Source organism: Ranitomeya variabilis, chromosome 5, assembly GCF_051348905.1.
Source record: "Ranitomeya variabilis isolate aRanVar5 chromosome 5, aRanVar5.hap1, whole genome shotgun sequence".
Classification (NCBI taxonomy): domain Eukaryota; kingdom Metazoa; phylum Chordata; class Amphibia; order Anura; family Dendrobatidae; genus Ranitomeya; species Ranitomeya variabilis.
In genome coordinates, this window is record NC_135236.1 from 274387121 (window position 1) to 274675478 (window position 288358).

General features: G+C 44.4%; 1 protein-coding gene across 7 annotated transcripts; it reads right to left on the minus strand.

The window, feature by feature from the left end:
- Positions 1-5464: 5464 nt before the first annotated feature.
- On the minus strand, positions 5465-239081 carry IMPDH1 (inosine monophosphate dehydrogenase 1). Of its 7 annotated transcripts, none has more exons than XM_077264356.1 (16): positions 238745-239074; positions 66324-66422; positions 42241-42289; positions 38980-39081; positions 38675-38749; positions 38109-38315; positions 37375-37462; positions 33000-33199; positions 32507-32597; positions 32196-32291; positions 31854-31997; positions 29972-30116; positions 16333-16476; positions 13503-13586; positions 12247-12263; positions 5465-6436 (listed from the first exon to the last, which is right to left on the minus strand). In XM_077264356.1, exons 1-16 carry the CDS (start codon positions 238966-238968, stop codon positions 6345-6347), a joined length of 1857 nt encoding a protein of 618 aa, XP_077120471.1. In that variant the 5' UTR covers positions 238969-239074; the 3' UTR covers positions 5465-6344. The 7 variants fall into 7 exon arrangements, with proteins under 7 accessions (XP_077120471.1, XP_077120473.1, XP_077120474.1 ...); XM_077264358.1 differs by lacking the exon at positions 238745-239074 and adding an exon at positions 70503-70653; XM_077264359.1 differs by lacking the exon at positions 238745-239074 and adding an exon at positions 70382-70480.
- Positions 239082-288358: the final 49277 nt, after the last annotated feature.

Below are 288358 nucleotides of genomic sequence, written 5' to 3' on the forward strand. Positions count from 1 at the left end.
AATGCTAGTAACCTGCAGATATGGGGTTAATCTATAGGTTAATAACATTGTAAAGCTGCCCAGCTCTGGCACTTCGAGCCCCTGTCAGGAGGAAAATAACTTAATTCCCTAAGCAGCATTCCGGTTTGTTATGGGGGCGGCACAGGTGGTCTACGCTCTGTCCATAGAAAACGGTGGCTGTAACTGTGCCTCCAGCACCGACCGACAGCTCGCTTACCATTAGGGCCGGCTGTCAATCATTGGCGGGGGTGCAGTTACAGCCATAATTCTCTATACAAAGGGCGGTAACTGCACCAGCGCCACCCCCGTGACTTTAACCGGAATTCTGCTGTGGGGAAATAGTTAATTTCCTCACGGCAGCGTGGGTCTAAGAGCCGGCACTGGGCAGGTTCACAACACCATTAACCTGCAGATTAGCCTTGTATCTGCAAATAGCATTTTTTCAGGCAACAGGTTCCCTTTAAAGGAGTTACCACCAATCAACAAATCATCACCTATTAAACAGGCGATACATTTTTAGATTTGTTTTTATTATGAGCCTGAGAACTAACAGGCAGATAGTTGCTAACTACCTGCCTGTAGTGACCGGTGCGGATCTCTGCTGGCACAGACCGCTCCTGAAGCCTACACTGACAGAGTAGCGGCTTTCTCTTCTGCTCTGCTGACGCGGCATGGCTACCGGTGTCATGCTGATTGACTGCCGGCTCCACACTGCCTAGGGAGCAAATAGTGCTAAACTCTGCAGTGAGTTATTACTCTTTGATTCCTTCTCAAAATTACAGCGATATCAAACTTGTCTAAATTTTGTTTACATCTAAAAGTGATAAACAAAAAGGTTTTGATTTGTATCATTTCACAACGTGTAACTTTTTTTTGTGCATGGCACCTACATTTTTAGTTGATATCAATTTAGTGTACACAATGTTTTGATTGCTTTTTACTTTTTTTTTTTTTTAAAGGGATGTCAGGCACCAAAATAAATTGAAATGAGGGGATTTTTTTTTTAAAAAAATCTTTATAGTGTGCTTATAATGGGTTGAATAACTATTTTCATAGATCCAACTTTTATACTGGAGGCTATATCAAATGTTTATTTTTTGCTTTTATTTCTAATTGAGGATGATTGAAATTTCATGTTTTTTAAATTTTTTATTTTTTTTTTTACACTTTAATCCCCTTAAGGGATTAAAACTTGCTTGTACTATATACTGTGATACCACAGTAATGCCGTATATAGGAAAAAAATTACAGTCTGCTATGTGACTCAGCTTGTGGCTGAGCTTCAAAGGAGTATCAAAATGGCAACCATAGTTATCTTCTGGTAACCCACGTTTGCGTCACGGGAAGGCAATGCCTCCATTTAGATGCTGCTGTCCGAGAGCGTGGCATCTCATTGGACAGATGCCGGCTATGTAGCATTGCTAGCATCTACTGAATGAGTGGAGCTCAGCTCCACATTGAAGAACCTTGCTCAGGAGTTTTATCCATGTTCTAAACGCAAGAGGTCAAGTTATTATTATTATTATTATTGTTATAGCGCCATTTATTCCATGGCGCTTTACAAGTGAGGAGGGGTATACATAATAAAAACAAGTACAATAATCTTGAACAATACAAGTCATAACTGGTACAGTAGGAGAGAGGACCCTGCCCGCGAGGGCTCACAATCTACAAGGTACATTTTTTCTTTTGATTGACTCCATACAAAAATTGCTAAAAGAAACCAGTCAACTCAAATTTCCTAATCACAGGCCAAGCAGGACATGAAGTAACAGTAAGCATGACTGGGAAAACCACCATGACTGCGTAGGGCTGTGCCCTACCCCAATGAGCGAAAAAGGGCAGGTACAGCACAGTTATAACATTTTCTCCTTTAACTACTGCCTGCAAATTACGATCAAAGTCAACAGATCCCTTTAAAGGCTGTGTTCCCACGACGAGCATTCATTCCCACTCTGCTTTTTCTTTTTTTTTTTTACACCTCAGCATATAAATTGACCTGCAATGCATGTTTCAAATCCACATGTCAACTTCTCATTTGGGTATGATGAGTTTTATGCACATTTTCCCATAGACTTGCATTAGATGCAAAAAATTCACAAGTAAAAAAAAAAAATGTGCATTTCTGAGGTGAAAATGCAACAAAAAGCCATGTAATCCGCATGTGACTAAATGAATAGCAATGTGACTAAAGCGGTCAAAGCCAAATAACAGGAAGTATGAGAAACAACTCATCTTTGTTAAAACATCATCTACCTATGAGAGACAAGACCTAGACACAAGAGACAACAGAAAGGAACTTAGGCCCCCATTCATCAACAGTGTGAAGAAAGTACATCTTAACCATTGGGCATTTTGGAGTCAAAAACTCCTGAATTATTAAGAGGCGAACACATCTCATCATCGGCTCAAAAGTGGCATGTGCCTCTCCACTAATCTTACTCCAGTCAGGGAATGGAATCAGATTTCTGGAATAAGGTACTGGGCAGCTCGTCATCAATTAGACAAGCTGTGACATCACGCACAGTTTCAGCAGCGCTCGGTGATACTACCGTGAAAATACTCAAAAAGGCGCATAATTTTTGAGCATCTCCGTGTTAAAACAGAATGAATGTCTAAATTTATATATATATATATATATATATATATATATATATATATATATATATATATATATATATACATACATACACACACACACACACACACACAGGCATGCACAAAATAATAAATCAAAAACTGATGCTACAAAAGGACTGAAACAAGAGTTTTAAATCTCCTATTCCAGAGAAACAGAAATATTAAAACATCGTTCAACGGGATGGGAAGGAGACAAATTGTTATCTTGATGTTGCCCGTGATGTTATCATACCAAACGCCTGATGAGGATGATGTAGCACGTGTACTGTACCTGCACTTAGGAGAGGAGTCAGAAGAGTGGCACATGCACCATGATGCCAATGGAAGAACAAATTATTCATGACCTTTGCCCAATGACATCATATCCCTCCCATTTTTATCTGTACCTCTTGATTCACACGATAAAGGCTCCAGTATGATACTGAAATGCATAACCTCAATAAAAGTACCTTCAGGGGTCCCTTGTGATTCTTCTACATCCTGTAGCATTTAGTTATATATATGTATATATTTATTTATTTTATTGAGCTGAGTCTAGGTCATGACATTAGGTAGGTGTCTAATAGATCTGTTCTTGACATACTTTTAGGGTTTTTTTTTTTCAGCTAAAATCTTTAAAAGGAAATACTCTTAACTCTTGATGTGTGCGATATTTACACTGTTCTTTTAATAGGAATAGTGAATATATATATATATATATTTTTTTTTTTTTAAGAAAGGAAAGCAGCACAAAAAAACTTAAAAAAATAGTGGACTTTATTGCCTGAACGGCGTAGCGACGTTTCGGATGCAATATCCTTTCTCAAGGCGAAACGTCGTTCAGGCAATAAAGTCCCCTATTTTTTTCAGTTTCTTTGCGCGGCTTTCCTTTTTTTGATTATATCATTGGAGACCATTGGATTGCTGGTTGGGAGAGCTCTGCATGACATTTGAGGTATTTTTTGGATGCTGTTACAAATTATATACATACATACATACGCACACAACTTTTAGATTAACTATAAACGTGAGTATGACACGACGGTCACCATATACCGACACAGCAGTACCTAGGTTTAGTTTGTAAGACCACGTTTCTTACCAGCTGTTATTTGCAGATATTCTTTTGATGAGTAAATGTGCAAGTCAGTTAGGCCACATCAAGTGCCAATATAATTAAATAGAATCTGTCAGCAGGTTTTTGCTACCTCTTCTGAAAGGAGCACAACGCCAATCCTCAAGAGCTACCAACAGCACATGTTTTCAGGATTTCCTTAGCATTGCACAAGGTGTTGGAATCGTTACCTGTGCAGGTGATTACATTTTCGCCTGTGCAATACTAAGGAAATCCTGAAAACATGCACCGTTGGTTGCCCTTGAGGATTGCTGTAGACAAAGACCCTGACTCCGACGCTATATCACTTAGATTACTGGGTGCAGACGTTCTGGCACAATCAGAGTTCTTAAATTTATCAATGCAGCAGAGCTGAGAAAGGTAACCCCGCCTACACCAGGCTCTATATGTACAATGTCTATAGACAGTGAGCTGCTTATCACAGAAGGGGGCGGAGTAAGACAAGAGCCAGCTAGTCACAGCAATGATAAGGTCCTGGTGATAAATCCTTCAGTCTAAGTAAACAGCCAGACTTGTGACATCATTGAATTCCGTGTTTTAACTCCTATCTCAGGCTGTCCTCAGATACATAGCAAATACCCTGCTGACCGATTCCCTATAAAGAAGCAGTCCTCTTTTTTTTTTCACCTCTTCTTGGGAACAATTCTTACCCAGCATCTATAGTCTAGTTGTGTATTTTATTTCACCCCACTTCAGTTATATCCATACATTTCCCACCTCTTCATTATAAGAAGTTGAGTCACATGATCTGGTCTATCAACACTGCACATACACTAATGTGACAACAAGATATCAGTCTCAGACTTTGTAATTTACAGGAAAATATCCACTAGTGAATCCATCCTGACCATTCTCAGTCATCCACTGCCCACCCAGCTCCACCTTCCTTTCCTTCTGTATGTCCGCCAAAGCAGCTAAAGATATTTAACGGCCTTCATTTTGTATTCTGTTAAAAAATGTATCCTGTCCATGTTTGGTTACTTTTTCTGCTAAATAGGCAGTTTCATGAATCTGACATTTTAATCCTGCTTTAAGACAGTACCGTGGTATATGGTAGGCGAGAGTCTGAAGCTGCATCACAAAGGATACACCGACTCTGTATACACCAGAGGTGTCAAACTGCATTCCTCGAGGGCCGCCAACAGGTCATGTTTTCAGGATTTCCTTAGCATTCCACAAGGTGCTGGAATCATTCTGTGCAGGTGATTAAATTATTACCTGTGCAATACAAGGAAATCCTGAAAACATGACCTGTTGGCGGCCCTCGAGGAATGCAGTTTGACACCTCTGGTATACACCATATGGGGGACAGCAGATCTATGCCACTGATCCGATCGCTGGTAACAATTAGAAGCAAAAGCCATATGATGAGAGCGGCATCATGTGAAATGTAGTCTGCACTAGGGAAGCAAAATCCGAAGGTGAAGAAGTCATCAAGATGGCAGAAAACCCAGATATTGATACATCAACTAAAACAGGAATACACAAAACCTCTACATTATAAAATAATGGTCTGTGCTGCACTACATAGTTACAAGATAGATTAAATGCTTCTTTAGTGACTCTGGGAAAAAAACTTTTTGGATTGCGTCCCAACATTTAACACCAGCAGCAAATTTGTAGATATACCACTGTAATTATGTAGATATTAAAAAAAAACAACAAAAAAAAAAACACTTAACTGAGGAATTACAGTATATCAGGACACACTAGCAGGCGAAGCTCAGATTTATTGCTTGATGTTCATCAGCTTAATGACAAGGTAATAAATATATAATGAATATATTGCTCATAATTCACAAGATGTAAGGAATTGCAATGTGAAGAAATACAGAACAATACAAAATACGTATGAAACAATAATTCTTTCTAACAGGTCATCCTGAAAATAGTTCATCTCTATCTTGTAGCATTCTTTTATAACAACACCTTCTAAGATGACCAAGGAAGTGTAAAGTGAATCTTACAGGTGATCCATGTACAGTCCCTGCTGTACAAGTGTAAAATAACGACTAGTAGAAAAATAAAAGCATGAATGTTTAGAGGATGGATGTCACCACCACTGGTACATGATGTGGCATTCTCTTCCTTAGCTCTGCTGCACACATTGTAAACTGGATAGCTGCGCCAATCCTGCAATCCTGTAATCTAGCCAGAACATTGGATGCCCAGTAGTTGGTCAGCATTACTGTACTGTACTACTTCCAATTTTCACATTATTAGGAGTACGAGAACATTTTGATTGTGACCTCGTTATTGCAACCTTTCAATAGCACTGTACTCTTCATGCCTTCAGGAAAGGGAGCGACACCAATGGTCATTAAAATGGGAGAAGGATGCTGCAAATGTAACAAAACCATTAGCAATGATAATTATGGTAACATCTAGTATATATCAGCATGGCAGTAGTTTGGTGTTCCACTTTAAAAAAAAAAATAATCTCTCTCGCACACCCATAGAACGGTGTCCTTAGTGCAAATACCACGCCATGTAGTGAGTAGGTAAACATTGGCGATTTGGATTTCCTGCATAATACGGAGAAGGGAGAAGGCGAGGAACTTGGAGAATAAAGGAGGAACTCTTCAATGCATCACGTGGGTTTGGTTGGGACCGGAGTGGGTATGTTGGGAGTAGACTGGCGATAGCCACGTTTCCCAGTTTCAGTATAGCCGCTTCTCGTAACTAGAGGGGAAGGAAAAAATGAAGAGACTCGTAAAAATAAATAAACCACAAAATATAGAACACATTAAAATATGTATAAAAGGACCAAACCCCCCCTCCCTTAATCCCCTTCTTCACAAGAAATATAAAAGTTCCCCCCCCAAAAAACAACCAAAATATGTAAAATAATAAGCATAGTTTTTGTTTCAAGAAAACCCCGTCAGCAGGATTTTAGACTTCGGACTAACATCATCACAGTAAAGTACCGGCAATGATTACTTTCATACCTTTTTATTAAGGCAGTATATCTGTCTCTGTTGTATCGCAATCCATCAAATGCTCTTGAAAGTGAGCTTGCCAGGACAGGAGCATGGCCGGCACTTACAGCTCTCTGGCCGCTCTCTTTCTCTCCTCCCAGTGACTGACTCTTCTGTGACCTGCTGCCCGAGATCTCGCACCGGCACCCTCTTTCCTGCGAGTAGTGCATGCACAGATGGAGAGTACGGCACTTGCACTGTCATCAGGGTGTTACTGCCTATGCACTGCACCCAGAATGACTGCACGAGATGTCAGCTGGGGGAGCAGGGCACAGAGGAGAGCGACCTCTCAGGTAGCCGGCACTGGAAGGAAAAAGACAGTCTGGAGAGGTGTAAGTGCAGTTCAAGCCCCTACACTTGTGAGTTAATTTGCATAAGAATTCACTGAGGGATGAGGAGTAGTGATGAGAGAATGTGCTCAGATAAGGTGTTATCTGAGCATGCTCAGGTACTAACAGTGTCTTCGGTGTCCTCGAAAAATATGTTTGAGTTTCCGCGGCTGCATGTCTAGTGGATATTAGGCAATCCCTGCATGTGTTGTGGCTGTCGAACAGCCGTGAGCTATGCAGCTGTGGGGATTCAAACATTTTATGAGCACGCTGCTGAGACTCTTACCACATGAGCATGGTCTGATACCATCTTATCCAATCTTGTTTGCTCATCACTAATTACAGGACAACCAAGACAGGAATTTAGAACATAAAAGGTATGGATGTAATCATTACAGGTAATTCACTGCAATGTCAGTACTTTGGGATCTAAAAACGTGCTGACAGGTTCCCTCATCTGACCATATATTACCAGCACTTCCATATCAACAAACAAGCACATCCAAAACATTCAAGGATTCACAATGCAGCGCAACTTTACTTATCTACCAAGTTAAAGTGGTTTCCCAGTTTTAGAGATGCAGACCGTGAACATTGCCAATCATGGAAAAACACAAGCAGATCAGACATAGTTGTAGCTTATCGATTGACCGCAGTGGTGATGTGAGCTGTCAACGCGAAATCACAGGGTGCAGCTACACTGCTGGAACCAGAGCAGTGGCAGAGAGCCAGTGCTGGACCCAGGGAAGAGGAGCACCATCTACTTTTGCCATTATACACGTCAGGCAGAAATGCACGAAAAAAAAAAAAAAAAGTGTATGCGTTTTTAATCTGCAGATTTTCCACACAAAGCAATTTTTCGGGAAAATTCTGAACATAAAACTCAAGATGTAAGAGAAATTAATATGATGCAGATTTCAACATGCGGTTACACTGCCTGTGGGGGGGAAGGGGCACAGTGGCACGAGATTTCAATAAATTTCATACAGTTGCCTGAAACTGTAAGAAGCTGCGGGTTTTTTTTTTTTTTTGCACAGTGAAAATACATGTCAAAACCTCACTAAAATATCAACTTGGAAACTTAACCTCCAAGCTTTCCCCTCACCCCCAAGTCTACAGCATGTGAACTCCTTCAGTGTTTTTCACCCATTCAAAATTAATAGAAAAAAAAAATGCACACAAAACACGCTATTTTACGTTGTTATTCCTTTGAACACTGCTGTTAATAGCTGCTGAAAAATCTGCTTCAAGTACTAAATGTGTGCACATAGCCTTAAGGTACCGTCACATTAAGAGACGCTGCAGCGATATAGACAACGATGCCGATCGCTGCAGCGTCGCTGTTTGGTCGCTGGAGAGCTGTCACACAGACAGCTCTCCAGCGACCAACGATGCCGAAGTCCCCTGGTAACCAGGGTAAACATCGGGTTACTAAGCGCAGGGCCACGCTTAGTAACCCGATGTTTACCCTGGTTACCAGTGTAACTGTAAAAAAAACCAAACACTACATACTTACATTCCGGTGTCTGTCGCGTTCCCCGGCGTCCGCTTCCCTGCACTGTGTAAGCACCGGCCGTAAAGCAGAGCGGTGACGTCACCGCTGTGCTCTGCGGCCGGCCGGCGCTGACACAGTGCAGGGAAGTGGACGCCGGGGAACGCGACAGACACCGGAATGTAAGTATGTAGTGTTTGGTTTTTTTTACATTTACAATGGTAACCAGGGTAAATATCGGGTTACTAAACGCGGCCCTGCGCTTAGTAACCCGATGTTTACCCTGGTTACCAGTGAAGACATCGCTGGATCGGTGTCACACACACACCGATTCAGCGATGTCAGCGGGAGATCCAGCGACGAAATAAGGTGCTGGCCTTCTAGCTCCGACCAGCGATATCACAGCGGGATCCTGATCGCTGCTGCGTGTCAAACATAACGATATCGCTATCCAGGAAGCTGCAACGTCACGGATCACTATCGTTATCGTTGTTAAGTTGTTCAGTGTGAAGGTACCTTTAGTCTCAGCACTGGCTATTCAATTGCTAATGAACATGCCACTTTCCAGTAGGATGTAAAAAGCCAGTAAATCATCTTGAGATTCTGTTTAGATTTGTTTATTCCTACTTATTTCTGCAGAGGAATAAAGAAAAAGTGATCAAGAGTTGTATGTACCCCAAAATGGTATTAGTGAGTATAGTATGACAACTTGTCCCGCAAAATGAAAGAAAACAAAAACAAAAGACTTTGAACAGTCATCTTATCAACCTTATGAAATAAAAATGAGCAAGCTAAAATTGTACTGAATGGTTTTTAAACAAAAAACAGAACAGTAATTCTGGATTTTTTTAAAATTTTTTTAAATCATTGTACCTGCCAAAAAGTGCAATAAGAACCCCAAAATAAGAACGATAAAAACTACATCTTGTCACGCAAAAAAAGGTCTCATACAGCTCAGTTGACAGAATTATGTTATGACTCATAATATATGAGGACACAAATCAATTTTTTTTCCAACATAGTATAAAATAGATAAAAACTACATTTGGCTTGGCATAATTCTGCTGACCCACAGGGTAAAAGTTAAAGGCTCAGCCAATACGAGTTACTGCCACAGCCTTTCAGGGCTTATATACAGCATTCTATAACGCTGTATATCTGCCGCATCCCGATCCAACTTACAACAGAAGAAAAATAACTTATTATACTCACCTGCGGGGCGGTCCGGTCTGATGGGCATCGCTCTTCTTGGTCCGGTGCCTCCCATCTTCTTACGATCGCCGCCCCCTCCTGCTTGCTTCATGTGGATGACGTGTCCCTATGTCATCCACACAGTCTCTCCTGTATCGCGCTTTTTTCTCTACCCTCAAAAGGGTAGAGAAGTACGCCTGCGCAGGAGCGCGATACGGGGGAGACTGTGTGGATGACATAGGGACGTGTCATCCACACGAAGCAAGCAGGAGGCCATCGCAGGAAGAAGGGAGGCGCCGGACCAAGAAGAGCTACACCCATCGGACCAGACCGCCCCGCAGGCGAGTATAAAAGTTATTTTTCTTCTCTTACAGGTCAGCATGGTATTCACGAGTAACACCAAGAGAAACAAAAAAACACCAGCTCTCAGAGTTACATCAAAGAATAGAAAATGTTATGGCTCCTGGAATGTGAAAATGAAAAGAAATGTGTAGACCATAACACCAACTTAATAGTGGTCGTTTAGGGCTTAATCAACATCAGATAAGTTGGGGTTCGAAAGCTGACATCCAGATCAATCAGCTTATGTAGTCGGCATAGGAAGAGCATATTTTGTCTTCTTAGAGTCAGCCACTTGGTGGCTGCAGACCACATCCAATTTTTAATTTTTTAATTTATTTTTTCAAATTTAACATTTTTCCCTCATTGCATTGTTCTAATAGTGCCAATCCACAAAATTCTCCACCAATTAGTTAAAATATCCCCTTATAACTATCTAAACCAAAAACTGATTTTTCCTAACTGCAATTTTAATAATATCTTGACAAAGCCCAGCACTGTGAAACACGAGTCGAGGTGGCCGTGTGCTCTACCAACCATGTCTCAAGGTATGTATTGCACCCAAATCTCTCCTGTACATATAGCTCAATGTGGACTGATACCATTACAGACTAGAGTGTTTGTCTTCTTGCCTGTCTTTCTATGACTAGATGACACTCCCTTGAGAAAGTAGAGAATTAACATTTGGTACATGTTATTTTAATATGTATTAGTTTGTAATAAAATGTTTGATCTGTTTAATATTACGTACCTTTTTGAGTGGTGCTTTTGGATACTTGGTATCCTTTTATAGGTTGTGTATGCCAGTAACCCACCTTGCTATCAAGTTGATAATGATGGGGAAACTTATTCTTATATATCTATAGCTCCTACAACTATGATGATATGTTTCTTGGATATCTTTATCATTATAGACTAGAGCGTTTGTCTTTCATTTTTTATTACTATATTTGCATTTTAATGTGCATTATGCATATTTATGCTATAGTATATAGTCTGTTAATAATATCATGCTGTAGATTATGGTTTACTTTTATGCCCTTTACTACTAATTGGCAATAGTTGTATAAAACATAGATAACGGATAGTTTTAGGGGGCTTGTATTTGCCTCCCCTTATAGGGGTTCATTTATCTTCACTGTGGATTTAATCTCCTTTTCGCTCCCTATAAATGTGATTTAGTCATTCCTCTCCCTACCATATAGTGTACACATTTTGGATTTATGTAGTATTCATTAATAAACTTTTTTCATATGCCCCCTCGGTGGTCTTTCCTTTTCTCTAACGATTTATTATTAGTATTGCAGTTTTCGGTTTAGATCCTCCTAGTAATGTTTTTTTTTTCCTTGTAAAGTATCCACAAGATCAAAATAACCTTATTAATATTTTTACACACACCAAAATTGGATTTTCCCTATAATTGCATTGCAAAAAAAAAAAAATTATATAAATTATATAGTAATTTATATGCAATTCCATAACAGAGCTAAAAATATTACAATCTGTTCTGCATAAAACAAAGCCTCATCCCACCATGTCATAAAAAAAAATAAAATAATAATAAAAAAAAAAATCAATGAAAAGTGACAAGGTAATGGCAGAAGAGTACGCCTGTCCATGGCCGATGAAAAATTTCTGAAAGATGCACACACCTTTTAAGGAATATGGCATATTGCCCCTCATTAAGGCTGGTGTACAAAACGTCTGTCTTCTTGAATGGGGGGGGGGGGGGGGGGCATAGTATATTTAAGAGGTTGGCCATCTTGTTTGGTCAGTCTGTAAGGAAAACTCATCTGTCTTTGTGTCCATAAAGTCGCTGCGAGTTTAGGAGCAGGAGAGCAGAACATTCACATTCTCCAATTGTAAAACATCTCAAATGGAGAATACTAAGGATATCCTGAAAACATGACCTGCTTGTGGGGTCTTGAGGACTGGAGTTGAGAAACACTGCATTAAACATTCAGAATTTACCTACTAAAAAGGACACTAGAGCCCTTTACTCCCGTGTCATACATGCCATTTATTCCTGCACTCTTCCCGAAAATGAAGATATCGGACTGCCGTGATATATATGATCTTTAAGACTAGGTATATAAAATCATTGCATTCTCTTGTAGGTTTTATCTTGCAGAATACAAGACTGACAAATGCTCCACTACTTACATGGCAGAAATGTGTATCTAGAATGGATGCATGTCCAAAGAGAAAAAAAGAAAATTAAAAGCCGTCTGGTCACTGAGGTGGTTTTAATTTAGCCCATCACCAATAACTAAACAGACAGAATGTCACATGTACAGGAGAATATATGCTAGGACTATGCTTTGTGACCCATGTACAGCAGAGAAACTTAACATGAAAACAAAAGAGAAAAAATTCTCCATGTGTAGTAGTAGTATAGAGCAAATAAAACCAGGGTATTATCAGGACTACTTTGTCATAAATGAGTGCATACTGGAGGAGTAGGTTGGAGACAACAGGTCACGAAGGTCCTGTAGTAAGTACAAGGGACTAATGGTGGCTTATATTGCATATAATTATTTTGACGTATTACACTAACATGTTAAAAGTGATTAATCAGATTGGTGTATGTGACTACTCAACAGAGCCCTGATACAGATCTTAGTCCCTTTTGACACTACTCCATTAATCAACATCTAAAAAGCTCATCAATTAAGCACAATTGTAGGCATGCATCACCCACAGATAGTGAATGGTGAAGTGCGCGGACAACACATCACACTTTAATTGCGAAGTCTGCTGTCAAACGAACAAGGGTTGGCCAGAATGTTGTGTGTCCATACGGACAAGATGTTTAAGGGAATCCCTAAAAATCAGCTTTTCATAACAACGTAAAAAGTTGAGGCTGATGGGACTTCTGCTTCACATCTAGTTGAGTATTACATCATGCAATCAGCTCAAATCATTTCCATTAACTTAACAGGAACTGGAATAACTCATTTACATTGTTGAGGTTGTTAAAGAGGCATTCTATCAATACACATTGGAACTGGTAAAACACACAAGAAACCTGGTGTAGCAGCTTTCTTGATCAGCACCTTACTATTAGGTCACCCATGCAGCCACCACCAAATATATGAAAACCATACATGAATGGATCAGATTGCTTCCTACAAATGTACAATGTAGGGATATAAAACACTACATTTCAATAATCTGAATTAAGCACTTTTAAATTTGAATAACACTAAAAAGCCCGTGTAAATTCATTTTTTGTTTCGTTGGAAGCATCGATAACCCACAACCCCAACTTAAAATGCACTGAGGTTTGATTTAGCCATCCATGTAAGTTTTTTTTTTAAGCGCATATACATGTCTAATTAATCAAGAAATTCTAACAAAAAAAGCACAACCACCACATTAAAGAAAACATCACCAGTAAAACTATAAAAATTACTTACGAGTGGAGACCATGGACACCACCTTCTACTTGGGCAGACATTGTTCTCTTTTCCAGTTTGAGTTCCCCTGAATACATCATGGACCTGCAAAAGGATCAAACCATATAGCTTGTTTAACATATTCATTACTACTTTTATCCCGGCTCTGAAGGGACAAAAGCCCAGCTTGGCTAAAAACCTAGACAAAATTTAGATTGCAGGGTCATTAGCCTGACATAGTATTAAAATAAAATAATTCTTAGCAAAATTGGTAAAAAACAAAAACAAAAAACAAACCCAGCAAAATAGAGCTAGTGTCAAATACTGGACCAAGCTAAGAACACCTTGCATGTCTCACACAGGACAACCACTATTGTGGGGGGTTGGTTCTTTCCCATGTACAATGCTACCAGCTTATGATTGGTCAACCACATGCAGGGGAAGAAGTACATTCCCCAGTGTAAAATCTCTGGTCACGCACCTTTTCAATTTAACAAATTATAATCTAAACTTTTACCCCTTCACCACCTTGGGTTTTTCAATTTCTAAGTTTGTTTTTTTTGCTCACCTTCTTCCCTAAGAAATAACTTTTTTATTTTTCTATCTATATAGCCATGTGAGGGCTTGTTTTTTGCGGGATTAGTGGTAATTTTGAACTACACAACTGGTTTTGCCATATAGTGTACTGGAAAAAAGGAAAAAACAAAGTGCGGTGAAATTGCAAAAAAAAAAGTGCAATTCCACAATTGTTTTTTGTTTTGCTATTTCACCTTGTTCGCAAAATGCTAAAACTGACCTGCCAATAAGATTTTCTAGGTCATTAGTTCGCAGATACCAAACATCAATAGGTTCTTGCACCGAGTTGACGTTTTCATTGACAGTATTTTGGTGCAGATACGAACTTTTGATAGCCCGTTATTGCATTTTAGTGCAATGTTGCGGCGACCAAAAAACAAAACAAAACGTAGTTCTGGCAGTTTAACTTTTTCTCATTACGCGTTTACCGATTGGATTAATTCTTTTTATACATCGATAGATCGGGCGATTCTGAAAGCGGCAATACCAAATGTGTGTATTTTTTCTTCTTCATTGCTTTAATTTGAATGGGACGAATTGGGGAGGGGGGGAGGGGTGATTTGAACTTTTATATTTTTAAACACTTTTTTTTTTTTTACTTGCTTCAACCATCTCCATGGGAGACTGGAGGCTGCGATCATCCGATCGCTTCTGCTATACAGAGCAGGGCTTCAACCTTCTTCTATGTAGCTAAAATGCTCACTTGCTATGAGTGGCAACAGCTGGGCAGCACTCATAGCAATGACAACCATAGGGGTCTGCTGCAACCCATCGGCGACCCTCAGTCGGGTGACTTGGGAACCGATGGGTGGGATTAGTGACGAGCTTCTGGCACAAGCATGGTAAATGCCGCTGTGAGAGATTGACATTATCACACTAAAATCCCATATTGTTCATTACAATCAGACTCATAATGCCTTATTTTGTTGTATGACATTTAACTACAAGCATATTCCATTTACACACACATAGCAGGGTCACAGGAGGCAGGGTTGCTGCTTCAAGAAGCCGGCAGCAGGAGTGGAGAAATGCTAGAGGCGGCCCTGAGCTGGGAGGGTGTATCCTAGAGCTGTGAGCCCTGGGCTCTCTTAAGATGTCAGCACTGAGCACAGTCCTCCTTCCCATTGATTTCTCTGCGGTAGGCTTCGGGATAACGCACATAAGCAGATGCACATCTCCAATATATCATAGTCCGCAGGATATCATAAAGATAAATATCCATTCCGTGATCTAATATAAAGGGAACACTTAAACAACACAATGTAACTCCAAGTCAATCAAACCTCTGTGATATCAACCTGTCCAGTTATGAAGCAACACTGATTGTGATTCAGTTTCTCCTGCTGTTGTGCAAATAGAACAGACAACAGATAGGCAAGACAACCCCCATAATGAGTGGTTCTGCAGGTTATGTGCACAGACCATATCTGTTTTCATCCTTTTCGGGTGTTTTGGTCAAACTTGCATTTGGTCATTGCTCTCACCCCTAGAGGTACAGTAGGAAGCTACAGAAGTTGCTCAGGTAGTGCAGCTCATCCAGGACGGCACATCAATGCGAGCTGTAGAAAGATGGGTAGCTGTGTCTGTCAGCACAGTGTCCAGAGCATGGAGCAGATAGCAGGAAACAGGCCATTACACCAGGAGACGTGGAGAGGGCCATAGGAGGACAACAACCCAGCAGTAGGACCGCTACCTCCTCCTTTGTGCAAGGAGGAACAGGAGAAGTGCCAGAGCCCTGGAAAATGACCTCCAGCAGGCTACTAACATCCATGTGTCTGCTCACACTGTCAGAAACAGACTATGAGGGTGGTATGAGGGCCCGACGTCCACAAGTGGGTGTTGGGCTTACAGTCCAACACCGTGCAGGGAGATAGGCTGATTCGACATTGGCACCCTATGCTCTTCATGGATGAGAGCAGGTTCACAATGAGGTCATAATTTCCTTGTCTTGAGGCATTTCCACTGAAAAATGGATCAGCCTGTAATTTGATTTTCCACTTTGATTTTGAGTATAATTCCAAATCCAAACCTCCATGGGATATTCATTTTGATTTACATTGATCATTTTTATGTATTATTGTTCTCAATGCATTCAACCACGTAATGAATAAATATTTGCAACTGGAATATTTAAAATCCCACATCCTAGATATCACTGAATTAGTGTTCCCTTTCCCTTTATTTTTTGTTTACACACATACGCAAGAAAAAAAAAAAAAAAAAGAAGCTGGCACAAAGTAAAATATCTTGAATGAAAACAAAAAGAACTACATACCGTAAGATAGAAAGACTTTTGGCCCCTATGTCTTGACAGCCATGTTGAATTCCAGCAATTAGGTATGGTGCAAATTTATGGATGGATCCTTTGTCCTGAATTGAGCCAGACACGCCTTGTGCCACTTTTACTTTGTCCCCTTCACTATTACAAAATATATAAACAATTCAGCATTATAAAAATCAGAAACAAATTTAGATGCTATATTGCCATCACCGATAACAGTTATGCAACAATGATGATTTCTACTAATCTAAAGTGTAACATGATTAGAATAGTGAGGCGTGCGGACGGCACCAGGCTGTATCGACACAAGCGTTTTTCTTTATCACCAAAGTTCATTGGTCTCAAATATTCAATAAAATGCAGGCATCAGAGGGGGTGCTCAACATGAAAATAGCAACAAATGTCCATAGAAATTGAAAAGAAATGTGGCACTCACCCCAAGGCACTGCTGAATTAGTATCCTTTATTCATCTTTAAAATGGAACAAACGTCATACGGAGAGGCGGCTGGGAACGGGGAACGGTGTGAGGAGGAGAGGAAAAGGACGACGGCCGTTTCGCGCCGATGCGCTTCCACGGGTCCACGAGCACACACTTAAAAACGTCATATCCTTTATAGGAGTTTAAATGACGCTGATTTTCACAGATGTGAGATAAAAACACAAAATAAAAGTTATGTGCACACAATAGTACTGATGAGCCACGTTAATTAATAACAATAGAAGGCATATAACTAGAGAAAACAAATAGTAGTATTATTTTTATAAAAAGACCGACATGTCCAATTTGTCATTTAACCCTAAAGGTCCCTGTGCGTTGGTTTCCAATATCCACCTTGCTTCATGTTGCAAGAGGATTTTATTACGATCCCCGCCCTGCAGGGGACTTTTAACCATTTCTAGGCCCGCAAAACGTAGTGTATTTGGATTAGCATTATGTTGATCACGTATATGCTTAATGAAGCGAGGACATCCTTTGCCAGAAATGACAGAGGTATAATGTTCCTTGAATCTAGTGACCATCGGGCGTATCGTTTTACCGACGTAGTAGAACCGGCATGGACAGAGGATAACATACACGACATATTGGGTTTTACACGTAATAAGTTGTTGGACATTATGACAGACCGGACCTAAATGGATAGGATTTTCCACATATCTTAAACTGCAAAATTTGCAGTTCCCACATTTATAATTCCCTATTGGTTGGGCTTTTGTGAGCCAATTATTTACCGACGGGGAAAATCTATTTTTGACTATTAGGTCACCTAAGTTTCTCGTACGTTTGTACCCAAATCTTGGTCTATTGGTGACTAGAGCCGCCAACTCCCTGTCATTTTGTAATATATGCCAATTCTTATTTATAGCTGCGTGTACTTCCCTGTCCATGGGACTATGTGTAAAGGTAAATGTAAACATTTACATTTAGCCCAACCAATAGGGAATTATAAATGTGGGAACTGCAAATTTTGCAGTTTAAGATATGTGGAAAATCCCATCCATTTAGGTCCGGTCTGTCATAATGTCCAACAACTTATTACGTGTAAAACCCAATATGTCGTGTATGTTATCCTCTGTCCATGCCGGTTCTACTACGTCGGTAAAACGATACGCCCGATGGTCACTAGATTCAAGGAACATTATACCTCTCTCATTTCTGGCAAAGGATGTCCTCGCTTCATTAAGCATATACGTGATCAACATAATGCTAATCCAAATACACTACGTTTTGCGGGCCTAGAAATGGTTAAAAGTCCCCTGCAGGGCGGGGATCGTAATAAAATCCTCTTGCAACATGAAGCAAGGTGGATATTGGAAACCAACGCACAGGGACCTTTAGGGTTAAATGACAAATTGGACATGTCGGTCTTTTTATAAAAATAATACTACTATTTGTTTTCTCTAGTTATATGCCTTCTATTGTTATTAATTAACGTGGCTCATCAGTACTATTGTGTGCACATAACTTTTATTTTGTGTTTTTATCTCACATCTGTGAAAATCAGCGTCATTTAAACTCCTATAAAGGATATGACGTTTTTAAGTGTGTGCTCGTGGACCCGTGGAAGCGCATCGGCGCGAAACGGCCGTCGTCCTTTTCCTCTCCTCCTCACACCGTTCCCCGTTCCCAGCCGCCTCTCCGAATGACGTTTGTTCCATTTTAAAGATGAATAAAGGATACTAATTCAGCAGTGCCTTGGGGTGAGTGCCACATTTCTTTTCAATTTCTGTAACATGATTAGTCTTTAGTTTGTCTACAGCTGCTCGGACATTTGATACCAGTCGTCGGAAAGATCGCTCGGCCCACAGCCATTTCTCCCGATTCTCACATATGTAGGGAAGCTGGGCTGAGAGCTCCCGTGTTGTCTAGGAGGGTGTGATATATGTGATGCAGTAACCCCTGTAACAGGTAGGGGGCGCTGCATGGTCTCCCCGGGATCTGCACGGAGTTGTATTGAGGCCGTGAGAATTGACCTGCAGTGATGTCAGGATCACGTGACCAGTCCATGTGATCCATTACTGTGGGTGTGGTTACAGGTACATAACGTGACCAGAGTGTGGGTCACATGTTCCTGTGTGGTTCCAGTGTTTGGACCTGAAGGGTCCAAGTGCAAAATCCCTGAGGGAGTTTGAGGGCTCGGTGTGTTCCTGTGTTGGAAGCCTGAGAGGAGGCTTCCTGGAAAGCACCTGCTGGCGTGGGAGGTCCTAGTAGGAGGACCGGATCCCGGAGCAGTGCACAGTGGAACTGGGGAAGCTGGAGTCCTTCGGTGAGGTCTGGACTGACTACTGTATGCCGGACAGGCAAGTTGGGGATCCCTGTTAGGCTACGTTCACATTTGCGGTCAGCGCCGCAGCGTCGGGCGCCGCATGCGTCATGCGCCCCTATATTTAACATGGGGGCGCATGGACATGCGTTGTGCTGCGTTTTGCGCCGCATGGCCGCAAGCGTTGGACGCAAGAAACGCTTCAAGTTGCATTTTTTTTGTGTCCAACTTTCGGCCAAAAAGGACGCATGCGGCGCAAAACGCAGCGTTTTGCCGCGTTTTTGTTTGCGTTGTGCGCTGCGGCGCCGACGCTGCGGCGCACAACGCAAATGTGAACGTAGCCTTAGGCAGCTTACCCAGAAGAGTGTTAACGGAGTCTGGGGAAGCTGGAGTCCTTCGGTGAGGTCTGGACTGACTAGTGCGTGCCGGCCAGGCAAGTTGGTGATCCCTGTAAGGCAGCTTACCCGGAGGTGTGGACTGGCGAGGAGTCAGCAGGTGGAGCCGGAGCTCCCGTCAGGTATCGTACAGGCCGGTAGTGCTTGTGAAGTTCTATGAACTATGTGGTCTCCCTTGGGAACTGGTTAAGGGAGGACCAGCGTGTTAGTGGCCGTGAGGCAAAGCCGTACACTGAAGTGTTAGAAGCTGCAAGTAAATATCACCAGTTGGTGCCTGTTGTGTTTCATGTTATGAACTGTGCGTAACCCGGTTTATGAGGCTTAATAAACCGCATGGACTGCTTTGTTTTATAAACCCGTGCCCGTGTGCTTGAATATCGCGGCCAAGTGAGTGTCCCCCAACACTCTCAGTAAGAGAAACCTTACAATTGGTGGAGAATTTTGGCAACAATCCCGCTAGCACACGTGGAGTTAATTGCTGTGGCAGAGCCACGAAGGTGACAAGCGTCTAGCGGTAACTCGGCGGGGTTACGAAAGTGACAAGCGTCTGCTGTGACTCGGCGGGGTCACGAAGGTGACAAGCGGCAGCGGTGGAGCCGTGCAGAGCCGTGTGGAGAGTAGCCGTGGTTGCAGCGAGAGGGTCCACAGCAGGCGGAGCTGTAGTGGCTTGTGGTTGGCAGCACCTGGAGGTGCCGGTTGTGTGTGACTGCAGCGGAAGCTGTGGCGGTACCAGCAGGAGCTGGTGAAGTGACAGAAAAAAAAAATAAAAAAATTTTTTTTTCTCTTTTTGTGCAGACTCTTAAAGGGCCAGTACAAGCCCAGAGACATTGGGGTGTACTGTGTGAACTGGGGCCTGAGTGCCGTGGGGGAGTCCACGGGGTGTATCCCAGGGAGGGGATTATCCCTAATAGTGAGCGGTGGCCCAAACAGGGATGGTTGCCCAAAAGGGGGCGGAGACCCAAAAAGGGGCGGTAAACCGAATAGGGGTAATGGCCCAAAAAGGGGTGGAATCCCGAAGGGGGGCTGAATCTCGAACCGGGGTGGTATCAAAAAGCGGAGCACTTGCCCAGAAAGGGGGCGGAGCCAAAAAAGGGGCGGCAATCAGTGAGGTGTCACGACTGTGTCCTTGGCTGGATGGAAAGTGTGTGCAAGGGTTGATAGACCCGGGGAGAGAAGCGTCTGTGCTGAGAACCCGTCCAGGAGATTCTGTGTCACCTGGCGACACTGAATATCTCCAGGTAGCCACTATCTACATTGTCGCAGCGGAGGTTTCCACATACCATGAGGTGGTTGTAGACCCGATCTTGCCGTATCCTATGGTAATAGGACAAGATTTGGTAGCACTGTGGGAAAAGGCTGAAGTGTTTGTGGATATAATGTGGATGTCAGTTAGTAATGTTGAAAAGGCAGGCCTGACCAGAGGGAAAGGTGCGACTGTCCAACTAACTGACCTGACGTCACCTGGAGTGTGCCACAATACGACTGATAGTGGTCTGCTGGATAAAACACGTGGAGCTGACACCCAGACAGAGAGTGACTTGCAGGGTCATCAGACTGTGGGGTGTGACACAGATTCAGGGGGTGACTGTGATAAATCATGGCCAGTAACAAGCGCATATGCCCTGGTGACAGGTGGAGGACGGGGTCCAGGACCTGTGGTAACGGGTGGAGGACAGGGTCCAGGACCTGTGGTAACGGGTGGAGGACGGGGTCCAGGACCTGTGGTAACGGGTGGAGGACGGGGTCCAGGACCTATGGTGACAGGTGAAGGACGGGGTCCAGGACCTGTGCTGACGGGTGGAGGACGGGGTCCAGGACCTGTGCTGACGGGTGGAGGACGGGGTCCAGGACCTATGGTGACAGGTGGAGGACGGGGTCCAGGACCTGTGCTGACGGGTGGAGGACGGGGTCCAGGACCTGTGGTGACGATTGGTGGCGACTCCCATTCAGACGGTGACGCCAGTGGAAAAGAGTGTAATAAGGTTGACTCAGGCAATTCTTCCTCCCGTCGACGGAGACGTAAAAGAGCCAAAGGGGCTGAACCCGTTGCTCCGTGTGGGGAATTGACGGAAGATGCTGAGGACCTGGGGTGTATGAAGAACTCTGAAGTCCCAGGGAAAAAGGGACGAACCTAATGACGTCACCGCTGAGACCCAAGAGAGGGCCGACCCTGACAGTGCAGAGTCGGAGGGTGCGGAAGTGGAGGAGGCCACCAGGGAGATGGTGCCGGAAGTGAATACCTCCTCAAGTGATGGATGTTTCACCAATCCGGAGGATGGGAGAAGCGAGATGGAATTGGTTATAGAGACGGTGAACGACCATGTCGAACAAGAAAGGGTCCTGAAACAAGCGGCTGAGCGCAGAGTGGATGAGCTGGAGAAGGAAGTCTCGGAGCTCAGAGGCCACCTGTTCAGGTGGCAAAGTGTGTATCAGACCCTAAAGGAAGACATTGTAGTGCTTAGAGAAGCACTAAAAGGCCCTCTACAAGGAAAAGAGGTGGTGGTCGCAGACTTCTCGTGCCAGTACCAGAGTGGTAATGAGAGTAAAGCTGAAGAGGAGTTGGCGCTAAAAGCAGAACAAGATGGTCACCCGGTTGTGACAGGTGTCTTGATGGAAAGGTCCATGGCAAGGCAGGAGCCATCTGTTCTTGAAGGAAGTGAGACTCCGCTCTTCAAGTGCGTGATAGATGTACCCGTAGAGGCGCAAGATGCATGTACCCGCGAGGGTGTGCATGAGGCCTTTAAAAAGGCAGTGGAAGCGTGTAGTGTGCACTGGGCACTGGAGACGAAACAGTTGGTGGTACTGTCTACTAAGGAAGTCACAGTGAAGAGGGTGGCTGTCCTGAGGGACATGCACCTACGGTGCCTCTGCACGAAACAGAGGGTCCTGTTGGGGAATGGTGAGGCCACTCGTTGTTTGGAGCAAGCCAGGAAAGCTCAAAGTCGTCTGGGTTTGGTGGAGGACACAGTCCAAGTGCCCAGAGCTCTGGTAGCGAAGCTCACTGGCTGATTTGGAAAAGCGATGCAGGAGATGGTGGATGTGTCCGGTGTGAAGAGACTGAGGATTCCGGCTGAAGACAAGGCCCAGGTGGGTGAAGATGGAATGGTGTCATTCCTGGTTGTCGGGTCCAAGGAGAGTCTAGCGAATATCCGGATGCTCCTGAAGTATCGCGTGGCCTACCTGAGAGAAATAGAGCAGCTGAGACTGTACAGACGGCAGGTCAATAAACAGCTGCAGAACACAAGGTGGCAGCCGCCTTCTTCCCAACGAAAAGGAAACAAAAAGGACATGTACAGTAGTAGACGTAGTGATGGAGGGTCAGACTCTGATCAGTTGCTAGTCTCGACTGTAAGTGGGACTAATGTCCGTACCAACCGTGGGTGGCGACCCTGGAGAGAAAGGTCGAGTAAAAAGACAAACTTGACTAAAGGTTTGGTGTCACGGACAGACTGTAACTTAAGGGCCAAACCTCAAGGCCTACATGTTGACCGCTGGGGGCGGGGTAAACTCAACAACTGGATGGGTCTGTGTGATGCTCAAAACCGACTGAGACGGTTCTCTCGACAGGAAGGGCAAGCAAACATGCATGACATATCCCGTGATCCCACGTGTATGACAGGTGTTCAACCCTACAGGTGTGAACAGAGGGGGAGGATATGTGATATATGTGATGCAGTAACCCCTGTAACAGGTAGGGGGCGCTGCATGGTCTCCCCGGGATCTGCACGGAGTTGTATTGAGGCCGTGAGAATTGACCTGCAGTGATGTCAGGATCACGTGACCAGTCCATGTGATCCATTACTGTGGGTGTGGTTACAGGTACATAACGTGACCAGAGTGTGGGTCACATGTTCCTGTGTGGTTCCAGTGTTTGGACCTGAAGGGTCCAAGTGCAAAATCCCTGAGGGAGTTTCTGAGGGCTCGGTGTGTTCCTGTGTTGGAAGCCTGAGAGGAGGCTTCCTGGAAAGCACCTGCTGGCGTGGGAGGTCCTAGTAGGAGGACCGGATCCCGGAGCAGTGCACAGTGGAACTGGGGAAGCTGGAGTCCTTCGGTGAGGTCTGGACTGACTACTGTATGCCGGACAGGCAAGTTGGGGATCCCTGTTAGGCAGCTTACCCAGAAGAGTGTTAACGGAGTCTGGGGAAGCTGGAGTCCTTCGGTGAGGTCTGGACTGACTAGTGCGTGCCGGCCAGGCAAGTTGGTGATCCCTGTAAGGCAGCTTACCCGGAGGTGTGGACTGGCGAGGAGTCAGCAGGTGGAGCCGGAGCTCCCGTCAGGTATCGTACAGGCCGGTAGTGCTTGTGAAGTTCTATGAACTATGTGGTCTCCCTTGGGAACTGGTTAAGGGAGGACCAGCGTGTTAGTGGCCGTGAGGCAAAGCCGTACACTGAAGTGTTAGAAGCTGCAAGTAAATATCACCAGTTGGTGCCTGTTGTGTTTCATGTTATGAACTGTGCGTAACCCGGTTTATGAGGCTTAATAAACCGCATGGACTGCTTTGTTTTATAAACCCGTGCCCGTGTGCTTGAATATCGCGGCCAAGTGAGTGTCCCCCAACACTCTCAGTAAGAGAAACCTTACAAGGGCTACTGACAAGGCTCCTCCAGCAGCGGCTTAAGGCTACGTTCACATTAGCGTTCGGCGCTGCAGCGTCGCCGCATGCATCATGCGCCCCTATATTTAACATGGGGGCGCATGGACATGCGTTGCACTTGCGTTTTGTGACGCATGCGTCACTGTGGTGCATGCGTCAGGGCGCAGAGGACGCAGCAAGTTGCAGTTTTTTCTGCGCCCAAAACCATGCAAAAATGGACGCATGAGTCACAAAACGCTGCGTTGTGCATGCGTTTACATTTGCGTTGTGCGTTGCGTCGTCGACGCTGCGGCGCACAAGGCAAATGTGAACGTAGCCCAAGATCAAGCAATTGACTTCCAACAGATTATGTCAGGGAAGACTCAGGTGACCCCAAAGAAACACTTGGTGGTTGACTAATCGAACACAAAATGCCAGGCTCAGCCAGACTGATCTCTTTTGTATGGGGGCCTGATTAGAATTTGATGGTCTTGGCTTTAAACACAACTAAATGTCCTAAGGACGAGACAACTTTGTCTAGGTTTGAGGAGAAGAGAAACACCGGATTACGTACCGGTAATGCTCTTTTATAGAGCCACGACAGCACCCACTTGAGAGAGGGGATCCGCCCCTTAGGAACAGGAAACCCTATGGAGAGAATAAAAGGGGCGGTCCCCCTCGCTCCCACAGTTGGGTTACAGAGAATGAGAGGAACCGCCCACCAGTATTAGTAGGCAATCCAATATCATCGTTTATCTTTAGTTAACATAAGTATAGCTAACTACAAGAACCATTCACCCTTATCAGTGCTCATATATAAAATTTACTTATTAGGGAGGGAAGTGAAGGGGTGCTGTCGTGGCTCTATAAAAGAGCATTACCGGTACGTAATCCGGTGTTTTCTCTTCGCCACGACAGCACCCACTTGAGAGACTTACAGAGATAGTCATTTGGGAGGGATCACCGTGTTAAGAACAGATCTACCGAAAGACAAGTCAGATGAGGAAGACAAGTCCAATCTATAGTGAGTATAGAAGGTAGTAGGAGAAGCCCAGGTTGCGGCCTTACATATCAGTTCTATTGGAACCTCCGCTCTCTCAGCCCAGGATGAAGACATCGCACGGGTAGAGTGTTCTTTTACAGTCTCGGGCGGATTCTCCCCTTTGCTGAATAGGCCAGACAAATTGCGTCCGAAATCCATCGAGACAACGTGTTCTTCGTGACACCAGAACCTTTCTTGTGGCCCTGGAAGGAAACAAAGAGAGCCCTGCTCTTCCTCCAGGGGCTAGTTCTGTCTAGGTAAGCTATTACTGCTCTTTTAACATCTAAAGTATGGTACCTTTCCTCTTCCTGATTTGTGGGATTACTATAGAAGGAAGGAAGGAAGATCTCTTGGGATCTGTGAAACTTGGTCCGTACTTTAGGTACGTAAGAAGGGTCTGTTTTTAAGACAATCCTATCCTGGAAAATTGACAGAAAGGAAGGATCTATCGATAACGTCTGAATATCGCCTACTCTTCTGGCTGATACTAAAGCAACAAGGAAAGCTGTTTTAAGAGTAACATACTTTATATGGGCTGAGTGTATAGGCTCGAATGGTCCCCCTGTTAGGGCCTCTAGAACTAGATTAAGATCCCATGGTGATATGTGGGGAATCTGGATTGGTTCTGCCCGTTGGCATGCTGAGATGAACCGTGCTACCCATCTGTCTCCTGCAATATTGTGACTATACAGAGCTCCTAGAGCAGAAACCTGCACTTTTAGTGTACTGACCGATAAGCCTAAGTCACGTCCTTTCTGAAGAAATTCTAAAATTGCAGAAATAGGAATTTCTTCTGATAGAGCTGCAGGGTAGAAAGTTAGAAATTTTTTCCCCATATTCTCACATATATGGTTGTTGTAGACCTCTCTCTACTAAGTAGAAGGGTATCAATCAATCAATCTCTCTGAAAACCCCCTTAGTTTTAATAGTTGCCTTTCAAACACCAGGCTGTCAACCGTAGGCCCTTCACATGATAGTGGTTGAAGGGACCCTGAGAGAGAAGGTCCTGAGTCTCTGGAAGGATCCATGGATCTGCAAGCGACATGGCCCTGAGGCACGAAAAACATGGCCTCTTGGGCCAGAATGGTGCTATTAGGATTATGCTCGCTTTGTCTTCCCTTATCTTCCTGATTACGGTCGGAAGGAGTATTAATGGAGGGAAGGCATAAGCTTGTCGGAATGTCCATGGAACTTGGAGAGCATTTAGGATATCTGGGTTGTCGGACAGGAACAATGAAGCGAACTTTTTGACCTGTCTGTTGCCTCTTGTTTCAAACAGGTCTATGTCGGGGGTGCCCCCCCTCTTGGCTATCATCTTGAAGATATGCCGACTGAGTTCCCACTCTCCTTGGTGGAGAGTGACGGCTGAGGAAATCTGCCTTCGAATTTTCCACTCCTCTGACATGCAATGTCGACCAAGACCGGAAATGTATCTCGGCCATAGATAGGATCTTGTCTGTTTTAGACATGAGAGTTCCCGATTGGGTTCCTCCTTGATGGTTTATATATGCAACGGATATCATGTTGTCTGACAGTATCCTTGTGTGAGTTCCGTGTAACTGTGGAAGGAATTTACATATGGCATGATAAACTGCTTTCAGCTCTCTTTCATTAAAGGAATCCTTCGACTCACTAAGAGACCATTGGCTCTGAACTATCTGGTCTTCCAAATGTGCTCCCCAACCAGTAGGACTGGCGTCAGAAAAAAATTATTCTTGAAGGTTTAATCACCCAGGGGACTCCACCGATCAGATGGTCTGGTTCTAACCACCAGTGGAGAGACTAACACATTTAATGGGAGGCAGAGGCGACTACTCAAATGGCCTTGCAATTTTTCATCTTCCCGTAAAATTGTGTATTGTAACCGCCTAGCGTGAAACTGAGCCCATGCAACCGCCGGAATATATGATGTAAAGGAACCCAAAAGAGACATACCTTCTCTAAGGGAAATTACCGGGTTATTAATAACTGATTGTACTTTCTTTTTTATTTTTAACTGTTTGGATTCTGGGAGGAAGCATCGCTGACATTCAGAGTCTAGGATAAGACCCAGAAATGTCTGACGGGTTGTTGGAGATAATCTGGATTTTTCCCAGTTAATTAACCATCCCATTTCCTGTAGAGATGAGATCGTATCAGATAGGGGCTGTTCACATTGTGAGGGGGAGTTTCTTACCACCAGAAGGTCATCTAAATATGGAACTATGAGGGTATCTTTTAATCTTAAAAACGACATTACTTCCGACATTAGAAAAGACTCCGGGAACTATTGACAGTCCGAAGGGCATTGCTGTGTATTGAAAATGACGTATTTGCCCCTTGATCATGATTGCTACACGCAGATATTGCTGATGTTCAATATAAATTGGTAGATGGTAATATGCATCTTTTAGGTCGAGGACTGCCATAAAGCACCCAGGGAATAGAAGTTTTACTGTGGACCTAATTGATTCCGTCTTGGAGGTTTGATTTACTAGAAAGAGATTCAATTTTTTTTTTTTTTTTTTTTTTTTTTAAGATTTATTATAGCCCTATATGATCCGTCAGGCTTTGGGATCAAAAATAAAGGGGAGTAAAAACCTTTTCCCCTCTGATGGAACGGAACTTCCACTAATACTCTCTTGGATAGGAGATGAATTATTTCCTGTTCCAAAAATTGTTGTTGGGCTTCAGACTTTAAAGAAGTCAATAGGAATGAGTCCGGAGGGACTCGGGCAAACTTTAATTTTAAGTCTAAAGTTATGAGGCTAGTTGCCCAGGAGTTATATGTAACTGCACACCATTGTGTGGTGAAAAAGGACAATCTGCCACCTACTGGCAAATCTGCACTAACGCGGTTTGTCTTCCATTTTAAATGGACGTCTCCCGAAAAAGGTGCCTCTTTGTTTGTTATCTCTATTGGCCCAGCGGTCTTGGTTTTTAAAATCCCTTTTATTAAGGATGGGTCTTCGGAATGCTCTCCTATAAGATGGAAAAAGCTATTAGGGAATCCCTTTTCTCTTTCACCCGCCTTAGTTAGAATCTCATCTAACTTTGTACCAAAAAGGTACTCACCCTGGCATGGAAGGCCACATAATTTGATTTTTGTTTGGGCGTCTCCCTTCCAACCTTTTTAGCCACAGGGCGCGACGGGCCGCGTTAGTGAGGCCTGCTGACTTGGCAGCCAACCTGATAGAGTCTGCAGATGAGTCCGCTAAAAATGCTGTAGCGCCTCTGATTAGGGTTAAAGAGATCAGTTTTTCTCTAGACAGGCCCCCTTTTTAGACCTTCCTCCAGGTCATTAAGCCAGACTAACATGGACTTTGCCGTACATGTAGCTGATATAGCCGGTTTGAATGCCCCAGTACATGATTCCCATGCCCGTTTTAACAAAGAGTCAGCTTTGCGATCTAGGGGGTCTTGTAAGGAACCAGAATCTTCCACAGGCAGCAAGGATTCTTTGGACATAGATGCCACCGCTGCGTCTACCTTCGGGGCTTTAACCCACACAGACATGTCCTCATCCTTAAAGGGATAACGCCTCTTTGATGACGATGGTAATCCTCTCTGCCCCTGACTCTCCCATTCTTTCTTAACCAGATCTTTGATTGGTGTTATTACGGGAAAGGTAGGCCTTTTCTTTTCTGACAATCCTGCGATCATTATATCTTGCGGTGTCCTAAGGTCTTTACTTTCTTTTATACCCACGGTGTTAAATACAGACCTGACAAGATTATCTATACTGTCTGTAGGAAAGCACATATCTTGCTCCCCTTCCGAGGAATTATATTCCAGGGACACATCCGTATCTTCCTTATCAGAAGAATGATCTGATCTTGGAGAATTATACTTCCTGCTCTTAGTTTCAGGAATACTTTCTGAACTACGGAACGCTCGTAACTCGTCCCTGATCACTCTCAATACAGACATAACACATTTTCTTTGTGTAATTATCCGGGAGGGGCTGGGTACATAAGGCACATTGTCTGTGCTTCGATTTCGATCTTTTTGTCTAGGGTATATAAATAAGAGGGGCCATGATTAGCTTAATAGGGAGGGTACACACTCACCCCAGTGAAGCAGATGGTCAAGGTACCGGCCGTAGAGGAGGAGATGCAAGCACAGGCTGAGATGAAGATCGGTCAGATCTCTTCTCTTTTGTGCTCTTTGAGGAGGAATTTCGTCCGCTGCATGCGCTGCTGCGAGGGAAGTTAGCTGTGACCTCTGAAAGCACCGCTGAGTCCTGAGGTGGCGTCGCCATGCTTGGACGCCGAGGAATCAGAGCCGGCGTCATTCAATGCTGGGCGCAGCCATCTTCTTCCTGTTGAACCCGGAAGTCCTCACCACTTCCGGGTCGCGGCCATCTTGGATCTTGTGTGCACTGCCCGGCGTCATCTCTCCTCTGGCTCTCGCCCTGGACGCTTCCATATCACCTCCAGGGGAGCCAAATGGCAGCTACACACTCGCGCATATCGCTAGCAGCAGCGTCGCGCATCGGAGCATGAATATCTGCCGCAGGCCCGCTGATGCGTCCTCCTGCCCGTGATCCATGTGACCTCCTGCCCTGGCCTCACGGAGCCTGCCAGCAGAGGGGGGAAAACTGACACCAGGACCCCCGACGCTGCTTCCAGCACTGGAGCCCCTGCCGTCCTCACAGGTAAACCGCACAGGCGGCATCCAGGCTAGGTATCCTCTTCTCCATGGGTTCCCTTAGGAACAGGAAACCAACTGTGGGAGCGAGGGGGACCGCCCCTTTTATTCTCTCCATAGGGTTTCCTGTTCCTAAGGGGCGGATCCCCTCTCTCAAGTGGGTGCTGTCGTGGCGAAGAGAAAAACATAAATGGATAGTGGATTTGGGAGAAAAGCATTGGTTATGCAGACCTGAAATATCTTTTTTGGCTACTAGTATTTTTCTCCATGGCATCCAGTGAGCCCATTCCTCTGTATTTCTTCAGTCTCACACCATCAGAAAAGAAATATTCACCAGGGGCTTCTGTGGTTGCAGCCAACAAGGAACCCATCATCACTGCACAGAGGATAGGAAATAAATGTTAAAACAAAAAAAAGATTGAAAAAGCACTAAAGGTTTTTTCCCCGTTACAGGAAACCCCTGACACCAGGCAGTTAGTTGACTCCTTGGTTGAGTCTCAGCAGCTGCTCCCAGTGTCAGTTGGGGAATGTTCGCACAACATTTTTGTTGCACGTGGTTAAAATATTTATTTTTTCCAAGCAGATGCTGCTTCAAGAAATCACTTTGTATATCTGAAATGAGTGCTGTTTTAGGTTTTTCACAGAGCGCTTTTAGCATTTTTTCAGTCTATTTTTTGGGAGCCTTATTACAGTTGCTTTAGGAACGTTATTTTTCTAAACATTAACAAATAAAGCTAGCAAAGCCCTCAAAGATGGCAGGCATCTCTTTAGCCGTCCCATTGCCTTCTATTGCAAAGGTTAAAAGCAATTATTTTACCACTATTTCAGGTGGTTTCACAAATGACCCGCTTCAAATCTATCTTAAAAAAAAAAAAAAAAGGATCGTGTGAACATATCCTTATTGTCGGCAACAGCGCTGCAGCCAATGTGGGCTCAGCATCTCTGCTTGAGTAGATGGAATGGGCCGCGTAGCGATTAGCTGCCATGCTGTTGACGCGTGGTCAGCACTGCACCCAGGTCGAGTCGTGGTTTGTTTTGTTTTTTTTACAACAAACTGTTTAATCCTTACTTTGGGTGCAGAAATTAGTTTTGCTTTATTAGTGAAACCCATAGTTGAAATTGTATGCCAATGAGATGAAAGTGCAGTGAGGTGGGTACTACATTTACGGCTCTCCTGCCTCCCTTCCTCCAACTGACAGGCCACTGAACCATGAGTGACCTGGAGACAGGCAGGAAACGTAAAGTGTCAAAAGAGCTGTAAATTTAGTGCCCGCCCACTGCACTTGCATCTCATTAAGGCTACGTTCACATTAGCGGTCAGCGCCGCCGCATGCGTCATGCGCCCCTATATTTAACATGGGGGCGCATGGACATGCGTTGTGCTGCGTTTTGCGCCGCATGGCCGCAAGCGTTGGACGCAAGAAACGCATCAAGTTGCATTTTTTTTGCGTCCAACTTTCGGCCAAAAAGGACGCATGCGGCGCACAACGCAAATGTGAACGTAGCCTAACATACAATTTCAATAACGGATTTCTCTAACAGCAAAATGGGTTTCTACAACAAAGGTAAGAATTCACTCGGCTTTAAAGCACCATTACATACATGCCATTAGTTTGGAGTATAAAAGCCTGACGACAAGAAAAACCAAAGAGCTTGTAACTATGGAATAGGGGTAGTGTTGCCTTGGCATGATCCAACTGACCGTTTGTGCTGCATTTCTACAGTGACCTATTGCAAATTACTGTACATTTCCGTCAATGCTAATTTTGTGTACTAACAGAAAGTAGCTAGTGGTCTCATGTTGTGGTTCTCCTAAGGTTACCTGATTCGCTAACTGAATGGTCTGTCCAGTCATCCACACATGACATTTTAAATACGCAGGGTTTTTTTTCCCCCCATGACAAAGTTAAACTAAATTTGTTAGACCCATTGATTTCAGCATTGTAAGGTCCTATTGATGAATATCTGGACATGCATATCAAGTGATTTCTCTTCGTCTGTCACAAGAATGGTAACCTGAAAATTTCTGCCCCTACACAATTATAATGGTTACCAAAACAGATCATCAGATTGTGTCACGTACAAAAACAATTCTCATTTCATAGACTCTTACCTGTAGAAGCTCCAAGAGCTAATGCTTTCACCACATGTCCCACGGTCTGAATTCCCCCATCTGCTATAACTGGAACGCCAAATCTACGGGCATATTCAGCAACTTTGTATACTGCAGTTCCCTGGGGTCTTCCACAGGCCATAACTGGAACAAAAACCAAATTTGAGTTAAAAAAAAACAAAAAAAAACAAAAAACAAACCCTTAAGAAATTTCAACTTGTATCTCCAAAATATTGCTACTCATACTAGCAAGTCAAATGTCCGGAACATATGACTAAATAGAAAAGCAAGTGCTAACTAATTAGCAGGACGTCGGGGGTAGAAGAGCAGCCCACCACTTACCTTCCTGAGTAATGCATATCGATCCACATCCCATGCCTACACGCAAAGCATCAACACCAGCATCAATGAGATTCTTTGCTTGAGCAGCCGTCACCACTGTCAGAAGAAAGATTCACATGTATACAGATGCCTACAGAACACATGCCATTTTTAAGAGCAAATTCCAAATATTGAGGGCAATGGGCAAAATAGCTGTACATACTGGGAACATAATGAGTGGTCTGCTAGCCTTAGCAGGTCCACTGCAGGGGAGGCGACTACACAAAGTGCGCAACACACACAAATATATCCATCTCAGTCTAGTCACCTACCATTTCCACCAACTACTTGCAATTCAGGATATTTCTGTTTGATGTAGTGGATCATATTTATCTGATACACAGAATTGCCCTGTGAAGAATCCTGTTGAGGAAGAAGAAAGCATTTAAAAGCCAATGCATATTGAATTAAAATCAAGTACAAGGAGAAAAATAAGTTTTAGACTTCACACACAATGTTAACGTTTACTAACTACAATGAAAAGGCAATCACAGAACAGACTTGCCAGATTGCCCTTTGATCTTACAAAGTGACGTTTTAGGTGACATTACACGAAAAAACAACAAATGCAGCAAAAGCTCATAGTGGGAACGTAGCCTTAGACTTCTCAGACTCTTGCTTGGCTACTATGAAGTAAAATATAACAAATACATAAACAACCGATTGCTGTAAGAGCTGTGCTGCACATGCGCTGCTACAAATACAGATTAATGCCAAAAATGTACACAGCACGGAAAAAAAAAAAATCTCATGTATTATATATACCAGGACAACAACGTCAACTCCAGCTTGCATGAGTAGATCAAGTCGATATTTGTCATCCTCTCTGGTGCCAACCGCGGCACCGCACAGCAGCTGCTTCCTGCAGTCCTTTGATGCAAGAGGGTAGTCTCGGTTCTTCTTCAAATCAGTCCTGGCAATAATGGCGACAAGCTCATCGCTGTCGTTCACTATTGGCAGCTTTCCTGTAGTAAAAAGGTAAAGTATGTTATCGTTGACAGCCATTACAAGGAGAGGCGCACAAGGCTGCTTATGGCATAGCTGGTTAGCAGACTTAGTAAAGCAGTGCAAGAGTACACCATAGAAAGCTGCATGTTACTAATAGAAGTGGGCCTCTAAATTCATTAAGGGTTTTAAAGTTAGAATTCAGAGTGGTGATATTCTTGTTTTTCCTGCCAAGAGATGCAGAAATGGTGCAGAAACTTCAGCATCCATTTACTCAACGTGTGAACATAGCCTTACAGTGTTACTTTTCTCCATCATTAAGCGTGCACCTACCTCCCCAACCTGCCACCTTTTCCTCCATCATTCAGTGTGCACCACCCTGCCACCTTTTCCTCCATCATTCAGTGTGCACCACCCTGCCATCTTACTTGTTATTTAATTATTTGTGAGTAAAACCAAATTTGTTATGTTATTGAACACCAATACTTACCTTTTTTTACCCTAAAATACCAAGTCACACAGACCACAAGCAATAGCCCCTTAGTGTAAAATTCCTCCAATCACTGCTTTACAAGAAGCTAATTCTCATAGAACATCTTGAAAACCCAAGATGCAGCAATCATTTCCTTTAATAGGCCTCTTTCTGTGTAAGCATTTCCTTACCACCACAATCCATTTCTGCAGTCTTTGCTGGCATGTAGCCATCCCCCTTACTGACAGGAAGGAGACAGGGAGTATTGAGGTTGAGGATGAAGGCATCTGCTCCAGGATCCCGCTTACCTTTGGTCAATGAGCAATTCCAAAAGATTTAAGTAAGACAATGCTCCAAATTTTTAAAAGCCATCAAAACCTCCATTAAGCCTAAAATAAGTATTGCATAGAGCCAAATATCTCCTCTACGTCTGCAGCAGGTGAAATATTCCCAGGGCTCCAGAAGACCCAGTCCTAGACTTACATTGCACTTGTCATGGTAAATAAAAACAGATGCACCACAAGCAAATTAATGCTTTTAAAATCTGTACCAAAACTCATCAACATTTTATCACGTTCAATAGCAGCAATAGCCCAATGTATATAATGTGGATGTGTGGTCCATGTATTTACAATAGTAATTAGAACATATTGGACAACTTCTTGTCATACCCCTCGCATGGCCTCCATAAAATAATAAAGCTTATACTCCCCTCCCGTGTTGATGCCGTTCCCGCAGTGTCGGCACTCGCTCTCCCTTGGGCTCCCGTTCGGTGTTGTGACACATGACAACGGTGACCAATCAGCACTGGTGTCACTGTCCCCGCCTCCAGATGAATTGAGCAGTTAGAGGAATTCCAAGATCAGCTGCAGTCCGAACATGTAGTGGAAGTCCGATTGGTCTAAAGGCGGAGACAGCAACGCCAGCGCTGATTGGGTGCCGGTGACATGTCACAACACCGCATCACAGCCCCAGGGAGAGCGAGCACCGACACCGCAGGAACCGCACTGTCATGGGAGGAGAGTATAGGCTTTATTATTTTATGGGGGCCAAACAATTTGATCAAGAAGGGATTGTGTTAGTAGTGGACAAGCCTTTTAATTGCATGACTGCGACATGTCCACTGTACAGATAATAAAGTGAATACTCATTGCAGGTAATTATGAACAAGCGTTTTTAATGATTATCTTGCAATGTAAACAGGCTGTCGATCACCAAATGAGCAAGCAAAAAACTTGTTAAATGAGTGAAATAATCTTTTGTCCGGAACAAAAGATCATAGCTCTCGGTTCTAAACGGACTCGCACTGCCGAGAACCTTGGCAGCTTACATGCACTGAGTGATCTAGTATAGATTGTTCAGATCAGTTGCAGCGGTCTGCCTGCTTTAACAGGCATTTAAACGACTGTGGACCAATAACAGTTTACCCATTGTTGGTCGCATCGTGCTGGCAGTTGGTTTGTGTAAATGCACCATAAGTGACGTCACTGGAATCGGTCTCAGTCTTTACATTATGCTGCTGAGATTATGAGGCAACTTGGTGACATATTCCCATTAAATTGTAAAGTCCATCCAATGAGCCAAAGGCTGGTCACACATGCGCTGTCAGTCTCCCCACATAGTTTTCAAGTCCTTGGTTCAATACACAGCAGATAAAAAAAAATATCTGTCTACCCTCCACTATATGCTGCTCTGCAGTGAACAGTGGATCACAGAACTGGCTGTTGTGCTTTTAAAAGACACAACCCTGTACCTGATCTCTATCCTCTTGTATTTTAGACCATACAAAAGAACCCAACACATCCCTAGCATCATATTTCAACATGGCTATCGGTATCAGACATTGTTCGTGTTGATAAAGGTTTTTCAGTAACACCACAGCAACTACTTCTATAAAAATTAAAGGATGTCTGCTTTAACAAACTGAAAAGCTGCAGCTGATTGGCTGCAGTGGTCATGTGATTGCCGGTAGAGGAGCACCGATATCACAGGATTGGCACTGTTCTAGGTGTTCATGTATTTTTTTTTTAACCTTTATCAGGGAGCACTTTAGCAGTGAATAGGTTAAATTAGTTAACCGGTAAGTAAATAGGTTATCTAACAGTGGACAACCCATTTTAAGGAGACCTATTACCTCTCATGTTGCCCTTTGAGGGCAGCAGTGACAAGACGTGCCAATTTGAACAAGGTGTATGAGTATGGCATCATCAGGTTAAGATCCACTTAAAAGAAGCTGTCCAACCATGACAAACAGATAAAAACACTAACAAAACAAAAATAAACCAGTTATCACTTTTCTGACCCCCCACTGGGTCTCTGCAGTTCCCAGCAGCTAATTTTTGGCAGTCTAGCCGTGTTGCCATTGTAAAGAAATACGGAGATCAGTAGGGGATTCTTCAACACATAACCTTGTGGGCTAAAATGTATATCTGGTGGAGAAAGGTTGAAAAGACCTAGGTCCATAAAGTTCACCCTATGTAACGGCTGGGGGTCTTTATACCATGTATATTTGGAATTTTCTTCCCGTGTGCTGCTCCTTTTGGAGAGCAACATACACAAATTAGATAAAAGGTCCTCTGTATAATAAAAAGTTACATTCTCCTAATATTCCACCCCCCCCCACCTAGTGCTTGGGAAGGTTGGGGTACAAAGTGGTTACCACCAGGGTCATATACTAAACGCTTTGTTGTTCTTTTGGAAATAAACATAGAAGAGGGAAGAGGTGCAGATGATAGGGTGTCTGTCTGCCATTTAGTTTAGTGTTACACCACATGGAAAATTTAGGGCTATGCTGCCTACAATTAAAACTATAGAACAGAGAGCTTCTGCAGCATCTACACCAGTGTAAATACACTCAGGGACGTGAACATGTGTAAGAACACCCGAAGACCCAGCCATAGGGTTTTACATAACACGTGAGGAAATCAGGAAAACAAATGAACCTGGTATCACCTGGTCAGAATTTTGTTAAGATGGAATCATCTATGAAGGGGTCTGATTGGACTAATTCTCCATATTTCTGCCACCGTTATATGTAGCAAATACTGCTCAATAATTGAACATCTGCTGCATTCAATAGATGTTAGGCAACACGTAGAACTTTGGAAAAAGACGCAAAAAGTGTTCTTCCATCTTCGCACATTATCACAAGATGAGAGAGAACTTGCTGTCCCATCCTCAGAATTGTCACCAATACAGAGAAGGGGCTCCAAGATGCCTTCTTTAAATGGAACAATGGCGCCACATGAGCCACTACTCTACTCGGGGTCTGCTGGACATCCAGAGTTGCTGGGCACAGCTCTCAGCTGTCTTGGGCAGTCCCACAGGCAATGAATGGAGCAATGGCGTGCATGCCTGGCCATTGCTGCATACACATAGGAAACTTCAGATCCTCCTGGGGATAAGGCGATAATTCACTCAGTTGGGAATGATTTTCTGCGTATACTGAAGACAAGATGCTGAACCTACATTGCACATGCACATTGCAAACAGCTCAGATTACTAATCAAATGATAGCAGCTGCTGGAAAGTCTGTTGAGAACTCCATTATAACCCTGCTTCATAAAAACTCACAACCTAATCAGCAAAACAATAAAAAGGTCACCAGGTAAAGAATGTGCCGACATGTAAAGACCCCTGTACACCGTGTTCTCATGCAGTTCCTTCAGACACAAACTTCTGCTCCTCTACATTCAGCAGCTTGGGTCATTAATAAGGACATACCTTTCTTGCTACGTTGTAAGATTTCATTTGCTTCTTTTAGAGTGACTCCTGATGGAGCAACAACCAGTTCATCACGCTTTGTCATCACCTATGAAAACATTGGCATGCACTTGGTTAGACAAGAATGGCAAAAACAGCGACAACTTTAAAAAAAGTATCCCCCAGGTCATCCTGGAAATATGAGCCTATGATCAGGGCTATAAAAAGCTGGGTTACACAAAGAGAAGTCTGAGGGCGGCCTAAGGGCTGATGTGATCCATGGAGAACTTCTCCGTCCCTCAGGAAAACAGATGGTAACTGAAGACAAATGTTCAGGTATTTGTTATTTCTCCCTTTTTATTTTATACATGTTTTGCATATTTGTATGTCATTCTATTGTTAACCTTTTTATATATTTATTGTAAGCACTGTTTATTTTTATATTAAAGCATAAAATCTTTAATAAAGTTTGACCTTGTATGCTCTAGTAGAAGGAGACAGTCTTTCAGAGTGATATTTTGGGGACTCATCACCCCATGTGTTTGATAAGTGATGGCAGTGAATTAAGAAGCCGGGGTGTGCTGAATATGTTGGGGTGAGATTTATGCTCACTTTATAGCCTAAAACAGAGGTTGAGAGTGAAAATAAATTAACCCGTGCAAGCGCACTCCACGTCATGTGCTGAAGAGTGTATATGTGACATTTCTATCTAAAAAAAATAATAATCACAACCATTGTATGAACTGACATATTACCTCACTCAAGTACGTAGTATAGTCTTTTTCCGTCAAAAAATCTACGTCTCTTGAAGTCACAATTCCAACTAATTTGCTGCCCATTTTGCCAGTTTCTGTCACCGGCATGCCTGAAAATCCATGCCTGTTTTTAGCTTCAAAAACATCTCCGACGGTATGATTGGGACTCATCACAACGGGATCAGTAATAAACCCTTGCTCAAATTTCTGGAGGAATGGGAAGGAAGCAGAGAAGATAACGTCAGATATATAAAATGGTGTGGGAAAATGCAAGCAAACGTAACAGGACCTGAAAGAGGTATGCATCAGCAGAGAACACTGCTTAGGGCCATTCACACAGTCAGGATTTAATGAGGATTTCAGTCCGAAAATCAATCAAGTCCACCAACATAATGCATGTAATGCAAGTGGAAGTAAACACTCCTCACCCACTCGTGTAACAAAGCTCACATGTAACGGAGGAGAAAAACTAGAAACAAGAAAACTAATAAAACTATTAAAAGCCATAGAGCACAACAAGCTTTGCCAAAAAAAACCTAATAATTACATTTGTTTTTTTACGTTACCTTAACTTTACGGACTTCGTTAGCTTGAAATTCTGGTGTGCAATTATGGTGAATAATACCAATCCCGCCCATCAGCTGTAATACATGGAATCAAACGTAAAATAGGCAAATGCTTAATTACATGACTTTTTAAGTAGCAATACTAAAGTAACATACATAAGACTTCCCCCACAACTTATAGAGTGCAGAGTTAGCCTTTACAAGAAGTCACGAAGACACCAATATAAAACTCGATGTTTTCTTTCCCATTAAACACAATACATATAATATGGTGTGCAGCATATAGATCAGTGCTTCCTACTCACCGCCATAGCAATAGCCATATCGGATTCCGTCACTGTATCCATGGGAGAGGAAATCAAAGGGGTCTTCAGAGTTATCTTACGTGTTAATGCAGAAGTCAGATCCTGCAAAAAAAGCATCAACTATTTCACAAGATATCCGCATGGAGCAAACAAATATTTACTATAATTCTCACAAAATCATCTGGTCAAACACTTAAAGGGAACCTGTCACCTCAATTTTGCTCTATAAGCTGCGGCCACCGGCATTAGGGGCTTATGTACAGCATTCTTTAATGCTGTACTTAAGCCCCCGATGTAACATGAAAGATAAGAAAAACACGTTAGATTATACTCACCCAGGGGCGGTCCGGTCCGATGGGTGTCGTGGTCCGGGGCCTCCCATCTTCTTACTATGACGTCCTCTTCTTGTCTACACGCTGCGGCTCCGGCGTACTTTGTGTTCCCTGTTGAGGGCAGAGCAAAGTACTGCAGTGCGCAGGGGCCGGGAAAGGTCGGAGAAGCCCAGCGCCTGCACACTGCAGTACTTTGCTCTGCCCTCAACAGGGCAGAGAATTACGCTTGCACAGGAGCCGGACAGTGACGCCCATCGGACCCGAACAGAACAGGGTCCGCCCCTGGGTGAGCATAATCTAAAGTGTTTATCTTTAGATTATCGGGGGCTTATCTACAGCATTACAGAATGCTGTAGATAAGCCCCTGATGGCGGTGGCTACAGCGTATAGGGAAATATCGAGGTGACAGATTCCCTTTAATACATTTTCATACATTAAGGCTATGTGCCCACGTTGCGTTTTTTAGGAGTCTCTGTAATGCTTTTTGCCACAGCCGAAACGCTTAAAAACCGCATTCCCATGCAATCCTATGGGATTCTGCAGTTGCTATGCCCATGCTGCGGAATCGCATAGCAGTAAAATCCGCAGCATGTTCATTATTTCTGCGGAATCGCAGCAATTCCACAGCCATAGGATTGCATTGAAACGCTCACTTTACGCTTGTGGCTATGCCCACCATGCGTAAAGTGAGCGCTTCATGTGCGCATGGTACCCGGGTCTGGAGGAGGAGACTCTCCTCCAGGCCCTGGGTTCCATAGTCATGTAAAAAAAAAAAAAATTAAAATAAAAAAATAAGGATATACATACCTTCTAATGGCCCCCAAAGTCATGCCGCCTCTCAGCGGTGTACCAGGGATGCATTGCGCAGAGGACCTGGGATAACGTCGCGGTCATGCGACCGTGACGTCACAAAGGTCCTTCGCGCAAAGCGTCCCTGGGAACGGAAGTACCGGGAGCGCCGCTGAGGAGATCGGGGGCGGTCGGAAGGTGAGAATAACCATATTTTTTTTTAAACACTATCTTTTACTATTGATGCTGCATAGGCAGCATCAATAGTAAAACGTTGGTCACCCTTGTCAAACACTATGCTTGACAAGTGTGACCAACCTGTTAATCACTTTTCCAAGCGATGCTTCAAATCCCTTGGAATACGCTAGCATTCTGCAAGATAAAAACTCATGTGTTTTATGTTTTCTGCAACGTGGGCACATAGCCTAACACTGAAGGGTAGCATTTTGGGGGACATGTGTTATACACAGGACTGTGGAGTCAGAGCCCATTTTAGTGGAGCCAGAGTCGGTTTCATGGAAATTGAGGCACTGGAGCCAGAGGTTTGGCTTACCGACACCACAGCCCTGGTTATACATTACTCCTGAAGCATAAACCTCATCATAGTATGCTTCCTTGTAATAAACAGAACAGAGAACTTACATGCCAATAGGCCGATAGACAAGGAAAAGCACTAACGTGCAGACACTGTGGTGCCACAGTTTACAATGCGTTAGTTCAGGAGTGGCAACTACGATTTCATATTTTCTCAACGTTCAAGTCATCCCTGTACAAGGTGACAAATAGCCTACCGTAAATGAAGTCTTTATTTTGAATGGAGACGTTCAGCTGCAGTCTTTCAAATGACCACAAGATGGTGGTGGAACCCATTAGGACGACATGAAGTGAATTAGGAGCACTGAACAGGAGCATACACATCAGTGCTGATAATCTCACATGCAGACTGTCTCTTCGGGGAGGGAGAGGACTAGAACTAGTGCCACCTATAGGAAGTAGCAATCCTAAAATCCACTTCCCCTCCGAAGACACAATGTGCATGTTTCCTAGAGGAGCATTGAGGCTTAAAAGTCACCTCACCTCGGCTTGACATGTCACACCTTTGTAAGGAGAAACGCTACCCCTTGGTTCCTGATAATCTCACATAACGCATCAATGCTTGGATCCCGCCGATTTCCCTTTTGCTTGGAATATTGTAGGATTTCCAGTACATGGTTTGAGCCTGCACCAGAGGGCCCTAACCTACAGTCCGCTTCACACATCCACATTTCATGGGGCATGTTCAGACAGCAGTTTATGGAATATAAATATTATGGTGCTCTCACAATCAGTCGAATTACGACTAAGGCTACGTTCACATTTGCGTTGTGCACCGCAGCGTCGGCAACGCAACGCACAACGCAAACAAAACCGCAACAAAACGCACGCTAAAACGCTGTGTTTTGCGACGCATGCGTCTTTTGGCCGAAAGTTGGACGCAAAAAAAATGCAACTTGTTGCGTTCTCTGCGCCCAACGCTTGCGGCCATGCGTCGCAAAACGCAGCACAACGCATGTCCATGCGCCCCCATGTTAAATATAGGGGCGCATGACGCATGCGGCGACGCTGCGGCGCCCGACGCTGCGGCGCCGAACGCTAATGTGAACGTAGACTAACATATACCTGACATACAACTGAGCGCAGGCCTTCTGATCAGAAGCCACAGCCCCTATTTTGATTCAGACAATTGCTATCCGTACATGGCCCACGAGATGCGGATATGTGAGGCTGGCCCTAAGATAGGGCCCTCTGGCACGGTTTCTAACCATTTACTGAAAAATCTTCTGACAAAAGGGTGGATCAACTCAAAGCTTAGATTTATTATGTGAGATTATCGGTTCCGGAAAGTTTTGACCATCACAAAAAGATCTTAAGTGCTCGATAGATCCATTTCACTGCGGAAATCATTCAATTAAGAAGCTGCTGTTGTACTAACTCATCATCAACCAGTAATGGCGCAATTCTGCTGTTCTCAGCTTGACCGTATTACTTATAAAAGGGACACAATTTAATTTAGTCACCACATAGCTTTAGACTTGTTGGGGACAAACAGGAAAGGAATATGCACATTGTATAATCTTATGGGACTACGAAAATCACTCACCACTTCATCTGCAGTAAAATCAATAAATCCAGGAAGAATCAAAAAGTCACTGAAAAAGAAATAAGCGATATGAGCAAACCACTTTATTTCTGTAGCAGCGGTGCAGTATGCTTGTAAAAACTAAATACATCCAAATATAAAATCTGACCATTCCTCTGTAGACGCCCTACAAACACCACTGGTCTTTACCACTTACCTGATCAAAGCTTTTCAGAATAGGCCTCCACCTAAAGTGAAGATCTATACAGCCGAGATCCCCAAGAATCACAACTTCTTAAGCTGTGAATAGAGCAGCACTACATATCCTCACCTACTGCTTCCAGCACACAAGATACTCAGGACCTCTGTTTTTGTGATTGGGGCAGACTCTGGGACAACTCCTATAAAGCAGTTTCCTTAAAGTGGTCGTCTAATCAGGACTATGCAAAGAGCAGCTCCTATGTAAGACCTGGCACAACCACCTATGTGGGCACCTAGTAACATCACTTTCCACAGCTGAGGTTGCAGGGCACATGTGCACAAAACAGGAGCTTGGCTTGCCAGCTACAGATAACTATCCAAGGTTGCAGCCAGTTGAGGAAACAGGGAAAAAGGGCTTAAAGGGGTTGTCCACTACTAGGACAAACCTTCTTGAACGAAATGTTTGGCCATGATAAAATAAAACTATGCTCACCTCCCAGAGATGTCAGTACTCGCGGTCCCAGGGCTCTCGTGCCGTGTTGTGACACGTGAGCCCGGCACCCAATCAGCGCTGGCGTCATTGTCTTCGCCCTCGTACAGATTGAACATGAAGAGGAAGTTCGGGCTGCAGTTGATCCCCGACTTCTTCCTCATGTTCAATCGGTACAAAGGCGAAGACAATGACGCCAGCGCTGATTGGGTGCCGGGCTCACGTGTCATAACACGGCACGAGAGCCCTGGCACAGAGTGTCAACACCATTGGAACGGCGCCAGCACAGCAGGTAAGTATAGGCTCTCAATTTTATTAGGACCAAGCATTTAGTTCAAGGAGGGGTTGTCCTAGTAGTGGACAAAACCCTTTAATCACAGTGCTTTCGATCAGATGTGGAAAAAAAATCATTTCAGAAAAAAAAGAAAAAAAAAAAAATCCCCAGCAAAAGGAAAAGGCACTTTGGGAGTGGCACTCACATAAGAGATAGAGCCACTAGTGCGTGGAGTCAGCCCGCAACTTCCATAATGGTCGCCCCAGGTACAAACGCTGTAATCAAAGGTGTCATTGTCAAAGATGCTACTGGCCATAATTAAAATGGTCCTGGTCTCAACACAAAATGAAAACATAAAATATTTGATGACGACCCACTACACACAGAGCAGCTCAGGAGTGTACACAGCCGAGTATGGATCAAAACTAAGTGCCTGACTTGTATTGAATCCAGGCTCTGCTCTGTGCACTCCTGCCTCCTGAGCTGCTCACTTCACAATGATCTTTTGAGCACTCTGTAGGGGTCTTAGAACCCAGACATCACATATGCCACAATTAAAGTGCTAATATATGGAAAAAAAAAAGTTAAACATTTAGTTACTCTAAAAAGTCTAAAAGCAAATTTTAGCCTTGATTTTTTAAATTCAGATGTCATGACAACACAAGCACTGCTTCCTGAAATAAGAATCAAAGTGGGGATAATGGACGCCTATATTCAATTTCTGATGCATGACAGAAGCAGCCTCAGAATGGCACAGAATGTACAACACCAAGGATTACAATTATTAGACAAAGAACTGCCATCCGCATCAAGCTAGAAGAAAGCAGATGGGCTTCAACAGCAGACTGACAATCCCTAGCTGCTGACTAATCTCTGGAAATACTGACTTACCTAATGCAAATGCAATCACCAACTGCAAGAGGATTCTGTCTACAGGAGGGAATTCTAGTAGCTAAGCATGTTATCACTTAGTGGGTTAGTCCCAAAATAACAGTGTGGTCTTTATTATAATAATGTACACATTCATACATTTTCACCTATATAAAACTTATTTTTAAATCTGTCCCAGTTTGCACATATCATCCCCCCAAAGCTCCAGTTGCCATTGGATCCATCCTTCTTTAGTTCTACTCCTGGTCTATCAAGTGTAGTCTCTCAGGCTTCCAACATAGCACTGCTACCAGCACCAACAGCGTAGAATGGGCTCTGTCCTCCTGTACACAACTCTGCTATATGCATATAATATACATAGAACAACTCTGAACAGACAGCAACAACCCTGGCACACGCTGCAAACACGTTTCTTACAGCAGTGCTACAGGTGCACCGAACGATGTGGAGAAAATCAAATCTGCCCAAAGATTTCATCCATTGCAAGTTTATGCTTAAAACAACTCTGCTCTCCACCTCTCCAAACAACATACTTCAACACCCTTATCACCTCACTATCCAATAATCCTAAACGTCTCTGACACTGGTCTTTCTCTACTCAACCCAAGAGTGCAGGCCCCATGCATGGATCTCTGCGCTGTCGATCTGGCCAATTATTTCTAAGAAAAAAAATTGACCTTGTCAGACAGGAAATTTTCTCCCAATCATATCATACCATGCACTGTCCTCCCTCCCCCATCTAGATCACTCTTCATCTTTGAACCAGTCATGGAAGAAGTGATCAGGCTCCTTGCATCTTCTCGCCTTACTGCTTGCACCAGTGACTATTCCCTCATATCTCCTCCAGTCCCTTTCCCCTGCTGTCACCACTCACCTAACAAAAATACTCAACCTCTCTCTCTCTCTTCTGGTATCTTTCCCTCCTCATTTAAACATGCCATCATACATCCATTACTTAAAAAAAGATCCCTTGACCAAAACTGTGCTGCCAACTATAGACCCATCTCAACTCCTGGAACGCTTGGTTTACTCCAGTCTTATCCGCTATCTCTCAGATCCCTCTTCTTGACCCTCATCAATCCGCTCTTTACACTCCACTGAAACTGCCCTCACTAAAGTCTCTAATAATCTACTAACCACTAAACCTAATGGTCCATGTCAATTCTCCTGGATCTCTCTGCAGCATTTGACACCGTGGATCATCTGCTCCTCGCTATGCTCCGCTCCATCGGCCTCAAGGACACTGTTCTCTTCTGGTTCTCCTATCTCTCCGACTGCTCCTTCACTAACTTTTGCTGGCTTCTCCTCATCTTCCCCTTACTGTTGAGGTTCCTCAAGGATCAGTCCTAGGCCTCCCTCCTCTTCTTGTATACGGCCCAAGCCTCCCTCTTCTTGTATACGGCCCCTATTGGACAAAATCAGATTTGGTTTCCAGTACCATCTCTATGCTGATGACACCCAATTAAACACCTCTACTCCTGACATGCCTACATTATCACAAAACACGAGTGATTGTCTTACTGATGTCTCAAACATTATGTCCTTCCTCAGACTGAACCTGTCAAAAACCGAACTCCTTGTGTTTCCTCATTCAACTAATCTACCTATACCAGACATTGCCATTTCCTTGTGTGGTTCTACCATTACTCCCCAGCAACATGCCCACTGTCTTGGGGTCATACTTTATTCAGAGCTTTCATTCACCCCCACCTCTGATCACTGTTTTGCTCTTGTTATCTACACCTCAAAAACATTTCTAGAATTCAAACTTTTGAGAAAAAAAAAACAGCTTACTGTTGCTCTTCTTCATTCTCGTCTGGACTATTGTAACTCTCTACTAATCGGCCTCCCTCTTACCAAACTCTCCCCGCTCCAATCTGTCTTGATTGCTGCAGCCAGGATCATATTCCTCACCAACCGTTACACCGAAGTCTCTACCCTGTGCCAGTCATTGCACTGGTTAGCCATCCACCCCAGAGTTCAATATAAACTTATCACTTTCACCCAAAACAGCTCCACCGTTCAGCACCACCCTACATCTCCTCCCTAGTCTCAGTCTACCACCCTACCTGTGCCCTCAGTTCTGCTAATGACCCAAGGTTAACATACTCAATCAGAACCTCCCACTCCCATCTCCAAGACTTCTCACATGCTGCGCCAATTCTCTGGAATGCACTACCAGGATAATTCGATTAATCCCCAATACCCACAGTTTTAAAGCATGCCCTAAAATCACATTCCTTCAGAGGGGCCTACCACCTCAACAAATTTATCCAACTATCCCTGTGTTGCCAATTCAACATTTTCTTCATCTGTTTTTATGCATTTAATAGCCTTCTGTGTCTGTACATTTACACATTCTGGTAGGTAACCGGTTCATGCAGCATTACATGAACACCCTATTTATTACATTATGGCTGGTCAGAACAATTAAAGCAATCGCTACCATCCACCTTTCGTGTCTCCCCTATTTCCTCAGATTCTAAGCTTGTTAATAGGGCCCTCATTCTTCTTGGTATCTGTTTTATGTGATTATGGTTGTGTAATGTCTGTCTGTACAAATCCCTTCTAAAATGTAAAGTGCTGTTGATTATTATTTATCTCCTGCCATCTACAGCAGTATAGCTACTTGTGTTTTTTTCCCCATCATTGCTACATTAGCTAATTTTCAGCAAACATCAACTGTTCTTCATTGCTCCACAACAGAGGTTGTAATAACTAGTCTCAGCAGAGATGAGCCATGCTTGATGCCTGCAGAAGACAACCAAGTGATGTGAAACTACAAATGCCACATTGTCGATGCAAGTAGTTCCAAATGCATCAAACAAGCAGTATTTCAATTTCACATCACTGATCGCTTAGCAGCAGGCAACAAACACAGCTCAGCGCTGGCCTAGTTATTTCAAGCTCAAGAGCGGACCTTGGGGCAGGAAAACTTATCTCCAACAGAAACCAGCTAACAATTTAGAACAATAGATATCTACGGAAGTATATGACAATGTATAAATTATATCATCACCATGATGAATGTAATTTATTTTCCAGACTATAATATATACAGTATGTAAGATAGGGGGCAGGTCAGTGAAGAATTAGTGACCACGTGCTGACAGAGCCCCTCTTTAAGGTATGTGCACATTTTGTTTGCAGTTTTCAGAGCACAAACTCAATGTACATACCCTTGGAGAGTTTTCGCTCAGCTTCTGCTCTAAAACCTCCTGTGTGCACATATCCTAGGGTTTCTTTTATCAGTGCTATAATAGGACATTTATAGTTACAGTACCATGATGGAAGTAGTTAGAGGGTGGATTAGGCCAAAATGACATGAGCAGAAAGATTTCCTAACAGGAGCAACACATTACTAAAACCCTGATGTTTAGATATTTAGCCGTTATTAATGTTATGTCATCAAATCAACATCTATACAGGCTATGCTGTCAAAATACGACCACACACAACAGAATAACACTCCACTTAATGCATCATTTTCCAGAGGAAGCTTAAAGAGGGGATTATATTTCAAGTTGAGCTCTTACAAGACAGAAATGGTTATTTCCTGCTTCCCCCTCAATTAAATAATGCATGGACAAATAAGAGTCGGCGGGCGGCCAGTCATACTGCGCACACCAGGACAGGAGGCAGCGCGGTCAGGCCATATGGCACGTTATTGTTAACCTATAAACGGTCAGATCCACATCTGCATCTTTTAACCCATTTAACTGCCAGGCATTAGGTGTTGTCCCTGTGCAGTCCAGGGGGCTTAGTCCCTCATGTCATCTGCGCTCACAGCAGAATTGTTGCACCCATAATCTGTGTGTGTCAGGTACCATGTGTAAAGTGCTCAACTCTCAGGCAGCTGGATACCCTCCAGTGATCGGAAAATCAGGTTAATATGGCTTCCGCCTGCATGTATTACAGTAGAGAAAGAGTCAGCCCCACTTTCTCTACCGGCCTGTCTGTCCAATCTAACACTGCAGGCGTGTGAGCTCAGCTTGTAAGAATTATTTTGCTCTGCAAATACACCCCCAAGTTACAAAGAATACACTGTGCAATGATCAGGACCCTCACTGGGCATTTCTAAGGGATGGTAAATTAAACTGCTGCATCAAAAGAAGCTAATTTGCATCAATCCAGTGTTCCATATTTGTCGGCAGATCGCCATCATCACTGTCTATGATCACCTCCTTTTGACAATGATCAGACACATGTGGCCCAATAGCTGATCACGCTGTAAAAGACGTCCACCTGCACCCAGTAAGATAAAGGAGTATTGTGCCAAACAACATTTCAAGTGCCTCTTAGGTAAGAATCAATAATATGCAAATAAATCCCATGCAGACTGGCCAAATATTAGGAAAATACCCACAAATTACCTGAAGTAATACAAAAATCATAAAGAGCGCCAATAAAAAAAAAAAAATTATAAAAGTTTTTCAACCTCAATATGTCTAACAAGATGCTTTACAGCCATATCTGCAGTAAGCTTCAAATATAGGTCCATTAAGGCCACGTTCACACTTTGCGGCCTGCTCTGCAGGTTAATCCCGCAGCGGAATTGATAAATCTGCAGGGCAAAACCGCTGCGGTTATCCCTGCAGATTTATCGCGCTTTGTTCCGCAGTTTCCGCTGCGGGTTTCCGCCTATACTATTGATGCTGCATATGCAGCAATATGCAGCATCAATAGTAATGTAAAAAATAATAAAAATTGGTTATACTCACCCTCTGATGTCCGGATCTCCTCAGTGCTGCAGGCGGCTGTGCCGACAAGAACCTTCGTGATGTCACGGTCATGTGACCGCGGCGTCATCACGGTCATGTGACCGCGACGTCACCACAGGTCCCGCTCGCACAGCAACTGAGACCGGACGCCGCGGGCAGCGCTGAGAGGTGAGTATAGCATCATTTTTTATTTTAATTCTTTTTTTTACACCAAAATATGGTTCCCAGGGCCTGGAGGAGAGTCTCCTCTCCTCCACCCCGGGTACCATCTGCACATTATCCGCTTAACTTCCCGCAACGTGGGCACAGCCCCATGCGGAAAGTGAGTGGATCAATGCATTTCTATGGGTGCAGAACCGCTGCGATTCTGCACCAAGAAGTGACATGCTCCTTTTTATCCCGCAGAAAAGCCGCGCGGCTTTTTCCGCGGAAATCCGCAACGTGGGCACAGCCGGTTTTGTTTTCCATAGGGTAACATTGTACTGTACCCTGCATGGAAAACTGCTGCGGATCCGCAGTGTCAAATCCGCTGCGGATCCGCGGCAAAACCCGCAAAGTGTGAACGTTGCCTTATACAGATGGGCCGGCGGCATATAATGACTGCTGATCAGTAAATATTTAATGATGGGCAGTCGTTTAATAGCCTATTCACACAGGCAGACCGGCGTAAACAATGCTCACACAGCAATCTGTAGTAGATCGCTCAGTGTACAAAGGCGGCTATGGTTCTTGGCAGTTTACACAGGACAACACAACGCCGATGAAGATAATCTTTCATGCTGCACAAAAGATTACTTCACCTGATGAACGAAGGTTTTGCTTATTTACACAACAAGATAATCATGAAACATTAATTTATCTATCTACAGGTCCTTCTCAAAAAATTAGCATATAGTGTTAAATTTCATTATTTACCATAATGTAATGATTACAATTAAACTTTCATATATAATAGATTCATTATCCACCAACTGAAATTTGTCAGGTCTTTTATTGTTTTAATACTGATGATTTTGGCATACAACTCCTGAAAACCCAAAAAACCTGTCTCAATAAATTAGCATATTTCACCCGTCCAATCAAATAAAAGTGTTTTTTAATAACAAACAAAAAAACCATCAAATAATAATGTTCAGTTATGCACTCAATACTTGGTCAGGAATCCTTTGGCAGAAATGACTGCTTCAATGCGGCGTGGCATGGAGGCAATCAGCCTGTGACACTGCTGAGATGTTATGGAGGCCCAGGATGCTTCAATAGTGGCCTTAAGCTCATCCAGAGTGTTGGGTCTTGCGTCTCTCAACTGTCTCTTCACAATATCCCACAGATTCTCTATGGGGTTCAGGTCAGGAGAGTTGGCTGGCCAATTGAGCACAGTAATACCATGGTCAGTAAACCATTTACCAGTGGTTTTGGCACTGTGAGCAGGTGCCAGGTCGTGCTGAAAAATGAAATCTTCATCTCCATAAAGCATTTCAGCCGATGGAAGCATGAAGTGCTCCAAAATCTCCTGATAGCTAGCTGCATTGACCCTGCCCTTGATGAAACACAGTGGACCAACACCAGCAGCTGACATGGCACCCCACACCATCACTGACTGTGGGTACTTGACACTGGACTTCAGGCATTTTGGCATTTCCTTCTCCCCAGTCTTCCTCCAGACTCTGGCACCTTGATTTCCGAATGACATGCAAAATTTGCTTTCATCAGAAAAAAGTACTTGGGACCACTTAGCAACAGTCCAGTGCTGCTTCTCTGTAGCCCAGGTCAGGCGCTTCTGCCGCTGTTTATGGTTCAAAAGTGGCTTTACCTGGGGAATGCGGCACCTGTAGCCCATTTCCTGCACACGCCTGTGCACGGTGGCTCTGGATGTTTCCACACCAGACTCAGTCCACTGCTTCCTCAGGTTCCCCAAGGTCTGGAATCGGTCCTTCTCCACAATCTTCCTCAGGGTCCGGTCACCTCTTCTCGTTGTACAGCGTTTTCTGCCACATTGTTTTCTTCCAACAGACTTACCATTGAGGTGCCTTGATACAGCACTCTGGGAACAGCCTATTTGTTGAGAAATTTCTTTCTGGGTCTTACCCTCTTGCTTGAGGGTGTCAATGATGGCCTTCTTGACATCTGTCAGGTCGCTAGTCTTACCCATGATGGGGGTTTTGAGTAATGAACCAGGCAGGGAGTTTTTAAAAGCCTCAGGTATCTTTTGCATGTGTTTAGAGTTAATTAGTTGATTCAGAAGATTAGGGTAATAGGTCGTTTAGAGAACCTTTTCTTGATATGCTAATTTATTGAGACAGGTTTTTTGGGTTATCAGGAGTTATCAGTGACGGGCACAGCATGGCGACGATGATGTCATAAAGGTTGCCTCGACCAATCAGCGACGGGCACAGTCTCCTGCGAATTTGCCTCGACCAATCAGCGACGGGCACAGTATCAACGTAGATGTCATAATGGTTGCCATGGCGACGATGTCATAAAGGTTGCCTCGACCAATCAGCGACGGGCACAGTATCGACGTAGATGTCATAATGGTTGCCATGGCGACGATGTCATAAAGGTTGCCTTGACCAATCAGCGACGGGCACAGTCGGCCGCGAATTCTGGAATCATTGTCCGTCTACTACAGGGACATGCATATTCTAGAATACCCGATGCGTTAGAATCGGGCCACAATCTAGTCTACTATATAATTGTCTAAGGGGTACTTCCGTCTGTCTGTCTCGGATATTCATTGGTCGCGGCCTCTGTGTCATGAAAATCCAAGTCGCTGATTGGTCGTGGGAGTTTTGCCACGACCAATCAGCGACAGCCATAGTCTGGCAGCGAAATGGCCGCTGCTTTACTGCCCTACAGTCAGCGCTGAGCGCTCACACAGGGTTAATGCCAGCGTTAATGGACCGCGGTGTAACGCACTCCGTTAACGCAGCTATTAACCCTGTGTGAACAACTTTTTACTATTGATTATTGATGCTGCCTATGCAGCATCAATAGTAAAAAGATCTAATGTTACCAAGAATAATAGTATAATAATAAAAAAAAGTTATTCTCACCATCCGACGTCGCACGCTGTCCTCGGCAGTGCAAGCGGCAGGTTCCGGTTCCAAGGATGCTATGCGAGAAGGACTTGCAATGACGTCACGGTCATGTGACCGCGACGTCATCACAGGTCCTGCGTTCATACCAACCCTGGGACCCGAAGCTGCCACGAGCACCGCACACCGGCGCCAGGACTTCAAGGGGCCTTCGGAAGGTGAGTATATGTTTATTTTTTATTTTAAGTCTTTTTAAACCACGCATCTAGTGCCCACATTGCTATATACTACGTGGGCTGTGTTACATACTGCGTGGGCTCTGTTATATACTACATCTCTGTGCTATATACAATGTAGCTGGGCAATATACAACGTGACTGTCCAATATACTACGTGCTCTGTGTTATATACTACGTAGCTGTGCAATATACTATGTGCCTGTGCAATATACTACGTGGCTATGTTATATACACGTGGCTCTGCTATATACTACGTGCCTGTGCAATACACTACGTAGCTGTGCAATACACTACGTGGCTATGTTATATACTATGTGGCTGTGGTACATACTACGTAGCTGTTATATACTACGTAGCTGTGTTATATACTACGTCACTGTGCAATATAGTATGTAGCCTGTGCTATATACTACCTACATATTCTAGAATACCCGATACGTTAGAATCGGGCCACCATCTAGTCTGTGTATATGCAGCTCTAGGCCGATGATACAGACTTTGTACCAACGTGTAGAAGCTTAAGTTTTTAGTATACTTTCCACAACCTAATCATCAATATTGTTTTTTGATAGTTTTTTTAATTAAACGAAAACAAAACAAGAGCGTGATTAAATATATAGGAAACACATTTATTCTACACTGGCACTGGAATACACATGACAGTGATAAGAGAATAGAAAGGAAACACTTGCCATTCTGGATTCTTTAGTAACAAAGCTGGAGTTGTAACCTCACTGCTGGCTCTACTGTCCCGCTCCATTATCGGCTTAACATGCAGGAAACCGTGATAGATTTACACCTATTTATTTTGATCTGGAATATGGGAGGAGAAGGGTCACTGTTACAGACTTTCCTTCCTCTTTGACCAAGTATTCTGCAAAGATCTGCTTTTCTAGGTTTCAGTGGCTGTAATATGAATGCATAATTCTAATCTAAATCCATGTCTTCACAAAGCAGTAAAATGTAATAAAAAAAGAAAATAAAACCTTTCCACCAAAAAAATAAAACATTGCTTTTAAAAATAGGTTATTGTTTATTCTGCAAGTCTGTTCTCAGGGAAGCTGGATTACAAACTTACAGCCTCCTGAAAAACCTTGTCATCTAGCCTGCATAGATTCACAAATCCTCATCAAATTATTAAGCTTAGTATCAACTGGAATACACCTGAATTGCACATGGTGTCTTTTCCCAGCTTTAGAAAAGAAAAAAAAACAAAAAAACAAAAACTTTTGTAGTTTCTCTTTGCATGCAGGAATTGATCAATGCAGAAAAGCCTCTATATGACCATACCCCTATGTACAGATTTTGTTAATTTGTCAGATTTGCAGTGCATTTTTCCATTCAATTTTAATCAAATACAATACACAGTGAAGGAAATAAGTATTTGATCCCTTGCTGATTTTGTAAGTTTGCCCACTGACAGACATGAACAGTATAATTTTAAGGGTAAGCTAATTTTAATATTGAGGCTATGTGCACACGTTGCAGATTGTATGAGTTTTTTCACCGCGAAAACGCATACACAACACAGCCCATTGAATTTAATGGGATTCCACAATGCTGTGCTAATGCTGCGTATTTTTCCGCAGCGGAATCGCATGCTCATTCTTTGTGCGGAATCGCGGCGATTCCGCACACATAGGAATGCATTGATCCGCTTATTTCTTGCAAGGGGCTATGCTCCAGGCCCTGGGTACCATATACCTGTATAAAATTAAAAATAGTTATATATTCTCCCCTTCCGGCGGCCCCCACAGCCTTCCCGCTCCTCGCGATGCTCCTGTTCCCAGTGATGCTTCGCGACAATGACCTGTGAGGACTTAGCAGTCTCGCGTGATGCTACGTCATCTGGGGTCATTGCCGCGAGGCATCACTGGGAAAGGGAGAATCGCAAGGAGCGGGAAAGGCTGCGGGGGCCGCTGGAAGGTGAGAATATCACGATTTTTTTTTTTTTTATTATTATTTTTAACATTATATCTTTATACTATTGATGCTGCATAGGCAGAATCAATAGTAAAAAGTTGGTCACATTTGTCAAACACTGTTTGACCAACTTGTCAATCAGTTTTCCAAGCGATGCTACAGATCGCTTGGAAAAATGCTAGCATTCTGCAAGCTAATTACGCTTGCGAAACGCTAGTGTTTAGCGAGAATATGCATGCCAATTCTGCATGCGTTATACCCGCGGCAGGGAGTTGCAGTATTGCCGCGGAAATTTCCGCAGCAATTCTGCAACATGTACACATAGCCTGAGAGATTGAATATCAAAAATAATATCCAGAAAATCTTATTGTATAAATTATATAAATTTATTTGCATTTTGCAGTGAGAAATAAGCATCTGATCCCTTACCAACCATTAAAAGTTCTGGCTCCTACAGACCAGTTAGGCTATGTTTCCACGGTCAGGAAAAGTTCAGGATTTGCTGTGGATTGGATGCTGTGTACAGCCGCAGCGTCCAGATGTTACAGCATAGTGGATGGGATTTTACGAAATCCCGTGTCCACTATGTGCGCACGGCCGCATCCGGCGGCCCTGCGTATCCGGACATGCGGAGCGTCTTTAGAGTCCGCAGCATGTCTATTTATCTTGCGAAGACGCTCCGTCTCCGCAAGATAAATACCACATTCTATGTATATGATGCGGTGATTCCGCATGTGTTCAATGAACACATCCGGAATCACCACGCGTATAATATGTTTTGGGAGTGTTTCTCTGCTAAGGGCACAGGACTACTTCACAGCATCAATGGGAGAGTGGATGTAGCCACGAACCATAAAATCCTGAGTGTGAACCTCCTTCCCTCTGCCAAGACATTAAAAATGGGTCGTGGGGCTTTCGACCAAGGGTCTTCTTTCTGATATCTATAGGATTTTATTGGACCCATATCCAGAAGAGTCTCCAAGACACTCCTATATGGACAGGTGGGAGGGTATCTTGGGGGAATCTTTCTCCGAGTGTGTGGCAAGGGATCTGGAGGAGGGCAGCTAAGACTTCCACTTGTTACACGTATAAGGAAAACCAGTTTAAATTGATTATGTTTTGGCACCACACTCCATTATTACATAAATTTAATCAGAATATATCTAACCAATGTTGGAAGTGCGGTTCTGATGGAGACCTTACCCATATTTTTTTGGACATGTTCAATAATACAAAGGTTCTGGACTAAGGTCAAAATTTAATTTTCGAAGTCATGGGTCTTCATATTCCATTAGACTCTAAATTCTACTTGCTCAATATCCCACCATTCCAGATTGGAAGTAGGATTCTTTTATATCTGACCACAGCTGAGAGATGTTTAATAGCCCAGGCTGGCTTATTCTCCGTCACTCAACGAGTTATATTTCCGGATACAGGACATATGAAATATGGAGCACCTCACAGCTTTAATAAATAATACATTTGAAAGTTTTGAAGCAACGTGGAATCTGTGGGACGAATACTGGGCTCAGAAGGCCTAACAATGGTATTTATCCAGCAAAATGTACCATCTTTCCCAGGAACCTCATCTCCTTCCCTCCCTCATGTTTCACGGTCTTGTCAATTCTATTTCTTTCTATTATATTTGTTAATTGATTTGCATGAAATGTTTGCATGTATTATATTTTGGTGTGATTTCATTCTGCAAATTTCTATTAAAAAAAAAAAATAAATCAGTAAACATTCAGTTATAATAAAGAAAAAAAAAAAGGGCCGTGGCTGGGTCTTCCAGCAAGACAATGACCCAAAACAGCCAAGGTAACAAAGGAGTGGCTTCAAAAGAAGCACATTAAGGTCATGGAGTGGCCTAGCCAGTCTCCAGACCTTAATCCCATAGAAAACTTATGGAGGGAGTTGAAGCTCCGAGTTGCCAAGCGACAGCCTCAAAATCTTAATGATTTAGAGATGATCTGCAAAGAGGAATGGACCAAAATTCCTCCTGATATGTACGCAAACCTCATCATCAACTACAAAAAAAGTCTGACTGCTGTGCTTGCCAACAAGGGTTTTGCCACCAATTATTAAGTTTGCCAGAGGGATCAAATACTTATTTCTCACTGTAAAATGACAATAAATTTATACAGGGTGATTTTCGGGATTTTATTTTTGATATTCTCTCAATGTTAAAATTAACCACCCCTTAAAATTATAGACTGTTTATGTCTTTGTCAGTGGGCAAACTGGCAAAATCAGCAAGGGATCAAATACTTATTCCCTTCACTGTACACGCCATAGGGATTTGGTAAAGGCGCAGTAGTATTACTTTTTATTTACTAAAACAAGAAAAGTAATAGCAGGACAATCCTAAAAACATTATACATTCCACAGAACATCATACATGATGAAGGCACTGGTTATGTGGTGACTTAAAAAATACATTCAGCATGAGTGGGTCAGCCAAATAGAGTTCTAGCAATTAAAATCATATGTGCTTATTGTCTCACAGTTACAACTTAATATCTATCCACAGGATTGGTAAGGGCCCCTTCACACTGTGCAATCAAAGTCTGAACGAGCGTTCGATTTGTGACGTTTATCCGTCCTCGTTCCGAGGTTGCAAAGTGTGACATGGTGTTACGATTTGCGACGCAGCCCAGCATCGTACGATGTGAAAGAAAGAGCAGAACTTTCTTTCGTCGTAAATGTCTCGCTGTGGCGGTCGAAATCGTAGTATGTGACGGCGGTCATACGAGCTCGTAATGCGACTACGTGGGTTGGGCTTCCGCATACCTGTCTCCTGATTGGGCGTGACGTTTTAGCACGCCCATGCTGGTAATACGTCACGCTCGGAGTCGTAGGACTATGGCGGTGTGAAGGGTAGCGTACGATTGCGACGCGTGACGTTCACATCGCAACTACGTCAGAAAAAGCGTTAACATCGTAGAGTGTGACCGCTGGCTACGAGCTCGTACTGCGATGTCGAATATGACGCAAATGCGTCGTAATCGTAGCAGAATCGACCAGTGTGAAGGGGCCCTTAGAAGTCTGAGCACTGGGGGTCTCAACGTCAGAACCATAAGAAATCACAAAAAAACAAATGCCTTACATCTCCCTTTTGTCATGTAACCATTTTCTATTGGAATGAGAGCCAAGCAATCAGTCACTTACCCTCTATCAAGATCAACGCTTGCTTTCAGTGAATGATAACATTCAGAAGCTTAAAATAAAACACAAGTTCTTACCAGTTACCATTCACTGATCGGGACGAGATCTTAAAAGGAGCACTCTAGGGGGTTTTGTTTGTTTTAAATTACTGCCAACTTTATTAGCAATCATTAATGTGTGTCTAGTGTGCACATGAAAATACTTATCTGTTGCGGTCGTCCGCCATTTCTAGTGCTACTCTGGTCCTCTGTAGCCCTTTCTTGCTGGCTTACACAGTGGACCGTTAATTCCTGTCTTAATGTAAGTCTATCAGAGCCTCATGGACTTACACCGAGAAAGTGACTTCTGGCCCAAGCAGAACACGCTGTGGGAACCATAAGTTTACAATTGTGGTAACATAGTACAGGAGTGGGCCAGAGACGTGCTGGAAACAGCAGAAGACAGCGATGGGTTACTGACTGATAACCGTGGGTAGGAGGGTAAGAAGAGCAGTGGTCTTGTAAAAAATGGGGACCCACAGGTGCTTCTCAGAAAATTAGAATATCATCAAAAAGTTAAAGGGAACCTGTCACACCCAAAATTGATGGTGAGGTAAGCCCAATGTCATCAGGGGCTTATCTACAGCATTCTGTAATGCTGTAGATAACCCCCTGATGTTACCTAAAAGAGGAGAAAAAGAGGTTAGATTGTACTCACCCAGGGGTGGTCCCGCTGCGGTCCGGGTCCGATGGGTGTCTCAGGTCCGGTCCGGAGCCTCCCATCTTCATTCCATGACATCCTCTTCTGGTCTTCACACCGCGAATGTGGCGCAGGCGTACTTTGTCTGCTCTGTTGAGGGCAGAGCAAAGTACTGCAGTGCGCAGGCTCCGGACCGGACCTGAGACACCCATCGGACCCGGACCGCAGCGGGACCGCCCCTGGGGTGAGTATAATCTAACCTCTTTTTCTCCTCTTTTAGGTAACATCAGGGGCTTATCTACCGCATTACAGAATGCTGTAGATAAGCCCCTGATGACGGTGGGCTTACCTCACCATCGATTTTGGGGGCGACAGGTTCCCTTTAAATTTCAGTTCTTCAATACAAAAAGTGAAACTCATTAGAGACATTACAAACAGAGTGATCTATTTAACGTGTTTCTGTTGATTATAGCTTACAGCCAATGAAAACCCAAAAGTCATTATCTCAGTAAATTAGAATACTTTATAACACCAGCTTGAAAAATGAATTTAAAATCCGAAATGTTGGCCTACTGAAATGTATGTTCAGTAAATGCACTCAGTACTTGGTCGGGGCTTCTTTTGCATCAATTACTGCATCAATGCGGCGTGGCATGGAGGCGATCAGCCTGTGGCACTGCTGAGGTGTTATGGAATCCCTGGTTGCTTTGATAGCAGCCTTCAGCTCATCTGCATTGTTAGGTCTGGTGTCTCATCTTCCTCTTGACAATACCCCATAGATTCTTTATGGGGTTAAGGTCAGGAGAGTTTGCTGGTCAATTAAGCACTGTGATACTGGTTTTTTTTTATACCAGGTATTGGTACTTTTGTCAGTGTGGACAGGTGCCAAGTCCTGCTGGAGAATGAAATTTCCATCTCCAAAAAGCTTGTCAGCTCTAAAATTTCCTGGTAGATGGCTGCACTGACTTTGGTCTCAAGCCACTTGGACGGTGTGCCTCTCCACTCTTCCTCCAGACTCTGGGACCTTGATTTCCAAACGAAATGCTAATGCTTTCATCTGAAAACAACACCTTGGACCATTGAGCTGTAACAGTCCAGTTCTTTTTCTCCTTGGCACAGGTAAGACTATTCTGGGGTTGTCTATTGGTCAGGAGTGGCTTGACACAAGGAATGTGACACTTGTAGCCCATGTACTGGATACGTCTGTGTGTGGAGGCTCTTGAAGCAATGACTCCACAGCAGCAGTCCACTCCTTGTGAATCTCCCCCAACTTTTCGAAGGGACCTTTTTAAATGCTTAGGAAGCCTTTGCCGGTGTTTTTTGTTAATTATTCTAATTTACTGAGATAATGACGAGTTTTCATTGGCTGTAAGCCATAATCATCCACATTAACAGAAAAAGACTTGAAATAGATCACTATTTGTAATGACGATATACGAGTTTCACTTTTTGTATTGAAGAACTGAAATATTCTAATTTTGTGAGAAGCACCCGTATGTGGAATATAATAGGATAAAAAGTTTCCATGTTGTAGACAGGCTGCCTGGTATCCATGAAAAACAACGCCCGCCAAAAATACATACGTTTTAGATGTAAATTTGACCCTTTCTATAGAAATGGCTGAAATCTGCTGGAAAGTCACAACAAATCTGAAGCAAACGAAACGTTGCATCAATCCACTCCATATAAAGGGTTATGTAAAAACCCATTTGTTTGCATTGTACTCACTATGCTACTACAAAATCAACAATGCAAACTGATCCAGCCTCCGTCCTTCTTACCCAACTGTCTGCAGGGACTTCCAAAAATTGCTTCGCTTAAAATCTTGCAAAATCAGTAGACGCTTCTGGGTTTTTTTCTTTTTTAAATTATGAAGAAGCTACATGATAACACACCTGATTTTCTAATGGGTGAGCAATGGATGAAGCACTGGCAGCAGACCATGCTCAGTACAGGGACAGCACTGCATCCTGGCAGACAGCAAAAGCTGCTATGCAGCCCAGTCCTCCATTAACACGTACTCTGATGTTCTTTACACAACCTCCAGCTGCATATAAAAGGTAGGGGGGTGCAGTGTAGCAGATACATTAATCAATCCAGCTGCACCTCACAGAGCCGCTTCCCCCTCCCATATGTTTCAGGCACTTCTCTAACATTTCAGGCCTGTCTGCATACTACACAGAAGGCAAGAGGGCAGGGAAAGTAGAGCAGGAGAGGAGAGCGGAAGATGCCAGGGACCAGTGACAGGCCAGCACACACGGCTTAGGAGGCAGCTTCTTGCCTTTTTAGATTATAAGGGTAAATCGTGCTTTTCTACGGTCATTTGCCTGGCTGTTTACATGGGCAGACCAAAGCAAACGATGCTCAAGGAGTGATCTATACTAGATCGCCCAGCGCACACAGGCAGCCACGGTCCTCACAGTGAGAGTCTTGTTTACACAGGATGATGGGATGTTGCTGAGAATTAGGATTTTTTTAACGCTGCATAAAAGGTCATTTCACCCAATGAACGACTGTTGGCAGCATGATAATCGTGAAACAAGCGTCTTTGTTTATAATGCTAGCATACGGGAACACGTGACACTGAATAAATGTCATCACCTAACACCTGCCCCCTACAGCAATGATTAACAAAGCTCACATGTTAAATGCATGTTTGTGGTGGGCTTCTCTACATACTGTGTAGCCCTGGCCTTATGCTGCCCTCTATTCGGGACAATATGTTCACACTGGCACCATGGCTCTCAGTGTAATTAACCTTTGCAGGTTTGTTAATGCCAACTTTTCATCTGTTATAAGGGAAGAATCTATCTGAATGATGTGCTATTCCAGCCATCAAAGAGCAAAGAAACTAAAATGAAAATAATAAATGCAGTTGTGAAAATAACATTAGCAGACTGCTGAATGGCCACGAAAATCAAGTGCTCCATTTCTGTATCAGATAAACAGCACTACAATAAAAACAATGTTATACAATAATCAGAAATCTATAACCCAAGCAGAAAACCTTGGTCAGACCTGAAGTAACACATTAAAAACATCCCATGCTCCATTCATTACCATATGAACAAGTGGAAAATCTGACATGTAAAACTCAGGAAAGTTTTCTAACACTAAGGGTACCCTCACACTCTGCAACTTTCCAACGATCACGACCAGCGATACGACCGGGCCGTGATCGTTGGAAAGTCGTTGTGTGGTCGCTGGGGAGCTGTCACACAGACCACTCTCCAGCGACCAACGATGCCGAGGTCCCGGGTAACCAGGGTAAACATCGGGTTACTAAGCGCAGGGCCGCGCTTAGTAACCCGATGTTTACCGTGGTTACCAGCGTAAAAGTAAAAAAAACCAAACAGTACATACTCACATCCCGGTGTCAGTCAGGTCCCTTGCCGTCTGCTTCCCGCACTGACTGAGTGCCGCCGTAAAGTGAAAGCAGATCACAGCGGTGACGCCGCCGCTGTGATCTGCTCTCACTTTCCGGCCGGCAGTCAGTCAGAGCGGGAAGCAGACGGTAAGGGACCTGAAGGACACCGGAATGTGAGTATGTACGGTTTATTTTTTTTTACTTTTACGCTGGTAACCACGGTAAACATCGGGTTACTAAGCGCGGCCCTGCGCTTAGTAACCCGATGTTTACCCTGGTTACAAGCGAACGCATCGCTGGATCGCTGTCACACACAACGATCCAGCGATGACAGCGGGAGATCCAGCGACGAAATAAAGTTCCAAACGATCTGCTACGACGTACGATTCTCAGCAGGGTCCCTGATCGCTGCTGCGTGTCAGACACTTGCGATATCGTATGGATATCGCTGGAACGTCACGGATCGTACCGTCGTAGCGACCAAAGTGCCACTGTGTGACAGTACCCTAAGGGTATGTGCACACGTTGTAGATTTGCCTGCAGAATTTTCTGCACAGATTCTGCATCTCTTTGCCAGAAAACATGTCTAAAAATCCACGCGGATTTGATGCGGGTTTTTTTTCATGCGGATTTGTCTGCGTTTTTGTAAGCTAAATAAAGATCTGTTGCTGAACAAAAAAAAAAAAAATTGTGATGTCATTTCTGGTCCAACTTCTTCATTTACATACTCCATTGAAGAATAATGTTTACACACACAGAAAGATAGATAGATCAATAGATAGATATATCTATCATCCATCTATTATCTAGCTATAGATATATCTATCTATAGATAGATATATCTACAGTAGTAAAAAACAGAAGGCAGCACTCCAAAAAGTAGTTGCAAAATAAGGTTGACTTTATTAGGTCCACTTGTGTGGCCTTCCGTTTTTTACTACTATATGTTGGCAAGTATGGATTGATTGCTGTGAGACTTTGCACCCATTTAACTTTTAGTGCTGTTCCATTTTTTCTAACTAGATATATCTATAGATACATAGATAATACCAAGCCCATGTTTAGTAACAAACATAATAAAATAGTACATAAAGAGTTAAATAAAGACACACAAAATCTATGTTAGGCTAGGGTCACACTTGCGAGAAACTTGCCTGAGTCTCGCACCTCAATACCCGGCGCCGGCACTTGGGACCGGAGCGTTGAGCTGCATAGAAATACATGCAACTGAACGCTCCGGTCCCGAGTGCCGGCTGCAGTGCCAGGTATTGATGCAAGAGACTTTCTCACAAGTGTGACCCCGGCCTTAAACGCAGTATCTGTTTAATTTATAAAAAAAGAAAAAAAATGGTGTGGGCTCCCACACAATTTTCTGCGCCAGAGGAAAAATCAGAGATTAGTAGCCGATGTTTACAGCCTGGGAAGGGGTTAACACCCATGGATCTTCCCAGGCTAGGAATATCAGCCCGCAGCTGTATATTTAGTCTTTACTGGCTATTAAAATAGGAGGAACACCTCCCCCCCCCCCACACACACAAAAAAAACTACGTGGGGTTCCCCTATTAACTAATAGCCAGAAAAGGCCCTCGATCACCTGCAAAAAAAATAAACCAACACAAATACTCCTTGGTCCGACAGTCTATTTAATAACGAGTGTCCCACGACGATGTCCCCTATAGAGCTGTCACATCAAGAGATGTGACAGCTCTATTGGCCTCCAGTGACACACTGACACGAGACAATGGCTCCTGCAGAGTTATCACTGAGGGTTCAATGGCCTCTCACTTTACGGCACTGCTGTGTGAGAATTTTCCCACGCAGCGGTGTCGCAAGTGACAGCATGAACTCTGCACTCAGTGGCGGAGGGATACAGTGCGTAAGGATACCTTCCGTCATTGTATCCCGGAGCCTCTGGAGAGCGGTCGCATCTGCCGATGTGACAGCTCTCCACAGGGGATAGTCGTGGGACACTCGTCATTACATGGATTACATAGGATCAGGGAGTATACTGGTTTTTTTCTTACAGGTGATCAAGGGCTTTGGGGATTAGCTGTATAATGAGTATGTACTGTATGTGTATATGTTTGTTGTGTTTTTTTACACTTGAACACCGTAGCCGGATGATGGGAATACTACTGTCCCATCATCTGGCTACCTTTCACTGTAGAAGGCATAGCTGGATGGGACTAGTAGTCCCATCGGACGATGCCTGACACACAGCCGCGCGCACACGCACGCACAGACCCGTGCATGTGTGCACACACAGACCCGCAAGTGCGCACACACACACCCGCAAGCGCGCACACACACACCCGCAAGCGCGCACACACACATACACGTATAAAGCCACACATACTCTCTCCCCCTCCCGATCTGCAGCGTTTCTTGCAGGCACATCCGCAGATCTTTTTTATACCTGCGGTTTTGCTGCGGATTGCCCTGACCCAATGGAAGTCAATGGGTGCAGAAACGCTGCAGATCTGCAAAAAAAATTGACATACTGCGGAAAAAAAAAAAAAACATGCTGCGATTCCGCACTTTTTTTTCTGCAGCATGTGCCCACCAAATGTCAATTTCACATAGAATAACATTGCTTGTGCACTACACTGTGGATTTGATGCAATTCCGAGTGTCCAACAAAGCTGCGGATCCGCATCTAAATCAGCAACGTGTGCACATAGCCTAAACGTGCATCCATGCTGGAACGCTTCTCTTCCTTTGCGGTAGAATCTCTCACAGAAATCACAGGCTTGTCCTCCAATTACTGCAGCAGATTTGCTGTTAGAACTGCCATTCAATAGGGCTAGGACAGGTATAGCGCCTGCTGTGGATCCTGAGTGGAATCTGCCCCAATAAAAGACATGTTGATTACAGAAGCTGCTTTTTGTGGTGGGACAAAAAAAAAAAAAAAAAAAAAAAAAAAAAGCTACAGCTGTATGAACAGCAATTCTGAAATTCCAGTAAAGCCAATGAGAGCCTATTTTTTGAGTCGCAAAAAAAAAAAAAATGCATACAATTTGTACTTTTTTTATCTTGTGCTTTGTAGTTTAGGCTTTTTACACATACCGTTGTTTTGCGGCCAATAGATTTCTATGGGGCCGCAATAATTTTGCGCCGTATGGCAGTGAGACGCATTTACGGCCATGAAAAAAGATCGAGCCAGCTCGATCTTTTTCACGGCTTACGGACATGGCCCACATTGAAAATCAATGGGGCCACAAAAACAATGGAAGCTTGTTCTTCTGATGCACCGTGACTTCTGGTTTTGCGGAACGCAGTTTTTTTTTTCCAATACTATTTCCATAGTATTGGAAACCCAAAAACCGGCGATCCGCAAGTTTTTTGTGGTCCGTTATTGTGGCAGACAGTGAAAATTACGGCAATACGTCCCGCAATAACAGGCAAAAAACCCAGTATGTGTAAAAGAAGCCTTAGGCTATGTGCACACTTTGCGGGGTCCTCTGTGGGTTCTCCCGCAGCGGATTTGATAAATCTGCAGGGCAAAACCGCTGCGGTTATCCCTGCAGATTTATCGCGGTTTGTTTTGCGGTTTCCGCTGCGGGTTTACTCCTATACTACTGACGCTGCATATGCAGCAATATGCAGCATCAATAGTAATGTTAAAAATAATAAAAAATGGTTTATACTCACCCTCTGACGTCCCGATCTCCTCGACGCTGCACGCGGCGGGGTCCGGTTCCAAAGATGCTGTGCGAGAAGGACCTTCGTGACGTCACGGTCATGTGACCGCGGCGTCATCACGGTCATGTGACCGCGACGTCATCACGGTCATGTGACCGCGACGTCACCGCAGGTCCTGCTCGCACAGCAACCCTGAGACCGGACGGCCGCGTGCAGCGCTGAGAGGTGAGTATATCATTATTTTTTATTTTAATTCTTTTTTTTTTTTACACAAATATGGTTCCCAGGGCCTGGAGGAGAGTCTCCTCTCCTCCACCCCGGGTACCATCTGCACATTATCCGCTTACTTCCCGCATCGTGGGCACAGCCCCATGCGGGAAGTAAGCGGATCAATGCTTTCCTATGTGTGCAGAATCGCAGCGATTCTGCACAAAGAAGTGACATGCTGCGGAATGTAAACCGCTGCGTTTCTGCGCGGTTTTTCCCGCAGCATGTGCACAGCGGATTGCGGTTTCCATAGGGTTTACATGTAAATGTAAACGCTATGGAAACTGCTGCGGACCCGCAGCTACAGAAACACTGCGGATCCGCGGTAAAACCCGCAAAATGTGAACATGGCCTTAGTGTTCAGATTTTTCATCAATGTGGCTTATCCAGATGTTGCAGATGCATGAAATGCAATTTAAAATAAAAAGGTTACAAAATTTGGAGCAACTGCAGTCTACTCCCCCCTTCCAGAGTGAGTTTATGTAGCCCAGTTAATTTTGTTGATTTTTTGTGGAAAAGATTAAGATAGGTAAAACAAAGGCAATTTTTTTTTTACATAATTATGAATGAACCATGTGAGCCACTAATGAATTTCGAAAAAAAAAACAAAAAACCCGCAAGCAAAAACTACAAGCCAAAAAAGGAAAGGGACCACAAAAAAAAAAAAAAAAAACAGAACGAATATAATGAACTGAGCCCTATATATTGACGGTTAGGGGGACAGTTAAAAAAAAAGACAAAAAAAAACAAACAAAAAAAAAAAAACAGTGTAACTATACCCAATGCTGCTTTCATACATCCATGGGTCATGGTCCAACCATGGGTTTTCCCACCTGAAATCAACAGCTTCATGGGCAGGAGACCTGTGGCCTGACAGTGCATGCCTGCCCGAAACATGGTTGCGTGAATCTAGTCTAAGGAGGATAAAAAACCCATCTTAATCAGACGTACGGTATATACGCTGGCATAGTTTTGCCCTATAATTTACACCAATTTGAGGGGTAAATTAGAATCAATTTGACAAGATAAAAGAGACCCTGCCTCTCCGAGCCCATCCACTTCTGAAAGAATTGTTGAAAGCACCGTAACAAGCCCCAACTTATGGTACAAATATGCTGGGTGCTAAACAGACTTTTCCAGTCTGAAAACTTGTGTACAGCCCTAAGTGAAACGCCATTAATATCTCTAATAAGTGATAATCTGCTGCTTACTTGTATGTGAGTCCATCTGAATTTGCGAAAAGCTGTTGAGCAGTAAGACCATCTTCTGGGACATATCCAGTACCACCGCTGATCAAGTAGTCCGCCATGCTGGAAGAAAAAAATGCCAAGATTAACAGATTTAGTAAATATTCAGAAAGCCATCTTAGAAGCATGTTATGCCAGAAGCTTGCTCCACTTATTTTTTGAAACACCTTGTACTTGTATTAGGCAATTTGTGCTCCAGCTCTGAAGCCGATGCACATTCCGGCCAAAAGTTTAACAGATGTCCCAGCACCAGGGTAAAAGCCATACGTAAAACACTCCTATAAAGTCATAGACGTGAGCAAAACTGTTCACACGACCCTAGGCCAATGACCAAATCGGTAATCAGTGGCAGCAGGGCCAGAGCCCTTCAGACTGCCTGCTACTTACTGGCATCCTGGGCACCTCTTCTGATTAGCAGGCCGAGGTGCAAAATGTAAAGAGGACCTGCCGTCACCACTCCTGAGAAGTCTGCTTCAGTAAATGCTTGTATTCCCTATTAAATAATTTAGAGGCATCTTTCTGTGATGTGCTCCTATAATTTCATGAATAATGAGAATAGGAGCTGATTGGCGGGGGTGTCTGAGCCCCACTGGTTTCATATCTTAATATTACCGTATATGCTGGAAGAAGCCCTATAAACTTGCACACAACTTCTCAGTCGTACGTGTACCTAACGGATGGATTAAAACATAATAAGTTCATCATGTACAAAATGCCATACAGAAGCAGATGGAGCAGCTATGGTTTGGTCATAAGGGACAGCACGTGTGCCACTGGGTGCAATGCCAAGCACCAGATATTTCCTTCTGGATCATTAATATACATCTTACACAAGCATGTCAACAAAGTAAAAGTGTAAGCCCCCATCCAACAGAAGCTCCCCAGTCAGCACACATGGATGGACTAGGAATCATATGGTGGTCACTGTACATTATACCCTACAACTAAGGAAGATTGTACAGACACATAGGAACCACAGTGGCATCTGTGCATCTACAGCAGCCCCCCCACACGCAGCCCCCCGCACACATGGTGGTATATGGCAGCGCCCATACAGGGCGGTACACGGCAGCCCCCCGCACACAGGGCGGTACACGGCAGCCCCCCCGCACACAGGGCGGTACACGGCAGCCCCCCCGCACACAGGGCGGTACACGGCAGCCCCCCCGCACACAGGGCGGTACACGGCAGCCCCCCCGCACACAGGGCGGTACACGGCAGCCCCCCCGCACACAGGGCGGTACACGGCAGCCCCCCCGCACACAGGGCGGTACACGGCAGCCCCCCCGCACACAGGGCGGTACACGGCAGCCCCCCCGCACACAGGGCGGTACACGGCAGCCCCCCCGCACACAGGGCGGTACACGGCAGCCCCCCCGCACACAGGGCGGTACACGGCAGCCCCCCCGCACACAGGGCGGTACACGGCAGCCCCCCCGCACACAGGGCGGTACACGGCAGCCCCCCCGCACACAGGGCGGTACACGGCAGCCCCCCCGCACACAGGGCGGTACACGGCAGCCCCCCCGCACACAGGGCGGTACACGGCAGCCCCCCCGCACACAGGGCGGTACACGGCAGCCCCCCCGCACACAGGGCGGTACACGGCAGCCCCCCCGCACACAGGACGGTACACGGCAGCCCCCCCGCACACAGGGCGGTACACGGCAGCCCCCCCGCACACAGGGCGGTACACGGCAGCCCCCCCGCACACAGGGCGGTACACGGCAGCCCCCCCGCACACAGGGCGGTACACGGCAGCCCCCCCGCACACAGGGCGGTACACGGCAGCCCCCCCGCACACAGGGCGGTACACGGCAGCCCCCCCGCACACAGGGCGGTACACGGCAGCCCCCCCGCACACAGGGCGGTACACGGCAGCCCCCCCGCACACAGGGCGGTACACGGCAGCCCCCCCGCACACAGGGCGGTACACGGCAGCCCCCCCGCACACAGGGCGGTACACGGCAGCCCCCCCGCACACAGGGCGGTACACGGCAGCCCCCCCGCACACAGGACGGTACACGGCAGCCCCCCCGCACACAGGGCGGTACACGGCAGCCCCCCCGCACACAGGGCGGTACACGGCAGCCCCCCCGCACACAGGGCGGTACACGGCAGCCCCCCCGCACACAGGGCGGTATACGGCAGCCCCCCCGCACACAGGGCGGTATACGGCAGCCCCCCGCACACAGGGCGGTATACGGCAGCCCCCCGCACACAGGGCGGTATACGGCAGCCCCCCGCACACAGGGCGGTATACGGCAGCCCCCCGCACACAGGGCGGTATACGGCAGCCCCCCGCACACAGGGCGGTATACGGCAGCCCCCCGCACACAGGGCGGTACACGGCAGCCCCCCGCACACAGGGCGGTACACGGCAGCCCCCCCGCACACAGGGCGGTACACGGCAGCCCCCCCGCACACAGGGCGGTACACGGCAGCCCCCCCGCACACAGGGCGGTACACGGCAGCCCCCCCGCACACAGGGCGGTACACGGCAGCCCCCCCGCACACAGGGCGGTACACGGCAGCCCCCCCGCACACAGGGCGGTACACGGCAGCCCCCCCGCACACAGGGCGGTACACGGCAGCCCCCCCGCACACAGGACGGTACACGGCAGCCCCCCCGCACACAGGGCGGTACACGGCAGCCCCCCCGCACACAGGGCGGTACACGGCAGCCCCCCCGCACACAGGGCGGTACACGGCAGCCCCCCCGCACACAGGGCGGTATACGGCAGCCCCCCCGCACACAGGGCGGTATACGGCAGCCCCCCGCACACAGGGCGGTATACGGCAGCCCCCCGCACACAGGGCGGTATACGGCAGCCCCCCGCACACAGGGCGGTATACGGCAGCCCCCCGCACACAGGGCGGTATACGGCAGCCCCCCGCACACAGGGCGGTATACGGCAGCCCCCCGCACACAGGGCGGTACACGGCAGCCCCCCGCACACAGGGCGGTACACGGCAGCCCCCCCGCACACAGGGCGGTACACGGCAGCCCCCCCGCACACAGGGCGGTACACGGCAGCCCCCCCGCACACAGGGCGGTACACGGCAGCCCCCCCGCACACAGGGCGGTACACGGCAGCCCCCCCGCACACAGGGCGGTACACGGCAGCCCCCCCGCACACAGGGCGGTACACGGCAGCCCCCCCGCACACAGGGCGGTACACGGCAGCCCCCCCGCACACAGGGCGGTACACGGCAGCCCCCCCGCACACAGGGCGGTACACGGCAGCCCCCCCGCACACAGGGCGGTACACGGCAGCCCCCCCGCACACAGGGCGGTACACGGCAGCCCCCCCGCACACAGGGCGGTACACGGCAGCCCCCCCGCACACAGGGCGGTACACGGCAGCCCCCCCGCACACAGGGCGGTACACGGCAGCCCCCCCGCACACAGGGCGGTACACGGCAGCCCCCCCGCACACAGGGCGGTACACGGCAGCCCCCCCGCACACAGGGCGGTACACGGCAGCCCCCCCGCACACAGGGCGGTACACGGCAGCCCCCCCGCACACAGGGCGGTACACGGCAGCCCCCCCGCACACAGGGCGGTACACGGCAGCCCCCCCGCACACAGGGCGGTATACGGCAGCCCCCCCGCACACAGGGCGGTATACGGCAGCCCCCCCGCACACAGGGCGGTATACGGCAGCCCCCCGCACACAGGGCGGTATACGGCAGCCCCCCGCACACAGGGCGGTATACGGCAGCCCCCCGCACACAGGGCGGTATACGGCAGCCCCCCGCACACAGGGCGGTATACGGCAGCCCCCCGCACACAGGGCGGTATACGGCAGCCCCCCGCACACAGGGCGGTATACGGCAGCCCCCCGCACACAGGGCGGTATACGGCAGCCCCCCGCACACAGGGCGGTATACGGCAGCCCCCCGCACACAGGGCGGTACACGGCAGCCCCCCGCACACAGGGCGGTACACGGCAGCAGCCCAGAAGTCTCTATACACAGGTTCCCCGGAGCGGAGATGGAGGCGCAGCACAGCCCGTAACCTGCTGTCATCACCACACGGCAGACATGCGGCTTCCCGGCCTTTGTTGCACCGAGCTCCGCCATGGAGCCGCGCACTCCGCAGTCGCTCCCTCCCCACAGACAATGACACGTAATACACACACTGCAGAATACGCGCGTCCCCGGGGAGGACGATCCTCACAAGCAGCCGCAATCACGGACCCCAGTCCTCAGGAATAACGGCCACAGCGCGGAACGGGGAGACACCTAAAGCCAAAACCCCGGAGGCGGGGCCTGGTCAAAACAAGCCACGCCCCCTTAGGTTACATACTAGCCCTGCCTCCTTTTTTTTATTTTTTTTTTTAACACGCGTTGTGCAAGCCGTCAATCACAGTCTCCCCATCCATCGGGGCGGTAATGGAGAGCGCTACACTCATTTGTCCCCAAATCCCCGTCACCTTAGTGACTCCCAGGACTACGCATGCGCCTTGCAGGGGAACGAGCGACAAGGCCACGTGGGAAGCGGAAGCAAACAGCAGCAACACGTGGGCAAAAGAGGAGAGAAAGCAGAGCACGCGCTGGAAACCTGCAGACTATATAATGTACATGAGCCCTCAGAGCGGCCACTGTGGGCCCTCCGGGGGGCAGCGCTGAGGACAAGGCACTAGGGACACGTGTCCTGTCAGCGACGACCCAGGAAGCCACTGTGTATCTATACGTAGTGTACCACTATAGAGCTATCGCTGATTGGCTGCTGACCGGGGGGGGGGGGCCGGCTTCAGTATGCGGGGTGTATATATTACATATACTAGATGGTGGCCCGATTCTAACGCATCGGGTATTCTAGAATATGCATGTCCATGTAGTATATTGCCCAGCCATGTAGTATATTGCCCAGTCACATAGTATATTGCCCAGCCACATAGTATATTGCCCAGCCACATAGTATATTGCCCAGCCACATAGTATATTGCCCAGTCACATAGTATATTGCCCAGCCACATAGTATATTGCCCAGCCACGTAGCATATTGCCCAGCCATGTAGTATATTGCCAGCCACGAAGCCTATTGCCCAGCCACGTAGTATATTGCACAGCGACAGAGTATACAGCACAGAGCCACGTAGTATACAGACTTAAAATAAAAAATAAACATATACTCACCTTCCGAAGGCCCCTTGAAGTCCTGGCCCTGTGTGCGGTGCACGCGGCAGCTTCCGGTTCCAGGGTTGGTATGAGCGCAGGACCTGTCATGACGTCGCGGTCACATGACCATGACGTCATGGCAGGTCCTTCTCTCCGGACCTGTGATGACGTCGCGGTCACATGACCGTGACGTCATGGCAGGTCCTTGTCACATACCATCCTTAGCACCGGAACCTGCCGCTTGCATGGAGCGGTCACCGGAGCGTCGCGAGGAGCGGGAAAGGCGGCAGAAGGTGAGTATATAATGATTTTTTATTTTTTTTAACAGATCTTTTTACTATTGATGTTGCATAGGCTGCATCAATAGTAAAAATTTGGTCACACAGGGTTAATAGCAGCGTTAATTGAGTGCGTTACATCGCGGCATAACGCTGTCTATTAGTGCTGCCATTAACCCTGTGTGAGCACTGACTGGAGGGGATAATGGAGCGGGCACTGACTGCGGGGAGGAAGGAGCGGCCATTTTGGCGCCGGACTGTGCCCGTCGCTGATTGGTCGTGGCTGTTTTGCCACGACCAATCAGCGAGTTGGATTTCCGTGACAGACACAGGCCGCGACCAATGAATATCCGAGACAGACAGACGGAAGTACCCCTTAGACAATTATATAGTAGATGTGTCAGCAGTGCACTGCCTGGCTCCTCACAGTGAGGCTTCCAGAGCACATCGGTCAGTATGGAGCAGTATACAGGGAATATATGTTCTGTGTGCAGAATTATTAGGCAAGTTGTATTTCGATCACATGATACTTTTTATACATGTTGTCCTACTCCAAGCTGTTCAGGCTTGAAAGCCAACTACCAATTAAGTAAATCAGGTGATGTGCATCTCTGTAATGAGGAGGGGTGTTGTCTAATGACATCAACACCCTATATAAGGTGTGCTTAATTATTAGGCAACTTCCTTTCCTTTGGCAAAATGGGTCAGAAGAGAGGTTTGATGGGCTCTGAAAAGTCCAAAATTGTGAGATGTCTTGCAGAGGGGTGCAGCAGTCTTAAAATTGCCAAACATTTGAAGCGTGATCACCGAACAATCAAGCGTTTCATGGCAAAAAGCCAACAGGGTCCCAAGAAGCATGTTGGGCAAAAAAGGCGCAAAATAACTGCCCATGAATTGAGGAAAATCAAGTGTGAAGATGCCATTTGCCACCAGTTTTGCCATATTTCAGAGCTGCAACGTTACTGGAGTAACAAAAAGCACAAGGCGTGCGATACTCACGGACATGGCCAAGGTAAGGAAGTGTCATGTCGGACGCTGTTCAGACCATGTCGTTCGACAGACAGCGGTAATTCCGCTTTTGACCACTATGCGCTCATTGGCGTCGGCTAGATTTTATCTAGCTGGTCCGGGGTTAATTTACCTGGTGCTCGGATTGGAAGCTGGGCCATGCCCACTGCCTTTAAATAGTTCTGAACATTGGGCGTCGCCGATTATAGCTTCTGTCTTGTGCGTTGTTATCTCGGTCTGGAGTGGTGAGCTAGTAGTTGGAATATCGTTGCTGGTGGTGTATTTCCCTTTGTCTTATTTGCTCCTTCCTATATTTGTATTTGTTTTGCCCTTTGCATTTATAGTGTATTCCTGAGTGACTGGGGCGTGGTGCTTATTTTTCCGTTATCCTTGTCTGTGCTAACTGTGGGAATTGGAGTGTGGTCTTCACTGGGTGGTGGGAGGTAGTTTCAGCCTAGGGTTGAAACAGGAGGTAGGGCGAGGGTGGAGGCCCAGACATGCACACCATCAGTGTAAACTCTGGAAGAGGGTCAGTCAGGGTTTCCCTAGTCTGAGGGAAATCGCAGGGGCCCGGGTTATTAGCTCTTTCCTGCCTAGGTCTCCCGTGACAGGAAGGCTGAAAAACGACCACCTTTGAGCAAGAAACATAAGATAAAACGTCAAGACTGGGCCAAGAAATATCTTAAGACTGACTTTTCAAAGGTTTTATGGGCTGATGAAATGAGAGTGACTCTTGATGGGCCAGAGGCTGGATCAGTAAAGGGCAGAGAGCTCCACTCCGACTCAGACGCCATCAAGGTGGAGGTGGGGTACTGGTATGGGCTGGTATCATCAAAGATGAACTTGTGGGACCTTTTCGGGTTGAGGATGGAGTGAAGCTCAACTCCCAGACCTACTGCCAGTTTCTGAAAGACAACTTCTTTAAGCAGTGGTACAGAAAGAAGTTGGTATCATTCAAGAAAAACATGATTTTCATGCAGGACAATGCTCCATCACATGCCTCCAACTACTCCACAGCGTGGCTGGCCAGTAAAGGTCTCAAAGAAGAAAAAATAATGACATAGCCCCCATGTTCACCTGATCTGAACCCCATAGAGAACCTGTGGTCCCTCATAAAATGTGAGATCTACACGGAGGAAAAACAGTACGTGATGCGCCCACAGGGCCATGGGATACTCGGTACCGGGTCCTGCGGTTCACAGGGGGATGTCACGGTTGCGACCCGGTCCCTGGCCCTGGGCATCAACGTTAACGGGAAAGGTCTTTAAAGGGAATAAAGTTTGTGTTCATGACGCCACCTGTGGTATTCGGTCAGTGGGGACCGAAGCTGCTATAAGGGGTCCTCTGGGGTGATGTTATGGCAGCTAGATAGTATAACTTCCCACAGGTGAAGTGTATCCCCAGGGCTCCCATGGTGTAGATGGAAGATGGTGAGGAGTGCAGTAAAAAACGAGGACACAACGTTGCAGTCTCCTTACCTTGGTTTACTGAAAACTTCAGCATCCGCAGACCAGAGCACCAGATCACAGGGCAGCCAGGGTCCGGCCGGCTTGAAGGCAAGTTAGGAGTCCCCTTACCCAGGTGGAAATTAAAAGCCTTCCTCTAGCGCCGTGGTGGTGTAGTCCCTTATTGCTTAAAGCTTCACATAAGGTCCTCACATATGTTATCTCTCTGTCCCCCGGGTAGGATAAGACATAACCCGTATGACTGGTGGCTTGAGGCGGTTTATAGGGACTCTAGCACGCCCTGGCCTCTGAGGGGTGCCACCGTGCCTCCTGGGTGTTACGTCGGACAGGTAACTTGGAGTTCAGCTGTCCTGCTGGTCTCTGATGTAAGTCGTGGAGAGCCTTACGATCCTCGGGTGTTCCGGCTATCGATTTCTGCGCCTCAGAAGGAGGCCGCCTGCTCGGGGCTGATCTCCCCCTGATATCTTCTCCTGCGCTTTGCTCTCCTGCACGCTCTCTGCAATGTATTCAGCTTTCTGAATGTCTCTTTCCAGGAACTGCTGCACTGCTGCTACACAGCTCCGTAAAACCTTCTTCTCTGCCTCAGACTGATCCAGTTTGTTTCCTGGCAAGAACTCACTCACTGGAGCTCTGTCAGGAACTAACTGTGTCCGGAACTAACTTTCCCTACAGACTACCAGTGTTATATATTTATATATAGAGAGAGAGAGAGAGTCACCTAGCAAGTAGGATCAAAAGCTCCCCCTGGTGGCCTGGAGTATGAATGTGTTGCATGTTTGTGGTACCTGGTTCCAGTTATCCCTTCTTGCCTTCAAGCGTAACATCACTCTCCCCGTGAAGAAAGCAATGCTACTGTGACGACCAGGACCCTGGGGCGCCACAGTACACCTCTCGGAACAGTGTCTGGGAGGCGGTGGTGGCTGCTGCACGCAATGTTGGTCGTAAACAGATCAAGCAACTGACAGAATCTATGGATGGATGGCTGTTGAGTGTCATCATAAAGAAAGGTGGCTATATTGGTCACTAATTTTTATATATATTTGGTTTTTATTAAGTTGCCTAATAATTCTGCACAGTAATAGTTACCTGCACAAACAGATATCCTCCTAATATAGCCAAATCTAAAAAAAAACACTCCAACTTCCAAAAATATTAAGCTTTGATATTTGAGTCTTTTGGGTTGATTGAGAACATAGTTGTTGATCAATAATAAAAATAATCCTCTAAAATACAACTTGCCTAATAATTCTGCACACCGTGTATTCTGTGTCAGCAGTGCACTGCCCGGCTACTCACAGTGAGGTTGGCTTCCCCAGCACACCAGTCAGTATGGAGCAGTATACAGGTTGTATATACTCTGTGTCAGCAGATGCACTTCCCCGGCTCCTCACAGTGAGGCTGGCTTCCCCAGCACACCGGTCAGTATACAGGGTGTATATACTCTGTCAGCAGATGCACTTCCCTGGCTCCTCACAGTGAGGCCGGCTTCCCCAGCACACCGGTGAGTATGGAGCAGTATACAGGGTGTATATATTCTGTGTCAGCAGATGCACTGCCCAGCTCCTCACAGTGAGGCCGGCTTCCCCAGCACACCAGTCAGTATGGAGCAGTATACAGGGTGTATATACTCTGTGTCAGCAGATGCACTTCCCCGGCTCCTCACAGTGAGGCCGGCTTCCCCAGCACACCGGTCAGTATGGAGCAGTATACAGGTTGTATATACTCTGTGTCAGCAGATGCACTTCCCTGGCTCCTCACAGTGAGGCCGGCTTCCCCAGCACACCGGTCAGTATGGAGCAGTATACAGGGTGTATATGTTACATATATATGTGTCAGCAGATGCACTGCCTCGGCTCCTCACAGTGAGGCCGGCTTCTCCAGCACACCGGTCAGTATGGAGCAGTATACAGGGTGTATATACTCTGTGTCAGCAGATGCACTGCCCCGGCTCCTCACAGTGAGGCCGGCTTCCCCAGCACACCGGTCAGTATGGAGCAGTATACAGGGTGTATATACTCTGTGTCAGCAGATGCACTTCCCCGGCTCCTCACAGTGAGGCTGGCTTCCCCAGCACACCGGTCAGTATGGAGCAGTATACAGGGTGTATATACTCTGTGTCAGCAGATGCACTTCCCCGGCTCCTCACAGTGAGGCCGGCTTCCCCAGCACACCAGTCAGTATGGAGCAGTATACAGGGTGTATATACTCTGTGTCAGCAGATGCACTTCCCCGGCTCCTCACAGTGAGGCCGGCTTCCCCAGCACACCAGTCAGTATGGAGCAGTATACAGGGTGTATATATTACATATATATGTGTCAGCAGATGCACTGCCCCGGCTCCTCAGTGAGGCTGGCTTCCCCAGCATGCCAGTCAGTATGGAGCAGTATACAGGGTGTATATACTCTGTGTCAGCAGATGCACTGCCCCGGCTCCTCACAGTGAGGCCGGCTTCCCCAGCACACCGGTCAGTATGGAGCAGTATACAGGGTGTATATACTCTGTGTCAGCAGATGCACTTCCCCGGCTCCTCAGTGAGGCCGGCTTCCCCAGCACACCAGTCAGTATGGAGCAGTATACAGGGTGTATATGTTACATATATATGTGTCAGCAGATGCACTGCCTCGGCTCCTCACAGTGAGGCCGGCTTCCCCAGCACACCGGTCAGTATGGAGCAGTATACAGGGTGTATATACTCTGTGTCAGCAGATGCACTGCCCCGGCTCCTCACAGTGAGGCCGGCTTCCCCAGCACACCAGTCAGTATGGAGCAGTATACAGGGTGTATATGTTACATATATATGTGTCAGCAGATGCACTGCCTCGGCTCCTCACAGTGAGGCCGGCTTCCCCAGCACACCGGTCAGTATGGAGCAGTATACAGGGTGTATATACTCTGTGTCAGCAGATGCACTGCCCCGGCTCCTCACAGTGAGGCCGGCTTCCCCAGCACACCGTCACAGGCAGATTATTCCAGGAGAGTATATCTGAGATTTGTATATTTATGGTACATCCAAAATACTGGTACTGTAATAGAAAGTGGATTTTACACCAGGACAGAAAATATGTTGTGATTCCAAACCATGTGGACATGGCTGTAGGGTGAATTCTCACATTGCAGATTTTATTGCAGAATTGCTGCAACAAAAAATTGGCTCCATTTATCTGAATCTTTTTTTTCTAGCGAACAGCTTTAGGGCTCTCTGGTTCGACATGTGGGTTTGTCGGGGTAAGTCTGTATGGGACATGCCCTACGCAACAGCCACAAGGGCAGATATTGCAGAAACGCTGTTTATTTACCTCAGAGTCTGCTTTTAGTATAGGCCGCATAAATTGCAGCATCCGTTAGGCTGTAGATTTTCTCCAGATAGTTGAAATGAGATGTGAAATCCCAGCTATAATGCCGGCAATATACACTGTGATACTCCTTTTGACAGAGCTGGGTAAAACTGACAGGAAATGCAAATAGTCACAACGTTTTTAGACTACTTGGCACTGGGCAAAACCTTTGTGACTTTTCACAGCGATTTACACGAGAACTCTGTCATTGTTTTGATGAAGAGGGGCCATAATACAGCGGTTTTTTTAATGCTAGTTTTCAGCTGCGTTTTACAGTACCCGCAAAGTCTGAGATTTCAGAAGTCTCATGCACACAGCTTTTTTTTTTTGTCATCAGGATTTTGTCATTTGCATGATTTTTTGTACAATGGAGCATGTCACTTCTTTCAGCATTTTACACCCATTGAAAAAAAAAACGTACCAAAAATGCAGGTTTTGCTGCTTTTTTTTTGTGCCAAAACCTGATTCTGTAGAATAGGACTTTTTTCCCCAACCCTAAACTTTATCAGCATGCGCAAGAGACAAATGTAGCATGCCAAAAACACGAGGAAAAGCAAGGAAGGGGGGCGTGGCCTGAGCTCTGGCGATGTAGGATGTAAGAGCTCTGAGCTCCCACTAAAGAACCCAAAAAGCGACAAAAAAAAATCCACAAGAGACATTTATAACTTTTATTGAGTTATTATCCCTCTACAACAGAATTGGAACATTTTACTGTCAAAAAACGCTTTCAATCAATAAATTTTACTTCATAGAATGTAGAAGGTAAAACCGGAGACGACATTGTGAAAAGCGGAGGGATACCTTTACCTATGTTTTTTTTTCACACCAGGATTCAACTTTACAGTAAGGTCAGTGCTTGCATTTTCCACCTAAGAGCCAATTGGACAGATATCCCTGGTCATTTGAGTGCCCATAATGCTGGGATTTCTTTTTATTTGGGTCTCTTGTGCACTGAAGCTGCATTCTTCCCTGCTGTGTAAAGGCGGAGGAATACCCACTTCATATATTTTTGACTGCAGGATATCATTAAATTGATGACCAGTGCACCTAGTTTTCACTCAGTGGACAACTTGGATTTATCATCCTGTCATTTTGACACATATATCTGAAAGATTAGAGGTGGCACAACCGAGATTTACCAGTAAAACCCGGCTGGAATACCGCACAGCTTAGGCTGCTTTCACACTAGCGTCGGTACGGGGCCGTCGCGCTGCGTCGGCCTAACGTACTGACTCATACTGTGAAAAAAATGCCCGACGTGGGCAGCGGAAGCAGTCTTACAATGCTTCCGCTGCCCCATTGTAAGGTCCGGGAGGAGGGGACGGAGTTTCGGCCGCGCATGCGCGGTCGAAAATGGCGGTCTCGACGCACAAAAAAAGTTACATGTAATTTTTTTTGTGGCGGCGGTACGCCAAAACACGACGCAACCGTCGCACGACGGTTGCGACGTGTGGCACTGCATCGCAATGCGTCGCTAATAAAAGTCTATGGGGAAAAACGCATCCTGCGGGCAACTTTGCAGGATGCGTTTTTTCTCCACAACGACGCATTGCGACGTGCAGTTTCCAACGCTAGTGTGAAAGTAGCCTTAACAGCATTCTCACCTGAGGTAGAAAGTAGTTCCGGCTGCTCCATTTGACTTAGGCTAGGGTCAAATGGCGTTAGGGCAGTCCGTTTAGGATCGCGTTAGCCGATCCCGCTAGCGCAGATCCCTGATCTGCGCTAGCGAGGAACGGGCCGCGAGCGCTGCAAGCAGCGTTCACGGTCCGTCACTCAAATGACGGCACATCGCTAGCGCACGCCCAATGTGGGCGTGCGCTAGCGATGCATTCGCCATTACAGGCAATGGCGGCGTTAACGGACTACGTTACACCGCGTTATGCCGCGGTGTAACGTAGTCCGTTAAACGCGGTCACAGAACGCAATGTGACCCTAGCCTTACTGCGGCAAGCTCCTGCTTCAGCAAGATTATAGATCCAGGAGCGCTTCAGGCACCTGCTTCCACGCCGACCATCAATACAGATACATCGCTTATCTAAGATCAAAGGGGCTGGTTAGTCTGAAGACAGAACACCGAAGGAGACTGCAATTTTGGAACACCGGAGAGGAGGATGGTTTTTAAAAGCGCCCATCATTGCAGGATCCTGCTTCCCTAATAACCAGATAGGAATCTCAAGGTGAAGACTAGGGTTGAGCGAAACGGGTCGGCCATTTTCAGAAGTCGCCGACTTTTGGCAAAGTCGGGTTTCATGAAACCCAACCCGACCCGACCCCTGTGTGGGGTCGGCCATGAGGTCGGCGATCTTCTGAATCTGGTATCGGAATTCCGATACCGAGTTCCGATATGTTTGCGATATCGGAAATCGGTATCGGAATCCACATTTAAGTGTAAAATAAAGAATTAAAATAAAAAATATTGATATACTCACCTCTCCGACGCAGCCTGGACATCGCCGCTGGTAACCGGCATCTTCCGTTCCTAAGAATGGCGCTTGAAAGACCTTTCGATGACGTCACAGCTTGTGATTGGTCGCGGCGGCCCACGTGACCGCTCAGCGACCAATCACAAGCCGTGACGTAATTTTCAGGTCCTAAATTCCTCATTCTAGGAATTTAGGACATCATTAGGCATTTAGGACAACATTGGATCATTCAGAGATCCATAATGACCTTCTGGAGTGAGTTTGCTGCACTGAAAGTATGGCTACTTTCACACTAGCGTCGTTTGCAATATGTCGTAATGCCTCGTTCAGGAGAAAAAACGCATCCTGCAAAGTTGTCTGCAGGATGCGTTTTTTCCCCATAGACTTACATTACTGATGCATTGCAACGTATTGCCACACGTGTTTTGGCGAACCGTCGGCACAAAAAAAGTTTTTTTGTGCGTCAAGTCTGCCATTTTCGACCGCGCATGTGCGGCCGAAACTCCGCCCCCTCCTCCCTGGACCTTACAATGGGGCAGCGGAAGCGTCGTAAGACTGCTTCCGCTGCCCACGTCGGGCATTTATTTCACAGCATGCGTCGGTACGTCGGCCCGACGCACTGCGACGGGCTCGTACCGACGCTAGTGTGAAAGCAGCCTAAGGCTATGTTCACACGTTCAGGATTTCCATCCTTTTTTTTTCCTGACTGAAACTGCAGGTCTCTGCAGCAAACGCAGGTGCGTTTTTTGGTGCGTTTTTTGGTGCGTTTTTTAGTGCGTTTTTTAGTGCGTTTTTTGATGCAGTTTTGTCTGCAGATTGTCTGTGTTTGACAGAAATAAAGTTTACTGCAGTGGGGGGGGGGAAAAAAAAAAGAAATGATGTCATTTCCTTGTCCAACCCTTTTCTTCTTCCATCCTCCATTTTGGGACTAAACACCAAAATGAGTGGACGTGTTTTGAATGACAGCGCTCCGCGTTTTGCGCCGCATGCGTCACTGCAGCGCACGCATCCGGGCGCAGAGGACGCAGCAAGTTGCATTTTTGCTGCGTCCAAAATCAATCAAAAAAAGGACGCATGCGGTGCAAAACGCAGCGTTGTGCATGCGTTTTGCTGCGTTTTACTTTGCGTTGTGTGTTGCGGCGCCGACGCTGCGGCGCACAACGCAAATGTGAACATAGCCTAAGTGCCACGTATTTCAGTGCCACGTGCCACGTATTTCAGTGCCACGTGCCACGTATTTCAGTGCCACGTATTTCAGTGCCACGTGCCACGTATTTCAGTGCCACGTGCCACGTATTTCAGTGCCACGTATTTCAGTGCCACGTGCCACGTATTTCAGTGCCACGTGCCACGTATTTCAGTGCCACGTATTTCAGTGCCACGTATTTCAGTGCCACGTGCCACAATTTAAGTGCCACGTATTTCAGTGCCACGTATTTCAGTGCCACGTGCCACGTATTTCAGTGCCACGTATCACGTATAAGTGACACGTGCCACGTATTTAAGTGACACGTGTCACGTATTTAAGTGACACGTATCACGTATAAGTGACACGTGTCACGTATTTAAGTGCCACGTATCCCACGAAGATTTTCCATGGAGAACAGACACATCCAGAGATATGTCTGCTCTCCACGGCTGCAGCAACACACTACCAGGAGCCATAGTTCCTGTCGGTGTGTCACTGCGCATGCGCGAGCGAGTTAACCGGCGGTCATTGACCCCGGCTCTCTCGCTTAACGGCAGTGCTGCGTGGGAAAGTTCAACGCAGCTGTACTGCCGTTAACCGAGACGCTGGAGTCATTGAACTCCGGAACAGTACGCGATACACTGCTAGGAGCTTAGCTCCTGGCAGTGTATCGCCGGAGAGCAGCCGATCGGCGTGGGACACTCGTTTTATGGATTCTGCGGACAGGGAGTATGGATTTGATTTTTTATTTTGTGATTTTTTCCTGGAGGATCGAGGGCTTCGCCTACAAGTGTGCTGTTGGTGAGTATATACTCTGTGTTATGTGTTGTATGTACTGTGTGTCATGTATGTGTATTGTGTGTGTTTTGTGTAACTTTACCATTGTGCTAAGTCGCTGGACACAGGGACAACTCTCCCATCCTAATACCGGATGGGAGTAGTAGTCCCATACGGCGACTTGGCACAATGGAGGCACTATCGTCGCATGGGGACACACAGACATACCAGATCAATCAGACGCCCGACATCGATCCCCATGCGACGGTATGCCTCCATGATGACAGTCTTCAGGAACGACACTCCGCCCACGCACTTCCGGCCCCGCACTTCCGCCGGCTTCCCCGCACTTCCTGCAGCTGCGGTTCTGCACATCAAACCGCAGTAAAACCCGCAGATATATTTTTGATCTGCGTGTTTTACTGCGATTTTGACCTCACAATGGAGGTCTATGGGTGCAGAACCACTGCGGTTCAGGAAGAAGAATTGACATGCTCCTTCTTTTTTCCGGGAGCTATTCAGCGCGGCTTTTTTTTTTAAATTTCCGGACCATGTGCACAGTGTGTCCTGTTTTCCATAGGGTACAGTGTACTGTACCCTGCATGGAAAACAGCTGCGGAACCGCAGCGGCAAAACCGCCGCGGTTCCGCGGTAAAAAACGCACTGTGTGAACATGGCCTAAAGGGGCCGAATAATATTGCACGCCCCACTTTTCAGTTTTGAATTTCCACAAAAATTGAAAATAACCAATAAATTTCGTTCAACTTCACTGTTGTGTTCCACTTGTTGATTCTTCACCAAAAATTTACATTTGGTATTTTTATGTTTGAAGCATGATATGTGGGAAAAGGTTGAAAAGTTCCAGGGGGCCGAATACTATTGCAAGGCACTGTACCCTAATAGAAACATGTACTCCATTTCTGGATTCTTCATACACTCCTGGTTTTGACAAAAACATACTGAGGTGAAATACTGTACATGTGAATGTGGCCATAGGCCCCTTATAGTCACTGCAAACATGATGTCGTCCCTTAAAAAAAATGTTTTGTAAATTTTGTTAGAAAAATTAGGAATTGCTGATAAACTTTTAACCTTTCTAACTTCCTAGTTTTTTTTGCCATGTTTCAAAAATGATGCTGATGTTAGTTGGACATATGGGAAATGTTATATATAAATTACTTTGTACAGGATGAGGAACTAGGGTTTAAATTCTGATATTTTCACAAATGAATGCAAGACATTTCGACCTAAATTGACCACTAAGGGTACTGTCACACAGTGCCATTTTGATCGCTACGACGGCACGATCCGTGACGTCGCAGCGATCGTATGATTATCGCTCCAGCGTCGTAGACTGCGGTCACACGTTGCAATCACGGCGCTGGAGCGATGCCGAAGTCCCCGGGTAACCAGGGTAAACATCGGGTTACTAAGCGCAGGGCCGCGCTTAGTAACCCGATGTTTACCCTGGTTACCAGCGTAAACGTAAAAAAACCCCAAACACTACATACTTACATTCCGTTGTCTGTCCCCCGGCGCTGTGCTTCTCTGCACTGTGTAAGCGCCGGCCGGCCGGAAAGCAGAGCACAGCGGTGACGTCACCAAACACAGATAGATATGCTTATAAGGCAGTTCAAATAATATCTTAGCACAACCAGGGAGGCCTGGGTAAAAGTCTCAGGTTTAAGCAGAGCAGCAACAGCTTACATGTCCAGCAAATGCAGATGGAAACAAACACAAGCAGACAGATGGAGGATTACTGGAAACCGATGTATGCAGCAGAAACTCAGATCTGAGTAGCAGGATCTCCACACAGGTTCACAGGAGCAGGTGCAGGTGCAAAGCCAGGGAGTCATCAGGAGCTGGATGCAAGGCAGAATACTCTAGCACAGACTAAAGGCTGGGGTGGAGTTATATAGCAGGAAGACACAGTGCACATGAGACCAAAGACGCCATCTTGGAAAAGGGCAGTAATGCTCAAAAGGTAATCAAAATGTTAGTCCTGACAGTGTATTTTGGCTAGTTTTAGATAGGCCAACCACCAGTTTTGTTGTATTTATTTTTGTCGCTCAGTTTTGTTTCATTCATAATTAATAATTTAAATCCTTTCTTATAATGTTAGAGGCATCAACAGCCCTAATAAAAGATTTACCATTTGGAAAGAGATTATTCGTTCTTGTGCCAATATTGTATGTCTACAGGAGGTGAAATTAGTGCAAGACAATCATCCAACTTTTCAGCACAAAAAATGTCCACATATCTTTAAATCGCTACATTCGTCTAAAAAAGGGGGTGTCGTCACTTTAATAAGTAGCAATGTCCCATTCCAACTTGTTGATGAGGTGACAGAACATTTGGGCAAGTTCCATATCCTTACTTGTTATTTAAACAACAAACCTTGTACAGTGGTGAATGTATATGCTCCAAACACAAATCACATTTCCTTTTTAAATAATCTACATAAAAAAGTGAATAAAATTAAAATAGGAGATATCATATGGATAGGAGACTTTAACATTGTGCCTGATAGCATTATTGATTCCTCCTCTCTAGTCCGTTACAAGGCGCCAGTTTTAAAAAAGTGGTTGATTCAAAATGAACTCTATGACATTTTGAGATGTCTTAATTCTTCCCGTGAGTATTCACTATTCTGATGTGCATAAAACATCTTCCCGCACTTAGCTTCTATTTTTGCTCTTGCCTCCTCTCAGGATTTCTTTCCTAAAGAGATGCAAGAAGCAGTTATCATTATGATTCCCAAAACTGGGGGGATCCTGAGAAGATGCGAGACTACATCCAATCTCACTAATAAATAGTGATACAAAAATGTATTCCAAGATTTTGGCGGATCGATTAAAAAATATTCTCCCACGTTTGCTGGTAGATGACCAGATGGGATTCACTGATGGACGCCAAGCATCAGACGGGACCCGGAGGGTGATCAATCTAATCAACATTATTCAAAATTCAAATTCAAAAGCAGCCTTTCTAACCTTAGATGCTGAAAAGGCTTTTGACAGGATAAACTGCTGGTCTTATTTGAGAGCGACACTTGAAAAGTTTGGGTTTGATTCTAAATTTATGTCCACTATCTTTGCTCTGTATTCGGGACCAAGTGCCAGGATCTACTCCAATAATTTCATGTCAGATTCGTTCAGCATTTCCAATGGCACACGTCAAGGGTGTCCTTTGTCACCCCTGCTGTTTGTCCTTGCAATGGAACCTTTGGCGGAGAGAATCAGATCCAATATAGATATTCTTGGAATTGAGATCCAATCCCATCAATTTAAAATTAGCATGTATGCAGATGATATTTTTCTTACACTACTTAATCCAGCAGCCTCGATTGAAGCTCTCTCTTCAGAGTTAGACACATTCTCCAAGATATCATATTTTAAGATAAATCCACATAAATCTAAATATTTAACTTTTAATATGAATGAATCACATGTTGCAGAATTGAGGGATCGGATAAATCTAGCTGGGGAGGGCGACAAAGTAGTGTATTTAGGAATAATCTTATCAAACAGACTACAAAATATAATAAAAACTAACGCTGATAACATTTTTAAAACAATTTCTCTTGACATCTCTCAATTTGCTCAATTGGAACTTTCTTTATTCGGGAGAACAATGACTATCAAAACAATCATTCTACCCAAGATGCTTTATCTTTTTAGAACTCTCCCAGTGACCTTCCCCTACCAATTTATTCATAAACTTCAAACTATGATAAACTCATTCATATGGGGCGGTAAGCGAGCCAAGTTGTCTTCAGATTTATTGTGCAAACACAAACGTAATGGCGGGGCTGGCCTCCCAAATGTCCATGCTTATTATCTGGCTTCCCTGGTAAAACAAAGCCAACAGTGGTTTGATAAAAAACTATACCCAGCATGGTTCCAAATCGAAAGTGACATTAATAATCTTAATTGAGCACAAGATACTTTTTTCAGTTTCTTATTTCACAAACCGCAAAAGGAATCATCTCATCCCGTTTTCAAGGCTATAATACAGGCCTGGAAAACTCTTCTTAAACCTCCAAGAAAATTTTTTGACAAATCAGAGCAAATTATGAAATTTCCTCTTCATCTATTGGCATTGATATATGATCTTCCACTTTCAGAATTTTGGGCCAAATCAGGAATTAAAAAAGTTGGACATATCTATAACGGGACGAATTTTCTCACCTTTAGCGAAATTAAGACTAAATTTAACTTACCCTCATCTGAGTTAATAATCTTTTTAACCTTAAAAGAGCATATACAGAAATTACTGACCTAGCAAACCATTAAATTTAGAAATTCTTTCTTCATTACTGTGTAGTGTAAAGAACAAACATATATGGAGTCTAAATAACCTCTACAGTCACGTCAATAGAGATATTTCTCGTTTTAAAAATATATACATGAAAAAATGGGAATCGGACCTCAACATTTCTTTACAAGTTGAGCAATGGGGCAAGGCCATTAAGGATACATATATGTCTACCATTTCAATGGCTCTACAAGAGTCCTACTTCAAAGTGATCACACGTTGGTACTACACACCAATTAGACTTGCGCATATATATCAGGATCACTCTCCTTTGTGCTGGAGGAAGAGCGGATATCAAGGAAACCTTTTTCATCTTTTTTGGGGCTGCCCGAAAATAAAACCTCTATGGTCAAAAGTTTCATTTCATATTAATTTATTTCTTAAAAATTTTGTGATTACTCCCCAGAGGGTTCTCCTTTCTCTGGACATGGAAGGAATTCATCCTCAGGTCAAATACATCCTAATACATATATTTCTAGTAGTCAAAAGTACAATAGCACTCTGGTGGAAAAAATCGGATTCGCCCAGCTTTACGGATATTCTGGATAAAATCTATCAACATAGTGCATTAGAATGGAGATTCGCTGCCAACAACAAAGGTATTAGAAAATATCTGAAAAAATGGAAGATTTGGAATGACAAGTTTTGTAAAGAGTAAATCTTTTGTAGTCATGCAAAATCGATAAAAATTGTTACTTTATATCTCTTTCCAATACATTGCATAAGACAAATTATATTATGTTCTATACAAAACATCATATTTAATGACTTTTCTTTGTCTATTCGAGATTGATATTTGGTTCTCTAATTTTATTGATTCCCTTTTCCCTCACCCTTTGTTTCCAATGTTAACCCCTTCCCCATCTTCCCTTCCCTTTATCCACTACAATTTCTTATGCAAAATTTTCAATAAAAATATTTAAAAGAGAAAAAGCAAGGAAAACATCCTTTTTTCTTTGCAGCTTCTTTCCTGTCAAGAGATCAGGTTTTCTGCAGAAGAAAGCTGAAAACACCTAGTGTGAACTTATGTCCTGCTTGTCACGTTTTCATGTAGCTTCTACATTTCGGACATGACTTAAGGCCCCGTCTCACATAGCGATTTACCAACGATCACGATCAGCGATACGACCTGGCCGTGATCGTTGGTAAGTCGCTGTGTGGTCGCTGGGGAGCTGTCACACAGACAGCTCTCTCCAGCGACCAACGATCAGGGGAACGACTTCGGCATCGTTGAAACTGTCTTCAACGATGCCGAAGTCCCCCTGCAGCACCCGGGTAACCAGGGTAAACATCGGGTTACTAAGCGCAGGGCCGCGCTTAGTAACCCGATGTTTACCCTGGTTACCAAAAAAAACAAACAGTACATACTCGCCTTTCGGTGTCCAGGTCCCTTGCCGTCTGCTTCCTGCTCTGACTGAGATCCGGCCGTACAGTAAGAGCAGAGCGCAGCGGTGACGTCACTGCTGTGCTCTCACTTCTCACTGTACGGCCGGGAGTCAGTGAGAGCAGGAAGCAGACGGCAAGGGACCTGGACACCGAAAGGCGAGTATGTACTGTTTGTTTTTTTTGGTAACCAGGGTAAACATCGGGTTACTAAGCGCGGCCCTGCGCTTAGTAACCCGATGTTTACCCTGGTTACCAGTGAAGACATCGCTGGATCGGTGTCACACACACCGATTCAGCGATGTCAGCGGGGCCTCAACGACCAAAAAAAGGTCCAGGCCATTCCGACACGACCAGCGATCTCGCAGCAGGGGCCTGATCGCTGGTACGTGTCACACATAGCGAGATCGCTATGGAGGTCGCTGTTGCGTCACAAAACTTGTGACTCAGCAGCGATCTCGCTAGCGATCTCGCTATGTGAGACGGGGCCTTAAGCTGATCAGACACGGCTCATCTAAAAGGAAGCATGAACAGAATTTGCTAGTATGTATCAGCAAGTACATAAACATGACTCCCCAAAGGCAACCTCTCTAGTGGTTCCTCTCCCAGTGTAATTAGCAATGACCAGATTGCCTGCCCCCTCTGGCCGTTATGTAAGGGATTATCCGCCACATTTCACATCCTGTACAGTAAACCTCAGGAGCTCTTAACCCACATACACTGCACCAGGGAAACCATAGAAGCCAATTTCTATCAGTTTAGAAAATGCATTCAGTTACTTTGTGTTACCACTTCCTTACATTAAGAAAATGTACAGAATAATACCCAGCAAACATACGTAAAGCATATGGTGGTAATTTACAAAACCTGACAAAGCGTTTAATTTCTTAGTTGTATTAATCTGTTCTATATTTCTTTACCACTAGTCGGATTTTGATGATTCGGACCTGATATTCATTCTAACAATGGAAAAGCTCTTAATGAGTTAGAGACAAACAGGCAAGACAAGAACTTATGGGGGCCAGTCGCAGTGGCGTTGCTGCACGTGCAGATCCCTCTTCAGTTATTACTCTGGCATCTCCAAAAATTGCCCACCAAACAGGCTGGGCAGTGTTCTGAATTCCCAAAGAAATGATTGCAGAGACATGTGTATGTACAGCTACCTTTTCTCCAATAGGAGTGACAATGGGACCCTATTCTTGAGATAGATGTAGGTGTGAGTGGTGGGAACTACATTTATGATATATTTATGTAACATTCTAGGATATGCCATGAAAGTGCACCATAGGAATACCTCATTCCGGAGCAAATAATCTATAGGAAATGATACTTTCACAACATCAGTTGTACATGTATGGCCAGGGCCGGACTGGCCATCTGGCAATTCTGGCAAATGCCAGAAGGGCCTGTCTGGTTGTGGGCTGCCTTGTCTGCTATGTTGTTAAAAGAATCAGTGTTCTCAAGACACCCATACTGTTAAGAGTTGTGACAGAGCACAAAGTCACTGACTCAGTCACTTACCCCAGCAGGCCACAGGTATCATTAGAAACATTGGTCGTGTAGTAAATCTTGCTTTCCTCCATCTAGGGTAATATTAGTAATATATCCCATCTGGTGCTTGGGGGCGGGGATGGCACGGGCCTGTGTGTTTTCAAATGCCAGGGCTGAGTTTCAGCCCCAGTCCGTACCTGTGTATGGCGCTGCGGGAGGTGAGCTCCCGCAAACCTCCATACATGTACGGTGTGACCATCGCACGGGCTCTATCCCAGTCTAAAAGCAGATGTTAGCACTATATGAAATATAAAAAAAGCTATATCTTTCAGAATAAAGTAATGCAAAAACAATTATTTTTTCTATAAAATAGTTTTTGTGTAAAAGCAGCAAGACCTAAAAACGTTTTAGAATTGAGGTATTGCTGTCAGTACCTGTCCGAATTGTAAACCTGTCATCCCTTTTATCACACGATGAGCAGCATAAAAACAACAACAAAAAAAGTTGGTTTTTGTTCATTCTGCCTCCCAAAAATCGAGAGAGAGCGTCGCCACAAGGTAAACAGACATGCTGCATTCTAAAAAGGCGCGCCGCACGTCCGTAAACGCAGGGCCGCCGGATGCGTGTTCGTACGCATAGTGGAGAAGGGATTTCATAAAATCCTCTCCACTATGCTGTAACATCTGCACACTGCGGGTTGAATGCTGCGGCTGTACTCAGCGTTCAATCCGCAGCTAATCCGGATGTAAACCTGAACTTCTCCACAATAATATCACGGACCTGCCTGTTGTGTTCCTCGGTCTTCATGATGCTCTCTGTGCTTCAAACAGAACCCTGAGACTATCAAAGAGCAGGTGCATTTATACGGAGACTTTATTACACACAGGTGGATTATATTTATCATCATTAGGCATTTAGGACAACATTGGATCATTCAGAGATCCATAATGACCTTCTGGAGTGAGTTTGCTGCACTGAAAGTATGGCTACTTTCACACTAGCGTCGTTTGCAATACGTCGTAATGCGTCGTTCAGGAGAAAAAACGCATCCTGCAAAGTTGTCTGCAGGAAGCGTTTTTTCCCCATAGACTTACATTACTGACGCATTGCAACGTATGGCCACACGTGTTTTGGCGAACCGTTGGCACATTTTCGACTGCGCATGCGTGGCCGAAACTCCGCCCCCTCCTCCCTGGACCTTACAATGGGGCAGCAGAAGCGTCGTAAGACTGCTTCCGCTGCCCACGTCGGGCATTTATTTCACAGCATGCGTCGGTACGTTGGCCCGACGCACTGCGACGGGCTCGTACCGACGCTAGTGTGAAAGCAGACTAAAGGGGCCGAATAATATTGCATGCCCCACTTTTCAGTTTTGAATTTCCACAAAAATTGAAAATAACCAATAAATTTCGTTCAACTTCACTGTTGTGTTCCACTTGTTGATTCTTCACCAAAAATTTACATTTGGTATTTTTATGTTTGAAGCATGATATGTGGGAAAAGGTTGAAAAGTTCCAGGGGGCCGAATACTATTGCAAGGCACTGTACCCTAATAGAAACATGTACTCCATTTCTGCATTCTTCATACACTCCTGGTTTTGACAAAAACATACTGAGGTGAAATACTGAACATGTGAATGTGGCCATAGGCCCCTTATAGTCACTGCAAACATGATGTCGTCCCTTAAAAAAAATGTTTTGTAAATTTTGTTAGAAAAATGAGGAATTGCTGATAAACTTTTAACCTTTCTAACTTCCTAGTTTTTTTTGCCATGTTTCAAAAATGATGCTGATGTTAGTTGGACATATGGGAAATGTTATATATAAATTACTTTGTACAGGATGAGGAACTAGGGTTTAAATTCTGATATTTTCACAAATGAATGCAAGACATTTCGACCTAAATTGACCACTAAGGATACCGTCTCACTATACGATTTACCAACGATCACGACCTGCGATACGACCTGGCCGTGATCGTTGGTAAGTCGTTGTGTGGTCGCTGGGGAGCTGTCACACAGCCTGCTCTCCAGCGACCAACGATGCCGAGGTTCGCTGGTAACCAGGGTAAACATCGGGTTACTAAGCGCAGGGCCGCGCTTAGTAACCCGATGTTTACCGTGGTTACCAGCGTAAAAGTAAAAAAAAACAAACTGTACATACTCACCATCTGATGTCCGTCAGGTCCCTTGCCGTCTGCTTCCCGCTCTGACTGAGTGCCGCCGTACAGTGAGAGCAGACTGCAGCGGTGACGTCACCGCTGTGATCTGCTCTCACTTTCCGGCCGGCAGACAGTCAGAGCGGGAAGCAGACGGCAAGGGACCTGACGGACATCAGATGGTGAGTATGTACGGTTTGTTTGTTTTTACTTTTACGCTGGTAACCACGGTAAACATCGGGTTACTAAGCGCGGCCCTGCGCTTAGTAACCCGATGTTTACCCTGGTTACAAGCGAACGCATCGCTGGATCGCTGTCACACACAACGATCCAGCGATGACAGCGGGAGATCCATCGACGAAAGAAAGTTTCAAACGATCTGCTACGACGTACGATTCTCAGCAGGGTCCCTGATCGCTGCTGCGTGTCAGACACTGCGAGATCGTAACTATATCGCTAGAACGTCACGAATCGTGCCGTCGTAGCGATGAAAATGCCACTGTGTGACGGTACCCTAAGGCCGGGGACCCATTAGCGTATGGCATCAGATGATTCTCTCTTGTGAGAGCATCAGACGCATGATATGCTAATAACACTCGGCTCCCACTCTGCTGCTAGCATGAGCCGAGTGTCAGTGCTCTCTGCTCCGTTCCTCTTGCAGGAGAGAACTGCAGCACAGCGGTAGAGGAGACGGAAAAAGTAGTTTCTCTATCTCCTCTGTTGCAGTGTTGGCGGGAATAAACTTGGGTGATATCAGAGTACAGTGTGATTTAAAAGGCAAACTATCTTTTTTCCCAGATAGAGCTGAGCAAAAATATTCTGCAGCTGGTATCTTGGGCGCCTTTGATGTTTACTAGACCCTGCAATGTCATACATGTGGCATACCATGATGTTGCATGGCATAGTAAATGCCAGGGCTGCCCAACATGCCAGCCGCAGAAGTGAAGACTACTTTGGTCCGATCAAGCAGAGAGAATCAGACTGGACCCTGAAACTCAACTCAACTTTGAGATTTATTTTTACATATCTACCTCAAAGAAACGTGCTGTACATTTTTGATAAAGGAGTGGGACTGGTACTACTCTAAAATGAAGTACCTAGGCCTCATTCACATGTCCTTTTTTCCCTCATACTTGTGTTGATCATGTTTTGGGGTTTTCTTTGCAATAGGTTTAAATGGTTGTGAGATGCCATTGCATCTATCCAGACTGTGGCCAAAGTTAGACCTTATGAGCCTGTATGCCTGACAAAAGCCCAAAATGCATTGTGCACTTACGGGTCATTCCATATCAAGTGATCCAAATATGAATATTTTTTTTACCTTACGTCTTTAGATTTTTTTTATTTTTTGTTTTTATGAAGTAAAACTTTAGTTAATTACAAATTAAAAGTTTAGAATTTTTTTCTTCATCAGTTAATTTTTTACAGATTTTTAAAGTTTTGAAAAAGCGCGGATTTTGGCCTGGTATGGCTTTACATTTTTTATCATATCTCGGGCTAGAATTAAGATATAGAGGTGGGAGAGGCATCATTTTTCTCAGAACGGTACCGGCTTTCATTTGATATGTCACAAGACTATGTTTCTTTATATTTTGTTTTGGAGAAATCAAATTAAAATTTTGATGCGCAATTCTGAAAAAAACGTATGTTTTAAAATTGTGAAAACATGCATGTGTGTTACTTGTGTCCTTGTTTATATTTGTACAGGGATTCAACTTGGGACCTATCAAATTTGTACTTTTTTTTTTAAGCCTTGAATCATCTGATTTTATGTTTGTGTGAGTTTCTTCCCTTTTTCTTTTCAAATTACAACTTATTGCATTCAACATTTATATGTAACAATAAAGAAACACAAAAAACAAATACCGAAGTGCCAGAATAAATACATCTTAATCATCATAACACAACTTGCTCAGCATTTTCAACCTGAATTCATTGAACAAGCCAAAAGAAAAAACGTGATCACATCCTCAAGTGTGGTTTTCTAAATACAGTCTGATCCTAATTATATGTTAAAAACAAGATTAAGGCTATGTTCACACGGTGCGGTTTTTGCTGCGGATCCGCAGCGGATTTGCACTGCGGATCCGCAGCAGTTTTCCATGTAGGTTACAGTACAATGTAACCCAATGGAAAACAGGACCCGCTGTGCCGACGATCCTTTTTTCCACAGGCAAATCCGCAGCGGTTTTGCCTGCAGAAAAAAGAAGTACCATGTCAATTCTTTCTGCGGATTCCACTGCGGGTTTCCAGCAGCACCAATAGGAAACTGGAAACCCGCAGTGGAATCCGCAGAAGAAAAAGGATCAAAAACCGCAGCTAAAATCAGCGCAGAATTTAGCTGCGGTTTTTCAAAACAGGACCTGAAAAAAAATGGATGAAAAAAAGGAACGTGTGAACGTAGCCTAAAAGAACCAATATTTTTACCACCTATTTATACATGGAACAATTTTTTTTCTACTATATCACTAAACATGTAATTTATGAAGTGTTTGAGAATAGTACCGTAGTTAGATTCTCGTTCTATAAAATATGAACTAATCAAACAATAGTAGGTTTTTACACTGGCCTGTTGTCATCAATGTGTCCCTTCTAGTGGGTGAAATGTCATCTTGCCCATAAGCGCTCACTAGCAATGGCCGTTTCCTTCTGTGTCAGAGTATGTGCGGCTGTCATGGTGCTCGGCTACACCTGAGTTATATCTGATTTTTGTTCACTTTTACAATGTCTGATTTTCTTGGATACACAAAGGATGGCGCTGGACCAGACGGTGCAGAAAAGTCCTTTCTACGTCTTCATTTTCACAATCTTTGGAGAGTCCAGTAGCCACCAGCGCTAATTATATTCACAGGTCACATAGCCAGTTGTGTCATCCATTGCCGATCTTGTGCCGCCTTCTACCATGTCATGGACGTCACTGTCTTTATTTCCACTACATGTGATAACAGTCCAGTATTGCTGAGTCCCTGTGATGGGTTCTGCTTCCTGTAACCGATGTTATAACAATCTCTCCTCCTCCTCCCCGTAGTCCTGGTTTGTACAATACATGAACTGGATGTTAAGAGTATTTTTCTCCCTCCATTTGAGGAGTTGCCTGGGTGATAAGATTTGGTGTGAATACGGCCTCTGGAGGCTGGAGCTGCCGGCCTGTCATCTGCTCTGCAGTCACTGTCTACCCCTGGTCATCCTCAGCCCTAACAAAGCTTCTCCTCTGTCCTCTCCTGCTTCTAAGTGGTAACATAATAAAATAATACAGTAATATCTAGCAATCATGGATTATTTGGTAAATCTAGACCCCACACTGTTAGACCACAGGCTGAACAGATCTGAAATCAAGATTTTTAAACTGACACTGTAATATTTTTATTTTTTAAAATATGATCCCATCACGATCCCATCTTGTATTTTGGTACAGATGTGGCTAGGAGCATAGCAGGCACATGTGCAGTTTTTGAAATTTTTAAATTAAACGTTTTTTTTGGAAATGCGCTTTAAAGTTTTGCGCTTGCGTTCGCATAGCTAAAATATTATCAAAGATACTCTTGTGACATACCTGGTGAAAGCCTGTACAGTTCTGAGTAGAATGGTGTTTATTTTATTTCTCTATCTCTTTTCTAGCCTGAGTTATGGGGAGAAATGTAATGGCAGGCAACACCGAAATTCGCACTTTTTCCGAACTTTGAAAATCAATAAAAAATAAAAAAAAATATCTAGAATTTTTTCTTCTTCACATTTTGCATTCTCTGACACACTATTACCAAATAACAAAATCTCAAAAGAATTAAAAATATAGTGGTAAAAATCATTGGTTCACTTGATATGGAATGACCCTTACTCATACTCATACTCGTGCCATACTCATGCAGAATTTTAATGAAGACTGGCTTATAAAACACTAGTCTTAATGAATTCCCCCTTGTATTGGTGTATTAGTAACTTGTGCCCCAGTATTTTTTCAGATTTTTTTTAATGTACTTGCATTTTTATGGACCAAATTTTAAGGCTTCTATAAGAAAACGGCAGACATACAAATTCCTTTACTTATTACTCTCATGTTATTATTGCAAAAATTCAAACTATTCGAAAAATGGAAAGTGCTCAGCTTTCTTGGTTGCACAGATACGTTTGTTATGAGAAAAAAAAGTACCCATTTTTATTCTGATCTTCAAGGACGTATAAATAAAAATCATGTCGTGTAACCCTGGAAAGACTAATAAATATTTTTGTTCAGATAGTTCAAATGCATGTACTTATATAGCTGCTGTAGTTCTGAAATGTGTATCTTCTTTTTATCCTGTCAATGCACAAAAAGGCAAGAACAGTCAAAGTAAAGACATCACGGTCCATTTTAAAAGGGTATACAAAGAACATATTCAATAAATAAAAATAACTGGAAGGCTTCAGCGACAAGCTAGTGCTTTTTTAATGGAAACTTAAAAGCCAGTGTAACTGAATGCGATCAGATCCAGCAATAACTAGTGTTTTGTTTGTGGGTTTTCATAGTCAACATTGAAAATCAATTTTCAAGACTTTATAAAAAAAAGGAAAAAAGAAAAAGTATTATACTGTTAGGTATGCAAAAGTACATAGCGCCTAAAAAGTAAAAAGAGAACATTTTCAAAGGAGAGAGGAGGTCTTGGTCTGTAAAATATTAAGTCAATAATGCTAACAAGTGATGAAAAATAATAGCTGGTACCTACTGCTTTTTTATATATTGCCGCATGCAAAAAAAATGTAATGTATTTGGTGCAGGGTAAGATGCAATGTTGGTCACACGGATGAAAGCAGATCTCTTTCAAGAAATTTGCTCTACATGAAATGCCATTGAAATTAACGGCACACATTATAACGTATATTTCTTGGTCATAAAAGAAAGACAGCAAAAAAATGAATGGATCAGGTAAATTGTTCTGCCTTGATTTTTTTTTTTTTTGCTAAAAAATGTAGGAGCCATGTTTTAGTCATTTGTTGTGGCCGACAGACACACAGGATTGGAGTCTTGTAGAACTCTCATAACATCCTTAGCTCAGTATTTCTGATCAATGTGTCGTTATCTTCTCTGTTCTATTCCCTGTCCTTCCGCTAATCTCAGAAGTAGGGCTAATATTCTGTATTTATTTAGACAGCCGACAACCAGAGGGTTCAGCTGCCCTTGAAATAGAGTAATATGGAGCTGCAGATATGTTCAGTGTGGGAAAGTAAATGTTTGTACATTTGTCAACATGACAATAGTTCTTACATTTCCTCTGCCACAGAGTTACTGGTTGATTACTAAAAACTCAGAATGAGCCCTGGAAAAAATCATATGATCTAGTTAGTACTCTTAATGTTGGCAATAATTGAATTCTTTTATATAGCCTGATAACCTACGTGATGTACAGGAAGAGATGTATGACCAGACTTGTGAGCTACATTAGTTGTACTAGAGCGATTTCACAATGACAACACATGATTTTTCAGCGAGTGGTCACAAGGACAACTCTTATTACTTCAATTCATGCTTTGACGGAAGACGATCAATAACACAAGTGAATAGTTTCCATCAAAATGCTCACTTTAAAAAATTTTTACAATACAAAGCAAGCTAAACATTTTGTCACAATATTTTCACAATATTTCTATAATTTATCATATTTTTTTATAGCTTTCAATTCTTAGTATGAACACTGGAAATCATCTGCTATAGATCAACAGGGCTTGTGGCCATCTTACCACATGCAGAAAGGCTGTGTTTTCGTTTGTTGCCTTTTTCCCTATGTGTTTTTCACATATTGCTGCACCAAAATATGCAATAGCAACCTCCTCTGTTTATTGTTTTTGTTGCTTTTTTAGCATATTCCCTTATGCATTTTTTGTGAAATCACATCCACTTTTCACAAAAAAATTACTTTGTTTAATTTTCACAAGGGTAACAGGAGAACATGGACCCCAACATTTATTGTGCAATTTCTCTTGAATACGCCGATACCTTATTTGTGAGGGAAATTTACTGTTTGGTGCACTGCAGGGCTCACAAGGGAAGGTGCACCATTTGTCTTTTTGAATGTAAAATTTGCTGAAATAATTAGCGTATACCATGTCGCGTTTGGAGACCCCCTGATGTGCCTAAACAGTGGAAACCCCCAATTGACCCATTTTGGAAACTACACCCCTCAAGAATTTCATCCAGGGGTATAGTGAGCATTTTTAACCCACAGATATCACACAGAATTTGAGAACATTAGGTCATCATATTGAATATTTTGTCATTACTATTGGGCTGTGCTCATTACTCCAGTATGCATCAGGTGCTCGTGTATGCACCAAATATCGCAGGTGATTGAGTGACATGCTCGAGTCCCTGCCCCGCATGTTTTGCTGCTGTCAGACGCTCCAAAAAATAATGCTGGGATCCGCGATACTCCATTCATACCAACCACCTGATGCAAACTTGATTAGTGAGCACATGCGCTCAACACTATTCTAACTCCAACCCTATCACGACTCCAAACCAACCCTAACCCTAAGGCCAACTGCAAAGAATTAAAAAATATATATATTGTAGCGTTTCACCCACTACGGGTCTTGGGGATACTCGCTTGGCAGCAGGATAAACACTTCAGGCACGATATCTCACACATATCAGTCCATATGGTTTATTCAAACTCCGCATAAACCAGACAGGGTACAGTCCATTTCATTACAGCCATGAAACATTAGACAGTTCACGTAGCAGATAGGCTTCTCTGCTGTATATTATAATCCCGTTGTCCGGGGTTACCTCTCAGAAGTTCCACTCCTTGCACTGACTTCAGGTCAGTCCCAGGTCCTCAACACAGACCGTCCAGGTCTACGGTCTCCAGGTGCTTCCAGGATGACTCCACTCCCAGGAGTCTCCAACACCAACCGTCCGAGCTATGTCCAGAACGCAGGCTCTCCAGCCTGGAATGGTCTCTGTGCTTCCAGGACGTCCCCACTTGGAGCCGTCCAACACACAGGCCATTCTGCAGTGTCCTGCCAGGACACACGGAAGTGTGTCCACCCTGACAGACACTCACTCAATCTCTCTTACCATGTGCTACACACACCTCCTTTACATAGGTGTAACCACACCCAGGTACCTGTCACATGGCTAGTAAGGTGAGCGTGACATCACCACAGGTCCTTACACACAAAACCATCTTATGTGTTCAGACACGCCTCTTTGGCTGGGTTTGTAGGTGACTGAACCCACCCATCTCTCCAATCACCTGGAAGCCTTCCCAATGTAAACAAACCCCTCAGCAGTAGATCTGCTTGAGCAAAACATACCCAGGCTTCCATCACAGGGCCACCCACCTCTGCGATACATACCATCCAACATTCACATGACCAGTCGCTATGCTACATATTCCCCCCTCTGCCTAAAGCCGTGGGGCTTTGGCACTTTCTATTACCCGACCAGAGACCCTTTTCTGTCGTCCCTGACAGTCAAACCATCTGTCAACCATTTCCGTCACACGCTTTGATAAGGACGACCCCTTGTCATTTCTTCTGCTACAGGATCTCCCGCTTAGGTCACTGAGCCCTGAGCTAAGTGAGGAGTCACTGCCTCTAACTCTTCCATCTGGCGTCAACATCTGAATGGGAGTCACCACCACCCAATCGGTCATCCTGTAACCTCCAGTCGCCCCTCACACAGGTCACAATTTCTGTTATGGCTACCCCTGCCATCCTGACTTTACCTTGGGGAGCACTATCCTTCCCGTGTCCGTGCCTCCGTCCGCACAACCTCGTACTCAGCTCTAGTGGTTGCTACTGGTAATGACATGTCACAGTCACCCCCCCGGAGTTTGTCATACCCCACAGTACGGTGAACCCTCAAGTTCCTTTCTAACAGGGTGTCAGCTTCACAGGTTCTATTTACCAGATCACTGTCAGTCATTTCGTTGTACACATTTGGTGACATCATGTCGGTAAGTTGGGATTTGTCAGAGGTAAAGTGACCTCCTTATCAAGTACAGTAACCTGATCTGTACCTGACCCTGTCTCTTCGTTATCATCTCTCTTCTCAGAGTGTGTAACCTGTCCGTTACCTGTTGGTGCCGGCCACACAGGTTCCCGGATCCCTCTTCTCCTCAGACGTATCCCAAAACAGCAGTTCCTCACTGACCCCGGTCAGTATTTACACACGGTTTTCAAGACCGTTACCCGTCATTGCCGCACAGGTTCCTGGGACCCTCTTCTCCTCGAAGGTATCCCACCAATAACAATTCTCACTGACACCGGTCAGTATTTACTCACGGTTTTCAAGACCGTCCACTCTTCTGCCTCAGACCATCCAGCGCTGCAACATGTGCTCTTCGGATCTTTGCCCGCATTCGAAACACCAATTGTAGCATTTCACCCGCTACGGGTCTTGGGGATACTCGCTTGGCAGCAGGATAAACACTTCAGGCACGATATCTCACACATATCAGTCCATATGGTTTATTCAAACTCCGCATAAACCAGACAGGGTACAGTCCTGTTGTGAATTCCGTTCTCGGGCTCCCTCCTGTGGTCATGAGTGGTACTGTGTGAGTTTGTTCTTGGGCTCCCTCTGGTGGCCTTTAGCGATATGGCTGGGCTCAGCTGCTTCATTTCCTTCTATGCTGGGCCTATTTAACTCACCTGGACCTTCATTTGTTGCCTGCTGTCGGTGTATTCAGTCTTGATTCTGAGCTCTCCTGAATATTCCTTGTGACCAGTCTCCTGCTGGAGTAGCTAAGTTTGCTTGTTCATTTTGCTCATTATTTCCTTGAAAACGTTTCTCAGTATATTATGAGTTCAGTCCAGCTTGCTTTTATGTGATTTTTTGCTTGCTGGTTAGTTCTGGGGTGCAGAGTGCGCCCCTCACATCGTGAGTCGGTGTGGGGGTTCTTGTATTCTCTGCATGGTTTATTTTTGATAGTTTTTGTACTGACCGCACAGATTCCTATCTATTTTCTGTCTATCTAGTGTTAGCGGGCCTCATTTGCTAAACCTGTTTCATTTCTACGTTTGTATTTTCCCCTTAACTCACCGTTATTATTTGTGGGGGGCTGTCTATAACTTTGGGGTTTTTTCTCTGAGGCAAGTGAGGTCTTTGCTTTCTCTCTAGGGGCAGTCAGTTTCTCAGGCTGTGAAGAGGCGTCTAGGTTTTTAGGTAACGCTCCACGGCTGCCTTTAGTGTGTTGGATAGGATCAGGATTGCGGTCAGTATAGCTTCCACATCCCCAGAACTTGTCCTAACATTCTGGTTATATGTATCAGGTCAGTTTTGAGATCCTACCACCGGATCATAACAGTCCATTTCATTACAGCCATGAAACATTAGACAGTTCACGTAGCAGATAGGCTTCTCTGCTGTATATTATAATCCCGTTGTCCGGGGTTACCTCTCAGAAGTTCCACTCCTTACACTGACTTCAGGTCAGTCCCAGGTCCTCAACACAGACCGTCCAGGTCTATGGTCTCCAGGTGCTTCCAGGACGACTCCACACCCAGGAGTCTCCAACACCAACCACCCGTGCTATGTCCAGCACGCAGGCTCTCCAGCCTGGATTGGTCTCTGTGTGCTTCCAGGACGTCCCCACTTGGAACCGTCCAACACACAGGCCATTCTGCAGTGTCCTGCCAGGACACACGGAAGTGTGTCCACCCTGACAGACACTCGCTCAATCTCTTACCATGTGCTACACACACCTCCTTTACATAGGTGTAACCACACCCAGGTACCTGTCACATGGCTAGTAAGGTGAGCGTGACATCACCACAGGTCCTTACACACAAAACCATCTTACGTGTTCAGACACGCCTCTTTGGCTGGGTTTGTAGGTGACTGAACCCACCCATCTCTCCAATCACCTGGAAGCCTTCCCAATGTAAACAAACCCCTCAGCAGTAGATCTGCTTGAGCAAAACATACCCAGGCTTCCATCACAGGGCCACCCAGCTCTGCGATACATACCATCCATCATTCACATGACCAGTCGCTATGCTACAATATATATATATATATACAGTGCCTACAAGTAGTATTCAACCCCCTGCAGATTTAGCAGGTTTACACATTTGGAATTAACTTGGCATTGTGACATTTGGACTGTAGATCAGCCTGGAAGTGTGAAATGCACTGCAGCAAAAAAGAATGTTATTTCTTTGTTTATTTTTTTTTTAATTGTGAAAAGTCTTTTCAGAGGGTCATTTATTATTCAACCCCTCAACCCACCAGAATTCTGTTTGCTTCCCCTAAAGTATTAAGAAGTAGTTCAGGCACAAAGAACAATGAGCTTCACATGTTTGGATTAATTATCTCTTTTTCCAGCCTTTTCTGACTATTTAAGACCCTCCCCAAACTTGTGAACAGCACTCATACATGGTCAACATGGGAAAGACAAAGGAGCATTCCAAGGCCATCAGAGACAAGATCATGGAGGGTCACAAGGCTGGCAAGGGGTACAAAACCCTTTCCAAGGAGTTGGGCCTACCTGTCTCCACTGTTGGGAGCATCATCCGGAAGTGGAAGGCTTATGGAACTACTGTTAGCCTTCCATGGCCTTGACAGCCTTTGAAAGTTTCCTCCCGTGCCGAGGCCAGGCTTGTCCGAAGAGTCAAGGCTAACCCAAGGACAACAAGGAAGGAGCTCCGGGAAGATCTCATGGCAGTGGGGACATTGGTTTCAGTCAATACCATAAGTAACGTACTCCACCGCAATGGTCTCCGTTCCAGACGAGCCCGTAAGGTACCTTTACTTTCAAAGCGTCATGTCAAGGCTCGTCTACAGTTTGCTCATGATCACTTGGAGGACTCTGAGACTGGTTCAAGGTTCTCTGGTCTGATGAGACCAAGATCGAGATCTTTGGTGCCAACCACACACGTGACGTTTGGAGACTGGATGGCACTGCATACGACCCCAAGAATACCATCCCTACAGTCAAGCATGGTGGTGGCAGCATCATGCTGTGGGGCTGTTTCTCAGCCAAGGGGCCTGGCCATCTGGTCCGCATCCATGGGAAGATGGATAGCACGGCCTACCTGGAGATTTTGGCCAAGAACCTGCGCTCCTCCATCAAGGATCTTAAGATGGGTCGTCATTTCATCTTCCAACAAGACAACGACCCAAAGCACACAGCCAAGAAAACCAAGGCCTGGTTCAAGAGGCAAAAAATCAAGGTGTTGCAGTGGCCTAGTCTGTTATGATCCTAGTGGCTGAGGATCACAAAACGGACTAGCTAAGTTTATGAACATAGACACGAGCTCTAGGGAGGTGGAAACTGGACTGACCGCAAAACCTGATCCTAACCAACACACTAAAGGTAGCCGGTGAACGTGCCTAAAATCCTGGACGTCTCGACGCAGCCTGAGAAACTATCTACTCCTGGAGGGAAAGTAAGACCTCACTTGCCTCAAGAGAAATCACCCCAAAGATATAGGAAGCCCCCAACAAATAATAACGGTGAGGTAAGGGGAAAACACAAACGTAGAAATGAAAACAGATTCAGCAAATGAGGCCCGCTAATACTAGATAGCAGAAGACAGATAGGGAACTGTGCGGTCAGTAAAAAACCCTATGCAAAATATCCACGCTGAGAATACAAGAACCCCCACACCAACTAACGGTGTGAGGGGAGAAACTCAGCCCCCTAGAGCTACCAGCAAGCAAGGAAATCACATATTAGCAAGCTGGGCAAGAAACAAAAAATAAACCAAGAAACATATGACCACTGATGGTCAAAAAATGAACCAAGCAAAACTTAGCTTCTCTTGAAGAGACTGATAACGAAGGACTGCAGGAGAGCTCCAAAATAGCACTGAAGACATTGACAGCAGGCAACAACTGAGAGTCCAGGTGAACTAAATAGGAAACCAGCTAACAGATAAGGAGACAGCTGATCAGCCTCAGACCTGCAGAATGACACAAAGAACCACCAGAGGGAGCCCAAAGACAGCACTCACACAGTACCAGTTGTGACCACAAGAGGGAGCCCAAAAACAGAGTTCACAACAGTACCCCCCCCTTGAGGAGGGGTCACCGAACCCTCATCAAAACCCCCAGGGCGATCAGGATGAGCCACATGGAAGGCATGAACCAAATCGGCCGCATGAACATCAGAGGCGACAACCCAGGAATTATCCTCCTGACCATAGCCCTTCCACTTAACCAAATACTGAAGCCTCCGTCTAGAAATACGAGAATCCAAGATCTTCTCCACCACGTACTCCAATTCGCCCTCAACCAGCACTGGAGCAGGGGGTTCAACAGAAGGAACCACAGGCACCACATACATGAATGGCAAACGACGCTGGGAGGTCCAAACGAAATGACACCGGGTTAAGGATTTCCAAAATCTTATAAGGACCGATGAAGCGAGGCTTGAATTTAGGAGAGGAAACCTTCATAGGAACATACCGAGAAGACAGCCATACCAAATCCCCAACAAGAAGTCGGGGACCCACACCGCGACGGCGGTTGGCAAAGCGCTGAGCCTTCTCCTGTGACCACTTCAAATTGTCCACCACATAGTTCCAAATCTGTTGCAACCTATCCACCACAGAATCCACCCCAGGACAGTCGGAAGGCTCAACCTGACCCGAGGAAAAACGAGGATGAAAACCAGAATTGCAGAAAAAAGGCGAAACCAAAGTAGCAGAACTAGCCCGATTATTAAGGGCAAACTCGGCCAATGGCAAAAAAGTCACCCAATCATCGTGATCAGCAGAAACAAAATATCTTAAATAAGTTTCCAAGGTCTGATTAGTTCGCTCGGTTTGGCCATTCGTCTGAGGATGGAAGGCCGACGAAAAAGACAAATCAATGCCCATCTTAGCACAAAAGATCCGCCAAAATCTGGACACAAACTGGGATCCTCTGTCAGACACAATATTTTCAGGGATGCCGTGCAAGCGAACCACATTCTGAAAAAATAGAGGAACAAAATCGGAGGAGGAAGGCAACTTAGGCAAGGGCACCAAATGGACCATTTTGGAAAAACGATCACACACCACCCAGATGACCGACATTCTCTGAGAGACTGGAAGATCCGAAATAAAATCCATGGAAATGTGCGTCCAAGGCCTCTTCGGGACAGGCAAAGGCAAAAGCAAACCGCTGGCATGAGAACAGCAAGGCTTAGCCCGAGCACAAATCCCACAGGACTGCACAAAGGAACGCACATCCCGCGACAAGGAAGGCCACCAGAAGGACCTAGCCACCAAATCTCTGGTACCAAAAATCCCAGGATGGCCTGCCAACACCGAAGAATGAACCTCGGAAATAACTCTGCTGGTCCATCTATCTGGGACAAACAGTCTCTCTGGTGGGCAACGGTCAGGTCTATCCGCCTGAAATTTCTGCAGCACTCGTCGCAAATCTGGGGAAATGGCAGACAAAATCACTCCCTCTCTGAGGATACCAGCCGGCTCTGAAACTCCCGGAGAGTCAGGCACAAAACTCCTAGAAAGAGCATCAGCCTTCACGTTCTTCGAACCAGGCAGGTACGAGACCACGAAATCGAAACGGGAGAAAAACAACGACCAACGAGCCTGTCTAGGATTCAGCCGCTTGGCAGACTCGAGATAAATCAGATTTTTGTGATCAGTTAAGACCACTACACGATGCTTAGCTCCCTCGAGCCAATGTCGCCACTCCTCAAATGCCCACTTCATAGCCAACAACTCCCGATTACCAACATCATAATTCCGCTCGGCAGGTGAAAACTTTCTTGAAAAGAAAGCACAAGGCTTCATCACAGAGCAATCAGAGCTTCTCTGCGACAAAACAGCCCCTGCTCCAATCTCAGAAGCATCAACCTCGACCTGAAAAGGAAGAGAGACATCAGGCTGACACAAAACTGGAGCCGAAGAAACGGCGCTTCAGCTCCCGAAAGGCTTCCACGGCCGCAGGAGACCAATTAGTCACATCAGAACCCTTCTTGGTCAAATCCGTCAAGGGTTTAACCACGCCAGAAAAATTAGCAATGAAGCGACGGTAAAAATTAGCAAAACCCAAGAACTTCTGAAGACTCTTAACAGATGTAGGCTGAGTCCAGTCATGAATAGCCTGGACCTTGACTGAGTCCATCTCAATAGTAGAAGGAGAAAAAATAAAACCCAAAAAGGAAACCTTCTGTACTCCGAAGAGACATTTTGAGCCCTTCACAAATAAGGCATTAGCACGCAGGACCTGAAATACCATCCTGACCTGCTTCACATGGGACTCCCAGTCCTCAGAAAAGACCAAAATGTCATCCAGATACACAATCATAAATTTATCCAGATATTCACGGAAGATGTCATGCATGAAGGACTGGAACACAGAAGGAGCATTAGAGAGTCCAAAAGGCATCACCAAGTACTCAAAATGGCCTTTGGGCGTATTAAATGCTGTTTTCCATTCATCCCCCTGCTTAATGCGCACAAGGTTATACGCACCACGAAGATCTATCTTGGTGAACCAACTGGACCCCTTAATCCGAGCAAACAGATCAGACAACAATGGCAAAGGATACTGAAATTTGACCGTGATTTTATTTAGAAGACGATAATCTATACAAGGTCTCAGAGAACCATCCTTCTTGGCCACGAAAAAGAATCCTGCACCAAGAGGGGAGGAGGATGGGCGAATATGTCCCTTCTCCAAAGACTCCTTTATATAGCTCCGCATTGCGGCATTTTCTGGTACAGACAAATTAAAAAGTCGTCCCTTAGGGAACTTTACTACCAGGAATCAAATTTATAGCACAATCACAATCCCTGTGAGGAGGCAGGGCACCGGATCTGGGCTCATCAAATACATCCTGGTAGTCCGACAAACTCAGGGACCTCAGAAGGAGTGGAAGAAGCAATTGATACCAAAGGAGCATCGCCATGAATCTCCTGGCAACCCCAACTTGACACAGACATAGCTTTCCAATCCAGAACTGGATTATGGGCCTGCAGCCATGGCAGACCCAAGACGACAACATCATGCAAATTATGCAGCTGAAGAAAGCGAGTCACCTCCTGATGCACAGGAGTCATGCACATGGTCACTTGAGTCCAATATTGAGGCTTATTCTCAGCCAATGGTGTAGCATCAATTCCCCTCAGTGGAATAGGGAATTCCAAAGGCTCCAGGACAAAACCACAGCGCCTGGCAAACGACAAATCCATCAGATTCAGGGCAGCACCTGAATCCACAAAAGCCATAACCGAGTAGGATGACAAAGAACAAATTAAAGTAACAGACAAAATGAATTTAGGCTGTATAGTACCAATGGTGACAGGTTTAGCGATTTTTTTTTTTTTTTAACGCGCTTAGAGCATGCTGAGATTACATGAGTTGAATCACCACAGTAAAAGCACAACCCATTTTGACGTCTATGATTTTGCCGCTCAATTCTGGTCAGAACTCGGTCACATTGCATAGACTCAGGTCTCTGTTCAGAAAACACCGCCAGATGGTGCGCAGATTTGCGCTCCCGCAAACGCCAATCAATCTGAATGGCCAAAGCCATTGAGTCATTCAGACTTGCAGGCGTGGGGAACCATACATTCTTAATGGCTTCAGAAAGACCTTCTCTGAAATTTGCAGCCAGGGCACACTCATTCCATTGAGTAAGCACCGACCATTTCCGAAATTTTTGACAATACACCTCAGCTTCATCCTGGCCCTGAGAAAGAGCCAGGAAGGCTTTTTCTGCCTGGTTCTCAAGATTAGGTTCCTCATAAAGCAGTCCAAGCGCCAGAAAAAACGCATCCACATTAAGCAATGCAGGATCTCCTGGCACCAGAGAAAGCCCAATCTTGAGGGTCGCCACGTAACAAGGAGATAACAATTTTAACTTGCTGAGTGGAATCACCAGAGGAACGAGGTCTCAAAGATAGAAATAATTTACAATTATTCTTAAAATTCAGAAACCTAGATCTATCTCCAGAAAACAACTCAGGAATAGGTATTTTTGGCTCTGACATAGGGCTATGAACAACAAAATCCTGAATGCTTTGCACCCTTGCAGCAAGATGATCCACACTAGAAGTCAGACTCTGAATATCCATGTCTGCAGCTGAACACAAAACCACCCAGAGATTAAGGGGATGAGAGAAGCTGGACAGACTGCAGCAAAGATACAGAGGAAAAAAAAAATTGTACTCAGGGCTTCTCTTATCCCACTTCTGCGATGCATTAAACACTTTTTGTCCTGCTGTACTGTTATGATCCTAGTGGCTGAGGATCACAAAACGGACTAGCTAAGTTTATGAACATAGACACGAGCTCTAGGGAGGTGGAAACTGGACTGACCGCAAAACCTGATCCTAACCAACACACTAAAGGTAGCCGGTGAACGTGCCTAAAATCCTGGACGTCTCGACGCAGCCTGAGAAACTATCTACTCCTGGAGGGAAAGTAAGACCTCACTTGCCTCAAGAGAAATCACCCCAAAGATATAGGAAGCCCCCAACAAATAATAACGGTGAGGTAAGGGGAAAACACACATGTAGAAATGAAAACAGATTCAGCAAATGAGGCCCGCTAATACTAGATAGCAGAAGACAGATAGGGAACTGTGCGGTCAGTAAAAAACCCTATGCAAAATATCCACGCTGAGAATACAAGAACCCCCACACCAACTAACGGTGTGAGGGGAGAAACTCAGCCCCCTAGAGCTACCAGCAAGCAAGGAAATCACATATTAGCAAGCTGGGCAAGAAACAAAAAATAAACCAAGAAACATATGACCACTGATGGTCAAAAAATGAACCAAGCAAAACTTAGCTTCTCTTGAAGAGACTGATAACGAAGGACTGCAGGAGAGCTCCAAAATAGCACTGAAGACATTGACAGCAGGCAACAACTGAGAGTCCAGGTGAGCTAAATAGGAAACCAGCTAACAGATAAGGAGACAGCTGATCAGCCTCAGACCTGCAGAATGACACAAATAACCACCAGAGGGAGCCCAAAGACAGCACTCACACAGTACCAGTTGTGACCACAAGAGGGAGCCCAAAAACAGAGTTCACAACACTAGTCAGTCTCCTGACCTTAACCCAATTGAAAACTTGTGGAAGGAGCTCAAGATTAAAGTCCACATGAGACACCCAAAGAACCTAGATAACTTGGAGAAGATCTGCATGGAGGAGTGGGCCAAGATAACTCGAGAGACCCGTGCCGGCCTGATCAGGTCTTATAAAAGACGATTATTAGCTGTAATTGCAAACAAAGGTTATTCCACAAAATATTAAACCTAGGGGTTGAATAATAATTGACCCACACTTTTATGTTTAAAATTTATAAAAATTTAACTGAGCAACAAAACTTTTTGGTTTGTAAGATTTATGCATCTGTTAATAAATCCTGCTCTTTGAAGTTTGAAGGCTCTAACTTATTTGCATCTTAGTAAACCCGCTAAATCTGCAGGGGGTTGAATACTACTTGTAGGCATTGTGTGTGTGTGTGTGTATATATATATATATCATTTTTATCTAACTAAGGGGGTGACAAAAGGGGGGTTTGATTTACTATTGTTTTTATTTTGATCACTGATAGAACCTAAAAAAACCAGACATAATTGCAGTCTTTCCACTTGGAATTTATTTCCCATTTTCAGTACCTTATATAGTATAATGGATGGGCTCATTCAAAATAACAACTAGTCCTTCTAAAAGCCAGCCCGAGCTCTTGTAAGAAGGGGGGCGGGACTAAAAATCTACTTGTCATGAAGGAGTTTAAAGACTTCTTTTTTTACCCCCCAAAAAATAGTCTGCAGCCCTTATCTTATCATTAACCCCTTAATGACAGCCAATACGTCTTTTAACTGACGTGAGATATAAGAGAATAGCCTCCCCATACAGGTGACAATCCTGTAGCTGTCAGTTGTGCACTATAGCTGACAACTTGCTGCATCAGCAACGATCAGTGTTTGCAACATCCAAATCGGTTTAACCCCTTAGATGCTGCTGTAAAAAGTGACTTCATCATTATAAATGGTTAACAGAGTGTGGGGGCTTCCTCTTTATCCAAACTGGTGCCCTCAGATCATGATTTTGTGGTCCTGATGTTTGCCATGGCAATTCACGACCAAATAGCGGCCTTAGAGTCTGACTACTATAGTAATCTGTTCAGAAGTTAGAGGCATTTAGGTGGTAAAAATACACATTTTCATTTATGTCATGCCACTTTGCATTAATTCCTGTAAAGCACCTGAAGGGTTAATAAACTACCTGACTGCAGTTTTCAATATGTCAGGAGGTGCTGTTTTTAAAATGGTATCACGTTTGGGGGTTTCCCAATATATGAGACCCCTAAAGGCACTTCAAATATGGATAAGTCCCTAAAAAAATAAATTTTGTACATTTCCTTGAAAAAATGAAAAATTGCTGCTACATTTTTAAACTTCCTAAAATGCTAATAACATAAAATCACATTTTATAAATGGTGCTGATGTAAAGCCGACATGTGGGAAATGTTATTTATTAATGGTTTGCTGTGGTATGACCATCTGGATTAAAGGGATAATCATTCAAATTTTGAAAATTGCTAATTTTTTAACATTTTTCTCAAATTTTTGATATTTCTTATAAATAAACATAAAAAATATTGACCTAAATTTACCATTATCATAAAGTATAATGTGTCACGAAAAAACAATCTCTAAATCACTGGGATTTGTTGAAGCGTTGCAGAGTTATTACCACATAAAGTGACACTGGTCACATTTCAAAAATTTGGCTCCGTCACTAAGGGGTTAAAAACAGAATGGACGATTCCCAAGATGGAGGAACTGCATCAGAGCGGTATATACCAGTCTACTGTAATGTTTCAATTTAACCGATATTACAAGTCTTGGATGGATAAATATAGCAAGTAGCACAGATTAATAAAAAAATCTGCTGATTTATCACACTTAAGAATTGTTATTTAATATTAACTTTGATATGCTAATTAGTTATACACTGCAGACATTTCTTTATGCAAAAAAGTGTGTAATAAAGAAATATGTTGTAAAATTACATTTAACTCTACAGTATAAAAGAGCTGTCATTCAGCACAGGATGTTCTGTTTCAGAAGCATCAGCGTGAGGAACGGATGTGGAAATGTAATAGCTCATAGTGATCACATGCCAGTCATAATATCACTGGAACTACACATGTCTAAACTATAATTCAATTTGCTGCATCAAGTAAAATCAGGGGACTTTTCTTTGAGATATTATGCCAGCAGAAGTGAAGCTAGAATATTACAATAAAAAGGTTTCGTCTACACTTACGGTATATTTATTGTCCTATACATGGTGCAAAACAGAATTGTCACCAGTCATATCCGTCTCTGTTCTCATTTGGGCTCAGAATATTATTTTTCTTATCACCTACACACATAAAAGTCAATGTAAAATGTTATGTTGTCCAACCCAGGACCCAAGTGCTGCTTAAAGGGAATCTGTCACTCCAAAAATCGTATATGAGATAAGACCTCCGGCATCAGGGGCTTATCTACAGCATTCTGTAATGCTGTAGATAAGCCCCCAATGTAACCTGAAAGGTAAGAAAAACAGGTTATATTATACTTACCCAGGCGTGGTCCCGCTGCGGTCCGGGTCCAATGGGCGTCGCGGTCCGGGTCCGGCTCCTCCTAGGCGCCAGGCCTCTCTGACCTTTCTTGGCGCTTGCGCACTGCAGTACTTTGCTCTGCCCTCAACAGGGCAGACAAAGTAAGCCTGTGCCGGAGCCGCAGCAGGAAGACAAAAAGAGGACATCATCGTATGAAGATAGGAGGCGCTGGACCCGGACCGCGACGCCCATCGGACTGGAGCGCAGCGGGACCGCACCTGGGTGAGTATAATATAACCTGTTTTTCTTACCTTTCTGGTTACAATGGGGGCTTATCTACAGCATTACAGAATGCTGTAGATAAGCCCCTGATGCCGGTGGCCTTATCTCATGTATGATTTTTGGGGTGACAGATTCCCTTTAAGTGACTCTTATTTGATGTCCTCACTTAAATCTACCATACTGTAGAAAATGGCCATGTTGACAGAACCTTTTTATATTTTTTACATCAATAAATTTAAAACTGTCTTGGTTTAGAAATGTTTAACTTTATACATTTTAGCAATATTGTCTTATTAAAGAAGCACTTCCATCTAAGTTTTTATCCTCTTAATATTTTGCAATCATCATATTATATAGCACTGTATACCGTATTTTTTTGACTATAAGATGCACCGGACCATAAGATGCACCCCAAATTTGGGGTGGAAGATAGGAAAAAAAATATTTTTATAAGATGGGGGGTCCATCTTATATTCCAAATTTAAGGTATCTTACCTGGGGCCGGCGGCGGTGCAGCAGAGTCACAGGAGGCATGGTTCCATCCTCAAGAAGTCGGGGGCTGAAGTGGGGCAATGCTGCGGGCCCTGGGTGGGAGGAGGGGGTATCCCAGAAGTGCAATGCTGCAGGCCCGGTGTTGGTGGTGAGGTGGAGCAGAGTGCATTGCGTGAAGCAGGGTCCCTTCCTCAGGAAGCCAGCAGCAGCAGAAGTGTGGCAATGCTGCGGGCGCTGTGTTGGCGGTGAGCAGAGCGGAATGCATCATTGCTTTTCCGGCAGCCATTTTCCTGAAGTCATGGGCCGCTGGAGGCTGCTCACGCGCCACCTCGAGCGATCCACAGTTTCAAAAAATGGCCACCGGGAAAGCATTGATGCATTCCGCTTTGCTCACCGCTGACACCGGGCCAACAGCATTGCCACATTTCTGCCAACACCAGCTTCCTGAGGAAGTGACCCTGCTCACCATTACCACAATCCCCTCAGTAAGCCTGCATTTGGAGTATAAGACGTACCCTGCATTTTCCTCCCAAATTTGAGGGTGGAAATTGCTTCTTATACTCCAAAAAATAAGGTACTTACAATTGCTCAATTTGTCTTTCTACCCAGATAATTCTTCTCTTTTCTCTGCTTTTTGCAGAAACAGGAAGTCTCATGATCCTGCATTTATCACTTCCCTTTTCAACTCCTGACCCAGCTGCTACATCCCTCCCTCCCTGCCAGGGACTTTTACAGTGTCTTATGACTTCTGCAGGGAAAAGAGACTTACTGCTTCTACATAGAGCTTAGAATGATTCGACGAGTCAGTTTTTAATCACATGATATCATAGAAAAGAGAAGAATTATCTGGGTAGAAAGGCAAAATGAGCAACCGTGAGTACACAGTGCAATATAATATGATGACAATAATTTTTAAAGAGGATAAACATTTTATTGGGAGGATTAAGTTCCATTTCACAAAGTACACTGCTTTTCCTGTGATGTTTAAACAGGAAATCACAAGGCAAGCTACTAAACCACATTAGAATAGTATATATGCACTGAGAAGCTTGAACTGCTTATTCATTAGAAATACAGTACTTCCTTTTTTATGCCAAACTCCAAACAAATGCCAAAAAAGCATTGCTCTCAGTGGAGAATATACATCACAGTATTTCAAGCTGCTTGCTATGTGGCAGGAGGAAACAATGTGTGCCACCATACAGTTACCTGCACATAGCTCTGCTCAAGATAGTAGGGGACCTAACTGGACTCCAATACATGTTATGAGTTATTTAGACATAAAGTAATGTGAAACATTTTAGGCAGGTGTGGAAAAAAATGCTGCAAAGTAAGAATGTTTTAAAAAGTAGAAGTTTAAATAGTATATTTTCATCAAGTAACAAAATGCAAAGTGAATGAAAAAAAGAGAAATCAAATCAATATTTAGTGTGACCAGCCTTTGCCTTCCAAAAAAGTATCAAAGCAGCAATTCCTCTAGGTACAGTTGTGCTCAAATGTTTATATACCTCGGCAGAACTTTGGCTTTCTTGGTCTTTTTTCAGAGAATATGAATGACTAGATGGTAGCCCGATTCTAACGCATTGGGTATTCTAGAATATGTATGTAGTTTATTTATGAAGATTTTAGAGTAATACATTGAATACACAGGATTCGTCCAGCCGTGACCAATTAGCGAAGCGTGGTTCAAATCCCGCGCCAATTCGCAGCCGGACTGCGCCTGTCGCTGATTGTTCGCGGCCGGCCATGTAGTATAGCACAGCCACGTAGTATATTGCACAGCAACGTAGTATATTGCATAGCCATGTAGTATATTGTTGTGGATTCTGTTTGCGGGCTCCCTCTGGTGGTTACTGTTGGTACTGGGTGACTTTGGTGGGTTGCGGCCTTTGGTTTCCATCTGTCCATCAGAGGCTGGGTGTTTCCTATTTTACCTGGCCTCTCTGTCATTTCCCTTGCCGGCTATCAATGTGTTCAGATGTGCTCTGTTTGGTTCCTGCCTACCTGCTCCCAGATCTTTCAGGATAAGCTAAGTGCTGATTTTCAGTTGTTTGTTTTTTTGTCCAGCTTGCTTAGAATGTCTCTTTGTTAGCTGGTTGCTCTAGTGGACTGAGGTTCTCCCCATGTGCCATGAGTTGGCACATGGGTTCTTGTAATCTCAGGATGGTTTTTTTGATTAGGGTTTTTTGCTGACCGCTCAGTCCCCTTTTGTGTCATTCTGCTTTCTAGTTTTCAGCGGGCCTCTATTTGCTAAAGCTATATACATCATCTCTATGTGTGTGCCTTCCTCTCATTTCACCGTCAATACATGTGGGGGGCAACTATATCTTTGGGGTTAATTCCTCTGGAGGCAAGTGAGGTCTTGTTTTCTCTGCAGTACTAGTTAGCTCTTAGGCTGGTGCGTGGCGTCTAGAACCAACGTAGGCACGCTCCCTGGCTATCTCTAGTTGCGTTTGTCAGGTGTAGGGCAGCGGTCAGCCCAGGTTCCATCACCCTAGAGCTCGTCCGATATTTATTATACTTTGCTCATCCTGTGCTATCCCTAGCCATTGGGGATTCATGACAGTATATAGCACAGCCACGTAGTATATAGCACAGCCATGTAGTATGTAGCACAGACACGTAGTATATAGCACAGCCCATGGAGTATATAGCACAGCCACGTAGTATATAACAGCCCACGGAGTATATAGCACAGCCACGTAGTATATAGCACAGCCCACGTAGTGTATAACAGCCCACGTAGCATATAACACAGCTCACGTAGTATATAACAGCCCACACATGCAGTATATAACACAGCCCACGTAGTGTATAACAGCCCACGTAGTGTATAACACAGCCCACGTAGTGTATAACACAGGCCACGTAGTGTATAACACAGGCCACGTAGTATATTGCACAGCCCACGTAGTATATTGCACAGCCACGTAATATATTGCCCAGCCCACGCAGTATATTGCACAGCTACGCAGTATATAGCACAGCCCAGGTAGTATATTGCACAGCCCACGCAGTATATAGCAGAGCCCACGTAGTATATAGCACAATATAGCACAGCCCATGTAGTATATTGCACAGCCCACGTAGTATATTGCACAACCCATGTAGTATATTGCACAGCCCATGCAGTATATAGCAATGTGGGCATCATATCCCTGTTAAAAAAAAAGAATTAAAATAAAAAGTAGTTATATACTCACCTTCCGTTGGCCCCCGTATGCAGGCGAAGCGGTTACCGACGCTCCTCGCGCTACGGTCCCAAGAGTGCATTGCGGTCTCGCGAGATGATGACGTAGCGGTCTCGCGAGACCGCTATGTCATTATCTCGTGAGACCGCAATGCATGGAGCGGTCACTGGAGCGTCGCAAGGAGCGGGAAAGGCCGGTTCTGGATCCGAGGGGCCGACGGACGGTGAGTATATAACGATTTTTTTTTTATTATTATTTTTAACATTAGATCTTTTTACTATTGATGCCGCATAGGCAGCATCAATAGTAAAAAGTTGGTCACACAGGGTTAATAGCAGCGGTAACGGAGTGCATTACACCTCGGCATAACGTGGTCCATTACCGCTGCCATTAAGCCTGTGTGAGCGCTGACTGGAGGGGAGTATGGAGCAGACGCCGGGTGACTGACTGTGGGGAGTGAGGAGCGGCCATTTTGCTGTCTGACTTCTTCAAGTGCCTCTTCATTGTGCATCTTGAAACAGCCACCCCGCTAGTTTTCAGAGAGTCCTGTATTTCAGCTGATGTTATTTGTGGGTTTTTCTTTGCATCCCAAACAATTTTCCTTGCAGTTGTGGACAACATTTTTATTGGTCTATCTGACCGTGGTTTTGTTTTCACAGAGCCCCTGATTTTCCATTTGTTACTCACAGTTTGAACGCTGCTGACTGGCATTATCAATTCCTTGGATATCTATTTGTATCCCTTTCCTGTTTTATACAGTTCAACTACCTTTTCCCGTAGATCCATTGACAATTCTTTTGCTTTCCCCATGACTCACAATCCAGAAACGTCAGTGGCTGGATGAAAGATGCAAGAGTCTGGATCCCAGAAACTCACCCAGCTGTTATGCCCACACACTGATTACAAGCAAACAGGTCACAGGTGAGGATGTCACCTTTAGTACCTTTAGTATTTGGGTCAACTTCTGTGCATGTTATCAGGCCAAAATCACCAGGGCACGTGAACTTTTAATGAGGGTCATTTGGATGTTTTGTGTTATGATTTAAAAAGAGAAAACACAATAGTTGGACAATAAATGGCTTCACCCAACCACTAACCATGAGTGGAGAAAAAAGTTTTGGTGTTTCCTTTCATAATCTCTGAAAAAAGGCCAAGAAAGCAAAAATTCTGCCGGGGTATGTATACTTTTGAAACAAAGTTTGTGAAAGAACTCGGCAAGGAGGCTGTTCCAAACATCTTAGAGAACGAACTACAGATCCCCTGTGGATGTAGGCTAGTGAAAATCCTTCTGTCCCTTCATGTAATCCCTTACAGACTCGATATATTTAGGTCAGGACTCTGGGGGCCATATTGTCACTTTCAGGACTCCTTGTTCTTTTTTTACGCTGAAGATAATCCTTAATGACATAATAAATTTGGAGCCAATTAGACACCTCCCTGATAATATTGTATGATGGACAAGTATCAGCCTGTATTTTTCAGCATTGAGGACACCAAGAAATGGGCAATGTTGAAGATTGTAGACACTGGTAGATAAAGGAAACAGCACAACAGATGAGACACATGCTTACTTCTCTTTGAAATCTGAAGATGTCCAGCAGTGCCATTGGCTTAGAACTGGCAGTAACCAGTGGAACCCATATACACCCACTTACTGTTCAGAGAAGTCTGGCCAGAAGTGGTCTTTATTGAAGTATTGTGAACAAAAAAGCCATTTCTTCATCATGGAAACAAGGCCTAGTGACTCAACTATGCGTGAAAACGTGCTCTGGAGAAATGAGCCAAAATGTGAAGTATTTGTTGAAACAAAAGGCAGTTTGTTTGCATAAAGGCTGGAAAGGGGTACAATAAGGCTGGAGTCACACTCAGCGTAAGGCTACGTTCACATTTGCGGCCAGCGCCGCAGCGTCGGGCGGCGCCGCATGCGTCATGCGCCCCTATATTTAACATGGGGGCGCATGGACATGCGGCGCACTTGCGTTTTGCGCCGCATGCGTCGCTGCGGCGCCCGCGTCCAGGCGCAGAGGACGCAGCAAGTTGCATTTTTGCTGCGTCCAAATTCAATGAAAAAAACGACGCATGCGGCGCAAAACGCAGCGTTGTGCATGCGTTTTGCTGCGTTTTTGTTTGCGTTGTGCGCTGCGGCGCCGACGCTGCGGCGCACAACGCAAATGTGAACGTAGCCTAAGACAATACGGTCCGTTTTTTACGGCCGTAATACGGAGAAATGTTCCCAAAATAGTGATCCGTATGTCCTCCGTAGGCAGGGTGTGTCAGCGTATTTTGCGCATGGCATCCTCCGTATGTAATCCGTATGGCATCCGTACTGCGATATTTTCTCGCAGGCTTGCAAAACCGACATCTAATGGATTTATGTGCTCAATTGCCCGTTAAAACATATATACAGTCTCTATATATATATATATATATATATATATATATATATATATATATATATATATATATATATCATTGAGACACATATATATATATTCTGTATTTATATTTAATTCAGCACGATATATGTGAAAAGCCGGTAATTCAATTGCCGGCTTCTCATTTCTCCTTCCCAAACCCGACAGGATATGAGACATGGTTTACATACAGAAAACCATCTCATATCCCTTTTTTTTTTGCATATTCCACACTACTAATGTTAGTAGCGTGTATGTGCAAAATTTGGTTGCTGTAGCTGCTAAAATAAAGGGTTAAGTGGCGGAAAAAATTGGCGTGGGCTCCCGCGCAATTTTCTCTGCCAGAATGGTAAAGCCAGTGACTGAGGGCAGATATTAATAGCCTAGGAGGGTCCATGGTTATTGGCCCCCCCTGGCTACAAACATCTGCCCCCAGCCACCCCAGAAAAGGCACATCTGGAAGAAGCGCCTATTGTGGCACTTGGCCACTCTCTTCCCACTCCCGTGTAGCGGTGGGATATGGGGTAATGAAGGGTTAATGCCACCTTGCTATTGTAAGGTGACATTTAGCCAGATTAATAATGGAGATGCGTCAATAATGACACCTATCCATTATTAATCCAATTGTATGAAAGGGTTAAAAAACACACACATTATTACAAAGTCCTTTAATGAAATAAAGACACAGGGTGTTTTTAGTATTTTCTTGCTCTCTCAATCCACCTGAAGACCCTCGCTTGGCAAAATAATAAACCCGCAATATACATACCATCCGAGGATCTGTCAGGTCCCACGATGTAAATCCTTCTGAAGGGGTTAAATCAATTTACAGGCAGGAGCTGCGCTAAAGCACTCGCTCGTGCCTGTAATCCCCGGGTGCTGAAAGGAAAGCTGGGTGATCTGTACTTACATTGAGTTGCGGTGAGGCGCCCTCTGCTAGATGTCCTCATGAACTGGAGCCTTGGAAAAGTTCCCACGCTCGAGTTCATATGAGTTCATCCACCAGAGGGCGCCTCACCGCAACTCAATGTAAGTACAGATCATCCTGCTTTCCTTTCAGCACCCGGGGATTACAGGCATGAGCGAGTGCTTTAGCGCAGCTCCTGCCTGTAAATTGATTTAACCCCTTCAGAAGGATTTACATCGTGGGACCTGACAGATCCTCGGATGGTATGTATATTGCGGGTTTATTATTTTGCCAAGCGAGGGTCTTTAGGTGGATTGAGAGAGCAATAAAATACTAAAACAACCTGTGTTTATTTCATTAAAATAATTTTTAATAATGTGTGTGTGTGTGTGTGTGTGTGTTTTTTAACCCTTTCATACAATTGGATTAATAATGGATAGGTGTCATAATTGACGCCTCTCCATTATTAACCTGGCTTAATGTCACCTTACAATAGCAAGGTGGCATTAACCCTTCATTACCCCATATCCCACCGCTACACGGGAGTGGGAAGAGAGTGGCCAAGTGCCAGAATAGGCGCATCTTCCAGATGTGCCTTTTCTGGGGTGGCTGGGGGCAGATGTTTTTAGCCACGGGGGGGCCAATAACCATGGACCCTCTCCTGGCTATTAATATCTGCCCTCAGTCACTGGCTTTACCATTCTGGCGGAGAAAATTGCGCGGGAGCCCACGCCAATTTTTTCCGCCATTTAATCCTTTATTTTAGCAGCAACAGCAACCAAATCTTGCACATACACACTACTAACATTAGTAGTGTGGAATATGCCAAAAAAAGGGGGATATGAGATGGTTTACTGTATGTAAACCATGTCTCATATCCTGTCGGGTTTGGGAAGGAGAAATGAAAAGCCGGCAATTGAATTACCGGCTTTTCACTAACACCGCTGCGTATTTCTCGCAAGTCACACTGCTGGTCCGTGTGGAATCCGTATTTTTCTTGCCCCCATAGACATTCATTGGTGTATTATTTGCGCAAAACGCTGACAAACGCAGCACGCTGCGATTTTCTACGGCTGTACAAGACCGTATATTACGGATGCGTAATATACGGCTGATAGGAGCAGCCCCATTGAGAATAATTGTGCCGTTTGTTTGGCGAGTTTTACGGACGTATTTTCTGCGCTCTTACGTCCGTAAAACTCGCTAGTGTGACTCCAGCCTAATAAGTGTCTGCAGACAAGATTGATGGCTCCTTGCAAGTTTGGGGGCGTATTTCAGCAAATTGAGTAAGGGATTTAGTCAGGATTAAAGGTGTCTTCAATGTTGAAAAATACACTTAAGATACTTATCCATCATGCAATACCTTCAGGGAGATATTTTTACATTTATTCTACAGCAGGACAATGTCCCCAAACATACAGACAATGTCATTATGAACTGTCTTCGATATAAAGAAAAACTAGGAGTCCCAGAGATGATGATAAGACCATCACAGAGTCCTGATATCATCATCAAGTCTCTCTGGGATTACATGAAGAAACAGGATTTGCACAAGTGACATTAACAGATCTGTGGTTATTTCTTCAGGGTGTTTGGGACAACCTCCCTGCCAAGTTCCTTAACCCCTTCACCCCCGGAGCTTTTTTCGTTTTCGTTTTTCGCTCCCCTACTTCCCAGAGCCATAATTTTTTTATTTTTCCATCAATATGGCCATGTGAGGGCTTATTTTTTGCGGGACGAATTTTACTTTTGAACGACATCATTGGTTTTACCATGTCGTGTACTAGAAAACGGGAAAAAAATTCCAAGTGCGATGAAATTGCAAAAAAAGTGCAATCCCACACTTGTTTTTTGCTTGGCTTTTTTGCTAGGTTCACTAAATGCTAAAACTGACCTGCTACTATGATTCTCCAGGTCATTACGAGTTCATAGACACCTAACATGACTAGGTTATTTTTTACCTAAGTGGTAAAAAAAAATTCCAAACTTTGCTAAAAAAAAAAACAAAAAAAAACAACCCCATTTTCCGATACTCGTAGCGTCTCCATTTTTCATGATCTGGGGTCGGATGAGGGCTTATTTTTTGCGTGCCGAGCTGGCGTTTTTAATGATTCCAATTCGGTGCAGATACGTTTTTTTGATCGCCAGGTTATTGCATTTTAATGCAATGTCGCGGCGACCAAAAAAACTTAATTCTGGCGTTTCGATTTTTTTTTCTCGTTACGCCGTTTAGCGATCAGGTTAATGCTTTTTTTTTATTGATAGATCGGGCGATTCTGAACGTGGCGATACCAAATATGTGTAGATTTGATTTTTTTTTATTGATTTATTTTGATTGGGGCGAAAGGGGGGTGATTTAAACTTTTTTTTTTTAAACTTTTGCCATACTTCAGTAGCCTGGCACAGCACGATCGCCTCTGCGATCTGCTGTTCGCTGCTATGCAGCAGAAATGCAGGTGTGCTGTGAGCGCCGACCACAGGGTGGCGCTCACAGCTACCGGCGTTCAGTAACCATAGAGGTCTCAAGGACCTCTATGGTTACCATTCTGAAGCATTGCCGACCACCGATCATGTGATGGGGGTCGGCGATGACGTCATTTCCGGCCGCCCGGCCGGATGCAGTAGATAAATGCCGCTGTCTGCGTTTGACAGCGGCATTTAACTAGTTAATAGCGGCGGGTGAATCGCGATTTCACCTGCCGCTATTGCGGGCACATGTCAGCTGTTCAAAACAGCTGACATGTCCCGGCTTTGATGCGGGCTCACGGCGGAGCCCTGCATCAAAGCAGGGGAGCTGACATCGGACGTACTATTCTGTAAGGGGTTAAAAAACTCTGCAAGTGTACCTAGAAGAAATGATACCTAGAACTCTGATAGAATTTTGAAGGCAAAGAGCGGTCACACCAAATATTAAAGGGAATCTGTCATCCCATTTTTGGCCTATAAGCTAAGGCCACCGCCATCAGGGGCTTATCTACAGCATTCTATAATGCTGTAGATAAGCCCCTGATGTAACCTGAAAGTAAAGAAAAACAAGTTACATTATACTCACACAGGGGCGGTCCCACTGCAGTCCAGTCCGATGGGCATCGCGGTCCGGTCAGGGGCCTCCCATTATCATACGATGTTGTCCTCTTCTTTGCTTCCTGTCGCAGCTCCTGTTGAGGGCAGAGCAAAGTACTGCAGTGCGCAGGCGCTGGGAAAGGTCAGAGAGGTACGTCTGCACAGGAGCCACGACAGGAAGCAAAGAAGAGGACGTCATCATATGAAGATGGGAGGCGCTGGACCCGGACCGCGACGCCCATCGGACCGGACCGCAACGGTACTGCACCTGGGTGATTATAATCTAACTTGTTTTTCTTATCTTTCAGGTTACATCTGGGGCTTATCTATAGCATTACAGAATGCTGTAGATAAGCCCCTGATGGAGGTGGTCTTAGCTTATAGGCCAAAAATGGGGTGACAGATTCCCTTTAATTTAAGATTTCTCTTTTGTTCATTCACCGTGCATTTTGATAATTGATAAAAAATAAACTATTAACACTTTTATTCTTTAAAAACATTTTCACTTTGAAGGAGTTTTTCCACACCTACTTAAAACTTTTTCATAGTACTATATAGTCGTAGCCAAAAGTATTGACACCCCTGCAATTCTGTCAGATAATACTCAGTTTCTTCCTGAAAATGATTGCCAACACATATTCTTTGGTATTATTATCTTCATTTAATTTGTCTTAAATGAAAAAACACAAAAGAGAATGAAGCAAAAAGCAAAACATTGATCATTTCACACAAAACTCCAAAAATGGGCCAGACAAAAGTATTGGCACCCTCAGCCTAATACTTGGTTGCACAACCTTTAGCCAAAATAACTGCGACCAACCGCTTCCAGTAACCATCACTGAGTTTCTTACAATGCTCTGCTGGAATTTTAGACCATTCTTCTTTGGCAAACTGCTCCAGGTCCCTGATATTTGAAGGGTGCCTTCTCCAAACTGCCATTTTTAGATCTCTCAACAGGTGTTCTATGGGATTCAGGTCTAGACTCATTGCTGGCCACATTAGAAGTCTCCAGTGCTTTTTCTCAAACCATTTTCTAGTGCTTTTTGAAGTGTGTTTTGGGTCATTGTCCTGCTGGAAGACCCATGACCTCTGAGGGAGACCCAACTTTCTCACACTGGGCCCTACATTATGTTGCAAAATTCGTTGGTTGTCTTCAAACTTCATAATGCCATGCACACGGTCAAGCAGTCCAGTGCCAGAGGCAGCAAAGCAACCCCAAAACATTAGGGAACCTCCGCCATGTTTGACTGTAGGGACCATGTTCTTTTCTTTGAATGCCTCTTTTTTTCTCCTGTAAACTCTATGTTGATGCCTTTGCCCAAAAAGCTCTACTTTTGTCTCATTTGACCAGAGAACATTCTTCCAAAACGTTTTAGGCTTTTTCAGGTAAGTTTTGGCAAACTCCAGCCTGGCTTTTTAATGTCGCGGGGTAAGAAGTGGGGTCTTCCTGGGTCTCCTACCATACAGTCCCTTTTCATTCAGACGCCGACGCAGAGTACTGGTTGACACTGTTGTACCCTCGGACTGCAGGGCAGCTTGAACTTGAGCTTAGGCTGTTAGTCGAGGTTCTTTATCCAACATCCGCACAATCTTGCGTTGAAATCTCTTGTCAATTTTTCTTTTCCGTCCACATCTAGGGAGGTTAGCCACAGTGACATGGGCTTTAAACGTCTTGATGACACTGCACACGGTAGACACAGGAACATTCAGGTCTTTGGAGATGGACTTGTAGCCCTGAGATTGCTCATGCTTCCTCACAATTTGGTTTCTCAAGTCCTCAGACCGTTCTTTGGTCTTCTTTCTTTTCTCCGTGCTCAATGTGGTACACACAAGGACACAGGACAGAGGTTGAGTCAACTTTAATCCATGTCAACTGGCTGCAAGTGTGATTTAGTTATAGCTAACACCTGTTAGGTGCCACAGGTAAGTTACAGGTGCTGTTAATTACACAAATTAGAGAAGCATCACATGATTTTTCGAACAGTCCCAATACTTTTCTCCACCCCTTTTTTTATGTTTGGTGTGGAATTATATCCAATTTGGCTTTAGGACAATTCTTTTTGTGTTTTTTTCATTTAAGACAAATTAAATGAAGATAATACCAAAGAATTTGTGTTTGCAATCATTTTCAGGAAGAAACTGAGTATTATCTGACAGGGTGTCAATACTTTTGGCCACAACTGTATGTACCCCAACAGACATAATGAGCGCCTTGTTTTTTCTGTATGGATGTAATAACTCTTTGAAACATTTAGCTATTGCATTTTTATTGACATCACTAATTACTAAAGCTTTAGAACACTTTTCTATATATAAGGCCACAATCACATGACGATATGTTGGTCAATATTTTACATCAGTACTACATCAGAGATTTAACCTGTCAATTTCCACTGTGAGGAACATAGTAAGGAAATGGAAGAACACAGATACAGTTCTTGTTAAGGCCAGAAGTGGCAGGCCAAGAAAAACATCAGAAAGGCAGAGAAGAAGAATGGTGAGATCAGTCAAGGACAATCCTCAGACCACCTCCAGAGAGCTGCGGCATCAACTTGCTGCAGATGGTGTCACTGTGCATCGGTCAACTATACAACGCACTTTGCCCAAGGAGAAGCTGTATGGGAGAGTGATGCGAAAGAAGCCGTTTCTGCAAGCACGCCACAAACCGAGTCAGCTGAGGTATGCAAAAGCACATGTGGAGAAGCCAATTTCTTTTTGGAAGAAGGTCCTGTGGACTCATGAAACCAAGATTGAGTTGTTTGGTCATACAAAAAGGCGTTATGCATGGCGGCAAAAAAACACAGTGCGTTGTATAGTTGACCGATGCACAGTGACACCATCTGCAGCAAGTTGATGCTGCATCTCTCTGGAGGTGGTCTGAGGATTGTCCTTGACTGATCTCAACATTCTTCTTCTCTGCCTTTCTGATGTTTTTCTTGGCCTGCCACTTCTGGCCTTAACAAGAACTGTACCTGTGTTCTTCCATTTCCTTACTATGTTCCTCACAGTGGAAATTGACAGGTTAAATCTCTGAGACAGCTTTTTGTATCCTTCCCCTGAACAACTATGTTGAATAATCTTTGTTTTCAGATCATTTGACAGTTCTTTTGAGGAGTCCATGATGCCACTCTTCGGAGGAGATTCAAACAGAAGAACAACTTGCAAGTGGTCACTTTAAGTAGCTTTTCTCATGATTGCATACACCTGGCTATGAAGTTCAAAGCTCAATGAGGTTACAAAACCAAAAAAAGTGCTTTAGTAAGTCAGTAAAAAGTAGGTAGGAGTATTTAAAAGAAGAAAATGATAAGGGTGCCCATACTTATGCACCTGTCAAATTTTGTTTGAATGCAGATTGCACATTTTCTGTTAGTACAATAAACCTCATTTCAAGGCAGAAACATTACTGTGTCCAACAGTTATTAGTTATATGAAACTGAAATAGCTGTTGCAAAAAAAACCAATTTTTATAAAACAAGCTTAAGATTAATATGGGTGCCCAAACTTTTTCATATAACTGTATGAGTGTACATCAATACATACTGTATGTAATGAGAATATTCATTGCATAAATCACTTAAACATAGAGGTGCTTCTCACAAAATTAGAATATCAAAAAGTTAATTTATTTCAGTTCTTCAATACAAAAAGTGAAACTCATTATAAAGAGTCATTACAAGCAAAGTGATCTATTTCAAGTGTTTATTTCTGTTAATGTTGATGATTATGGCTTACAGCCAATGAAAACCCAAAAGTCATTATCTTAGTAAATTAGTATACCTTATAACATCAGTTTCAAAAATAATTTTGGAATCCTAAATGTTGGTCTACTGGAATGTATACAAACAAGAAAGAAAAATATATAACTGCACTGCTGTGGGGCCAGACAACCATATGCTGAATGGAGTGCTTTCCGGATAGAGACTGCCTCTATGGACTCCGGGTGCTCATGCCAAAACAGGGTATATGCAGCAAAAAAGAAAAAAAAAAAGGATGTTCAGTGAATGCACTCAATACTTTTGGTTCGGGGCTCCTTTTGCATAAATTACTGCATCAATGCGGCGTGGCATGGAGGCGATCAGCTTGTATCACTGCTGAGGTGTTATAGAAGCCCAAGTTGCTTTGATGGCAGCCTTTAGTTCGTCTGCATTGTTTGGTCTGGTGTCTCTCATCTTCCTCTTGACAATACCCCATAGATTCTTTATGGGGTTAAAGTCAGTTGTAAGTATGGCTTAATTGAGTTTTTTGTTGTTTTTTTTTAAAAGGACTTTATTCTGGCTGTGTCTTTATTTGCAAACAATACAACTATAGGATTAGTAATGGATAGGTATCTTATAGACGCCTCTCCATTACTAAGCCCTGGACTTGATGTCACCTGAAAGGTGACATCAAACCCACAAATACTACCCCACTTGCCACTGCTACAGGGCAAGTGGGAAAAGCCAAGCAAAGCGCCAGAAAAGGCGCATCTAATAGCGCAGTAATGCGCCTTTTCTGGGCAGCTGCGGGCTGCTGTTTTTAGGCTGGAGGGGGCCTATATCAATGGCCCCTTACTAGCCTAGAAATAGCAGCACCCAGCTGTGAGCTTTAGCAAGGCTGGTTGTCAAAAATGGGGGGGACCCCACGCATTTTTTTAAATTATTTATTTAAATAATTAAAAAAACTGGGGACCCCTCTATTCTTGATAACCAACCTTGCAGAAGCTGACAGCTAAGGATTGCCTCCCCCAGCTGTGAGTTTTGCCTGGGTGGTTCAAGAAAATAGGGGGGAATCCACGTCGGGTTTTTCATTCATTTATTTCCTTAGATCGCAGCCAGCGGCTGTGGAATACCCCTATCATCCGCATCTACTGTCACTGTTATTAGCGGCAGCATGTGTCAGATGATGGGCTAAGGGTCCAAAAAGCCCCCACCTGCTGATGTTCGGACTTTAATATAACGCTCATCATTCTCCTCTGCATGCCGGCAGAGCAGGGGAGAATGATAAGAGCCAGCTTCAGCACCTGCCGCCGGGGAACAGCGCTTACTGTAGCGCTTCTTCCCCAGCGGCTGTCCGTGTGATAATGATGCATCACACGGACGGCATCCATGTGCGGTACATGTTTTGCACGGACCCATTGACTTAAATGGGTCCGTGTGATCCGTGCAGCTGCGCAAAAATGGACATGTCTACGTGTGTATCACTCGGACACACGGTCTGTGAAAAACACAGATATGTGCACAGACCCATTCATTTGAATGGGTCTATGTGTGTCAGTGTCTCCGGTATGTGTGAAAACTGTCACCACACGAACTGGAGACACTTAAGTGTGAAAGAGGCCTAAGGAACCTTTTTAAATGCTTAGGAAGCTTTTGCAGGTGTTTTTTGCTAATTATTCTAAATTTACTGAGATAATGACTTATGGGTTTTCATTGGCAGTAAGCCATAATCATCAACATTAACAGAAATAAACACTTGAAATAGATCACTCTGTTTGTAATGACTCTATATATGAGTTTTGAGTTTCACTTTTTGGTGATATTCTAATTTTGCGAGAAACACCTGAATCTGTCAGGCATGTAATTTATAGACCAATCAGTAATTATCTGAGAAAAACAAAAAATCTGATGCGGGGCCAAATAATTACATGGATAATATGCAGTGCCAGTATGAAACCTTTATTAGGAACAAGAGTTGGTGTTCAGTGGAAATTCAGAAAAAAAAGCTGGACGCGTACCCTGAAAAATGTGGGCATCATGAAAACAATATAAAAGTATATATCAAAGTTATATTTATCAAACATATCAATATATGTGTGATAAGGTTAGTTAATAATAATAAATAATAATCTTTATTTTTATATATTCCGCAGCGCTTTACAGGTTGCACACATTATCACTGCTGTCCCCGATGGGGCTCACAATCTAAATTCCTTATCAGTATGTCTTTGATATCTGGGAGGAAACCCACGCAAACATGGGGAGAACATACAAACTCCTTGCAGATGTTGTCCAAGGTGGGATTAAAACCCAGGACTCCAAGCGCTGCAAGGTTGCAGTGCTATCCACTGAGCCACCGTGCTGCCCTGCCCTAGATAAATATAAGAGGAAATCATAGTCTCAGGCCTGTTTCACACGTCCAGATAATTCCGGTACCGGAGAAATCGGTACCGGAGTTATCCGTGTCCGTGTGCTCATGTGGCACATCAGTGTGGCACACGGGCGGCATCCGTGTGCCGCCCGTGTGCCGCCTGAGGACCACACGGACCGTGCAGGAGAGACAGCTCTACAGTAAGCGCTGTCCTCCCCGCTGTGGTGCTGAAGGCGGCATTCATCTCTTCTCCCCCGCAGGAGAGAAGAGATGAATGATCAAGTTTTTTTTTTCTTTTTTGTTTAAAATAAAGTTTGCATGTGACTCCCGCCTCCCATCCCCAGTGTGCCGCCGGCCCCTTGCAGAAGAAATACTCACCCAGCTCCCGCGATGTCTCCTCTCTCCTCTCAGCGCTGGCCCCTTGTCCTGTGTGAGCGGTCCCGTGGGACCGCTCATTAAAGTGAGGAATATGCGCATATTCCTCACTGTAATGAGCGGTACCACGTGACCGCTCACACAGGACAGGCTGCCAGCGCTGAGAGGAGAGTGGAGACATCGCGGGAGCTGGGTGAGTATTTCTTCTGCAAGGGGCCGGGCGGCGCACTGGGGATGGGAGGAAGGAGGTCCCAGCAACTTTATTTTTAACAAAAAAGAAAAAAAAACTTGATCATTCATCTCTTCTCTCCTGCGGGGGAGAAGAGATGAATGCCGCCTTCAGCACCACAGCGGGGGGACAGCGCTTACTGTAGAGCTGTCTCTCCTGCACGGTCCGTGTGGTCCTCAGGCGGGACACGGGCGGTACACGGATGCCGCACGTGTGCCACACTGATGTGCCACGTGAGCACACGGACACAGATAACTCCGGTACCGATTTCTCCGGTACCGGAATTATCTGGACAGGGAGAAGAGATGAATGCCGCCTTCAGCAAAACAGCGGGGGGGACAGTGCTTACTGTAGCGCTGTCTCTCCTGCAGGCGGTACGTGCACACGGAGGAGAGTGCACACTGTTCTCCGTGTGCACGTGTGCAGGACGTATTGCTGTACGTGCTGCCGGAGAAACACGGAGACATGTGCATAGACCCATTCATTTGAATGGGTCTACGTGTGTCAGTGTCTCCGGTACGTGAGAAAACTGTCACTACACATACCGGAGACAATGACGTGTGAAAAAGGCCTCATACTTGGGTATGAACACATACATATATCAAGTATATAGAATCATGGCTGAAAGTGCGCAATGACATGCATGATGTATCTCATAGGTGGTGAATAAATGTAGGATATCAAACATCAGAATGAATCAGATGATATAGTACCTGGAACAGGATCTTATGGACCAAAGTGGTGCACACCCTGATGCGCGTTTCAGATACCACCTTTGTCAGAAGTAGAAGAATCAGAGGAAAAGTATAAGGGTATGTGTCCACGTTCAGGTTTGCTTCAGGCTTTGGTCAGGATTTTATGCAGGTAAAATCCTGACCAAAAATGCACCTGAGGTCACTGGCAGGTCACCCTTCGGTGTTCCTGCGTGTTTTGCTCATTGTAGCAGCATGCTGCGTTCTGAAAAAACACAACGCATGTGCGTTTTTGCAGGAAAAACGCATGCGTTTTTTAATGCACAGTGGAGACGGGATTTCATTAAATCCCCTCCACTATGCTGTAACATCTGGACGCTGCGTTTTTGACGCTGCGGCTCAGCGCTGCATCAAAAACGCAGCGTTTCCTGAACGTGGACACATACCCTAAGGGCTTGTTTCCACATGCGAGAAACACGTCCGTGTCTCGCATGTGGGAACCAAGTTCTGGCGTCGGCACATTGGAGCGGAGCTGTGCAGCTCCATGTGTTCCTTATGCGGCCGCACACTCCGCTCTGGAGTGCCGACGCCAGAACTTAGTTCCCACATGCGAGACACGGACGTGTTTCTCGCATGTGGAAACAAGCCCTAATAGAAACACTTCTGCATTTTTCATCCATTCTTGGTTTTGGCTTACAAATACTGATACAAAATACAAATACTGATGTCAAATACTGACCAAATACTGAACGTGTGAACGTGGCCTAAGACACGGTAATGTAAAAGGTCCATACATTTTGCATAGAAGTAGGTTTAACGTTTACATCTATTTAATAAATGCCTGGTGAAGAATTGTTGTGCAAAAGCAGCCTTGCACTTTTTTTTTTATCTTTCATCTAATGTTTAAAAATGACTGACTTTTTTTTTCCAGAAAATGACTGTGTGGCACTTGTCAGCTAAAATGAAGATTCGTTGCTACATTTCACCCAACCTAATTTTGTTATTGTTAAATCATCAATTTTAATCTAATGGGTACCATGTGAGAAAGTAAATAAGTTTTGCTTCTCAACATCCCATCAAATATGATTTCTTGAGACTAACTTCCACAGAAGAAAACATTATAAAATGCTGTCAAGTAATAATGCTCACAGATATTAAAATGTTTAGAATTGAGAGTCCTCAGTGGTTGATACCTTTTAATGGCTAACTGAAAAGATGGTAACAAATTGCAAGCTTTCGAGACTACATACGTCTCTTCATCAGGCAAAGACTAGTGACACACTTGTTCAGACATGTACTGAACTCTTAAACCGACCAAAGATTTCGATCTTTAGATAACTAATCCGAATTCAATATCCAATTATTTCTAGAAAATGGCACATAATATAAGATCCATCAAAAAAGGGTTTAACCCCTTCATGACCCAGCCTATTTTGACCTTAACCCCTTTCTGCCAGCTGACGGAATAGTACGTCAGCTGGCAGAACCCCCGCTTTAAGGTGGGCTCCGGCGGCGAGCCCACCTTAAAGCCGCGACATGTCAGCTGTTTTGTACAGCTGACATGTGCGCGCAATGAGCGCGAGCGGAATCGCGATCCGCCCGCGCCCATTAACTAGTTAAATGCCGCTGTCAAACGCAGACAGCGGCATTTAACTACCGCATCCGGCCGGGCGGCCGGATATGAGCGCATCGCCGACCCCCGTCACATGATCGGAGGTCGGCGATGCTTCTAAATGGTAACCATAGAGGTCCTTGAGACCTCTATGGTTACTGATCCTCGGCAGCTGTGAGCGCCACCCTGTGGTCGGCGCTCACAGCACACCTGTAATTCTGCTGTGTAGCAGCGATCTTATGAGCAGAGCCGATCGGGTTGTGCCTGCTTCTAGCCTTCCATGGAGGCTATAGAAGCATGGCAAAAGTGAAAAAAAAAAGTAAAAAAAAATGTGAAAAAAATAAAAAAAATATAAAAGTTTAAATCACCCCCCTTTCGCCCCAATCAAAATAAATCAATAAAAAAAAAATCAAACCTACACATATTTGGTATCGCCGTGTTCAGAATCGCCCGATCTATCAATAAAAAAAAAGCATTAACCTAATCGCTAAATGGCGTAATGAGAAAAAAAATCGAAACGCCAGAATTACGTTTTTTTGGTCGCCGCGATATTGCATTAAAATGCAATAACGGGCGATCGAAAGAACGTATCTGCACCAAAATGCTATCATTAAAAACGCCAGCTCGGCACGCAAAAAATAAGCCCTCACCTGACCCCAGATCACGAAAAATAAAGACGCTACGAGTATCGGAAAATGGTGCAATTTTTTTTTTTTTTTTGCAAAGTTTGGAATTTTTTTCCACCACTTAGGTGAAAAATAACCTAGTCATGTTAGGTGTCTATGAACTCGTAGTGACCTGGAGAATCATAATGGCAGGTGAGTTTTAGCATTTAGTGAACCTAGCAAAATAGCGAAGCAAAAAACAAGTGTGGGATTGCACTTTTTTTGCAATTTCACTGCACTTGGAATTTTTTTCCCGTTTTCTAGTACACGACATGGTAAAACCAATGATGTCGTTCAAAAGTACAACTCATCCCGCAAAAAATAAGCCCTCACATGGCCAAATTGACGGAAAAATAATTTTTTCGTGACATATTGAGCTTCATGTTAGTGGTAAATTTAGGTCGATAATTTTTGCGTTTATTTGTGAAAAAAACGGAAATTTGGCGAAAATTTTGAAAATGTCTCAATTTTCAAATTTTGAATTTTTATTCTGTTAAAACAGAGAGCTATGTGACACAAAATAGTTAAAAAATAACATTTCCCACATGTCTACTTTACATCAGCACAATTTTGGAAACAAATTTTTTTTTTGCTAGGAAGTTATAGGGGTTAAAATTTGACCAGCAATTTCTCATTTTTACTACAAAATTTACAAAACCATTTTTTTCAGGGACCACCTCACATTTGAAGTCAGTTTGAGGGGTCTATACGGCTAAAAATACCCAAAAGTGACACCATTCTAAAAACTGCACCCCTTAAGGTGCTCAAAACCACATTCAAGAAGTTTATTAACCCTTCAGGTATTTCACAGCAGCAGAAGCAACATGGAAGAAAAAAATGAACATTTAAGTATTTAGTCACAAAAATGAACTTTTAGCAACAATTTTTTTTATTTTCCCAAGGGTAAAAGGAGAAACTTGACCTCAAAAGTTGTTGTCCAATTTATCCTGAGAACGCCGATACCCCATATGTGGGGGGGAATCACTATATGGGCACACGACAGGGCTCGGAAGGGAAGGAGCGCTATTTGACTTTTTGAATTAAAAATTGGCTCCAATCTTTAGCGGACACCATGTCGCATTTGGAGAGCCCCTGTGTGCCTAAACATTGGAGCTCCCCCACATGTGACCCCAATTTGGAAACTAGACCCCCCAAGGAACTTATATAGATGCATAGTGAGCACTTTAAACCCCCAGGTGCTTCACAAATTGATCCATAAAAATGAAAAAGTACTTTTTTTCACAAAAAATTATTTTAGCCTCAATTTTTTCATTTTCACATGGACAACAGGATAAAATGGATCCTAAAATTTGTTGGGCAATTTCTCTTGAGTACACCGATACCTCATATGTGGGGGTAAACCACTGTTTGGGCACACGGCAAGGCTCGGAAGGGAAGGAGCGCCGTTTGACTGAAAAATTAGCTCCAATCTTTAGCGGACACCATGTTGTGTTTGGAGAGCCCCTGTGTGCCTAAACATTGGAGCTCCCCCACAAGTGACCCCATTTTGGAAACTAGACCCCCCAATTAACTTATTTAGATACATAGTGAGCACTTTGAACCCCCAGGTGCTTCACAAATTGATCCGTAAAAATGAAAAAGTACTTTTTTTTTCACACAAAAATTATTTTAGCCTCAATTTTTTCATTTTCACATGGACAACAGGATAAAATGGATCCTAAAATTTGTTGGGCAATTTCTCTTGAGTACACCGATACCTCATATGTGGGGGTAAACCACTGTTTGGGCACACGGCAAGGCTCGGAAGGGAAGGAGTGCCATTTGACTTTCTGAATGAAAAATTAGCTCCAATCGTTAGCAGACACCATGTCGCATTTGGAGAGCTCCTGTGTGCCTAAACATCGGAGCTCCCCCACAAGTGACACCATTTTGGAAACTAGACCCCCCCAAGGAACTTATCTAGATGTATGGTGAGCACTTTGAACCCCCAAGTGCTTCACAGAAGTTTATAACGCAGAGCCGTGAAAATAAAAAAAAAAAAAAATTTCCTCAAAAAATATTTTTTAGCCTGCAATTTTTTATTTTTACAAGCGTAACAGGAAAAATTGGACCCCAAAAGTTGTTGTCCAGTTTGTCCTGAGTACGCTGATTCCCATATATGGGGGTAAACCACTGTTTGGGCGCATGACAGAGCTCGGAAGGGAAGTAGTGATGTTTTGGAATGCAGACTTTAATGGAATGGTCTGCGGGCGTCATGTTACGTTTGTAGAGCCCCTGATGTGCCTAAACAGTAGAAACTCCCCATAAGTGACCCCATTTTGGAAACCAGACCCCCCAATGAACTTATCTAGATGTGTGGTGAGCACTTTGAACCTCCAAGTGCTTCACAGAAGTTTATAACGCAGAGCCATGAAAATAAAAAATCATTTTTTTCCCTCAAAAATTATTTTTTAGCCCACAATTTTTTATTTTCACAAGGGTAACAGGGGAAACTGAACCCCAATAGTTGTTGTCCAGTTTGTCCTGAGTACGCTAATACCCCATATGTGGGGGTAAACCACTGTTTGGGCACACGTCGGGGCTCGGAAGGGAAGTAGTGACGTTTTGAAATGCAGATATTGATGGCTGGATTGTAATATTACACCAAGTTTCATAGGTGAAATATTACAAATTGCTCTGATTGGCTGTTTCACTTTCAACAGCCATTCAGAGCGATCGTAGCCACGTGGGGGCAAAGCCACCCCCCTTTGGGCTGAAGTACCACTCCCCCTGTCCCTGTAGGTCAGGTGAAATTTTAGTTAACCCTTTCACCCGATCTGCAGGAACGCGATCTTGCCATGACACCACATAAGCTTCACAGGCCAGGAAGGGGTTAAAGGGAACCTGTCATCAGTTTTGGCCAATGTAAGATAGAGCCATCACCTTTCAGGGTTTATATACAGCATTCTATAAAGCTTTAGATAAGCCCCCGATCCGACCTGGAAGAACTGAAAAATAAGTTTTATTATACTTACTTGCGGGGTGGTCCGGTCCGATGTGTGCCGCAGGTCTTGGTCCAGCGCCTCCCATCTTCTTGCGATGCCGTCCTCCTTCTTGCTTCTTGTGGATGACGCGACCCTGCACCATCCACACAGGCTCCCCGGCATCGCACTCCTGCGCAGGCGTACTTCTCTGCCCTGTTGTGTGCAGAGCAAAGTACTGCAGTGCGCAGGTGCTGGAAAATATCAAAGAGCCCCTGCACCTGCGTACTGCAGTAGTTTTCTCTGCCCTCAACAGGGCAGAGAAGTATGCCTGCACAGGAGCTGCAATGCAGGGTAGCCTGTGTGGATGACGCAGGGTCGCATCATCCACAAGAAACAAGCAGGCGGGGGCTTTGATCATAAGAAAATGGGAGGCGCTGGACCATGACCAGCGACTCCCACCGGACTGGACAGCCCCACAGGTGAGTATAATAAAACTTATTTTTCAGTTCTTCCGGGTCAGGTGGTGGGCTTATATACAGCATTATTGAATGCTGTATATAAACCCTGAAAGGTGATGGCAGTATCTTATTTCGACCAAAACTGATGACAGGTTCCCTTTAAGCAAAAATAGTACTATATTTTATTAAGAATAAATAACAGACAAGAACGGATAATCAGGTGAGAAAAATAGCAACAGCTAGAAGGGACCGATATGATAAAAAATACATATATTACTTCGGAAAGAGAAAACACATGTCCTCTAGCAATAATCCGTTTTTGTCTGTTATTTATTGGTTATTAAATTCAAATCTTTGGTCGGTATAATGTTTTGGTTTAGGGGTGTGTTCCACTTTGCCAAGTGGACATTTTTATAGGTTATATATGTACTGAACCCTGAAGACTTTTACAATTGCCAACCACTATATTTAACATGATATCCGAAAAATTTGCTGCTGTTTGTTCATACTCCCTTGTTTGTGTTAAGATCTATAGAACAAGTTAATCAGTAATTTGTTACATATGTTAAAGTTCACAAAATACCCACTTGGTATCAAACATATTCCTAGTGTTTTTGACTGAAGGAATTAATATTGAAAGTGTACAGGGTCAGTGACTGGGTTGCCAACCGTCCAGAAATTCCAAAACAGTCTGTAAAAATATGGCACTTTTTTGCCCTGTCGGTAAAAAAATTGAAGGCGTCTGATTTTTTTTGAAGCTGAAGAAAATTTATACAGATTATTTTGACAATAGTTGACTCAATTATGGTCTTATAAATGATTTATTATGGTTTTCTAATGTGAGCGTAAAAAAATATTGTCTGTCTGTGATTTTTTGATGAGCCACCAAGAAAAAAATAAAATTTCAAGTTGGCAACCTTGATCAGTGATGACAGTTTGTTTTCTACTATAGACACTTTTGTATTGATACAGTAAACTTGAAAGATGTAGAAAACCAGTAGAGGGCAATAGCTGAGCACTGAGATTATGGTCGGTCAAATCTGGGCAACAGTTACATATATACATATATACATCAGTCGCATACAAGGTACACGTATATACATACAACAGCTACATACAAGGTACACATACGGTACATATATACATCAGTTGCATACAAGGTACACGTATATACATACAACAGCTACATACAAGGTACACATACGGTACATATATACATCAGTTGCATACAAGGTACACATATATACATACAACAGTTACATACAAGTTATATATACAGTATATACATACAACAGTTACATACAAGGTACACAAACATATATACATACATCAGTTACAAACAAGGTACACATATATACATACAACAGTTACATACAAGGTACACATTCAGTACATATATACATCAGTTGCATACAAGGTACATATATATATATATATATATATATATATATACATACATACATACATACATACAACAGCAACATACAAGGTATGCATACATATACACATACAAGTTACATACAAGGTATAAATATATACATACAACAGTTACATACAAGATATATATATGCATACATAATTTGCATACAAGGTATACCTATATACATACAAGGTACACATATATACAGTACATACATCAGTTACATACAAGATATGCATACAAGATGCACATACATATATACATACAGCCAGGCTCGGACTGGCCCACCGGAGAACCGGAGGATTCTCCGGTGGGCCCAGGCACTGACACCTGCTGACATACTGGCCAGCAGCTGCCTAGGGCCCGCACTGCTCCAGGGGCTCCCAGCCAGTGGCTATAGGGCCCCTGAGTCAAGGGGGCCCGCCCTGTGCCAGCCTAGCAGCAGTTGGAGACAGGACCCTGTCCCCGCTGCTAAAGCAAAATGAATATTCAGGCTGTCATGTCGGGTGACCTGTGACCCAGGACCAGGGGCTCCTTCCCTGTCCCTAACAATAAGGGGCACTCTAGCTCGTCCTATTCCCCCGGGATACTTCTGAAGGTGAAGATGCTGGGGCCTTCACCCCTTGCCTTAGCTCCTGAGTCAGCCCTACATCTGTTCTCAACGAACAAGGGTTAACAGAAAACTCCAGGCATACAAAATATTCACTCATATATAACAGAGGAATGCACCGGGGAGTGGAGGTAGTGGAATAAACCAAAATAGATAAGGATAGGGAATTACCACACATACAAACCAAGCAACAGTCACAGATAACTCCTGCAACACTCCTTCTCATATGAACACCTCTCCCTCCGGAAGCCATGCAGCAAATGCTAGCTCTGACAAGGATTTGCAACAGAACCCAGATTATAAAGGGGAAAGGAGTGGCTAACTGAGAATAGAGATTTCCAACATGGCCGATTAACCCCTGTTCAGCCAGAAGGAATAAACGCCATTAAAATGAATTAGAAGTGCTTCTTGTCAGTGCAGGAGTAGGAGCAATCAGATGCTGTGGTCTCCTGGCTCCACACTGTCGCGGTAACCCCCGTGACACTGGCATTCACAAAAACAAAACTTGTCCATCAGGTTGTCAGATAGAAAAGTATGATTCACAGAACACATGTCCACTGGTAGCATGCTTTACTCCAGTCCTTCTCCAACTCAGAGCCTTAGGTACCCCCAGTTGTGGGGGAGCATTATTTAAAGGTGTGGCCCAATATTTTTGTTTTGTTCATGTAGGCCCTTATTCATCAGTTGTGAATTATTGAGGGTACTTTTAGTGTTTGCTCATATTTTTTTGTGCAAAATTCTTGAAAGTGATGTAATTGGTTCATGAATTTTATGCAAAATCAAAAATACTCTTTATTTCTGTTTTTACCCAGGTTTTTGCAACTTTTTAGCTCAAAGGCCCCACATCCTTTAAGAAACATCACATCTGTACCTAACTGAAAAATCCACCTGAAACCTTACTCCAGGCAGAGACTGAAGTGAGATGTACAGAAAAATGGCATCATTTGGGAAAGTCGCATTTCTTGCTTGAATGGATAAAGAAAGCTGTGGGAGGGGATCTAAACATATCTAAAAATGAAAGGCAACTATAATAATGGCACAAAACGTACAGAGAATAAGGAGCAGATACTACAAAGTAAACCCCCCAATTAATAAAGTGCAAATTGTTCCAAAAAAGTGGAGAAACAACGATGAAACAGGGCCAAAGTACTTGTATATTAAAGGAAGCCTGTTACCAGGTTTTTCCCATATAAATTAGGCCCAGCACCTGTAAGGACTATGTGACAGCATTTTAGAATGCTGTATATATGTCCCCAATGCGCTATACATATAATAAAAAAAAAGCTTTTATTATACTCACCTAGGGGGTGGTCTGTTCCAATGGGCGTCGCTGTTATTGATCCGGCACATCCTTTCTTCTTTGTGTGGATGACTCGTACTACTTCGTCTACACAGTCTGCTCTGCATCGCGCTCCTGCGCTGGTGTACTTCTCTACCCTGACTAGGGCAGAGTAAAGCACTGCACTGCGCATGGATATGGGGAAAGGCCAAAGAGAGCAGGTGCATACACACTACAACACTTTGCTCTGCCCTCAGAATGGAAGAGAAGTGCGCCTGCGCAGGAGCGCGATGCCGAGGACACTGTGTGGATGATGTAGAACGTGTCATCCACATGAAGCTAGAATACAGGAGGCACTGGATCAGGAACAATGATGCCCATTGGACTGGACCACCCATAGGTGAGTATTCTAAAAGCTATTTTTTGTTTTGTGGAGAGCACACTAGAATGTTGTCACATAGGGCTTATAGGTGGTGGCCCTGCTTTATATGGGAAAAACCTGGTGACCGATTCTCTTTAACATTCGCAATGATTAGTTGCCATGTAGTAGCGCTTGACAAATGAATGGCTGTCTGTGTAATATACAGATGTGTCTCACAAAATTAGAATATCATCAAAAGTTATTTTATTTCAGTACAAATGTAAATTCATATATTAAATAGAGTCATTACAAACAGTGATCTATTTCTATTAATGATGATTATGGGCAGCACGGTGGCTCAGTGGTTAGTACTGCAACCTTGCAGCGCTGGAGTCAAACCCCACCAAGGACAACATCTGCAAGGAGTTTGTATGTTCTCCCCGTGTTTGCGTGGGTTTCCTCCGGGTTCTCCGGTTTCCTCCCACATTCCAAAGACATACTGATAGGGAATTTAGATTGTGAGCTCCATCAGGGACAGCGATGATAATGTGTGCAAAAACTGTAAAGCGCTGCTGAATATGTTGGCGCTATATAAATAAAGAGATTATTATTATTATGATTATAGCTTACAGCCAGTGAAAACCAAAAAGTCATTATCTCAGTAAATTAGAATACTTTATAACACCAGCTTGAAAAATGATTTTAAAATCCGAAATGTTGGCCTACTGAAATGTATGTTCAGTAAATGCAATCAATACTTGGTCGGGGCTGCTTTTGAATCAATTACAGCATCAACGCGGCGTGGCATGGAGGCGATCAGCCTGTGACACTGCTGAGGTGTTATAGAAGCCCAGGTTGCTTTGATAGCAGCCTTTAGCTCGTCTGCATTTTTGGGTCTGGTGTCTCTCATCTTCCTCTTGACAATACCCCATAGATTCTCTATGGGGTTAAGGTCAGGCGAGATTGCTGGCCAATCAAGCCCAGTGATACTGTTATTTTTAAACCAGGTATTGGTATTTTTGGCAGTGTGGACAGGTGCCAAGTCCTGCTGGAGAATGAAATTTCCATCTCCAAAAACCTTGTCGGCAGAGGAAAGCATGAAGTGCTCTAAAATTCCCTGGTAGACGGCTGTACTGTACTGACTTTAGTCTTGATAAAACACAGTGGACCTACACCAGCAGATGACATGGCTCCCCAAATCATCACTGATTGTGAAAACTTCACGCTAGACCACAAGCAGCTTGGATTGTGTGCCTCTCCACTCTTCCTCCAGACTCTGGGACCTTGATTTCCAAATGAAATGCAAAATTTACTGTCATCAGAAAACAACACTTTAGACCACTGAGCAACAGTAAAGTACTTTTTCTCCTTGGCCCAGATAAGATGCTTCTGAAGTTGTCTATTTTGTCATGAGTGTCATGACACAAGGAATGCAACACTTGTAGCCCATGTCCTGGATACATCTGTGTGTGGTGGCTCTTGAAGCAATGACTCCAGCAGCAGTCCACTCCTTGTGAATCTCCCCCAAATTTTTGAATGTCCTTTTCTTAACAATCCTTTCATGGTTGTGGTTACCCGGTTGCTTGTGCACCTTTTTCTACCACACTTTTTCCCTTCCACTCAACTTTCTATTAATATGCTTGGATACAGCACTCTGTGATCAGCCAGCTTCTTTAGCAATGACCTTTTGTGGCTTACCCTCCTTGTGGAGTGTGTCAATGACTGCCTTATGGATATCTGTCAAGTCAGCAGTCTTCCCCATGATTTTGGAGCCTACTGAAACAGACTAAGGGACCTTTCTAAACACTTGCCTTTTGCAGGTATCTTTTGTTAATTATTCTAATTTACTGAGATAATGACTTTTGAGTTTTCATTGGCTGTAAGCCATAATCATTAACATTAAATAAACACTTGAAATAGATCACTCTGTTTGTAATGACTCTATATAATATATGATTTTCACTTTTTGTATTGAAGAAATGAAAAAAATTTACTTTTTGATGATATTCTAATTTTGTGAGATACACCTGTATGTACAGCCCAAGTCTGACTCCGCCGCTCTCCACTCTTGCTTATGCCATGATATGGTATATGAACAGATGTTGTCCTAGTGTAACAACCTTCTTACTTCTTCCAGTTATCCTAAATAAATAACAATCGTGCTGATACTAATAGTCGTCATATACTAATTTTGTAGGACTTCATAATTATAGCTATTGGGCCAAACACCTAGTTTTTAAATGCACGGTATTTGTGTAAAAAGCCTAAATACATTGCCAAATGTTACCCAGTATATGATATGCTGAGGGAATTAAATAATGTGAATAAAGTTTTAAAATACAAATTTTGGCAATAACATTCATGGTGCATGCAGTGTTGTATACATTCAGGCTTAGGATTTGTTACACAAATGAATTTATATCAGGCATAAGAGAATAAATATTATTTACACTTGTATAGTTGCTTCATGCACTGGGATCCAGGACAGCAGGGAGCCCCGGCACATTATGACAATTATTAGCTTATGTTTATAAATTGTGCTTTAAGCTTCACATGCAGAGAAGCCTACAGAGTCATCACAGCATTAACAAGCTGTAAAGACAACAGTGCTAATTACTGCTGTTTCCCCAGGTGCTGCTGTAACTGTCAGCTCAGCACATGTATACCAGTCAGTGCTGCAGGCTGTTCCGCTTTCTGCACTACTCAGTGCCACCTGCTGTTACCTGGTGTCATCCTCCGCAGCCATTTTAAAGGTTTTTTGGAGAGCCGAGACCCTGGCATTTTTTTTCTTTTTAAAAGACCAACGGCATGAATAACCTCCACATTATAACACAAACTTGAAGCAAACTTATATTAAATAGGGCATTATTTTCTAGTTAAAGGAAGGCTGACAACAGGATTTATGCTTAGGAGGTATTAGTAGCTCTTTATCAGCCTCATGATGCCATTCTCAAAGATCTCTGTTATATTTAAATGGATTGTCCATGTTTTTCACAAAAGTCTGCAGTCACTCTGTCACTGCAGACTTGTGAATCATCACATTGCGCGCACTGTGTGCTGTGAGGATTCTCCGGTGTCGGCGATGAGACTGAAAGATCATGTGATCGCAAATATGCAATATGTAGACTTCAGTCCACATTCCGACTAGACATGTACAGCACAGCTCAATATAAGTGAACTTAGTGAGGCTGCGCATGTCTAGTCAGAATGTGGCCAAGAGTATGCATATCACATACTTGTGATCACATGACCGCTTGGGCTTTGAGCCCATACCGGAGAATTCTCACAGCACGTGCTGCGCATCGCAAGTCTGCAGTAACATAGCGTGATTGCAGACTTTAATGATAAACCTGGACAAACCCTTTAAACTCTACATGTGTATTTTTAAAAACAATGTTAATCCTCCTCCCTGCTCTTTGCCTGCAGGTATCAGACTAGTCTAGAACCGCTGTCAATCATTGCTACAGTGCACTCGGATCATGCCCACTGTAGCCTGACTGATACACCAGGGTCTGCAGGGAGGTGGAGAAGAGGCACTTCGTCTTCTCCCCCACCCTGTGCTCCTTGGCAGGGACAATTTAATATTGATTTTAAACACACGTAGCATTCAGGAACAACACAGGAATCATTGTCAAAGGTATTATGAGGATGACAAACAGCTGGTCGCAAAAAATCCAAATGGATCTGATTTTTTTTAATTTGCTTGTCGTGTGTGCAGTACTTTATGGGTCACAACCAGGACCGGACAGGACCAAAAAAAAACAGTCCAGCCACACAAACCCCACCAACCCACAAACTATAACACTCCCCACCACGATCAGTAAATTTTGCTTTGCTTTGTCGTGCCCCTCACTTTCCTAAAAAGAGTTATTTGAAGAGCCACATGTGAATGGCCCCACAGTATGATTGACCACAGCTGCATTTATATGGTGCTCTACAGAGCTACGATTTTCAGGATCATGGGGGTCCCAGCAGTCAGATCTCCAGCAATTGGAAAGTTATCCCTTATCCAGAGGAGAGGGGATTACTTGGGATAATCCATTTAAACAGGTTTTCCAATATTTTATTTTTGTTTGGCCATAGTAATATTGAAAATAGTAAACCAATGTTGACCCTTCCAAAGTCCAATATCGTCTCTTCGAACTGGAACTGTGCAGTGTATATACAGGACAGGAGGAGTGGGACTGTGCAGTGTACATACAGGACAGGAGGAGTGGTACTGTGCAGTGTATATATACAGGACAGGAGGAGTGGTACTGTGCAGTGTATATACAGGACAGGAGGAGTGGTACTGTGCAGTGTACATACAGGACAGGAGGAGTGGTACTGTGCAGTGTGTGTGTGTGTGTGTGTGTATATATATATATATATATATATATATATATATATATATATATATATATATATACACTCACCGGCCACTTTATTAGGTACACCATGCTAGTAACGGGTTGGACCCCCTTTTGCCTTCAGAACTGCCTCAATTCTTCGTGGCATAGATTCAACAAGGTGCTGGAAGCATTCCTCAGAGATTTTGGTCCATATTGACATGATGGCATCACACAGTTGCCGCAGATTTGTCGGCTGCACATCCCAAAGATGCTCCATACAAGGCAGGATGGATCCATGCTTTCATGTTGTTTACGCCAAATTCTGACCCTACCATCCGAATGTCGCAGCAGAAATCGAGACTCATCAGACCAAGCAACATTTTTCCAATCTTCTACTGTCCAATTTCGATGAGCTTGTACAAATTGTAGCCTCAGTTTCCTGTTCTTAGCTGAAAGGAGTGGTACCCGGTGTGGTCTTCTGCTGCTGTAGCCCATCTGCCTCAAAGTTCGACGCACTGTGCGTTCAGAGATGCTCTTAGGCCTACCTTGGTTGTAACGGGTGGCGATTTGAGTCACTGTTGCCTTTCTATCAGCTCGAACCAGTCTGCCCATTCTCCTCTGACCTCTGGCATCAACAAGGCATTTCCGCCCACAGAACTGCCGCTCACTGGATTTTTTTTCTTTTTCGGACCATTCTCTGTAAACCCTAGAGATGGTTGTGCGTGAAAATCCCAGTAGATCAGCAGTTTCTGAAATACTCAGACCAGCCCTTCTGGCACCAACAACCATGCCACGTTCAAAGGCACTCAAATCACCTTTCTTCCCCACACTGATGCTCGGTTTGAACTGCAGGAGATTATCTTGACCATGTCTACATGCCTAAATGCACTGAGTTGCCGCCATGTGATTGGCTGATTAGAAATTAAGTGTTAACAAGAAGTTGGACAGGTGTACCTAATAAAGTGGCCGGTGAGTGTATGTATATATATATATATATATATATATATATATATATATATATATATATATATATATATATATATATATATATATATACAGGACAGGAGGAGTGGTACTGTGCAGTGTATATACAGGACAGGAGGAGTGGTACTGTGCAGTGTATATACAGGACAGGAGGGGTGGTACTGTGCAGTGTGTGTATATACAGGACAGGAGGAGTGGTACTGTGCAGTGTGTATATATACAGGACAGGAGGAGTGGTACTGTGCAGTGTGTATATATACAGGACAGGAGGAGTGGTACTGTGAAGTGTGTATATATACAGGACAGGAGGAGTGGTACTGTGCAGTGTATATATACAGGAGGAGTGGTACTGTGCAGTGTGTATATATACAGGACAGGAGGAGTGGTACTGTGAAGTGTGTATATATACAGGACAGGAGGAGTGGTACTGTGCAGTGTATATATACAGGAGGAGTGGTACTGTGCAGTGTATATATACAGGAGGAGTGGTACTGTGCAGTGTATATATACAGGACAGGAGGAGTGGTACTATGCAGTGTACATACAGGACAGGAGGAGTGGTACTGTGCAGTGTATATATACAGGACAGGAGGTGTGGTACTGTGCAGTGTATATATACAGGACAGGAGGAGTGGTACTGTGCAGTGTATATATACAGGACAGGAGGAGTGGTACTGTGCAGTGTGTATATATACAGGAGGAGTGGTACTGTGCAGTATATATATATACAGGACAGGAGGAGTGGTACTGTGCACTGTATATACAGGACAGGAGAAGTGGTACTGTGCAGTGTGTATATATACAGGAGGAGTGGCACTGTGCAGTGTATATACAGGACAGGAGGAGTGGTACTGTGCAGTGTATATACAGGACAGGAGGAGGGGTACTGTGCAGTGTATATACAGGACAGGAGGAGTGGTACTGTGCAGTGTATATACAGGACAGGAGGAGTGGTACTGTGCAGTGTATATACAGGACAGGAGGAGTGGTACTGTGCAGTGTATATACAGGACAGGAGGAGGGGTACTGTGCAGTGTGTGTATATATATATATACAGGACAGGAGGAGTGGTACTGTGCTGTGTATATATACAGGACAGGAGAAGTGGTACTGTGCAGTGTACATACAGGACAGGAGGAGTGGTACTGTGCAGTGTATGTGTATATATATATATATATATACAGGACAGGAGGAGTGGTACTGTACAGTGTGTATACAGGACAGGAGGAGTGGTACTGTGCAGTGTATATACAGGACAGGAGGAGTGGTACTGTGCAGTGTATATACAGGACAGGAGGAGGGGTACTGTGCAGTGTATATATACAGGACAGGAGGAGTGATACTGTGCACTGTATATACAGGACAGGAGGAGTGGTACTGTGCAGTGTATATATACAGGACAGGAGGTGTGGTACTGTGCAGTGTATATATACAGGACAGGAGGAGTGGTACTGTGCAGTGTATATAGACAGGAGGAGTGGTACTGTGCAGTGTGTATATATACAGGAGGAGTGGTACTGTGCAGTATATATATATACAGGACAGGAGGAGTGGTACTGTGCACTGTATATACAGGACAGGAGAAGTGGTACGGTGCAGTGTATGTGTATATATATATATATATATATATATATATATATATATATATATATATACAGGACAGGAGGAGTGGTACTGTGCAGTGTATATACAGGACAGGAGGAGTGGTACTGTGCAGTGTATATACAGGACAGGAGGAGGGGTACTGTGCAGTGTGTGTGTATATATATATATATACAGGACAGGAGGAGTGGTACTGTGCTGTGTATATATACAGGACAGGAGGAGTGGTACTGTGCAGTGTGTATATATACAAGACAGGAGGAGTGGTACTGTGCAGTGTATATATACAGGAGGAGTGGTACTGTGCAGTATATATATACAGGACAGGAGGAGTGGTACTGTGCACTGTATATACAGGACAGGAGAAGTGGTACTGTGCAGTGTGTATATATACAGGAGGAGTGGTACTGTGCAGTGTATATATACAGGACAGGAGGAGTGGTACTGTGCAGTGTACATACAGGACAGGGGGAGTGGTACTGTGCAGTGTATATACAGGACAGGAGGAGTGGTACTGTGCAGTGTATATACAGGACAGGAGGAGTGGTACTGTGCAGTGTATATACAGGACAGGAGGAGTGATACTGTGCACTGTATATACAGGACAGGAGGAGTGGTACTGTGCAGTGTATATATACAGGACAGGAGGAGTGGTACTGTGCACTGTATATACAGGACAGGAGGAGTGGTACTGTGCAGTGTATATATACAGGACAGGAGGTGTGGTACTGTGCAGTGTATATATACAGGACAGGAGGAGTGGTACTGTGCAGTGTATATAGACAGGAGGAGTGGTACTGTGCAGTGTGTATATATACAGGAGGAGTGGTACTGTGCAGTATATATATATATACAGGACAGGAGGAGTGGTACTGTGCACTGTATATACAGGACAGGAGAAGTGGTACTGTGCAGTGTATATATACAGGATAGGAGGAGTGGTACTGTGCAGTGTATATATACAGGACAGGAGGAGTGGTACTGTGCAGTGTATATATACATGACAGGAGGAGTGGTACTGTGCAGTGTGTATATATACAGGACAGGAGGAGTGGTACTGTGCAGTGTATATATACAGGACAGGAGGAGTGGTACTGTGCGGTGTATATATACATGACAGGAGGAGTGGTACTGTGCAGTGTGTATATATACAGGACAGGAGGAGTGGTACTGTGCAGTGTACATACAGGACAGGAGGAGTGGTACTGTGCAGTGTATACATACAGGACAGGAGGAGTGGTACTGTGCAGTGTATATATACAGGACAGGAGGAGTAGTACTGTGCAGTGTACACTCACCGGCCACTTTATTAGGTACACCTGTCCAACTTCTTGTTAACACTTAATTTCTAATCAGCCAATCACATGGCGGCAACTCAGTGCATTTAGGCATGTAGACATGGTCAAGACAATCTCCTGCAGTTCAAACCGAGCATCAGTATGGGGAAGAAAGGTGATTTGAGCGCCTTTGAACGTGGCATGGTTGTTGGTGCCAGAAGGGCTGGTCTGAGTATTTCAGAAACTGCTGATCTACTGGGATTTTCACGCACAACCATCTCTAGGGTTTACAGAGAATGGTCCGAAAAAGAAAAAAAATCCAGTGAGCGGCAGTTCTGTGGGCGGAAATGCCTTGTTGATGCCAGAGGTCAGAGGAGAATGGGCAGACTGGTTCGAGCTGATAGAAAGGCAACAGTGACTCAAATCGCCACCCGTTACAACCAAGGTAGGCCTAAGAGCATCTCTGAACGCACAGTGCGTCGAACTTTGAGGCAGATGGGCTACAGCAGCAGAAGACCACACCGGGTACCACTCCTTTCAGCTAAGAACAGGAAACTGAGGCTACAATTTGTACAAGCTCATCGAAATTGGACAGTAGAAGATTGGAAAAACGTTGCTTGGTCTGATGAGTCTCGATTTCTGCTGCGACATTCGGATGGTAGGGTCAGAATTTGGCGTAAACAACATGAAAGCATGGATCCATCCTGCCTTGTATGGAGCATCTTTGGGATGTGCAGCCGACAAATCTGCGGCAACTGTGTGATGCCATCATGTCAATATGGACCAAAATCTCTGAGGAATGCTTCCAGCACCTTGTTGAATCTATGCCACGAAGAATTGAGTCAGTTCGGAAGGCAAAAGGGGGTCCAACCCGTTACTAGCATGGTGTACCTAATAAAGTGGCCGGTGAGTGTATATACAGGACAGGAGGAGTGGTACTGTGCAGTGTATATATACAGGACAGGAGGAGTGGTACTGTGCAGTGTACATACAGGACAGGAGGAGTGGTACTGTGCAGTGTATATATACAGGACAGGAGGAGTGGTACTGTGCAGTGTATATATACAGGACAGGAGGAGTAGTACTGTGCAGTGTATATACAGGACAGGAGGAGTGGTACTGTGCAGTGTATATATACAGGACAGGAGGAGTGCTACTGTGCAGTGTATATACAGTACAGGAGGAGTGATACTGTGCAGTGTATATACATACGTGGTCAAAATTGTTGATTAATGACAGAAAAACCCACAATGGTCACATAAATAACTTGAATCTGACAAAAGTAATAATAAATAAAAAATCTTTGAAAATTAACAAATGAAAGTCAGACATTGCTTTTCAACCATGCTTCCACAGAATTTAAAAAAATAAAACTCATGAAATAGGCCTGGACAGAAATGTTGGTACCCTTAACTTAATATTTTGTTGCACAACCTTTAGAGGCAATCACTGCAATCAAACGATTCCTGTAACTGTCAACAGGGCCGGACTGGGACTAAAATTCAGCCCTGGCATTTGAAGTTACACAGGCCCACTTGTCACATGGTGACTGTATAATATCTTTGTACACTTGTAGGCAGGGCCGGTTTTAGGCAAAGTGGGGCCCTAGGCAAAGTTTAAAATGGGTCCCCAAATGCTAACATATTGCACATCACACAGAAGCCTTTCTGTTGTATTTACGTGCGCTGAGTTCAGGCCGCTAAACGAGTTTGATCGACAATACTGAAGTTGTTCAACGCTTGTTTCCCGGCCTCTTTCCACCAGCTGAGGAATAATGATGAGACAGAACGATCACTAATAGATCACCATACAGTATCATGTTTTCAGCAGCACATCTACAGTTTACACTGGCAATGTGCTGCTGACAACAAGGCTTTTTGTTCCAGCAAAAACAATCCGAATATGCAGCATTTTACTTGTTTAGTAAAATACACCCCATAGTCCTCCATATATTATAATGTGCTCCATAGTCCTCCATATAGTATAATACACTCCCTATAGTCCTCCATATATTAAAATACACTGCTCAGTCCTCCACATAGTATAATACACTCCTCATAGTCCTCCATATAGCATAATACAATCCTCATAGTCCTCCATATAGCATAATACAATCCTCATAGTGCTCCATATAGTATAATGCACCGCCACAGTCATCCATGTAGTACAATTCACTTCCCATAGTATAATGCACCCCATAGTTCTTCATATAGTATAACGTATTCCCCATAGTCCTCGATACAGTATAATGCAGCCCACATATAGTATAATGCAGCCACCCCAGAGTATAATGCAGCCACCCCAGAGTATAATGCAGCCACCCCAGAGTATAATGCAGCCACCCCACAGAGTATAATGCAGCCACCCCAGAGTATGTAACCCCCATAGAATATAATACAGCCCACCTCCCCATAATATATAATGTAGCCCCCCATAGAATATAATGCAGCCCCCCATAGTATATAACGCAGCCTCCCCCATAGAATATAATATACCCCCACAATAGTATATAACACAGCCACATAGTACATAACATGGCCTCCCCCATAGAATATAATATACTCCCCATAGTATATAGCAAAGCCCGCATATTATATAGCACAAACCGCATAGTATACAGCACAGCCTGCATACTATAGCACAGCTCGCGTAGTAGATAACACAGCCCACACAGCAGTATTCAGCACAGACCACACAGTAGTATACAGCACAGACCACACAGTAGTATACAGCACAGCCCACGTAGAAGTATACAGCACAGTCCACACAGTAGTATACAGCACAGCCCACAGAGTAATATATACAGCACAGCCCACAAAGTAATATATACAGCACAGCCCACAAAGTAATATATACAGCACAGCCCACAGAGAACTATATACAGCACAGCCCACAGAGAACTATATACAGCACAGCCCACAGAGAACTATATAAAGCACAGCCCAGAGTACTATATACAGCACAGGCCAGAGTACTATATAAAGCACAGCCCAGAGAGTACTATATACAGCACAGCCCAGAGAGTACTATATACAGCACAGCCCAGAGAGTACTATATACAGCACAGCCCACAGAGTACTATATACAGCACAGCCCACAGAGTACTATACACAGCACAGCCCACAGAGTACTATATACAGCACAGCCCACAGAGTACTATATACAGCACAGCCCACAGAGTACTATATACAGCACAGCCTACAGAGTACTATATACAGCACAGCCCACAGAGAACTATATACAGCACACAGTAGTATACAGCACAGAGCACAGCCCACAGAGAACTATATACAGCCCACAGTAGTATACAGCACAGAGCACAGCCCACAGAGAACTATATACAGCACAGAGCACAGCCCACAGAGAACTATATACAGCCCACAGTAGCATACAGCACAGAGCACAGCCCACAGATAACTATATACAGCCCACAGTAGTATACAGCACAGAGCACAGCCCACAGAGAACTATATACAGCCCACAGTAGCATACAGCACAGAGCACAGCCCACAGAGAACTATATACAGCCCACAGTAGCATACAGCACAGAGCACAGCCCACAGAGAGCTATATACAGCCCACAGTAGTATACAGCACAGAGCACAGCCCACAGAGAACTATATACAGCCCACAGTAGTATACAGCACAGAGCACAGCCCACAGAGAGCTATATACAGCCCACAGTAGTATACAGCACAGAGCACAGCCCAGAGAACTATATACAGCCCACAGTAGTATACAGCACAGAGCACAGCCCACAGAGAACTATATACAGCCCACAGCAGTATACAGCACAGAGCACAGCCCACAGAGAACTATATACAGCCCACAGCAGTATACAGCACAGAGCACAGCCCACAGAGAGCTATATACAGCCCACAGCAGTATACAGCACAGAACACAGCCCACAGAGTACTATATACAACCCACAGTAGTATACAGCACAGAGCACAGCCCACAGAGTACTATATATAGCACACAGCCCACGGTAGTATACAGCACAGAGCACAGCCCACAGAGTACTATATATAGCACAGAGCACACAGTAGTATACAGCACAGAGCACAGCCCACAGAGAGCTATATACAGCCCACAGCAGTATACAGCACAGAACACAGCCCACAGAGTACTATATACAACCCACAGTAGTATACAGCACAGAGCACAGCCCACAGAGTACTATATATAGCACACAGCCCACGGTAGTATACAGCACAGAGCACAGCCCACAGAGTACTATATATAGCACAGAGCACACAGTAGTATACAGCACAGAGCACAGCCCACAGAGAGCTATATACAGCCCACAGTAGTATACAGCACAGAGCACAGCCCACAGAGAACTATATACAGCCCACAGCAGTATACAGCACAGAGCACAGCCCACAGAGAACTATATACAGCCCACAGCAGTATACAGCACAGAGCACAGCCCACAGCAGTATACAGCACAGAGCACAGCCCACAGAGAACTATATACAGCCCACAGCAGTATACAGCACAGAGCACAGCCCACAGAGAACTATATACAGCCCACAGCAGTATACAGCACAGAGCACAGCCCACAGAGAACTATATACAGCCCACATCTCTTCTCTTCCTCCCCTCACCTCCTCCGAGAATGGCCCCACAGTCCAGAAAAAAAAAAAACTCTCCTCACCTCTCCTCGTGCCCAGCGTTGCTTCCTGGTTCCTGCTCCTGTCTCAGCAGCTGCAGTCTGCCCGGGACACAGCAGGTGCGCGATGATATGACATCATCGCGCACCCGCAGTGTCAGAGGCAGAGCGGGGAATGATGGGAGAGGAGCGTCTGTAGACGCTCTCTCCTCCATCATTGCATTCAACTGTACCGGCGTCTATACGCCGGTATAGTTGAATGCGACGGCGGGGGCGGCGGATTGAGCGGCCCACCACTAGCACCGGCCCTTCTGGCATTTGCCAGAAGTGCCCTATGGCCAGTCCGGCCCTGACTGTCAATGAGACTTCTGCACCTCTCCACAAGTATTTTGGCCCACTCCTCAAGAGCAAACTGCTCCAGTTGTCTCGTGTCTGAAGGTTGCTTTTTCCAGACTGCATGTTTCAACTCTTTCCAAAGATGCTCAATAGGATTTAGGTCAGGGCTCATAGAAGGCCACTTCAGAATAGTCCAATGTTTCCTCTTAGCCATTCTTGGGTGTTTTTAGCTGTTTGTTCTGGTTCATTATCCTGTTGCAAGACCCATGACCTGTGACTGAGACCAAGCTTTCTGACACTGGGCAGCACATTTCTCTCTAGAATTCTTTGATAGTCTTGAGATTTCATTGTACCCTGCACAGATTGTAGACATCCTGTGCCAGATGCAGCAAAGCAGACCCAGAACATAACAGGGCCTCCTACATGTTTCACAGTAGGGACAGTGTTCTTTTCTTGATATGCTTCATTTTTACATCTGTGAACATAGAGCTGATGTGCCTGGCCAAAAAGTTCCATTCTTGCCTCATCTATCCATAGGACATTCTCCCAGAAGCTTTGTGGCTTGTCAACATGTAGTTTGGCAAATTCCAGTCTGGCATTTTTATGATTTTTTTTTCAACAATGGTGTCCTCCTTGGTCATCTCTCATAAAGTCCAGTTTGGCTCAGACAACGACGGATGGTGCGATCTGACACTATTGCTTGGAGCTTGAAGTTCACCTTTAATCTGTTTAGAAGTTTTTCGGGGCTCTTTTGTTACCATTCATATTATCAGTCTTTGATTTGTCATCAATTTTTCTCCTGCATTCACGTCCAGGGAGGTTGGCTACAGTCCCATGGATCTTAAATTTCTGAATAATATGTGCAACTGCAGTCACAGGAACATCAAGCTGCTTGGAGATGGTCTTATAACTTTTACCTTTAACATGTTTGTCTATAATTTTCTTTCTAATCTCCTGAGACAACTCTTTCCTTCGCATCCTCTGGTCCATGTTGAGTGTGATACACACCATGTCACCAAACAGCACAGTGAGTATCTGTAGCCCTATATACAGGCCCACTCACTGATTCCAAGATTGTAAACACCTGTGATGCTAGTTAGTGAACACACCTTGATGTCCCCTTTGTCACATTATTTTCAGGGGTACCATCATTTCTGTCCAGGCCTATTTCATATGTTTTTTTTTTTATTCTGTGGAAGCATGGTTGAAAAGCAATGTCTGACTTTCATTTGTTCATTTTCATAGATCTTTTATTTGTTGTTATTTTTGTCAGATTCAAGTTATTTCTGTGACCATTGTGGATTTTTCTGTCATTAAACGAGGGGTACCAACAATTTTGACCACGTGTGTATACAGGACCGGAGGAGTGGTACTGTGCAGTGTATATACAGGACAATAGGAGTGATACTGTGCAGTGTGTACAGTTGTGGCCAAAAGTATTGACACCCCTGCAATTCTGTCAGATAATACTCAGTTTCTTCCTGAAAATGATTGCAATCACAAATTCTTTGGTATTATTATCTTCATTTAATTTGTCTTAAATGAAAAAACACAAAAGAGAATGAAGCAAAAAGCAAAACATTGATCATTTCACACAAAACTCCAAAAATGGGCCAGACAAATGTATTGGCACCCTCGGCCTAATACTTGGTTGCACAACCTTTAGCCAAAATAACTGCGACCAAACGCTTCCGGTAACCATCAATGAGTTTCTTACAATGCTCTGCTGGAATTTTAGACCATTCTTCTTTGGCAAACTGCTCCAGGTCCCTGATATTTGAAGGGTTCCTTCTCCAAACTGCCATTTTTAGATCTCTCCACAGGTGTTCTATTGGATTCAGGTCTGGACTCATTGCTGGCCACCTTAGAAGTCTCCAGTGCTTTCTCTCAAACCATTTTCTAGTGGTTTTTGAAGGGTGTTTTGGGTCATTGTCCTGCTGGAAGACCCATGACCTCTGAGGGAGACCCAGCTTTCTCACACTGGGCCCTACATTATGCTGCAAAATTTGTTGGTAGTCTTCAGACTTTATAATGCCATGCACACGGTCAAGCAGTCCAGTGCCAGAGGCAGCAAAGCAACCCCAAAACATCAGGGACCCTCCACCATGTTTGACTGTTCTTTTCTTTGAATGCCTCTTTTTTCCTCCTGTAAACTCTATGTTGATGCCTTTGCCCAAAAAGCTCTACTTTTGTCTCATCTGACCAGAGAACATTCTTCCAAAACGTTTTAGGCTTTTTTAGGTAAGTTTTGGCAAACTCCAGCCTGGCTTTTTTATGTCTCGGGGTAAGAAGTGGGGTCTTCCTGGGTCTCCTACCATACAGTCCCTTTTCATTCAGATGCCGACGGATAGTACGGGTTGACACTGTTGTACCCTCAGACTGCAGGGCAGCTTGAACTTGTTTGGATGTTAGTCGAGGTTCTTTATCCAACATCCACACAATCTTACGTTGAAATCTCTTGTCAATTTTTTTTTTCCGTCCACATCTAGGGAGGTTAGCCACAGTGTCATGGGCTTTAAACTTCTTGATGACACTGCGCACGGTAGACACAGGAACATTCAGGTCTTTGGAGATGGACTTGTAGCCTTGAGATTGCTTATGCTTTCTCACAATTTGGTTTCTCAAGTCCTCAGACAGTTCTTTGGTTTTCTTTCTTTTCTCTGTGCTCAATGTGGTACACACAAGGACACAGGACAGAGTTTGAGTCAACTATAATCCATGTCAACTGGCTGCAAGTGTGATTTAGTTATTGCCAACACCTGTTAGGTGCCACAGGTAAGTTACAGGTGCTGTTAATTACACAAATTAGAGAAGCATCACATGATTTTTCGAACAGTGCCAATACTTTTGTCCACCCCCTTTTTTATGTTTGGTGTGGAATTATATCCAATTTGGCTTTAGGACAATTCTTTTTGTGCTTTTTCATTTAATACAAATTAAATGAAGATAATAATACCAAAGAATTTGTGATTGCAATCATTTTCAGGAAGAAACTGAGTATTATCTGACAGAATTGCAGGGGTGTCAATACTTTTGGCCACAACTGTATATACAGGACAGAAGTGGTACTGTGCAGTGTATACAGGGTTGGCTCCATGTTTTCGCGGGCCCTGGGCAAAAGAGTCTCAGTGGGCCCCCCCCCTTTAACACATACCACGATATATGATGCACAGATACAATAGGGAAATATAGGTATAGTACAATGCCGAAGATTTCACTTCTTACATTACATGAGTGAAATCTATTGTACAATAGCTCAATATTTAGATTTAAGAGTCCTCAGTGGTTGATGCCTTTTAATGGCTAACTGAAAAGATGGTAACAAATTGCAAGCTTTCGAAACTACTCAGGTCTCTTCATCAGGCATGGACTAATAGACATTTTGAAGAATCACATATTTATGCACAACACAGCACAGAAAAATAGATGAGACAGGTGACGTTAACCAGAATTACCATTATGTGAGTGATAAACAGTTATGTCCATAAATATTGGAACAGTTCATAGATAAGGAATGTTTTATTGTCCTCTGATTGGGGTCTGGTTCTATGTTATGGTGACCCCACATGGTCTGAGGAGCAAATTCCTTAGTTGATGTAAAAGGAGATAAATCCATACGACACATTCATTCCTGCACTGAGAGTGTCAAAGGTCATCATCAGCTTATATTCCCAGATCCTTCTGTCTCGCAGAGATTTGAAGTTACCTTTTAATACACCCAACAAAGTGGAGCTGGCCGTGCTTTCCAGAGGACTCTCATTTTGTCCTACTAAGGCCCTGGATAAAACTGAACTCTGATGTAGAGATGTGCCAGTGTATATAGCGTGAATTCCACACTATATACACAGCAACATACTATATAAACATCTGTGCATTATATACTATATATATATATATATATATATATATATATATATATATATATATATACACACACAATTCTACATTATACAATATATGAACCCCAGCTTTTTCCGGTTTTGCGTTTTCGATTTTCGCTCCCCTCCTTCCCAGAGCCATAACTTTTATATTTTTCCGTCAATATGGCCATGCGAGGGCTTATTTTTTGCGGGATGAGTTGTCCTTTTGAACGACATCATTGGTTTTAGCATGTTGTGTCCTAGAAAACAGGAAAAAAATCCCAAGTGCGGTTAAATTGCAAAAAAAGTGCAATCCCACACTGGTTTTTTTTTGGCTTTTTTGCTAGGTTCACTAAATGCTAAAACTGACCTGCCATTATGATTCTCCAGGTCATTATGAGTTCATAGACACCAAACATGTCTAGGTTATTTTTTATATAAGTGGTAAAAAAAATTCCAAACTTTGCTAAAAAAAAAAAAAATGAAATTGTGCAATTTCCGAGACCGTATGGTCTCCATTTTTTGGGATCTCGGGTTGGGCGAGGGCTTACTTTTTTGCGTGCTGAGCTGACGTTTTTAATGATACCATTTCGGTGCAGATACATTCTTTTGATCGCCCGTTATTGCATTCTAATGCAATTTCACGGCGACCAAAAAAAGTAATTCTGGTGTTTCTAATTTTTTTCTCGCTACGCCATTTAGCGATCAGGTTAATCCTTTTTTATTGATAGATCAGGCGATTCTGAACTCGGCGGTACCAAATATGTGTAGGTTTGATATTTTTTTTTATTGTTTTATTTTGAATGGGGCATAAGAGGGGTGATTTAAACTTTTATATTTCTTTTATTTTTTTCATATTTTTTAAAACATACTATACTTTGCCATGCTTCAATAGCCATGGGAGGCTAGAAGCTGGCATAGCCTGATCGGCTCTGCTACATAGGAGCAATGCTCAGATCGCCGCTATGTAGCAGAATTACTGCATTGCTATGAGCGCTGACCACAGGGTGGTGCTCACAGCAATCCGGCATCAACAACTATAGAGGTCTTCAATAGACCTCTGGTTGTCATCCTGACGTATCGCTGACCCCCGATCACGTGACGGGGTCAGCGTTTCGTGCATTTCCGGCCCGATGGCGGAAGCGCTAGTTAAATGTCGCTGTCAGCGTTTGACTGCAGCATTTAACTAGTAAATACAAAACAGCTGATATGTCCCGGCTTTGATGTGGGCTCACTGCCAGAGCCCGCATCAAAGCGGGGGTTTTGACCTCAGGCGTACTACCCTGTCCGAGGTCAGAAAGGGGTTAAGACAGCATTATACTACAATATATACTACAGTATATTATGTTGCATACATCACATAGGAGTCACGCATATATATCATATGGGAGACACCTCGACTGCTGAATATATATCAGACTACTGTATATTCATTATATAGGTGATACTACAACTATACAGTTGCATCATATTCATAATGTATATACAGCAGTCGCAGTATCACCTGTATAAGGTATATAGACAGTTGTGTATACATTATATAGGTGATACTGTGACTGTGGTGTATAGTCACAGTATCACCTATGTAGCATATATACAGCAGTATCACATATATATATTGTATTTATAGCAGTCGAAGGAACCCCTATATAATGTATATAGACTACTGTATATACATTATATAGGTGATACTGTGACTGGTGTGTATAGCCGCATTATCACCTATGTATGCATGTATATATCACCTATGTAACATATATACAGCAGTATTTCCTATACTGTATATTGTGGTTATAGCAGTCGTAATTTCACCTATATACAGTCATATGAAAAAGTTTGGGCACCCCTATTAATCTTAAGCTTAATGTTTTATAAAAATGTTTTTTTTTTTGCAACAGCTATTTCAGTTTCATATATCTAACAACTGTTGGACACAGTAATGTTTCTGCCTTGAAATGAGGTTTATTGTACTAACAGAAAATGTGCAATCTGCATTCAAACAAAATTTGACAGGTGCATAAGTATGGGCACCCTTATCATTTTCTTGTTTTAAATACTCCTACCTACTTTTTACTGACTTACTAAATCCCTTTTTTTGGTTTTGTAACCTCATTGAGTTTTGAACTTCATAGCCAGGTGTATGCAATCATGAGAAAAGCTACTTAAAGTGGCCACTTGCAAGTTGTTCTCCTGTTTGAATCTCCTCTGAAGAGTGGCATCATGGGCTCCTCAAAACAACTGTCAAATGATCTGAAAACAAAGATTATTCAACATAGTTGTTCAGGGGAAGGATACAAAAAGCTGTCTCAGAGATTTAACCTGTCAATTTCCACTGTGAGGAACATAGTAAGGAAATGGAAGAACACAGGTACAGTTCTTGTTAAGGCCAGAAGTGGCAGGCCAAGAAAAACATCAGAAAGGCAGAGAAGAAGAATGGTGAGATCAGTCAAGGACAATCCTCAGACCATCTCCAGAGAGCTGCAGCATCAACTTGCTGCAGATGGTGTCACTGTGCATCAGTCCACTATACAACGCACTGTGTTTTTTTGCCGCCATGCATAACGCCTTTTTGTATTACCAAACAACTCAATCTTGGTTTCATGAGTCCATAGGACCTTTTTCCAAAAAGAAATTGGCTTCTCCAAATGTGCTTTTGCATACCTCAGCTGACTCGGTTTGTGGCGTGCTTGCAGAAACGGCTTCTTTCGCATCACTCTCCCATACAGCTTCTCCTTGTGCAAAGTGCGTTGTATAGTTGACCGATGCACAGTGACACCATCTGCAGCAAGTTGATGCTGCAGATCTCTGGCGGTGGCCTGAGGATTGTCCTTGTTCAAAGCTCAATGAGGTTACAAAACCAAAAAAAGTGCTTTAGTAAGTCAGTAAAAAGAAGGTAGGAGTATTTAAAACAAGAAAATTATAAGGGTGCCCATACTTATGCACCTGTCAAATTTTGTTTGAATGCAGATTGCACATTTTCTGTTAGTACAATAAACCTCATTTCAAGGCAGAAACATTACTGTGTCCAACATTAGATATATGAAACTGAAATAGCTGTTGCAAAAAAAAAAACATTTTTATAAAACATTAAGCTTAAGATTAATAGGGGTGCCCAAACTTTTTCATATGACTGTAATGCATATAGACTGCTGTATATACATTATATAGGTGATGCTGTGAGTCTGCGGTATACCTATATTATAGGTGATACTGTGACTGGTGTGTATAGTCTCAGTATCACCTATGCAAGATATCCACAGCAGTATTACCTATATATTGTATTTATAGCAGGCACAGTATCACCTATATAATGTATATACATCAGTCTATATACATTATGGCCAGCATCAAACAGGAGAGCACTGCGTGCGCCGTGGCGGTCCTTTCAAACTTGTGACTGAATGCCCTGTGCGCACAAACTCTCATGCTTGCAGACACTGACAAGGGCAGCACGAACGCGCTGACAAGGGCCGCTTGCACGTGTTGACAAGGGCCGAATGCACGCGCTGACAAGGGCCGCCGCGGCAAGCACGTACTGTTAAGTGCCGCCACGGCCCTTGACAGTGCGCGCAAGTGACAGAGCACGCGCGCACAGGGCCTTTAGTAAGACGTTTTAAAGGACCAGCGGCCCACTTTGTAGTACAGAGCCGAGGGCCTACCGGGCCTGGTCACAGCTACTGGTGATAAGCGAATGTGCTCAGATAACGTCTTATCTTGGGTGTTCTTGTATATTATGTTCAAGTCCCTGCGGCTGCATGATTTGTGGTTGTTAGACAAACAGAACCTTTGGGGATTCCATAGCAGGCAATCACATAATATACGAGCACACCCAGATGCTCAGATAACATCAGAGCATGCTCCGGTAAGACATTATCTGAGCATGTTAGCTCATCAGTAGTCGCAACGTGACCCCCTACACCTGCATTACTCTGCTGAGACAGGGTGACACTCAGCCACTCTTCACAATAGGTAGGTTTTAACATTAGAGAGTGTAGATACTGTCCCAATTGGGTACACCTTGTCGCGGTGGGACAGCTTTATGCTTTTTTTGATCAAAAACAGTGTTTACTAAGTACTCTATGTTAATTATTTAATGCAGTTGCCTTTTTTTCTTATTTATTTTTATTAGGGTATATGCACACATTGTCTTTTCTTTGGTTTTGTTCTTTTACCTGAATTACTCTGCAGCACATGGCGTTCCTGTCGTGGCCAAAGTCACCATCTAGCCCTGGCCTGAAAGTGAACGCTTATGCTTGTACCATTTGTTCTGCTTTCTAATTCCATGCAGTACATGCTGTTATTGCATGCAGCAGAAAGTAAGAGCATTAAATGTGCAAACCTTTTGTCCCTGTTCACCGCTGTGTCCTCTGAAAGACGCTCTAAAGAGGACTGCATAAAATTAGCCTGACACAACAGCTTGGATTAATAGATGTCATGTCCCATCTCTATCCCAAGGTAAGCAGTGGAGTAATCTGTGTTACTGGACAGTGCCAGTCTTTATCGCAAGCCGATTTACATAGGCAGTGAGGTCACTTAACCCTTTCAGTGGAACAGCTATAGAATTACAGGAAAACTAGTACTGATACAATTTCATAATAATTAACTGCAACATGCTGAAATGAGAGATTACACTAATGGAATATAACGAGACCTTAGGAAACTAATTGTTAATGCGGCCATAAACATGTCAATGTGCCTTCCTGATCAATCCATTTATATTAGTGTTGCTATATGTATATTTTCTTTACTATTGGGATATTGGTCAATATAGAGGTAAGATGCCTGCAACGAGTGGAATGGTTTTGCTTATGTCTGTTCATAGTTTCACCTGTATATTCTCATCCAATACTGAGCCTAGTGTTTAGTCAGCAGTAATTGAGAAAAAGAAGTCCAAAAATGATTCCAAATGATAGAATAGTTACGATTTTGTTACTGATCAACTAGCAGAATTTGCTTTACGTTAATTGATAAAGGTCTTCATAAACATGTAATATTATTTGTTAAATGTAAAGATTGTGTAAAATAAAGTAGTAGACATCAGTATCAATTCTACATGTAGTTTTTTTTTATTTTCTTACAAGAAATTTTTAAAAGTTGGTCATTAAATGTGTTATCCTACAAACTAAAGTTCCATGCATATTACTGTGGTCAAACGTAGAATAGATTTTATTACATATGGATCAGTTGTTTTGTAAAAATCGCCACATTTTCATAATTTCCTTATGTCCATGGGATATGTTTATGGTGGGCTCTGTTCATTTCTCCGTAATGCTACTCTGCTCCAAATATAGGTGGGTTGTGCATTCTTGCCTGGCACGATACCATTTTGTAATCCCATGTGACTTCCTTCACTGATTTTCTCAGTGCTCCTCGAACACAGAAACTGATACTACAGAGTGACGCAAAGAACAATCAAAAAGAGACTGAACTGTGCATGTGTGACCAACTAATGGTGCCCCTGGTGAATGATACCACTCACAATCGATTTCTAGAACCTAATTTCAACCTGGAACACGGGATAAGAAACTGCATTTCAAAAATTGAGAAAGGTGACTGTCTGTAATAATTTAGCAAATTCCTTAGATTGAGAGGTGGTTTTACAATATGCCAAGACATTTGACATGCCCATGTGTAAAATCAAAATGGTTTCTGTAAACTTTTTGTAACTTAAAAAAATCTACCCTTGAAATGTACATTTATGTAAAATTAGTGCATCGTCAAAGAGGTTGTCTGAAGTGCTTGAATAGTTAAAATTGTTGAGGACTTGTACAGAAAAAAAACTCTTTAAAAATTCCCCTAATTGTCAAAAATTCAGGGAATTTTAGTTTTTAGTGTACAGCTTGTTGCCCATTGTACCCATTACCCTGATGTCTTAGAGTGGTCGGTTACCTATATAAGAAGCATGTGCCACTATCAGGCCCTATGTTGTAAAGCCTGATGGTGCCATGCTGGAGCTGGCATGATAGCTGGATCCTGCTAAGATCAGTCCTCCTAGGCTTATTCGATGCTACGAAGGCAAAGCTGCCTCTCTTGCAACCTGGTAAAGTGACGCATTCAGACCAGTGACCATGCCGCTGGTATGAACTGCCCATCTTCAGGAACGCATCGTTCCCAGCAAATGGGAGGCAGAGGAGTAGTTGCTCCTGACAATACAACTTGAGAAAACCCCTATAAGACCCAAATTATGTTGTGTCCTTAAAGCGATAGTCCACTACATTTTGTAAATTTAAAATAGGAAATGGGCCTATAGCGGTCCTATAAAAACACATACTCACCTATCAGACCCCTGAGGTTCCTCTTTACTTCTGCTGGTGTCATTCGACGATCTGACTTCTGCTGGTGGAGGCCATCAGATGACAGCTGCAGTAGGCACGTTTTGTTCAAGCCAGAAAAGGAAGTCAGAGGAATCCTTGGGGACACTGGCAGCAATGCAGCGGCATTGCAGGGATCTGGTAGGTTTGTGGGTTTTTTTTTGTTTTTTTTTATTTCCGGCCCATTTTTAAATGAATAGAATGTAGTAGGCAACTTATTTAAAGAAGTCTCATCCTCACGAAATATTTATGTAATAATGTGTAAATGTATTATAATATTTACAGATCTCCTTCTGCTCCAGTTTCCACTGCTCTTTGGTCCCACATGACTGCTTTACCAGCTCATAAGCGTCTACTAGGTGGGGTGGTGCAATTTTCCCAGTGTACATCTATGAGACTCAGAATGAAGCCCCATAAACTTACAGGTGCTTCTCACAAAATTAGAATATCATCAAAAAGTTAATTTATTTCAGTTCTTCAATGCAAAAAGTGAAAATCATATATTATATAGTAATTACAAACAGAGTGATCTATTTCAAGTGTTTATTTCTGTTAATGTTGATGATTATGGCTTACAGCCAATGAAAACCCTAAAGTCATTATCTCAGTAAATTAGAACAATTAACAAAAAACACCTGCAAAGGATTCCTAAGCGTCTAAAAAGGACCCTTAGTCTGTTTCAGTAGGCTCTACAATCATGGAGCCAGATGCCCAGAAGGCAGTCATTGATACACTACAGAAGGAAAGTAAATTTTGCATTCCATTTGGAAATTAAGGTCCCAGAGTCTGGAGGAAGAGTGGAGAGGCACATAATCCAAGCTGCTTGAGGTCTAGTGTGAAGTTTCCACAATCAGTGATGGTTTGGAGAGCCATGTCATCTGCTCGTGTAGGTCCACTGTGTTTTATCAAGACCAAAGTCAGCTCAGCCGTCTACCAGGAAATATTAGAGCACTTCATGCTTCCCTCAGCAGACAAGTTTTTTGGAGATGGAAATTTAATTCTCCAGCAGGACTTGGCACCTGTCCACACTACCAAAAGTACCAATATCTGGTTTAAAAACAACAGTATCACTGTGCTTGATTGGCCAGCATACTCACCTGACCTTAACCCCATGGAGAATCTATGGGGCATTGTCAAGAGGAAGATGAGACACCAGACTCAACAATGCAGACGAGCTGAAGGCTGCTATCAAATCAACCTGGGCTTCCATAACACCTCAGCACAGGCTAATCGCCTCCATGCCATGCCGCATTGATGGAGTAATTGATGTGTGGAACCCAAGGAGTTCGGGTACCACAATAGTACTGCCTTCCTCTTGGGGAAGGTAGTGCTATGCCTGGAAACAAGAGGGATCTCTTTGGCAGGTAAACCTCACACACACAACACCTTCTGAATCCAGGCCAGGAAGGGGAGCTCAAAACCCTGTTTTAGGGCAGCTTCCCTGAATAAAAATCCTGGTCTGGAGGAGGAGCGAGTTTAGTCTGGATCAGACAGTTTGGAGAGCAGACAGGAAAGGAGCAGAAGAGAGATTTCAGGGTTCAAGGAGGCTACAAGTGGGCCTCTGAGGAGCCAAAGCGCAGAGATCAGGTACCGGGAGCCCGAGGCTAGAGTGGAACTGTGGGACACCTAGCAGAACCAGAGGGCACAGGACTACATGTATATTGCCGAAATTAAGCCTGTGGTACAGCAGCACCCTGGAGCCTGGAGACACCATGCAGAGACCCCAGAAGGAACGGCTCAAGCTGCCTACCATACAGGTACCTGTCCCAGGACAGGGGAAAGAACCAGGACCTTGTTAGGACATTACAGACAGCAAGGGACTATAGCAAGCGTGCAGTGGAAGGCTCCCAACCTGACTTGCCAAGGGGATTCCACTTGTTTCCGGGCTGCCTGGACTCCTAATGTACCTGTTGCCGGTACCCTGGACTGTGGCCTGCCAACTACAGTAAACCAGGTAAAGACTCTACATCTTGTATCCTTTACTCATTAACCGGTAAACACCATCATCACCATACACCCTAGGACCCCTGGGGACCCCGCTTCACCTATGGGAAGCGTCACCATCATTGCTGCAACAACATCCCAACAACATGACCCCTTTAAAGCAGCGTTGGTCCCCCTATTGACCGAACACCACAGGTGGCATCACGACAGACTTATTCACAATTCCCTTTAAAGACCTTTCCCCTTTTACTGTGAATCCCAGGGCCACGGACCGGGTCGCAGTCACTGTGACATCCCCTTTAATAGCCGACCGGATCCGGTACCGAGTACCCTGCCCTGGTGGGCGACTCAGATGCAAAAGGAGCTCCGACCAAGTATTGAGTGCATTCACTGAACATACATTTCAGTAGGCCAGCATTTCAGATTTTAAAATCATTTTTCAAGCTGGTGTTATAAAGTATTCTAATTTACTGAGATAATGACTTTTGGGTTTTCATTGGCTGTAAGCCATAATCATCAACATTAACAGAAATAAACACTTGAAATAGATCACTCTGTTTGTAATGACTCTATATATGAGTTTTGAGTTTCGCTTTTTGTATTGAAGAACTGAAATAAATTAACTTTTTGATGATATTCTAATTCTGTGAGAAGCACCTGTACATTGACAAATTGACTTCCACTCCACAGGTGGTTAGTCTGTTTTCAGGTCACGTGGGTTATAAGAGGTCTGCAGCAATGCTGGAAACCAGGGAAGATGGCAGTCAGAAAGCAATTTAATACACTTAGGGTACCGTCTCACATAACGATTTACCAACGATCACGACCAGCGATACGACCTGGCCGTGATCGTTGGTAAGTGGATGTGTGGTCGCTGGGGAGCTGTCACACAGTCAGCTCTCCAGCGACCAACGATGCCGAAGGCCCCGCGCTTAGTAACCCGATGTTTACCGTGGTTACCAGCGTAAAAGTTAAAAAAAACAAACAGTACATACTTACATTCCGGTGTCTGTCCCCCGGCGTTCTGCTTCTCTCCACTGTGTCTGTGCCAGCCGGAAAGCACAGTGGTGACGTCACCGCTGTGCTCGCTTTCTGGCTGGCCGGCGCTCACAGTGCAGAGAAGCAGAACGCCGGGGGACAGACACCGGAATGTGAGTATGTACTGTTTTTTTTTTACTTTTACGCTGGTAACCACGGTAAACATCGGGTTACTAAGCGCGGCCCTGCGCTTAGTTACCCGATGTTTACCCTGGTTACAAGCGAACACATCGCTGGATCGCTGTCACACACAACGATCCAGCGATGACAGCGGGAGATCCAGCGACGAAAGAAAGTTCCAAACGATCTGCTACGACGTACGATTCTCAGCAGGGTCCCTGATCGCTGCTGCGTGTCAGACACTGCGATATCGTATGGATATCGCTGGAACGTCACGGATCGTACCGTCGTAGCGACCAAAGTGCCACTGTGTGACGGTACCCATACACACCATTACATTGCTAAATATGACTGATAATGGAGAAAACATTTTGATGAGCCTTCTTTAATTTCTAAAGTGCAGTATTCATCAATATCCACAGCATTTTGATTTGTGGCTTTTTTTGAGTCAGTGGTCTTTGCATGTCAGCACCACATGCTTAGAGTATGATGTTTTTCTTCGTGTGTTTCTCCATAGGCTTCTATTTGCGACATACAAAATTTCAGGAGAATTGCATGTACAAAAGAGCTATGAACAGGGCCGGCCTTTGCCCTGTGCGACCTGTGCGGCCGCACAGGGCGCCAAGGCTCGTTAGCATACAAGGGGCGCATTTATTGAGCTCAGCAGATTAATGTCACATTACATCAAAATCAGGGGTGGGATTCAGCCGGTACAACCCGGTACGGGGCAGCCGTTTTCTAAAATTTCCATCTGCCAGCGTTCCGGTTACCACGCCCCCGGTCATCGGGCCCCCCCTGGCAGTGGCGTAGGAAGGGGGCGGCACAATGCGGGGGGCGGCACAATGCGGGGGGGCGGGTCGCCGGCGGCGCAGAATTTACCTGGCTGTTCGCTTCTCGGCTTCAGAAAAATGGCCGCCGCGATCTCCATCTGCGCATGCGCGGCATCCCGCGGCCATTTTCCTGAAGCCCCGGGCAGCAGAGCACTCCACCTGCGCACGCGCGGCCTCAGGAAGATGGCCGCCCCCACCGATAAGCAGATAGAGCAGGATCGCGGTCAGGTAAGAAGAACTTGTTTTTTTTTTTTAATTATTATTGAGAGCGGCGATCGGGAGGGGGGGGGGGCAGGGCAGAAAGCTGGACACAGGGAGGCAGAACGCTGGACACTGGGAAGAAAGCTGGACACTGGGGCAGAAAGCTGGACACTGGGGCAGAAAGCTGGAGACGGGGCAGAAAGCTGGACACAGGGGGGGCAGAGCGCTGGACACTGGGGCAGAACGCTGGACACTGGGGCAGAACGCTGGACACTGGGGCAGAGCGCTGGACACTGGGGCAGAGCGCTGGACACTGGGGCAGAGCGCTGGACACTGGGGCAGAGCGCTGGACACTGGGGCAGAGCGCTGGACACTGGGGCAGAGCGCTGGACACTGGGGCAGAACGCTGGACACTGGGGCAGAACGCTGGACACTGGGGCAGAACGCTGGACACGGGGGCAGAACGCTGGACACGGGGGCAGAACGCTGGACACGGGGGCAGAACGCTGGACACGGGGGCAGAACGCTGGACACTGGGGCAGAAAGCTGGACACTGGGGCAGAAAGCTGGACACTGGGGCAGAAAGCTGGACACTGGGGCAGAAAGCTGGACACTGGGGCAGAAAGCTGGACACTGGGGCAGAAAGCTGGACACGGGGGCAGAACGCTGGACATTGGGGCAGAACGCTGGACACTGATGCAGAACGCTGGACACTGGGGCAGAACGCTGGACACTGGGGCAGAACGCTGGACACGGGGGCAGAACGCTGGACACTGGGGCAGAACGCTGGACACTGGGGCAGAACGCTGGACACTGGGGCAGAACGCTGGACACGGGGGCAGAACGCTGGACACGGGGGCAGAACGCTGGACACGGGGGCAGAACGCTGGACACGGGGGCAGAACGCTGGACACGGGGGCAGAACGCTGGACACGGGGGCAGAACGCTGGACACGGGGGCAGAACGCTGGACACGGGGGCAGAACGCTGGACACGGGGGCAGAACGCTGGACACGGGGGCAGAACGCTGGACACGGGGGCAGAAAGCTGGACACTGGGGCAGAAAGCTGGACACTGGGGCAGAAAGCTGGACACTGGGGCAGAAAGCTGGACACTGGGGCAGAAAGCTGGACACTGGGGCAGAAAGCTGGACACTGGGGCAGAAAGCTGGACACTGGGGCAGAACGCTGGACATTGGGGCAGAACGCTGGACACTGATGCAGAACGCTGGACACTGGGGCAGAAAGCTGGACACTGGGGCAGAAAGCTGGACACGGGGGCAGAACGCTGGACACTGGGGCAGAAAGCTGGACACTGGGGCAGAAAGCTGGACACGGGGGCAGAAAGCTGGACACGGGGGCAGAAAGCTGGACACGGGGGCAGAAAGCTGGACACGGGGGCAGAAAGCTGGACACTGGGGCAGAAAGCTGGACACTGGGGCAGAAAGCTGGACACTGGGGCAGAAAGCTGGACACTGGGGCAGAAAGCTGGACACTGGGGCAGAATGCTGGACACTGGTGCAGAATGCTGGACACGGGCAGAATGCTTGACACAGGGGCAGAATGGAGACACGGGGCAGGATGACAGACATGGCGTCATGACTGGAGACACTGGAGGCAGGATTGGAGACAGATGGGGCAGGATGGATACGATGGAGACAGATGGGGCAGGATGGGAAGATCATATGGGGCAGGATAGATACTCATTAGGGCAGGATGGGAGAATATATGGCTGACGCCAGGAATGAGACACACGGGGGCCAGGATGGCGAATATTATTACCATAGGGGCTAATTAAGGGATATTATTACTGCAGTGATGTATTTATTTTATTTTTTGAGTATACTGTTTTAAATGGAGGGGCGGTCCTATTACTGTGTAGAGTGACACTATGTCGCCTTCTTCATGTGGTGTAATGTAGAAGTTGGGAAAATTAAGTAATGTGTTCTGCAAGTGGAACTTGAGATAACTGTGTTATTTCCTGCAGAGACGAGTCCTGGCTGGATGAAGTGATGGCGGTCTGTGCGGGATGAAAGATGAAGGACTTCACCTAGAGATGTCACTGGTGAGTCAGTGTGTTACCTATACACTGACACTATACACTGTATACTATATACTGAGGTCCTGTGTATGTCACCGGTGATCACTGTATTACCTATACACAGACGCTGCATACTAAGTACAGATCTCCTGTGTATAATGGCACTTATGGTGATAGTATTGTGGTTTTTTTTATTATTGATCAGTATTGTAGTATTCAGTCACTATGTGGTGGTAATATGTGGTCTGGTCATGATGTTGTGGTATTCGTTCCTTGTATTTGATATTATTCGATCACTGTGGTGGTAATATGTCATCTGGTCATGGTGTGGCGGTGTTTGGCCTTGCAGGCCGCCGCTCTGCACTCTGATTGGCTGTCAGCCCATATGGCTTTGGACCAAGCGTCATTTTTTCCTTTTGGTCCGCTTTAAAGCACTTTATAATTCCCGTTATTGCAATATTAGTGTTTCTTCAAGTGTTTTGCAGGGAAACACAAGTTTTCTAAGTAAACGTGTTGTTGTGAATATTAAAGAGTTATTGTTTTCTTTCAAAGTTTGGAGGGGGGGGGGGCGCCGTCCTGCAGTCTCGCACAGGGCGCCTTTTGGGCTAAGTCCGGCCCTGGCTATGAATAATGTAAAAACTTTTTTTTTCTGAAAGCTCCAAAAGTTACCTGCTTGTTTAGTGTCTGCTTAGACTAGAGCTTTTGCTTGAATTACTGTCATCTGAGATAAATGAGATAAAAAAAAACTATCATGCTGCATTATGGTATGCTCACAAGTGTCATATTTCCTGACTTTTTTTTGTACAGAAACCTAACACTGTGTTTTACAGTAACAGCAAAGTATTTTTTCCTTGTGTCTTGTTAGCTGACAGGCCATTTTTCTAAATCTGCAGCTTAGATCAACAAATGCCCAACATAGAAGGGGCACTTCATATACAATGAAACAACAAATTCCCATATGAGATTAATACAGGACAAGGAAGAGATCCCAAGATATTTAAAGATAAAACTCACAAATAAAAAAAAAAAAAGCAGAAATGCCGTTTAGGGGATGTCGAGCACTAATAGCCAGAAGGGAAAGAGAAGGATGTAACGTAAGGTATGTGATGGATAGCTGCATCAAAGCAATCCTTCACAGGATGGCAACTCCACAGGATTAGTAGATAACTCACCAGGAGAAAATAATAATAATAATAATAATCTTTATTTATATAGCGCCAACATATTCCGCAGCGCTTTACAGTTTAACAGCTTCAAACACAACAGTCATCAGTAACAATGTTAACAATACAATAATTAAAGCAACACAGTCAAGACGACCCTGCTCGTGAGAGCTTACAATCTACAATGAGGTGGGGGAGATACAAAGTAAGGCTGGAGTCACACTCGGCGTAAGACAATACGGTCCGTATTTTACGGCCGTAATACGGCCGAAATACGGTGAAATGTTCCCAAAATAGTGATCCGTAGTCAGGGTGTGTCAGCGTATTTTGCGCATGGCATCCTCCGTATGTAATCCGTATGGCATCCGTACTGCGACATTTTCGCGCAGGCTTGCAAAACCGACATCTAATGGATTTATGTGCTCAAATGTTCATTAAAACATATATACAGTATGTATATATATATATGTCATTGAGACACATATATATATATATTCTGTATTTATATTTCATTCAGCGCGATATCTGTGAACAGCCGGTAATTCAATTGCCGGCTTTTCATTTCTCCTTCACAAACCCGACAGGATATGAGACATGGTTTACATACAGTAAACCATCTCATATCCCCTTTTTTTTTTGCATATTCCACACTACTAATGTTAGTAGTGTGTATGTGCAAAATTTCAGCGCTGTAGCTGCTAAAATAAAGGGTTAAATCGCGGAAAAAATTGGCGTGGGCTCCCGCGCAATTTTCTCCGCCAGAATGGTAAAGCCAGTGACTGAGGGCAGATATTAATAGCCAGGAGAGGGTCCATGGTTATTGGCCCCCCCGTGGCTAAAAACATCTGCCCCCAGCCACCCCAGAAAAGGCACATCTGGAAGATGCGCCTATTCTGGCACTTGGCCACTCTCTTCCCACTCCCTGTAGCGGTGGGCTATGGGGTAATGAAGGGTTAATGCCACCTTGCTATTGTAAGATGACATTAAGCCAGATTAATAATGGAGAGGCGTCAATTATGTCACCTATCCATTATTAATCCAATTGTAGGAAAGGGTTAAAAAACACACACACACATGATTAAAAAGGATTTTAATGAAATAAACACAGCGGTTGTTGTAATAATTTATTGTTCTCGCAATCCATTTGCAGGCCCTCGCTTGGCAAAATAATAAACGCACAAGATACATACCTTCTGATGTCAGATCACGTCCAACGAAGTAATCCATCTGAAGGGGTTAACTAATATTACAGGCAGAGCTGCGATAAACCACTCGCTCGTGCCTGTAATCCCCGGGTGCTGAAAGGAAAGCTGGATCTGTACTTACATTGAGTCGCGGTGATGCGCCCCTGCTGGATGTTCTCATGAACTGCAGCCTGGGAACTTTTTCCCACGCTCCAGGTCATATGAGGACATCCACCAGGGGGCGCATCACCGCGACTGAAGGAAATGTAGGTCAATGACCTACATTTCATTCATTCGCCGGGGAATTACAAGCACGAGCACACAGCTGCATTTGCAGGGCTCCTGCCTGTAATATTAGTTAACCCCTTCAGATGGATTACCTCGTGGGACGAGACGGTTCACCAGAAGGTATGTATCTTGTGCGTTTATTATTTTTCCAAGCGAGGGTCTGCAAATGGATTGCGAGAACAATAAATTATTACAACAACCGCTGTGTTTATTTCATTAAAATCCTTTTTAATCATGTGTGTGTGTTTTTTAACCCTTTCATACAATTGGATTAATAATGGATAGGTGACATAATTGACGCCTCTCCATTATTAATCTGGCTTAATGTCACCTTACAATAGCAAGGTGGCATTAACCCTTCATTACCCCATAGCCCACCGCTACAGGGAGTGGGAAGAGAGTGGCCAAGTGCCAGAATAGGCGCATCTTCCAGATGTGCCTTTTCTGGGGTGGCTGGGGGCAGATGTTTTTAGCCAGGGGGGGCCAATAACCATGGACCCTCTCCTGGCTATTAATATCTGCCGTCAGTCACTGGCTTTACCACTCTGGCGGAGAAAATTGCGCGGGAGCCCACGCCAATTTTTTCCGCCATTTAACCCTTTATTTTAGCAGCTACAGCGCCCAAATTTTGCATACACACACTACTAACATTAGTAGTGTGGAATATGCAAAAAAAATGGGGATATGAGATGGTTTACTGTATGTAAACCATGTCTCATATCATGTCGGGTTTGTGAAGGAGAAGGAAAAAGCCGGCAATTGAATTACCGACTTTTCACTAACACCGCTGCGTATTTCTCGCAAGTCACACTGCAGGTCCGTGTGGAATCCCTATTTTTCTCGCCCCCATAGACTTTCATTGGCGTATTATTTGCGCAATACGCTGACAAACGCAGCATGCTGCGATTTTGTACGGCCGTAGAAAGCCGTATAATACTGAACCGTAATATACGGCTAATAGGAGCAGCCCCATTGAGAATAATTGTGCCGTATGTAATGCGAGTTTTACGGACGTAGTTTCTGCGCTCTTACGTCCGTAAAACTCGCCAGTGTGACGCCGGCCTAAAGGTGTGTACTTACAATGATCTATTTACAGTGATGGTCCAGCCATCTTCAGGGAGTGGGGGGTAGATGGAGATAGTGAATGGGCTACACACACACAAAATAACTGATTAGGGAATATGATAGGCTGCTCTGAACAAATGTGTTTTGAGGGAGCGCCTAAAACTATGCAAATTGTGGATGGTCCTAATTTCTTGGGGTAGAGCATTGCAGAGGATTGGCACAGCACGGGAGAAGTCTTGGAGTCAGGAGTGGGAGGTACGGATTAGTGCAGAGGTTAGTCGGAAGTAATTTGCAGAGCGCAGAGGTCGGTTAGGCCGATAGACAGAAATGAGGGAGGAGATGTAAGGGATGTATCTTGGATTTCTTCCTTATCCTTTATTAATCTCATATGGGAATTTTTTGAAATCTGTACCTTGTCAATTCCTTCAGCATTTTTGCAATGTTTTCCAAATTCAAATAAATGAATAAATGAAAATAAAAAGTACAACAGCTGCAAAAATACACGTGAAAACATGTAAAAAAAAATATTTTGCCTCACATTTTTCTCACCAACACTCTGGCAAAACTGCTGTATTTGAACATAACCTTAGGCTAAGCTCACATTAGGCGTTTTTTTCAGTGTATTTTTTTTTTCAGCATTTTTTTAATGCGAATTTTCAGCTGCGTTTTACAGTACCCGCAAACCCTATGAGATTTCAGAAATCTCATGCACACGCATTTGATTTTTGTCATCAGTATTTTGTGCTTTGCATGTTTTTTTACAATAGAGCATATCACTTTCAGTGTTTTTTCAGAGTTTTTCACCCATTGACTTGAATGGGTAGTGAAAAAACGCAAGTATCAGGGTTCCTGCCAAAATCTGATTCTATGGAATAGGACTTTTTTTCAACACTAAACTTTATCAGCATGCACAAAAGACAAATCTAGAATGCCAAAACCGCATAAAAAACACACAAAAATGAATGAAAAACCAAGGAAAACATGCTTTATTTCTGTAGCTTCTTACTTGCCAAGAGATCAGGTTTTGCTGCAGTGAAAAAGCGCCTAGTGTGAACGTACCCTTATTGTAGCTCAGACATTGCTAATTCCAAGGACACCTAGCAAACCAGGAATGCATCTTTGCAATATTATCCTGCCTGTAATTTAGGTTTATGTATACAGTATGTATTGCACTCATTAATAAAATGAATCTGTCACCAGGTGTATGCAGGCTTATCTGATCTTGGTCATTTACTTTTCATATCAGTTTTCATAAAATCATTATTTATAAGCAGCAGGCTGGCGTCCTCTGAATGAAATGCTCACACTGCCCAGTGCTTGTATTCTTGAGCTGCTGCCATCCAGCCCGCCTGACAACTTTTTCCCTATCAGCAGTGTGAGGGTCTGTGGCTTGTGAATATCACTTGGCTTGTATACTGAGCCTACTCCTGCAGCTAATAAAGAATGATTTTATGAAAACTATAGCATTAATAAAAGTGATCTAGCTTTGCCCCTACTTTATGCTGCCCTCAGATTGAGCAGTAGATACGTGCTTACAAGTTTCCTATAAATATGAATGTAAGTGACCTAGTGATGGAATCCACGTCTGTCAGTAGAATTACATACGTTTATTCAACTTTATATACAGAATATGGGATATTTAATGCCATATGCCATTAAGCCAGGACTTACATTTGTACCAGTTTAAGACTTGAATAGGTTAAGAAAGAAACTGAATGGCCAGTGTGGTGAGCCATGATCTTTCCCTTTATTTTATGAAGTAAAACCCCAAAATGTCATCATCCGGTCGTATAATACTTTTAGGGCAGGTGCAGGCAGGCATATTATTGGCCCGTGTGTAATCCAACAAATCATTGGATCGCACCCGGACTAATGTTAGTCTATGGAGCCATGCACATGTGAGATTTTGTTCCTTGAACAGAGACTTACAGGAAAAAAAATCACTGCATGTTGCACTTGGCCATGCAAGTCACTTAGATGACTATCTGATTTTCTACGTACTGACACCATGGAGAAGACAGAGAATTTGTTTTCTACATCTTCTCCTCATTCGAGAGAATCGGATGACACTATGCTGACCATCTATATCTGATCAATCTCTAGTCAGAGTTTGATCAGAGTGTCGTTTATATAAGGTCTCAGATGGGAGAATTTGCACTCGTCTGCATGAGCTCTTAAGCTGATCATTCGGCAGACATCCATCTCAGCTGACTTTCCCATACATAGGAGCACTCGTTTGGCAGAGCACTCTTGTGTTCTCTGTGAGAAAGCCGCCAGTTGACATGTCGTCCGGCAGTTTATCTCCGGGAGAACAATGCAATTATCAGTCTGAAATCGGATATGTGCGGTCAACAACTCTCCTGTCCATCAGTTGTCCAAACCCCTATACACAATAGACTGTAGGCCGAACTCATCGATATTGTTAGATTCGGCCGACATTAGTCTAATGTGTATGGGAGCCTTTACCATTATCTTGGATAAAAAAGTTCTTTCACAAGTCTGAGGTAAAACCTTCAGAATACAGACCATTTGATTAAATCATCAAATTTTCCTTTTACATGTTTTTACTCAACTTGATTTATTTTCCGACTCTGCAGGTGGATCTGTGAGTTCTACGGTTCAGGGCATACAAATATGCATTGGACAATTAGCATAGCAGACATACCCCAGGAGAGAAGATTACATATCCTCAGTATCAGCCATATTCCATAGCTAATTTGCATGCTACAATGCATTTGATATGTAACATGCTCATAGCTCGTATTGTGGAATAATCAAATTATTCCAAGAGCTTTTCTATTAGTACGTGAAGATTGCACACTCTTACCAATAATCAATATAATTATACAGAGGTGTATTCAGGGGGGAAAAGGCACGGCATCTGCCCCTGGCACAGCTAGCAGGGTTGCGCTGTCAGGCCGCCTGATGTGGCGGTCCGAAGTATGGTGGTTGCATTTTATGTGGGTCATATTTTGTGCACGGAATATAGTGAGGGGCAATTCTTTATTCAGGGGCTCAGCGTAGGGCAAATATTTTCATTCAGGAGAATCACCATGTCGGGATGTGTTGCAAAAGGCAGGAGCAGGGGCGGACATACCGCCGGTTCAACCGGTGCAGCCGCACCGGGGCCCAGAGCGGGGAGGGGGCCCGACCCGACGGACATGCACGGCACGTCGGCAATCGACAATTGTTGTGACTCGTGAGTCGTGACTGTGCTGCTGCACTGCAGCCTGCCTGCCGCTGCGACGCGTGGATCATCATTCCTGAATTTCCTGCTGTAATGAGCGCCGGGCCGGCGAGTGACATGACCGCTGGAGCAGCCTCAGAAGCTGCCGTGCCCGGCGCCCGCCACTGCCCGGAGTCTGCGGAGACCATGATCTGTCCACAGTCCGGGTCTGGGAGAAGGAGCCAGGAGCAGGAGGTGAGTATATTTACCTGTCCATGATCCACGCGCCGCTCCATCTTCCCGCCCCGTCTCTGCGCTCTGACTGTTCAGGTCAGAGGGCACGCGGTGACGCGGATGACGTATAGTGTGCGCGCCGCCCTCTGCCTGATCAGTCAGTGCGGAGAGACGGGACGGTGAGGACCAGCGGGCGGGCAGAGACGAGAGTCGAGCCGAGGTGAGTATGCATTTATATGTGGCGGCACAGGCGTTATATATGGACGGAGCATCAGACACTCAGCATCTATCTATGTGGGCCATAATGAATTGGAGCATTTATTATATCTGGCGGCACAGCTTTATAGGGAGGGAGTCCATATAAAGCTGTGCCGCCACATATAATGCTCCATTACTCATTATGGCCCCATAGATGCTCCATATTATGGATGGAGCATCTATGTGGTAATAATGAATTGTATGGAGCATTATATGTGGCGGCACAGCATTATATGGAGCATCTGGGCCATAATGAATTGTATGGACTATGGAGCATTATATGTGGCGGCACAGCGTTATGTGGAGCATCTATGGGGCCATAATGAATTGTATGGAGCATTATATGTGGCGGCACAGGCACAGCGTTATATGGAGCATCTATGGGGCCATAATGAATTGTATGGAGCATTATATGTGGCGGCACAGGCACAGCGTTATATGGAGCATCTATGGGGCCATAATGAATTGTATGGAGCATTATATGTGGCGGCACAGGCACAGCGTTATATGGAGCATCTATGGGGCCATAATGAATTGTATGGAGCATTATATGTGGCGGCACAGCGTTATATGGAGCATCTATGGGGCCATAATGAATTGTATGGAGCATTATATGTGGCGGCACAGGCACAGCGTTATATGGAGCATCTATGGGGCCATAATGAATTGTATGGAGCATTATATGTGGCGGCACAGCATTATATGGAGCATCTGGGCCATAATGAATTGTATGGACTATGGAGCATTATATGTGGCGGCACAGCGTTATATGGAGCATCTATGGGGCCATAATGAATTGTATGGAGCATTATATGTGGCGGCACAGCTTTATAGATGACTGCTTTGTGTTATATTCAGTTGTGTAATATTGAACGTGAATTTATTATTTAGATTTGATAGTTGTGTTCTAAACAGATAATAAATATTACAACCTATATGTTTACATAACTTTGTTGCAGTATGGGGGGGGGGGCCCAGGAAAATTTCTTGCACAGGGGCCCTCTGCAGTCTGTGTCCGCCCCTGGGCAGGAGTAGATGAAGTCTGTAGAAACGGCTGTGGTTGTGAAAAGTCATCATGGCGTCTTGACAAGTTGAACAAAAGAAAGAGAACGACTCCAATCAGAGACAATGTCATCTATCAGGTATCTGGATGTAAATGTTTATTTGAGATGCTGACTACTTCTTATCAGTACTGTGGTTCCTGTATGGTCCACAGCCTGATGATGTCTGATAACAAAAACTCCCAGTATCTCCTTACTATTCTTAAGAGCGTACTGGAAATTGTAGGTTCATGCGAAACAAATGTATATGGGTTTGACCTGACATTGCAATTGATGTGCCATTGATGGTGGTTATGTGATACATGGCTATCGTAATAAAGTGTTGTGTCATATGACAAGTTAGGGGTTACTATATTTTTATTTATGTTAGGAACATTAAAGGGCTTGTCCAAGTTTGTGATGAGTCTGCAATCATTCTATGTGACTGCAGATTTCTGAATTCTCATAGTGTGCACTGCAAGCTGTCAGGATACTCTGGTGGTGAATTGCATACATGTGGTCACATGCCAACTAGACATGCATGGCTTCACTAAATAAAAATGAATTGGGCAATGCTGGACAATTCTAGTCAGAATGTGCCCAGAAGTATGCAAATCGCATACTTATGCTCACATGACCGTCCACTCTTGCCACTAGCAAGGGAAAATCCTAAAAGTGTCCAGTTCATGCACTGTGATAATAAAGCCTGCAGTCACCTAAAGTGACATCAGAATTTCATATCACACCTGGACAAGCCCTTTAATTCTAAAATGAAGCCCTGTAGCATGCCAATCCTAACAGCATGTAATAATATCACTGTCAGGATTCAGCTCTGCTTCCGGGGTCCAGCAGTCAGGGCCACCATCAGGTCATTACTACCCGTACTGTTATATTGAGCCCAGCGAGCAGAAGCAAAGAGGGGGGCCCAGACTGGGTGAGAGAAGCTGCTCTTTTGTTTCAAGAAGGAAGAGCGTGCCGCTGGACCGTGGACAGGTAAGAAGAAACCTTTATTTTTAATTTGTTTGCACACAAAAGCCGCAATATGGGGAACAGATATATGGGGCTAAGAATGAGACACGTTGGGGGCCAGGATTGACACACGTTGAGGCCAGGAATGAGACACATAGGGGCCAAGGTATGGGACATTATAATCAGAAGGGGTCCAGATGTGGGACATTATTACTGTAGGGGCAATTAGGGATATTATTACTGCTGTGATGAATTTTATCCTTGAGTATACTATTTTCAGTTGGGGGGTCGTGTTACTATGCAGGGCGACACTATGTCACCTTTTCTTCATCTGGCATAGTGTAGAAGTTAGGGAAAAGTGGGGAATGTGCTCTGGAAGCAGGGCTCTAAATAACTGTGTGTTATTTTCTGCAGAGACGAGTCCTGGCTGGAAGAAGTGATGGCAGTTTGATGTGGATGAAGAAAAGCGAAGATGAAGGACTTCAACTAGAGACTTCACTGGTAAGTCAGTGTGTTACCTGTACACTGACACTATACACTGTATACTATGTACAGAGCTCCTGTGTATAATGGCACTTATGGTAATATTAGTATTGTGTTTTTTTTTTAATAATGATCAGTATTGTAGTATTCGTTCACTGTGTGGTGGTAATATGTGGTCTGGTAATGATGTGGCAGTATTTGTTCCTTGTATGTGGTATCATTGGTTATTTTAGAAAATGTATGTGACACATTCCCTTAAAAAAAATAAAAGTATACCTAAAAAGAGTATTTGATATTTTAATATCTTTTTTATAGGTGAGAATATAGTAGGGCCCTGCCAAAAGAGTCTACCTTGTTATGGTGGCAGGCTTACAAAATGTTTAGGCCAAAACAAAAGCTAATGGCCGTTTCTTCGATAGAAACTGTTAAATGTGTGATTGGTGAAGATGTGGTGCAGAAGTGGAGTTTTCCAAGAGTGGGCTGTGGGACCGTGGAAGGTTCGAAGGGTGGAGGTGGAGCTGAGGTTGAGTCTCAGGCGGGCTCAAAAAATTTACCTAGATACACCTCTGTATTAATACCCAACTACTTATTAGCTTTCATCAGGAGCTAATATTAGGCTTTGTAACCCACAAACTTACGATGCTTCCTACAAATAGATTTTAAGATGTAAGTCATCACATGATACAATTATAGCCTGCTATATTAATTTCAGGACAGTGAATTATTTCTAATTGTAAAATTAACATTTGTATCTTTATCTGGTTCGCTCTTCGCATAGAGCAACTATTACAAGCTCAGTCCCGAAGACTGAACAACAGATTCCACTCCAAACATAGTCCAGATTTATCAGTGTTAAGCTGTTTATCAGGTCTAAGGTTGCCAAATATCCTAAAGCTGAACCTAAAAAACAGTTGACAGGATTACTGCTTATAGAGCTAAAGGTACCTTCACACGAAACGACTTTGTAACGATATCGCTAGCGATCCGTGACGTTGCAGCGTCCTGGCTAGCGATATCGTTTAGTTTGACACGCAGCAGCGATCAGGATCCTGCTGTGATGTCGCTGGTCGCTGAATAAAGTCCAGAACTTTATTTGGTCGTCCGATCGCCGTGTATCGTTGTGTTTGAAAGTAAAAGCAACGATACCAGCGATGTTTTACACTGGTAACCAGGGTAAACATCGGGTTACCAAGCGCAGGGCAGCGCTTAGTGACCCGATGTTTACCCTGGTTACCAGCGTAAAAGTAAAAAAAACAAACAGTACATACTCACCTGCGCGTCCCCCAGCGTCTGCTTCCTGACACTTACTGAGCGCCGGCCCTAAAGTGAAAGTGAAAGCACAGCGGTGACGTCACCGCTGTGCTGTTAGGGCCGGAGCTCAGTCAGTGTCAGGAAGCAGACGCTGGGGGACGCGCAGGTGAGCATGTACTGTTTGTTTTTTTTACTTTACGCTGGTAACCAGGGTAAACATGGGGTTACTAAGCGCGGCCCTGCGCTTAGCAACCCGATGTTTACCCTGGTTACCCGAGGACCTCGGCATCGTTGGTCGCTGGAGAGCGGTCTGTGTGACAGCTCCCCAGCGATCAAACAGCGACGCTGCAGCGATCGGCATCGTTGTCGCTATCGCTGCAGCGTCGCTTCGTGTGAAGGTACCTTTAGTGCAAAGCACGATCTGCCACAGTGAGGACCTAAAAATGCAACAGAGTCTTTTGGTCCTGCAAAAAAGCAATTTTATCGAAATATGAGGACACTGGACAAAGGCTGGTCGACTGGTGTTTAAAATGAGTTTACTTTGCATTGTTTTTTTTCAATCAATTACCTCTGATGTCAGTGAGGAACAATTATAAGAAAATATGAGTATATATTTTTTTATGCCATCAACTATTGACTTTTTCTGGATTCAGCATATAGTAGTATTTTTTGGGACAGCTCTGTTATACGCGTGAGTACTCCCATCCGATGGAAACAGACCCATTTTTCTCAATTGTCATGCTAGGTGCATCCTAATTGCTTTGGTTTTCTTCCATTTTTTATGTTGAAAAGACGTGTGCTTGTTTCCAAGACAATAAAAATCCTTTGGAAGATATGAGTGCAGATTTGAATAGACTAGCCTTTAAGTTTCATGGATCTGGAATGTGTGAATACATCGATTCTATTCAATGGGTATGAATGCTGTCCGAGAAAAATTCGGATATTGCTTGGTGGCATTACATAGAATCATAGAATATTAGAGTTAAAAGAGACATCCTGGGTCGTGTCCATCCCCCTGATCAATGCAGGATTCACTAAACCATCTCAGACAGATGACTGTCCAGTCTCTGTTTGAAGACTTCCATAGAAGGAGAACTCACCACCTCTCATGGCAGCCTGTTCCACTTATTGATCACCCTCAGTGTCAAAAAAGTTTTTTTCTAATATCTAATCTGTGTCTCCTCCCATTCAGTTTCATTCCATTGATTCTTGTGTTTCCATGTGCAAATGAGAATAAGGATGACCCCTGTACACTGTGTCATCCCTTCAGATATTTGTAGACAGCTATTGAGTCTCCTCTTAGCCTTCTTTTTTGCAGGATAAAATTCCCGAGATCCTTTAACCGTTCCTCGTAGGACATACTTAGCAGTCCTCTCAGCATCCTGTTAGCTCTTCTCTGAACTATCTCCAGTTTTTCGATGTCTTTTTTAAAATGTGGTGCCCAGAATTGGACACAGTATTACAGATGCGGTCTGACCAAAGAAGAATTGAGGATAATTAGTTCACGTGATCTAGACTCTATGCTTCTCTTAATACATCCTAGAACCGTGTTTGCCTTTTTTGCTGCTGCATCACACTGCTGACTTACGTGCAGTCTGTGAGCTATTAGTATACCCAAGTCTTTTTCACACGTGTTGTTGCTTAGCTCTATCCCTATCATTCTGTAGATGTACATTTCATTTTTCTTGCCCAGATGCAGAATCATGCATTTCTTCCTGTTAAATACCATTCTATCAGTTACTGCCCATTGTTCTAGCTTATCTGGATCCTTCTGAATCCTTTCTCTGTCTTCTCTAGTATTAGATATCCCTCTAAAGGTACCTTCACACTAAGCGACGCTGCAGCGATATCGACAACGATGCCGATCGCTGCAGCGTCGCTGTGTGGTCGCTGGAGAGCTGTCACACAGACAGCTCTCCAGCGACCAACTATGCCGAAGTCCCCAGGTAACCAGGGTAAACATCGGGTTACTAAGCGCAGGGCCGCGCTTAGTAACCCGATGTTTACCCTGGTTACCAGCGTAAATGTAAAAAACAAACAAACAGTACATACTCACCTTCTGCTGTCTGTCACACGTCCCCTGCCGTCCGCTTCCTGCACTGACTGTGAGTGCCGGCCCTAAGGCACAGCACAGCGGTGACGTCACCGCTGTTCTCTGCTTTTACTTTACGGTCGGCACTCACAGTCAGTGCAGGAAGCGGATGGCGGGGGACGTGTGACAGACAGCAGAAGGTGAGTATGTACTGTTTGTTTTTTTTACTTTTACAATGGTAACCAGGGTAAATATCGGGTTACTAAGCGCGGCCCTGCGCTTAGTAACCCGATATTTACCCTGGTTACCTTTGTAAAACATTGCTGGCATCTTGCTTTTGGTGTCAAACACGACGATACACGCCGATCTGATGACCAAATAAAGTTCTGAACTTTCAGCAACGACCAGCGATATCACAGCAGGATCCAGATCGCTGCTGCATGTCAAATACAACGATATCGCTATCCAGGACGCTGCAACGTCACGGATCGCTATTGTTATGGTTGCAAAGTCGCTTAGTGTGAAGGTACCTTTAGCCTTGCATAATCTGCAAATTTGATTAGTTTACATTCAGTTCTCTTATCTAGATCATTAATAAAAATGTTGAACCACACTGGGTCAAGGACGGAGCTTTGTGGTACCCCACTTAAAACACTCTTACAATTGGATGTGCAACCATTTATTACCACCCTTTGAGTATGGTCACTGAGCCAGTTATGAATCCACCTAACTGTAGCTTTGTCAATCCCATACTACTTGGTCATTTTTTAAATAAGAATAGTATGAAATCCTTTATCAAATACTTTGCTGAAGTCAAGATATACTATATCTACCACATTTCCCTGATCCACCTTGCCATTGATTCCATCAAAGAAAGAAATTAGATTAGTCTGGCATGACTTGTTTGCTACAAACCCATGCTGGCTCTGGCTAATTACTGTATTTTTATCCAAGTACTTACATAAATGCTTTTTTTTTTTTTTTTTTTCAATAATGTTTTTATTAAACTTTCTTAACAATACAAATATAAAATTTAGACAAAAAAAAAAAAAAAAAGAAAAATTTGCACATTCTTATATCAATCAGTCAATGTTACGTTACATCACGAGCAATACAATGTAAGTAAATAGAATAATTTGCATAAACATAACAAATAAGTAAAATGGCTAATTTGAAAGATCTGTTCTTGGTCCTTAATATCTGTCACTGCCATATTTTGACGTTATGCCGGAATGGGCAAAAAAAAAAAAAAAAAAACACAGAGAAGCATGAGGAAAATACTTAGGAAAATAAAGGGGGGGGGGGGGGAGGAGAACACCTGAGGAAAATGGAGGAAGGGGGAAGGGGGGAGAGCACACGGCTTCCACTCCCACATCCGCAGGTTCATATGTCCCAAACCGCAAATCATCCTCACAGAGGCGGACGACCTGCTATTGTTTGTTCCAAGAACCAAGTAGTCATCTTAAAACAATCTCTGATTCCTTGCTTAGTGTGAGCCGGAAGAATCGCTATAAATGGTTCCCATGTGTCAAAGAATGTCTGAGTTCTTTTCTCTTTCTGGAGGGAAGCGTCTATCCAGTCCATTCTAAACAGAAAAGCAAGTTTCTCTAGGAAAAGTCGCAATGTGGGCACTTTAGGCGCCAACCAGTTTTGCAGAACTGTTTTACGAGCTGCAGCTGAGATAATAAAAAGGAATTTTTTATCATGGTATGGTATATGGACATCACTATCCATAATATGACCAAAGAGAGCCCAGGCTGAAGTAAGTGTGATGTTATATGAGGTGTGCGTCAACACGAAGGTATGTATACGCTGCCAGAACAATTGAATTTGTGGACAAGCCCAAAAGCAGTGATAATGGTCCGCTTCAGGTTCCCCACATCTAGAACAGGCCGGGCTCGCCAGATTCCCCATCAGATAACTACGTTTTGGTGAAACATAGGTCTTGTGCAGGATCTGTAACGCCATTTCCCAATAAGAGACAGAAGGTATATATTTGAGTGCTTTCTGTACATAAATGCTTTTTAATAATTTGTTCAAATATATTTCCTTGTATAGAAATAAGGCTCACTGGCCTGTAATTTCCTGGCTTCATCTTTACTTTTTTGAAGATTTTTCAAAGATTCTGGCTAGTGGTACTGCAATTTCCTTTGCTATCTTTTTCAGTACCCTAGGATGTAATTCATCTGGACCAGTGTTTTAACCCCTTCATGACCCAGCCTATTTTGGCCTTAATGACCTTGCCATTTTTTGCAATTCTGACCAGTGTCCCTTTATGAGGTAATAACTCAGGAACGCTTCAACAGATCCTAGCGATTCTGAGATTGTTTTTTCATGACATATTGGGCTTCATGTTAGTGGTAAATTTAGGTCGATAATTTCTGAGTTTATTTGTGAAAAAAATGGAAATTTGGCGAAAATTTTGAAAATTTTGCAATTTTCACATTTTGAATTTTTATTCTGTTAAACCAGAGAGTTATGTGACACAAAATAATAACATTTCCCACATGTCTACTTTACATCAGCACAATTTTGGAAACAATTTTTTTTTTTTGCTAGGAAGTTATAAGGGTTAAAATTTGACCAGTGATTTCTCATTTTTACAACAAAATTTACAAAACCATTTTTTTTAGGGACCACCTCACATTTGAAGTCAGTTTGAGGGTTCTATATGGCTGAAAATAACCAAAAGTGACACCATTCTAAAAACTGTACCCCTCAAGGTGCTCAAAACCACATTCAAGAAGTTTATTAACCCTTCGGGTGTTTCACAGCAGCAGAAGCAACATGGAAGTAAAAAATGAACATTTAACTTTTTAGTCACAAAAATGATCTTTTAGCGAAATTTTTTTTATTTTCCCAAGGGTAAAAGGAGAAACTGGACCACGAACGTTGTTGTCCAATTTATCCTGAGTACGCTGATACCTCATATGTGGGGGTAAACCACTGTTTGGGCGCACGGCAGGGCTCGGAAGGGAAGGAGCGCCATTTGACTTTTTCAATGAAAAATTGGCTCCAATCTTTAGCGGACACCATGTCGCGTTTGGAGAGCCCCCGTGTGCCTAAACATTGGAACTCCCCCACAAGTGACCCCATTTTTGGAAACTAGACCCCCCAAGGAACTTATCTAGAAGCATAGTGAGCACTTTAAACCCCCAGGTGCTTCACAAATTGATCCGTAAAAATGAAACAGTACTTTTTTTTTCACAAAAAAAATATTTTAGCCTCAATTTTTTCATTTTCACATGGGCAACAGGATAAAATGGATCATAAAATTTGTTGGACAATTTCTCCTGAGTACACCGATACCTCACATGTGGGGGTAAACCACTGTTTGGGCACATGGTAAGGCTCGGAAGGGAAGGAGCGCCATTTGACTTTTTGAATGAAAAATTATCTCCATCGCTAGCAGACACCATGTCACGTTTGGAGAGCCCCTGTGTGCCTAAACATTGGAGCGCTCCCACAAGTGACCCCATTTTGGAAACTAGACCCCCGAAGGAACTTATCTAGAAGCTTAGTGAGCACTTTAAACTCTCAGGTGCTTCACAAATTGATCCGTAAAAATGAAAAAGTACTTTTTTTTCACACAAAATTTCTTTTAGCCTCAATTTTTTCATTTTCACATGGGCAACAGGATAAAATGGATCCTAAAATTTGTTGGGCAATTTCTGCTGAGTACGTTGATACCTCATATGTGGGGGTAAACCACTGTTTGGGTGCACGGCAAGGCTCGGAAGGGGAGGCGTGCCATTTGACTTTTTGAATGGAAAATTAGCTCCAATCGTTAGCGGACACCATGTCGCGTTTGGAGAGCCCCTGTGTGCCTAAACATTGGAGCTCCCCTACAAGTGACCCCATTTTGGAAACTAGACCCCCCAAGGAACTTATCTAGATGCATAGTGAGCACTTATAACCCCCAGGTGCTTCACAGAAGTTTATAACGCAGAGCCGTCAAAATAAAAAATTATTTTTCTTTCCTCAAAAATGATTTTTAGCCCAGAATTTTTTATTTTCCCAAGGGTAATAGGAGAAATTGGACCCCAAATGTTGTTGTCCAGTTTGTCCTGAGTACGATGATACCCCATATGTGGGGGTAAACCACTGTTTGGGCGCACGGCAGGGCTCGGAAGGGAAGGCACGCCATTTGGCTTTTTGAATGGAAAATTAGCTCCAATCATTAGCGGACACCATGTCACATTTGGAGAGCCCCTGTGTGCCTAAACATTGGAGCTCCCGCACAAGTGATCCCATTTTGGAAACTAGACCTCCCAAAGAACTAATCTAGATGTGTGGTGAGCACTTTGAACCCCCAAGTGCTTCGCAGAAGTTTATAACGCAGAGCCGTGAAAATAAAAAATAATTTTTCTTTTCTCAAAAATGATTTTTTAGCCCACAATTTTTTATTTTCCCAAGGGTAACAGGAGAAATTGGACCCCAAAAGTTGTTGTCCAGTTTCTCCTGAGTAAGCTGATACCCCATATGTGGGGGTAAACCACTGTTTTGGCACACGTCAGGGCTCGGAAGGGAAGTAGTGACGTTTTGAAATGCAGACTTTGATGGAATGCTCTGCGGGCGTCAGGTTGCGTTTGCAGAGCCCCTGATGTGCCTAAACAGTAGGAACTCCCCACAAGTGACTCCATTTTGGAAACTAGACCCCCAAGGGAACTTATCTAGATGTGTGGTGAGCACTTTGAACCCCCAAGTGCTTCACAGAAGTTTATAACGCAGAGCCGTGAAAATAATAAATGTGTTTCCTTTCCTCAAAAATATTTTTTTAGCCCAGAATTTTTTATTTTTGCAAGGGTAACAGGAGAAATTGGGCCCCAATGTTTGTTGCCCAGTTTGTTATGAGTACAGTGATACCCCATATGTGGGGGTAAACCACTGTTTGGGCGCACGTCAGGGCTCGGAAGGGAAGTAGTGACATTTGAAATGCAGACTTTGATGGAATGGTCTGCGGGCGTCACGTTGCATTTGCAGAGCCCCTGATGTGCCTAAACAGTAGAAACACCCCACAAGTGACCCCATTTTGGAAACTAGACCCCCGAAGGAACTTATCTAGATGTGTGGTGAGCACTTTCAACCCCCAAGTGCTTCACAGAAGTTTATAATGCAGAGCCGTGAAAATAAAAAATAATTGTTCTTTCCTCAAAAATTATGTCTTAGCAAGTAATTTTTTATTTTTGCAAGGGTAACAGGAGAAATTGGACCCCAACAGTTGTTGCCCAGTTTGTCCTGAGTACGCTGGTACCCCAAATGTGGGGGTAAACCACTGTTTGGGCGCACGTCGGGGCTTGGAAGGGAGGGAGCACCATTTGACTTTTTGAATGCAAGATTGGCTGGAATCAATGGTGGCGCCATGTTGCGTTTGGAGACCCCTGATGTGCCTAAACAGTGGAAACCCCTCAATTCTAACTTCAACACCAACCCCAACACACCCCTAATCCTAATCCCAACTGTAGCCATAACCCTAATCACAACCCTAACCACAACTGTAACCCCAACACACCCCTAACCCTATCCGTAACCCTAACCACAAGCCTAATCTTAACCCTATTTCCAACCCTAACTCTAATTCCAACCCTAACCCTAAGGGTATGTGCCCACGTTGCGGATTCGTGTGAGATTTTTCCGCACCATTTTTGAAAAATCTGCAGGTAAAAGGCACTGCGTTTTACCTGCTGATTTACAGCAGATTTCCAGTGTTTTTTTGTGCGGATTTCACCTGCGGATTCCTATTGAGGAACAGGTGTAAAACGCTGCGGAATCCGCACAAAGAATTGACATGCTGCGGAAAATACAACGCAGCGTTTCTGCACGGAATTTTCCGCACCATGGGCACAGCGGATTTGGTTTTCCATATGTGTACACGGTACTGTAAACCTGATGGAAAACTGCTACGAATTCGCAGTGGCCAATCCGCTGCGGATCCGCAGCCAATCCGCTGCGGATCCGCAGCCAAATCCGCACATGCCATAACCCTAACCCTACCCCTAACCCTACCCGTAACCCTAACCCTAGTTCTAACCCTAACCCTAGTTCTAACCCTAACCCTAGTGGAAAAAGAAAAAAAAAATATTTTCTTTATTTTATTATTGTCCCTACCTATGGGGGTGATAAAGGGGGGGGGTTATTTATTAATCTTTTTATTTTGATCGCTGTGATAGAACCTACCACAGCGATCAAAATGTACTTGTAATGAATCTGCCGGCTGGCAGATTCGGCGGGCGCACTGAGCATGCGCCCGCCATTTTGGAAGATGGCGGCGCCTGTTGTGAATTAGACTTTTTGGCTCCCTCTTGTGGTCACTAGTGGTATGACTCTGGGATTGTCTTTTTTCTGTTTGGCACTCACCTGGGTCGTTAGTCCAGGGGTGTCGCTATATTAACTTCCTGGATCCTTAGTCCAGTGCCTGGCATCGTTGTAATCAGATCCTTCTGTTGCTCCTGTCTGCTGGTCCTGGCTCTTGCAAAATTAAGCTAAGTCTTACTTCTTTGTTTTTTTGAGTTACTTGCTTTGCTACTATTTTTGTCCAGCTTGTACTAAATGTGATTTCTGACCTTGCTGGAAGGTCTAGGGGGCTGGTGTTCTCCCCCCAGCCGTTAGACGGTTCGGGGGTTCTTGAATATCCAGCGTGGATATTTTAATAGGGTTTTTGCTGACCATATAAGTCATCTTACTATATTCTGCTATTAGCTAGTGGGCCTCTCTTTGCTAAATACCTAGCTCATTCTTATGTTTGTCTTTTCCTCTTACCTCACCGTTATTATTTGTTGGGGGCTTGTATCCAACTTTTGGGGTCTTTTCTCTGGAGGCAAGAAAGGTCTTTCTTTTCCCTTCTAGGGTTAGTTAGTTCTCCGGCTGGCGCGAGACGTCTAGAACCAACGTAGGCACGTTCCCCGGCTACTTCTATTTGTGGTGCTAGGATTAGCTATATGGTCAGCCCAGTTACCACTGCCCTATGAGCTGGTTTTTTGTGTTTGCAGATTTGGTATTGATTCCTGAGACCCTCTGCCATTGGGGTCATAACAGGCGCCCAGCGAGGAGACGGACCGACACCGGGAGCCTCGGTAAGTATAAGGGGGGGGGAGATCGGGGCACGGGGGGGCGTCGGAGCACCGGGGGGTGACATAGGAGCAGGGGGGGAGCGGGCTGGAGGACGGGGGAGCGGAGCACAAGACGGAGGGGACCGGACCCCATAACGGAGGACTGGGGGGGCGATCGGTGGGGTGGGGGGGGTCACTTCAGGTTTTCCAGCCATGGCCGATGATATTGCAGCATCGGCCATGGCTGGATTGTAATATTTCACCAGTTTTTTAGGTGAAATATTACAAATCGCTCTGATTGGCAGTTTCACTTTCAACAGCCAATCAGAGCGATCGTAGCCACGGGGAGGTGAAGCCACCCCCCCTGGGCTGAAGTACCACTCCCCCTGTCTCTGCAGATCGGGTAAAATAGGAGTTAACCCTTTCACCCGATCTGCAGCGACCCGATCATTCCATGACGCCACATAGGCGTCATGGGTCGGATTGGCACGGGTTTTCATGACGCCTACGTGGCGTCATGGGTCGGGAAGGGGTTAAATTAATTTAAATTAGCTAAGTGTTCCCTCACCATCTCTCTGTTTATAGAAAGGGTGGATTATTTTATTCCTTCGATAGCACAGTGAAGATCAGTTGATGTTACATTTGCTTTCTTAGAAAACACAACAGCAAAATAGGAATTTAACCCCTTTCTGACATTGGACGTACTATCCCGTCGAGGAGGGGTGGGCCCGTATGACCACCGACGGGATAGTACGTCCAGCGCGATCGGCCGCGCTCACGGGGAGAGCACGGCTGATCGTGGCCGGGTGTCAGCTGACTATCGCAGCTGACATCCGTCACGGACCGCCCCCGGCACATTAACCCCCGGCACACTGCAATCAAACATGACTGCAGTGTTCCAGCGGTATAGGGAAGCATCGCGCAGGGAGGGGGATCCCTGCATGCTTCCCTGAGACCCCCGGAGCAACGCGATGTGATTGTGTTGCTCCGAGGGTCTCTTACCTCTTGCTCAGAGCAGGAGCCGAGAAGCCTCCAGGATCTGTGCACTTCAGATCGCCGATCTGACACAGTGCACAGCAAAGTGTCAGATTGGCGATCTTACACTATAACATCATGCCCCCCCCTGCGGGAATGTTATAGTGTAAAAAAAAAAATTTCACATGTGTAAAAAAAAAAATATATATATTGTTCCTATAAATACATTTCTTTATCTAAATAAAAAAACAAACAATAAAAGTACACACATTTAGTATCGCAGCGTCCGTAGTGATCCGACCTATAAAACTGTCCCACTAGTTAACCCCTTCAGTTAACACCGTAAAAAGCAAAACAAAAAAAACAACGAGGCAAAAAACGCTTTATTATCATACCACCAAGTAAAAAGTGGAATAACACGCGATCAAAAAGACAGATATAAATATTCATGGTACCGCTGAAAACGTCATCTTGTCCCGCAAAAAACGAGATGCCATACAGCGTCATCAAAGAAAAAATAAAAAAATTATAGTCCTCAGAATAAAGCGATGCAAAAATAATTATTTTTTCTATAAAATAGTTTTTAGCGTATAAAAGCGCCAAAACATAAAAAATGATATAAATGAGGTATCGCTGTAATCGTACTGACCCGAAGAATAAAACTGCTTTATCCATTTTACCAAACGCGGAACGGTATAAACGCCTCCCCCAAAAGAAATTCATGAATAGCTGGTTTTTGGTCATTCTGCCTCACAAAAATTGGAATAAAAAGTGATCAAAAAATGTCACGTGCCTGAAAATGTTACCAATAAAAACGTCAACTCATCCCGCAAAAAACAAGACCTCACATGACTCTGTGGACCAAAATATAGAAAAATTATAGCTCTCAAAATGTGGTAACGCAAAAAAATATTTTTTGCAATAAAAAGCGTCTTTCAGTGTGTGACGGCTGCCAATCATAAAAATCTGCTAAAAAAACACTATAAAAGTAAATCAAACCCCCCTTCATCACCCCCTTAGTTAGCGAAAAATTAAAAAATTTAAAAAATGTATTTATTTCCATTTTCCCATTAGGGTTAGGGCTATGGTTAGGGCTAGGGCTAGGGTTAGGGTTGGGGCTAGGGTTAGGGCTAGGGTCAGGGCTAGGGTTAGGGCAAGGGTTAGGGTTGGGGTTGGGGCTAGGGTTAAGGCTACAGTTAGGGTTGGGGCTAAAGTTAGGGTTAGGGTTGGGGCTAAAGTTAGGGTTAGAGTTTGGATTACATTTACGGTTGGGAATAGGGTTGGGATTAGGGTTAGGGGTGTGTCAGGGTTAGCGGTGTGGTTAGGGTTACCGTTGGGATTAGGGTTAGGGATGTGTTTGGATTATGGTTTCCGTTATAATTGGGGGGGTTTCACTGTTTAGGCACTTCAGGGGCTCTGCAAACGCGACATGGCATCCGATCTCAATTCCAGCTAATTCTGCGTTGAAAAAGTAAAACAGTGCTCCTTCCCTTCCGAGCTCTCCCATGCACCCAAACAGGGGTTTACCCCAACATATGGGGTATCAGCGTACTCAGGACACATTGGACAACAACTTTTGGGGTCCAATTTATCCCGTTACTCTTGGGAAAATACAAAATTGGGGGCTAAAAAATAATTTTTGTGGAAAAAAAAAGGATTTTTTATTTTCATGGCTCTGTGTTATAAACTGTAGTGAAACACTTGGGGGTTAAAAGTTCTCCCAACACATCTAGATAAGTTCCTTGGGGGTTCTAGTTTCCAATATGGGGTCACTTGTGGGGGGTTTCTACTGTTTAGGTACATTAGGGGCTCTGCAAACGCAATGTGATGCCTGCAGACCAATCCATCTAAGTCTGCATTCTAAATGATGCTCCTTCCCTTCCGAGCTCTGCCATGCGCTCAAACGGTGGTTCCCCCCACATATGGGGTATCAGCGTACTCAGGACAAATTGGACAACAACTTTTGGGGTCTAATTTCAACTGTTACCCTTGGAAAAGTAGAAAACTGGGGGCTAAAAAATAATTTGTGTGGAAATTTTTTTTTTTTTTTATCTTCATGGCTCTGCGTTATGAACTGTAGTGAAACACTTGGGGGTTCAAAGCTCTCACAACACATCTAGATGAGTTCTTTAGGGGGTCTATTTCCAAAATGGTGTCACTTGTGGGGGGTTTCAATGTTTAGGCACATCAGTGGCTCTCCAAACACAACATGGCGTCCCATCTCAATTCCTGTCAATTTTGCATTGAAAAGTCAAATGGCGCTCCTTTCCTTCCGAGCTCTCCCATGCACCTAAACAGTGGTTTACCCCCACATATGGGGTATCAGCGTACTCAGCACAAATTGGACAACAACATTTGAGGTCCAATTTCTTCTCTTACCCTTGGGAAAATAAAAAAATGGGGGCAAAAAGATCATTTTTGTGAAAAAATATGATTTTTCATTTTTACGGCTCTGCATTATAAACTTCTGTGAATCACTTAATGGGTCAAAGTGCTCACCACACATCTAGGTAAGTTCCTTAGGAGGTCTACTTTCCAAAATGGTGTCACTTGTGGGGGGTTTTAATGTTTAGGGACATCAGTGGCTCTCCAAACGCAACATGGCGTCCCATCTCAATTCCTGTCAATTTTGCATTGAAAAGTCAAACGGCGCTCCTTCCCTTCTGAGCTCTCCCATGCGCCTAAACAGTGGTTTACCCCTACATATGGGGTATCAGCATACTCAGGACAAATTGGACAACAACATTTGGGGTCCAATTTCTTCTCTTACCCTTGTGAAATTAAAAAATTGGGGGCAAAAAGATCATTTTTGTGAAAAAATATGATTTTTTATTTTTATGGCTCTGCATTATAAACTTCTGTGAATCACTTAATGGGTCAAAGTGCTGACCACACATCTAGATAAGTTCCTTAGGGGGTCTACTTTCCAAAATGGTGTCACTTGTGGGGGGTTTCAATGTTTAGGCACATCAGGGGCTCTCCAAACGCAGCATGGCGTCCCATCTCAATTCCAGTCAATTTTGCATTGAAAAGTCAAATGGCGCTCCTTCGCTTCCGAGCTCTACCATGCGCCCAAACAGTGGTTTACCCCCACATATGGGGTATCTGCGTTCTCAGGACAAATTGTACAACAACTTTTGTGGTCCATTTTCTCCTGTTACCCTTGGTAAAAATAAAACAAATTGGAGCTGAATTAAATTTTTTGTGAAAAAAAGTTAAATGTTCATTTTTATTTAAACATTCCAAAAATTCCTGTGAAACACCTGAATGTGGTTTTGAGCACCTTGAGGGGTGCAGTGTTTAGAATGGTGTCACACTTGGTTATTTTCTATCATATAGACCCCTCAAAATGACTTCAAATGAGATGTGGTCCCTAAAAAAAAATGGTGTTGTAAAAATGAGAAATTGCTGGTCAACTTTTAACCCTTATAACTCCCTAACAAAAATAAATTTTGCTTCCAAAATTGTGCTGGTGTAAAGTAGACATGTGGGAAATGTTACTTATTAAGTATTTTGTGTGACATATCTCTGTTATTTTATTGCATAAAAATTCAAAGTTGGGAAATTGCGTAATTTTCAAAATTTTCGCCAAATTTCCATTTTTTTCACAAATAAACTCAGGTAATATCAAAGAAATTTTATCACTATCATGAAGTATAATATGTCACGAGAAAACAATGTCAGAATCACCGGGATCTGTTGAAGCGTTCCAAAGTTATAACCTCATAAAGGGACAGTGGTCAGAATTGTAAAAATTGGCCCGGTCATTAACGTGCAAACCACCCTTGGAGGTAAAGGGGTTAAAAATTCGGATTTCTCAAAATCATTTTTGACCACTTCATCCTTTTTACCCTGTAAAAATCCTATAGCACAGACCTGGGCAAAGTGCAGCCCGCAGGCCATATCTGGACTGAGACAGCCGCGGGGCTGAAAACAGTGGCCCACTGTCAGTACCGTGCCCACTCACTGTCTATATCCACGCTGACTGCATTGGTGGATGAGGGGTCTCAGGCCACTTCCTTCACCAATCAACATGTGAAACAGCTGATGCAATGACGTCATTTCATTGTGTCAGCTGTGTACTGCGGAGGCCAGCGCACCGGAGACACCGAGACAGGAGCAGAAGCAGAGTGCCGGGGAATGGGACCGAGGTGAGTATGTGTTTTGTTTTTTTTAGTTATTTATGTATATGGTATGTTTGGCGGCACATGGGGAGGCTATGGGGGTCTTCCTGTAGACATGGGGAGGCTATGAGGGTCTTACTGTGGACATGGGGAGGCTATGGGGCTCTTACTGTGGACATGGGGAAGCTATGGGGGTCTTATTGTGGACATGGGGAGGCTGTGTGGGCTTCTTATGCAGGACATGGGGAGGCTGTGTGGGCCTCATATGCAGGACATGGGGAGGTTGTGTGGGCCTCATATGCAGAACATGGGGAGGTTGTGTGGGCCTCATATGCAGGACATGGGGAGGCTGTGTGGGCCTCATATGCTGGACATGGAGAGACTGTGTGGGCCTCATATGCTGGACATGGGGAGGCTGTGTGGGCCTCATATGTTGGACATGGGGAGGCTGTGTGGGCCTTATATGCAAGACATGGGGAGGCTGTGTGGGCCTCATGCTGGACATGAGAGACTGTGTGGGCCTCATATGCTGGACATGGGAAGGTTGTGTAGGTCTCATATGCTGGACATGGGGAGGCTGTGTGGGCATCATATGCAGGACATGGGGAGGCTGTGTGGGCCTCATCTGCTGGACATGGAGAGACTGTGTGGGCCTCATATGCTGGACATGGGGAGGTTGTGTGGGTCTCATATGCTGGACATGGGGAGGCTGTGTGGTCCTCATATGTTGGACATGGGGAGGCTGTGTGGGCCTCATACGATATAGAAGAAGCTGTATTCGGGTTCAAACGTTATATAGAGTAATGTCGGCATACTTAATTCTGCTCAATATTGAGTGATAATTAATATTAATTATAATTATTATATTAATAATTATATGTTGATATTATTATTGTGCTTAATTCATTGCAGCCTATTTGTTCGGCCCTCCACAACAGTCACGGTCTCTCATGTGGCCCCTTGGGAAAATTAATTGCCCACCCCTGCTATAGCATCTTTGACCTTTTTTTTTTTTTTTTTTTTACATACCCCCAAAATCCGTTTTTATTGCTTTTGGCCTCTCTAGCAAGCCTCACTTCATTATTGGTTTTCGCTCTTCTAACACCCTGCATTTCCTGCAGACAGCATTATATTTTTCTTTAGATATGCCCCCTTCTTTCCATTTGATATACATTTCTTTTTTCCTATATAGCAAGTATTTAATTCTATGTTAATCCATCCTGGTCTCTTTAAATACTTGCAATTCTTTCTTGTTTTCGGGATTGTTACTGAGAGTGCAGTAAGAATTTGATTTAGCAAAATCTCCTATCCTTCTTGGACATTTTTGTCCTTTAGAACATCCAGCCATTGGACCTTGTCTACCCTCCTTCTGAGTCCATTAATATCTGTCTTTCTGAAGTCTAAGGCCTCTTTCACACTTCAGTCTTTTGGCGTCAGTCTGAAACCGCCATTTTCCTCAAATAGCGGATCCGCCATTTTTTTTTGGCGGATCTGCTATTTTCCCATAGACTTGCATTAGCGACGGATTGTGGCGGATGGTCGTCCGTTCCATCCGCCGTCGAAATTTGGCGGATGTTGTCTAGACATTGACGGACATTGTAACGTTTTTTGTCTGCGCCTAATTGACGGTTCGCGACGGATCTGTCGCGACCGCCATTTCATACAATGGGTGTCTATGGGCGACGGATCCGTCGCGAACCGTCATTTGGCGGATCCGTCGCCTCAATCCCTTTTTTTTAAATTGAGCATGCTCCAAAAAGTAGATACTTTGCCCAGACAACCCCAAAACTATATTAACAGGACAGGTGGGCCTCATTCCTCAATGTGCCATCAAGAGAGAACACAGACCCTGCCAGCAGGAGAGACAGACCCTGCCAGCAGGAGAGACAGACCCTGCCAGCAAGAGAGACAGACCCTGCCAGCAAGAGAGACAGACCCTGCCAACAAGAGAGACAGACCCTGCCAGCAAGACAGACCCTGCTAGCAGCCAGCAAGACCCTGCCAGAGACTGCCATGTGAGTACTGCCATCCAGCATGAGTTCTGCCAGTGTGTGTGTGTGTGTGTGTGTGTGTGTGCCCGCCTTGCATGTTTTTATTGTTCATACTGTGCTGGTATTTTGAATGGCTGTGCTGTGACATGTGTGTGGTGTGTGTATAAATGCCGTGTGATGTGTGTCCTGCATTTTTGTTATTTTTCATACATTAACATACTGTACTGGTATTTAAAATAAAGAGCAGTGTAGCTCCTACTTTCCAACAAAAAAAAAAAGAAAAAAAAAAAAATTGTAATAAAAATTCCACAAAACTGTCCGTAGTATGATTTCAAGATAAATTTAAAACTGGGTCTACATTCAATAAAGGTGTTTGAGGTTCTATATACAAATGCAGAATGCAAACCTTTGGTCTAGAAAATGTTATCTGGTTTTAGAAAATAGTAACTGTAGGGTAACCATAATTATCATTTTTGGGTATTGGTATTTTAACTTTGAATGAGGGAAATTTTTTATAAGGTTGAAACTGTGTCTGGAGGAGGGGTGGGGTAGGTTTAGCAAAATGCGCATGGCGCATATCAAGTAGTTTTGGTGTTGCTTTCAAGGAATTTTGGGGTGAAACAGGAGGTGAACTGTTTTGCAGCTTGTGCATCAAGCATATCAAGTTTGAAGGGAACAGTTAACACAATTTTTTATTTTTTTTTGTGTAATAATTTTTTGTGGGGAATCAAAATGTATGTTGGCATACCAATACATAATCATTCTAATTAAAACTGTGTTTAAATTGGAAGATTCTTGGGACCAAGCAAGGAACCCAAGAGAAATGCAGCAAGATCCCAAGAGAGACGCAGCCAGGCCCCCCCAAGTTTTGCAAACAGATGTAAGTATAAAGTCCCGAAAGCTTTATCTATCCTTTTGTATAGTAGCTTAGAACTCTCTTTATACTTGCAGATTCTTAGGGACCCAAGAAAAACGGGACCCAAGAGAAACGCAGCAAGGACCCAAGACAGACGCAGCAAGGACCCAAGAGTTTGGAAAACAGATGTAAGTATAAAGTCCCGAAAGCTTTATCTATCCTTTTGTATAGTAGCTTAGAACTCTCTTTATACTTGCAGATTCTTAGGGACCCAAGAAAAACGGGACCCAAGACAGACGCAGCAAGGACCCAAGAGTTTGGAAAACAGATGTAAGTATAAAGTCCCGAAAGCTTTATCTATCCTTTTGTATAGTAGCTTAGAACTCTCTTTATACTTGCAGATTCTTAGGGACCCAAGAAAAGCGGGACCCAAGAGAAACGCAGCAAGGACCCAAGACAGACGCAGGACCATAATGTCTTCTTCTGAGAGCCCCCCCTCACATTGTCAGCCACCTCAGGTGATTTTTTTCTTCTTCATAAATTTTTTGGGGTACATCTCTGGTAACATGTTTTTGAACCCTATATGTATTTATTCTGTTTTCAGAGGAAGATGAAGCAGAGGGGCTTCCAGAAGGAGACGGGCAGGGTGGAGAAATGAGAGGAGCGGGAGCGCATAGTGTAAGTTTTTGCAGAGACCGATCCTCACATAAAACACACTACACCCAACACAAACATTCAGCACAGCACACACACAGTACATATGCCTCCATCCAAGCACATAATTTATTTATTTATTTATTTTTTTTATTAGTCTTCACAATCCGGGGCTCGACGTAGAGTTCCTCAAAGCACCTCCCATAGTCGTCGGAATGCTAATCGCGGCGGTCACCGAAGAGTAAGTTCCTTTTTAGTTTGGTGTTTAGTAAACTGTAAAATTCATGTGGTATAATCTTTCCCTTTTTATTCTTTTTTTTTGTTAAGGCTTCACAGCGTGCTCCCGAACAGGCTGAGGAAGAGGAGGGCATTGATGTGGACACCCTCATTCAAGCGGTCCAAAGTCGGGAGCCGCTGTGGAACATGGCGGACCGCCGCCATGCTGACCAGTTCGTCACCCGGCGGCTATAGAAGGAAGTGTGCAGTGCTGTTCTGGATAACTGGGAGGAACTCGACGCTGGGGCCCAGGATCTAGCGCGTAAGTATTCACACTTCATTAACTTGTGTTAGCATGATTTATTGTGTTGTATAGTAACCAATTTTTGCTTTATCTTTCCAGGTAACAGGGTTATCGTGCGGTGGCGGTCACTCAGGGATCGCTTCAAGAGGGAGTTTAACAAGGAGATGCAGGCCCTGAGTGGATCTAGAGGACGCAGGAGCAGATATAAATATGCCAGAGCCCTGTCGTTCCTCCGGTCGACGCTGCTGAGCAGAAGGTAAATATTCAACACATGTTTTCAGTCAAACTGTTAAAATGTGTAACCTTCATATTTTTTTGGCAGCAAGGGCAATTGTAATATCAAAATACTAATTTTTTTTTCTTCTTTAACAGCACTGTCTGCAGCACTCGGGAGCCTGCATCAGAGTTGCACCCCTCTGGAGCGATCTCTCAGGAGTCCGCCACCGGGGTCCACGTCGACCCCTCTGTATCTGTACCTTCCCTTTTGTGTGATCCCTCGGCCCCATCCACCAGCGCTGGAGCAGCAGGGCGGACTTCGTCACTTGAAGCTGCAGGTGATGAGTAAGAGTTCCCTTTACCCCACCCCTCTGACACTGCCGCAACATCTAGACCACCTTTGGGGTCAGGACGGCAGCGCCAGAGAGGTCAGGAAAGGAGCTATGCACCTGAGTTTTTGCATCTGAATGCAGCCTTCCAGAATGCCATCAAGCTTTTGGGTGAGCAAACATCTGCTGGGTACAATATGCTTAATAAAAGCATACTTGAACTCAGCAGTCGACTGGATAGGATGCATTCAGATGCAAACCAGTCACCAAGACACTGTTTTTTTCAGTCGGTCCTCAGGCACATGGAAAATCTAACTCCTGACCTGCAGATGCATGTGATGCAAGGCTGCCACACTGCTTTAGCGCAGGCGATGTCCCAAGCCCCTCCACCTACCCTTCATGTTTCAACACCTTTCCCCTCTCAAGCCACCGTCTATCCTTCCTCCCGTCCATCCTCCTCCCGTCCATCCTCCTCCCGTCCATCCTCCTCCCATCCATCCTACTTCTACTCCTTCGCCATTCCTTCCTTCACCCCTCAGTATTTCCCAGTACCTACCTTCCCCTTTCCATTCTTCCCCTTTAACTTCACCGTTCCCAATCCCACCAACACCTTCACCATACCTCCCACAGACCACTTCTGTACCTCAACTCCCTGCCCAACCTCATGTTTTCACCACCCATTCCACTTCTGTTCTTCCCTGTGATGTCCTGTCCCCCACTATCGACGTGGTCCGCCCTGTCAGCCCCTCCACTACTATCTCCACCCCAAATTATGAGAACTTGTAAATAAATAAAACTTTTTTTGGTTCAAAAACAATTTTATTGTCTTTCCTTTTTTTTTTTTAAACTGTATTAAAACCACCAAGGTTATGGTAAAAGTAACAGTAGAAAATGTGTAAAGGGGTACCGGTTCAAAACATACAATACTGTGAGGTTAAAGTCCAAAGGTTTTGTAACAAAACAAAAAACATGGTATATTCACAAGTGTGCAAAAAAATTATTTTTACACCATTTCGTACTGCCAGTCAACTGATCCTTGAGGAGACATGAAGTAGTCTGCAAAATTGTCCCGCATTCTGGAGACTGCTACTGGACTGCGAAAACTTGTGTTTTGGTAATCCCGCAAGGTGGTTTCTGACACATTATCCTCCAGGGAAACATGGTCTTTGGATAAAACAAAATTGTGAAGTACCACGCAAGCCTTCACCACATCATCAACAGTTTCAGTCTGCAGTTTAATTGCAGTTAGTTGGATTCTCCATTTAGCAGTTAAGATGCCAAAGTCACATTCCACAACTCTTCGTGCTCTGGTTAGGCGATAATTAAAAATTTTCTTCCTCTGGGTCCACTACTTCCATAGGGTTTAAGCAAGTGTGGTGAAAGCTGGAAGGCATCATCTCCAACCCACACAAATGGTAATGGTGGACCGGTGGTTCCAGGGAGAGGTCTAGGCGGTGTAAAGTCAAATGTCTCTCCATACAAATGACGCCCCATTGGTGAAGTTTTAAACATCTGGGAGTCATTTGCGCGTCCATACGCACCGATATCCACAGCGATAAACTTGCAGTGTGCGTCGGCTATGGCCATCAATACAATTGAGAAGTACTTTTTGTAGTTGTAAAATTCTGATTCAGAGCCAGAAGGTTTTACAATCCTTATCTGCTTCCCATCGACTGCTCCGACACAATTTGGGAACTGGCATATTTGTTCAAAGTTGTGGGCAATCTCCAGCCACCTCTACTGTGATGGCTCTGGAATGTATTCCGCTTGTAAGCACTCCCACAATGCCCGGCAGGTCTCTCTGATGATCCCTGAGATTGTGGATATCCCAAGCCTGAACTGGAAATGTAGGGATGAAAACGACTCTCCAGTTGCAAGGAATCTGTTAACAAAAGGAAAAGACAATAATTAATAAAAACTTCAAAAAACAACATTATAGTTATAAGTCTGATGAATGAGAATCATAAAAAAAAAAATAACTTACCGAATAGTCACCATGAGATGCTCCGCTGGTGATATGGAGAAGCGCATCTGGGTGTCTCGTCTCCGTATAGATTCCTCCACATGGCCCAACAAAATTTCGAAATTTTCCGCTTTCATTCTCACATAGCTGAAGAATTTTTGAGGATTTTCCCTCAATTCAATGTAAAGTGTGGAATAAACACCACGGGTCATGCGTTGGGCTGTGATAGGATGAATCCACAGCCTTCTCTTCCGCCGCTGCCGCAGGATGCGCAGTCTTTCTTCCTCCTTGTCTCGAACGATGACTGCCAACCGTTTAGGCTCAAAAGTGAAATCCGCACATATCTTCACAATATTCACCAGCACCCCTTCCATCTTTGCCACTTTCTCTACAACCTTTCAAAGCTGTGGTGTAAATACACAGTATATATAGTTTTCCAGTAGTTTCCAGTAGCCAATCACATTGAGATCCTCCCTTTTTATAAAACGGATCCGTCAAAAAACTGTTTCAACGGATGGAAAAACAGTAGTAATGGTTCTAACGGATCCGTTTTTTTGACGGAACAGTGTAACTGATCCGTCACAAAAACGGATCCATTAGAACCGTTTTCTCAACAATTTTGACGGATCCGTCACAATGTCGGAGCTGACTGACGCCAAACAACTGAAGTGTGAAAGAAGCCTAACCTTAAAGGGAATCTGTCAGCAGAATTGTGCACAGTAACCTACACACAGTGTCAGGTCAGCGCCGTTATACTGATTAAAACGATAACATGGTTAATGAAATCCGTCCTGTGGTTGTTGTTTAATCTTTATTTGTAGTTTTCAAGATTAATGAGATACTCGTGATCCGGGGCAGCCCTGGAGGGGGACTTTATGTGGTGCTCTGCTTACATATTCAGCTGTATGGCTTGTGACAGGTCGGTGATCTGCCCCCTATTTTACGTACTGAATATAATATGTATTGAAAAGAAAATATTCATATACTTGTACTTTCATAATGCTATGCTCACACTTTTCTTTTGATATGCTTTTGTTTGCTCCATTTTTAGAAATAGTCACATGAAATTAATGAATCCATTGCATATCTGATGCCATAGCCAGTATTTATTTTTATGAGGGCCGTCTGATCTCTGTTACATGTCAGTTTTTTAGGACAAAAGAAAAAGTTCTGCATGATGCAAAAAAACTGGTGCAAAATTTGTTCAATAAGTCAAATCAGCGTAGATTTAAAAATAGGTGGAACTGGCAAACAATTAATGTACAGAAATCTGAGACCACATTATGATTTATAACACTTTAAGTCTTGAAAAATGTCTATGCAACTATCGGTATTTAAAATTTAGTTTCATACAACCTCTAGTTAGTAAACATACACATTGTAGTAAACATACGGTACATACTGTTACAAGCTTCCCCAAAAAAAGCACTAATCAAGAATCAGAAGAGTTAATCACATACAAATTTATTTTTAATGCAGTTATGACACATGGGATACTGCTGTTGAGCAAAAAGCAGTGCAATCAGGACAGATCTGCATATTCATAAATTGTAAATTAATGGGGACAATGAAATCTAATATTTTAGAACACAAACACATGCTGAGAAAGTGCTAATGTTATAGTCACACAAGTCCAAGGCATTTTTCAAATTGGATTTTGATTTTTAGGCCAATGTTCCACCAACAATGCACTTGACGTACAGAATATTTTTGTAAAGTGTTACGTTTTTTTCTTGGTTCCAGTCACAAAATATTTCCTTCTCTTTCAATATATTGTGGGGATGTTGGCACCTAACTCTGTTCAACACATTTCATATACATTTGCAGGTGGGGTAGTTAATGTATGTTCTCTTTTAGATACACAAAAGATTAGATGGCGGAGCTCTGCCCAATAAGGTTTAATGAGGTGCAATGTTTGGTGATTATTTTATGTTTATTAGATTCCACAAAATGATAACTCGTAACTGGTTTTTGGCTCTGGACGGGAGCCTTTGTTATGTAAGCTGAGCTCCTTTGAATTCACGTTGTGGGTTCACTGCAACAACTTCCAAATGCAAATGCAATACCTGGAATCAACTCCAGACCTTTTACCTGCTTAACTGATAATGGATTAAGTAGGGAATAGCCCATGCAGCTGAATAAAGACTTTTGAAATATCTGTTCAATTACTTTTGGTTCCTTGAAAAAGAGGCAGCTACATATTAAAGAGCTGTAATTTCTAAATCCTTACTCTAATTAGGATGTGAATACCCTTAAGTTGAAGCTAAGAGTCTGCAATTTAAGCCCATATTGATTATATAACTGTATCTTGAATATGTTGGGTAAACAGCTAAAATGCCAAAACTTGCACCACTGACCAAATATATCTGGACCTAACTATAAGCAATAAATAAAAACAGAAAAAAATAAAAAGGAACTGAACTTACAACAAACTTTGCATAAATAATTAGTACAGGTGATTATAAGAAACTTTGTGATTTATCTTACCATAGAAGTCAGCTTACTTCCCTACTTATTGTGCCACTCATTGCACTGGCTTCCCATTTGCAACAGAATACAATCTTATCTCTCTCACCCACATTGCCCTCCACAGTTCTGCACCACCCTATATCTATATCCTACATATTTGCCTACACATGCTCTCTGCTTTGCAACTGATCTAAGACTAACATCCTCCATAATCTGAACCTCCCAATTCTGTCTCCAAGACTTCTCTCATGCTGCGCCAGTTTTCTGGAATGCACTACTCTGGACGATCTAATACCTGATCTTCATGTTTTTAAGCGTGGTTTAAAAACACATATTTTTAGACAGGTCTATCACCTCAATTTACCCCAACTCTCCCATGTTCCCTCTTTCTAAAATTTTCACAGAATCTGCTCCTTTCTATGCTATCTCTGCATCCTCCATGCACCCAATAGCACTTGGTAACTGTACTTAGATAGTGGCTGATGATCGGAACATACAGCTTATTTGAAATCCCCTATCTACTATATAATTGTCTAAGGGTCACTTCCGTCTTTCTGTCTGTCTGTCTTTCTGTCTGTCTGTAACGGAAATCCCAAGTCGCTGATTGGTGGCGGCAAAACAGCCACGACCAATCAGCGACGGGCACAGTCCGGCGGCAAAATGGAAGCTCCTTCCTCCCCGCAGTCAGTGCCCGCTCCATAATCCCCTCCAGTCAGCCCTCACACAGGGTTAATGGCAGCGTTAACGGACCGCGTTATGCCACGGTGTAACGCACTCCATTAACGCAGCTATTAACCCTGTGTGACCAACTTTTTACTATTGATGCTGCGAATGCTGCATCAATAGTAAAAATATCTAATGTTACAAATAATAATAATAATAAAAAAGGTTATTCTCACCTTCCGACGTCACACGCTGTCCTCGTCAGTGCAAGCGGCAGGTTCCGGTGCCAAGGATGCTATGCGAGAAGGACCTGCCATGACGTCACTGTCATGTGACCGCGACGTCATCACAGGTCCTGTGCTCATACCAACCCTGGGACCGGAAGCTGCCGCGTGCACCGCACACAGGCGCCAGGACTTCAAGGGGCCTTCGGAAGGTGAGTATATGTTTATTTTTTATTTTAAGTCTTTTTTAACCACGCATATAGTGCCCACATTGCTATATACTACATGGGCTCTGTTACATACTGCGTGGGCTCTGTTATATACTACATCTCTGTGCTATATACTATGTAGCTGGGCAATATACAACGTGACTGTGCAATATACAACGGGACTGTCCAATATACTACGTGGCTGTGCAATATACTACGTGCTCTGTGTTATATACTACGTAGCTGTGCAATATACTATGTGGCTGTGTTGGTTCTGTTATATACTACGTTGACTGTGCAATATACTACGTGGCTCTGTTATATACTACGTGGCTGTGCAATATACTACGTAGCTATGCAATATACTACGTGCCTCTACAATATACTACGTGGCTATGTTATATACTACATGGCTCTGCTATATACTACGTCGCTGACCAATATACTATATAGCTGTGCAATACACTACATAGCTGTGCAATACACTACGTGACTGTGTTATATACTACGTGGCAGTGCAATATACTACGTGCCTGTGCAATATACTACGTGGCTCTACAATATACTACGTGGCTATGTTATATACTACGTGGCTCTGCTATATACTACGTGGCTGACCAATATACTACCTGCCTGTGCAATACACTACGTAGCTGTGCAATACACTATGTGGCTATGTTATATACTACATGGCTGTGTTATACACTACGTAGCTCTGCTATATACTACGTACGCTGTGTTACATACTACATAGCTCTGTTATATACTACGTAGCTATTTTATATACTACGTCGGTTGTGTTATATACTACGTCACTGTGCAATATAGTACGTAGCCTGTGCTATATACTACCTACATATTCTAGAATACCCGATACGTTAGAATTGGGCCACCATCTAGTTTATTATAACGATGGCTGGACCATACATGACAAGCACTTTTTGCCTATTGTGTCCCTCTTATTTCCTTGTATAAGCTTGTGAGCAGGGCCTTCATTCCTTCGGTAACTGTTGAACATCGATATTGCAGGAGGAGCAGACTAATTTTAGAGTATCCGAAAATGATGTGAGGAGGCAGTTTAAGTCACTTAACATTGGTAAAGCTGCTGGACCTGATGGACTCAGCTCACGTGTCCTTAAAGTTTGTGCAGACCAGCTATGTACTGTCTTTACACTCCTATTTAATGGAAGTCTACAAACACAGAGGGTACCTGTGTTATGGAAAACTTCCTGTCTGGTGCCGGTACCCAAGACTTCTTCTCCTGCAACCCTAAATGACTATCGTCCTGTAGCCTTAACATCTCACGCTATGAAGGCCTTGGAAAGATTAGTGCTTGCTCACTTAAGACCAAGGGTCAATGCTTTTATCGATCCCCTTCAGTTTGCTTACCAACATAGATTGGGGGTGGATGATGCTATTCTTTCTCTGTTACATAGTGTACATTCATTTCTGGAGACTGACGGAACCATGGTGCGAGCGATGTTCTTTGATTTCTCGAGTGCATTTAATTCCCTGCAGCCACCTTTACTACACAAAAAGATGACTGATATGAAGGTGGAGGTGGGGATGAGAAATTGGATAATTGACTACCTATCAGATCGGCCACAGTTTGTACAGATGGGAGCAGTTGTGTCAAGCAGATTATTGAGCAGTGTAGGTGCCCCCCAGGGAACGGTGCATGCGCCCTTTGTTTTCACACTGTATACATCGGACTTTCAGTATAAATCTGATCTTTGCCACCTTCAAAAATTTTCGGATGACTCCGTGGTTGTGGGATGTATTAGGGGAGATCAGGGGGATGAGGAATACAGAAGGGTGGTGTTGAATTTCGTGGATTGGTGCAATGGTAACTATCTACAACTAAATGTTAAGAAAACCAAGGAGTTGGTGGCCAACTATAGCAGGATTAAGTTGGAATGCTTACCGATCACTATTGCTGGTCAGGAGGTAGAGCAGGTGGAGAGTTATAAATATTTGGGGGTCCATTTGGATAGCAAACTGGACTGGAGATGCCACTCAGAGACTGTCTTCAAGAAGGGGATGAGCAGATTGTATTTCCTAAGGAAACTGAGGTCTTTTAATGTGTGCAGCAAAATGTTAGAAATGTTCTACCAGTCTGTAGTGGCAAGTGTCATCTTTTTTGCAATCATATGCTGGGGTAGTAGTGTGCGGGCCTCTGATGCTAATAAGCTGAATAAGATTATCAAAAAGGCAAGCTCTGCTGTGGGCTGCAATCTGGACTCTCTTGAGGAGGTAGTGGAGAGAAGAACTCTGAAAAAGTGTATGACAATCATGAACAATAATGCACATCCATTATATGTGCTATTCATGAGACAGAAGAGCACCTTCAGTAACCGGCTAATACTTCTGAGGTGTAAGAAGGAAAAATTTAGGAAATCGTTTGTGCCAACTGCTATGGGAATGTACAACAATAACATTAGGGTTAAATCATAAAGGTGAATGTCTACTTTATTTCTTCTACTTTTCAGTTCACCCGCTGTGTATGTCCTATTCTAATGTATAATGTTCTTCTGTCAACAAACTGTCATGTCAATTAAGTAATTCATTTTATGATTCTTATGATGTAAGTTGTGCTGCTGTGATACCATAATTTCCCACGGGATCAATAAAGTGTATCGTATCGTATCGTATCGTACTTGTTGTTGTCTTTATTGTCTGTACATGTCCCCTCTTAATTATAAAGTGCTGCGGAATGTGTTGACGCTATGTAAATATATTAGTATTACTTATCAGAAACTTCTTCCCCTGCCTCCTGAACTTATCATTCACTGTGAAAAAGCAGCTCAAGCCCATCATGCCCAGAGGAGTACAGACAGAGGTGAGCCCATTATCCTCTATGGAAAGGGGAGGGAAAGGAGGAGTGAGGAGCAGGGAAGGGAACGGGGAGAGAGAAAAAGCATCATGCAGAGCTGTGCGACAAATGCTTTACCTCACATCATAGCTTGATCAAGACAGCTCAGCTCTGCTGTATATTGTTCTCAATGTTACTGCAGCTTGTCACTGTGAGCTAAAAGGTGAACAAAGAGCAGGCATTTCCCTCTCTGTGCTGTACTGTATGTAGGAGAGATCACTGCAGGTCCTTTCCTCCCCTGACTCCCAGAGGAGACTTCAGGCGAGTACATACACAGGACACCTTATTCTGAAAAGTAACTTGAAAGCATAGTTTTTGGTATTTTGATAGAACTAAAGGGTGATTTTTTTTTAATGGAACCTTACCGTAACTTCATTCTGCCTGAACCACAAGCATCATGAATTATACACTGTCTACATTATTTCAGCGCGTATTTCACTCTGAAATGCTGCAGTGGGAAAGGACTATGCATATGTCTCAGATGATTAGCATAAGTCATATCTCTTGATGATTTCTCTCTACCCCAGTCACATGGACTGACATTTGTCTTGCATTACATACACAAAAGGAAATAATTGTTAGTCAACGAGAGTAGGGTAGGGAAAAGCCACCAGGGACTTGCTTTGAAATGTGAGTAAAGTTTGTATACAGGGAACGATTGTCTTTATTAACTCACATCTGCACAGCTTCTAACCTGTACATACAGTGGGGCAAAAAAGTATTTAGTCAGTCAGCAATAGTGCAAGTTCCACCACTTAAAAAGATGAGAGGCGTCTGTAATTTACATCATAGGTAGACCTCAACTATGGGAGACAAACTGAGAAAAAAAAAAATCCAGAAAATCACATTGTCTGTTTTTTATCATTTTATTTGCATATTATGGTGGAAAATAAGTATTTGGTCAGAAACAAACAATCAAGATTTCTGGCTCTCACAGACCTGTAACTTCTTCTTTAAGAGTCTCCTCTTTCCTCCACTCATTACCTGTAGTAATGGCACCTGTTTAAACTTGTTATCAGTATAAAAAGACACCTGTGCACACCTCAAACAGTCTGACTCCAAACTCCACTATGGTGAAGACCAAAGAGCTGTCAAAGGACACCAGAAACAAAATTGTAGCCCTGCACCAGGCTGGGAAGACTGAATCTGCAAAAACCAACCAGCTTGGAGTGAAGAAATCAACAGTGGGAGCAATAATTAGAAAATGGAAGACATTCAAGACCACTGATAATCTCCCTCGATCTGGGGCTCCACGCAAAATCCCACCCCGTGGGGTCAGAATGATCACAAGAACGGTGAGCAAAAATCCCAGAACCACGCGGGGGGACCTAGTGAATGAACTGCAGAGAGCTGGGACCAATGTAACAATGCCTACCATAAGTAACACACTACGCCACCATGGACTCAGATCCTGCAGTGCCAGACGTGTCCCACTGCTTAAGCCAGTACATGTCCGGGCCCGTCTGAAGTTTGCTAGAGAGCATTTGGATGATCCAGAGGAGTTTTGGGAGAATGTCCTATGGTCTGATGAAACCAAACTGGAACTGTTTGGTAGAAACACAACTTGTCGTGTTTGGAGGAAAAAGAATACTGAGTTGCATCCATCAAACACCATACCTACTGTAAAGCATGGTGGTGGAAACATCATGCTTTGGGGCTGTTTCTCTGCAAAGGGGCCAGGACGACTGATCCGGGTACATGATAGAATGAATGGGGCCATGTATCGTGAGATTTTGAGTGCAAACCTCCTTCCATCAGCAAGGGCATTGAAGATGAAACGTGGCTGGGTCTTTCAACATGACAATGATCCAAAGCACACCGCCAGGGCAACGAAGGAGTGGCTTCGTAAGAAGCATTTCAAGGTCCTGGAGTGGCCTAGCCAGTCTCCAGATCTCAACCCTATAGAAAACCTTTGGAGGGAGTTGAAAGTCCGTGTTGCCAAGCGAAAAGTCAAAAACATCACTGCTCTAGAGGAGATCTGCATGGAGGAATGGGCCAACATACCAACAACAGTGTGTGTGGCAACCTTGTGAAGACTTACAGAAAATGTTTGACCTCTGTCATTGCCAACAAAGGATATTTTACAAAGTATTGAGATGAAATTTTGTTTCTGACCAAATACTTATTTTCCACCATAATATGCAAATAAAATGATAAAAAAACACACAATGTGATTTTCTGGATTTTTTTTTCTCAGTTTGTCTCCCATAGTTGAGGTCTACCTATGATGTAAATTACAGATGCCTCTCATCTTTTTAAGTGGTGGAACTTGCACTATTGCTGACTGACTAAATACTTTTTTGCCCCACTGTATTTCTTCTTCATGTGCGTTTCTCCTTATCTGTAGCCCGTTTTCTCTGCCCTCTCTGAGACTGTGGATGCTTTTTCCCTGTCTCCTCTCTTGAGATTAATGCACATACCCCTCCCTTCTCTTGTCTGCTATGACTGACATAAAGGCAGATGAAACTAGAGAAAAGTAAGCAATAGCAGGAACTTTGATAGATTTGTATCAGGTTTGCAAACACAGGACTGGTTAATAGACTTGGAGCGAATATGCAGCAGTAAAATGGTACAAACTGTTTGATAAAAACTTATTAGAAAGTTGCTTAACTTTACACTTAGTAATAAAACAACAATGATGGAAATAACAAATCTTACAGTCCATCATCTAAAAAATCATAGCTGACATTGTGGCCACAACACGTATGCTTTAAATACCATCTTCACTGAAAACTTACTGGCATTCACTTATTTAGCTTATTGGAAACTGATTGCAAAACTTTTATTCTGTCAGCATGTTATATTAATAGCAAATAAAACATGCAGACAGAATGATAGCTTGTTTGAGGGGAGGAAATAAAAAGTGAGAAACCAATGGGGCTGTCCTTCCATATGGTAAAAATTTTAAAAAATTCTTGGAACAACAATTTTTGTGTAAATAACTGGTGGCCAAAACTAAAAAAAGCATAAAACAGCACTGCGCAAGCGCAAAGTGATGTCATCTGTGTCATTCATATCAATCAAAGGTGGGCGCTTGTGCAGTGTATTTTTATGCTGTGCTCACAGTAGAGCAGAGCAGAGTGCGCCTATGCGGTCCTGTGAGGCTACTGCGCTGGCGCAATATCTTGGTTCACAATGTGGATGACGCATCACATCAATCAAAGCAGGAGGACGCGATTAGGAGCAGAGAGGAGGCACAGACGCCACAGCAAGGATGCCCAACGACCGCATCACCCATATTTACATACAGCGTGGGGGCATATTAAATTGTATTTTTTGGGTGTATAGGGGGAGTCAGGAGCTGATAGACATGTTTGTGGGATGCAGAGCAGGTGCAGATAAACGTGGTGCCATTTGTCCATAGGCTCAAAAACTGGTGACAGGTTCCCATTAATAAAACTATGAAAAAATGGAAACTACATTTTCAAAACATCTCTTATTATTACTTGTGCAAAATGCAGAAATATAGGCACCTACACCTTGGCATGCTATCAGTGAGGTTATTAATGGTTGAGGAATGTTCTGCCATCCTGAGTGTACTTGGGCACACAATTCATCAATATTTGCTGCAGGCGGCTCCTTTGCCATTGCCAGTACCAGTGATGTCCCAGATGTGTTCGATGGCAGACAATTTCAGAAATGCTGCAGGCCATGGTAGCAGGTTTAGTCAATGTAGGCTGCCACAACATGTGGCCTGATGTGGTTGAGTTAAAAAATGGTTCCTAGGACAATTTAGAGAAATATCCATAGCACTGGTTCCTTAACAAAGTTAATGTAATACTGAGGTGTTAGTGTACTTTGTTTTAAGACTAGAGAGGCCCAGCCTCATTATGCTGCCCAACATGATAATCCCGGGTGTAGGAGAGGTATGACTTTCCCTCGTGAAGACCTCTCCTGGTCAATCTCTGGCTATCATTGAGATCAAGACAAAACCACGACATCGCTGAAGAGGACAGACCACCTTTCCAGCCTTCATTACCATCTTGCTCTGCGCCATGAAAGCCTTTGAAATCAGTAATATGAGGTCAATGAAACACCTGTAGCTAGATGCCTGGCACGTGGCCCAATCTTGTGCAAACACCTTCTATCGGTTTGTGCAGACACTATTTGACGCCGTAGGTGGGGTATTTAACATCAAATTTCATTTGCAGTACAGGATGGACGATTACGTGCCATTCTTCTAATCTGATGAGCCATCCCTACACAGGTTCAGCTTTGTGCACCTTTTGCTGTCATTCCAGTTTGTTATTGCTCTCCCAAATACTGGGACACCCAACATTGAAAGGTGCCAACATATTGGCGAATGCTTATTGTGATCTGCCAGAGTGATAAACCAAGATCTGACAAGTGGCAATAACTGGCACGTCAACGTACAAGAGATATCGCAGAATTATCCCACAAGACTTAATCTGATTTTTTACAGTTTCATGTAGTTAAAAAAAAAAAAAGCTTTTGATATGGCTGTTATGCACCTTCCACATGGTATAGATTGGAGAAAGGTGATTCAATATGTGAACATTTGCAGGTCTTAGCGACCCCCCTTCTTCCTGGATTTGGGTCTCCTCACAACTTGTCCTTCTTGGAGCAGAATACAGAAAAGAAGGATTTTTGGTACTCACCGTAAAATCTCTTTCTTGGAGCCTTCATTGGGGGACACAGGTAACCACGTTTTAGTTCTAGCCCGGCAGCTTTGAGTCGCCCGCCAGGGCAGTGGGGATACTCGGTACTGGGTCCGGTTGCACTTAAAGGGGATGTCACGGTGGCTGCGACCCGGTCCGTGGCCCTGGGCGCCCAATTAAAGGGGGAAAGGTCTTTTCAAGGGATTTGTATTAAAGTTTGTATTCGTGACGCCACCTGTGGTTCTCTGTCAGAGGGGACCGATGCTGCTTAAAGGGGTCCTCTGGGGTGATGTTACTCCAGCATAAATGGTGACGCTTCCCACAGGTGAAGCGGGGTCCCCAGGGCTCCCGATGTGCAGGGCAGGGATGGTGTATGCCGGCAAATAAATGGAGGACACAGAGTTGTAACGTCTTTACCTGGTTTACTGGTAGCAGTCCAGGGTACCAGAAACAGGTGGTGATGTGGTCCGGCCGGCCTGGAGGCAAAGGTCATCCCTTTCCCAGGTGAGGTCCGTAAGCCTTCCTACTCGCACTCGTATGCGAGGTCCTTGCTGCCTGTGGCTTCCATACAAAGTCCTCTCTCTCCTGTCCTGGGACAGTTACCTGTATGATGGGCAGTGTGAGCCTTTTTATAGGGTCTCTATCACAACCCAGGCTCCTAGTGTACTGCTGCACCTTCAAGTGTGGGTGGGGGCAAATAACAAAGTCCTATGCCCTCCGCTTCTGCCGTGTGACCTGGAGTACAACACAGCCTTGGGCTCCCGATGCCCGGTTCCTGCACTTCGGCTCTGAGGGTGCCCGGTCACAGTTCCCCTCTGAGCCCCTTTCCTTCTCCTGTGCTTCTTTCCTCAGATGCTTCACTACATTCAACCCATCGGGTTCACTTCCTTTCCTGGAGCTGCAGCTCAGTCCAGGCTTCACGGCTCCACTGTGCACTCTCCGTCCTCACTCCTCCACTGTCTCTCCAGACTGACTAACTCCTCCTCCAGTCCAGAACACTTAAATCTAGGGAAGCTCCCCTAAATCCAGGTTCAGAGCTCCCCCTTCTGGCCTGGATTCAGAATGTGTTGTATGTAGGTACCTGGTAAAGGGAATCCTCCTTGCCTCCAAGCATGATAACGCCCTCCCTGAAAGGAAGGCAACATCACTGTAACAACCGGTTACCTGGGGCGTTACAGCTTCCTGCCTGCCTCACTGTTCACCTGCGATAGGACGCCACACACAATGGCTACAGCCATTCAGTGCCGCGATATTCTGTGCGGCGTCCTGTCACGGGTGAACAGTGATGCAGGCAGGAAGCTGCCGGGCTAAAACTAAAACATGGTTACCTGTGTCCCCCAATGAAGCGATAAAGAAATTATCTTTTTGTGTCACCAAATTCAATGAGCTCTACATGTTTTTATTTGTCCTTCAAAGCTTTGTTAAGGCTATTTTTTTTCATAAGTAAACATTTTACTAATGTATATCATAATTGTGATGGAGGGTTAGTAAACTTTTTTTTATACTTTTGAGCACTTTATTTACCTTTTTAACAATAAAATAAGCAGATATGAACTTACAATATTTTGATCGCTTACATCACTTGTGTAGATGACCTGCAGCATCTGGTCCTGATGTAAGGTGGAGCTGTTTGAATTGAATTCTGCCTGTAACTGCCTTTATTTAATGGTGAACCACCTGTAAAACCCCCTGTCTAGAGGGGTGACAGGACCGCTTTCAAAGGTATTTATAGATGCAGGTCCTTGTGGATCTTGATCATATCCCATAAATGTTTGAGATGGGACAACCATAAAGGCTATGTGCACACGTAAAAAAAGAGGTGCAGAATTTTCTGCACAAAATACGCAGCTCCTGGCAAAATCCGCAGCCGCGGATTTGTTGCGGTTTTTGTGCGGTTTTTATGCGGAATTGCTGCGGATTTTGCCACTGCGGATTTTTAACAAGGAGGGGTGCAGAAACGCTGCAAATCCGCACAAAAGAAGTGACATGCACTTCTTTGAAATCCGCAGCAATTCCGCACTGATTTTTCCGCACCGTCTGCACATCTTTTTTTTTTCCCATTAACTAACATTGTACTGTACATCACAGTGCGGATCTGCAGCGTTTTTGCGCGGTAAAATCCGCTGCGGATCCGCAGCAAATCCGCACCATGTGCACATACCCTAATAGGACTGTATGTATGTGATATTGTAAACTAATCAAAGTTAATTCTTTCAGAGTAAGGGTACCGTCACACATTGAAATTTCCATCGCTACGACGTTACGATTCGTGACGTTCTAGCGATATCGTTACGATATCGCAGTGTCTGACACGCTACTGCGATCAGACACCCTGCTGAGAATCGTACGTCGTAGCAGATCGTTTGGAACTTTCTTTCGTCGCTTGATCACCCGCTGACATCGCTGGATCGTTGTGTGTGACAGCGATCCAGCGATGTCTTCGCTTGTAACCAGGGTAAACATCGGGTAACTAAGCGCAGGGCCGCGCTTAGTAACCCGATGTTTACCCTGGTTACAAGCGTAAACGTAAAAAAACAAACCGTACATACTCACCCGTCGGTGTCCTTCAGGTCCCTTGGCGTCTGCTTCCTGCTCTGAGTGCCGGCCGGAAAGTGAGAGCAGATCACAGCGGTGCTGCGCTCTGCTCTCACTGTACGGCTGCACTCAGAGCAGGAAGCAGACGGCAAGGGACCTGAAGGACACCGACGGGTGAGTATGTACGGTTTGTTTTTTTACGTTTACGCTGGTAACCAGGGTAAACATCGGGTTACTAAGCGCGGCCCTGCGCTTGGTTACCCGATGTTTACCCTGGTTACCCGGGGACTTCGGCATCGCTCCAGCGCCGTGATTGCAACGTGTGACCGCAGTCTACGACGCTGGAGCGATGATTATACGACGCTGCGACGTCACGAATCGTGCCGTCGCAGCGATGAAAATTTCAATGTGTGACTGTACCCTAAGTCAATTAAGAGTCCATTTACACAGACCAACTGGCGGCACTAAACAGCCGCCGATCGGTAAGCATTTACTGAACGGCAGTCGTTTGACTGCAGTAAACAATGCCCACTGATTTGTAGTAGATCATTCAGGGCGCACAGCCTGTCACCATTCTTAGCAGTACAAGGTCTATTTACACAGCAGAAATCGATGATCTATTGGATCATTTCACCTGATGAACGAGCGCTCTGTTTGCTCATCGGGTGATCAGCGCCTTGTTTACACTGAAAGATTATCGTGAAACAAGCATTCTTAAAAAAGCTAATTCAAAGTAATGTTTCAATGTAAATGAAGCTTAAACCAATCTCTGCAGGCATCTGTCTCAGAAATTATATATTGAGGACCAAGTATTATCATATAGTATATTAATGTGTTTAACTGTTAGCTAATAGCAATGTAAACGTTTATGGACAGGGAACTCTTGCCTTTTGTCTCACTGTTAGTTCTTGTGTTTTGACATTTTCTTGTTTATTTCCCCAATTGAGAAACTTCTGCAGAATACTAGTAGTAGGTGCCATATCAGATGATTAATAGTGTTATGCTTAAAAATCCTTTTTTACGAACGCAACTGTAATAAAATCTCATTTATAAAAGCTCTAATAATACACGGGATGTTATAGAAGGGAGTCACCCACTTCTTTCTATGAACCATAAGAGAGAGCCATCGCATTCATGTACACGTGGTTCTTACAGCAGAAATAATCTGGCGCCAGATCATTAAATGCCGGATTACAGGACTGTCTACCTATATCTATGTGATAGAAGCTCTAAGGCTACTTTCACACATCCGTCTTTAACTGTCAGGCTCAATCCGGCAAACTTTGAAAAAACTGGATCCAGCGAAAGATGCCGCCGGTTCCGTTTTTTTCCCATAGACTTGTATTAGCGCCGGATTGCGCCGAATAACCTTATGTTTTCTCCGGTTTTTGCCGGATCCGGCAAAAATGTTGTTTCCGGCGCCTGGAAAAAACGTACACAGTAACTTTTTTGTCTCCGGGGAAAAAGCCGAAGCACCGGATCCGGCACTTTCGTCTTTTTGCTAGGATGAAAGCCTATGGGAACCGGAAGGTGCCAGATCCGGAAAATGACAGATTCCGGCGCCGGATTCCGGTTTTTTAAACTGAGCATGCTCCAATTTTTTTTTAATCCAATTATCTGGATATGCTAGTCGGATCCGTTGAAAAAACGGATCCGTCGCATCAGTTTTTCACAATCTGCGACGGATCCGTTTTTTTCAACATTCGATGGATTGTGCCTGACGGCAAAAACCTGATGTGTGAAAGCAGCCTTAGCTAACCACTGCAGATTAGAGACACCAGCTACTATTCAAAGAGGTGTATTTTTCATAAAATGACTTTACCACTATGTTTATAACTTATGCATATACAGGGTAAGAAATACATGTATGATAGTTGGGGTTCAATTGCCAAAACAGCCTGCAATGCAAAGAATGGTGTTCCTAAAGACCCTTGTGTGAATGGACTGGTTGAGGACAAGAACAATAATCAGAGCACTCGTAAAAAAATGTAGCAGAAACTGAAAGTATAAATTAACATTTTCTACTTCTCCCCACAGCTAAACTCACTCTTTTGCATGGTCAGAATTGGAATGTGTATGCTAATGTGTGTTTGAATGACTATTGAGGCACAAACCCTAGTGATTTGCATGGAGCAAATTTTTCATTTTTTGGACTAAGCTATAATGTGAGCAGCATTGAATTGTATATTTCTTTCCGTCTGCTAGTGATTGTTTTAAAATTTATCAAAAAAAAGAAAGACAATAATATTTTGAATTTGAGTATTTTACCTAATGCTAGTTTAGGATATTGTATAGTCTGTTAATATGGGACTTCCATCTTTGTTACTTTTCTGTTTCCTTTAAAAAGTTACATGAAATATATAACTATGTAACGCCATTTCAGGTTGAAAACATTGTTATTAGTGAATAAAAGAATAAAATAATGTTGAATAATCTATTGTATATCTAAAGTATATCATGACACACCAGTTTTGCATTGGAGAGCATGACATACATCCACTTGTTAAGTTTGCATATTTATACAAGCTGCATCATTACTATGCAAAAAATAAACACACAATACCATTATACTTGCAAGACAGTAGTAAACAAGTTAAAAGCTGTGGGAATTCACAGGACTATTCCTACATGCAGGGCCGTATTTGCCAATAGGCATGTGCCTAGGGCACCAGGAAGCGGGGGGCGGCACCTGAGCAAGGTTTTTTTTGTTTGTTTTTTTAAAGTCTGGGGTCAACCAGGAGGACGGGTGTGTATGAAGGAGGATGGGGGAGGATGAAGGAGGACGGGGGAGCCACACATATAAGGATGTGAGGGGGGAGCAGAGCCACGCATACAAGGATGGGAGGGAGAGCAGAGCCACGCATATAAGGATGGGAGGGGGGAGCAGAGCCACGAATATAAGGATGGGAGGGGGGAGCAGAGCCATGCATATAAGGATGGGAGGGGGGAGCAGAGCCACGTATATAAGAATGGGAGGGGGAGCAGAGCCACGCATATAAGGATGGGAGGGGGGAGCAGAGCCAAGCATATAAGGATGGGAGGGGGGAGCAGAGCCAAGCATATAAGGATGGGAGGGGGGAGCAGAGCAATGCATATAAGGATGGGAGGGGGGAGCAGATGCAGCGCCCCAGAGTCCTGGTCGTTGCAGTACTGTGGCTCCGCCACTATGGGGAGCTATGGTGCGTCCGATGGCACTGAAGGAGTTTATCTGATCAGGTATCACAGACACCAATACATTTCACAGCCGGGCCTCCGGGGGGAGCTAAGGGTGCTATTCATTAGGCCACTCCCCACCATAGTGGGTAAACTGGGGGTCAGGCAGGAAGTTAGATCAGAAAGCTGACTGGATTGGACGAAGCAACACCTGGTGGCAGAGGGTGTTGTGGAGGAAGAGACAGTAGGGTCTCTGTCAGGGGTGGGATCCTGACAGAGGCTTGGCATCGGAAAGAACGTAACGGGTCCGCGCCAGCTCCGGGAAGCGGCGGGGCCCAAGAAAGGACTAGAAGCGAGATAGATTGTGCTGAGTGAGAAACGAGATCAAGCGATAGGAGAATACCAGTAGGGGTCGTGCTGTAAGACCGGAGCAACACCCTACTGAGGCGCACTACCGGTGGCCGGAACGTCAAGGGAGTATCATAACATTCAGCTTCAAGCAATACTCTAAACAGCGGCAGGACAGTCAGTCTCAGGCGGGCTGTCTAACTCAAATCACCTATGAAGTCTTGGGAGGCAATTGTGGGAGAGGGGCGTCTCTAGGGTCCCGGAAGAACTCCAGGCCTACCCGTCAAACGGGTGCCGTTCCTACCCGAACCTCAGGGAGGGACGGAGGATTAGCAGAACATCATCTAGTCGAGTTGTGAGGGAACATCAGAAACAGACACAACAGTTGTGGGGTACTTTCCGTAAGCACAGCAGGGAAGGACTACAACACATAGCGCTAGGGGGAAGGCACAGATTTCCTCCTGTGAAGAGAACTCTGGAAGTGTCATTGGACCGGCCGGACTTGCACAGCCTGGTGAGCCGTATTCTGGATTGAGGACTCAGAGATCTTCAGTAAAGAGGTAAAGAGACTGCAACCTGGTGTCCTTGTTATTTACCGCGACCTGCACCCCACAACTGCACCGTTACAACACCACTTATTGCACCGGACGTCCCCCTCTGACAGACAGGGCCACGGACCGGGTCTAGCCACCGTGACAACCCCAGGACTGAGATCCCAGAGGCCCGGCTCCGGGTACCCCTCGGCCCTGCGGCGGTGTGGGGGCGCTCCAACTTGGCGTCACGAACAGGATCTACTTAAGCCTGAGGAATCAGGTCATGTGTGCCTTGGAACTGTGATTTACTGTGCTTGGACTGTACTTTATTGCAAAGACTGTGCTGCGCCATTTACCGCCAAAAGTTCCCGCCAGAAAACCGCCGCCATTGCTACGCCAGAGAAGCAGGAGGGCGTGCCATGGGAGGGGACTACCAAAGTGGCGCCAGAAGCGGTGATCGCCCCCTACGCCTCTTGTTGCAAAGCGATGACCTGCCTCAAAGCAGAGAACCGCCCCCTGACTTGCGATGGCGGGAACGGGGTGAAGGAGGAGCTCGACCTTGGAGAGATGGCAGAGTCAGATGCATGCATTGCCGCCGAATGCCGGGCAGCGACGATGAACAGCAGGGGCTCGAACAATGGCGAGGTGATCCCGGCTTGTCCTCACCCATCAGAGGAGGACCCGCGTCCACCGCAGCGGGAGGACCTGAGTTCCTCGGAGCCGGTAGCGGAGCTGAGCCGACCTATCCTGACTTCGGAACTAGCCGAGGAGGAGCTATGGGGAGCGGAGCCGTATCCGGAGGCTGCCGAGGAGGGGCTGCGGTCCGGGTTGCAGTCGACTCCAGCGTCCTCGTTAATGAAACAGATCGACATCGGTGGAATCACATCAGACGCAGGTATAGAAAGCGCCCTTGCTCCCCCGACCGATCCCGATCCTGCGATCGATCCTCGCCTTCACAATAACCGTTTCCTCTTGGCGGGGCTAGGGGTATTATCCCCCAGTGCAGTGGGGAGGCTGATACCTCTGCCACCGACCCAGACGGGGGAGTTCGTAGATGTGAGCCCGGAGGGAGTCATCCTCCGGTGGGAGGCCCCCCGGATTGGGCTGGATGGAGTCCGGCGAGAAGGTCACACCATTGCCGTGCTGAATTGGGAACAGACTACCGCCGCATCAGCCGTGGACCAAGGACTGAAGCCTGCACGGTCGGGAGATGTCCACCATCAGCTGATGTCTGGCAACCTACCAAGAGAATAAACCTCGATACCATGAATCTGTAAATAGTTGCTGTTTTCCTGTGTTCTGCTAAACCCGTCCAGGGTAAACTTTTAAAGGGATCCTTTTGTTGACCCGGGATCCCTAGTGTTTTGTTTTGTTTGTCTTTCCAAAGTTTTTGCACAAGTTTTAGAACTGCTGAAATCATGAACAGTGCATGATCCGAACTTCTTGTACATAGTTTGCACCTTATTAAAGGCGCTCCCTACTGGTTTTACTTAAAGAAGGACTCTTTGCGAAGATACCGCACTGGAACCTTTGCTGAGTATGGACTGGTAGCTTGAGAAAATACGCTACCTCACAGAGACTTGGTCCTCTCTTAAAGGGGATGTTCATTTGCCGCATTTCGATAGAAATATTGCTTAAGACAAGTAGCAATAATGTTGATGAGAGAAAAGTGATGATAATGTTGTACGAGAAAGTTATATGTGTTTAATTAGTTAAATGTGAAGAAATACTGATGATGTGCTCTGAGAAGTAAAAAGGTGAAAGGTAGAAGAAGGATGCAGTGGACCCGTAGGGATAGACGTAGAGTCCAGCATGCATGATAGAAAGAAAGATAATGAGAAGGCTTAATGTTCAGAAGAAAATGCTTGATAATGTTGATAGATAGTTAGGATAGAAGGTAAACCCTGAGTCCTCATAGGAGTCATGTAGAGATGGCTCAGTGCTCTTAAACTGAAAGTAATGTTATGTTCTATACTGTGTATAGTAGTTGAAAAGGCAGTAGGCCCTGGCTGAACGGGGCGGTCCTGTAACAGAAAGGAGAGGCAGTAGGTCTGGTGCCGATAGGACAGGCGGTCCTGCAGATTTAAAGAAGGAGAATGAAAAAGTTAAAATACCTTATAATGTGATTATAGGAAGGTCTTTAGTGGACTAAGAGTGTATGTCCTTAAGGGCAAGGTTAAATTATTGTTCAACAATTTTTGCACTTAGTAGAATACCCGGTTGGGTAAGGAAAGTTAATTATAGCATGTTGCTATGATATTTAACCATGTTTTGTAACGTTCAAGTGTCCTCACCTCCCATAAAGGGAAGCTTGTTCAAGTATACTTACTGTTATTGCACTCAACCAAACTGTATGTCTTTTTGCTAAACTTGTATTGTTGTTTTCTTCCCAGTCCCGGAGTACTGTGTTTAACCAGGGGGGAGTGCAGCGCCCCAGAGTCCTGGTCGTTGCAGTACTGTGGCTCCGCCACTATGGGGAGCTATGGTGCGTCCGATGGCACTGAAGGAGTTCATCTGATCAGGTATCACAGACACCAATACATTTCACAGCCGGGCCTCCGGGGGGAGCTAAGGGTGCTATTCATTAGGCCACTCCCCACCATAGTGGGTAAACTGGGGGTCAGGCAGGAAGTTAGATCAGAAAGCTGACTGGATTGGACGAAGCAACACCTGGTGGCAGAGGGTGTTGTGGAGGAAGAGACAGTAGGGTCTCTGTCAGGGGTGGGATCCTGACAGAGGCTTGGCATCGGAAAGAACGTAACGGGTCCGCGCCAGCTCCGGGAAGCGGCGGGGCCCAAGAAAGGACTAGAAGCGAGATAGATTGTGCTGAGTGAGAAACGAGATCAAGCGATAGGAGAATACCAGTAGGGGTCGTGCTGTAAGACTGGAGCAACACCCTACTGAGGCGCACTACCGGTGGCCGGAACGCCGAGGGAGTATCATAACATTCAGCTTCAAGCAATACTCTAAACAGCGGCAGGACAGTCAGTCTCAGGCGGGCTGTCTAACTCAAATCACCTATGAAGTCTTGGGAGGCAATTGTGGGAGAGGGGCGTCTCTAGGGTCCCGGAAGAACTCCAGGCCTACCCGTCAAACGGGTGCCGTTCCTACCCGAACCTCAGGGAGGGACGGAGGATTAGCAGAACATCATCTAGTCGAGTTGTGAGGGAACATCAGAAACAGACACAACAGTTGTGGGGTACTTTCCGTAAGCACAGCAGGGAAGGACTACAACACATAGCGCTAGGGGGAAGGCACAGATTTCCTCCTGTGAAGAGAACTCTGGAAGTGTCATTGGACCGGCCGGACTTGCGCAGCCTGGTGAGCCGTATTCTGGATTGAGGACTCAGAGATCTTCAGTAAAGAGACTGCAACCTGGTGTCCTTGATATTTACCGCGACCTGCACCCCACAACTGCACCGTTACAACACCACTTATTGCACCGGACGTCCCCCACTGACAGACAGGGCCACGGACCGGGTCTAGCCACCGTGACAACCCCAGGACTGAGATCCCAGAGGCCCGGCTCCGGGTACCCCTCGGCCCTGCGGCGGTGTGGGGGCGCTCCACAGAGCCAAGCATATAAGGATGGGAGGGGGGAGCAGAGCCAAGCATATAAGGATGGGAGGGGGAGCAGAGCCAAGCATATAAGGATGGGAGGGGGGAGCAGAGCCAAGCATATAAGGATGGGAGGGGGGAGCAGAGCCACGCATACAAGATTGGATGGGGGAGCCATGCATATAACAGGGGAGCCACACAGAGCAGGACAAGAGGGGGGAGCCACACATGATGGACAGTGATGAGGGGACAATACATACCCGGCTTATACTCGAGTCGATAAGCTTACCCAGTTTTTTGTGGCAAAATTAGGTGCCTCGGCTTATACTCGGGTCGGCTTATACTCGAGTATATACGGCGTGTAATATATACACATGATGTATATGTGTATGGCTTTATCTATATAGCTTTGTCGCCATAAAACGAGGGGGGCCCAGACACAGTTCTTGCACAGGGGCCCCAAGCTGTCAGTGTCCGCCCCTGCCCAGGTAACATCTTACAGAAGTGAGTACAATTGAAGCTCTGACTGCCGGGTCAGAGCGATGTGAGCAGCGTGATCAGATCACATGATCACACTGCTGATGTTGCTCACTCGCGCTGCAGAGGCGAACAATGGTGGTAAGTGCTCCAGCGGAGCAGAAGACACCGAAGATTAAGTGCATGGGAGGGGGGACAATTTGAGTGAGGATGGGGGGATTTATTATGTGTGGGGAGAATTGGAGTGGGGATGGGGGTGCTTAATGTGTGGGGTGAGATTTAAGGGCACAAAATGTAGAGCAAAGGGGGAGATGGGGAAACAGTACTGGGGGAATGGGGGCATGTATGAGGAAACAGTATGGGGGATGGGAGCAGACATGGGGAGCGACGGGCAAATGTATGTGAACACAGTATGAGTAGCGATGTGAAAAATGGATGTGCACAGAGTACGGGGGTGAGGGTGATGGGATGTGTGCAGACACAGTATGGGGAGTCAGGTGAGCAGGCAGTATAGAAAGTGAAGGGTTAAATATATGAGGAGACAGTGGTGAACAGGAGGGATGTGAGAGGAGACAGTATGAGGAGGGAGGGGAATAGTGTGAGGAGACAGTATGGGGGGAGAAAAGTGAGTGGGAACAGAATAGAAACTGAGTAGTGGGTTTGTAGCATGGGGGGACAGTGTAAGGGCACAGCCAGGAGGGGACAGTATACCAAGGAGGGTGTGTGTGATGAGAGTACAGTATAAATACTGGGCCCTATAGGGGGGGACACAGTGTGAGAGGACAGTGTGAAGAGGGGGCCGGTATGGAATGGAGAGGTCAGTGTGAAGAGCATGTACCATAAGAGGGACAATGTTGGGGTCATATTTTGTGCAGACAATATAGTGAGGGGCAATTTTTTATTCAGTAGCATTATAATGACACTTCTATCTTTAAGGGCATCATGTGGAGATTTTCTACAAAAGAGCGGAGAAGATGGAAATCTGCAGAGACGGCTGTGGATGAGAGAACTCATCATGGGGTCTGGACAAGATGAAGAAAAGAAGGAGATCGGCTCCAGAGACGACGTCATCTATAAGGTACCTGGATATAAATGCTATTTGTGATACTGACCAACTCTCATGTTTTTATTTATATTAGGAGCATTAAAGGGGATGTCCAGGTTTGTGATGAGTCTGCAGTCATTCTTTGTGACTGCAGACTTCTGAATTCTCACACTGCGCACTGCACGCTGTCAGGATTCTCTCGTGCTGGCGATTTACATACATGCGGTCATGTGCTGACTAGACATGTGTGGCCTCACTCAATGAAAATGAACTGGGTGAGGCCGGGCACGTCTAGTCGGAATGTGGTCAGATGTATACAAATCACATGCTTGTGCTGACATGACTGTCCACCGGCAAGGGAGAATCCTAAAAGTGTGCAGTGCATTCGTTGTGAGATTTCAGAAGCCTGTGATGTCAGGATTCAGCTCTGCAGGTTCCAGTAGTCGTCACATGGACACTTCACTCATATGCGATTTTCATACTTGTGGTCTTGTGACAACGAGCTTTTCTGCTGCTTCTCTGTTTTTCACTGAACATTGAGAGCATTAGGGAGATGAGGTTGTTGGTACATGACTAAAGGTACCTTCACACTTAGCGACGCTGCAGCGATACAGACAACGATGCCGATCGCTGCAGCGTCGCTGTTTGGTCGCTGGAGGGCTGTCACACAGACAGCTCTCCAGCGACCAACGATGCCGATGTCCCCGGGTAACCAGGGTAAACATCGGGTTGCTAAGCGCAGGGCCGCGCTTAGTAACCCGATGTTTACCCTGGTTACCAGTGTAAAATGTAAAAAAACAAACAGTACATACTCACCTTCGCGTCCCCCGGCGTCCGCTTCCTGCACTGACTGTGAGTGCCGGCCCTAACAGCAGAGCGGTGACATCACCGCTGTGCTGTGCTTTCACTTTACGGCCGGCGCTCAGTCAGTGCAGGAAGCGGACGCCGGGAGACGCGAAGGTGAGTATGTACTGTTTGTTTTTTTACATTTTACACTGGTAACCAGGGTAAACATCAGGTTACTAAGCGCGGCCCTGCGCTTAGTAACCCGATATTTACCCTGGTTACCATTGTAAAACATCGCTGGTATCGTTGCTTTTGCTGTCAAACACAATGATACACGGCGATCTGACGACCAAATAAAGTTCTGAACTTTAACCAACGACCAGCGATATCACAGCAGGATCCTGATCGCTGCTGCGTGTCAAACACAACGATATCGCTAGCCAGGATGCTGCAACGTCACGGATCGCTAGCGATATCGTTTAGTGTGAAGGTACCTTAAGGCAGTCAGTTCGGTGGAGCTGATTAAACTGGAGGTGTCTAGGAGCTGAAAAGAGAGACAGGTTTGAATTCTGCTCTGAAAAGAGTCTGCACAGGCATTGTGCAGAGAACCACAAGTATCAGTGGTGGCAGTGGACAATATCTGTTTTGTTTGACTGAGCTGGGGCTAGCTCAGCCATGTATGAGTAGCCGGGATCTGTTCTGTTAAGTTACCACCTCCACAGGTCTAGAGATTTATGTTTATGAATTTGTTTTGGTGCTGTGCAACCTGTGGAATAAAAACTGCGTGTTTGGACCAAAACTGCATTGCCTGTGTGAATGCTGCCTTAAGCCTATCAAAGAATGAATCTCTACAATTAGTGGATGCAATGTGGACATGAAGTCGCAGAGAGCACAGTCAATTGCTGTCTAAAGATGTGCTGGGTAAAAACAGCTGCAGCACTGGAAAGACAGTCTGAAGCATGAAGAAGCTGTCCTGCAGGAAATTGACATTACTACAGTGTCATCGCTTCGTTGGTGCGCCTTGAAGGAGCGCTGAGAGCTGGGAGCCGTCTCTTTAAGTGGCGTTGTGCGGAGGAGAAGCATTGTCCGCAATGCCGGGGGTAAGGTTCACATAGGACCTCAGTACATAGAAATGGTGGAACTGACCAAGTCTCAGAACCAATGGATTGCAGCATAATCCTACTTCGCCTATCCTGCCTGGAGTGCTGTTCCTCGTCCTAGAGAGGACCCTCAGGAGTGTCAGGTCACTGTAAACAGTGTCCAAGTAATGGAACTTCGGGACTCACATCGAGATCCTGAGTCTATGGTGTCTTCATGAAGTCAAAATCTCGATCTGCGCATGCGCTACCTCTGGCGCAGTTTTATTGAAGACCTGAAGACAGGCTGTGGAATCATACTGCGCAAGGGTCGCCAACCCCAATGACTGCAATGGTGGGGAATTTCAAAAAGGAGTAAGGTCACTGAATAATCAGTGACTTGTCATAGAAACATGGTTGGTCAGAGGAGAAGACCCAACCTTCAGTTCCACCCCAAAGCACAGATATATCATTAGAAGAAAACTTTAGAGGTTGATTAAACAAGAACCAGAGATCAGATTCCTTCACCAAATATATCAGTTTAATCACTACAACAGTGTCATGCCTTTACTTTATACTGCTAAATCTTTCTGACAGGTTCTCTTTAATTAGTCCAGAGTGCCCTAATCAGGTATTAAAAATGTTTTCCTAAACCAGACAACCCTAACATTTTCTCGTATGGCAAACAAATCCTACAAGACAGATCTCCATTGTTCAGCAAGGATTGTTTTGTCAAACTGATGTTATACGCACAGTACATACTATTAATATGAGTGTTACCAATCCCATTGAGTTAATGTTATGTACACAGTACTGTCAGAACAAAAAGAGACCTAATTAATAGATTCATTGGTGTGTTTTTAGATTTTCTGACCAATACACCATTTATCACCATCATGTGGCCTTTTTTAAATAACAAACCACAAGCACAAAAATAATCATTTACAGTAGGTCACTGTACATTGGTTTGCACATATAAAGAATGAGCAGTCATTTCATTCCACCTTGGAAGGATTAACATACATTCTATGTAAGTGAATGCACTTTCCAAGCTGGTGTTTAGCATTAGCTAAGTTAGAGGTTTAGCATACAGCACTCTAGGGAATTGCAGAAGAGTACAGTGATAGAGAATCTTGCAATGTACTGTGTATGCTGAAGACCATAATTACAAACTTCCCTCCAGAGATCCATACTTTTTCAGGATCATAGGTCAAAATATTCAATTTTCACACAGACTTCTAATTTATGCAAGAGCACAGCATTACAAGTATTGCTAAGGTTTCATTATAAAGTTTTTTTTAAGTTTCATAACATATAAACTTACCGTAAGTGTTTGTAGCAATGGTCAAAATCTATAATTTTTATAATGGTTTATCAATATTTAAACAAGAAAACTAGAACACTCAAAAGGCATTACAATGTTTGGGCCTTAGCAACATTTAGGCATGAACTTATAACTTATTAAAACTTTTTTTTTAACCTGAAACTACATTTTATTCTATGGTAGGCATGGTAATTGTATCTCCTCCTACATGAAAAATTTAGAGGGATTTCAACCCAACCAGAGTCGAGTCCAAAAGGTAGAGAAACCATCTGTTGACAGTTGTTTCTGGATTTTTAGAGCAGGATGTGGAATGAGAACCCTTTGATATAGTTCTCTAGGTGCCAAATTATCGCTCTTCTGAGCCAAGTTAACACGTTCAGTATTTGGTCAGTATTTTACATCAGTATTTGTAAGCCAATGGTGCATATGCATATGTTTCTACTCTACTTGTCCTCTGAAATGTGCCTTTCTGACCTAGTAAACCAGCCCTTATCTGTCCCCTCCCTCATTCCTGATTTTGGCTTACAAATACTGATGTAAAATACTGATCAAATGCTGAACGTGTGAACATGGCCTTAGAACGAAGAAAAACTGCTAGTGCCACCCATTGGAGGAAGCTACTATGTAAGTCAATGTCAGACCTATAGAAGAGTCTTGAAACCTAACTAGAGATTATAGCCAAACCACAGTGTCACGGCACTGTTGTAGGAAATCCTGGATTATTGGCTCCTTCCCTATCCCTAAAGCTAGGAGTGCCCTATCTATCCCTGTTCCCCAAACTACTTCGGATGGTACAAACGCCGAGGTCACGTGCCTTGCTGAACTTCTAAATCAGCCCTTATCTGTCTCTCCCCCACCCAAGGGAGTGGAATGCCATAGTGTATAACAATACACAAACCAGACTAGCAAGGGAAGATGTACAATGATAAAAGAAAATACCAATCATGCAAATATGCACTCACAAACAGAGTGAAACATCAGGAAGTAAAGGAAGGAAAAAACAAATCGGAAAGGGTAAGGATATGCACATAAACAAATCGCCAAACAACAATCTTCTGAACAACACTCCAAATGCCTTCTTAAACAACCAACAACTCCAAATGCAGAACCAGGCAGTATGAAACTAACACTGGCAATCCCTGATTTGCCAGAGGAGAGTATATATAGCAGAACAGAGTGGCCAATACTGAACAGCTGAGAGGATCAAAGCAGGAAAGCTCCAGGAGCTCTCAACTCAACAGATTAACCCATGCATTGCTAGCAGAAGCCTGCACTGTTTAATATGATGGCAAAGTGCTGCTAATTAGTGCAGAAGTACGTGAAATCAGACACCGTGGTCTTCTGAACCCTCTCTGTTGCGGTATACACCTGACACATAGTTTCCACCAAAAGGAAAATATAGCCAGCTGTTTTGGGGTTATTGACTCTTTTTCAATCCAGAGTGGATATTGATAGAATTTGACATATATTTTTCCATTAAGCCTTGACTGTAAGACACTAGCTAGGCTTCTTCATGGAGAACTCATATTCCAGAAAGTTTATAGCAGGTATTTCTAAGTGGAATATGAATGGACGTTTTTAATTATTTCTTGAAAGGTTCTAATGTTATGGTTGTTTGGGTCTGACCATTGTGGGCTCTACCAATCCCAATGTCAGGGTTTTAAAATTCCTAAATGGAATCTATGGGACTACTATAGAAAGCTCAGCATTGTGCTCAGTTATCTCCAGCAGTCTCATAGAAAAGTAATGGACAGAAGAGCAGGGGCTCCTTTCAAAAGTGTCATTTGAGAACCCCCATTCTTGTGAATGGTGGGGGTTCTGGTGGTATCCTGCAGATAGGTGATTACTTCAAATGTTGGGTAACATTTTTTTTTCTAACTTGTCAATAGCATCTATTTTGTATTATTTTGTATTCTATGTACAGTAAATTATTTTTTTACTTAAATGCATGTATTTGAGGCTAACAATCATATTTGAAATTTGCTTTAATTAAAAACTTTGCACCCTTAGGCATTTACAGACTTATTGTTTCCCTGTATATTCACCTTTCATGTATTCTGTGGCCATAATCCGCTGTATGCAGCTCAAAAAAATTGTCAGATGAAAGAATTAGAAACTCTCCCATTGGAACGAGCTCACTGATGGATTCTCCGTTAACCCATTCTGCAGCTGACAATACACAGTGCAATGCAGAGGTTATAGAATGCAAGTGTTTAAAGGGAGTATGTCAGTAGGATCAGTCCTCATAAGCCAGCTATATGGGCATGCAGGTCATAGAAAGTTGAATTAAATGATACCTTGATATCTGCAATCTGATGTCTTAGCAGTATGAGACATGTAATGACTGACACTATGCTTTCATAATCACACACAACTCTGCATCGAGATCACGCAGTACAGCAGAAGTGAACTTGTCTCATTAGGCCAGTGTCACACTTGCGTGTGCAATGCGAGAAACTCACGTGAGTCTCTCGCATCAATACCCGACACTGCCGCTGGCACTCAGGACCGGAACTCAACGCTCCGGTCCCGAGTGCCAGTGCCGGGTATTGATGCGAAAGACTCACGTGAGTTTCTCGCATTGCACACGCAAGTGTGACACTGGCCTTACAAATATTTGAAGCACTTGTCCTTTCATTGTGCTGGCAGCCTTGCTGCAGAGCTGTGCCTGATTTTAACTAACACAGTACAGCAGAGTTTAACCTTGTCTCGCTACAAACACATTTGCAATTGTCTTCTCATGGAGCTATGAGCTGTGCTGTACTGCCCTTCCCCCACACTGACTACCTGCGAGATGAAAGCTGCCAGCACTGTGAGAGGACTGCTGCTAATAATATTAATATAATAATTGATATAGCACCAACATATTCTGCAGCACTTTACAATTAAGTGGGGCCATGTACAGACAATAAAGACATCACAAAGTAACAGTTACAGGATGAGTGAGAACCCTGCTGCAAATGTACAATCTATAAGCTACAAATGTTTTCTGCAATTAAACAAACTTCATTTCTGCTGTACTATGTTAGCTCTGATCTCAACTGTGAACCAAGTGATGACTGATACTTTCCTCTCATAATCACACTCAGCTCTGCAGTGAGATGAGAGCCAACACAGTACAGCAGAAGTGAAGTTTGTTTCATTATAAAAACATCCGGAACTGCTGTCATCTCGTAGTGCTTCAGCTTCCATCTCACAGGCAGCCAGTGTGGGAGAAGGGCAGTACAACATAGCTGACAGGTTTATGAGAAGGCAACTACAAACATATTTGTTGTATTTGTAATGAGACAAGGTTCAGCTCTGCTGTACTGTGTTAGGGTACTGTCACACAGTGGCACTTTGGTCGCTACGATCCGTGACGTTCCAGCGATATCCATACGATATTGCAGTGTCTGACATGCTACTGCGATCAGGGACCCCGCTGAGAATCGTACGTCGTAGCAGATCGTTTGAAACTTTATTTCGTCGCTGGATCTCCCGCTGTCATCGCTGGATCGTTGTGTGTGACACCGATCCAACGATGCGTTCGCTTGTAACCAGGGTAAACATCGGGTTACTAAGCTCAGGGCCGCGCTTAGTAACCCGATGTTTACCGTGGTTACCAGCGTAAAAGTAAAAAAAAACAAACCGTACATACTCACATTCCGGTGTCCTTCAGGTCCCTTGCCGTCTGCTTCCCGCTCTGACTGACTGCCGGCCGGAAAGTAAGAGCAGAGCACAGCGGTGACGTCACTGCTGTAATCTGCTTTCACTTTACGGCGGCACTCAGTCAGAGCGGGAAGCAGACGGCAAGGGACCTGAAGGACACCGGAATGTGAGTATGTACGTTTTTTTTTTTTTACTTTTACGCTGGTAACCACGGTAAACATCGAGTTACTAAGCGCGGCCCTGCGCTTAGTAACCCGATGTTTACCCTGGTTACCCGGGACCTCGGCATCGTTGGTCGCTGGAGAGCGGTCTGTGTGACAGCTCTCCAGCGACCACACGACTTTCCAACGATCACGGCCAGGTCGTATCGCTGGTCGTGATCGTTGGAAAGTTGCAGAGTGTGACAGTACCCTTAGTCATAATGAGGCACAGCTCTGTAGCAGACCTGCTAACACTATGATATGACTTGTCTTGTAATGTAAAGTACCAGTAATGTAATTGAAATAAACCAGTCACTGAAAGGAAACAAAAGAGAACACATGAAAGACACCTGCTGGTCTCATAACCCACAAATATGAAACTCCCATCCTGCTATTAAAAAGTGTGAATTTGTATAACCTTCTAGTGTGACCAGGTCTCATACAAACAGCAGTTGATTAAAAAGCAAAATGTGTTCTGAAAACAATGCAGCAGTACTTCAACTGCAATCTAAACTTACAACATCTATTGCAGAGAAACTTACTTAAAAGGGTTGTCTGAGAATTTTACACATAAAACTAACCAGTTAATATGGTGAAATAAAATAAAGGTTACTCACAGGTCACAGCAGCAGGATTTACAGACAGAGACCCTGATTCTTGCAGTGTATAAATTACTTGACACTCTGCTTGCAGGGGTATAACCCATGCAGCCACTATGAGGCCCGTGTGTTGAGGGGCCCATTTCGTCTCTGCACAGGCCCCCTCTCATCCCCTCATGTTCTAAGAGGCTTCTGTCAGAGCAGCATTGACATGTATAAAGCATTGAAATGCTGGTGTTTTGCAATGTATTATGCCAGTGATCAGTGATAAAAGTTACAGTCCCATAGAGGGACTAAGGAGAGAAAAGTAAAAAAAAATTGTAAACATTTTTTTTTAAAATCACATAATAATAATAATATACCCATAAATACCGTATATAATAATACTCGAGCATAAGCAGAGGCACCTAATTTTGACACGGAAAACTGGGTAAGCTTATTGACTCGAGTATAAGCAGGGTATGCATTGTCCCCTCATCCCTGTCCTGCTATGCAAGGCTCCCCCTTCCCTGTCCTTGTATGAATGCCTCCCCTGTCCCTGTCATTGTTTGCATGCCTCCCTCTTTCCTGTCCTGGTATGAATGCCTCCCCGTCCCTGCCCCGTCTGCATGCCTCACCCATTCCTTCCCTGTATGCATGCCTCCCCAGTTCCGTCCCTGTATGCATGCCTCTTTATTCCCTATCCCTGTGTGCCATTGGAGGCTGCGGCGGCGGACAGTGTGAGGACGAGACGGGTGGACAGTGTGAGAAAAAGGAGGGTGGACAGGTTGAGGCTGAGGAGACAGCAGGCACGCTGAGAAGACGGAGGGTAGGCTGAGAAGGCGGCAGGCTGAGAAGGCGGCGGGCAGGCTGAGACTGAGGAGGCGGCCAATAGATTCTTCTTAACTGGATGGCGGGTGCGGCCGCACAACTGGCTGTGTGAGAAACTTACTTAAGTCCATTTATTAATTTGCCCACCATTTCAGTATGTGATTGTATGATACAATCATTCTCACCCCTTCCATCCCCCAGCCAAAATGTATAAGCTACTGGATGATCCTGATATGTTGCAGAACCAAATGCCCAATTACAAAATCAGGCAGCAGTGCTCAGGATCATCTAGTAGCTTATACATTTTGATTGGAGGGTGGAAGGGGGAGAGGAGAGAATTATTGATGCAAGTGGGTGGGTATATGATTGGGAAACATCTTTATTATTATGGCAGTGTAATTATTGAAAGGGGAAAATTGGTCTGCGCTTGGACTGCAGTGCATTGACTGGGTGCCGTTCTCGTGACCCGCATCCTCATACATTTTTTGCGGCTGCTGAGTTCAGGACAGGAGACCCGTGGCCAGTCCATGCACTGCAGTCCGAGCGCAGACCGATATTCAGACGGCTGAATGAGCCTTAAAGGGTTTGTCCGGTCTAAATCCACAAGTCTGCAGTCCCTCTATGTGTCACTCAATGTGACTGCAGAATTGTGAATCCTCAGATCGTCAGAACCAGGAACGGCAGTCACATGGCTGCAAGGAAGCAAACGGAGACTCCAGGCCAGAATCCCACTGCATGGGAACAGTCTCATTCAATATACTTGCATTAGCGAGGTTGCACTCCTCTAGTCAGATCCTGGCCAGGAGTCTGTATTTTGCCTCTTTCTCATAAGAAGTAGGATTGTAATGAGAGATAACAGAATCCACCATTCGCAGTAGGTAATGTCACAGCTCACCTCTTCCCCTTTCCTACACAATGACATCTGCATGTCATTAAATATGAGAAGATATATAGAAAACTCTCCCAAGAAAATAGAGTCCCTCATAATGTCTTATGATATATGTACATGCATATGTCCAATGTCCATCTCTCCAAACAGGCAAGAGAGCAGCTTCCATAAATGTACAGAAAACAGAATACAATAATCTGCAATCAGAAATGCTGATTATATAAAAATTATCACAATCAGGTTTCAATTAGTTTAAAAAATGCATGTGACAGATTCCCTAAAAGAAAAATAAATAAAAATATACCTAAAAAAGAGTATTGGATATTTTAACAAATGTTTAAGAAGTTAGAGTCCGGCCAAAAGAGTCTACCTTGTCATGGTGGCGGCTTACATTTTTTTGTGGCCAAAACAAAAGCTGCTGGCTATGTATGTGATATGATGTTCTAACGGAACTGTTAATGTGTGATTGGTGAGGACATGGTGCAGAAGTGGAGTTTTTCCAAGAGTGGGTGGTGGGATTGTGGAAGGCTAGAGGAATGGAGGCGGAGCTGGGATGGAGCCCAGGCGGAGGCTCACTGGGGCCCAAACATTTTGCCAGTATGGGGCCCAGAAATTCCTAGTGGCAGCCCTGTTTGGTCGTGCAACTTATGTCATGGCCAAAGTCACCATGTAGTGACAGCCCTAAGGATAGAGTCACACCAGAGTTTACTCTCTCATCCGAGAGAATCGGGTTGATTATGCTAATCACACTCTGATCAAACTCGGACCAGAGTTTGATCATAGTGTGCTCCGATTCTCTCGGACGAGGGGAAGATGAAAAAATGTATCCATCTTCTCCATTCTTTCAGTCTGTGGAAATTGGACAGCTCTCATCTGAGGGCAATCTGATGCTTTCAACAGACTCATTGACTTGCACGGCCGAATGCGATCCAAAACTTGGGCACAAAGCAATTTTTTTGCTTGGACCGGCTTAGTCCGAGGAAAAAATCTGACATACATGGCCCATAGAATAACATTGGTCCAAGTGCGATCTGAAGTTTTGACTGAAAGTTGGCCATCTGCACCTGCCTTGGGTTATATAAATGTCTAAGGACTGAGACTGTGGATCAGGCTGAAAAATAATTCTGAGACCTAAGAATTTCATACACAGCGATATGCACTAATTGATTTACTATCTTTTAAAATTTGTGCTATTTGGATGAATACGGTTCCGGCTGTACCCCTATTGTGCTGTACTGTTATAATGTTCAGCCAAAATAATAAACAACTAAGAGATGAAAAATAAGATACATTTTTTAACTTTTTTTTTAATAAGAAAGAAATGCGGCTTTCATGGCCTTGAGCTGTCAGTGGCACTCCTCTAGTTGTCAGTGGCACTCCTCTAGCTAACAGTGGTACTCCTCTATCAGTGGCACTCCTCTAGCTAACAGTGGCACTTCTCTAGCTATCAGTGGCACTCCTCTAGCTAACAGTGGCACTTCTCTAGCTATCAGTGGCACTCCTCTAGCTAACAGTAGCACTTCTCTAGCTATCAGTGGCACTCCTCTAGCTATCAGTGGCACTCCTCTAGCTATCAGTGGCACTCCTCTAGTTGTCAGTGGCACTCCTCTATCAGTGGCACTCCTCTATCTATCAGTGGCACTCCTCTAGCTAACAGTGGTACTCCTATCAGTGGCACTCCTCTAGCTAACAGTGGCACTTCTCTAGCTATCAGTGGCACTCCTCTAGCTAACAGTGGCACTTCTCTAGCTATCAGTGGCACTCGTCTAGCTATCAGTGGTACTTCTCTAGCTATCAGTGGCACTCCTCTAGCTATCAGTGGCACTCCTCTAGCTAACAGTGGCACTTCTCTAGCTAACAGTGGCACTTCTGTAGCTAACAGTGGCACTCCTCTAGCTAACAGTGGCACTGCTCTAGCTATCAGTGGCACTCCTCTAGCTAACAGTGGCACTCCTCTAGCTAACAGTGGCACTCCTCTAGCTAACAGTGGCACTCCTCTAGCTAACAGTGGCACTTCTCTAGCTATCAGTGGCACTCCTCTAGCTAACAGTGGCACTTCTCTAGCTATCAGTGGCACTCCTCTAGCTAACAGTGGCACTTCTCTAGCTATCAGTGGCACTCCTCTAGCTATCAGTGGCACTCCTCTAGTTGTCAGTGGCACTCCTCTATCAGTGGCACTCCTCTATCTATCAGTGGCACTCCTCTAGCTAACAGTGGTACTCCTCTATCAGTGGCACTCCTCTAGCTAACAGTGGCACTTCTCTAGCTATCAGTGGCACTCGTCTAGCTATCAGTGGTACTTCTCTAGCTATCAGTGGCACTCCTCTAGCTATCAGTGGCACTCCTCTAGCTAACAGTGGCACTCCTCTAGCTAACAGTGGCACTTCTCTAGCTAACAGTGGCACTCCTCTAGCTAACAGTGGCACTGCTCTAGCTATCAGTGGCACTCCTCTAGCTAACAGTGGCCCTGCTCTAGCTAACAGTGGCACTCCTCTAGCTAACAGTGGCACTCCTCTAGCTAACAGTGGCATTCCTCTAGCTAACAGTGGCACTCCTCTAGATATCAATGGCACTCCTCTAGCTAACAGTGGGACTCCTCTAGCTAACAGTGGCACTGCTCTAGCTATCAGTGCCACTTCTCTAGCTATCAGTGGCACTCCTCTATCAGTGGCACTCCTCTATCAGTGGAACTCCTCTATTAGTGGCACTCCTCTAGCTAACAGTGGCACTCCTCTAGCTATCAGTGGCACTCCTCTAGCTAACAGTGGCACTCCTCTAGCTAACAGTGGCACTGCTCTAGCTATCAGTGGCACTCCTCTAGCTAACAGTGGCCCTGCTCTAGCTAACAGTGGCACTCCTCTAGCTAACAGTGGCACTCCTCTAGCTAACAGTGGCACTCCTCTAGATATCAATGGCACTCCTCTAGCTAACAGTGGGACTCCTCTAGCTAACAGTGGCACTGCTCTAGCTATCAGTGCCACTTCTCTAGCTATCAGTGGCACTCCTCTAGCTAACAGTGGGACTCCTCTAGCTAACAGTGGCACTGCTCTAGCTATCAGTGGCACTCCTCTAGCTAACAGTGGCCCTGCTCTAGCTAACAGTGGCACTCCTCTAGCTAACAGTGGCACTCCTCTAGCTAACAGTGGCACTCCTCTAGATATCAATGGCACTCCTCTAGCTAACAGTGGGACTCCTCTAGCTAACAGTGGCACTGCTCTAGCTATCAGTGCCACTTCTCTAGCTATCAGTGGCACTCCTCTAGCTAACAGTGGGACTCCTCTAGCTAACAGTGGCACTCCTCTAGATATCAATGGCACTCCTCTAGCTAACAGTGGGACTCCTCTAGCTAACAGTGGCACTGCTCTAGCTATCAGTGCCACTTCTCTAGCTATCAGTGGCACTCCTCTAGCTAACAGTGACACTCCTCTAGCTAACAGTGGCACTGCTCTAGCTATCAGTGGCACTCCTCTAGCTATCAGTGGCATTCCTCTAGCTAACAGTGGTAGTTCTCTAGCTAACAGTGGCACTGCTCTAGCTATCAGTGGCACTCCTCTAGCTATCAGTGGCACTCCTCTAGCTAACAGTGGTAGTTCTCTAGCTAACAGTGGCACTTCTCTAGCTATCAGTGGCACTCCTCTAGCTAACAATGGCACTCCTCTAGCTAACAATGGCACTCCTCTAGCTAACAATGGCACTCCTCTAGCTAACAGTGGCACTCCTCTATCAGTGGAACTCCTCTATTAGTGGCACTCCTCTAGCTAACAGTGCCACTCCTCTAGCTAACAGTGGCACTCCTCTAGCTATCAGTGGCACTCCTCTAGCTAACAGTGGCACTCCTCTAGCTAACAGTGGCACTTCTCTAGCTAACAGTGGCACTTCTCTAGCTAACAGTGGCACTCCTCTAGCTAACAGTGGCACTGCTCTAGCTATCAGTGGCACTCCTCTAGCTATCAGTGGCACTCCTCTAGCTAACAGTCGCACTCCTATAGCTAACAGTGGTAGTTCTCTAGCTATCAGAGGCACTCCTCTAGCTATCAGTGACACTGCTCTAGCTATCAGTGGCACTCCTTTAGCTAACAGTGGCACTTCTCTAGCTAACAGTGGCACTCCTCTAGCTATCAGTGGCACTCCACTAGCTAACAGTGGTACTTCTCTAAGGGCTCATACTCACTTGCGTGAAATACGGCTGAGTCTCGCAGGTTAAAACCCGCTCTGCCGCCGGCACTCCAGAGCGGAGCGTGCGGCTGCACAGCAATACATGGAGCTGCACGCTCCGCTCCCAAGTACCGGCGACAGAGCCGGGTGTTACCATGCAAGACTCGGCCGTATTTCACGCAAGTGAGTATGAGCCCTAACAGTGGCACTTCTCTAGCTATCAGTGGCACTCCTCTAGCTTTTGGTGGCACTCCTCTAGCTAACAGTGGCCCTTCTCTAGCTAACAGTGGCCCTTCTCTAGCTAACAGTGGCATTCCTCTATCAGTGGCACTCCTCTAGCTAACAGTGGCACTCCTCTAGCTATCAGTGGCACTCCTCTAGCTAACAGTGGTACTTCTCTGGCTAAGGGCTCATACTCACTTGTGTGAAATACGGCCGAGTCTCGCAGGTTAAAACCCGGCTCTGCCGCTGGCACTCCAGAGCGGAGCGTGCAGCCGCACAGCAATGCATGGAGCTGCACGCCCCGCTCCCAAGTGCCGGCTGCAGGGCCTGGTGTTACCATGCATGACTCGGCCGTATTTCACCCAAGTATGAGGCTGCCGTCAGACTAGCGAGTTTTACGGACGTAAGAGCGCATAAAATATGTCCGTAAAACACGCCTAACAAACGGCCCAATTATTCCCAATGGGTCAGGTCCTATCAGCCGTATATAACGCATCCGTAATATACGCCTTTCTACAGCCGTACAAAATCGCAGCATGCTGCGTTTGTCAGCGTATTGCGCAAAAAATACACCAATGAAAGTCTATGGGGGCGAAAAAAATACGGATTCCACACGGACCAGCAGTGTGACTTGTGAGAAATACGCAGCGGTGTTAGTGAAAAGCCGGTAATTCAATTGCCGGCTTTTCATTTCTCCTTCCCCAACCCGACAGGATATGAGACATGGTTTACATACAGTAAACCATCTCATATCCCCTTTTTTTTTGCATATTCCACACTACTAATGTTAGTAGTGTGTATGTGCAAAATTTGGGCACTGTAGCTTGTAAAATAAAGGGTTAAATGGCGGAAAAAATTGGCGTGGGCTCCAGCGCAATTTTCTCCGCCAGAGTGATAAAGCCAGTGACTGAGGGCAGATATTAATAGTCAGGAGAGGGTCCATGGTTATTGGCCCCCCCTGGCTACAAACATCTGCCCCCAGCCACCCCAGAAAAGGCACATCTGGAAGATGCACCTATTCTGGCACTTGGCCACTCTCTTCCCACTCCCGTGTAGCGGTGGGAGATGGGGTAATGAAGGGTTAATGTCACCTTGCTATTGTAAGGTGACATTAAGCCAGATTAATAATGGAGAGGCGTTAATTATGTCACCTATCCATTATTAATCCAATTGTATGAAAGGGTTAAAAAACACACACACACACACGTTATTAAAACGTATTTGAATGAAATAAACAAACAGGTTGTTTTAGTATTTTATTGCTCTCTCAATCCATCCGGAAGACCCTCGCTTGGCAAAATAATAAACCAACAATATACATACCTTCTGATGAACTGTCAGGTCCCACGAAGTAAATCCATCTGAAGGGGTTAAATCATTTTACAGCCAGGAGCTGCGGTAAAGCACTGCTCGTGGCTGTAAAAACCCCGGGTGCTGAAAGGAAAGCTGAGTGATCTTTACTTACATTGAGTTGCGGTGAGGCGCCCTCTGGTGGATGTTCTCATGAACTGCAGCCTTGGAAAAGTTCCCACGCTCGAGTTCATATGAGTTCATCCACCAGAGGGCGCCTCACCGCGACTCAATCTAAGTACAGATCACCCAGCTTTACTTTCAGCACCCGGGGTTTTTACAGCCACAAGCAGTGCTTTAGCGCAGCTCCTGGCTGTAAAATGATTTAACCCCTTCAGATGGATTTACTTCGTGGGACCTGACAGTTCATCCGAAGGTATGTATATTGTTGGTTTATTATTTTGCCAAGCGAGGGTCTTCCGGATGGATTGAGAGAGCAATAAAATACTAAAACAACCTGTTTGTTTATTTCATTAAAATACTTTTTAATAATGTGTGTGTGTGTTTTTTAACCCTTTCATACAATTGGATTAATAATGGATAGGTGACATAATTGACGCCTCTCCATTATTAATCTGGCTTAATGTCACCTTACAATAGCAAGGTGACATTAACCCTTCATTACCCCGTATCCCACCGCTACACGGGAGTGGGAAGAGAGTGGCCAGTGCCAGAATAGGCGCATCTTCCAGATGTGCCTTTTCTGGGGTGGCTGGGGGCAGATGTTTGTAGCCAGGGGGGGCCAATAACCATGGACCCTCTCTAGGCTATTAATATCTGCCCCCAGTCACTGGCTTTACCACTCTGGCGGAGAAAATTGCGCGGGAGCCCACGCCAATGTTTTCAGCGATTTAACCCTTTATTTTAGCAGCTACAGCACCCAAATTTTGCACATGCACACTACTAACATTAGTAGTGTGGAATATGCAAAAAAAAAAAAGGGGATATGAGATGGTTTACTGTATGTAAACCAGGTCTCATATCCTGTCGGGTTTGTGAAGGAGAAATGAAAAGCCGGCAATTGAATTACCGGCTTTTCACATATATCGCGCTGAATTAAATATAAATACAGAATATATATATATGTGTCTCAATGACATATATATATATACATATATATATATATATACTGTATATATGTTTTACCGAACATTTGAGCACATAAATCCATTAGATGTCGGTTTTGCAAGCCTGCGAGAAAATATCGCAGTACGGATGCCATACGGATTACATACGGAGGATGCCATGCGCAAAATACGCTGACACACCCTGCCTACGGATGACATACGGACCACTATTTTGGGAACATTTCTCCGTATTACGGCCGTAAAAAACGGACCGTATTGTCTTACGCTGAGTGTGACGCCGGCCTGAGCCGTAACAATGGCACTCCTCTAGCTATCAGTGGCACTTCTGTAGCTATCCATGGCACTCCTCTAACAGTGGCACTCTTTTAGCGAACAGTGGCACTCCTCTAGCTATCCGTGGCACTCCTCTAGCTATCCGTGGCACTCCTCTAGCTAACAGTGATACTTCTCTAGCTAACAGTGGCACTCCTCTAGCTATCAGTGGCACTTTCCCTCTAGCTATCTGTGGCACTCCTCTACCGAACAGTGATACTTCTCTAGCTAACAGTGGCACTCTTCTAGCTATCAGTGGCACTTTTCCTCTAGCTAGCAGTGGCACTTTTCTTCTAGCAATCAGTGGCACTCCTAGTAACTTCTAGTTAACTTTTCCAGCACCTGCATGCTCCGCATTACAACTGTGGAGCACCAAGGAAAGTGCAGTCATTGAGTAACCATGAAGATGTGATGATGCCCTTACCTTTCAGGTTCATAACCAGCCTGAAGTCTTGTGGCACTGTACCGCTGAGCTGCTGTCTCATGCCCATGAAGATGCCCACTGTGTACAGGGGAGCAACCATTAAGCAAAGAACGCCTTCGTGAGGTAATAGCAGGAGACACTGGGGGTTCTTTCACATCCCCCACAATGAGCCGGTAGTCATACAGCCCTTGCTGGGCATCACCCTCATACCTGTAGCCATCCATACCCTGCAGGAGAATGGGCACGAAGTGCAGGCAGAAGAGTTGTGTCAGCTAGTCAGTGAGACATCCTGGCAGGCAGCTGTTACAGGGTAACCTGCCCTTGGTTCCTGAGCTGAGCACTAGCTGCTGTCAAAGAGGATCGGAGCATTTAACCTGCTGAGAACCGGGGAGTTAGCACACTTGCAGAATCCCTGCCCCCTCCCTCCCTGAGCTTCTGTCTCCAGGAGATGTCTCCACCCAGAGGACACATTGTTAGTGTCTCACCAGCTCATGCCTTCTTCTGGGCACCTTTATCACAAGGCACAGACCTCACACAGCTGGGACCCCTGTGGGTAATCACAGGCAGAGCTGATAAGTCTCCTGCAGCCTCCCACACAGGACAGAGCAGTGACATGACAAACTTTCAGGAGCTCATCAGAAATGTCTTCTCTTTATATGCTTCTCTTTAACCCCTGCCTTATAGGAAGCTAAGCTGGCAATAGAAACTATCACTGACACAAACAGTTAACTCTTAAAAAGCAGCAAACAATAAGGAAACTAAGATGAATGTTAAAATGTCACTTTCATTGGGGTTCAGATACCTTTAATGACACGTAGGTCCAATCTGAAAGGAAAGAAAATGAGATGCAGGCGAAGAGTGAACCGTAAGAAAAAAGGTGAAGTATGTGCCCCTTCCAAATCTATTCCCCCAAGTCCAAGATGTCCCAGCACTGATAAGTGTCATATACGGGGGCACAATATTAATATACATTAACTCAGCAATACCCTAAAGTATTTAAAGGTGATCTCCCAGGAAAACAGGTTATCACCTATCCATGTGATAGATAAGTTATTGATTGGTGAGGGTCTGAGTGCTGGGACCACTATAGATCAGCAGACCAGTAGTGCATTTATTTCGTAGGGGGTTGTTAAGCACTGTGCTCGACTTCTGGCAACCTAATAAAGAATGAATGGAGCATGCAGGCGTAGCTGGGGTTTTGGTTCGGGGGGCGAAGCTTCTGAGTGGGCCCCTAAACAGGTAACCTTGATTACAACTCGGTGACGCACCCTAATAGTGGAGGAGAACCTCAGAAGATGACCGCGCTGTTACTGAAGATAATCTCTATATAAAGACCAACACTGATATTACTGCCATATTATTATTATTATTTATTGTTATAGTGCCATTTATTCCATGGCGCTTTACATGTGAGGAGGGGTATACATAATAAAAACAAGTACAATAATCTTGAACAATACAAGTCATAACTGGTACAGTAGGAGAGAGGACCCTGCCCGCGAAGGCTCACAATCTACTAAGTGGTAGATACCAGTCCTACAGAACATACAAGAGATCACAGCAGAGTTATAGATGGTGACTTACCGCTAATGCACTTTATGATGGAGTCGTCACTAGTGTTGAGCATTCCGATACTGCAAGTATCGGGTATCGGCCGATATTTGCTGTATCGGAATTCCGATACCGAGATCCGATACTTTTGTGGTATCGGGTATCGGGTATCGCAACAACATTAATGTAATAATGTGTAAAAGAGAGAATTAAAATAAAAAATATTGCTATACTCACCTCTCCGACGCAGCCTGGACCTCAGCGAGGGAACCGGCAGCGTTGTTTGTTTAAAATTCGCGCGTTTACTTGGTTACGTGAAGTCCCGGCTTGTGATTGGTCACGGCGGCCATGTTGCCGGGACGTGGACCAATCACAGCAAGCCGTGACGAAATTACGTCACGGCTTGCTGTGATTGGTCCGCGTCCCGGCAACATGGCCGCCGTGACCAATCACAAGCCGGGACGTCACTGGAGGCTGGACACGCGCGCATTTTAAAATGTGCGCGTGTCCAGCCTCCCGTGACATCACGGCTTGTGATTGGTTGACCGCGGCGCAACCAATCACAAGCCGGGAGGAAGGAAAAGCGCGCATTTTAAAATGCGCGCGTGTCCAGCCTCCCGTGACGTCACGGCTTGTGATTGGTCACGGCGGCCATGTTGCCGGGACGCGGACCAATCACAGCAAGCCGTGATGAAATTACGTCATGGCTTGCTGTGATTGGTCCGCGTCCCGGCAACATGGCCGCCGTGACCAATCACAAGCCGGGACTTCACGTAACCAAGTAAACGCGCGAATTTTAAACAAACAACGCTGCCGGTTCCCTCGCTGAGGTCCAGGCTGCGTCGGAGAGGTGAGTATAGCAATATTTTTTATTTTAATTCTTTATTTTACACATTTATATGGATCCCAGGGCCTGAAGGAGAGTTTCCTCTCCTTCAGACCCTGGGAACCATCAGGAATACCGTCCGATACTTGAGTCCCATTGACTTGTATTGGTATCGGGTATCGGTATCGGATTGGATCCGATACTTTGCCGGTATCGGCCGATACTTTCCGATACCGATACTTTCAAGTATCGGACGGTATCGCTCAACACTAGTCGTCACTTTTCCCATCTGGCCCAGACCGACACAACTTCTTCCAGCAATGACTCGTCTGCAGAGAATACAACAACGACACATTTCACTTCTCATATTCCAGCCCCATCACTATCTATTCACAACCTGCACAAACTCCTCATCCTGCTGATACCCCAATACTGAGCCGCTGCTGCCGTATGTGTCCCTATTACTGCACCTGATACCCCAATACTGAGTCGCTGCTGCCGTATGTGTCCTTATTACTGCACCTGATACCCCAATACTGAGCCGCTGCTGCCGTATGTGTCCCTATTACTGCACCTGATACCCCAATACTGAGTCGCTGCTGCCGTATGTGTCCTTATTACTGCACCTGATACCCCAATACTGAGCTGCTGCTGCCGTATGTGTCCCTATTACTGCACCTGATACCCCAATACTGAGCTGCTGCTGCTGCTGCCGTATGTGTCCCTATTACTGCACCTGATACCCCAATACTGAGTCGCTGCTGCCGTATGTGTCCCTATTACTGCACCTGATACCTCAATACTGAGCCACTGCTGCCGTATGTGTCCCTATTACTGCACCTGCTGTGTGGTTCTCTGTGCCCTCTACATTCTAAGGCACCCCTCTATAATATAGTAATGCCGGGTGCAAGTGCCCTAGAAAACAGTGCCCACATTTTGCCCCCTAGAAAGTAATATTGCCCTGTGTGCCCCTTTGATAGCCACAGTAACCTGAGTTCCCCTATAACAATAAGTGCCCACTTTACATTTAATAATGTCCCGAGTCTCTCCCCTGTACAGCTCCCCTATACACAGTATGACGCTCTTTTATACACAGTATACTGACCCCTTAGTAGTCTCCAAACTGTTTGATGGCTCCAACACTGTAATCCCCACACTGTGTGATGCCCCTCTAGATGGCCTCCATATAGTATAATGCACCAGATAGTCCTCAATATAGTTTAATGCACCAGATAGTCCTCAATATAGTATAATGCACTCCCCATAGGCAGACTCTATAGCACAAGGTAGCACCCCACAGGCAGACCCTGTAGTATAAAGCAGCACCCCTATAGGCAGACCCTGTAGTATAAAACAGCACCCCTATAGGTAGACCCTGTAGTATAAGGCAGCACCCCTATAGGCAGACCCTGTACTATAAGGCAGACCCTGTAGTATTAGGCAGACCCCCTCCATAGGCAAACCCTGTAGTATTAGGCAGACCCTGCAGTATTAAGCAGTTTAAGCAGACCCTGTAGCATTAGGAAGACCCCTCCATAGGCATACCCTGTAGTATTAGGCAGACCCCCCCCATAGGCAGACCCTGTAGTATAAGACAGGACCCCCCATAGGCAGATTCTGTAGTATAAGGCAGGACCCCCCATAGGCAGATTCTGTAGTATAAGGCAGCACCCCTTAAAAAAAATAAATACTCACCTCTTCTTCCTGGTTCCTGTGGTGCTCTGAGCTCCCGCTCATCTCCTGACAGCGGGCGCCGGGTAGTGACTCATCGTGCCCGCTGTCAGCGTCGCCGACATCAGATGCTGACAGGGGGATGATGGGGGAAGGAGCGCAGCTCCCTTCCCTCATCATTGCGGTCAGCTGTATCGACTAAATGCCGGTACAGCTGACCCTGCGATGACAGGCAGAGGGCCCACTGCAGGCACCGGGAGTTCGATTCTCCCTGCTCTGCCGCAGAAGGTAACTGCATAGTCACAGTAGCGCAGCACCGGGTGGGCCCCCTCTGAGCACCGGGCCTGGGGCGCCAGCACCCTCTGCCCCCCCGGTAACTACGCTACTGGAGCATGGGCGTGCATGCTGCAGCTCCATTCTAATGGCGATAAAATATCCTCATTCTGTTGATCAATTGGACTGTAAGGATTCCGGACTTTCCTGGTGCCTGTTCGCCCTGATCCAAGATGGAGTCTTGGATCTCGCCCTGTCAGGGAACATCCTGTCTGTCCTGATTATTTAAGTCCGGGTCATGTGGTCTCCTGTGCCTGAGTATTTTGTGCTGCTGTCTCCTGAGCTTCTGCCTGTTTGCTGGAGAACTCCCTGCTTCTGCTGCTCACTACTAGGTGGTCTGCCTTTCCCCATTCAGCTACCTCTCGCCTCTGGAACTGCTGCGACTGGCTGCACACCAGTGGAAGGATCTTCTTTGCAAAACTTTTCCCAGTGTTGTGCCTCTTTTCACAACCACACCAGGTGAGCAAGATTTAGGTTGTGCTTGTCTCATCAAGAAAGATTTACTCATCTGCTACGCTTAGATAGCGCTCTCCCTTTTTTTTCCCTCGTCCTCTCTTTCCCAGGACTGCATTCACACAACGCATCATCTGTGAATTATTGGACTGCTACTAACAAGTACTGTGCACATGTGTGATCAAGTTTTGCTGGACTTCCTCATTTAAGTATTGTGTGCATTCGCACTAATAACCTTATCGGACTTCCTTGTTTAAATATCTGTTCGCCTCTCAGTTTGCTGTGATTTACTATATTGTGCTGAGGACCTCGTCACTATAGCAGGAATATCTGTATTATGTTCTGTTTGCTATTATTTACTACTAGATTGTGGCCCGATTCTAACGCATCGGGTATTCTAGAATATGCATGTCCCCGTAGTATATGGACAATGATGATTTCAGAATTTGCGGCAGACTGTACCCGTCGCTGATTGGTCGAGGCAACCTTTATGACATCATCGTCGCCATGGCAACCATTATGACATTTACGTCGATACTGTGCCCATCGCTGATTGGTCGAGGCCGCCTGGGCCTCAACCAATCAGAGACGCGGGATTTCCAGGACAGACAGAAAAACCCTTAGACAATTATATATATATATATAGAGCTGATGACCTCATTACAATTGCAGAAATATCTGGGTTAGTTCTGTTTCCATTTCTGTTTCGAGTAAATACATTCTTTTGCTGCAACTTTGCTCTCGGACTGGCTTTATCCCATGCTATCAGACTCCGTAGTACCTATATAATTATTACATGGACTTCCGTCTATCTGACAGATAGATAATAACTTATTACCTTTAATCTATAGGTAAAATGGTTAGATGAGTAATAGTAAGGGCTCATACACATGACTATATTTTCGGTCTGAGTGCAATCGAACAAAATAGTGACCTGTGCACATGTCAGAAATCGCAGCATGCCCGAGATGGATCGGATTATCGGATCACACTAGGCCATGTAAATCAAGGAGTCAATGGAAAACGTCGGATAACATCTGAGTGTGTTTCGATTTTCATGGACTGGCAGAATGGAGAATATGGAGAATTTTTTTTTAGTCCATCTTCTCCACATCTGAGAAAATCTCTCTGAGTCTGGTCACTGTGTGATTAGCAGAATCGACCCGATATTCTCGGATGAGAGAAAATTGGTCGTGTGACCCCAGCCTAAAAGGAAATGGTCTGTCTACCCATAATACAAATGCCAATTGAGAATTGTCTTTTTGTCACTGACAGTCGTAAGGCCTTGCAATGGCAGCGGTTTGCTTTTTACTATAAATACCAAATCTGAGACAAAAGAGGTGTTATTGGATCCTGACCGTATACAAAAGTAGGGAACAGAATCTTTAAAACTGTGTAGAAAGTGAGTTTAACAACTTTATGGTCACTAAAGTAAATACAACTCTTGTTAGGGTTGTAAAATACAAGGTAAAACATACCTTTTTGGCCACATATAGACTTTTGATTATAGTGAAGGTGAACTTTGAAGCTTGATGTAAATGAGCTGGCACGTGCTCATAGGGCGGTCCCATTTATGCTGTAAATGTCACCTAGCTCCTCCACTGATGTCTGGAAGGGGCTGATCTTAGAAGTATTGTCACAGCCTTTCTCAATATATATACTGTATTCTTGGCCTGTATTGGACTACTGAAGTGACTGACGAACCTGAGTTATGTTTTACCCTGTTATGTTCTGTCTGTTCAGCCTGTTATGATATAATATGAATGCTGCCCCTTTAAGTAACCAGAAACCTTGCAATGATTATCTACTGCCTTTCCAAATATAGAAAGATATAGAAAGCCAAGCAAACAGCCCTGTAGGATTTTACTTTTTTATTACAAGGAAATATATGAAAAAATGTTTGATTCAGGAGCAGAGTTTTGACATTTGTGCAGTGGGTATTCTGGCTGGGTGAAGTCACAAGTCACCTGTGCAGGACACCAAATCGTGGCGCTCCATTAGCTATATCCTAGGGAGGTCTGGAGAATAAAATGTGGGGCCAACATTATGTTTAGAATCAATGGTTGCAGCTGCAGGAAAAAGAACATACGGGCCGCAAACCGACTCAAGAGATACCGCTCCAACCCGGAGACCAAGTATTGGTCAGAGAGAAACACCCCAAGGGAAAACTAAGTGAGATGGGAAGTACAGCCATACAGAGTAATCGAGTGAGTGTATGCTGATGGCCCGGTCTACAAGGTGCAGATTGAGAGTGGGGCGTCCGTCCCTGGAGTACTTCACAGAAATATGCTGTGGCCCTGCCAGTCTGAGGTTTGTTCTGCGCCATTGCCGCCTGAAGGCACTACTCCACTTCCTGAATCTGTCATGCCTGATGGTGAAATCGATGATGAGTGGTGGACCGTCCCTGACACAGTAGGGGGTCCCCAGCCGTACAGAGACATTAATCCCATGGATGTACCACTACCATCACGCGAGGATGAGACAAGAGCCCCCTGCAGCAAGTGTTCCTCTGGAAGATAGTCAAGCCTTGCCTGTTAGCCAAGAGCTTCGGAGATCCCAGGGGTCTACTGCAGGGGCTCCACCAGTCCGATACGTAGAACAGTGTACCTTTTTTTCCCTACTTTGTTGCCTCCTCTATAGGTGCTGTTTCCACATTGCACATTCCTTCATTACACTGTACCTTGATGCTGTGATGGCCGAGGATGACCATCATTAAATAGGGAGGCATGTAGGGGGGTGGTGCTGTTATGGACAGTAAGCAACACGCTGCCACTTTAAAAGACAGCACCCCCTTGTCTGGTGTGATGGAATGTTCTGCTCACCCCTGCAATAGACTGGGTGAATGAACTGCCCTGTGCTGAGGGGAAGGCTTAATGCTTTAGAGCATGTGAGCAAAAAGCTGCTGCAGAGAGCGCCTGTGCTTGTACCTGTGAAAGAAGACCCACAGCCTGAGACGGAGTGGACTCGTGAAATTGGACAGACTCTTCGGGTGCAGCAATGGTGGCTGTCCTGTGCTAGTTTGAGAAGCCATGAAGATACAGAGAAAGGGATTTACAGTTTCCAGGAGCACCTCCCGGACCCAGAAGCAAGGAGAAGACCACGTTTCACGGAGCTGGCAGAGAGCCGTTCGCATCAACGTACTAGACTATTGGGTGCCCCTCGGGACTGGATCTGAGTCCCCAACATCACCGTGAGTTTGTTCCTGTTTTGTGCACATATCAGGGCCTAGTGTAGGCTTTAACAGACAGAACACAGCAGCCGTGTGACCTGCTTAGAGAGGCCAGGGAGGCTATACGTAGAGTAGCATCATTCTTTGTTTATTGCTTGCATTTGCTTGTGTACATATATTGATTCTGTAATAGTTGGAGCACTGTGCTATTTGACGGCCCAGCTAAAGAATACAACTCTTGTAAATTATCTTTTGCCATTGCATACCCGTTTGCACCTTCCTCTTCCACTTCATTCCTTGCCTTCCAATAAATTTACCCTTTCTTGTTTGCACCTCATCTTGTGTATGGTAGTCTCACTGCACCGTGGAGGTTCCCCGACCATCGCTTCACATGTGCAAGGATTGCAGTGAAGAGCAAAAGGGTAACAATGTTTTGAACTTTTGACATTCATGCTCCATATATCATTATCCACTTCTATTTTGATCGTGAGACTACCATCTTATAGAAAATCATCTTGGCTATCTCATGCATAAATTTGACTTGTAAGTATTTAGCATAAGATCAGTTACACAGATTCTTGTCCTGTCACTGCATTGCTACTGTTTTGCTCCTAAAGATCTAAATTTTTATTTTTTTTATTTTGTTAGTTATTTTATAAATCTACCTTTGGCTTTCAACACTGCCAGATTCCTTCTGGGCATGCTCTCGATCAGATTAACATGTGTCAACTGAAATTTGATCTCAGGTCTCTTCTACACGTTCCTACACATTGGTGCATAATGGTTGACTCACTTGGGTATCTATACAGTTTTGTCTTCAATTCTACCCACCAGAGTTTGATTCGGTTGAGGTCTGGAGACTGTGGGGACCATTCTAGCACCTCTGCTTCATTGTCATTGAACCCTTTCTTTGCCAGTCTTGACGTATGCTTCGTGTTTTTGTTCTGTTGGAACACTATGTTGTCATTTTCATACCCATAGTACTTGAGTGTACGAAGTAACTCATCTTGTAGGATACTCACATATAGCTCAGCATTGAGACCACCATCGATCCTGGTCAAGTATCCAATCAATACCTTTGGATGTGTAACAACCCTTTATCATCACTCTACCTCCACCGAACTTGACATTTTTTTCATTTTCTCAATCCGCTAGCCCCTTTTTCCCTTGTTTCTTTCAGACCCATTTGCACCTATCAGAGCCTAGTCTATTGATTTTCGTGTCATTGCTCCAAATCACCTGTTTCAAATCTTTAACCCCTTCCCGACCTTTGACGCAGAGTATGCATTATGAAAACCTGTGCCAATCCGACCTGTGACGCAGCATATGCGTCATGGTCGGATTGCGCTCCTCCAGGTCGGGTGAAAGGGTTAACAGTAATTTCACCTGACCTGCAGGGACAGGGGGAGTGGTACTTGAGCCCAGGGGGGTGACTTCGCCCCCCGTGGCTACGATCGCTCTGATTGGCTATTGAAAGTGACGTTTCACTTTCAATCAGAGCAATCGTAATATTTCACCAATGAAAATTGGTGAAATATTACAATCGAGCCATGGCCGATGCTGCAATATCATCGGCCATGGCTGGAGACCGTGATCTGCCCCTGCCACCGATCCACGTCTTCCGTCCTGTCCTCTGCTGTCCTCCGCTCCCCTCTGTCCTCCTGTCCGCTTCCCCTGCAGTCCGATCTCACCCCCGTGGTCCGATCCCACCCCCGCATACTTACCATGCTCCGGTGTCCCTCTCGGTGTCCGTCTGTCTTCTCCCAGGGCGCCGCCATCTTCCAAAATGGCGAACGCATGCGCAGTGCGCCCGCCGAATCAGCGGGCAGATTCATTCCAGGTAGATTTTGATCGCTGTGATAGGTTCTGTCACAGCGATCAAAATAAAAAAAATAATTGAACCCCCCTTTATCACCCCCATAGGTAGGGAACATAATAAAATAAAGAAAATATATTTATGTTTATTTTTCCGTTAGGGTTAGGGTTAGAACTAGGGTTAGGGTTAGAATTAGGGTTAGAACTAGGGTTAGGGTTGCAATTAGAGTTAAGGTTGCAATTAGGGTTAGGGGTAGAATTAGGGTTAGGGGTGCAATTAGGGGTAGTGTTAGGATGGGGTTGCAATTAGGGTTAGGGTTGCAGTTAGGGTTAAGGTTAGAATTAGAGTTAGAATCAGGCTATGTGCACACGGTGCGGATTTGGCTGTGGATCCCCAGTGGATTGGCCGCTGCGGATTCGTAGCAGTTTTCCATCACGTTTACAGTACCATGTAAACATATGGAAAACCAAATCCGCTGTGCCCATGGTGCGGAAATTGGCGCCTGGAAATGCTGCGTTGTATTTTCCGCAGCATGTCAATTCTTTGTGCGGATTCCACAGTGTTTTACACCTGTTCCTCAATAGGAATCCGCAGGTGAAATCCGCGGTAAATCTGCAGGTAAAACGCAGTGCGTTTTACCTGCGGAGTCTTCAAAAACTGTGCGGAAAAATCCTCACACTAATCCGCAACATGGGCACATAGCCTTAGGGTTAGGGTTGCAATTAGGTTTAGGGTTGGAAATAGGGTTAAGATTAGGGTTAGGGTTGTGTTGGGGTTAGGGTTGGGATTAGGGTTGTGGTTAGGGTTAGGGTTAGGAGTAGTGTTAGGCCTCTTTCACACTTCCGTCCTTTCAGATCCGTTGCAATGCGTTGTTTTGGTAAAAAAACGGATTCTGCAAATGTGCCCGCAGGATCCGTTTTTTTCCCATAGACTTGTATTAGCGACGGATCGCGACGGATGGCCACACATCGCATCAGTCGTGCAACGGATCCGTCGTGTTTTGGCGGACCGTTGTCTGGAAAAAACATTCAATGTAACGTTTTTTGTCTGCGTCGGGAAAACGTGTCACGATGGATCCTGCGGCATACGTCATTGACTAGAATGGAAGCCTATGGACGCAGGATCCGTTGTGACACGTCGTATGACAGAATCCAGCGCTGGAATCTGTTTTTTTGCACTAAGCATGCTCAGAATCAGGAATTTTTAGCCAATTGGCCAGACAGGCCCCAAATCTATATAAACCTGGCCTGGGGCGTCACCCCCAAATGTGCCAGCAAGACTCCTGCCAGCCTGAAGACAGCCAGCCAGTCAATATATTGGTTTCCCTATTTTCCAGTAGCCAATCACATTTGGGAGACTCCCATTTTTAGGCATGGAAAACGGATCTGTCAAAAAAACGGATGAAACGGATGGTAAAACGGACAAAACGGATCCAGTTTTTCGACGGAACCTTCTAGCGGATCCGTTGAAATACAGTATGCGTTGCATCTGTTTTTCACTATTTTTGACACATCCGTCGATACGTCGCGCTGACGCATTGTGACGGATTAAAAAAAATGGAAGTGTGAAAGAGGCCTTAGGGGTGTGTTGGGGTTAGGGTTGTAGTTAGGGTTGTGTTGGGGTTAGGGTTGTGATTAGGGTTATGGCTAGAGTTGGGATTAGGGTAGGGGTGTGTTGGGGTTAGTGTTGGAGTTAGAATTGAGGGGTTTCCACTGTTTAGGCACATCAGGGGTCTCCAAATGTGACATGGCGCCACCATTTATTCCAGCCAATCTTGCGTTCAAAAAGTCAAATGGTGCTCCCTCCCTTCCGAGCCCCGATGTGCGCCCAAACAGTGGTTTACCCAAGCATTTGGGGCACAAGAGTACTCCGGAAAAATTGCACAACAACTTTGGGGGTCTAATTTCACCTGTTACCCTTGGGAAAATAAAAAAGGGGCTAAAAACTTATTTTTGAGGAAAGAAAAATGATTTTTTATTTTCATGGCTCTGCGTTATAAACTTCTGTGAAGCACTTGGGGGTTCAAAGTTCTCACCACACATCTAGATAAGTTCCTTGGGGGGTCTAGTTTCCAAAATGGGGTCAAGTGGGGGTTTCTACTGTTTAGGCACATCAGGGGCTCTGCAAACGCAACGTGACGCCAGCAGACCATTCCATCAAAGTCTGCATTCCAAAACGTCACTACTTCCCTTCCGAGCCCCGACGTGTGCCCAAACAGTGGTTCCCCCCACATATGGGGTATCAGCGTACTCAGGACAAACTGGACAACAACTTTTGGGGTCCAATTTCTCCTGTTACTCTTGTGAAAATAAAAAATTGCGGGCTAAAAAATAATTTTTGAGGAAAGTAAAATGATTTTTTATTTTCACGGCTCTGCGTTATAAACTTCTGTGAAGCACTTGGGGGAACAAAGTGCTCATCGCACATCTAGATTAGTTCCTTGGGAGGTCTAGTTTCCAAAATGGGGTCACTGGTGGGGGAGCTCCAATGTTTACGCACACAGGGGCTCTCCAAACGAGACATGGTGTCCGCTAACGATTGGAGCTAATTTTTCATTCAAAAGTCAAATGGCGCCCCTTCCCTTCCGAGCCTTGCAGTGTGCCCAAACAGTGGTTCCCCCCCACATGTGGGGTATTGGCGTACTCAGGACAAATTGTACAATAACTTTCGTGGTGAAGTTTCTCCTTTTACCCTTGGGAAAATAAAAAAAAATTGTTGCTAAAAGATCATTTTTGTGACTAAAGAGTTAAATGTTCATTTTTTCCTTCCATGTTGCATCTGCTGATGTGAAGCACCTGAAGGGTTAATAAACTTCTTGAATTTGGTTTTGAGCACCTTGAGGGGTGCAGTTTGTAGAATTGTGTCACTTTTGGGTATTTTGAGCCATATAGACCCCTCAAACTAACTTCAAATGTGACGTGGTCCCTAAAAAAATGGTTTTGTAAATTTTGTTGTAAAAATGAGAAATCGCTGGTCAAAATTTAACCCGTATAACTTCTTAGCAAAAAAAAATTTTGTTTCTAAAATTGTGCTGATGTAAAGTAGACATGTGGGTAATGTTATTTATTATTTACTATTTTGTGTCACATCTCCCTGGTTTAACAGAATAAAAATTCAAAATTTGAAAAATGTGAAATTTTCAAAATTTTTGCCAAATTTCCGATTTTTTTTTTCACAAAGAAACTAAAAAACTATCGACCTAAATTTACTACTAACATGAAGCCCAATATGTCACGAAAAAACATTTGCAGAATCGCTAGGATCCGTTGAAGCGCTCCGGAGTTATTACCTCATAAAGGGACAATGGTCAGAATTGCAAAAAATGGCCAGGTCATTAAGGTCAAAATAGGCTGGGTCATGAAGGGGTTAAATGTCCACTTTTCTTACTTGTTTGCAAACTCAAACCAACGCATCTTATGACAGTAGTGAAATTGAGGCTTCTTCACCTTTTTTCGTGCCACCATTCTACACTTGTGTAATTCATTGATGTCTGTGATCTCACTATTATGAAGCATACGAGCCACCTCCACTGCTATGTTCGTCGTGCCAGAATTGATAGACCTTGGGATGAGCCGACTTGTTGACTCTGAAATTTCACCTGGATGTCCACATTTTGGCTTCTGAATGGATGGACAGACTTCATTTCGTATTCTTTCAACTGTTATGGCACTCACATGCTGCAGTTTAGCAATTTTCTTGGCCAAAAGCCTGCTATCAATGAGCTGAAAGATGCTGTTTCTCTTTTCTTGGGAAACCGTCTTCATGGCTGCTCCTTGATTCGAACCAATGACCTTTCAAATGGGAATCAACCTAATAATAGACTGAGATATTAGGGAATGTGAGAACAGGTTGCATTTTGTAGTAATCGGGAAGAAAAATATTTTTCCACCACCAGGAGTAAAACAGCAACAATGCAGTAACATGACAAGAATCTGCATAATTAATCATTTGCTAAATAGTTTCAAGTCAAACTTATGCATAAGATAGCCAAGGTGATTGTGTATAAAATGATTGTAGTCTCACGATCAAAGCAGTAATGGATGGTGAGATATGGAGCCTGAAAGTCAAAAGTTCAAAAGATTGTTATCCGTTTGCTCTTCAATGCAATTTATCTCTTCTTGCTCAATCTTACCTCAGTTACAATCTGCAAAGTGAGTGTTAGGGTACCGTCACACAGTGCAATTTTGATCGCTACAACGGCACGATTCGTGACGTTCCAGCGATGCATTTACGATATCGCAGTGTCTGACACGCTACTGCGATCCGGATCCCCGCTGAGAATCGTACGTCGTAGCAGATCGTTTGAAACTTTCTTTCGTCGTCTAGTGTCCCGCTGTGGCGGCATGATTGCATTGTGTGACACAGGTTGTATACAATGTGCGCACAGTAACCAACGGCTTCTACATCGCAAATACGTCATGAAATTATCGCTCCAGCGCCGTGTATTGCAACGTGTGACCGCAGTATACGACGCTGGAGCGATACTTATACGACGCTGCAACGTCACGAATCGTGCCGTCGTAGCGATGAAAATGGCACTGTGTGACGGTACCCTAAGGGTATGTGCACACGTCCGGATTTCTTGCAGAAATTTCCTGAAGAAAACCGGAAATTTTCTGCAAGAAATCCGCATTTTTTTTTTGCGTTTTTTTCCCGTTTTTTTTAGCATTCTGCAAGCGTAATTAGCTTGCAGAATGCTAAAGTTTTCCAAGCGATCTGAAGCATCGCTTGGAAAACTGACTGACAGGTTGGTCACACTTGTCAAACATAGCGTTTGACAAGTGACCAACTTTTTACTATAGATGCTGCTTTTGCAGCATCTATAGTAAAAGATAGAATGTTTAAAAATAATAAAAAAAATGCTTATACTCACCCGCAGACAGCTGATCTCCTCACCGGCGTCCGTTCCGTATGGCTGGTGTGTGCGCGCAGGACCTTCCATGACGTCGCGGTCACGTGAGCGGTCACATGACCGGTCTCGACCAATCACAAGACGGCGACGTCATCGGCAGGTCCTTCACCGCACACCAGCTACAGGAACCGAAGCGACAGCATGCAGTGGAGAGGCGGGAAGACATCGAAGGTGAGTATAGGACTATTTTTTATTTTAATTCTTTTTTTTGACCAATTATATGGTGCCCAGTCCGTGGAGGAGAGTCTCCTCTCCTCCACCCTGGGTACCAACCGCATATAATCTGCTTACTTCCCGCATGGTGTGCACAGCCCCGTGTGGGAAGTAAGCAGATCAATGAACTCCCAGGTGTGCGGAATCCCCTGCAATTCCGCATTTTAATGAACATGTTGCTTTTTTTTCCGCGATGCGATTTTTTTTGCTGAAAAAAAGGCTACATTTGCACAAAAAATGCGGAATACACTGAAAATAATGGGAGGCATATGTAAGCGTTTTTATAGCGAAAAAATGCAAAAAAAACGCGAAAAATACTGAACGTGTGCACATGGCCTAAATCACACACTGGCACAGTCCACGTACCATGGCTACACAACACGCTGCCACCACTGATCAATGACATAGAGTGATGAGTCCCCGAAATATGCTATTGTCTGACATTCAAAAAGGTCGCACACTCTCTGAAAGGCTATGGATTCTCTGGAACATAAAAAGACCAAACCTATTTACATTTTAAGCTTTAATATAAAAAGTACAGTACTAAAAAGGTATAAAAACTAAATGACACACAAACATGCAAAACAGTTATAAAATAAAAAGGGAGAAACAACAGAAATACCTAAACGTTTCCATCTAAAGTTATTCTTCTGTTTCCTTGAGGGAAGGAAAAATGAAATATGTATCACAATCAGCACAGGACGACCCCAACAAGTAAAGACCTTTTCATTGAGTTACCCATATTTTTATGTGTCTGGTCCTGGGCTCATTTTCAGGATGGCCTTGATTATAATATTAAAATTGCTGGTCTGTGACTGGACAATGGGCTAATTTAGGTGCAAGCACCTTGCATTTGAAATACTTTGTGTCTCCAACCACCCCCTCCACATACTAACTAGAAAATATCCAGCCTGGCTACAATGACCATCTGCCACTCTTTGAAGCTGAGATTGATCATCATCAATCATTGGTCATGATTGACACCTTTGTAGTGTCAACCAAACCCTCTATAGTTACTATGTGGAGGGGGTGGTTGGAGACACTCATACCCATAGTACATAGTATTTTTACAAGGGTAACAGGAGAAAATGGCCCATAAAATATGCTGTGAAATTTATCTTGAGTATGCCGATACCGAATATGTGGAGGAAAACTACTGCTTGTGTGCATGGCAGGGATTGAAAGGGAAGGAGTGCCATTGGACTTTTGGAGTGCAAAATTGGCTGGAATCATTAGCGGACACAATGTCGCTTTTCGAGAGCTACTGATGTGCTTAAACAGTGTAAACCCTCCACAATTTACCCCTTTTTGGAAACTAGACCAATAAAGGAATGTATCTAGACATGTGATGAGCACCTCGAACCCCCAAGTGCTTCACAGAAGTTTATAACGTAGAGCCGTGAAAATATAAAAAAACAAAATTTTCCCACAAAAATGTTCTTTTAACCCCAATTTTTTATTTTTACAAGGTTAACAGGAGGAACTGGACCCCAATATATGTTGTGAAATTTCTCCTGAGTATGGAAATACCCCATATGTGGGGGGAAACTGAATGCTCTACCCCAAGATATTAGGACCATCCACAACTTGCATAGTTTTAGGCGCTCGCTCAAAACTCATTTGTTCAGAGCGGCCTATCGCGTTCCCTAATCAGTCATTTTATGTTTGTGTGTGTGTAGCCCATTCACTATCTCCATCTACCCCCCACCCCCTGAAGATGGCTGGACCATCATTGTAAATACATCATTGTAAATACACACCTGCACTTTGTATCTCCCCACCTCATTGTAGATTGTAAGTTCTCAAGAGCAGGGTCGTCTTATTTTGTCTTATTTTGCTTTATTACTGTATTGTTAACATTGTTACCTATGACTGTTGTGTTTGAAACTGTTAAACTGTAAAGCGCTGCGGAATATGTTGGCGCTATATAAATAAAGATTATTATTATTATTATTATTATTATTAATGGGTGCACTGCAGGGCTTTGAAAGGAAGGGGTGATGTTTTGGAACGCAGATTTTGATAGAATAGTCTGCGGGTGTCATGTTGTGTTTGGTGAGACCCTGATGTGCCCAAATAGTGGAAACACCCCACATATGACCCCATGTAGGAAACTAGACCCCTCACGGAATTTAAATAAAATGGACCTCCAAACTTGTGCAATTTCTCCTGAGTATACCAATACCGCACATATGATTGAAAACTACTTTTGAGGCACAGTGCAAAACTCAGAAGGGAAGTAGCGCCATATTGGAATTCATATTTTGCTGGAATGGTTTAAGGGTGCCATGTCACATTGGCAGAGACGCAGGTGTCTGAATAATAGCAAAAAAAAACCCCATAAGTGATCTCATTTTACAAACTACGTCCCCCACTGAATTCATCTAGAGGTGCCCTGATCATATCAACACCACATGTGCCTCACAGAATTTTATATCATTGGGCGGTAAAGAAAGAATAATTACATTTTTAATGTTAGAAAAAAATTGACATACTGGGAATTAGAATCAAAACTTAGTGAACATGTATTCCCTTAAAAACAAGATTTTTATTACAAATTTGATTTAAAACACACCACCCAGTGCTAAGTGGCAGAAAAAAGTCTGCCTAAATAATGCAAAAAAGACCAAAGTCTAGCGCATACCCTACAATAACCTTTCCTGTCCCCTGCCTGGCTGTGGAGGTTGGCACCCTAATAACGATTTTTTGGCGCCCCCACTCAACGTGGGCTAACCCTCACTGCCCTAACTCACCCTATTATACAGGTGAGAAAACAATAATGTATAAGAACAGAGATGAAGAAAGACAAAAAACTGGTCAAAAAATAAAAAAAAACACAATATAATAAAATTAGCAAAAAGAGGAAGGAAGGCAAGGAGCAAAATAAATGCTATCATTACCTTGCAGGGATCCAGCCCCTATGATGCATCAATCGCTATAAACTGCTAGATTGCAGTGGGTATGCTACCAGATATGCCACATACACATAATACTTCGGCATAAATCCAAACTATTACCCATACCACAAGATAAGTATATCCTATGAGCTGTCAAACCAATTCCAGCACAGATATCATTCATAGAGCCAGTAACTGCCCATCAATGAGGCTGACAACATCAATTGTCATTACAAAGTGCCCATAAGGGTGCACTGGATCAAACTATAGGGTATGTCAATAGTGTCCGCAATATTGCGTGTTACTTATCAGAATACGTTGTGCCTCAACGCGTTTCCCCGTGGTTCGGTTCATCAGGAGGCCCGTCAAAGAGGATGTCAGATACCGGATGCCATAGATGAGTAGCCTGCTACTCATACATACCCTATAGTTTGATCCAGTGCACCCTTATGGGCACTTTGTAATGACAATTGATGTTGTCAGCCTCATTGATGGGCAGTTACTGGCTCTATGAATGATATCTGTGCTGGAATTGGTTTGACAGCTCATAGGATATACTTATCTTGTGGTATGGGTAATAGTTTGGATTTATGCCAAAGTATTATGTGTATGTGGCATATCTGGTAGCATACCCACTGCAATCTAGCAGTTTATAGCGATTGATGCATCGTAGGGGCTGGATCCCTGCAAGGTAATGATAGCATTTATTTTGCTCCTTGCCTTCCTTCCTCTTTTTGCTAATTTCATTATATTGTTTTTTTTTTATTTTTTTGACCAGTTTTTTGTCTTTCTTCATCTCTGTTCTTATACATTATTGTTTTCTCACCTGTATAATAGGGTGAGTCAGGGCAGTGAGGGTTAGCCCACGTTGAGTGGGGGCGCCAAAAAATCGTTATTAGGGTGCCAACTTCCACACCCAGGCAGGGGACAGGAAAGGTTATTGTAGGGTATGCGCTAGACTTTGGTCTTTTTTGCATTATTTAGGCAGACTTTTTTCTGCCACTTAGCACTGGGTGGTGTGTTTTAAATCAAATTTGTAATAAAAATCTTGTTTTTAAGGGAATACATGTTCACTAATTACATTTTTACCACTAAAATGTTGTTTTATCCCCAAGTTTTAAATTTTTCTAAGATTTAATATGAAAACATGGACATCAGTTTGTTGAAAAAATTTCTACTGAGTACGCCTTTTACTGTTGTGGTTTGCGGGTTCCATGACCCAATTGTAGGGCTCCAGAAGTGCCAGAACAACAGAACACCCTATACATCACCCCATTTTTCAAACAATTCACAGATTGCTAAAGGCAAAAAAAATTCCTAACTAAGGACCCCAAAAAATAACTTATTAATCAATTTAAAATGGAAATAAGACTTAAAATTCTGCACTCTGTGTGCTTATGCTGGGCCAATAGCGTACTAGTAACAGAACTCATGTCTCATAAATTTTCTCATAGCCCTAATCATGTCCACTGGCAGTGTTCAGGGGTAAGGGATTAGGTGCGGCCGTTACCTATAACCCGTCTAATCCCCCTACACATACACTGATAATGCTATTAAAATTGCTCCTAAAGCCTCCCCAACATGTTTCACCAGCTATACTGGCTTCATCAGGGATTGAGGTTACAATTGAATTAGATGCCGTTGTCCATCTATCGACTGCTGGATTTATATTACGGTAAGCGTTTTGTAGGGGGGCTCGCAGGGTGAGCATCATTGAAGATCACGGGTTTCAATATTCAGGTGCTTCTCACAAAATTAGAATATCATCATAAAGTTAATGTATTTCAGTTATTCGAAACAAAAAGTGAAACTCATATTATACAGAGTCATTACCATCAGAGTGATCTATTTCAAATGTTTATTTCTGTTAATGTTGATGTTACAGCCAATGAAAACCCAAAAGTCATTATCTCAGTAAATTAGAATAATTTACGCTGCTCAGTGTCTCTGCTGGATGACAGGCTGTATGGTCACATCATGCAACCATGCAGCCTGTCATCTAGATTTAGCAAAGCTGAGTATGAGGTCACATCCTGCTGTTCTTGTCTTTTCAAATGCACTACAAAAAATGCTGCCTATGTTTTGCAGCGTTTTTTCACCACCCATTCAAGTCAATGGGTGAAAAACGCTGAAAAAATTCTGAAAGAAGTGACATGTCCAACAAACCATGCAAAGCACAAAATACTGATGACAAACAAACCCCAATGTGTGTGCATGAGATTTCTAAAATCTTTGGTACTGTAAAAAGCAGCTGAAAATTAGCATAAAAAAACCCAGCATAAGTGCCCAGTGTGAACTTAGCCTTATATTCAGGATTTTTTCATGTTAAGTTGACTATTTATTAGGCAGCTGATTTTGCTTGGAAAAATAACATTCCATTCAGATGACTGACCATCCATTTAATACGTGGATGGCTCACGTTTGTCAGAGTGGGATATGCTTTTACAGATCTTCCTTTGGCAAAATCAGCTGCAGATCGGCTCTCGCTTCTGGTTCATAGAGGTGATCCCTAAAAGACCTCATTCTATTCTACTAAGATACAAAAACAGTGGTTGTCTTAGTGGGAAAACGTGTAATAACAAAAGTAAAAGCAAAAGCAAGCACATTATGCAATTGTTACACATGGCTTGAGTTCAGATGAATAATACCTTCTTACAATGGCAGCTGCAGTAGTGAAATGATTACTGGATTATGAGCTTCACTTTTATCTCCATATTATTTGGCACCATTCACTAGCCCTCCCATCTGGTTTGAAAATCGTCATTGGATTTAAAACCAGATTTCTCCTTCATCCTCAAAGTTCAAGTTAACGCAAATCCTAACATATATGGCACGAAGAGTGAAAGAGGTAGACCATATGGACAAATGTGTTGCGACACCTACACATTACACCTACAGTACAGGAGCTTTTCTGACACCCCACTCTAAATCCATAGGTAGTAATGTGGAGTTAGTTCCTCCTTTGCAGCTATAACATATTCCACTTTTCTAGAACATTTGTGACTTCAAACACTGATGATATACATTGGTGATATACATTCAATTTTTGTGATAGGAAGTATCAACTACTCTGACTGTGGGAATGAAATAGACAAAAGAGTGGTCTTTAACCCCTTCATGACCCAGCCTTTTTTGGCCTTAATGACCTTGCCGTTTTTTGCAATTCTGATCAGTGTCCCTTTATGAGGTAATAACTCAGGAACGCTTCAACGGATCCTAGCGATTCTGATATTGTTTTTTCGTGACATATTGGGCTTCATGTTAGTGGTAAATTTAGGTCGATAATTTCTGAGTTTATTTGTGAAAAAAACAGAAATTTGGCAAAAATTTTGAAAATTTCGCAATTTTCACATTTTGAATTTTTATTCTGTTAAACCAGAGAGTTATGTGAAACAAAATAGTTAATAAATAACATTTCCCACATGTCTACTTTACATCAGCACAATTTTGGAAACACATTTTTTTTTTGCTAGGAAGTTATAAGGGTTAAAATTTGACCAGTGATTTCTCATTTTTACAACAAAATTTACAAAACCATTTTTTTTAGGGACCACCTCACATTTGAAGTCAGTTTGAGGGTTCTATATGGCTGAAAATACCCAAAAGTGACACCATTCTAAAAACTGCACCCCTCAAGGTGCTCAAAACCACATTCAAGAAGTTTATTAACCCTTCAGGTGTTTCACAGCAGCAGAAGCAACATGGAAGTAAAAAATGAACATTTAACTTTTTAGTCACAAAAATGATCTTTTAGCAACAATTTTTTTATTTTCCCAAGGGTAAAAGGAGAAACTGGACCACGAACGTTGTTGTCCAATTTGTCCTGAGTACGCTGATACCTCATATGTGGGGGTAAACCACTGTTTGGGCGCACGGCAGGGCTCGGAAGGGAAGGAGCGCCATTTGACTTTTTCAATGAAAAATTGGCTCCAATCTTTAGCGGACACCATGTCGCGTTTGGAGAGCCCCCGTGTGCCTAAACATTGGAGCTCCCCCACAAGTGACCCCATTTTGGAAACTAGACCCCCCAAGGAACTTATCTAGAAGTATAGTGAGCACTTTAAACCCCCAGGTGCTTCACAAATTGATCCGTAAAAATGAAAAAGTACTTTTTTTTCACACAAAATTTCTTTTAGCCTCAATTTTTTCATTTTCACATGGGCAACAGGATAAAATGGATCCTAAAATTTGTTGGGAAATTTCTCCTGAGTATGCCGATACCTCATATGTGGGGGTAAACCACTGTTTGGGTGCACGGCAAGGCTCGGAAGGGGAGGCGTGCCATTTGACTTTTTGAATGGAAAATTAGCTCCAATCGTTAGCGGATACCATGTCGCGTTTGGAGAGCCCCTGTGTGCCTAAACATTGGAGCTCCCCTACAAGTGACCCCATTTTGGAAACTAGACCCCCCAAGGAACTTATCTAGATGCATAGTGAGCACTTATAACCCCCAGGTGCTTCACAGAAGTTTATAACGCAGAGCCGTCAAAATAAAAAATAATTTTTCTTTCCTCAAAAATGATTTTTAGCCCAGAATTTTTTATTTTCCCAAGGGTAACAGGAGAAATTGGACCCCAAAAGTTGTTGTCCAGTTTCTCCTGAGTACGCTGATACCCCATATGTGGGGGTAAACCACTGTTTTGGCACACGTCGGGGTTTGGAAGGGAAGTAGTGACGTTTTGAAATGCAGACTTTGATGGAATGCTCTGCGGGCGTCAGGTTGCGTTTGCAGAGCCCCTGATGTGCCTAAACAGTAGGAACTCTGTCATGATTCTCAATGGCGAGAGAACATAGCCCAGCATATATCAGAACTAGCTCTTGGAAGATGGAATCTAAACTGACCATGAACTAAACCTGCCGCACAATTAACAGTGGCCGGGTAGCGTGCCTACGTTTTATCCCTAGACGCCCAGCGCCAGCCGGACGACTAACTAATCCTAGCAGAGGAAAATACAGTCCTGGCTCACCTCTAGAGAAATTTCCCCAAAAGGCAGACAGAGGCCCCCACATATATTGGCGGTGATTTTAGATGAAATGACAAACGTAGTATGAAAATAGGTTTAGCAAAATCGAGGTCCGCTTACTAGATAGCAGGAAGACAGAAAGGGCACTTTCATGGTCAGCTGAAAACCCTATCAAAACACCATCCAGAAATTACTTTAAGACTCTAGTATTAACTCATAACACCAGAGTGGCAATTTCAGATCACAAGAGCTTTCCAGACACAGTAACGAAACAGCAGCTGTGAACTGGAACAAAATGCAAAAACAAACAAGGACGAAAGTCCAACTTAGCTGGGAGTTGTCTAGTAGCAGGAACATGCAAAGAAAGGCTTCTGATTACATTGTTGACCGGCATGAAACTGACAGAGGAGCAAGGTTATATAGAGACTCCCACATCCTGATGGGAACAGGTGAACAGAGAGGATGATGCACACAAGTTCAATTCCACCAGTGGCCACCGGGGGAGCCCAGAATCCAATTTCACAACAGTACCCCCCCCCTCAAGGAGGGGGCACCGAACCCTCACCAGAACCACCAGGGCGATCAGGATGAGCCCTATGAAAGGCACGGACAAGATCGGAGGCATGAACATCAGAGGCAGTCACCCAAGAATTATCCTCCTGACCGTATCCCTTCCATTTGACCAGATACTGGAGTTTCCGTCTGGAAACACGGGAGTCTAAGATCTTTTCCACAACGTACTCCAACTCACCCTCAACCAACACCGGAGCAGGAGGCTCAGCGGAAGGCACAACCGGTACCTCATACCTGCGCAATAATGACCGATGAAAAACATTATGAATAGAAAAAGATGCAGGGAGGTCCAAACGGAAGGACACAGGGTTAAGAATCTCCAATATCTTGTACGGGCCGATGAACCGAGGCTTAAACTTAGGAGAAGAAACCCTCATAGGGACAAAACGAGAAGACAACCACACCAAGTCCCCAACACAAAGCCGAGGACCAACACGACGACGGCGGTTGGCAAAAAGCTGAGTCTTCTCCTGGGACAACCCCAAATTGTCCACTACCTGCCCCCAAATCTGATGCAACCTCTCCACCACAGCATCCACTCCAGGACAATCCGAAGATTCCACCTGACCGGAGGAAAATCGAGGATGAAACCCCGAATTACAGAAAAACGGGGACACCAAGGTGGCAGAGCTGGCCCGATTATTGAGGGCGAACTCCGCCAATGGCAAAAAAGCAACCCAATCATCCTGATCCGCAGACACAAAACACCTCAAATATGTCTCCAAGGTCTGAATAGTCCGCTCGGTCTGGCCATTAGTCTGAGGATGGAAAGCAGACGAAAAAGACAAATCTATGCCCATCCTAGCACAGAATGCCCGCCAAAATCTAGACACGAATTGGGTCCCTCTGTCAGAAACGATATTCTCCGGAATACCATGCAAACGAACAACATTTTGAAAAAACAGAGGAACCAACTCGGAAGAAGAAGGCAACCTAGGCAAGGGAACCAAATGGACCATCTTAGAGAAACGGTCACACACCACCCAGATGACAGACATCTTCTGAGAAACAGGCAGATCCGAAATAAAATCCATCGAGATGTGCGTCCAAGGCCTCTTCGGAATAGGCAAGGGCAACAACAATCCACTAGCCCGAGAACAACAAGGCTTGGCCCGAGCACAAACGTCACAAGACTGCACAAAGCCTCGCACATCTCGTGACAGGGAAGGCCACCAGAAGGACCTTGCCACCAAATCCCTGGTACCAAAGATTCCAGGATGACCTGCCAACGCAGAAGAATGAACCTCAGAGATGACTCTACTGGTCCAATCATCAGGAACAAACAGTCTACCAGGTGGGCAACGATCCGGTCTATCCGCCTGAAACTCCCGCAAGGCCCGCCGCAGGTCTGGAGAAACGGCAGACAATATCACTCCATCCTTAAGGATACCTGTGGGCTCAGAATTACCAGGGGAGTCAGGCTCAAAACTCCTAGAAAGGGCATCCGCCTTAACATTCTTAGAACCCGGTAGGTATGACACCACAAAATTAAACCGAGAGAAAAACAACGACCAGCGCGCCTGTCTAGGATTCAGGCGCCTGGCAGACTCAAGGTAAATTAAATTTTTGTGGTCAGTCAATACCACCACCTGATGTCTGGCCCCCTCAAGCCAGTGACGCCACTCCTCAAAAGCCCACTTCATGGCCAAAAGCTCCCGATTCCCAATATCATAATTCCGCTCGGCGGGCGAAAATTTACGGGAAAAAAAAGCAGAAGGTCTCATCACGGGGCAGTCGGAACTTCTCTGCGACAACACCGCCCCAGCTCCGATTTCAGAAGCGTCGACCTCAACCTGAAAAGGAAGAGCAACATCAGGCTGACGCAACACAGGGGCGGAAGAAAAGCGGCGCTTAAGCTCCCGAAAGGCCTCCACAGCATCAGGGGACCAATCAGCAACATCAGCACCCTTCTTAGTCAAATCACTCAATGGTTTAACAACATCAGAAAAACCAGCAATAAATCGACGATAAAAGTTAGCAAAGCCCAAAAACTTCTGAAGACTCTTAAGAGAAGAGGGTTGCGTCCAATCACAAATAGCCTGAACCTTGACAGGATCCATCTCGATGGAAGAGGGGGAAAAAATGTATCCCAAGAAGGAAATCTTTTGAACCCCAAAAACGCACTTAGAACCCTTCACACACAAGGAATTAGACCGCAAAACCTGAAAAACCCTCCTGACCTGCTGGACATGAGAGTCCCAGTCATCCGAAAAAATCAGAATATCATCCAGATACACAATCATAAATTTATCCAAATAATCGCGGAAAATGTCATGCATAAAGGACTGGAAGACTGAAGGGGCATTTGAAAGACCAAAAGGCATCACCAAATACTCAAAGTGGCCCTCGGGCGTATTAAATGCGGTTTTCCACTCATCCCCCTGCTTGATTCGCACCAAATTATACGCCCCACGGAGATCAATCTTAGAGAACCACTTGGCCCCCTTTATACGAGCAAACAAATCAGTCAGCAGTGGTAACGGATATTGATATTTAACCGTGATTTTATTCAAAAGCCGATAATCAATACACGGCCTCAAAGAGCCATCTTTCTTAGACACAAAGAAAAAACCGGCTCCTAAGGGAGATGACGAAGGACGAATATGTCCCTTTTCCAAGGACTCCTTTATATATTCTCGCATAGCAGCGTGTTCAGGCACAGACAGATTAAATAAACGACCCTTAGGGTATTTACTACCCGGGATCAAATCTATGGCACAATCGCACTCCCGGTGCGGAGGTAGTGAACCAAGCTTGGGTTCTTCAAAAACGTCACGATAGTCAGACAAGAATTCAGGAATCTCAGAGGGAATAGATGATGAAATGGAAACCAAAGGTACGTCCCCATGAGTCCCTTTACATCCCCAGCTTAACACAGACATAGCTTTCCAGTCGAGGACTGGGTTATGAGATTGCAGCCATGGCAATCCTAGCACCAAAACATCATGTAGATTATACAGCACCAGAAAGCGAATAATCTCCTGGTGATCCGGATTAATACGCATAGTTACTTGTGTCCAGTATTGTGGTTTATTACTAGCCAATGGGGTGGAGTCAATCCCCTTCAGAGGTATAGGAGCTTCCAAAGGCTCCAAATCATACCCACAGCGTTTGGCAAAGGACCAATCCATAAGACTCAAAGCGGCGCCAGAGTCGACATAGGCGTCCGCGGTAATAGATGATAAAGAACAAATCAGGGTCACAGATAGAATAAACTTAGACTGTAAAGTGCTAATTGAAACAGACTTGTCAAGCTTCTTAGTACGCTTAGAGCATGCTGATATAACATGAGTTGAATCACCACAATAGAAGCACAACCCATTTTTTCGTCTAAAATTCTGCCGCTCGCTTCTGGACAGAATTCTATCACATTGCATATTTTCTGGCGTCTTCTCAGTAGACACCGCCAAATGGTGCACAGGTTTGCGCTCCCGCAGACGCCTATCGATCTGAATAGCCATTGTCATGGACTCATTCAGACCCGCAGGCACAGGGAACCCCACCATAACATCCTTAATGGCATCAGAGAGACCTTCTCTGAAAATCGCCGCCAGGGCGCACTCATTCCACTGAGTAAGCACAGACCATTTACGGAATTTTTGGCAGTATATTTCAGCTTCATCTTGCCCCTGAGATAGGGACATCAAAGCTTTTTCCGCCTGAAGCTCTAAATGAGGTTCCTCATAAAGCAACCCCAAGGCCAGAAAAAACGCATCCACATTGAGCAACGCAGGATCCCCTGGTGTCAATGCAAAAGCCCAATCTTGAGGGTCGCCCCGGAGCAAGGAAATTACAATCCTGACCTGCTGTGCAGGATCTCCGGCAGAGCGAGACTTCAGGGACAAAAACAATTTGCAATTATTTTTAAAATTTTGAAAGCAAGATCTATTCCCTGAAAAAAATTCAGGCAAAGGAATTCTAGGTTCAGACATAGGTGCATGAACAACAAAATCTTGCAAATTTTGTACCTTCGTGGCGAGATTATTCAAACCTGTAGCTACACTCTGAAGATCCATTTCAAACAGGTGAACACAGAGCCATTCAAGGATTAGAAGGAGAGAAAGAGAGGAAGGCTGCAGTATAGGCAGACTAGCAAGTGATTCAATTATGAGCACACTCAGAACTAGAGAAAAAAAAAAAAAAAATTTTCAGCAGACTTCTTTTTTCTCTCCTTTCTCAGCCAATAATTTAACCCTTTTTGGCCGGTCAAACTGTCATGATTCTCAATGGCGAGAGAACATAGCCCAGCATATATCAGAACTAGCTCTTGGAAGATGGAATCTAAACTGACCATGAACTAAACCTGCCGCACAATTAACAGTGGCCGGGTAGCGTGCCTACGTTTTATCCCTAGACGCCCAGCGCCAGCCGGACGACTAACTAATCCTAGCAGAGGAAAATACAGTCCTGGCTCACCTCTAGAGAAATTTCCCCAAAAGGCAGACAGAGGCCCCCACATATATTGGCGGTGATTTTAGATGAAATGACAAACGTAGTATGAAAATAGGTTTAGCAAAATCGAGGTCCGCTTACTAGATAGCAGGAAGACAGAAAGGGCACTTTCATGGTCAGCTGAAAACCCTATCAAAACACCATCCAGAAATTACTTTAAGACTCTAGTATTAACTCATAACACCAGAGTGGCAATTTCAGATCACAAGAGCTTTCCAGACACAGTAACGAAACAGCAGCTGTGAACTGGAACAAAATGCAAAAACAAACAAGGACGAAAGTCCAACTTAGCTGGGAGTTGTCTAGTAGCAGGAACATGCAAAGAAAGGCTTCTGATTACATTGTTGACCGGCATGAAACTGACAGAGGAGCAAGGTTATATAGAGACTCCCACATCCTGATGGGAACAGGTGAACAGAGAGGATGATGCACACAAGTTCAATTCCACCAGTGGCCACCGGGGGAGCCCAGAATCCAATTTCACAACAGAACTCCCCACAAGTGACTCCATTTTGGAAACTAGACCCCCAAGGGAACTTATCTAGATGTGTGGTGAGCACTTTGAACCCCCAAGTGCTTCACAGAAGTTTATAACGCAGAGCCGTGAAAACAATAAATGTGTTTCCTTTCCTCAAAAATATTTTTTTAGCCCAGAATTTTTTATTTTTGCAAGGGTAACAGGAGAAATTTGACCCCAAAAGTTGTTGTCCAGTTTCTCCTGAGTACGCTGATACCCCATATGTGGGGGTAAACCACTGTTTGGGCACATGCCGGGGCTCGGAAGGGAAGTAGTGACGTTTTGGAATGCAGACTTTGATGGAATGGTCTGCGGGCATCATGTTACGTTTGCAGAGCCCCTGATATGCCTAAACAGTAGAAACCCCCCACAAGTGACCCCATTTTGGAAACTAGACCCCCCAAGGAACTTATCTAGGTGTGGTGAGCACGTTCAACCCCCAAGAGCTTCACAGAAGTTTACAACGCAGAGCTGTGAAAATAAAAAATCATTTTTCTTTCCTCAAAAAAGATGTTTTAGCAAGCAATTTTTTATATTCACAAGGGTAACAGGAGAAATTGGGCCCCAATATTTGTTGCACAGTTTGTTGTGAGTGTGCTGGTACCCCATATGTGGGGGTAAACCACTGTTTGGGCGCACGTCAGGGCTCGGAAGGGAAGTAGTGACATTTGAAATGCAGACTTTGATGGAATGGTCTGCGGGCATCACATTGCATTTGCAGAGCCCCTGATGTGCCTAAATAGTAGAAACACCCCACAAGTGACCCCATTTTAGAAACTAGACCCCCGAAGGAACTTATCTAGATGTGTGGTGAGCACTTTCAACCCCCAAGTGCTTCACAGAAGTTAATAACGCAGAGCCGTGAAAATAAAAAATAATTGTTATTTCCTCAAAAATTATGTTTTAGCAAGTAATTTTTTATTTTTGCAAGGGTAACAGGAGAAATTGGACCCCAACAATTGTTGCCCAGTTTGTCCTGAGTACGCTGGTACCCCAAATGTGGGGGTACACCACTGTTTGGGCGCACGTCGGGGCTTGGAAGGGAGGGAGCACCATTTGACTTTTTGAACGCAAGATTGGCTGGAATCAATGGTCGCGCCATGTTGCGTTTGGAGACCCCTGATGTGCCTAAACAGTAGAAACCCCTCAATTCTAACTTCAACACTAACCCCAACACACCCCTAATCCTAATCCCAACTGTAGCCATAACCCTAATCACAACCCTAACCCCAACACACCCCTAACCACAACCCTAACCCCAACACACCCGTAACCCTAATTCCAACCCTAACCCTAATCCTAACCCTAATCCCAACCCTAACCCTAATCCCAACTCTAACCACAACTGTAACCCCAACACACCCCTAACCCTGTCCGTAACCCTAACCACAAGCCTAATCTTAACCCTATTTCCAACCCTAGCCCTAATTCCAACCCTAACTCTAATTTCAACCCTAACCCTAAGGCTATGTGCCCACGTTGCGGATTCGTGTGAGATTTTTCCGCACGATTTTTGAAAAATCTGCAGGTAAAAGGCACTGCGTTTTACCTGCGGATTTACAGCAGATTTCCAGTGTTTTTTTGTGCGGATTTCACCTGCGGATTCCTATTGAGGAACAGGTGTAAAACGCTGCGGAATCCTCACAAATAATTGACATGCTGCGGAAAATACAACGCAGCGTTTCTGCACGGAATTTTCCGCACCATGGGCACAGCGGATTTGGTTTTCCATAGGTGTACATGGTACTGTAAACCTGATGGAAAACTGCTACGAATTCGCAGCGGCCAATCCGCTGCGGATCCGCGGCCAATCCGCTGCGGATCCGTGGCCAAATCCGCACTGTGTGCACATGCCATAACCCTAACCCTACCCCTAACCCTACCCCTAGTTCTAACCCTAGTTCTAACCCTAACCCTAGTGGAAAAAGAAAAAATATATATTTTCTTTGTTTTATTATTGTCCCTACCTATGGGGGTGATAAAGGGGGGGGGGTTATTTATTATTTTTTTATTTTGATCGCTGTGATAGAACCTACCACAGCGATCAAAATGTACTTTGTAATGAATCTGCCGGCCGGCAGATTCGGCGGGCGCACTGAGCATGCGCCCGCCATTTTGGAAGATGGCGGCGCCCAGGGAGAAGACGGACCGACTTCGGGAGACTCGGTAAGTATGATGGGGTGGTGGGGTGGATCGGAGCACAGGGGGGGATCGGAGGACGGGGGGAGCGGACAGGAGCACGGGGGAGCGGACAGGAGCACGGGGGAGCGGACAGGGGGACGGAGGGGGGTACCGGACAGAACAGAGGACTGGGGAGGCGATCGGGGGCAGTGGGGGGGGGGGGGGCAGAACATGATTTCCAGCCATGGCAGATGCTATTGCAGCATCGGCCATGGCTGGATTGCAATATTTCACCATTTTCATAGGTGAAATATTGCAAATTGCTCTGATTGGCTGTTGAAAGTGCAACAGCCAATCAGAGCGATCGTAGCCACGTGGGGGCAAAGCCACCCCCCCTGGGCTGAAGTACAACTCCCCCTCTCCCTGCAGATCGGGTAAAATAGGAGTTAACCCTTTCACCCGATCTGCAGGGACGCGATCATTCCATGACGCCACATAGGCGTTATGGGTCGGATTGGCACCGACTTTCATGACGCCTACGTGGCGTCAAAGGTCGGGAAGGGGTTAACAGATAAACTAATTGCAAAGCCACAAAAGAGGACTAAAATCCTCCAAAAATTCAAAACACAGCAGAAAAAAAGGCAGCACCGCTTATTTGCCCAGGTCTTTGAACAAATACACTACAGGGTGCAGCGAGCCCATATAGCAAGATGTTGGCAACACAGGTGCAAAATATTAAATAGACAGCCAGTCACCACCTACCCATTTATGGAGGGGGTGACTGTTTTTTATACATTTGCACAATAAAGGCCTGTATAGGGCGCTGTTCTCATAAAGGTAATGCATAGTATCTGGTTCTCAGCCTATTGGTCACAACCCTACTATTCGATTAGGCGGGCTGGCCAGCACTCTCTCAATGCATCCCAGTGTGAACACCCCTGTATACAAGACCAAACGTGCTGGGCTTGACTGTGTTTCATAGTTTTGTCGGAGAAGAAACTTGTGAGAGTAGATTATATGGCGTAATTCAACTTTTATCAATACAGAACATGAGATACATGCATCAGCTTCTTAATACAGCATAACAGGAAGTCTGAAGGACTTTTTACCAGAGACAAAGTGAAAACAAAGTACAACAAGTATGTGCATTACATTTAACTAAGCATATAACAGTAACAACATCGCTATCTACTGTCAGAAAAGTGTAAACTCCTCCTGCACACAAATAAGTCTGTATCTGTTGCATATCTGCCAACACCCTTTCTCAACAGTAAGGACTTATTCAGTTAAGCCTAATTTCTTAATCAGTCTCTGATGTCTTTCAGCATTCAATGCCTTTGTGAAAATATCTGCTGTCATATCTTCAGTTGGGCAGTATTCTAAATTTAGGATTCCTTGTTCCTGGTGATCTCTCAAGAAGTGAAACTTCACATCAATGTGCTTAGTTCTTGGATTAACTCTTTCAATCTGAGCAAGAACTAGACATCCTTGATTGTCCTCATATATCTTTGTATGTTCCAATTGTTGTTGTCCTAAGTCTGTTAGCAGTTGTCGTAACCATAGAACTTCTTGACTGGCATGTGCTGCGACAACATATTCTGCTTCTGTCCGACAGTATTACTATAGATTGTTTCTTACTAGTCCAACTAATTGGTCCACCTGAGAGCAAGAAAAGATAGCCACTGATAGATTTCCTGTCAATTGGATCTCCAGCCCAGTCTGCATCAATGTATCTGGTTAAAATGCTTTTCTCACTTGCAGGTAGTTTCAGTTTAACACTGCTAGTCCCTTTCAAATAATGGATTACTCTCTTCACTGCATTCTAATCCATTTTGTTTGGCTTTTACACCTTTCTGCTCAAAATTCCCACTGCTGCAATGTCTGGCCTTGTAACAGTCGCAAGATAGAATAATTTTCCCATTGCCTTTCTGTATTGTTTATTATTCGGTAACAGATTCTGTTCTCTACTTATTTCCTTCAGATAGTTGGTTTCCATTGGAGACTTTACTGGTTTTGCCTCTTTCAAACCAATTGTTTCAATTATGTCTTGAATCATGTGATTTTGATTAAGAAGGACACTCCCATCTTCTCTTTCTATCTGTATTCCTAGGTACTGTTTCACATTTCCCAGATCTTTGATCTCGAAGTGTTGATCCAAAGTTTTCACTATCTCTGCTTCATCCCTTTCTTTTTCAAAACAAACTAAAATATCGTCCACATATCAGCACATAGATCCAACGGAACTTCTTGTGTTTCTCCCTTCTACTAACCTCACTCTTCCCAACATCAAAATTACCCTGGAGGGTTCAACCATAACTCCCAAGCAGCATGCCCACTGTCTTGGGGTCATATTCGACACCGAGCTTTCCTTCACTCCCTATATCCGATCACTCACTCGCTCTTGTCACCTGCATTTTAAAAACATCTCCAGAATCCGACCTTTTCTCACCTTTGAAACTGCTAAGACTCTTACTGTCGCTCTCATTCATTCCTGTCTGGACTACTGCAATTCTCTTCTGATCGGTCTCCCTCTTACCAAACTTTCTCCTCACCAATCCATCTTCAATGCGGCAGCCAGGGTCATATTTCTGTCCAACCGCTTCACCGATGCCTCCATCTTGTGCCAGTCATTACACTGGCTACCCATTCGCTACAGGGTCCAGTATAAACTCATCTCTCTCACCCACAAAGCCCTCCACAGTTCTGCACCGCCTTATATCTCCTCTCTCATCTCTGTCTATCGCCTCTGTTCTACAAATGACCTAAGGCTAACATCCCCCGTAATCCGAACCTCGCACCTCCATGTCCAAGACTTCTCTCGTGCTGCGCCAGCTCTCTGGAATGCACTTCCCCAGACGATCAGACAGATACCTAGCCCCGACCCATTCAAGCGCGCTCTAAAAACCCATCTCTCCAAACAAGCCTACCACATCAACTACTCCGTAAACTAACTTTGCCCTGTTCCCTCCTTCCAAATATTATTCTAAATCTGCACCCTACTATTCATCTGTCTCCAGGGCTGCCACTAGAAATTTCCGGGGCCCCCTTGAGACTCCGCCCAGATTCCACCCCAGCCCTGCCTCCACGCTCCACCCCTCAAACTGTCCACAGTCCCACCGCTCTCTTGGAAAATCTCCACTTCTCATCTATCACACATTGACAGTTCCCATCACCAGATCACACATATAGCCGGCAGCTTTTGTTTTGGCCAAAAGATTTTTTTAAGCCACCAAAATGACAAGGTTGACACTTTTGGCCAGGCCCTACTCTACTGTAACCTATTAAATATTTGTTAAAATATGCAATACAATTTAGGTATATTTTTATTTATTTTTCAATTTTTAAAATGACCTATAATACCACATACAAGGAGCAAATACCACAGCACCATGACCAGACACCATATTATCACCACAGTGACCTATAATATTATCTACAAGGCACAAATACCGCCACACTATGACCAGATGACATATTACCACCACAATGATCGAATAACATCAAATACAAGGAACAAATACCACAACATCATGACCAGACCACATATTACCACCACATAGTGACTGAATACTACAATACTGATCAATAATAAAAAACCCCCCACAATACTATCACGATAAGTGCCATTATACACAGGAGATCTGTACTTAGTATGCAGTGTCTGTGTACAGGTAATACAGTGATCACCAGTGACATTATACACAAGAGCTCTGTATATAGTGTATAAGTAATCCAGTTATCACCGGTGACATTATACACAGGACCTCTGTATATAGTATACAGTGTATAGTGTCAGTGTATAGGTAACACACTGACTCACCAGTGACGTCTCTAGGTGAAGTCCTTCATCTTTCATCCCGCACAGACCGCCATCACTTCATCCAGCCAGGACTCGTCTCTGCAGGAAATAACAGTTATCTCGAGTTCCACTTGCAGAACATATTACTTAATTTTCCCAACTTCTACATTACACCACATGAAGAAGGCGACATAGTATCACTCTACACAGTAATAGGACCGCCCCACCATTTAAAACAGTGTACTCAAAAAATAAAACAAATACATCACTGCAGTAATAATATCCCTTAATTAGCCCCTATGGTAATATTTGCCATCCTAGCCCCCGTGTGTCTCATTCCTGGCGTCAGCCATATGTTCTCCCATCCTGCCCTAATGAGTATCCATCCTGCCCTATATGATCTCTCCATCCTGCCCCATCTGTCTCCAATCCTGCCTCCAGTGTCTCCAATCATGCCCGTATCACCATTCTGCCCCTGTGTCTCCAGTCATGCCCCCTGTGTTTCCAGTCATGCCCCCTGTGTCTCCAGTCATGCCCCATCTGTCTCCAGTCATGCCCCAGCTGTCTCCAGTCATGCCCCATCTGTCTCCAGTCATGCCCCATCTGTCTCCAGTCATGCCCCATCTGTCTCCAGTGTTCTGCCCCAGTGTGTCCAGCGTTCTGCCCCAGTGTGTCCAGCATTCTGCCCCAGTGTGTCCAGCGTTCTGCCCCAGTGTGTCCAGCGTTCTGCCCTGGGCCCCCCGGATCGCCGCTCAAAATAAAAAAACACAAACCAAGTTCTGCTTACCTGCCACGCTCCTGCTCTCTCCACGCAGCTGAAGCGTGCACTCGCCGGCGACTGACAATGACGTCAGACGCCGGCGACATGCACGCTGCGGCTGACGTCAGCTGCCAGCCTCAGATTGGCTGGCGGCTGTTAACTATTGACGTGCGGGCGCGGGCCCGCACGTCAATAGCGTTAAACAGCTGAAGCGCCGGCCGCCGCTAAGGGTCCGGTTCAGCCTGTGGCTGCTGGCAGGGGCCCGGTGAGCAGATGAGAGGGGGCCCGATGCGGGCCCCCTCTGCCCACCGGGCCCCATACGCCAGTCACGGCTGTAATGCCCTGATGGCGGCCCTGTCTGTCTCCACACCCTCCATGCACATGATAACTGCACTTGATACTTGACTATTGCACTTAAACACACGGGCTGATGACTGGATCATCCAGCTTTATATGAAAATCCCTATTTATTATAATTGCCAGACCTGAAATAACGAGCACTTTTCACCTATTGTGTCCCCCCCATTTTCTTGTAGATTGTAAGCTTGCGAGCAGGGACCTCACTCCTAATGTCACTGTTTAAATTGTTTTAACTTGTATTGAATTTGTCTGTATATGTCCCCGCTTAATTGTAAAGTGCTGCGAAATATGTTGGCGCTATATAAATAAAAATTATTATTATTATTATTATCTGTCTGTCAGTCTCATTGTATATAGACAAGGATCCGCTTTGTCTATATACAATGTTCATTTATGAGTACTTCTTTGATTTTATCATTCCATGCTTTAGCGGCTTGTTTTAAACCATATATACTTTTCCGTAGCTTACAAACCATGTTTGGTTTCCTTTTATCCTTAAATCCTGGACGTTGTTCCATGTAAATTCCTTCTGTTAAGTCTCCATTGAGAAATGCTGCCTTTACATCCAGATGTTTCAACTGCATTTGCTTTGTTGCTGCAACTGCAAACAAAGTTCTGATTGTGATAGTCTTCTCCATATTTCTGAGAATAGCCTTTAGCTACGAGTCTTGCTCAGTATCGATCAGCTGTGCCGTCTGTTTGGCATTTTACTTTAAAAACCCATTTACATCCTATAGCCTTTTTTTCTTTTGGTAGTTCTGTCAGCGTCCATGTCTTTGAATCATGCACGGATTTTATTTCTGTTTCTGCAGCCTTTATCCATTTGTTGGCCTCTTCTTCTGAAAGTTGAGATATGTCCTCTCAAGATGTAGGTTCATAAGGCCGGGATCACACATACACTAGATACGGCCGAGTCTCGCAGGTGAAAACCCAGCTCTGGCGCCGGCACTCCGGAGCAGAGCGTGCAGCTCCATGTATTGCTGTGCGGCTACACGCTCCACTCCAGAGTGCTGGCGCCAGAGCTGGGTTTTCACATGCGAGACTCGGCCGTATCTCGCGTATGTATGATCCCGGCCTAAATTTTATTTGTACTTGCCTTGTATGAAAGATGTTGAGGTGGTCTTCCCTTGTTTTCTCTTATTGAGCGTCTTGGTTCTGTGTCTGTATGGGGCTGTAGCTCTTGACTTTCATTTTTTTGATTTTCATCAATTTCCACTTCTTTCTCATCAGATGTTTCTGCAGTTATATCACTGTCGTATTTCTCATTTTTCGCTACTAGTGATGTCATTATGTCATCATTTAGATCTTCAATAAATGTTACACTGTGTGATTCTGTCTGTCTTGGGATCTAGGATTATGTATCCTTTCCAATTGTCACTATATCTGACAAATATTCCTTCAATGGCTCTGTTTTGAAGTTTGGAGCGTCTTTCTTCTGGAATAAACACAAAAACTTTGCAACAAAAAAACTCTTAAATGATTCACACTTGGTTTCTTACCTTGCCACAGTTTGTATTGTTTTGTTTCAGTTTTCATGAAAAAAGTCTGTTTTGCAGATAAGTAGCTGTCATTGCTGCTTCACCCCAGTATTTCTCTGGTAGTTTGGAGTGTTATGTTAGGGTACTGTCTCACAGTGGCACTTTGGTCGCTACGACGGCACGATCCTTGACGTTCCAGCGATATCCATACGATATCGCTGTGTCTGACACGCTACTGCGATCAGGGACCCCGCTGAGAATCGTACGTCGTAGCAGATCGTTTGAAACTTTCTTTCGTCGTCAAGTGTTCCGCTGTGGCGGCATGATTGCATCGTGTGACACAGGTGTGCACGATATTGTATACGATGTGCGCACAGTAACCAATGGCTTCTACATCGCAAATACGTCATGAAATTATCGCTCCAGCGCCGTGCATTGCAAAGTGTGACCGCAGTCTACGACGCTGGAGCGATAATCAAGCGACGCTGGAACGTCACAGATCGTGCCGTCGTAGCGACCAAAGTGCCACTGTGAGACGGTACCCTTAGCATACATCTTATCATTTCAGTCAGAGTTCTGTTTTTCTTCTCTGCTACCCCGTTCTGTTCAGGTGTGTATGGAAGAGTCTTTTGATGCTCTATTCCATTCTGTCTTAAGTAGTTTTCTATTTGGTGTCCTGTAAATTCATCTCCATTATCACTTCTGATGATGATTGGCTTCCTCTGAAACTTGTTATTTGACTTTGTCACATAGTTTTATAATTTTTCAAAAACGTCACTTTTATTCTTTATCAAGTACGTGACTGTGTATCTTGAGTAGTCATCTATGAAGGTCACCATATATCTATTACCTCCTGATGTGGTCCACATACATCAGTGTGTACCAAGTCAAGTGGTCTTGTGCTTTTTGTCTCACTCTCTTTAGGTATAGATACTCTTGTGGCTTTAGATTTTATACAACATTCACATTTTATGGTAATTGAGCAATCAGATATCAATAGGTGTTTTGTCAAATTCTTCTTTTGTAATGACATTATACTCTTAGGATGTCTGTGTCCTAGACGTCTATGCCACATATGAATACAATTCTTGTGATCATGTGTACATAACTTCATCTGTTCCTTTATGGTAAGTTCACACAGGGCATTTTTGCTGTTTTTTTTTTGCTGCTTTTTTATGTTAATTTTCAGCTGCTTTTTACAGTACCAGCAAAACCTATGAGATTTCACAAATCTCATGCGCACACATTGTTTTTTGTGTCATCAGGATTTTGTGCTTTGCTGCATTTTTTGGACATAGAGCATGTCACTTCTTTTAACGTTTTTTCAGCGTTTTTCACCCATTGAATGGATGGTGAAAAAATGCTGCAAATACGCAGGTTGACTTTTCTTGCAGCGTATTTGCTGCAGAAAAGTCAAGGACAGCCAGATGCGACCTCACATTTGGCTCTGCTACCTCTAGATGGCAGGCTGCATGATGCGTCCATACAGCCTGTCATCCAGCAGAGCGGAACCGAACCCCATTTACTTGAATGGGGGTCCGACATTACAGTGTTTGACACGCTGTCATATGTATGACAGCGCCGCAAACACCGCTTCTGATCAGCGGGGAAATCATCCCCGCCGGTCAGAGAGCCGCGGCTCCCACGCTGTCAGAAGACAGCGGGAGCGCTCAGCTGTGATCGGAGGTATAAACTTTACCTCCGGTCAGCCGATGGGACTACTGATCCCATAATCTGACACCTGCTAACGCTAATTACAGTGACAGCAGGAGCGGCAGATGGGAGTTTTCATCTGCTGCTCCTGCATTATAAATAATTAAAAAAAAAAAAAAAAAACGGCTTGGGTTCCCCCCTATTTTTGATAACCAGCCAGACAAAACTCCCAGCTGTCAGCTTCAGCAAGGCTAGTTATCAAGAATAAAGGGGTCCGCACGCTTTTTAAAAAATTGTTTAAATAAATAATTTAAAAAAGCGGCGTGGGGTCCCCCCCCATTTTTGACAACCAGCCTTACTAAAGCTCACAGCTAGGGGCTGGTATTCTCAGGCTGGTAAGGGGATATTCATATAGGCCCCCCAGCCTAAAAATAGCAGCCCGCAGCTGTCCAGAAAAGGCGCATCTATTAGATGCGCCAATTCTGGCGCTTTGCCCGGCTCTTTCCACTTGCCCTGTAGCGGTGGCAAGTGGGGTAATATTTGTGGGGTTAATGTCACCAGTGACATTAAGCCCATGGCTTAGTAATGGAAAGGCATCTATAAGACACCTATCCATTACTAATCCTATAGGTGTTACATGTAAATAAAGACACAGGCAGAATAAAGTCCTTTAATGAAATAAAACACCACACAGTTTTACCATTTTATTATTTAGGTAAATCAAAGCGAAGCCATTGATCTCCTGTAATAAATTAAAAATAATAAACTAACACAAATACTCCCTGGTCCGACGCAGTCCAATATAACGAGTGTCCCAGGCAGTAATCCATATCTGGGGGAGATAAAGTTTACAACTGGGAGCGCTCCTAATGCGACCACTCCCGGCTGTAAACTACTGGGGAATGAATGATACGCAGCGGGTGCAGGCTCAGTAACTAGCGGTAATGTCACTGAGCCTGCGCTCCCTTACAGCCTGACCTGAAGTATCCTCTAGACCATGGGAAAGTGCCAGTGAAGAGGTTACCGCAGGTAATCTATCTATTCATTCTATCTATATATCTATCTATCATCTATCTATCTATTCATTCTATCTACAGGAAGTTTTTTTTTCCTCTGGGGGCACTCAACTTTATTGGCATGCACAAAGAGAAAAAAAAAACGCACAAAAAAATGCACCTAAACCTGCGTTTTTGTCGCAGCTTCTTTCCTGCCAAGAAGATCAGGTTTTGCTGCAGAAAAAAAGCAGCAAAAACGCCCTGTGTGAACCTATCCTTAACCCCCAAGGGTGGTTTGCATGTTAATGACCAGGCCAATTTTTAAAATTCTATTTGAAAAAACTGACCGTCACATCCACACATAGACTAAGTGTGAACAGGTGCTGAACCTAGAGTAACCAACTCATACATAGTCAAGTAAAAAAGGCAGCACACTGCAGCGCTAAGACATGCAAACATGAAACATGAAAACTGAACTGCAATACTGCACTAGAAATATGAAAAATGAGAGCGTTTAGCGCATAAAAATGGCCAATTTTATGTGTACCTGATAGCCCCTTTACGGCATCTCTCTTATACCAGGTCCTATGCTTCCTTTCCTCGCTGAGAATAAACGTCTCCATGTGAATGGGTACCTGTGAAAACCTCTTCCTAGACTCATATTTTAATCGCAGCAGGTCCAGTACCCCTCCACAGAGAGAGAGAATATGAGTCTAGGAAGAGGTTTTCACAGGTACCCATTCACATGGAGACGTTTATTCTCAGCGAGGTAGGCAAGCGTAGGACCTGATATACGAGAGATGCCGTAAAGGGGCTATCAGGTACACATAAAATTGGCCATTTTTATGCGCTAAACGCTCTCATTTTTCATATTTCTAGTGCAGTATTGCAGTTCAGTTTTCATGTTTCATGTTTGCATGTCTTAGCGCTGCAGTGTGCTGCCTTTTTTACTTGAATTTTTAAAATTCTGACCACTGTCCCTTTATGAGGTTATAACTCTGGAACGCTTCAACAGATCTCGGTGATTCTGACATGTTTGAACTTCATGTTAGTGGTAACATTTCCTTGACATTACTTGAGTTTATTTATCAATTTTGAATTTTCATGCCCTTAAATCACAGAGATATGTCACACAAAATACTTAATAAATAACATTTCCCACATGTCTACTTTACATCAGCACAATTTTGGAACCAAAATTTTTTTTGTTAGGTAGTTATAAGGGTTAAAAGTTGACCAGCAATTTCTCATTTTTACAACACCATTTTTTTCTTTAGGGATCACATCACATTTGAAGTCACTTTGAGGGGTCTATTTGATAGAAAATACCCAAGTGTGACACCATTCTAAAAACTGCACCCCTCAAGGTGCTCAAAACCACATTCAAGAGGTTTATTAACCCTTCAGGTGTTTCACAGCAATTTTTGCAATGTTTTAAAAAAAAAAAGATCATTTAACTTTTTTTCACAAAAATTTTAATTCTGATCCCATTTGTTGTATTTTACCAAGGGTAACAGGAGAAATTGGACCCAAAAAGTTGTTGTACAATTTGTCCTGAGTACACTGATACCCCATATGTGGGAGAAAACTAATGTTTGGGAACATGGCAGAGCGCAGAAGGGAAGTGGCGTTTTGGAATGCAGACTTTGATGGAATAGTCTGCGGGCATCACATTGCATTTGCAGAGCCCCTGATGTACCTAAACAGTAGAAACCCCCTACAAGTGACACCATTTTGGTAACTAGACCTCCAAGGAACTTATGTAGATGTGTGGTGAGCACTTTGAACCCTCAAGTGTTTTACTAAAGTTTATAATGCAGAGCTGTGAAAATAAAAAAAAATTTTTTTTCCCAAAAATGATTTTTTTAGCCCCCAGTTTTTAATTTTCCCAAGGGTAGCAGGAGAAATTAGACCCCAAAAGTTGTTGTCCAATTTATCCTGAGTACGCTGATACCCCATGTGTGGGAGAAAACTACTGTTTGGACACACGGCAGAGCTCGGAAGGGAAGGAGCGCCATTTGACTTTTCAATGCAAAATTGACTGGAAATGAGATGGGACGCCATGTCACGTTTGGAGAGCCCCTGATGTGCATAAACATTGAAACCCCCCACAAGTGACACCATTTTGGAAAGTAGACCCCCTAAGGAACTTATCTAGATGTGTGGTGAGCACTTTGACCCACCAAGTGCTTCACAGAAGTTTATAATGTAGAGCCGTAAAAATAAAAAATCATATTTTTTCACAAAAATGATCTTTTCGCCCACAATTTTTTATTTTCTCAAGGGTAACAGAAGAAACTGGACCCCAAAAATTGTTGTGCAATTTGTCCTGAGTATGCTGATACCCCATGTGTGGGGGTAAACCACTGTTTGGGTGCATGGCAGAGCTCAGAAGGGAAGGAGCGCCATTTTACTTTTCAATGCAAAATGCCATGTCGCCATTTTGGAAAGAAGACCCCCTAAGGAACTTATCTAGATGTGTTGTGAAAACTTTGAACCTCCAAGTGTTTCACTACAGTTTATAATGCAGAGCCGTGAAAATAACAATTCTTTTTTCTTTCCACAAAAATTATTTTTTAGCCCCCAGTTTTGTATTTTCCCAAGAGTAACAGGAGAAATTGGACCCCAAAAGTTGTTGTCCAATTTGTCATGAGTACGCTAATACCCCATATGTGGGATAAAACTACTGTTTGGGCGCATGGCATAGCTCGGAAGGGACCATTTTACTTTTTCAATGCAGAATTGTATGGATTGAGATCGGACGTCATGTTGCGTTTGCAGAGCCCCTGGTGTGCCTAAACAGTGGAAACCTCCCAATTCTAACTCCAACCCTAACCCCAACACACCCCTAACCCTAATCCCAACCCTAACCACACCCCTAACCCAACCACTCCCCTAACCCTAATCCCAACCCCAACACACCCCTAACCCCAACACACCCCTAGCCCTGACACACCCCTAACCCAACCATACACTTAATCCAAACCCTAACCCCAACTCTAGCCCAAACCCTAACTTTAGCCCCAACCCTAACTTTAGCCCCAACTCTAACCCTAACTTTAGCCCCAACCCTAACTTTAGCCCCAACTCTAACCCTTTATTTTATTATTTTTCCCTAACATGGTGATAATGGGGGGTTTGATTTACTATTTATAGCGGGTTTTTAGGTTTGGCAGCTGTAACACACTAAAAGACGCTTTATATTGCCAAAAAAAAAAAGTTATAGCCCTCAGAATAAAGCAATGCAAAAATAATTATTTTTTCTATAAAATAGTTTTTATTGTATAAAAGCACAAAAACAAAAAAAAATTACATAAATGAGGTATCGCTGTAATCGTACTGACCTGAAGAATAAAACTGCTTTATCAATTTTGCCAAACGCCGAACGGTATAAACGCCCCCCCAAAAGAAATTGACGAATTGCTAGTTTTTGTTCATTCTGCCTAACAAAAATCGGAATAAGAAGCGATCAAAAAATGTCATGTACCTAAAAATGGTACCAATAAAAACATCAACTCGTCCCGCAAAAATCAAGACCTCAGATGACTCTGTGGACCAAAATATGGAAAAATTATAGCTCTCAGAATGTGGTAATGCAAAAAATATTATTTTTTCGCTGATGATGCTGTATGGCAGCTCGTATTTTGCAGGACAAGATGACTTTTTTGGCGGTACAATGTTTATTTATATCCGTCTTTTTGATCGCATGTTATTCCACTTTTTGTTCAGCGGTATGATGATAAAGCATTGTTTTTAGGCTAGTTTTTTTTTTTTACGGTGTTCACTGAAGGGGTTAACTAGTGGGACAGTTTTATAGGTCAGGTCGTTACGAATGCAGCGATACTAAATATGTGTATTTTTATTGCTTTTTTTATTTACATAAAGAAATGTATTTATTGGAACAATATATATTTTTTTTATTATTTATTTAGGATTTTTTTTTTTTACACATGTAAATATTTTGTTTTTAAACTTTTTTACTTTGTCCCAGTGTGGGACATCATGGTAAAGTGTCAGATCGCTGATCTGACACTTTGCAATGCACTGTGTCAGATAAGCGATCTGACAGGCACTGCAGGAGGCTTGCCGGCGCCTGCTCTCAGCAGGTGCTTGCAAGCCACCTCCCTGCAGGACCCGGAAGGAGCCCCGTGGCCATCTTGGATCCGGGGCCTGCAGGGAGGAGGACGGAGGAGACGCTGGGAGCAACATGATCACATCGCGTTGCTCTGAGGGTCCGTTGCTCTGAGGGTCTCGGGGAAGCACGCAGGGAGCCCCATCTCTGCGCGATGCTTCCCTATGCCGCCGGAACACTGCTATATGTTTGATCACAGTGTTCCGGGTGTTAATGTGCCACGAGCGGTCCGTGACATAGCGGCTCCCTCCGTGAGCGCGGCTGATCGCGTTAGACGTTCTATCTCATCGTTGGTCATACAAGCCCATATCACCTTGACAGGATAGTACGTCTAATGTCAGAAAGGGGTTAATATATATTATTAAGATTTGGTATTTTTTACCTTTGGTATTTTGTTTATTTGAATTTGTATATTTGATTCTGCTCTAGGGGGTTACATGCTAAGCACTATGCCTTGCACCTTTATAGGCTAGCTATGTGATCTATCCTCCATGCTACTATATGCTCCATGAAAACCTACAAGAGAAAAAATAAGCAAAAACCCTGATGTAACTAAGTAAAAAAGCCTGTCTTCCCCAGTCTGGTGTTCCCTGGTTGGGCCAGTCCTTTTGTCTGCCCTTATTCACACTGAGGTCAACATTGACACATGGTAAGATTTTAATATTAGACAGTGTAGGACTGTCCCGATCAGAGATACCTTGACGCGGTGGGATGGCTTTTGTGCTATTTTTTATCAGAAAACAGTATTACTAAAAACTCTGTTATTTAAATGCACTTTTGCTTTTTTACTTAGTTACATCAGGGTTTTTGCTTACTTTTTCTCTTGTAGGTTTTAATGTTTTGTGGCCAATGTGAACATGCGTTTAACTTCTGCATGTGTACCAACTCAAGTTAAGCTCAATTTTTTTGTGTTTTTATATGCTCCATGAGTAGTGTTGCACTCATTGTAACTCTCATTTTTAATCCCTTAACGACCGCCAATACACCTTTTAACAGCGGCAATTAAGGGTACTTTTTCCTCAATGCCACTTTTTAATAGCACTGAGAAATAAGGTTATAATGCCCCCCCAGCTTCGCAAAATCTCTTGGGTCTCGGCTACTCTGGGTAGCCGAGACCCCGGAGAACATGGGCTTTTACTGTCCCCAGTGTTGCAATCGCCGTTATAACTGTGACCGAAAAAAAAGTCCAATTTCCCATTTACTTCTCTCTCCTCTGATATGATCGAGCAAATCAGAGGAGAGAGAAATGGGGTCCCCCCCAAGCCTCCCCCCGGTATCCCCGGTCCCTCCGGCTCTGTCCCCTGACTATCGGTGTCTTCTTCCAGGAGGCAAATGATGGGCGCATGCACAGTGTGCCCGCCAAAATCTGCCTGCCGGCACCTGGCAATAATATGAGATTTTTCCTATTGGTTCATTTTGATCACTGTGGTAGACCCTATGACAGTGATCAAAATAAAAAAAATAGTTAATCAAATGCCCCTTTATCACCCCCTTTGTTAGGTAAATATAATAAAATACAAAAAATGTATTTTTCCCATTTTTCCATTAGGGTTAGGATTGGGGTTAGAGCTAGGGTTGGGGTAGGGGATAGGGTAAGGGTTGGGGCTAGGGTTAGGGTTGTGTTGGGGTTAGGGTGGTGTTGGGGTTATGGTAGTGATTAGGGTTATGGTTGGGATTAGGGCTGTATTAGGGTTGGAGTTAGAATTGGGGGGGGTTTCCACTGTTTAGGTACATCAGGGGGTCTCCAAACACGACATGGTGCCCAGCACTGATTCCAGTCAATTTTGCGTTTAGTCAAACTGTGCTCCCTCCATTCTGAGCCCTGCCATGCACCCAAACAGTGGCTTTTCCCCACAAATGGGATATCGGCGTACTCAGGAGAAATTAATAAACTTCTTTAATGTGGTTTTGTGCATCTTGAGGGGTGTAGTTTTTAGACTTGTGTCACTTTTGGGTATTTTCTGTTTTATTGATCCCCCAAACTCACTTCAAATGTGAGGTGGTCCCTAAAAAAAATGGTTTTGTAAATTTTGTTGGAAAAATGAGAAATCGCTTGTCAACTTTTAACCCTTATTACGTCCAAAGAAAAAAAAGGTTTCCTATTGTGTTGATGTAAAGTAGACATGTGGGAAATGTTATTTATCAACTAGTTTGTGTGATATGACTCTCTGATTTAAGGGTACAGAAATTAAAAGTTGAAAATTGCTAAGTTTTATTTTATTTTTTGCAAAATTTCAGTTTTCATTAATAAAAGCAAGTCATATCGAATACATTTTACCACTAACATGAAGCACAATATGTAACGAAAAAACTTTCTTAGAATCAGTGGGATACATGGAAGCGTTCCAGAACTATAACCTCATAACGTGACAGTGGTCAGAATTGTAAAAATTGGCTTGGTCATTAAGTACAAAATTGGTTCTCACTAAGGAGTTAATGTTTTTCCATGCTTTTATTATGTTTTCTGTTCTCTATATAAAATTATATATTTTCATACATCTGTATAGACTGGTTTTGCTTACTTTTTTTTTTTTTAAATTTTCGGAAATACTGATATTATTGGACTGGTTGTTTTTCGGTTACCAATAGGATTGTAAGTACAACAATAAAAGAAAACTAAATGACACATACAGTACATTATACATTTTACTGTATACTTAGTCATAATTGTACAATAATACATTTGGTAAACCTAATGAAAATTGTTTAGTTATGCCCCAAGATGTATTTATTGCATCATACTGTATCTATTAGGCATGTTAAAGGGAATCTGTCACCCCCTGGACGATTTTGAGCTATTACTATGGGCATACAGATAATAGAATAGTCTCACCTGTATGCCTTAGGCCGGCCTCACACTAGCGAGTTTTACGGACGTATGAGCGCATAGACTAAATCCGTAAAATACGCATTACACACGGCCCAATGAATCTCTATGGCCCAGCTCCTATCTGCCGTATATTACTTATCCGTAATATATGGTCTTGTACGGCCATAGAAAATCGCAGCATGCTGCGTTTGTCACCGTATTGCGCAAAAAAATCGCCAATGAAAGTCTATGGGGGCGAGAAAACTACGGATTCCACACGGATCAGCAGTGTGACTTGCGAGAAATACGCGGCGGTGTTAGTGAAAAGCCGGTAATTCAATTGCCGGCTTTTCATTTCTCCTTCACAAACCCGACATGATATGAGACATGGTTTACATACAGTAAACCATCTCATATCCCTTTTTTTTTGCATATTCCACACTACTAATGTTAGTAGTGTGTATGTGCAAAATTTGGGCGCTGTAGCTTGTAAAATAAAGGGTTAAATGGCGGAAAAAATTGGCATGGGCTCCCGCGCAATTTTCTCTGCCAGAGTGGTAAAGCCAGTGACTGAGGGCAGATATTAATAGCCAGGAGAGGGTCCATGGTTATTTGCCCCCCCATGGCTACAAACATCTGCCCCCAGCCACCCCAGAAAAGGCACATCTGGAAGATGCGCCTATTCTGGCACTTGGCCACTCTCTTCCCATTCCCGTGTAGCAGTGGGATATGGGGTAATGACACCTTGCTATTGTAAGGTGACATTAAGCCAGATTAATAATGGAGAGGCGTCAATTATGAGACCTATCCATTATTAATCCAATAGTACGAAATGGTAAAAAAAACACACACAGCTATGCCTGTGACGGCAGTGCACTCCCATGGCCTTAATATGCTTGTGTGCGCATCCTGGGGGACACCGAGAGACCCTCGCATATGACCCCGGTCACTGCCTTACATACCCCCCTGTTCAAACTTGTGGGGTTGAACATTTGTCACCATACAGGAGGCCCGTGAGGGCATCCGCATTTCCCTGTGACTTCCCTGCCCGATATTCCACTGAGAACCTAAAGTTTTGTAGGGACAGGAACCATCTGGTGACTCAAGCATTCCTCTCTCTTGCATTGCTCATTCAGGCGAGGGAAGAATGGTCCTTTATCAACCCAAACTGATGCCCTAGCAAATAATAGCGTAGGAACTCCAAGGCCCACTTATTCGCCATGCACTCCTTCCCCACTATGCTATAATTTTTCTCTGTCGGGGTTAGTTTCCTGCTCAAGTAGGTTAGGTAACTGGATGCTCATCCCCATTCACCTCTTGCGACTGCACAGCTCCCAGACCTACCTATGAGGCATCTGTCTGCACAATAAATGTTTCCTTGAAGTTGGGGCTGATTAGGACCAGCTGTCCACACAACACCAATTTCAAGGACTGGAATGCTTCTTCTGAGGATTCCACTGGACCATCACTGACTTCTTACCTTTTAGCAGGTCAGTTAGGGGTGCCGACTTCCCTGCAAAATTGGGTATAAACTAGCAGTAGTACCCAGTAATGCCGAAGAATGCTCTCACCTGCATGGTTCTTAACGGCTTGGACCAGTTTTGGATGGCCTTGATCTTGTTTACTTGGGGTTTGATAACCCTGCTGCCGATCACGTAATCTAAGTACCGGGCATCCGTGAGTCTTATATCGCATTTCTTTGGGTTTGCTGTTAACCCCGCGATTCTGAGAGACTCCAGCACTGCTTGTATCTGCGACATGTGGGTATCCCAGTTGGTACTAAAGATGACTATGTCATTTAAATAGGCTGACGCATATTTCCAATGAGGTCCTAACACTATGTCCATCAGCCTCTGGAATGTGGCCGGAGCACCATGTAACCCAAAGGCAAGATGACATAGTGATACAGACCCCGATTCTGTTAACGGAATCTGCCAGTAACCTTTGGACCGAGTGTAGTCTTTCAATTAGCTCGTCCACCTGGGGCATTGAATAGAGGTCAAATTTTGACACCTCATTTAATTTCCTGAAGTCGTTACAGAAGCAAATTGACCCATCTGGTTTAGGTTTTAGCACAATGGGGCCAGCCCACTCACTCCGAGACTCCTCGATGACTCCCAATTGAAGCACTTGATTCACTTCAGTCAATATGGCTTGCCTCCAGGCTTCTGGCACCTGGTATGGTTTCATCCGTACCCTTACCTGGGGCTCGGTGACAATGTCATGTTGGATCACCGAGGTCTGCCCCAGCAGCTCTGAGAATACGTCCGTATTCCGCTGCACCAGAGCCCAAGCCTCATGTCGCTGCTGCTTTGTGAGGGCATAATTTACTTTTAACTCACATCCGGCCGCTTCCCTGTCTGGGGTTAGAGGGTTCCCGGTTGGTACGACTGGAGTAGCTACTGTGACCAAACATTCCCGGTCCTTCCAGGCTTTTAGAAGGTTAACATGATACAGTTGCTCAAGCTTCCTTTTCCCGGGTTGGTACACACTATAATTCACTTCGCCCACCTTCCCTCGTATCTCAAATGGCCCCTGCCAATTGGCCATGAGCTTACTCTCTGAGGTGGGCACTAGTATCAACACCCGGTCCCCTTCTTTAAAGGTCCTGACTGTGGCCCTTTCATAGTATATGCGGCTCTGAGCGGCCTGGGCATTCAACAGATGCTCCTTTACTATGGACCGTAAGGCCGTAATCCAGTCCTGCATACTTGCCACATGCTCGATGACACTGTTGTGGAGTGGGCTCCTGATCCCACATCTCCTTGGCTACGTCCAGCAGTCCCCTCGGGTGCCTGCCATACAATAACTCAAACCCTGTTGAGGCCTGCGGTACCTCGTGGATAGCAAACATTAGATAGGGCAGTAACATGTCCCAATCCCTCTCATCCTTGGCGACCACCTTTTTGAGTATGGCTTTGGGGGTCTAATTAAACCTATCCACCAATCCGTTAGTTTGTGGATGGTACACCGACGTACGTACCCGTTTAATCTGGAGCAGCTTACATACAGTGCCTTGCAAAAGTATTCGGCTCCCTGGAACTTTTCAACCTTTTCCCATATATCATGCTTCAAACATAAAGATACCAAATGAAAATTTTTGGTGAAGAATCAACAACAAGTGGCACACAATTGTGAAGTTGGGTTAAATTTATTGGTT

Coding starts and splice junctions, on each gene's coding strand:
- IMPDH1 (XM_077264356.1), bottom strand. CDS start 238,968: ATGGATGGCTACAGGTATGAGGGTGATGCCCAGCAAGGGCTGTATGAC. Junction 37,463..38,108: donor ATACTACGTACTTGAGTGAG/GTAATATGTCAG, acceptor ATGTTTTCATAG/GTGATGACAAAGCGTGATGA. Junction 16,477..29,971: donor AGCCAAAAAAGATATTTCAG/GTCTGCATAACC, acceptor ATTTTGTAATAG/TGAAGGGGACAAAGTAAAAG.